The following is a 288,358-nucleotide window of genomic DNA, read 5'->3' as shown; positions in this document are numbered from 1 at the left end:
TGATAATAACGAACTTATTTTGTATTCATTTTTCATATGCATATGTTTCATATTTCCGTAAGAGTACTATTTTAAGTCATCATTGGATATCAGAAGTAAGTATAAAAATAAAAAACTGTCACCTAGGCCTTTTCTCCTACCTAATAACAGCTTATCAGAAGGTGGAACAACACAAGTACAGCGTGTCAGGGAAGCTCTCTTGTGCAGTACAACGCAGAGTAGTGTAGTAAAATCCCTTCCCTCAGTGAGAGTACGTTACAAACCCTGAGTTCACTGCACTTCTTGGAGAGGCTTTGCCCACCGGGTTCCCCACTCACTGCATCCCATGTACTGGATATCCCAGACACAGCCAGACAGCAGAGCCTGCAGTGCATGCCCTGGGGTTGGGCACGGCTCCAGAAGACTTCAAGGCTATCTTTTAAGTATAGGATCATTTGGGGTAAATATTTACATTGTGAAGGCATCCGGTCTAAAATGGGGGAGAGGGTCTTAGATTAAAAACCATTGCAAAAGGGCCGGTGGGGCTGGGGCTAGGGCTGCCTGTGGTGCCGCGGTGCAGGGAGGTCTCTGCAAGGGGCAGAGCGCTGCCAAGGATGGGGTGCAGCCCCCATCACCCCAGTGCATCCCACGGTGGGTTTCCCAATGTGACAGCGCTGAGGTTTCTGTCTTGGAGACGGCACAGTCTCCTGGCCAGACACCAAGGGGACGGTGCCATGCTTCGGCACTGCCGTCCTGACAGTTCTGGAGCGCATCTGTGCCAACTTGCCGGTTTATCTAAGGACATGAGTAGAATTATAATTACACACGCAGTGCAGGCAGGAGCTTCCCCATGTTGGTGGCTGGCAGAAGGCCACCCAGCCTGAGCCATTCCTGCCCGGTCCTGCCTGCATGCAGCCAGGAGAGGCAGGAGCACGGGCGACCTGTGGGGATAGCAGGAGGGAGAGCAAAACAGGCCAAAAAACCTGCTAAAATCTGCTGGCAAAAGCAGCATGATTTATAATGGGAAGGGAAGGCACAGCTGGAGGGAAGGGAGTAGGAGAGTTTTTCTTCAGACATCAACAACTCAAGATCAGTGGCGTGGTGTGTGTGCAATTCTAGGGAGCAGCAGATGGAGAGGATCTGGTACATCTAAATTTGTAGCTATTTAGGTAGTCTGTGCATTTACTGAGCTGTGTTTAAAACGTGTTTCTTTGATTTCACAAATCTGTGAAGAAGTAACCGGTTGAGGTACGCACATCCTGGCCAGCCAGCAGGTTGAAGAAAAGAAAGGAAGAGAAAAGTAGGCAGTTTGCAGATGATGGCAGGTAGTTTTGCGGTGTTCTCACAGATTCTGTCTCCTCTGTGTGGGAGGGGACGCAGAATGCCCTTTGGGAAGGGAGGGCAGAGAGGGACACTGTGTTCATCTGGCGTGGCTGCTGCCTGCCAGCACCAGTCACTGCACAAGATGGGAAAGCCTCTGCCTGGGATGAAACTCCACCAGCAAGCAGCTTTGTGCGCTTCTGCACTTCTCTTAAAGTTTTTATTCTTAATGATTCTCCTTCTCTGCAGCTTCTGGATTGCAGAGCCATAGGTCAACGCACCTGGTAAAGACACCAAAGAGCAGCAGCCGGCAGCTGTGCCGACTGGCTTGTGAAGCGTCTCTGAACTAACTGAGAAAAAAGTAGGGGGAAAAGGAAGGAAAAAAATAGGTGGAGAGGAAGAAAGAAAAAGATTTAGTACAAGAGACAAGAAAAAAACTAAAGTGAAGCATGTAAATTGGGGAAAAAAAGACCGACTACCCTTTTGGCCTTTTACTTTTTGCCACACTGTACTGGGGACAGTGCAGAGCAAGGGGGCAGCGGAAGAAGGTAGATATCTCAGGTTCTTTCACATAAACAAACACTCTAATATACTTTGAAATTCTGTCATAAAACAAGGAATCTAGATGAAAGTAATATTTTCTAAACTGCTCTCATCAGGCCTCTTATTTTTATTTACAATTCTCCTTTGAATTCTGAGAGTTTAGGGCATCACAAGGGGTCTGTCCTCACCAGCACAAACAAGCCAAACCCAAACCCAAATCTTCGCTCCCAGAGCCACAGCTGGAAAGGCTGGGGGGCTCTGGGGCTGCATCCCAGGAGCATCAGGGGCTCCCGGTCCCTGCCCTGGCACGGCCGCAGAGGTTGGAGACAGCCGGGAGGCAAAGCGCACCTCGATGGACAGGGGACCGGAGCAGCACAGCCGGCGGGCACGGGGACGAACGCGCTGCGCTCATGGAGCCACTGCTGGTCACGCCGAGGCAGCGGTGCTTAATATTTGATGCCAAATCTACTTCTCTTGTGTAAATGTTGATATTGCTTAATGCAGACTTTGGCAGAGAGAATTTTGTAACGCCACTGCTCAGGCAGCTGCCTTCCATTTATCTCTACACTCTAGAAGTAGCTCCTGTCTTATGGGTTGGCTGTCTTTATCCCTGAAAATGGTTGGGAAGAACTGCGATCCTCAGAAACAATGTCTTTGTTAAATAGGCATAAGAGAAGAATGTAATATAAAAATATAATATTGATTGATATTGAATTCTGACAAAACAAGATTTTTCATCCTGAAATATTATGTAATGTTAAATATTGTAATTATTTAAAGGGTGAGGACTCACTTGCATTGAGGAAAGTGCGCCTGTGCCGGGGATATGTTTGTTCAGACGACCATTAGATTTAACACGCAACTGTGGGTCAGTGACTGTAATTTAACTCTGTGAGTGTTTTGATGGAAACAGTAACAAAACAGGGTTCGCAAGGGAAAGAACCTCATACGCAGTATAGTTCCTTTTACTGGAACTGGAAATGGTAAAACTCTCACATCAAGAAAAGATCGACATTTAGGTTTGAGATGATTAACAGTAGCAGTGCATATATTTAAAATATTGTTTGCTATTAAAATATTGTTTAATAATATCTAAATGTTATTGTTGTATAAAACATTTAGCTAATAATATTAAAACATTATTAGTTGTAACTAAGAAGTGTCGTAGACTACCACAGTTGCAATAAAATTAGGGGAAGGATTTGTAGTCTTGAAAGGTAATCTCTTGTTAGATGAGATGATTCCAGAAGATAGGATGTGAGGTGCTTAATAAGCAAGACTATCTTTTCTGACAAATTCAGTCTCACAAGCAGCATGATAATAATGATAATAACAATAAAACATCATAGCAGTAACTTGCATTTGGTAAGCGATGATGGGAACAGTTGCTGTTGATCTGTTCTGTCTGTTGGGCATATCAAGATGTCAGCGACCCCACCGAGGGCCCCAGTACCGGTGAGGGTGGCCCAGCCTTTGCCACGTCCAAGGAAGGAGGAATTAGTCCTCTCCATAAGTCCTCCTTGCTGGAAATATCTGCCCAAAACCCTGCAGCACCCCTGAGCTGCTCTAAGGAAAGCTCATCTCTTATCCTCCACTCTTCCACAGCGACGTTTTGAACCCTATCACCACCAAATCCTGTCGCGATGCACCAGTTCAACGCGGGAGCCCGATGGCCATGCCACGGGGGCACCACGGGAGGGGAGAGGAGAAACCCCACTACGGCCCCCCGGCTGGTGCTGGTGTGCCCGTGCAGCTGCTCCTGTGCAGATCCCAAACGCGCGGCCGTTTTGCGCCCTGGGAAGATCGTGCGCTGTCCCCCACCGCCGGCGTCTCTGCGGAGCAGCGGTGTGCAGCCCAGAGGCGCTTGCTGCAGGCAAGCTGCAGTTCCGGGCGAGTGTTGTGCCCATCAGTCCATTAATATTTTCACATCAGTTTAAGCACTTAATGTGCGTGGTGTCATTATGCGAGTAGAGCACCCATTAGCAGATGGGAAAGGAAGAGGCATGCGGTCCTGGCGGCCGCGGCGCTCCGGGATGAAAGCCATGGCAGCGAAGAACATCGAGGTCAGGTCACCCACAAGACAAGGGCGTGCAGAGGAGTGCAGTGCACCTGCAGTCTTCGTTTCAGCTGCTTTTGCCAGGAACTCTTCTCCAGCAGCCAATGGGGAGAAAGACAAACACAGCAATTAACGTTTTTTTTTAATAGTGTATTGATTTCCAGCATGGTGTCAGACACAACTTAATAGGTACAATTGAAAAAAACCAGAGCTATCTGACACACAGTTTTTACAGTGGTGTCAAAAGACACAAATGGAGCAGGTAATATATTCAGAGAAGTGCGATTCCAGAAGAACCGAATGCTAATAATTACAAAATTAATTCCTTCAATTAAAAATGAATACACTGCTGGAACATTTAATACAATGAACACCAGATAAAATTATTGTTCAATCCAATTAAATCTCAACAAGTTTTTCTGAGGATGTGATGGCATTTATTGAATTATCTCTGAACTTCTTATGTAAATCAGTTAAACCTGAATGCAGTATGCTAATTTTGAGTATGAAATCCAGCAGTTGGAATAATCTTAGGAGGAGAAAAAAAGGGTTGAACTTCCCTTAAGGTGACTGCCTGGAAGATCCTCTGCAGCACTTGGGAAGGCAGCTGAGCCCATTCCCTCTCCTGTCCTGCCACCACTAATGCAAGACAACCCCTCTTGCGAAGAAGAAAACTGGTTCGGGACAAAAGCTTTCAGAAATCATATGTTTCTTACTTTTCAGCTCTGATGCTTCTCTAAATTACAAGTTAGGTCTCTTTATGAAGTGTTTAGCTGCCAGTTCACGGCATGGGCTTCATTAAAGACCACAGTTAGTATATCACTTTTCAGAGAAGTCTTTATCCTGCTTTTAACAAATGCCTCTAAGGACAGGGAGCAGATCAGTTTCAGAACCAAAGTCAGTGATACCTCCACCAAGTAAGTACATAGTCTGATGGGCAAGAAACTGATATATCATCTGTGTTAGAAACCAGACATCCCACAACCGCCGGACTTCTCCGGGGTTTTCTGGCAGTATTGGTTACTCTCTGAGTTTTTGGTGCAGCTGCATCTGAAAGTTTGAGGCATAATTGCTAAATATAAGACATTTAATAGATTACTTTGTATTTTTTATTTTTCTTTCATGCGAGTTAATGTGAGTGAAAGTATTTCTTGTCTGTAACAGAGCAGTTGATGCAATATATTAAAGTGTTCCTGCAAGTAGAGATATGACTGTATCTATAAATAGTAAAAAAACTTATTAATATAGAAGGGATATTGTTTTTTTTCTTATTCTCTCAGGTGATAGTAAAGTGGCAAGAAAAGCTCACAACAAACCTGAAGGACCATGGTCGAAGCTGGGACTGCGGAAAAAAAAAATGCTTTCTAGAGAAGCTGGAGACAGTGCTACTGATAGACAGCAAGGTTGTCTTCCAGCACAGTGTGACAGCTGTTTATTATGGACTACGTGAAATCCCTCTTTTTATTCAAGGAAGTTACAGAATAGCGACTAAAGTTTAGAGGAGAGGTCTGAGCACAGCCTCCCAGGTTACTCCAGGTGCCATAAAGCCAGCAAAAATAGAAGAACACGGTTCCCTCTGAAGCTGTAGAGATGCTGACCGCAGCACCCAGCCTGCTGCACGTCTACAGGCCCACCAAAGTAAATCCGAGTGGCAGGCTGGAGCAAGCTAGGGCAAAGGGCTGGAGGTCCTCAGCCCCCCAGACCCCGGGCTGGTGTGCAAGCCGGGGTGGGAAGCCTGTGGTGGGAAGTCTGAGCGAGGAGCTGCAAAAGGGATGTCTTTGGGAGGAGATTTTCCTCCAAGCGTTAGTTCATCATCATCAAACGTGAGCATGTCTGAGAACCACCCTGCTCTCACAGGAGTGAAGGAAGCTGGCAATGGACACCCTCATCTGCCTCGCGCCGTGCTTCCTCTGCCACCTGTGAGGGAAACCAGGGACGGGGAGATGGTGCAGAAATGCGGGCATCTTGGAGTGCCCCAAACCAGCTAGCGCACACACTAACACGTCAGGAAAATCTGTACCTAAATGAAGTCACTTATCTGAGGTGGCTTTGGTTACTTCAGACTAATTCTCTTTGCTTGACCAATGAAATCCAGCAAAGTCTGGACAGGATGCTTCCAGTGTAACCACAGAAGTAAATTAACCCACCTGAGTTAACATTTAGGATTATAAATCCCTTTCCCTTTGAGCACTGGAAATACAAAAACAAATAATCTATTCAAAAAATCAGATATATTACATTAGTAGAATGTAATTGCATCATACATTATAATCTACAAAGCTTGCTGACTATAACCTTCAAATTAATGACAGTTAAACATTTGAAACTCAAATCTTTGCAAGCATCTTCAATTCCCCAGCTGCTCGGGGGATATCATCTAGAAGGATCTCATTGTAAATTATGTATTCAGAACATGAAGATGCACTGAAAAAGATAGAAATGTCCCCATAAGGCAGTTCTAGAAAGAAGTCATAAATTTAAATAGGAATCGAGAAAGTCTGTTTGAGCTATAAATTGCAATTGTTTTCTAAATAAAAGTATTTTCATACAAATATAGAAGGTTTTGACATCCATGGCACAAGTGAAGAATTTACTGAGATAAGCATTGAGTGGTTAACCCAGAAACAGCCAATACAAAAAGTAGCTTTTACAGATACAGGTGAAACACTGATGGGTTGACACTTAATAGAGTCAAACTCCAAAGAAATGCAAGAAAAGTGTTCTGACTGATAATATAAAGCTGGTGGGGAAAGCCACTAGCATAACTGAAACACACAACACCTCAGCAACACTCGGAAAAGTAGTGATAGGTACCACTTGCAGAAGTACATGCGACGAGACAGTTATTGCTAGTAGTCATGTATGGCAGCGAGTACCAGGCCAGAGACATATGGGAAAGCAGCAAACACAGCAACTTTCTGTTACAAGACCCAAGCAGTTGTAAACAACAGATGGTGACATCTTCAGAAGGGGTTATCACGACGGCTGTAGTTAAAAAGGGCAGGACTGCACAGAGGTATACCTAGACTTCTCAATGTACACAAGGTAATGCTGCAAAAGCCCTGCAGCTTACCTGCCTGGATGATAACACCTGAAACCTCCTGTAGCACTCACCGTTTTAGATATGAAATTCAGGTACTAGCAGATCATACTGGCAAAGAAAACTAAATATTTGCAAAGACATTTGGAAGCTGGAGCTGGAAGACAGCTCTTGGGGACGATGCCCTTTGAGGGGCTGCACACCTGCACGGTGCTCTGAGGAGATAATCCATGTATTGCAGAGGGCCGATAGGACTTATTGTGTTACTTCAACAGCCGTGGCAGGGAGGACTCTGACCTAAACCTGACAATGCTATGCAAAACGTTCAGCCACCACATATATGGTACAAATCAGTACAGTGTATGTTAATGCAATGTCCAGTGTGTCCTAGACACAGGAGAAGCATCAATAAGGAATTAAATAAAATAAAGATAGTAACAAAGATATAACTCCCAGCCCATTCTCAGGAACAGAAAATCACACAGGGATGGTGCTCAGTTATGAGTTTTGGCCAGATCACCCGCACTGCCATGGGTCTAGGAGAGATAAAGCAAGGTGTGGAGGTGGGGTTGGGGGAGGACACAACAGAGAGTGAATGGGAAGGGACCCTCCAGCCCATGAAGGACACCATCATCCTTAAAACAAACTGGGAGAAAGATGCTGAAGCAAGGAAATATCATCACCAGCATGGTTCAAAAGCAACTTTTGCAGAAGTGTTATTGCAGGCAAGAACTGCAGTGGTGAATTGTGGTGGCACAGTCTGCAGATGCCACAGAGGATGTCCATTCTGCTTTCGGCTTGCTCAGTTGTGTTTGCCTCTAGATACCAGATATTTTCATTTGTATGTACACAGCTGCAAAGTGAAGCTGAAGCGAAGCCTCTAGGGACCGTGTCCCAAGACAGCTGTGAACCAGCAGACCTGTGGTGTATGTCCTTAAAGCTGCTCAGAGCTCCTGGAAATGGAGGATTTTCTCCTATGCAGCTCTGTAGAAGGACCAGATGCAAAACAGAATGAAAACATGTAGAGATAATATACCAGTTAATACACTTAGCAGATTTTTACAAATAAGGTGGCAGAAATAGAGACAAAGAACAATGATTCAGTTGATCTTAAAAGGCCCCCACAAACAGAGCCTTTCAGGAAAACAAGTTTTCTTGGTTAAACAAAATGTGCATGGGAACTGTGAAATGGGGCTGTGAAAAAAAGATGGACAAGAGACTTGTGGTTTCTGTCCCAGTGTGAGTATGAAGAGGGAACAGACCTGAAAGCGGAAAACTGACAGTCCATGAGAAGGCCCCCAACAACTGTTGGTGAGTTGAGTACAGAGGGCACTACAATCTGCTGGTAACTGATGATTAAAGACATCTTTTCCCGAAGAAGTACTAAGCACAGACTGAGTAGTGAATCACGCTGATCCTTGTTCACATGTTTGATTTGTTACAATAACAAAAAATACAACAGAGCTTGCTGGATGAGAGGAAAAAGCTGAAATTTTATTGTATAATATGTCAGAAGCAGAAGATTGTTAGTGGTCAGATGCCCAGGTGCCACCACTTGCTATGCTGCAAATTGCTCACCCATACACCACGCAAATTAACTCTGAGGCTGCAGGTACCAGATGGCTGCTCCTGCTCTTCCAACATGATCTGATGGGGATTCCCAAGGATGCTGAAACAGCGGGGCTGGCAGCACTGGTGTGCATGTGAAGAGAGGCATCCAACTTCCAAGTTGATCTGGTAGCTTCTCCCATCCAGCTTTGGAAGCAAGAGTCAAAACCTGAGCTAGGTGAACAAAGCCCAAGGTCCACAGCCCTTTTGGTTCACCCCCCTCCCAGAGGCTGAAGGGCTGAGCCCATTGCTGAACGCTGCTACACCTCCCAACCCCATTTTCTGTTTTCTTTTTTTGTTTTAAAAGACATCAAAATACTCTGTCTGTTTAAAAGACTGACCTCCCCCTCCCCAAAACAAAACCTCCACAGAGTGAGATTTTCTCACCCCAGAAGAAACAGAACATGAAATTGCAAATGAAGTTGCTATTGCCCAAGAAATAAGTGTTTCCTGCTGAAATCTTCCCCTCACCTTGGTCTTGCTGGGAAGAGACAGGCACCTAATCACATAGTTGTGGAATAATGTAGGAAAGAGGGGACTTCTGGGGTCTCTAGCCCAATGTCCTGCTGAGAGCAGGGTGGACATCAAAGTTCATTCCAGTGATCATGATGCTAATGCTTCCAGCTTTCTCTTCTACTATTAAAAGGAAGAAAACTCTGAGCACTGATTTTCCACATGCATTTTTCATTGATGCTTAGAAGATTTTTTTTTTCTTTAATTAGGCAAGGTTATTTCCTAAACTTTCCTTGTGAGACGGTTATTTGAACATTTCTTCAATTTCATGCCTGCAGGTTTGACCCTCTCTTGGTTGCAAACTTGAATGTCAATGAATGAGTCAGCCCGTGAAATGACGGCAAAGCGTGCAGGAAGTGTTTACTGACCCCCTCTCTTTACAGTCCTCTTTTCTCTTGCTGGTTGCATTTTGTTGGGGTTTTACCCTCTAGTCATGTACATTTTGTGTGAGAAAAGAAGGAATTATCTTTGCAGGGATGAATAGGTTTCCATTTATAGTAGAAATATGGCAGAGTAGGTTGGAGGAAGGTGCTATTTATTCTGTATTTCTACATTATCAAAATAGCAAGCATCAGTTGACTGAAGATTTAATGATCACTCGCAAAGGAAGAAGCATACACTCTTTAAATCTGACCTTGGCTTAATAAACATCTACTTTCACAACTCACTCACTGAAATTTGTGAATCTGTAAGAGAAGCCATGTGTCATGTACTAGATAGAAAGCACTTTATTTCAACCACGGTACGGGGTAAGATCAAACACATTCATTTCTGGAGGAAAAAAAGGTTTTAAAAGAGATAATGAACCATTCATTTCTTTAATTTTATTTTACTTATAATTATTTAACTTGCTGCATTTTTTCAATTACTTCATCATTTAAAAATTGCTAAAGAGCAATTATGCGTATCAAGGCTTGCACCTATATCTATAAAGAAACATACTTTGCAAGGCTCTTATTCATCTAACCAATATTTTTACAAAAATTCTATTAATGTCTGGTATTTAACAAAGTGTTTACTTTAAATCTAAATGAACTGTGCACTTAAGCATACTAAAAATACTGAGTTTAAAATGTTAAATGTAGATGAGGCTGAGTAAGATTTGTTTTCTAATGTGTTTTCTAATGAATTGTCCATGATTTTCATCTTTCTCTTTGTGAGGTTTTCATGGAAACTTAATTCTCTTTGTTATAGGAAGAGAAAGCAAACCAGCTTATACTGTAAAATTTCTTTTCAAAGAGTTTTTTCATGCATCTCATTTTGTAGACACATTCTCAAGCAGTCAAATCCTTCTCCACCCAGGTGCTTCATGGGGCAGGGGGGAGGGAGACAAAACCATCCTGGGGTGGGTTTGCCCCTTGCCTTGGGTCGCTCCCCCAGCCCAGGGCCTCCACACACTTCTTCATTTGCCTGTTTGTACCAAAGCTGCATTTACTCCATCCTGCCATTGAGTGCATATTTAGCAAACACCCATTTTTCTGAATATATGCATGTGTATGAGAGAGAAGTGTTGGGTGTCTCCACTGCCTCTGATGTTTCCTGGGAGCAGGGTGTGGGTGACGTGGCTGCTGGCAATGGCTGGGGCGGCGTGGGCAGGGTTGAAGTGTTGATAAACTGCTGCTACAACCACCGGGAGAGGAAGGATCTTCTTTGGAAAGTGTTTCTGGTTTCAGACACCCTCACCAGTATCCTTACTGCTGCTGTGATAGACTGGGGCCAGAAAAGGGGCAGGTTTGCAGGGAAAGGTAATATACTTCGTTAAACCAATTGAAATAGCCAGAAAAAATGGCTAAGCTTTCCAGCTCAATGTCTTTTTGTCAGGTCACCTGAATTGATGTTAAATATGTAGTGAAGCCTGCCAGAGGCACGTAAGTCTAAGAGGTGAAGGCATTAAATCAAGTCCTATAGTGGAAGGACGCCGAAGGAAGACTGTTCATTTTCTTGGAGACCGAGACGCGCTCTGATAGAAGACATCCCTCTCGGTGCCTGCCTGCTCTCGGGGCACTGGGCAGGGCACGGTGGCACTGGTGCAGCAGCTGGCACAGCCTGCCTGGCTTTTCCCATCGCCACTCGTCCCTCCTCCTGCCCAGTGGCAGGGTCCCATGCCCCCCCTTGCTCCCAGTGTGCCCTATGGAGACAATTCAGCTCAAAAAAACAGCAGAAAGCCATTCACTTTTTGTTGTCTCATTAGTTTCCAGGTGCCAGAGACCGTCCACCCAGTGAGGAGTGCCGACCCCAGAGCTTGCTGGCACCGGCACCACCAGCACACGTGCACCTCGCTGGGAGTGAGCAGCAAGCCCAGGGGCAGCCCGTGTCCTTCCCAGGCTTCAAGAGACTGGTCTAAAGTCAACTTGTGCCTTTCTATATGAGAAAATGCCCATCACATTTTGAGAAGAGAAAAGCTCAAAGGAGTCTTGTATTGGGTTTACTCAAGCACCCACAGTCAGAATTTTTTTTTTTTTTTTTTTCCTGAGAACCTGTTGGATCTTCAATAACAGTCTGGAAATCCCTATGGCTCTGCCATAGTTCCTTTGGATTCACACTTAGGAGAGGGCTGGAAGCAAAAACACACAAGTGAAAATTATTGCCTTTGAAATTCCTGTGAAGTTCATCATAAGTTTTGGCTTTGGCAAGGTGATGGTGCTCAATTTATTTAATCCATCTAGCCAGCTATTAATTAATCTGTCCTGGAAAAGTCTAATGATATCCTCATATTAACAGCAAAGCACTTGATTCTCACAGCTGCATAAAATGAAAATATAAAGGAGAATTAGAAGATACTTTATCCATGGGAAATAAGAAGACCTCTCAGCTGAAGCAATAGCAAATTCCATACAAATGTTCAGAGGAAGATGTGAGATAATAAAATATTTAAACCAGATAATAGTTATTATAAAAGTAAGTTTAAAGATTCATTAAAAGTTGTTGAGCAAAACATAAAGCACATCCATGTACACCAGGAGTAAGAAGTTTCTGAGGAACTTGAAGCAGTAGAGGTCCAATACAAACCTGGCGGCAGGACTCACAAGGTCTCAGAGGAACTGCTAGGCTTTAGGACTCGAAAGGGCAAGAGCAAATCTTGCCCGATTCCTCTGAAGGAGAGGCCACAGCAGACAGTTATGCTCTCTTCTACTCTGCAAAGACACGTAAGAGGAGCGCTTCCACCACTACCTATCTCTGACTCTCACCCCGAAATATCTGTTTCAATAACCAGTTGTCAGTCACAACATGTCTTTTAGAAACATCAAAGATGAAAGCATTTCTAGGAAAGAAGATCAGAAGTAAGAGGGAGTTGACGTGGGAGATTCAGCAGTTTTGAAGCTTTCCAGATCCAGAAACAGATAACAAATATTAAAACTGAAAAAAAGGATGGAACTTAAAAGAGCAATTTTCATTACTGCTACTGATTACAGGGGATTGAATTTCAGGTCCCAGTCTGTGTTTCTGGTAGTCTGTATCTCTGGTAGTCTGCACCGGGTAGTGCCAAAGGCTTCAGGTTCCCTTCTTCTCAATATCATCACTACCTGGCTTCCTGCAGAGCATCATGCCAGGTCCAAGGGCTTTACCTTCAAAGCACTGATGTTCAGGGCACAGGACACTAAAGCCCCAGGTCACCTCCTCCAGCACAAAGCAAGTCCCAGTACGAGTAAATAGAGTAAGAGTTTGCAAGCGAGGATTTCCTGGGGCGCTCGGGGGTGACCTCCTCCAGCAGCACCAGATACCTGCGACGCACCATCACACCCAGCGCTGGCCCCTTTCTGTCCGTACTGTCCATGTGCCGAAGGCAGGACAGATGGATAGGGACAGGGAGAGGGCTCAGTGACTCTGTTCCTGTTGTACCGACACCCTAAACAGACCAGGCATTTTCCTGAACACACGGGGGTATGGCCCTGCCTTGGGATTCATCAAAATCAGCACAACAGCATCAATACGGGTCACAGGCAGTCAAAGGAGATGTGGGGTACCCAGAAAGGCATAGGTTGAGCTTGTCATCTTTGTTATCTTTGAAGAACAAGCAAATAAGTCAAACCTTTCCTTCCCAAGCCCAGTCTTGCTGCCAAGCCATCAGACAAGAGGCTTGCAAGGGGACCCAGCACAGCCAGGGAGCTCTCAGAAAAGTGTCTTCTAGGAGGAAGGAAGAGGGCATTCATTAGGGAATGGTGGTCCCCCCTTTGAAGAAAAGTATCTTTCTCCAGTTAGAAGCATGTAACATTTTTTTCTCCAAAACTGCCGCCATCAGAAGTATCCACGGTTAGGTAAGTACAAACATAGGTAAGTAAAACTCAAAAAGAAAATATTTTGTCCTCCCAACATCATATATCTTCCATCACAGCTACCATAAGCATGAGAGGTAGTTAGTGGCTTGTAGTTTTGAGGGGAAAAATAAGGAATTCTGAAGCAGTTTTGTGCCTATCTTGCCACTGCAGACTTCAAAAATAATAAATATGAAATATAAAAATGTATATTTTAAGCTGATCGGAAGATAAGCTCGCATTTAATCAAACTACCAGGCCTGTCTGAAGTTGGTGTCAGGCATTCTCATATGCAAACAGAAATTAATGGATGCACATTTCAAAAGCTCAGTGTAGTAAATCTGTACTGCTGCATACCCCATGGCATTTATTGGGAGGTTTCCCCTGCAGAAGATGTGATAACTGCAAACACTATACATTATCCTTAGAAGTCCATGCTGGCCCAATATATCAAAATGCGTGTGCACGTTCCCCTCCCAACAGTTCAGCACCCTCCCGGCAGGTTTCCTGGCTGGGGCTCAGTGCCACAGGACCTGTCCCGCAGGTCCCCAGCACCGCAGCGCGTGTGGGGGCACAAAGGTGTGGGGGGTCACATTCGCCACCCAGCGTGCGCAGGGCTGGGGCGAGAGCCGGGCTGGGGGAGCGCGGCTTCTCCTCCGGCCCCTTCGCACCCAGGGGACGTGGCTGCAGGAAAACACCTCACAGTGTGTCCTGCCAGATCCCCGCTTCTAGTCCTCTTTCTCCTCCTGCCTCTGTACCACAGACACATGCTCTCTCCTCCTGGTGGGATCTTCCTCAGAGCCACCAGGATTAAAAGCCTCATCAGTGAAATCATCATTGCGTGACACAGCCATTAGCAGCACACTAACAATAAACATGTCTCCGGTAGTGTCTGCCTGGGAGACGGCAATGGCCTTTTTGGTCACCAGGGGCTTCAAACTCTGCAGTGTTTGTTTTGAATGAGAGTGAAATTATTGCTACAAAAAAAAAAAAAAAGGGGGGGGGGTGAACTGCATCAAGAAAAAAATTAAGATTTCTGAAAAACCCTGTATGCAGAGAAAACTTTTGCTTGAGCTTTCAAATCAATGTTCTTTGATGTTTCCTTCAAAATCAAGCCATCTGGCTTTTTCAAAACAATTATTATCATGCATAATGTTATAGTTTTTTCAAGTTTAACAAGTACAGTGAAACAAAGAGAAAAACACATAGCTGTTTTGTGAAATTACATGTATAAAGTGTGTATAATAAACACACATAATAAAAACAGATACTGGCACACATCCAAAAAAGGTACAAATGAACTTTTAGATTGCAACAATTTTATTAAACACTTGGCATAAAATTCTGAAGAAAATGTTATGAAATAATCACTAAAAAATGTGGAGAACAATAAGGCTTTTAAGAAGTACCCACATCAGACTGCAATGCACACGCTCCTCTGTTGAGGTTTCTTATCAGCAACTGCCTCGACTCCATGCACCCTCCCCTGCCTGCATCCCGCTTCACCGCTTGGCCCCTTATGCTGTCTTTCACATTGTGTCCTCAGTCCTCCAGGAAAATGGCTGCATTTGGCCGAGCATCGCCTGGTCCTCCGGCACGGAGCCTTTGACCACAAACGATGGTGAAAGCTTCCCACCGCGGACCCATGGCCCTCGTCTCCCAATGTCTGCCCTAGAGCCGTGCTCCGGGGATGCGGGGCACGCGGTGCAAAGCCAAGGCGAAATCCTGGTGCGATGCTGGTCCCTTGGCAGGTGGTCGGGGAGGAGCACATCAGCGGGTAACCCAACGAGAGCTGCGCCTCAAGCACGGGATGCTCTTCGGGGAAAACATTTCCATCCATTGCTCGTGTACAAATGGGCTTCAGAAAAAGAACCATGGCATACAGGGTTTTCTTCATGATCCTTGCTACGATTTGCTCATAATAGTCTGGAGTAATTGCAGTAGTGTGGTCTCCCCAACCCAAAACACTTTGTGCCCCAAAAGAGGAGAATAATCGCATCCTTTCTGAACAGAGCTTTTAGCTTGGCCAGACATCCAGGATTTTGATCTTCATACATGTACTTTGTGGTTTTACATAGACTCAGTGCAGGTTATTTATTTATTTGTTTGTTTGTTTATTCATTTATTTATCACTGCTGTCATCCTCCCCTGTCTCAGCCACACCGTCTCCCCGCTGCTGTTAGCTTGGAAGCAGGCAACACCTCCCTGAAGCCCTACGTGCTTGGGAAGGCAGGCGGGTCTTGCTGGTATTTTTGGGTGCACTCAGAGGCAGGGAAGTGGGCTGACAACCGTCGGCACCAAGCAGGTGGGTCATCTGCCCCAGAATCCACCAGGACTCTCAGAATGGTCTTGTTCCTTTTAACTAAGAAAATCATTAAGGCTGTTTGCCTTAAGCTCTGGTTAATGGACTGCATGGATTATTTATTTATTTTTAAATGAACACACTTTATTTCCCCAAAGTGCTGCTGTTGACTTTCTTTTAGTGCTGCCATCTGGCTCCCTTGCCTAAAAGGGAGAGATAGGTGGTGTAATAATAAATAAACAAACAAACAAACAAATAAATAAAAATTCCTGATCTCTTGCAATTGGAGTGTCACCCAAACATTTGTATATGGTTGTGTTAAATTCAATAATTGTCTTGCTAATGCTTTTGAAAGAAACAAGTGCAATTGTGCTAACAGCCTGTAGCACTGATTGAGAATTACAAAATCAATCTCCTTGTCTGAGGGTCTCTCCCCACGGTTCCTTTAAGCACTGCTGGAGACTACTCTCTCTGCAGGAACGCCATTACCAGTCTGGGAATGCTGCAGCCTGGCTTTTATTTCGCTTTGCAGAGTACAGCTCGCTCAGGGCTCAGAACTACAGCCATGCTTTTCTTTCCTTTTTCCTCCTCCCCTTCCCCCGCCAAAAGACCATTTCTTAGCCTCTTAACACCGAATCATACTTCACTTTCCAGAACAAGATGAGACAGTTTCTAGCGACAGGAGGGAGGTGCACGACAGCCTCAGCAGCTTCTTGCCTGGGCTGCGCCGTGGCACCCAGCACAGCCACGAAGAGCCGTGGCAAGAGCTCAGTCCCGAGGACGGGGTCTGTCCCGCAGGCTGGCCCAGCGCTGATGATCTGCTTGCCGACTTCAGCAAACCTCCTCAGCCACTCTGTTGAAATACAAACAAGGCTTTCCAGGCAGCGGTAGCTCTCCCTTTGCTGAGTCATGGCATAAGGGGCTGTGACAACCTCGACGGCAATGCTGTAAATAGGCCCGGGTAATGTCTGTCCAACATAAACACACAAATAAGTCGCATGCACTGAGAAATTATTTCATTCTAGAACGATAACTTACTGCCTTTTCCACCCCAGGACAGGAGCAATAAAGCACGAAAAAGTAGGTTACGCACAAGGATAATTGTTCTAAATTACTACAAAAAACACAGATCCTTCAGGTAATTGCATGGCAAAAGGAAGCTTCCAATCCATCATTCTCTTTCTAGCTGCAAAAGTTTTGCACATTTTTACTTCCAGCATCAGTAAGACAGGTAATTTTGTGTAAGGTACCTGTGAAACCAATTAGGACCACACGGGGCATCAAAACGTAGAGCAAGTGATATCGGAGTTGCTGACAGGCACTTTCTCTAAAAGCAATCCCCTATAACTAGCTCAGGCACAAGGACAAGGGGACAAAAGCACCATCATTTCCCCCCCTGAAAGCTGCAGAAGCCCGACTGTCTCTGATCCAGTGCTCACCGCTCCTTCGGGGAGGAGAGAGCAATGCTGTGTGCACACCAGCATAAAGCCCTCGTTGCTGTTGTGCTGGGGCTGGAGAACTCCAGAGGCTTTAGAGAGCACTACTGACCAAAACCACGCTAATTTTCATTTCTTCCACTCTTTGTCTGCAATGAGACTAGTAGGCAAAGTGACCTTGGATGCAAACGAAGACACTGCCAGATACTGTCACTTGGATGGAGGCACTGGGCAAGAGGACAACTAAGTGCCCAGGCCCGGGAAGGGTGACAGCAGGGACCCGCGTGGGACATGGATGCTGCAGCTTTCCCTGCGCCCATCGAGCTGCAGCTGATGCTGCCAGCGCCGAGGCGGCCACCCTCCTGCCTGCGCTGCCTGGCCTTTCCCTCCGGCACCGTGCACCACGGCTGGCACAGCTCGCCCATGCTCCACCGCCATCCTTCGCCAGCCATCTCCCACATCCCTTGCCAGCAATGCACAGGGGGAAGCGGGGCACTGCCAGGCACTCGGCAGTCCTTGCTCTGCTCCCACGCCTTGTCCTTCTTGCCCACCCAGCGCCGGGTTTTCCTACGTGGATTGCAGTGAGCACTGGAGCTGGCTCCTTCCCTGCCTGGGCTGCTGTCTGGTGGAGCGCAATGTTCTCAGAGACACTAGCCTAAGCTGTTGTCTGGACCGACAACACTGCCTTCTGGAGATGGCATGCTTCCCGGGTACCCCACTAGAGAAGTCTTACAAGTTAATTTGTTGCCCACCGAGAGCATTGGCTTCCTTAATCTGGTGGTAATCTTTCTTGAGGAAAAGACATTTCACGGATGAGGACATTTCAGCACAAGATCTAAATAAGGAAAGCACTTAATTGATGATATAAGCTGTGTATCTAGAAAAGCATTGTGTCTCAGGAGATACCAAGCACTTCTGGTATCTGAACTAGTGACCTAATAAAGCTAGTGGCCTAAAGACTTACTGTGGGGTTGGAAGAAAATTGTGTCAAATCTCCGTAGGTACAGCAGAGCCTCTGGCCAGCACTCGGAGCAGCAGCGCAGCCTCAGAGGCTGCTACTGAGGAGTCCAAAGCTTCATAAGCTGTTCTCATAAATCCAGCCCCTCAATACTGGCAGTGCAAATAAAATAATGACAGCAAAAGTAAAATAAAAATTGCCCAGTTACTTTGCTTTTCTTTAGGGTAGGTAAACAAAGCTTTAAAGGTTGCCAGAGGCATCATAAAGTCCTCTTCAACATGACTGACATCTAGTCTGGGAATACCACTTCCTAAATCATTAGGCTGAGATTGCTCTACCAACCTTCACTCAGCAACGTTGGAGCTTCTTCTGTGCTCTGTGGCAACAGTGAGCCGTATTTTCAACAGAGAAGCCAAGAACATGCATCTCAAAGATTTACAGCAAAAGAGATCAGGGCAGATGCTTCAACATACTCATTTGATATGTGAGTGCGTTGCTTCTTCCTCTAATCGTTGTACAAATAAGGGGAAACCATAGTTCTTCTGTTTTGTTACATTTGAAAGGGGGATTGGTTGTTAATCTTTTGCATTTCAAATTTAATATTCCTGGTATTTCCTAATGATGAGATAAAGTCAAGCACAGTGAGCTAGATCGGCCTTAACTGCCCTAGTAGCCCTAATGCAGAGTTCCTGGCCTGCAAAAAAAACTGCACCAGCTGTCTAAGCCTATAAACTGTCCCTGAAAGAGCTTGAGTATTCCTATTAGGACTTTCTGTTTTTTTCTTTTTATAATGGTGGCTGTGAATCCTCCCCGATGAGTGTGCTGTTTTTACACAGAACCTTAGATATACCTGCTGACACCAAGGGACTCAGCTCCCTGCATCTTCTGACTTAACCTTTTTTTATGACTCTGACAACGTCGAGTTTATACTCCTGAAATGACCTTGTGTCTCTGTTCCCCGCCGGGACAGGGGGCCGTCGGGCGGCAGAGCAGAGGCAGTGTGTCCCACGGGGGAGGAGGATGCCCTGCCTGGGGACGGGGCTGAGCCAAGGGCGCTGCTGCCGGAGGCTCTTCCCACCGGTGGCTAATGAAAAGCAGATCTGTTGGCAGGCAAAGAGGAACATCGTTGCTTCAGGTTGTCTCTTAACTACTTTCACTTTTTCTTCTACTTCTGGTCTCAGGCAATATTTGGGGGTTATTACAGCAAATCAAAGAGTGAAATCACCCTGCTCGTCTTCCCTGCCTTTGGGTATAGTCAGACCAGAGGCAACCGAGCTCCTTCTCCAGTGCAGTTACCTGCACTACTCATCAGGAATCCGTTTCCCACCATTTTCAGCGATGATCAACCAACCACACCACGGCCATTTTGGAGGGAGGCTGCTGCACCCAGCCTGCGGTGCCGTGCACGGGGCACTGGGGGTCTTCCCTCTGCTCCGCCGGCTGAGCCCCCTGCAGACCCCTGGGCACAGGGAGCTCCTCCAGCCCTGTACGGTCTATTGAGCCTGCTGAAGCTGTTGGACCAACATCAACCCTGCTTAGGCAGAGAAGCAAAAATTGTGTGTACAAACTTACAGGACAACTTATGAAGGTGTAACGTAATTAGCCGGGTTAGAGTTCATAATGCAAACAATGCCCACATTGCTGAAAAATAAGTCAAGAACAAATCACAATTGTACGTCACAGCTGCAGTTTCGAGCATGTAGCTGCAGCATGTTTCTTGCACTATGTTGGCAAAAGCTCACTCGTGAAGGTGAGGTAAAGAAGCCACCCCAGGGATTAATATGACATCTGCCTTAAAGGCTGCTTCCACCTGGTGATCTCCGACCCTGATGCTAGCTAAATGGTTGTGCTTACTTTGGTTGATACTTAACTTGTAGAAAGTCTGAGATATTTGTCTGACGCTCCATTAGCAGAATAGCTGTCATTAGTTACAGATGTCATGTTTCAGCCCCAGGTTGGGTGTTCGGACTTTTTGTATAGTAGCAGCAGCTTTTTTTCCTCACCTTTTATTGACTATTAGGATTCATAATAAATAGAAGAGTTGCAATACTTCACCAATAACCCATTATTCTTATATACAAAAATCTACAAATAAATTGTAAATGTGGAATTTTGCTATTATTATTTCCATCTGAAAATATTTGTCATACTCTTTTAATAGATTATTCCACATTTTCTCCTGTTCTTAATAGTTATGTCATGTAATAAGCCATGCAGGTTTGTTTGCTTCCTTATATGTTTTACCATTACTTTTTAAATCAGTGTTTCTTATAAATGCTTTTTCATGCTTTATAACCTTATCTGTATAGCCTTATCTTTAAAGAAAGTATAAGTCAGAGGTAAAACATACAGTGATCATCACCTTTACAAGGAGATTAAAACCCTGCAGCTATTTTTTAACCTTTTAGTTTTATACAGTGCTCTTTTTCACTGTAAACACTTGCTTAAGCATCTTAGTAATGGACCATACAATTGACCATCTCTGGAGAAACAGGAGAAGAATTACACTGAGCTACTCCGAGTCCTTGCAAGAGAAGATGGGATTTTAAGACTCTGGGATTGCAGGCATTTTTCCTGCATGTTATAAAGGGAGAGATTCAGTGCTCTGCCACAGCAGCTGACATTCAAAGTTATGCTGGGGACACAACACAGTTACACACTTAAATGCATTTTATCAGCTGGTTTCCATAGTCAAATATCCCACACATCAAACCTCAGAGACACCCAGCTAAACTTATAAAAAACGCTTCCCCATCATAGGACCATGGAATCATTTAGGTGGGAAAAGACCTTTAAGATCATTGAGTCCAACCGTAAAGGCAAAAGGAGAGAGAAAGCCTAAGAATAGTAGTAGGAATCATTAAATAAAGAGCCGTGTGACATATTTCCCACAACGGGCTGTGACTCAGGTGTCACCCACAGCACAGGGAAGTGCAAGGAGCCGCAGAGCTGTGCAGGCGCCTGGCCACCTTGGGAGGTGAGCGGTGAGCAGGAGCACGGACGGACGCTGCTGCTCTTCCCCTTGGACAGACGGGACTGCGAAGACGGCCGTCTCCCCGAGCTGCGAGCACCCGCGGGGATGCTCAGGTGGGACATGTTGGACCCCCAGGGCAGGGGTGGGAGGGAGCCCGGGGGTGGCTCAGGCGCAGGTGACCCGTCTGGGGAGGAGACCCCGGAGACCCCTCAGGCATCGCTCGGCTGGCCCCTGCCGCAGACCTGGGCAGCCGCCGTCGGGTGCTGACATGGGGAAGGCGGTGCAGAGCGGGGACTGTCCCTTGTCACCCCGTAAACCCTCCCCGGGCGAAGCTCCTGCCCACTGCGGGGGGAGCCATGCCCGGGACATGGCTCTGTGGACACAGCAGCAGCTGCCCTGGGAGGACATCAGGTTTTTTTACTTCACTGCTCCGATGGCAAGCATAGGCAAACGCCTGAACTCCATGTCACCTCCTCTTGCATTTTTGCAAATGGCCTGAATGTTGTCATCTGTGTGTGCTTTAACCTCAGTAACGGTGTCCCAGGCTCCCGAAACAGGCTGCCTGTCCTGGAACACAGAGCAGGTGACACGCCAGTGGCACCATCCCTCATGGAGCTGGGGTGTGTTCCCTCACAAGTGCTGCCGAACATCTCCATTCCTGTAGCAAGCATCCTCAGAGGAGACAAGCTGCTCACCGAGGATCTAGGGGGTTTCTGGGAATCCTGATGTGATATTTTTTTGCCCCCAAAATTTTCTGAGTTGTTTCTCAAATTAAATAGGAAATGATAATATATTTTGTGTTAATTTGAGAAGATGAAATGGGAAATGAGTGCCACAGGTTTTCTTCTCGCAGAAAGCCTCCCTGCAGCTTGCTCTGCAGAGACGCAAGCATGGCATCTGATCCGGAGGCAGCAGCCCAGAGCGATGAAGGCGACCTCCTGCTGCTAAACGCCCTGAGACTCGGCTTTGCTGAGGCACATTTTAAACTCCACAGCCACATCCAACATTAATCATTTACTACCAAAAAAGTCCCTCACTGTCCTGTGAATTTACCTCCCTAGGGCAGTCTATATATACCAGGGTGCTACTGTAATGGAAAGCCCTGGCTGCGCGGTGAGCCCAGCATGCTGGCTGCACAGGCTATTGATTTTTCCATTCATTATGAGTCCATTTGGTAACTGCGAACCCCGAGTCTGCAGGGTGAGTGTGAGAGGACTGTGCAACCTTCACGCATGGTCATGTCTGTCTGAACAGCCACCGAGCCAGAAGCATGGTTTTTAGATTTCATCCATGGGTTTATCACATGTGGCTGCCCTATGGGATCTGCCAGCCACAAGTGCAAAGACCAGAAAGCGGAGCAGGGCTGTGCCACCCAGCAGCACTAGGAAGGGGCACCCAGGAGGCACCTAGGCAGCTGCCCTCACATTTGCAGGATGTTATCTTAAAGGCATTTCACCAAGGCATCAAGAACATCAGCTTACGGGGTGATGAACTGAATCAGTGTACAGACTTACCTGAAATTATGATTCCACTGCCAGTAAAGAAGGGACCTGGCTGCAGAATGCAGTGGGATTAGACTGATACTTCACCGGCGCTCTTCCTCGTACGGGACTGTTCTGCCGAGCTCCTGTCTCCAGGGCAGTAAACCTCTGCAGACCACCACCGAGGGCGGGGGGCCGGGACCCAGGTCCTGCCGCAGCTGGCCCCCACCACAGCGCAGCCCTGTGCACTCGCTCTGGGTCCCACCGGCACGGGCAGCTGTCCAGGCACAAACTGAACCTGCTGCAGACTGCAGGACATGCTGGACTCACGGCCAGCCTTTTCCATTTCAGGTGCTTGTATTGCCGCTTGCCGTGGTGGAACTCCTCCCAGGTGAAAAATCACAGTCCTTAGCACAGTTCAGGGCTTCAGGTTGGGTCTCTAGCACGTTTCCTCACTTTTGTAGAAACAACGTTATTTTTGGTGCCGAGATTTTCATCAAAAAGGAAAGCTTTTCCTAATGTTCGTTGGGATTTATTTGACGTTTTGGGAAATGGTGTTCCCAAGTGTTCCTCAAATATTCTGGGGCGTTCCCACACATCAGAAGTGAGTTCACTCCTTACACTTCTGCACGATGGGCTTTGCCAGGTAAGCTGACAGCTTTTTGCAGTGGTCAGTGTTATGTCTGGATGATGCTTTTTGTTTTGCTCAACTGGCTCACTGAACAGAAGAGCTCTGCCAGCCAGTGTGTTATCTGTGCCACTCATGGGGTGATGTTTCTTATGCTTGCTACTGCTTCCATAGTTCAGTCTTTAACCCATGCTGAACCATGTCAGGAGAAGAAAGACAGCAGTTCAGGATTAAGGTGTGAATGTTATTCAGTATTGAGTGAGAGCACATACTGCCAAATTAAAATATCTTGGACAGGACTCTTCGGGGACAGACAAATTTGGGGTGCATGGTACATGTATATGTGCATTTATTCATTAATTACTTGTTCAGTCATATCTGTGGTCTTGGAGTGTTGAGCTGTGAAAATAAACATGAAATGGACATACATGGGTTTGGAAGAAATAGCCTATTTGACTTTAGCCTAAAGCCTAAAAGGAGTATCACATACTTAGTAATAATATGCTTATAAACTTCTGTTTTCCTTAATTAGAATTAATTCTGCAAGAAATCATATTGTGAGCACCTTGTGTTATGGAGTTGGTGACATGTTTGAGGATACCCTCCGAGGTGACTGCTGTCCTCCTCAGACTACATCAGCACAAGGTTCACCCAGTCATATTTCACAAGTCACGACTGAAGCCCATAGTGAATGAATGCAGAAATGTTCATTTGGCTGCAGTTATCAAACTTCCAGGAAGATTTATTTTACTTTGCCAATTTCAAAGGCAGAGGTACACACACAGTCAACCACCACACCTAGTCAGGAAGATGTCAGCGGCTCTTACCCAAATTTCTCTTCCTTGTGGAGCATTAGCAGAGGGAAGACACAAATGACAGACACCCCAGCTTTCCCATCTCTGACAGTGGGCTTTGGTGGGCTTTGGCGGAGAAGGGACACCATCTCCCTCTCCAGGAAATCAGAGCAATAATTGCCATCTACAATGCTTGGAAATGAAGTAGCCCAGGAAACTGTGTCTCATTAAATGCTTTTCATGCTTCAGATCTCTTTTTCTGCTCCCTAGTGTGTCCTTGTCCATAGCTAAAGGATAATCAATTCAATTCAACATACGTTCATTTCTGGTTGGAGTGTCTTCTTCCATACCAGCTTTCTCCCAAGTGACTTTATAAAATGGAAGACTACAAGCACAGAGTTATGATGAATTGCATCATATGACAGCACAATAAATATTTGTTTAGGAGAGAAGAGGCATGAAATCGGGTGAGAAATCACAAATGTGAACAGATACAGGGAGTACCTGTGCCCAGAAGAAACTGCAGAGGACAAAGTTGTGGCAAACCTCACATCAGGGGGAAAGGGAATTGCTGGCCATGCACAGGCTGATGCTGTGAGGTGAATGAGTCTTCTGGAAGATACCTAGTGCTTTAAAAACAACACTAACTACTTCTACACTAAATGCAGTGCTAAAGGTCCACTGCAGTCTTTCTCTGAAGTTTGTAGCTCTGTAGCCCTGTAATACAATATTGACATGGCTTGTCACAGGCCATGAGCTCTGTGCTGAGTTACAAGGCCTCAGCACCAAGGCTTGTCCCAGAAGACTTCCAAGAAGTTAATCCTACAGAAGGTTTGATTGTAACGGGGTGGCGGCGGGGGGGGGGCAGAGTTTTAAATCAAATAAGTTTAGGGAAAGGTATTACGCATCAGTTATTACAAAGTGTGCAAAAGGAGTATGTGTTGGTAGACGTAGAATATGGGAGAATTGGAGTCCCATATGGTACTGAGGTGCTTTACAGAAGTCAACATGAGAGGGGACCTGCAACAGAACAGGCCTCTGAGGCGTTTCTCTCTTATTCACAGATGGATAAACATGGGAAGCTCCAGCTTCACAGACAAATGTGATAATCTTCGAACCTTACAGCAAACTTATTGAGTCAAGATTCACATACAAGAAGGCAATAAAAAAAACGACATTGAAAGCTTGTGCAGGTCGTAAGATTGTGCTATAGAAGAGGTAGTCATGGAAATAACAGAGTGAAAAAGAGCCTCCTGTAGATGTTGATAGATTTTTCTTGGAGGCTGTTGCTGATATCAGGAGAAGCCAACTCCAGGAAGAAACTGAGACACCAGAGTGAGCTACACAGTGGGACGGGGACTTCAGACCAGCAGAGACCACAGCACGCCAAGGAGGAGGAGGCATTTGCCCACAGCCAGGCAGACCCTGCCATAAAAACTGGTGGAGGAAGGTGAACCAGGGAAGGTAAAACACAACTTCTCTGCAGTTTTCTGAGATGGAAAAGGTAGGAAATAAGATTTAAATGAAGGATGTTTTGTGTTCACCCAGAAATATGCTTGCAGGAGCAAAAGTAGAAAGCAATTCTGAGCAGCATGCCCCAGACAGGTAAAGATCTCCTTTGCTTTATTCGAGGAGAGCTTCTGCGCACCAGGAGAAACACAGGAGATGTACAATTCACAGGCACAAAACCCATAAAGTCCTTTCACAGAAGCAGTTTACACTCCTTGCAAAAAAGCCATTGGATGTTGGAAATATATTTATCTGTTCATTGTATTGGATAGCTCCATATGCATAACTTGCGATTTCATCAGTAGTACTTTGATATGCATGATCCTCCACCGCTGCATACCTATTTGGTATTCATTTTAGAAATTGTCCTAATAACTTTGCAAGTAAATTATCAATATACTGAACATTTTAGTAAAAAATTAATAAAACTGAATATGTGAATTTATTCTTAATTTGTCATTAAATCATATTAGCCTGAACTAGATATGTGTAGAGGAATAATCAGTAAAAGGAAGAGAGTGGAGCTTTTTTCCAGTGTTGACTCTTATTATTCTTCTTTAGAAGAACTTTTTAGAGTTCAGAGTAAATACAAACAACCTGCTAATGATAAATAAAAATAGCACCTGAAATGTGGTATATTCTGTTTTTCAGTATGAAGGTCTTAAATATCAAATTATTCTCCTGTCTCTTGGGTGCTTTTTCTTTGTTAGCTGCCTTTGAAATGCAGAAGAAAAAGACATTTTAAGCAGCAAATCATCATGCTTATCACCACAGCAAGACACGAGTGCGCTTGGAGACAGCTGAGGATTGCTATCACATCTGTCTCTTTCAAACAGGAGAATTTACTTCCTGCAAAATCACAACGTGGACTTTGGTCATTGCAGACAGGTTGCTAGTGGGGATGCTGGTAGCAGGGTCCAGCAGCCAGCTCACGCTGGCTGGGCATTTTGGGGCTGATGGATATGGGGAGGCACGGGCAGGGGCATGGGCAGGGGCACGGCATGGGGCACTCCTGGGGCTGCTCCCGGTGAGTGTCCCTGCAAACAGCTCTTTGGCATCCCAATAGTCTCCAAACGCTTTTCCCAGCCAGGGGACGGCCACCCTCTGTGGTGGGAGGGAGCTGCCAGCCAGGGTCTCACAACAGGCGGGTTGGGCACAGCTGAATAATAAATAAAAGTTTTGAACAGTGTAAGGAAAGAGCTGGCTGATTTCAAGAGAATGAAGTACTGCAGGGGTATTCAAGCAAATGTATTGCTCTCTGAAATGGACCAGCATTTAGGTGGGTAATAGAAATCTATTAGTGCTTTTCAGGTTTTTCCATTAATCTGGGACAGCTAGTCACTAGCTGCAGGTTTGCAGGGGGTCCTTAGTTTTCTTTTAGGGAGATTGAGAAGGGAGGAAGAACTCACTCTCTAATTTCAAGAAAATAGAAAGATCTAGAAACAGCCCGGTTTTTGCAATAGCACTCAGTGTGGTGTATGTCTCAGATGCAATTAAAGCAAAAATTGGCACAGATCTCCTGGGCTTTCTATTGCACACCTTCCAAACAGTCATGTCCTGAGTATTCTCCTGTTTTAAATATTCTCTTTCTCATAGCTAGATGGAAATCATTGCTAGTTTCAATGACATCTTTCGTTCTGGGTAAAACTTACCCTTTTCTATCCCACTCTGAAATTAGCAGTGAAAGGAAAATCCTGATGAGGGGTGATGAATGTTAAGGTACCAACACTACAGGACTTTGTCCTTACAAAGGAGTGTATATTTCACCTGGATCCTTCCAAAGCAGGTAAGAACTGTAAATGATGCTGACTTTTTTTTCAGTTGAAAGGGGCAACCAAGGTATTTGTATTCTTTTACCTTATGAATAGTTCAGTACAAAGGCTATTTAAAGATACATTTTGTTATTTAAATCTCCATTAAAAAGTGTTTCTTTAAATCATGCTGGAGAACTTCATTTGGGTTACTCTTTCATCTTTTCTGTTCTCCACAATTTTTTCTAAATCCTCTGGGTTTCAATTAGCAGCCATGGGAAACTCCGGGAGCCTCCTGCCTCCCTGTGTTGCATTAAAAAGTGACAAAGTGTTGTGCAGCCCTCAGTCTCTCTTTTGAATAATTCATAGAGCTTTTTAGAGTAGGCCAAGATTTCAAATTAATATTATGGCTTGATTTTCCTAAACTTCTCATGCTTGAGGTGGAAATCCTACACATAGGCATCTACATCTATTTAGTCAGATGATAGGCCTGTATTGACATGTTTGGGAGCAATGTTTACCTGTAACACTGAAATAAATACTAATTTTTACCTTTATTTAGGTAAGAGTGCTTAGAGACATTCTTGTCAAAACGTTTCAGTTCTTAAAGATACTTTCTGCTAATTCTTAGCAAGATTTAGAGAAAGCGAACACACCTGAAGTGCTTTTGCTACTTGGTAAGTGTGTAATTAAAACCACAGCCTCCTCTGTTCATTCACTGAAGTTGCCCAGAGCATGACTTCTGAGCGTGAGCATGTCTTTGAGCACGAAAACATCTTCAGTGCATGTCCAGAAGCAGAGCTGGATGCATATACACAGCTGGACTGCTAAACTTCACATCACAAAACATTAAAGGTCACTTATAAATTTGTATTTTTTGTTTCTTAATCACCAATGTTTGTTGCATTGTCACTACACAGCAGCTGTATAAAGCTGTGGGTGCCACTCGCAGGAAACGTTGGTACCAGAGTGGTTTTCTGTTTGGTGAACACATTAAAAAAGATAGCCACATGCACACTTCATTAAATCATAGATACTATAGGTGGAAAAGACCTTTTTAATCTCCCTGGAACAAGCCCAATTAAGTTCAGTTTTCTATTAGATCAAGGAGATATAGCTACTAACAGAAGTATGAAAAGCAATTAACTCCTTAAAAGTTCAAATACATTCGATCGACAAAGGTAACATTAAACAAATGTTAAAGATGCACGATTAAGTACTGTCATGGGAGGAGTGACGCACTTCACTCGTAAGAGAGAAGTAGCAATATGTTTATTGATATAAAACAGTGATTTAACAAAGTTGAATGGTAAATGAGACAGTGGTTTAACAACATTCGATGGCAAAGTTCACTTGATATTTACTGCGGAGAGAACAGGGTCAGACAAAACTGTCAGGGAGGCCCTCCTGTTGAGTCACGAGGTTCAGAAAGGACTCCCTTGCGTTCTAAACTCCTTCTCAGAGGGGAATTTAGGTGTAGCTGGATCAACTCCTAGTCCCAGACTTGGTAAACGGTTTATATCTAAAGGATTATATGTGTGCAATCAATCCTTTGTATCCCTTAGCTAAGACTTCAAAGTTTAGCATGCTGTTAATCACTTACCGCGAATCTGTTGTGGCAAGGAATCTTAACCTCGAGGAGTGGTAACCTTGAGAGGCATCCCTACTCAAGGGGAGACCCCGGCGTGCAGCCCGCTGCCGTGCAGGAGAGCTCAACGGGCCCTGGGCTGTCCACTATTTATGGAGTAAGATAATTGACTTATAGTCATATTTACACACTGACTACAGGTGTTAGTTTCTTCCAAATCTGGCTTGAGTCAAACATTGCCCAGCACTGTGGCTAGACAGGCGCATTGTTCAAATCAGCTCTTGGCTATTGTGTTGGTATCTGTCTCCTCCGAATCCACTCTGAAACGGATGCAGCCATCATGACCAGATGCATCCATTATAACCGCTACTGGTGGTTATCACTTGAGCAGGGTTATGGGAAATACAGGTCAGTTTGGGACAGGGGAGCACACCACCACAAGTACTCTGAAGTCAAAACCATCAAATATCCAGGCAGCACAAACAACCTTGCACCTGCTCCCTGTCCCTGTGAGTCCCATATAGACTTTAAATATTTCATAGTCCCTCAGTTAATAACATAGATCAGGTCTGAGATTGCTTACGGTGCTCCTTAATTGTCAGGCTGTGTCTCTCTAGGAAATTTATGTCAGATTTGGTAAAAATCTGTGTCTTACACAGAGATGTGGCCAGGCAGGACTGCTGGTCTTTCTGACACAGATCCGTGGAAAACATCGTCACCCATCTGGGCAGGACAGACGGCCGAGAGCGAGGACAGCGCTGTACCCTAACCATGGAGGTGAAGCTGCCTGGAGCAGGTAGGGGCACTGCATTTGAAAAAGAAAGGCACAAAGGGGAGGCATTTAGCACAAGTGTGACACAACAACTGCAATCAACCAGTGTACAGAAAAAACCACATTTAATTGCTTATGTCTCAATGCCATGAGCTTGGGTACCACACAAGGAAAGTAAACCCACAGACTTCTGAGCAGAAATCCCCAGTGTCTTCTGAGTAGACACTTCCCCAAACTTGGATGTTACAAATACACTGGATATAGTAAATACAGACCTTCTGAACAAGGAAACAGGAGAATGTGGAAAGTATCTGGAGACATGTGGAGACATGCCCTAATGAATAATCACAGACAAAATACTAGAAGGCATATTAACTGATTTCTGGCACAGACCACCAAAACATCGTTAGGCATTAGAAGCTATAACAAGACAGAAGACACAGAGCAAAGAGGAGCTCTGGTAAGAACGGTATACACTGGAAGTCTCATTCTGCCAGTATTAAATTATCATAAGGTTTTATGATCACTTTATGTGACGATTTTCTAAAATCAAGCTATGCTGCATCTAACATGGAAAAAGTTTTATATATATATTTATATATATATAATGTAACATTCAGAGGTTTTTTTAAGAGCTGGCTCAAAATCTCACTGCAAGTACCCAGCACAAAGTGAGAAGAAAGGAAGGATATCAGTATTATAAAACAGAATAAGCAAGATGGCCCAGATAATTATAGACTTGTCAGTCCAACATCAATGCTGGAAAAAAATAACAGAACAGCTGTTATGGAAGTTAATCAGGAGAGACCTAAAAGAATAAAATATAGTCAGTGCTGGTTTGCAAAACTAATTTCCTCCTTTTTGGACAAGATTCCTGTTTTAAAAGTCTCACAGCGTGCTCAAGGAAACTTCAGCAGCATCCACCGGCCAGGCTAGCATCCCCATGCCCTGTGGCCATCCCTGCAGCCACTTGCAGTGGCATTTTGAGACTTTTAATCAGCTGCTTTTTCATCCATTGGGTATGTGACATGTTGACTTTTTTTAATTAATAGTATGGTGTGTCACAGCCTGTCCTGCTGCGTGGTGACACCATGGCTATATGTTCTCAGCAGGTGACCAGGATCTGCTGCCCGTGGACCATTGACCAGCAGCTGTCGGTGCTGCCTGACCAAGAGCCCACTCCCCAGCCTGGTTTTGGGCTGATATTGTGCAGGCTGGGGGAGAGGTGAGTGACAAAAAGGCCGAGCAACTGATGCAGGGAAATCTGGATTGTATGGTCAGATAATCGTTTTAATGTGTCCGCATCAGCCTCGTGTCTGAGAAGCAGATACCTGTCTGCAAGATCAGGGGATCTATATTTGAAATTAGCATCGCTAAAATGGGCTGCAGACTCTTGCTGGTTAATTAGCTAAATGGAACTCCCAGGGCAGCACTGGTGACAAGGACAAATGATGCTTGTGCAGGAGCACCCCGAGTCCGAGCAGAGAGGTCCAACCAGCAGCCCAGGTCCTGCAGCTGATGCTGCTCCTGCTGAGCTGCCATCTCCCATCCTGGAGGGGTGCAGGATCCTGGGGAGGCTCCGCGGGAATGGGAATGCTGAAAGTGACAAAAACCAGCGTCAGAGGCACAAAGCCCCTGTCCTGGCAGAATTGCTGATGGGAGAGGAAAGGGGAGACACCGTCTGGGGACACCGGCCAAGGCAGCAGAAATGTGGTGAAAGGGGGTTTTCTGCTTAGCAGGGGTCCAGGGAGGTCACCACAGCTGCTGGTTGAAGCTGATGCACTGATGGTGAGGGGCCAGTCATACTTCTCCTTTACAGCAAGAGTAATTAAGAATCCAACAAACTTACCATGGACCTGGGAATTTTTAAATCAGGAGAAGATTGATTTTTTTTTTGTTATCGTTGTAGTTCTTCAGCAGTACTCTTGTTCAGTCAGGAGTTTGCTGAAGGACCTCGTGAGGCCTCTGTTAGGAAGAAAGTAACGCTGGTCCCTTCTGGCTTCATAATCTATAAATCCATTAATCTGTGGATAAAGCCCAGGTGGTGAATCTGAACAGTTAACAGGCTAAGTAGAGACTGATTTATTGTGCTTTAATGGAGAATGACGAAAAGCATGCTTACTATGAGAATTAAACCTGACTTTGGGAGGAGCAATAGAGATTTTCAAGATGAAACAACTGCTCTTCTCAAAACAGACTGTTTGCAGGCGGCCATGTGCAGATGATCAGGGACAGACCCACAAAGAAAACCACTGGCACCTTTCTGAATAATATCCAGTTCCTGTTCATGGGAAATGAGGAAAAAGAGAGAATGTGGATTAATGAGAACGGTTTCTAATGAACCGTTAGAGGTGGTCACAAGGTAACCTTTACATGAGAGAAAGAAGCAGAGGGAAAAGTACAAGCTGAACAGCAGCTTGCTTGAAGTAAACTCACTCTTCACCTAAACCCAAAGGCTCCTGGGAATACCTATTTGCTGAGAACAGCAACAAAAATCCTGCAGTTGGTGAAGTCTTCAACAGCACATTCTGCTCGGAGGACGCGGCTGGCGAGGGGCAGGGGACCGTCAGCACCTCCCTGCCCACTGCGGAGGCACCACCGGAGCCATCCCCCGGAGAGACGCACTGTTGGCTTCTGAACTTCATCTGTAAATGACAAGCCACAAAATGCAGTTTTAAAACAGAGGAGGGAGGGATAAGTAAGCAACAGGATTAGAGTTTCAAGTTGCCATGAGACCCTAGAAAAAAAAAGTTAGGCTTTTTTATTATTATTATTATTATTATTATTATTATTATTATTATTATTCAGAAAAAAATAAACATAGGCTGCAATATCTTCTCTACATTTTGTATCGGCAGCAGATGTGTTGACCATTAACTGAGGGCCCAGACAGCTTTTCGGGCTCTTCCTGCATTGTGAATGGCTTGCCTGGACAAACTGTGATCGTAACAAGCCAAGGGATGCGATGCAGCCCTGTTGGCTTGTAATCATGCCTACTACATGAGACGACAGCAGCAGACAATAGCCCAAGGAGATGTCCTTCACCTTTTCACGCATATATGTATTTTCCTAGCAGAATTCATGTTGCAAAGCTTCTGGCAAAGACCCCGTTTCTTTGTATTCCCCAGCAAAACTAAAAGCAAGTCAGACGAGGTCACTGGAAGTAAAGCACTCATCTGAGGGTGTCCAGCACATCTGGTTCCCGCTGCAGTCGGCTGAGCATGGCACGAACCCGGGCAGCCACAGCCCGGCTCCGAGCACCCTCCTGCTCTCTGCGGCATGCAGAGCCATCTGCTCAGCATGCCGGCAGCTGCAGCCCCGCGCCGGTGCCTGCACCTGTAAGTGCCGCTCCGCAGCACGGCAGCACCGGCCAGGGACTTGCAGCGCGGCCACGGGTGCACATCAGGCACTTTTCCCATCCAGTTTTCTTTGGGTTGGAAAGGCACCATATGGATTCTGAGGAGTCAGGGTATGTTTTTCAAAGTGTGCTCTTACAGTTTCACACATCATCAGAGTTCGGTATTTTGACATTCTTCTGCTGGGAAAAACAAAATCATTTTCTTTCAAAATAATTATTAGGGTTAGAAGTTTGATATATAAAGTCTTTTGGTGGTTTTGGGAGGGATTTTTGTTTGGAAGTGAAAATTCATGGCAACAAAGCGTTTTCCAAGAAAAAGTACTGGTTTTTCATGACACCTTTTTTTTTCCATCCCCAAATAAGTCTCAACTGCTCCAAAGCTCCACAGAGCAAGGGTCATGGTGAGGGCTCCGCCCGGCTCAAAACACAGATTGGATGGGAGCCTTCCATATCACAGCCAAGTACTCTGCCATGGGATACAGGCTGTCCTGGAGTGTTGGCTGCTGAGTGTCCTCCTTTTTCTGCATAAAAGTGAAAGATCTAGATTTTGCTCTACAAGAAGGGAAAGCAAACACCTCCCATCCCTTGCCCTGAAAAAAATTAATGCGGTGCTGGAGTTTGTGTTCCAGTGGTGCCAAGAAGAAACATGCTCTCTGTTAGGAGAAGTGCGAGTGCAGCACGGGAAGCTTCTAGAGCAGAAAATCTCCTTTCCTTCCTCCCCCACCATCTCCACAGCAGAAAATCTGTCCCTAAAGCTTACAGAGTGAAACCTCACTCCTCATCCTGACTGCAGTCCCTGATGTGTGCACTGGATGGCACCCTCTTTAATTGCACTGGTTTACATTTTTTCTATAGGATACTGTTCTGCTCCCAATTCCCCCTGTTAGGGTAATCCTTTGGAATTACATTGTGAGATCAGAGGCTTTCTGCTTGGATCTCTTTACTTAATTAATGAAAAAAACCTTTCTGCACCAAATGACCTTACAGCTTCACGTCCTGTAGCACAGAAGGACAAACAGTCAGTTCTGCCGTAATCTTGTTACCAGCGATTCTCCCAGTGACATTCTTGAAAGGATTTTATACCAGTATTAAACACACCAGACCTCTGGGCAAGAAAGTCATCAGGAAACTGGGAGTCACAGGGTTAATGCTCTGCCCACTCCCCTTCCTGGCACACGTCACCCCCCCAGACCTACCTCGGTCCGGCCAAGAGGCAAAACCGGGGACACGGAGGCCTGCTTTGGGTCTGAGCTGCTCTCCTGGTCCACGGTCTCCAGCACGAATGACAGTGTCCTGGGGCAGCAGCGCGGCTCGGGGCAGCTGCCCGGCTGCCTCCCCTCTCCTCTCCTCTCCTCAAAACATAAGCATCTCGGCAAAGTAGGATTTATTTCTGGCATGGTAATCAAGACACCTGTTAATCATGTCTAAGTACTGCAATTAAGAGCTGACCTGATAAATAAAAGGTATGGTGGTTCCCCAGTTTTCATGTTGGTTTTATTTTGCTTTTGGTGTCGATGTCTATTTCGCTTTTTGTTTATTTTAATCTATCCTGGTAAATTATACCCCAATTCGCATTTGCAATACAAAGACAGGGAAAAAAAAAAGGAAATGTGGGAGGGCTGGCAGCACTTCCCAAAACCTAAGATCTCAGCTATGGAAGCCATCATACATTCACAGGGCTGAAACCTGGCTTAGCCGAACAAAAGGGTCAGGAGAGGGTAAGGGGCCTGGATGAGAGCATGCCGGCACTTTAGTTGGTGATGCTGCTTCAGGTTGGTTTTCAGGGAGGACCTTCTCAAACGCCCTTTGCACGGCGGCGCTGGGCACAGGTTGGGGCGGTGCTGGGCGATGCTCAGTGGCTGCTGGCAGAGCTGCCAAGTGGGCAGAGCTGAGGGGAGGTCTCTGCCCCACGGGTACCCCCACAGGGGACTGCCCACGCCTGGGCGGCCGGCATGGACCCCACCAGCCGGCGCGGAGGGCTACCCTGGCACACGCTGCTGCAGAGGGCACGAGCATGGGGGTCTCCTCCCCGTGGAGGAGGCAGGGGGATCTGCAGACCGTCCCATCGGCCTCACCTCCCCCGGGGAGCCAGCACTTCTGAAACATCCCTCAACTGCTGCTTTAAAATTTCCAGCCCACCTCTCACCTCAGCCCCCAACTGAGCTGCACTGCTTGTGGCAGCAGCAGGCACCTTACGCTGGCTTAGCTAGGCTCTCCAATCTTAATATATTTTGGGCATTCTCAAAAAGACGTTTAAAACCTGGCTTTCACATGCAGATTGTAGGTAGTGTATGCTGCTACACAACTTTTCATTGCTTTCACAAAAGGCAGGTACCCAAGGACACGTTCTTGCAAGTAGTATTTTACCACTCGTCCCTCTGCAGCTGCAGCGACTTTGTCTAGGATGAAGTACAGCATCCCTTAGAAGACGGACAGGACAGCTCACTACAGCATGCTTCTGGCAGAAAGTTAATTAATCCTGTTTTACAGAGCTGTGCCAGCTGAATCCTCAGTACAATGGTTGCAGAATTGTCATCACCAGAGTTTCTTTTTATTATAGCCCCAGAGTAATGAAAACATAATTACTTCACTTGCAGCAAATCTGGATCCCCTAGTAGTCTACCTGAAAAGCCTTTCATTTCCAGTTGTTCTCCTCAGGCTGAGGGAGCAGCTCATCAGACAGGCTTCTCCAACAATATCATAGGATATTATGGATGGGCTGAGGATCAGTCAAGCTCGTTGCCTTTGCAATAGGTCTGTTATTATCAGTTACTAAATTTCAAACAATCATTCCTTTACACTTATGCTTGAGTAAGACCTCTGAACTTGCAGCAAGGCTTCACACCAATACTACAGCCAGCAGGTAGGATTACTGTCTGTCTTTTCACCCTTGCTGTCACAGAAGTTGCACCTTCATTCACTACCCAGAAGTCATGGGAGGGAATCATCTGTGCCTCCTGTGAAAAACAAATAACATTAACCACAGCAACGTAACTGCTTCTGGTTCAGAGTGGCACATGTTTTTGCACTGATGGAAGGACTCATACTGGTAACGCCGTAGAAGCACACGACGTATGTACTCAAGTGAGCACTAAGCAGAACACATTATATCCCACACTGTGCAGAGCGAGCAGGTTTTGAGTGCTAAGACACCATGTTTTATTTTCATTTCTTTGTAAACAATGTTTTAGGGTATTCATAAAGAAGGCAAAAACCTACTTTCATCCAGCATTTACTTTCCAGTATTAGACTAGATTAAGTTTAGGTTGTACTACAGAAGCTCCTTTTAACACACATCTGCCTAACACACTGTTCATCTTAGCACTGTACAGCTGGGGACTTCTCAACTTCTTTGTAGCTGGATATGCCAGTCTCTCTGCTGCGTATCTTGGTATTATATTGTCTTACCTTTGTGTTTGTGAGTTATCTTACCACAGAAGACAAGCTTTGACATTTTTCAAACAGCACTGGTAGATAATTGAAAGCCTTGCGGCAGCGCGGCTGTGTGCGCGGCACGTGTGGGTCCTTTGGGGATGTGCAGGGAGGAGGTGATGCTTCCCAGCTGCATCCCACCTGGGCTCCCACCCTCTGTAACGGGGTGCGAAGATGATGTACTGTGATCTGGCTGTGTGCTGAGCTATGCTTCATGGGATGTGCCTCATTTGTCTCATCTCCTGCCTCCAGTGCTGTACCTGAGCTCGCGGAAAGCCACCCACACCATTCATCTCCTGTGAGACTGCCACTGCCCGCAGGGACCGGGACAGGCGGGCAGCTCACCCCACCACGCACTTGCTCCTGCAGCCTCTCCCACAAATAAATGCACCTGTAAAAACCTGTTTGCAAACCCAGGGTTTCAGGCAGGTATCAGTGATGCCCCTGAAAGCATGCTTTAAAGGTCTATGATTCAGCAAAGGCAGAACGCTTTAAAGGCCATGGATAATTCATTTATTGCCATTTTCAGATAAAGCTGAATTTTGCAAAGAAATTCAGATGATATATGTGATAAACCAGGTGATATATGTGATTTAAAGTATTGAAGAGCCTCAGGGTAAAAGGAAAAAAAAAAAAAAAAGGAAAAAATCAGAATGAGAAAAAAAACAAACAGAAAAAGCTAAAGTAAACAAAGAGAAAAGGAACATTATATTTTCAACCTCGTAAAGCACAAAGCATTAGTAAATAGATGCTTAAGGCTATAAAACAATAAAAAGATATAAAAGGCACAGAGACATTGTTTCTTTTACAGCAAAATAATTAATATTATTATTCTGTTGGCCTCAGTTGAACTTTCAGAGACTCAGGCAACCAAATTACTCAAGTTATAACACCATTACAGAACAAACAGGACTGCATCACTTGATACTGTTGTTGCTTCCTTTGTAAGCAATACATCAACTTTCTTGAATTTTATCCCCATGTAATGAGACAGACTGTTATGACAGCAAGACATATGCATCTTGCATCTGAAAACTTTGAAAACCACCTGTTTGGGTTCCTTCATCATTAAATGGATTACAAAGAAAATAAAATACAATGTTTTCTCCAGACAAAATACCTCAGAAGGTGTCAACAGTTTGGAAAGTTTGAATAAGCAAGATGTTGCAATTCTAATGCTGCACAAGATAAAATGAGCACGTCCAGTTACAACCGCGATGAGCATAGAAGCTGTCAATGTGGGGAAAGGTCGGGCCCTGCTGCGGAGGAGCAATTAGTTGAAGATCTCAGGACAGATTCTTGGCCGTGTTTGCAGAAAAGCAGTGGGAAAGGCCACCTCGATCTCCTGTTTTCTCTCTGGCCCAAGGAGCGGTGGGTCCAGCACGGCCAGGAGCTCCGAGGGAGGGCTGGTGGGTGGCCAGGGACATCACTGCCCGGGGGTCCCCTCCTGCACCTGCGGTTTGCTGAAGGACGTGCTGGAGAGCTACCGGAGAGGCTGGGTTACCACTGCTCTCCAACGTCTACGGCCACAGGTGGGGACGACGCAGGACCTTCCCTTTTCACTAAGGGATAGATGTGTTCACGGATCAGCAGAAGGTGCTAGTTATTAATATTGCCTTTACGTTTCCACGAGCCTCCCCGGTCCACAGGAGCCCTGGTATGCGGCCACTTGCTTTCCCAGAGGTCAGTGAGCCCCAAGGATCTCCAACGGAGCAGGATCGTCACCGCCCTCGCAGTGATGAAGACACACAGGATGGGAAAGTACTGGATTAGGTGACCTCAGGTCTGGTTTTTCACTTGGTCAGGTAAGGCCTAGGTTTTATGAAAACTGAACATAAATAAAATAACAAGAAATGAAAAGCATTCTGTCTGTGATCTGCAATCAGTGCAGTCATTCATCAGGAGGATGGCAGTGGGAGCCTTTAGGAGGATCTCTCAGGACAGCCCTGTGCAAGGCTTCTCTCTGTAGCTCGCTTTCAGTCAACACAAATCATGTAATTATAGGTGAGCAGGGACAGAGCCAGCAGCTGGGACTAGGATATGGGTTCAAGGAACATATTCAAAGGGTCAGTCATTAGATACTATGTGAGCTGTCTTGGAGAGGTGAGGATGAGCCTGCACCCAGAGATCCAGATCCATACACCTGAACATTGCTCTGCTGAGCACATGAGAAACAGCCGCTGGTTCACCACGGGCTGTAGCCAGCTCGGGACTCTGCTCCCAGGAACAAGCCTATGGGGAGCATGACTGGATTTTAGGGGGGTCTATTGTATAATCAGCTCTGTTGGAGACCATTTCTACTGTGATGTACAATGTACATATCCCTAGTGCTCTTATATATGTATGTATGTACAAGTATATTTATACACTATATATTTGATGGAAAGAGCTGAAATTCTGCAGCCTGCAATGTGGTGGGTGGTGGCAGCTGAGAATTTCAGAACACTCGAGAAGTTTCTATTCAGCAATTGTTTTATTTCCTATTTGGGATAAAAGGCCATGGGCCCAGACACAAGAATAATATATTATGCATGCTGAGACTTTAGCTTTTATTCAAAATACATAATTTTATAGTGAGTGACATTTTCTAGAGAAATTTATTAAACAGCAAAAGCAGTGCCACTTGCAGTCATGTAGAAACACATTGAAGCGATGTATTTCTGAGAAGCAGGTTATTTGATTTTCAGAGATGCAGAATTTCCTCATGGGTCCTGAGCAGCCTAGGATTTGGTTTAACTGTTTATTTCACTTGCCACAGTGACTTTCCCCTGAAATCAAGCTCTGAAGATTAGGTATCAACTTGTCTCAGAGCTTTGCCTTTGACTGCTGTGCTGATAACTGCAATATACTACTGTATAGCTGACCACTGGCACTGCAGAGCTTATATTATTTGTTCCATATTTGTGGATTAAAATATTCCTAAGTGGACATGAAGTAGTAGAAACAGAGACTTGTCTGGTGTACACCGTGGGATTTCAAAGAACATTAGACATATTTCAGCTGATGACATTTTTTCCATTCCCCAGTGACCAAATATTTTATACATTGGTGTTTCCTCCAGGGGCTGTTTCTGCACCACCAGTTACTCTTGCTCCTGTGCTTGATCTCTCCAGTGAGGTCCCCAGCCTGGACACTACTCCTGCATGACCTGGCCAGCAGTGAGGGTGCTGGAAGGGATGTTTCCCCTGGCCTGCAGACTCTGCTTCTCTTCACAGCTGCCCACACACTGGCTTTCTCACACCAATGGGATTTTGCTGAATTCTGGCCATCTTGCAACTTGTATGAGCTGCCACAACCTTTTCTGAAGAGCTGCCACTGAGCCGGTCATTCACCAGCCTTACTTTTCAGGTGATTCTTCTCTTTTCTTTTCTTTTCTTTTTTCTTTTCCTTTCTTTTCTTTCCACCAAAATAAGGAACTTTCCATTGATCCCCACTGAACTGGACACTGACTTCTTCATACCTTTATTCCAGTTCATCTGGTTGAAGACAGGCCAGAAAATTTCCTCCAGAGCCTCCTGCACCAAATCCAGAGAACCTGGCTGAGCAAGGTCATGCTGTTTCACCAAATGACATCCAGCCTTATGTTTAAAACCTCAGATGATAAGAATTCATTCATATCTCTGGGTGAAGACCAGATTAAGAGTGCTTGTAGTTTATCTAGCTCTCTTCTGCCTTTGTGCTTTTTGTCCATTACATTAAACACATGGCAGCTGGTTGCGGGTTGCTGCCTGCACTGAAGCTTGCGCTCAGGTTACCATGCAACCCTCTCGAATATGCTGCAGCAGGGGGTGATTTAGCTGTTTTCTGAAATGCAGATTTTTCAGACCTCTCTGCATTTTGCAGCTCTTTTGGAATCACTTATTTTTAATTCTTAATTAGTCCATGTGAGATACAAGTAGTTACTCCTTAGTAATAAGAAATTACTTCTTATTATTGATTTCCTCAATAATTCAGTAGAGCAAATTAAGGGCAGCCCTGCTGTCCTACACCAACAGGTGAGCATCCTGACATTGACTTCATGGCAGCATCTTTGCGTAAGGTACATGTTGAACATCCACTGCCTGAAAAGAGGAGTTTCTTAAGCCCCCTGGCCTGCAACAGTATGGCAGTGCTTAAAAAGTTACACAAAATTCTCTGAAAAATGAACTTTCTTCAACAGCCCTGAGGAAACTTGTACCTACTGTGTTTCTCCAAGATCCCAAGGCTGAGCAGGCAGAACACCGGATAATGCCACGCTTCTTCCTGAAAAAGAGAAGAAAGATGAATGAGTGACTGTGCTTAATCTCCAAGGATTCAAGCTTTCTGATCGTCAAAACAAAGATGGGGTAAAAAAGGAAACAGTTTAAGGGCAAATGCTAAGTAAGTTACAAACCCACCACAGAGAGGCTCTTCAAAAGTAATTCTGCTACACAGCTGGCATTTTATATCAAGATAGGTAGGTTATTTTTCCCTGGCACAAGGTGTAGCTGTTCAAAGAAGAACCATTTTTTCTTGCAAGGGTTACATGTTGATAGGATTTTCTTTCAATTCAGTGCATGAAGATTAAGATTTTAGTTGGCAGAAAGTGAGAAATTAGTCCAATTTGCACAGTAATTAGTGGTTACAGGTGCCACAGGTGTTGCTTCCTGTACTCACTATGCCCCATTTCCTCTGAGCATTTTCTGCTGTGCAGCATTAATCTAACCTTGTTCATATCTTGGGCAGCTTCAATATATCTCTGCTAGAGCTGCTCCCTTCAGTTTCCTGAATTCTACCATGGTGGAGGCTTTCAAACTCTTTTTTCATGGTGTACCATGTCAGTGATTGGTTTCTTACCCATTCAGTTTATTTTAGCTGTCCTTAAAAATCACTTTTATCACTCCACTTTTGACAGAAGGCATTTCTGACAGTTCACTGGACCAGTTAAGTGAGCCAGCAGAATAATTATTTCAGTGTTGAATATTTGATATTGCCCCAGGACCCTGATGTCTGGACTCCTGTCCTGCTGATTTTCACTGCAAGGATGTGAAGATAGCACAGAGTAGCTGATGGAGACACTTGATTGCAACATGCCCTAAGCTCCACCACTAAGAGACAAGCGGTGCTGGCAGCCTGTGCAGTGCACGTCAACTCCCTTCTGAAGTCAGGGACTCCAGAGCATCCTTCCAGAGATCCTGCTGAAATCTCTCCAGAGCTGTACTCTTTACTGTCTCCAGCTGCCCTTCATTAGGAGTCATGGTGGTATAACATGTCCTGCTGTGAAATTTTCTTGCAGATTTTTGTTGCTGTATTTTCAAAGTACAATTCTCATTGACACACTTTCCGCCAAAGCTAGGTTGATACAGTACCACTGTTCTCTTTATGCTGGTATTTGAGGCAAACCTCTGATCAGAATCATCAAAACTATTAACAGTGTTCTGTAACACTTTAATTTATGCACAACCAAAGTACAATTGTTCCCAAACACCCTTTTGTGGAACAGCAACCCTGTAAACTGTGGTTTGTTTAGCTCTAAAGGGAAGGCTGAAAAATCCACCCTTCATAGGGTGATAAAACTTACCATCTTTGATTATTATCTCTAAATGTATCACAGGTTGCTGCATGGAAGATGATAACTGAAGAAAAGTGCAAGGAAAAGCCTGTCTCCATGCTATTTTTAATTATGAAACAGTTCTGGTGTTACCAGGCTATTATGAGATGATGAGCAGTTTTCACAAATGTGTCTGGGTAGCCAGATCTGCGACGGGAAGTCTGAAGACTTGCTCAGCTGACAGTACTGAAGTTTGTTCGTTTGGTTAGATTTTACTCTCACCATGTCCCTTGGGTGAGCTCGGCCATACAAAACATAAAGTCACAGTAAGACTCTTCCAGAAGCTGGAAGAAATAACAGCCTAGAGACGTTGCATCGCCCACATTTGCCATCTTTTGTTTCTAAAGCATGACAATGGCTACAGAGTGTTGAGTTTCTGAGAAATCATCTCCTCGTGCCAACAACAATAAACAGTTCTCTGCTTTGGCCACAAAGCTGGAATATGTTGAGAGGAATAACACTGGTGTCTGTTGTCTCACCCTCTGACACTTGTTCAACAATCCCCTCCAAAATGTTGTTGTCATCTTCTAATCAGACTATACACCCACTCCCCAAAATGTTTCACAAAGCAGGTTTTGCCAGCTGATAAGTTCCAGTAAGATGAGCCAGAGTTGTAGCAAGTGGGGTCACAAGCCAGAAGGGCCGTGCAGCGTTCTGCTCCCCAGTGTCAGGAAGACTTTGGAGACTACGTGGTGCAAAGTTCAAACTGCTTCTCCACTCAGTACTTTTCCTGCACTGCAGAGTGACTCTGGTGTCCTGGACTGTCTGGATCCAGGCAAAGGGAAGTACTTAAGATGCATTTTTAAAGATACTCCAGTGAAAAACAAGGCTGTCCTCAGGCCTGCAGTGAAAGAGTTTCCAAACTCAACTGTGTCCCCAAACCAGATGCTTTCAGAGATCACTCCTGCCTGACTTGTCTGTGACTGGAAACCTCTGCCCTTTGCCATTGCTTTTTCGTTGCTGGAGCACTTCAGTTGTCAAAAGAGGATATAGGAAGCACAATACTGCTGAAAAGCCTACACATTAGTTGACAACATCAAGATACATCTGCACGATGCTGGATCTATTCTCCTGCCCGCGGCTGTCAATACTTGCTGGTACAATTGATTCCATCAGGGTGATGATGACAGATATAGATCGTTCCCAAGTGCAGCAGATGCATGTGATCTAGCAGTTTTCATACCAGACTTCCTTTCCTAAATCTGAACATAGAGTGTTTTTAAAAAAGAGCAATGCAGTTAAGAGCTGAACAGCCTGTTACAAGCATAATTCCTGCACTCTAGTAATAGTACTTAGCCTTCAGAGCTGCAAACAGGCTAAAGGCAGGTAGCAAGATGTCTACATCAGGATAGTAGGTAGGAGTTTTGGAGTTGCCCCTTTATTAAAGAAAGACATTATAATTATTTACATATTCAGAGGGACATTTTCCCAACCTGGTTTTCTAGGTGTCATGTAACAGAAATTCTGTACAAAGACCACTTCAATTAAAAACAGGAGCCAGCGTCGCTTATCAAGGTCCCACCTTCTGCTTTCAGACAAGGTACCTACAGGTCCTCAGCTCGCTGCAGGGGAAGGAAATGGTGGACCCCATCTGTGCAAATGAAAGGATTCTCAGGGAAATGTCAGCCCGCCCACCCATCCATTTTAGTCCCCTTCTTTTGCCAGACCTGTGATTACCTTGGCTCTACCACGTCTCCTCCTGCCCTGCCACCTTCCCACACAGGAACGGGTGCCTGGAGGAGGCACGCATCAGCAAACCTCCCCGCTTCTGCAGACAGCTGAGTCTCAAGGCTGGCTGCCCTGCAAACATGCAAGTCCGGCAGGCTGGAGACAGGTTCTGTGCATCCTTTGCAATAGACTATAGAGCGGAATGACGGCCCAGGTGGAGGCGATACTGTTCCATGTTCCTTTGGCAGAGGTGGCAGTACATGCCTCACAGCACCAGGGTTCACAGACATGAAGCACTCTAGGGGGTAGCTCGACGTTTGGGCTGTCTTCAACTTGTAAGGATGGGAGCCGAGATAATGTCTGATCTATACTCTTGCAGAACCGGTGCACATGACATTGGGTTACCAAGGATTGCCATATGATTTATTGAATCTGCTTTTGCTTCCATTTATTTGTTTGGTTTTTTTTTCCAGTCATTACTGGGATCACCTGAAGACTGAAAGGGAATCTGAAAATTCATTTAAATGACCTTCAAGGAAATGTGAACTACTTCAGCAAATCTGCCTCAAGTTTCCACCATAATCTGGTGAGCAGGCAGATGAAGCGTAGAATTGTCATGCACTGATATCTACGCGTTAAATTATTCATCTTAATTGGTATCTAAAGCTTTACAATATTTGTTAATTTTGTAAGAATATATTCTTTTTTTTTTCTCCTTTCATGGAAGCAAACAGCATTGAAATATTAGAAAATGAAATAAGAAAAAGGATATGTTATGCTTCTTGTTGTAAGAATATTCACTGGAGACACACAAAGTTTTAATGTTAATGTCTCTGCATCACTACTCCCTGCATGCTAAAATAGGTTTGGAAATGCTTGAAAGGTTAAAGCTTTTGCAAATTATGAAACCAGACCATTTTGGAGCTATAAATCCTGCTCATCTGGGATAGTTGTTCTTGTGTAAAACCTCATGTTTTCTTGAGAGACTGAGCTGAATATTTATGCTTAGCACATCAAACACAAGGAAGGCACAGAGGTTCACTTGTCTGCAGTGGGTATTTAAGAGTTTACTGTTGATAATTAAATCTAAAAATTATAATTAGTCACTTATCCAAATTGAAGTGCCCAGTTTTTACTCATTTAACTTTCCAGCATAGGACTGGTGTTAGCTCACCGGTTGCCCTGGAGCGATGTCTTTGTAAATCCAACTTTTGTCATTTATGATTTAATTATGCCCTGGTGGCTCCCATGGCCCCTTTTCTTTGCCAGCACAGAAACTGCCTCAGACAGGTGCACTTTCTGGTACAGGAGCTAATAAACCAAACCAGGAGACTTTGGAAAGCACCTGCTAAACGCCAACGCGTCACCCAAACCCCCCAAACCTTGAGGAAAGGGCAAGGCTGATCCGCCAGCAGGGGATGGCTTATGGTAACACAGACACCGTGTTTGGAGCTGGGGTTTGGTTTGTTCACCGTTGATGTACCAGCGGCCTTGCTACAACTCATGCCATTGTTATAAAGGGAAATAAATGTACCTTGTCCAGAGGAAAGTGAGGCTGAGGAAGGGGAGCACAGAGGACCACGGCTGAGGTTGCGAACCAGCAAACAAGCAAAGGAGAGGAACGAGCATCCTGACCAGCAACTGAGGAGGCATTCAAGGATGGCCTCAGTGCCAGAATACAGCTCGATGTCTTTGAGGAGTGCTCGGATGGCTTTGGGTGGCTGCTGAAGCACAGCCAATTGTGATCAGCAAGTGGGGATGGCGTTGTTTGCCAGGAAAACATCTGTCGAGGCAACCTTTCTGGGGTTTCAGGCATGCAGAGGCAGAATCACTGGTGCATTCTTGGGGCTGGTGTTTTGTGCTGCTGCAGCAATACCCCACAGCTGCAAATCCAGCTGACCGGGCAGCCAGACACGTTCTGGGGCCATGCTGAGCTGCTGCAGCAATGCCGCTGGCCGGCCGGTCCTAACACACAAACCCAAGGTCAGGTGCAAAGTTAGAACAGGTAACGAAGGAGAAACCCACACGTATTGGGAGGATCTGGCTCTCAGTTCAGGCTGAAAAACCTAAAAGAGGAAGAAAGGAGTCATATGAAGCTCCAAACGCCTCCTGGCACAGATCGTCTGCTAAGGGCTTGGAGGAGACCCGGCGAGGTGCCCGACCCCTCCAAGGCGCAGCTCAGCCCCGCCGAGGCAGGCTGTGCCCACCGTGCTGCCGCTGCCCTCCCTCCCTCCCCACGGGGCACTGGTACAAACCCGGTCCCCAGTGCCATCTGCACCTCTTCGGCTCCAGCTCCCACCCATCCACCTCCCAATGCCTCCAGCTGTGCACCACAGCGTCTCAGGTGATGTCTGTACACGTACAACCCTTTACAACGGCAGCGCAGACCAGCCACTGGTCACTCCAGCCCCATGCTTCCCGAAGCGATGGCGGTATCACAAATAAGCTGTTGTCCAGACCTCCCCACTGCTATCTGAAATGCAATCCCACTTATTGTGTGCCTCACGATTCCCGTTTTCCTTTTCCAGGTTATGTCAACACCTTAACTCTCACAAAAGCAATTCTGTAGAAACCTTCTGCTTTCACCAAATACAGTTTTGTGTGGTTTTCATTTCTTCTTAAATAAACACCTTCCTCATATAGTGAAATAAAATCCAGAGAGAGAAAAAAGAAGAAAAAAAAACAAACAAAAAAAACCCCTAGCGTCTCCACAAACACCTCCAACAACCAGCAACTATTTGTGGCTCTTGTGACTCTGATAAGTCAGAGCAGAATGTATAGATTTATCGATTTGGTTGTTGCAGGGGGATTTGTAAACATTTTCTTGGCTCAGAGCAGGCTTTCAGTGTCTCTCTTGGTCTTACTGTTGCTTTCCAAACCAGAAACAAAATAACTCCAGCCTTTGTTTGGGAAGTTTAACCTGTCATGTACCACCCTGGCCCTTCTGCCACTCATGGACTTTCTGATTCACATGGTTTTGGAGGATGCAACAGCCCATTTCTCTCTGTTTTGTCTTTCATGTCCTGCCTCTCCTTTGCCTTAACAGAACATGAGCAGAATGCATACACATAAGAGCATCTGAACACTAAAAAAATCACACCTACATCTCACCCTAAAAACAAACGCCTTCTTTCAAAATTGCATTCACCCACCTGCAGAATAAATTCTGCTATTGTCTTCTCCTGAGCCTTCATTTCTCTTTCACCTACAAAGCACAGTTCAGCAGCTGTTGACAGCACATCTTACTGTCATCCTGGCAGATAACACTGAAGAGCTATGGAGCACCCAGAGACTGACGCCAGAAAACACAAAAGAATATTTAATTCACGAAGGAATATTTAATACCACTACCAGCGATGCAGTCGGTGTTGTACTGCAGAACACCAGAAATGCAGACTTTTATTGTTACTGCTGGGAACAGAAACTGTCTGTGGTGTCTTGCCAGGGATCATTCCTTCCCAGCTGGGTCTCCTAAATATACCATGACACAGACCCACTGCACCAACTTCAAAAATCCAGATGCAAAAGTCTTGCATTGAGCCCACCTTTCTGTTTTTGAGCTAGGCCACAAGGGATGGGGATGCAGAGTTCTCCAGCCATGCATCTAGGAGCCTCTTTACATGAGACATGCTCCAGCACTTTACCACAGACAAAACTGATTGAAGGTCTTGCTGCCACAGGCAACTCTTCTTCATTAAAGTTTTGAACCACTTCTCACTCCTGCTCTGTAAACCTGGACTGACTACTTTCATGTCAAGAGAAATCTAGTCTTGTCACACCAAGATGGAGAATGAAGTCTCACACAACAGCTCTGAACAAGTCCAATTCCTCCTCCCTGTATGAGTGGAGAAACATTTTCTCTGGAGGAAGGTGAAGGTTTGGCTGTGTGTGGGAAACCCAAACACCTGAACTGCTACAGGTTCCCTGCTCAGCAGGAGCTGTCAGACTGCCTCCACTTCCCCCCTAAGATGAGCACCCTAACATCACTAAAAATAGAAACTAATGGTTAGGTTTTATACAAATAACAGCTGGAATAAGATGTGGTTTAGATATAGGATTTTATATCTTCTAGAGGAGAGGAAATTGATTAAAAGGAACTTATTTCCCACAGCTAGGGTACCCTTGCAAAGCTGATCCTCTTCTCCCATGTAATTTAATTTTATAGCGTCTATAGCAGGTGTCTTCTGCTATCACCTAGTCAAAGCATAATTTCTGTTTCCTTCCCATCACCACACAATAGGCATGAAGGGTTGCATTTTTTGCTTTCGTGTGCATTTGGATGAGTTAAATAATTCATTGCTTAAATTATTACAATTTTAGACCAAACTTTCTGAATCCAGATGCTGTTTTACTTAAACAATTTATGCATTATGAAAAGGGAGAAGTAGACTCAGCCCTCATACCAGCAGTATCCGCAGAGCTTGGTCCCCAAGAAGCCCATACACTATTCCTATCACACCATGTTTTACTGAGGAAATGCCCCCAGCTCTCACCATGTTACACAAAGGCAGTGCATTGCAGAACAGCAGAGACTTACCGCTTCCTTGTGTGTCCAGTGCAGCGTCTGCAAATTTCACAGCCTGCCCATCTAGCATTTCTGTATTTCTTTCATAACTTAATTAGCAGCAGGGGTTGACCACAGCGGAGGTCAGGCAGCAGCATGGGGCTGATGTGAAGTGTGAAGCTTCACAGAGGTGCGGTAGAGACTACATCAGCCTCGCAGCCCCCCCCCCAGCTCTGCGCGCGGGGATACCCCCCTTTGCCTTCAGCCAGGCTTCGTCTCCCCACTCACGACTCCAAGATATCAGTAAACAGCAGGAGCCTCCCTGCTCTTTCCAATCAGTGCAATTAATTTGTAAACTGAGGGAACGTGCAGGTCTGTCCCTGGTGAGCCACCATCCCTGGTGAGCCACTCTCTCACCTAGTGACTCCTGTTAGCTTCCATCAAAGGTGATTATGGCGCTAACCTCACAGCTCAGCTACTGCTGACAGTAACTGGAGTGGGGAGAGAGCCTCGCCTTGTACAGCCGGTCAAAGAACTGGTCTTGCATTCTGCCTGCCCTATGGAGACCTCTGGCTCCACAAACAGCTGTTAAAAAGCAACAAAAGAAAAGGAAAAAAAACCTAGAGAAAATAAAAAATAAAATAAACGCTGTATGGGAGCACGGGAGAAACAAGTACAGCTGTGACCTAAGGTCAGGAACACTTAATTGTACCTATTAACACAAAGACATAACCTGTCTCTTCCCTGCTCCTGTCTAGCTGTGTCTGAACACCAAAAGTTTTTTTTCATGTAATGAGCTCTGTCCACCATCTGTGTGTCTCATTCCTCAGCAACATCTTCTGAATGGTCTCCAGAAACTGTGATCAGCCTGAAGGTCAGCTCAGTCTTTTTTGTCTGAGCTTAGATAAGCATTGTCAGTGCTGTCTCTGTATCCACCCTTTTCCCTCTCTGTCCTCCTACGGAGGATGCCGAGTAGATAAAGGCACATCTGGCTCCTTTTGACCTTGCCAGGAGTGCAGGAGTGTGTATGGTCCTTCATTCCGAATTTTGAGCCTTTCTTCTTCTCTAACCCCGGAAACTTACAGTTTCACCAAGCTTAACTCATGGAACAGACCCAAGCGCTCGCTCAGCAACCAGCTCTTCTCAGGGCTGAGGACAGAGGTAAGTAGAAGAGGGCCATCCCCCACCTGGCAAAATTCCCCGCTCACCCCTCAAAGAATCCTGCACAAGCCAGCAGATTAGTGGTTCCTCTGCCCACAGCATCAGGAAAAGCAGACTCTCAGCTCTGAACTTACTCATCCTTTCCACCCCTGCTCCCAGGGGTGATGGTCTTCTGCTGCGGGAATGACAGAGCTGTCCATGTGCCTGCACACCCCTGCACAGTTGCACGGCCATCCCCAGGTTGGTCTGGTGGGGCACAAGGTGGCAACTACCAAAGCACCATGGGCCAGATGATGACCAGTGCAGAGCAGCCCAGCTGAGCGGCGCTGCATCATCACCGGTGGCGGGCTTACGGTGAGCGTGTGCTGATGTAATGCCGGGGAGGGGTAGAAACCGCGGCTGCAGGGGGGCTGTTTTGATGGGGAGGCAGCCAGCAGCAGAGCTGGTATGAATCACTGCCAATTACCGGGATATCTAAAATTACATGAAACAACTACGCATAGTCTGAAGAATTACAAGCTAAGTACCAGGCAGTTTCCTCCCTGGTGCCAACAAGCTACAGACATGAGCTGATTTGGTTTTATCCATTCCAAGCAAAAAATATGATGATTTCTCTGCCTGGGTTGTCACAGTAAAAGCCTCACCAGGCTGCGGCCACTGGCCTGGGGGCAGGAGCCAGAGGCATCTGTCACACAGCTCTTCCTCTGTCATCAGTCCATTTCTTTAGGCCACCCTTGTAATTCTCCCTGGTACAAGAAAAACATCTTGTATGTACGTCCAAGCGCCTTTCAGACCATGTGTTTCTGAGGCTTGACGCAGATAGACTTTGTTCCCCAACCTGGTGAACTCGTGAAGAAACCTCATGTTGTGGTTTAACCCCAGCCAGCAACTAAAGCACCACGCAGCTGCTCACTCACTTCCCCCCCACCCAGTGGGATGGGGGAGAAAATCAGGAAAAAAAAAAGTAAAACTCATGGGTTGAGATAAGAACAGTTTACTAGAACAGAAAGGAAGGAAAAAAAAAAAAATTAAAATTAACTCTATCCCAGCTGAAAACAGGACACCTCACCAGCAAGGAGCACAGTCACTCCTTACAAGAAGTGTCGATTTTTCATACTAGCATTCACAGCTGCCTCCCTGGTGGCAGCACTGAACCCAATTGCTAGGGAATTTCTACTTAGTATTCATAGTAATTTGCCCCAGCCTCAAAAATAATTCCACATGAAAAAAAAACCTCTTTTCCTGATATATATTCAGGTTAACTGGAAAGTGTCAATCACATACCGTGAACCATGGACTAGGGTGAAAAAGTAAGTGCCCCCCACCCTGTGCTGCTAAACAGAGAGGTCACCCCTGGTCCTGGCCCTGATCCTGCTCCCCCCATGCCCCGGGCTCCTTTCCTCACCCCTCTTCTCACCAGGGTGGGCACCGCGGGGGAGCGCAGGGCCATTGCTGGTGTCCCGTGTCCCTGACAAGCCCCGAGAGCTCCTGGGAGCCGAGGCCACAGCAGGGTGGGAGGTTTGGCTGTGGCCCCCCTGGGCTGCGAGGAGCGGTCCCAGGTCTGCTCTCCCCACAGTGAGCAACCACCAGTGCCACGGCACCGATCCCAGGCTCCTGCAAAGGCTTCCCAGGCACTCATCTGGTTAAAAGCGAGCGGCACTATCGAGCTCCCTCGTCTCCCAGAGCAGACGCGCATTCAGCCATCACCCATTCATCCCTGGACGAGCATCTCTCTCTCCTCTCCACGCAGAGGGAGCCTTGCCGAGCAGGCAGCGATGTGCCTCTCCAGCAGCTTTTCAGGAGATGCTGCGGCGCTGAGACCAAGCTCTCTGCTCTCCCACCCCTTTGCTGAGACCACGGAGGCCAGCACCTGACCCCGACAGGGACCCCACAAAGCGCAGTCCCCACTGAAGAGCAGGGCACCCTGATGCGGGTGGGCGACGTCGCCCTGTTGCAGACCCCTGCCTCGAGGGCCAGCGCCGCAGGGACACGATGCCCGACACGTCACCCTCGCCTCCAGCAGCTCTTACCCGCGACAGACGGGGCACGGCCCACACGATCCAGCCCCCGCTAGTCCTCGGAGCCCCCGGCCAGCCTCCCCTGCCCGGGCGGCATGCGAGGGGAACGTCCTCACCTCTGCGCTCCTGGTGCACGGGAGCCCAGCCGGGGCCAAGCGGCAAAGGGGCAGGTTCAGGTTCGACGTACTCCCCACCCTGCCAAAACACAAACGTCCAGCTTATTATTCAGCTGAGTGCTGGTTTTAGTAAGTCACACAGGCAGCACGGCACCCTACACGCGACTCGGGTTAACCCCCGCGGCGCCTGGGCAAGTGGCGATTAATGGAGCAGAGGTGTGTGCGGCAGGTGGGATGATGAAGAAATAACCATCGGAAAGATGCTTTGTACGTGCTTTTTATAACATGCTAAAATAACTCCCATAGTACTAGTTTCTAGTAAGGCGTACACTGACAGAAATGCTCTGAAATTTATTGAAAATAAGCCCACATATTTTGGAATAGGCAAATGAATAGGAATTATTCAGACCATGGCTCTCACTGCTTTACAGTTAAACAGGCACATTCTTGTTAGAGCCAGCTAGGTTTCACCACTACCTGTGCATAGGGATAGTTATATGACTAAAACTTAACAAATCAACATTTTTGATGGAGGAAATGAGGAGTCTTCGTGAATTTAAAAACAAATTATTAGATTTTTCTGGCATCCATAAATGTTTTGACCCCTTTACTGGAAACATTTGAGGAACGAATTTACAAAAAGTATTTGTAGAAACCTCACAGAAGTATGCAAAACAGCAAATGGAGCCAGAATATTCTAGGGGCTGGAAGCACCCTCAGGGCATCCCTGCCCATATCCTCGTGTATTTGCAGGGAAAAGATCTCTTCTAATCCTTGCACTATAGATTCAAAAACGTAAAACTCACTGAAAAGATTATCTGAGGAAAAAAGAACCTGTTTAATAAAATTACACCTCTCTGTCAAGGAGCAGAAACACAATAATTTAACATGCAAAATCAATTATACCATGGAAATAGCAAAGCTCATGACTGCAACGTTGTTAAAAAGTGTTTTCACATACTATGTGAAGTAGCTGTAAAAGCAGATTGTGAGTTTTTAGCAACATGGTTGTTAGCAGAAGAAATCTCAGCCAGTAGTAGGCAGCAGCCAAGAAGTAGGAGCATTATCACTATCATCCCTAATTTAGGAAAACATTCTTGAAGAAATTGCTCCAGCCAAATGTGTGTAACATTTGGCTCCAATTTAAATCTCACCTAAACCAATATGTTATCGGCAAGGCAGGATGGAATTTGAGATCTTTGGTCTTAAAACTACCAAGCTTAAGTTTCTCTCAGTTTGGCAGCCACCTTTGTAGCTTTTTAATGGGATGGTGTGAAGTGAAGGATTCGTGTGCCTTTTGGGGCTCAGCTTTCTTTTCAGACCTCTCAAGGGCAGGGTGAGGGCTTCTGGCCCCAGTGCATCCTTCCGGCCTTACAGAGTGTTTCGCTTTCAAAATCTTCTGTGCACTTGAGTCCTCCAGCCTAATTCTGTGCATGTTCCACCATAGGAAATGGCTGCCTTAGCTCAGGCTCTCAAATGGCTCATTATGGCTTTCAGCTCAAGTTCTGGCTTTGAGAACATCCAGCAGCTTTCATATCTTCAGGACAAATTTAGATTTTTTTCATGCTTTGTTATGGAGATTGCCACACTGCAGAGCAATTAAAAATTAAACATCAGCAATATGGCAAAGATGAAGCTATAGTTTCTGTCTTGGGGACAGACAGTATTTCCCCACCATTCCAAGATGTTTTGCAATATCTGGCTCCTTCCTGGGAAGGCAGGCCTTTGCTTCAGTGTCACGGACAGCAGGTCTGCAGGCTCCTCTCTGTCTGGATAATCCCATCTGCACACTCAGGCTGCAGGGTTCTCCGCTCATCTGAGAGCCGTGAATTGGAAGCAACAGGGGCCTGCTGGAAAATATGTGGTTCTTCCCATTCACTACAACAGCCACGATGCAAGCTCCCCCCAGAAAGAGTCTGCGTTCCTGCGGGTCTGCTCCAGTCTGGCACAGAGGAAGACAAGCACAGCGTGGCATTTCTCCAGCTGGCGCTCACCGGTGGGCAAGGAGAGGGGGTCAAGTACCCGGCTGCTGCAGTTTCTGCAGAAACCTCCTTGCTGTTGTGACTGCTTAAGGCTTCCCTTGTGCAACGTGCCCACCAGCCCTGTGCGGAGGAGCACGGGACAAGCACCAGCTAGAGCACACGTGCTGCTGGCAGAAGCAGAGCATGGGCAGCACAGCTCTGCAGTGCTCCGCTGCTCTCGCACGGGTCCTGACAACATCCAGGACCTTCGCTCCGAGTGGCTCCATTCAAAGGTGCTGAACTAGAGCAACACCCACACGTGAGCTCAGAGCCAAGGGCATGAATTGCACATTTCCTACCTAGAGTATCTCAGCCCTCTTAACTGGCTACCTCCCACCCTCTCTTCACATCCCACAGCTGCTAGTGTTCCTTCATTTTACTTTCAGATGGTGGCATTTCAGCAAGGATAAAGAGACACAAGTATTAATGTGTTCATGTGGTCAAGGCAAATATTACAAATGGCAGTAAAAGCATTATATGGCACAAAACTATTATTGACAATTCATATGGACAATTGTGTATTAGAACCACACACATATGGAAATCAGAAAACTTAAAAACTTCACCTCCACCAAAAACATGGTTTTGTTACGTCAGTCTTTCATACTTAGTTCTGCTTACCATTTTTGAGAAAAGTTGATTTAAAAAATACACCATATCCATGTACCTCAGAAGAACTTAAAAATAAGGGCAGGAAACGGGTTCTAAAGTGTTAATACATAGGAAGCTCTTTGTGACATAAAATTATTAATTTGTGCAATGACTGCATAATTAATACTTGGTGTCATCTCATTCACTTTTAAATGTATTCCCACACTGCATAGAAGTTGTTGGCTAATGAACTAAACAGTTTGATGTTGATGAATCACAATTTTGCCTATCAATATTAAAATATTGCCAGAGGTATGTTTTTCAGTTTGGGTCATGAAAGTTTAAATTGTAATACTGTCAAAAACGTAGATATCATGTTTTCCCAAGCCTCAGTGCAAAATCAGAAGAGTCCAAGTTTTGTTTTCAGAGATGGGGTTTTTGGACTATTTTTATTTGCTTTCTTCCATTCAAGCAATGACATGAACATAAGGTATCTTGCAAAACTTCAGACTTATCAATAATAGCATCTGAAATGGAGAAATCCAGTTACTCAGGAAACCTCAAGTCAAAACTAGTTTGTTCCTTGGACTATGATTAATGTGGTAAGTGATACCAGATGGTAAATGCTTTGAGAAGCCTCTGCTCTCAAAAGAAGTGTTAATTACTTTCAAAGCTGCAGCAAAAGGATAACAGAGAAAGAACAGGTCCCAGCCCAGCGTTAAAGGGACACAGGAGCCAAGGGCACCTCGCACAGGGTCTCTGCCAGGACCCTCGGCGAGGGACCCCACGGGGCCGGCTGCTCCCACCCGGCGCTCACCTCCTGGGGAGGAGCAGGGTCTCTGTGCCGGGTCTCCTGGGGCAGCTGATGGCATCCACGCCATCCCACTTGCCTCCCACGTGCTACCCATGTACCACAAAAGCCATCTCCTGCCTCCAGAGGAGGAGGGTAACTGCCAGTCTAAGACAGCCAATAAACCCTTTACGTTCTCTATGATAAAAGACAGGAAACGCTGGCCTAGTAAGAGATAAGCCACATACTTGTCCATATTTTGGCATCACGATGCCTTTTAGGCACTCTGGTGGCTGGCAGTCTTGCAGTGTTCGTAGCTCTGACGTTGGCGGCAGGCAGCACTTCTCCATTAAACACATGCTTGATTGCTGGGCCAGGCTGGTTCTGTGATGTTCTCCACACAGCTCCGTGGGCTTTGTGCTACAAGCAGTTTTCATCAAAGGGACTGTAAGAGGAGGAGACCATACGGCTGCTAAAAATGATTTGATAAGCAAAATATTTTGTCATGAGCTGAGCATTTCAGCAGAAGATAGAGTATGTTATACACCCTTTAATGGCTTGGGAGGCCACCGAGGTATCTTCTCAGTCTCCATGGCAGAAGCCACCTGAACCCTACCAGGACAGCCACTTGCACATGTAGTCATGCCTTGCATGTTTTCGCAGACCTAAACCAGAACCTAGCAGTAACACAGACCCAACAGCGCAACTGTATTTTTCTGCACGTCTGGGAAAACCGCAGCCCCCCATCCCGTTTCTGGAGGTACAGCTAAGTCGCCTGGGCTGACCTTCGCTGCAAAACCATTGCTGGGCTGTCCAAGGGAGAGTGTGTTAGCTTATGCTGTGAAGGTAAAGCAAAAACAGACAAAAGTGAAATTCCTGAGTCGTGAGTAGTATCGAAGGAGAGACACCAACCAGTGTGAGAAGCCACACCATTCCAGCGTCGGGGAGCAGAGCCCGGGCACGTCTGCTCTGCAGGACAAGCCCAGCAGTGCAGGTAGCAATGCCCAGCTGCAGGTGCCTACCCGGCCCCCAGCCCGACAGCGACACGAACTGCAGCCGTCAGCACATCGCCGCTCTCTGCTCTCCACTGCTAACAGCCCTGGCCACCTCAGCACCAGCCGTCTCTTTTCTTTATTGGACAATAAATACATTTGTTGCACACCTGCAAGGCATATAAGCCTGCTTCCAAGTCTCTGTGAATGGTTAAAACGCCCAAGCAGAATCGACACGAGGCAGAGGGTTACAGGCGAGAGCCCTTGGGAGGGAAGGCTCGGACAGCAGGAGCCACGGAGGAGCAGCTCTGAGCTGCAGAGCTCAGGGTAACAAAGTTGGGATTGCAGCCTGCTGGACTCTGGCGAGAGCCACGCACAGGGAAGGGGAAAAGGCTGAAAATGCCTGGCTGCCTGGGGAAGACTGACTCCTTGGAGATCTCAGCCGGGTCCAGGCTAAACCAGGAGCTGGAGGAGTGCAATTAGATGATGATACCAGTGGCAAGAAAAAGGTGTCCATTTTGCTCAGATTCACCACTGCTTCAGCAGCCGCTGATGACACAGCTCTTGCTGAGGTGGTCGAAATTCAGCGAGATCAGCTGTCCCAAAGCCAGATAAGGCTTGTGGACCGATGCCCCATTTCATGGATTAAAGAGAAAAAAAGCCAGAAAAATTAAAAAAGACAAGATTAAGGACATTCAAAGAACATCATCACTACCTTTCTGAAGAAAGCTGACTTAGTATGTGAGATGGAGACTTCTCAGAGGTACAAAATGAACAGTACAAAACCGATCACATAATAAAGCAGATTTGAATCCCCAAAGCAATGAGAAATTGCTATTTCATTATGAATTTCCTCCAGGGGAAAAAAAAATTGCTTCTGCATTATCAGGTACCACAAATAAAACACCAGCAATAAATGTAAACTCTCTGTAAGGCTCAGCGGTCCCCAGCGCCTGAGAGCTTTGGTTGTGATCACTGTCATGGCACACAGCAGCAATGGCTGCTTTGTAAAGGGCAAACCAAGGAGATCTTCAGGTCCAAACAGGAACGTGACAGGATCTGATATTGATGACAAATGCAGATCTATCAGGTTGACAGCGGACAATCCACGGGGAATCAGGAGAGCTCCTTGCAACTATTAAATTGAAGGCAGTAAGTGAAGACTTACTTGGATTATTTTACAAGTAGAAAGAATAAGTCTTAAAAGCGAGTCTGATGAGAGGTCTGCTGCTTCTGTAATTTCACTGCTTAAAAGGTCACATTACAGAAAAGTCAGTTCTTCTAAAAACACCTACAGAGGTAAGCCTCTGGAGCGACTGCAAAAGTAAAGTAGCTGTTAATGTACACTTAGCCTCTACACCACTGAGAAGGTAATAACTGAGAGCAACTGCACCAACAGCAGTCTTGAAAAATGTGAATTCGTCCCCACCAAATATTAGAACTTGAACAGTCCCCATCAATACCTTTGGGGACTGCAGTATTGGCCCAAAAACTCTAACAGGAAAAGCTGCATTTGGAAAAAGGGTCAGCTCTTAAGTTTCACAGACCTTGTTTTCTTTCTTCTGCAATACAGTGAGAGACAGAGAAAGATCCTTGCTTGCACAGCACAATGTCCAGCAGACTTGAAGCCCTTCAGCACTGGCAAGAATGGTGTTGTCTGACCCACTGCGATTCCCAGCCACCAGCCCAGCCTTGCACAAGGCTCAGCTGGCTTAACTTCTACTGAGAAATGAGAAAGCAGTCGCCTCATCAGAGCACAGTGAGGATTTCAATGTACTGATCTCTACAGCTCCTGTATATAAAAAAACACCAAAGACTCCAAGAAAGATCAAAGCCTGAAGGACATTTCAGTACTGCATGCTAGCGTTTGCATTACAGCCTGCTCCCACCGCTTGGTGAGATATTTTGGAGCAGGTACTACAGCAGTCCTGGGCGCTACTGACAGGAGCTACCCGGAGAGCTTCCCTAAGGGACTGTCAGACTAAAAAATGAGGAGAAAACATACAACAGTGTCAGGGGCAGTGACGGTTTGCACAAACCTCCAACAAGGCTGCTGTTCTGCAGTGATATCTACTGAAGTCACGCTCTGACTTCTTCCAAGGGAAGATCCATTTCACTGTTGGGATCGGTGTAATGCAAGGGGAAAGATGCATCTCCTGGACAAACTGCTACTCGGTAGGAGGAAATAGTGGTGGCCTCACTATTCTAGAGATATCTTGTGGTACAGGGCACCCTTCCAATAAAGGCAGTATATGCTGCATCCTCTAGCAGGGCAGGAGCTTTACGAAAGCCCTGGCTTTAAGATTTCTGGCCTCAGCAGAGCTAAGACCCTAGACAGTGGGAGAGATTGTCTGGGGAATGGACTCTCAGCAGCCGCTCTGTGATAAAATTAATTTATTTCAGTACACACTGCCAGCTACATGGTCCATGGCTGGTGCTGAGGGTCTACACTGCAAGAGCTGGTGGCTTGCTGTGACCTGCATCACGTTCCTGACACCATGTCCCTGCCGGCCACTGGGGATGGGATGGACCATTTCCAAAATCCAGCTGCAGTGCACCTTCCACCCTCTGACGCCCATAACCACCAGCGATGGGGGACAGAGACCTAGCCCGCTGCACCATGCGGCACAGGGAGGGGAGGGCACTGAGCAAACCGCCCAGGCTTTCATCCTCCACACCTCTGAAGTCACCTGCCACCGCGGCTGCAGAGCCCCCGAAAGCAGCATGGTCCGGGGAGGCGTCCCCGGCTGCAGCGCTGCCGGCACGGCGTGCCGCCGCGAGTCCAGCCGTCCCCGCTCTCGCCGGGATGTTGGCCTTTGCTGACGGACAAAGAGCTTGCAATTTGTTACCAACAAACCGCTGCTTCACTAACATCGCTGGGGCTTGTGTTGACTGGTTGCTGTTAGGAATATTTAGTACCTGATTCCCTCTGCAAACCCAGCCCTGCAGCAGAGACTTCTCAATGATAGAAATTAGTATAGCTCTAAGTGCTTAACCAGGCTAACACCAGCAAACCACTTTTAGGGGGATTAAGGATCTTTGAACTTACTCTATGAAGAATTCCAAGCCTTGAAATTTTACTCCTAAGGATATACAAATTCATATAAAACTTCTTATAAATCTCACAGACTGATTTAGGAGCAAGTATTCAATTTTTAGTTACTTCAGGGATTACCTTTCATTGACACCTTTACCATCATACATAGCAGCGGTACATTCTTCAGCTATATTGAGGAAAACATTGTACCAAGTACTGACCGTGCTCAGGAAAACACCACTTCTACCCCAAACTCCTCACCATCTGAGTACATCAGATAGAAAACAATGTGACACATCAGTTTGTATGACTTGAAAGATTATCTATTAACTAATCCCTTCAAGTATATGACCTTGTTCAATAGCACTTTATTAAATAATTTTAATAAACAGAAACTTAAAAACAAACTGTGACCGTGCATAACCAAACGTAGGAGTAGTTTTGTAACGCACAAAACTATCAGACATGTCAGAAGGCAGCCATGAAGACAGGGAAATAGCTACACTGATATTAAAGGTGAGGCTGAAGAAGTTTACAAAGAGGAAAATAGGAACTTCTTCAGAGCAAAAGCATTGAAATCATTCGAGTGTGATGTCTCCTGGGGAAGAAGGACCAACTGCCTAGTATCACCACTCTTCACGTGAGATCCCCCCAACTTCTGAAGCAGTGGGGATTCAGCTCTGGGATCTCTCACTTGCTATCAGATATGCTGCATCTACAATTAATCCACTAGCCTAATTTATCATACGGGAAAGTTTGCCAATCATGAATGAGTAATGAATGAACAGTTTGTCCTACTGTGCATTTCAGCCACCTTTCAAAGAGATTGTCAATAATAATGTTATTGATCAGTAAACCCAAGGAAAGAGGGAAACAATAAAAAGTCAATATACAGATTCCTCTACTGGCATTTGAGTCAACAACAGCTCTGAACCCCACTAAAATAAAGCCACCTCCTGTCTATACGCTGCGCTGAGAGCAGTCACTGCTCACCAGGATCCCAGGGGAAATATCCCCTGATGGGGCTGAGGAGCAAAGTCCCCCTCAGCCTCAGAGATGCATCTTCTATGAACCAACCAACCCGCCTACCCACCAGCTCTCAGCTGTTTAGAAAGACATCTAGTTTTGATGTAAACACTTCAAGTGATAGAGAGCCTACTGTACCCCAGGGTGAGCTGCAGTTCTGGTTAATCAGTCGTCAAGACCCGTGTCTTATGTCTAGTCTGAGTTTGTCAGGTTTTAGCTTTCACTGACTGACTCTTGCTAGGCTTTATTTCTGCTAGATTAAAAGAGCTGTTAAAAGATGTTTATATTTCTAGCTGCCAGCTCTGCAAACTTCTCCAAGGCTCTGACAGTTGAGCCAAGTTTCTTCCTGGGGATAGGGGAAGCATGAGCTCCAAATAATAGACTTCATATGCTAAACTTAATCTTCAGTGACACTTGTGCAAACAAAATGCCTTCAAAAGCATTGCTAAAATATAACTGACCAGCCATGCAAGCAGAAACAACTGAAGATGCAGAAGGAGACAACTCAGCTCACTGCTCCCACTGCACTGGGTCTGCAGCAGCAGAGTTAAAAAAAGTACAGACAGATTTTATGTCACTTGGACATCAGGGAACTCCTCACAGAAAAATAATATCTCTCTGAAAAGTGTCCTTTTAGCACGTTAGTGCATCCATTTCCCCCATCAAGAGGCAATCCACAGCCAAGGAGGGCATGGGACCAGCCCTGTGCTACTGCACCCAAATGCAACAGCCCCACGGAGATGGTGCGGTAGCTGTCACCCCCAGCAGAAGGTGAGGGGACAGGGCACAGGACAGCACAGGCGGTCCTGCCAAGGCAATTCCCCAGACCCCTCGCACCCAGTTTGGCCCTGACCACTGGAAGACAAACCATGCTGGTCTCCCCAGCGTGCCTCCACCGGGGCACTGGGAGGCAAGAGCGGGGCAAGGTTCCTGCCCCGGGGCCGCTCACTGTTCACCCGCAGCATCACCCCAGCAGACCCAGCTTCTCCCTGACACTGTGATTTCCAGGTACTTATGCAGAAAAGTACAGTGTAGCCAATTATTTTGTGTTTGTGCCTCTGAGAAATGCTCTGTTCAATTGACAAATTGACCAGAAAAACAAGCAAGGCACTTCCACCTTCCCCATCCCTTTGAGCACCAGCTCGCTCTGTGCACCGAGCTCTCCTGCAGCAGGGGGAGGAGATCCTTTGAACAGGGAGTGAAGTGTTACCTGTACCTAGAAGAAATCTTAATTGGATATAAGAAAAGATTTTGTATATTCAGTGTAAAGGAGACTAAGCCACTTAGAAAAGGATCAAACAAATCCTCTGAAGTGGGCCACTATCATTTGATCAGCACTTGGTGTCTTCAAATTGAGAAGAGACTTTTTTTTTTTCCCTTTAAGTTTGAGAAGGAGATGCTCTAGTTAAACTGCAGGTTTGGAGCCTATTGTGCCCACTTAAGTAAGTGGAAGAGTATTATCCCCACTGCAGGAATTACTAGCCTTGTATGCAAAACCTGTCCACACAAATGAACAATTCACAAGGTTTAGAATACAGAGCTGGGGGATGCATTGCAGCCTGTGAAAGAGGGAAAGGCTGGTTTCATCAGGCTCAGGACCTGGGAGACAGGGCAGTATTCCCTCCTTTTCCTGACACCTTTTGCCACTTGGACCAGAGAGCAGCAGTTCTGCTTTCAGGACGACCCACAGGTCTGCAGCTGGCAACAGCACAGGCACTTCAGCCCTCAAAGCCCCCCGTGGCATGCTGCACCCAGCACCAGAGGACCTCCTCCCCAGCCTGGGAAGCAAAGGCACAGCTCTTGAGCCGAGTACTAAGAGCACTGCATGTCTGGCACCACTGCAAAGGTGGGATGAATTTTATTCCAGCATCCCTAGTTCTGCCTGTGATTTGCTGTGGCAGGAGCCATCCCCTGCCGTGAGTCTTTTGGCACTCAGCACCACGGCCCCCATGCAGAGCTGGGTGATCTCAGCACCCAGGGCTTGTAAAGGCAGCAGAAGGCACGCAGCATTCCCTAAAGGAGCTGGAGCTATGTCAGAGACCTCTGCTTCCTGGCTCAGCAGCTCAGCTTTGCTTCAGTGGAAAAGGTTTTCTTTGAGGAGGCTTAATCTCCAGCCACCATTGCTGGTTACCACGCTCAAAAAGCCTGGCAGCGATGGAAATCATCAGCACAGGAGCCAGAAAACTCCTCTGCAAGTTCTGCCATTATGAAGGTAGCTGCCCTGTGCCCTTGCCCTTGTCAAGGGATGGGCTACATCTCCCTGCCCGAGAAGCAGCACAGGAGTGCCCCGGAGCGCACTGGCTGCCCTGGAGCAGCCCGGGGTGGCCAAGGGAGGTGCTGAGCTGGTCCCCAGGCGCAGGGTGCCATGCTGACACCAGGAGCACCAGCACGGGACGCAGCGTGGAACCCACATGGGACCACCCAGCCCGGGAGAATCCCGCCTGTCCTTCCTGGAGCAAGCAGTCTTCCGAGGTCAAGAATTCAGCCAAAAAGCACTAGAAATAGTGAAATACTAGAATAAAGCTGAGGATGTTCAAGCCTGTGGGACAGAAACTTGGCACTGCCAAAGAAGCCTGAGCCCCTAACAATGACCCTTCTTGTGTCAAGAAGTGCAAATGAACTGAGCTTAGAGAATAAAAGGAGAAGAAGCACTTCTCTGCATATGCAAAGTAAACACACTAACTGACCTAGAGGTAATTTTCAGTAGACACTATCTTTTATGGACACTGACAGTAGATACCACAGAAAAGGTCATTAAGACCTGCCTTCCAGCCCACGTACGCTTCCCATCTGCACACACAGAAGAAGACCTACCTGACAGAGCTCAAATTATTTATTTTCATATATGCTGATCACACAACCTGGCAATTCACCAAAGTTCTTTTTGTTTTGGTTTGGTTTGTTTTCACAAATACCCTGATCCCTCCCAGGAGCCAAGCCCTCTCCAGCCTCAGAAATCATCTTTCTAGATAGCCTAAAAGCAAGCAGATGCTTATAAACTCTTATACAAGCATAAGGCATTATTTTGGAATAAGCAAGCCTCACTACAGTCTCCTGGCTTACCTTACACAGGAACACAAGCAAGACCTGAAAATCTGATAGAGAGGGAAAAAAGGCACCTGGACCCAGTTTTATAAAAGGCCTTTGTGGTTGTTAATTGCTGAGTCACTAGATGTGTGCTTAGCTGGTTTAGCTCACCCGTGAGCAGCCTGGCCTCCATGTCCCTCTCCTTAGTAGCTGAGAGTGCATTTATAGGGTACTGGAAGCCCTGTGTGTCTGTCTGAAAGCAGTTTTGGGCGAGGCTGATACTTCTGGAGGATGTACTCCCCAACAAGCCCTTCCTCTTGTAAGGCATCAGCCCCACGCTGCTGAGCCCACAACAGGATGGTGCCCCAGAAGCGATGTACTGGTGGTGCTAAGGAGCTTAGAGGTCTGTTGCACAATCCTGGTTTTGGAAGAACACATTCTCAGTGTTGTAGCAGTGTCTGCACTGCACCGTGGCCAGTGTCAAGAGCAACGGTGCCCTGTGCGTCAGATTTGGGGGTCCAGCAGTGGGCTCTAGGGTGACTGCAATGGGTCTGTAACTAGCTTAGAAAGTCACTGTGGTGCAAACCTTTAGCCAAGCCTGGATACAGCACAAGTTCAGAGGCAGCGCCCTGCACGTGGCCACGTAAGCAGCGGTGTGAGCACAGACGTGGCAATTCCTGCTCCTCTTCTGGCCCCGGCGCTGCCTGCCACCCCATCTCCAGTCACAATTCCCAGCCTTCTGCAGCAGGGGCTGGGTGTGCACATTGCACTATTTGCCTTCCAGAAGCCTCAGTAACAGACAGAATATTTCTTGGTTATGGCCTGCCACAGAGCACGGCTTTGCACTGCTATCAGGTAATGAAACTTCATTTGCATTCGCGCCTGAGGTTCACCAATTCACGTGGCATGGCTTTATTTTTGTGGTGGCTTGATTTTGTAGAGACATGTGCAATGCTCTGTAGTTCATTGCTGAATTTAGATTCATACTTGCATTGCAATCTATTTTTAGGACTTGGAACCTTTAAAATTATTATAGTTAAATGGTAAAGTCAGTATTCATATACAAATATATGTATATAATTGTTTAATGGAACCAAGGTGCAAATAATTAAGAAGATAAAATAATGCAAGGGTTTTAATCAAAATGTCCTAAGTCACTTAGCCTGGCAAATCATTCATCATGAACACAATATTTAACTAACATCACAATGAAATAAAGCTGTCCAGCAGGCTCATGAAAAGACCAAGTTAGCCTGTTTTACCTACTGCACAGGTGAATAAACAGCAGCATAGTGCTCTTATATTAAGTGTCTGATTTTATTTCCAGCATATAGGAAAGTCAGAATGGCGGCTATCTTCCTCCTCCTGCTCTGTTCCATTTGGGTGCTAGCAACATCACGTATCTTACGTGAGATAATCAGCCTTCTGGTGCATCTAAAATTTCTAACCAAGACCTGCATATTCATTTTACAGGTGTTAGGCCCAATGGTATGTATTCCTTTGGATTTAATGATGACTAAAGGTAGTTTAATTTATGTCATTCTCAAGCTCATTTTATAATTCAATCCATGACAACAAAGTACTGTACCCCCAGATGTCCAACGGAAGCTGAGCAGGTAAAGAGAAAGTTAGCAGTGGAAACCCTGACCAAGGTTTTAGAGCAAAACATAGGAAGTATTTGCACTGGGATTAAGGACTTTGTATTCCAGTAATATTCGTCAAGACTTTTGGCACGAGCCAGGCTCTGTTGTGCTAGATGCATCACATGTGGAAATACCAGGGAAAAGCACTGTCTGCCTGCAAAACGTTCGGATTAAAAAATTTGGGAAAACAACAGTGGTGGTAAAGGCCCATTACTGTTTCTGGTGACAGGTGGGAATGGGAAATCCAGGGAAATTAAGTTTGCCCAAGGAATCTAGTGCTCTTCCCCCACCTCAGATCCCAAAACAAGGTTTCCTCTGGATCCTGCACTCTAGTCCGAAAATCTCACAGCATTTGTTGCAGGGCTCAGCAGCTGGGCTGAGCCCTGAGGTTTCCCTGTGACTTATCTGCACCATTACTGCCTTAGAAATTTATTTATTTTCTTGTTATGAAGATTCATGAGAGTAAAACTCATAACAAGGTCAGTGGAGAAAAATATTTCTCCTTTCCTCTCTGTTCCCCAGCCACAGTTCTGCATCCAAGCTTTCGGAGCATTGCTCTTCCCTTCACTCACCAGTAAAGAAGTGGTTTAAGATGAGAGGTAGCTGAACGCCCGTGCTCAGCTCTGCAGGAGGAGCGATGTGTTCCAAGGGATCGGCAGTAAGCGTCGGTCAGCACAGCACGACTGGGAGTGAGACGTTTTGTCCTCGAAACGAGCCTCCCTGTAGAAATGACCTGCCATTTTCTGTCAGCCCTGCTTTTCCTGTATTTGATGTTTTTAAGGCTTCGCAGTCCCCTCGGGTCCGCCCTGTTTCAGGTGCCGATGACATCGCCTCGGCGCAGCCCCTTTCCCCCCTTCGGCGGGTGAGGACCACGGGCGGTTGCCGCACCGTGTCCCCGTCCCCGTCCCCACAGCGGCACCGAGCAGCCGTGCAGCAGGTATGTCCCACCGCCATCCCTCCGGAGGAGCTGCTTGTAGGGCCGGAGCAGGGAGACAGGTCCAGGGGAGAGACGAAGTCAGAAGGGCAGAGCTGGCAGCATCGCTGCGGGGCTGCTCTCGGGGCGGGTGGGATGCAGCCGCCCTCCCCACCGCCCACGGGATCCTCACACAGACGACCCCGGAGCAGGGCCAGGTGCCCTTTTTCCACGGCAAAGGCAGGCACTGTCTGGGATGGGTTTGCAGGGGCCTTCATAACGGGAGGAACAAGGGTCAGCAGAGATTTTCTTCCCTGTCTGTGCAATACCCTGTGCCAAGATCCCAATAAAGCAGTTAATTTTTAAGAAACACTCTGGTTTGTGCATCTGTGCAACACAGCCGATATGCTGTGCCGCTACGGTAATAGTTTCATCTGGAGGCTTTTCCAAGAAAGAGAGAGAGGAAAATGCTTTTCTGTACACACACTTTAAATGCAAGCTGCAACTTCAGACCAGCACTCTGGGGTCTCCTCTGCTGAAACGTTTATATAAAAAGCCATCCAACACCGGACTTTCTCCAAAAATGCATTCACTGGGGGGAGTGCCTTATTGAAGTACCAGTTGGAGACCAAATTCCTGTATACAGATAAACTGAGCTCAGAGGCTACTGCTTTATAATGGCACTGCATTAGGCGTAGGTGATTTTCTCTTCTTTCCTTTTTTTTTTTTTTTTTTAAATGGACAGTATGGCATGCTATCTCTTCCTACTAATCTGAAAAACAAAGAAATTGAGCCTTTCCTTCACTTAAGAGAATGTTAAAGTCATAATTTTCCCAACACTACTCTGGTATGAACCTACCAAATGGCCTCAGCATCAATTCATAGCACTGGCCTTGCCAAAAGCAGGCAGATATCTTTTCAATCACTGTGGTTTGTTATTTTTTCATCTGTGCTTTAGCTACTACACTTCTGAAAATTAGCAAAGTTTCTTTTAAATTCTAACTGAAAATAAATTATTTTTGCTTGGTCTATTTTCCCTACGCCCAAAGGCACCCACAGGGCAGTGTCTGTTTCATGTGCTTTAACTTCACAGAATCCTCAAATCACAGAACAGTTTGGGTTGGAAGGGCCCTTAAAGACCATCTAGTTCCAACCCCCCTGCCACAGGCAGGGACATCTCCCACTAGACCAGGTTGCTCAAAGCCCCATCCAACTTCACTGTGAATGTTTCTAACACCCCTTCAAAGCCCCTCCAGCGTACGCCGGAGTTCATTTCCCCATAGAGGCCAGAGTCCCGGCAGCCGCAGAAGCAGTAAAAAGGCACAGAGTGGTTGCGAGCCATCGGCCTTTTCCTTGGGGATGCTCTCCATGGGGGATGCAGCTCCCCATCCGCACGGCCGCGGTCGTGCCGCCCCGTGCCCTGCGCCCCGATGGCATTATTCCCGATGGCAGGCGCAAGGCCACTGCTGCTAGCAGGGACCCCCCAGCCCTCCACCCCTCACTGATTTACCAGCCCCAGCCTCCCCCCATTTCGGACGAGCTGTGCTCATGGGAACCAACCAAAGGAGGGATGTCAGCCCTGCTAGGAACACAGGCAGGGTGCAGCCCCCACACCTCTCCTTGGGAGGGACGCCCAGTTTTTGCCCCCGGCATTAGAAGAATCACAGTGATACCAACTGTTGAGCTGCTGCTGCGTCCCACAGCTGGTTCAGATTGCGTGCTGCGCATGGGTTGATACATGTATAAAGGAGGACAACTGCCAGGATCATATTTTTTGAAATCTCACGTCAGCTTGTATAGCATCATTTCCAGATAATGGTAACAAGTCCCAGCCATTGCCTATCAGTTCTCAATGCGATTAATGAGTCCCTCCTGTGGCATTAGCAAGTTAATTTGAATACATCAACCGTCGGCTGAGGCACAGCCCCTGCTCAGCACACACACAGGAGGGCTCAGGGTGCCCTGCAGCTCTCACCGCCCAGCCTGCTCCTGCCCTGGCTCCAAGGCAGGTCTGGTCACTACAGGAACACCTCAAACCGCTTGCACTAGAGACTCTCCTGAGCTGAGACAAGGCTTACCTATTCAATGACACCCCCCAAAAAAACCGCAACGGGTGAGAGAGGACATGGCTCCATCGCTGCAGGCCCCAGGGGAGGAGACACCCCGCTCCTGCCCTCACACGCTCGGGGATGGGACCCGCTCCTGCCCGCGGTGCTGCCTGGGGCTCGGGCTGGGGTGGCCGTTCCTGGTGGTCCTCAACCCCTTTTCGGGGAATTGCTTGCAGCAGCAGCAGCCGGGAGCGGTGCCGGGAAGAGGGCAGTCACCTAAAGGGAGACGGTGCCTGGTGGGACGGGACAGATCCTGCAGCACCCAGGCTGTGCCCGGGAGAGCAGCAACAGCTGCCCCGGCGCGTGGGGACAGCCACCCTCATGCCAGGGCCAGGAACCAGCCTGGCAGCAGCGAGCCCTGCCGCTGCCAGCATCCTATTTCTATAGGAACGCTCGTAGCGAAGCCACACCAGGGCATCAGCAATCCCAACCTCAGCGTGTGCGTCGCCCTGCCGCTCGCAGCACAATACCTACGGCAAGGCGCGCAAGACCCTTATAATCATGCACGTCACTAACAAAACCACTGCAGCACAGGCGCTTTCTCCTCATACTAATAGCAATGAGACATTGGCACAAAGTGTACAAAAGCAACGCCAGGCATCTGAATTAAGTGCAGTCAAGTTATTTATTCTTCTTTAAACCAAACTGCAAAATTTCAGATTAATTTGGACGCAACTTCAGCTTCAATTTCTGCAAAATGGATGTCCTGCACGTCAGGGCAAAGACAACTTCTGAAGATGAACAGGGGTGCTCTGGGAGTACAGAGGGCAGGGGCTCGCCTCTGCACCTAAGTGCAGCTCTGGAAGCACAGAATTAATTTTGTGTGAGGTGTAAGACTATGGTTCTGCAGTCAGGGAGCAGCTATTTGCAAGAAACCAGTGTTTTGCCCAAGCTGGGATGCAGATTTGGGTGGGTGAGTACTCTGCTGTTTCAGAGAGTTAAAGTGGATCGAGGCACCTGAAGCTGAAGTAAATTCCTTTTCAGTTCAAAAGTGAGATCCTCCAAGGCACCAGCTGCTACTTCCCACGGCACCAGAAAAATCCCCACACTAACGCTTAAGCATGGTCTTGGCATAGCCAGAGAGCTGCTTTTTCTGCCCCTTCTATTTTACTTTGTCCTGAGCGCCAAAGAGTTACTCCATGCAAACCATCCCCCCCCGCCAGCCCCCAGAGCAGGGCTGAGGGAGTACGGGTTCCCACGGGCCATACTGTAAATTTATTAATTCTCACTTTTCTTAGGACAGAACTCTGTCGTTTCCCAGATCCCACTGCGTTTGATTCGCTGTGCCATCTCTTATGCTCTTGACAGATATAAAATGGCACAGATCCGTATGTCAGTTTGGTGCAGTCTGATCACAGGTCTTACATCAATATATGTGGAAAGTTTTGAAGGATTTGCAAAACATCAGTTCTGTGGCTGTGTCTGTTCCTTACGTGTACTCTGCTTTGCATCTGTTTTCCTATCACAAAACCTTCAACAAAAACAGGGTAAAAGAAAACCTCAAATGACAAGATGGCTTTCCTAAGCTCTTAGTCTTTACATAAGTTAACATAAATCAGATAGTGAGAATGATTATTCATACCCTTAAAATATGCTGTATTTTAAAATCCTTTCTTCACTGAAATGCCGACAAGGAGGAGGAAAAGAAAAAAGCCATTTCAAAGAAGAGTTACGCCCCAGTAGGAAGTATGGCTGTCACACTGACCTCTGCAAATCTTATTTTCTGTTTATGTATTCCATGTGTGTATATAATCATGTAAATGCGATTGCTTTCACATGTTTGCAAAATAATCCTAGTGTATGGATTGTAAATTATGAACCAAAGCTGCTGTGGACTGAAGATAATTTCCCTTCGGAAGGATGCCGGTGCTGCCCTCGGCCAAGCAGCGTGGCTGGGCTCTGCAGCTCTCTCCTTGTGCCTGGTCCCTGCAGGGCTCGGTCTCTCCCTACCACCGTTCAACCTCACCAGCTCAAAACATTAATCCAGCAATTAGGAAATATGGAGTTACTTTTCTACCGAGAGAAGTTCAGAAGACGAGCCCCACTCCAGGCAGATGACACAGTAATGATAATCATTGCCTTACATTAGCAGAAACAAAGGAGGAATGCCAAGATATTAAACACAGGACTCTGCAATGAGAAATTCTGGCAGATTATTGCCATTGAATGGTCACTTTCCCTGTCTAAAAATCTCAGTCAGTTCAAATAACAGCAGAGCATTTTCTCTATAATGAATTCAAGGACAATTAGCTGGAATCATCCAGTGAAACCTAAGATACCTCAGAGGAAGTGTTATGGCTTGCCATAAAAATATATACACTTAATTTGTTATATTCAAAATCTTGTTACGGGCAAAAGCAAGCACACATCTGAGGTGCCACAAATTTATTGCTGGTCTCATTAACATTTTACCAGCCTAATCAAAATATGAGTAGTTATTATTAGTCCAGTTACGACAGCACTAGCAATTACGCTCCAAATTATCTAATCGTTATTTAAAAATTCATTAAAAATACAGCTAAAACCTTTACAGGTAAATTCCCTGGTGTTTCTGCAAGGGGGAGCTCCCCAGCGCTGGCACTCTGCTCCCACCGGGACATGCAGAGACCCCAGGCTGCTGGCACCCTCCCGTGCCTGCGCTCGTCCGCACCATGGTTTCATTACTTGCGGCATCACAGATGGTTCACACCAACCAACAGAGCTCCTTGTTAGCGAGTAATTAACTAAAAGAGGTTAAACTATAGCCAAAACAAACTCGGGCAACAGGCACCCAACCACTGGGCAGCCGCTGCCCCAGTGCAAACACGCTGACACCCCCCCAAAACCAGGCAAAGCCAGCGCAAGGCTCGAGACCGCCTGGTCGGTAGAGCCCACAGCGCTTTTTTAGCAATAGCAAAAGTAAAACTAATGAGATATTGGTTAGTTCATAAGGTGAGGAAAAACATCAAGAAAAGGTGAGCCATAATAAAATACTCGGAAAAGATGCTCCGGGCAGCAGGGTGTACCCAGCGGGGCGATGGCGGGAGGTACCCGCCGGCCCAGAGCCGCGCACGCCGCCTCCATCCCAGTTCTGCTTGAAGTGGAGAAGCAACCCGTGCACGGGCGTTCCTCCCGCGGGACGCTGCCGAGAGCAGCCGGCACCAAGGGCGGATGCTTTCCACCTCCCCGCTGGGTCTGCTTCTCAGAAGTGACCTCACGGCAGCGCCGGGCACAGCCGGTGGAGGCTCTGGGCTGCTCACCCCCCGCCGCAGCCCCTGGAAGGGACTCGACCCCCCAACGCCCACAGCGGCGGGTGGGAGGCTTGGACCGAATGGAAGAAGGAGGAGAGGCTGGCGTGGCAGCGTGACAGGCATCAGCCAGCATCCTGCCCTCTAGGATTTACTCACCATTAATGGTGTATAACATTTAAAACAATCAGGCAGGTGTTGTTAGATGAGTAAACAGGAGTTCAGAAAGCTTCTCACATGGGCACTTAGCACTACAATGCTGTATCTTACATCTAAGCTAGTTGTTGGACTAATTCAGAATTTTCTTTGATTTAGAAGTCTTTTAAATGCAACGTACCCATAGTTTTGACCCAACTATTCTGGCAGCAGCATTTCAAAGAACATACTCCGTGCAAACTGGCTTGTCGCATCCGAAGCAAAGCCTTCAGAGCTGCCCGGAGGAACCTGCTCAGACCTCGGCCCCAGCTACGAGCTCGGCTCTGGGCTACTCACAAACTCAGACGGAGGGTATAAATTTAAATTTTGTCTTTTAAGAAATTCATACTGTCTAGTACCATTGATATCAAAGCAACTGGATGTAAATTTGATATTCAGTATGTATTTTCTTATGGAAAATAACTCTAAAGGGATGACTAAATTACTTTTCATTCCAGCTTGGATTTATGACTTTCTCAAACATCAAATGGATGCGTTTGCCTGCCTCTGGTTTTTTTCACCCTTCCAAGGTCAGGAAACATTTTTAGTCCAAGTTTACTCGTAAACAGCCAGGGACGCAGCATTTTTAGTATTTTACAACAAAATATCTGTAATAAACAGCACGACTGCCAAAAGTTTCTGAACAGAACTAGACGTAAAATACTAAAGTAATCCATCACAATCTGTTTCCAGCCCAGAAGAACCTTTGATTCAACCCGACGTGAGGTCTCGGACCAGTCAATAACCCTGACGGCTGCCACAGCCCAGCCAAGAGCAGCCAGGCACTGTCTTTCACATGGTATCGTAATCCAGGGGACACACCAGCTGCTCTCTCTGTGCTCACCTGGCCAGACTTCAGGACCACATGACAACTCACAGCACAGGATTTATTTCTTGGACTTGAATGCAGCAGGAAAAAGTGAGCCTGTGCAGAATAACAGGTCCAGCAGTGCAGCGAGCTTGCTTGTTCCCTTTGTTAGAAGTGAGCTGGTACTTTCCCCAAAAATGATAAAGAGCAACTAGTGGAAAGTCAGCTCGTCTCCAGACAGGCTGGATTCAGGGGACATGGCAGTACTGGAAACAAGTCAGGAGCACATGCAAGTCACCACATAATTGCTTGCTGAGGCTTATGTGGGTAAACCGTTTAATATAACCAGGCAAGCGCAATTGCATCTTCTTTCTAGTCCCAGTTGTTTGGTTTCGACTACTCTCTGCCCTCACACAAGTCTGCCTGCAGGTCCCTGCTCCCGCCCCATCCCTCCCCAAGGGAGGATGCTCACCGCAGCCCTGCTCTCTGGCAGCACTAGCTCCTGCCCGGGCTCGCTGCTGATAAACATCCATTCACTGGCACTCTGGTTCCCATGTTAGGGGTCTGCAGAGACTGCATGTGACACTAAAAGTACAGGTGACAAATTCAACGCCCAGAGTGTTTTGTCTCTCCCATCCATCACCATTTTTGCCAGGTTTGAGTCTCCTGTCACCAGAAGAGGTGCTGGGGGAACATCTCACTTTAGCTTAGTGAAGCCACTGAAGGCAAAAGCCCACACATGAAAAAGCATTTCAGTGGTGATTTATTTTCTTAACACATTTTGATGGGAAAAATGTATTTGCAATGACTTTGGTATCAGTGAGAACAACAATGGGAAACATAAGAGAATTGAAGAGGTTCCAGCCAGCAAAGGGACTGGGAAAAAGCAAGTTCCTTTTAAAAACAAAACCAAAAACAAATCAGCTGGTTATCCCACTTCTGAAATAATTGAGACCACTTTCAGGGGAAGGCTGCAAGTACCCTTGCTAAAATACACAAACTGCTTCTCATGTAAATCTCCCTTTTTCACTGCCTCATTGATTCTGAATAGGGTGTAAAGATGAATAATGCTAAGATAAATTTAAAGCAGAGGAAGTTATACCAAATAGGACAAACTAAACAACCTTTTTGGGAAGGAAAAAAAAAGATAAAATGAGATGAAAAAGAGAGCTGTTAGGGACAATTTCTTTTTTCACATCAAATAGTTACATTCACCATAGAGATAATCTGGAAAAGCAGAAAGAAACACCAGTTCCTCCTGCTTACTCTATTATTTCTTAAATATTTTTATTGCTTCAGACACAGGCTTGCAGCTGGGCAAGAAGGGAAAGAGGCTTGATACGAATAGCTACAGCATGAAATGCAGCCTATTTAGTGGCAGCTATTAGTAAGAAGGAACCAAGTGAGAAACTTGGTCCTTGGTCCACAGACTGCCAGGCCAGGCAGCGCTCAGCTTCAGACAAGCAGCAGCAGCAGGTTAATGCTCAGAGGTGGTGGTGGTGGGTGCCCTCCCCATCACCTCCTCTCTCGGCGAAGGGAAGCACCCTCACCCATTACACCCAGTGAGACACCTCTGCACTTCTTGGGCTGGACTTCAGCAGGGTAAAAGGAGTGGAATGGAGACACCCCCCTTCACAGCCCTCCCACCCTTTCAATGGACACTGCCAGGCCATCAGGTCCCTCTCGGTGTTTTGCTGTGCTCCAAAGCATCTAGCTGCTTGGCAGCAGGAAAATGAAGTGGTACCCCACACCCCCAGTGCAAGAAAGATAATGAAGATTTAATGTAAAAACATACTATGAAAGTGTTGCAGATTGCCCTCCCCTCTATTCCTCCCCTCCCCACCCCCCCCCCTTTAAAGCATCAGTATGTGCTTGGAAACCAGAATGCATTTGCCTGGCTCAGAAGTGGTCTGGATTTTATTATTTCACCATGCAAGGATGGAATTTACAAGAAAAAAAAATCCTTTTTACTCCATTGCTAGTTCCTCCACATAAAAGAAATTAGCAACATATAACCCTATACAGATCAGCTCTGTTCAATTCTCTTTTTTTAAATTACATGGATTTTTTTTTTTTTTTTTTTTTTTTTTTTTAAGGAATCACAGGGATTTGGGTTTTCAAAAAGACCCCTCCATCCCAGCCACCTGAGCTGCACTCACCAGGTAGACAGAAGGCAGCAACAGCTCAGATCCTGGGGCTGGGGGTGCCCAGCCAGGGCAAGGTCGTTGCTGGAGACAGACTGCACTTCCCACAGGCTGGAGAGACAACGAGCCATTTCTTAACAAACTGGCTGAGGGGAGGGAGGAAGGGAGCTTGTTAAAATAGAAATCCTGGGCAACTTCATTGTGAAATCTGTTGAGCGAAAGAAAACCATCATGATTGAGCACCCACTCAGTATTCACCACTGTCTTCATGCACTCAGCTTCACAGTGGCCAGTGCTGCTATGAATGGTAATAAGTATTTTATCGTAAGTGACAGTCACTGACCATTGTTTCATGCCACAAATACACTTTAAATAAAGCAGAAGGAAAATGCCTGAAGAATTGCAAATGCCCTCTGATAAGATCCCCACAAAAGCCTATTAAGGACACTTAATTTTGCTCCGCAGTTATTATTGACATCAGAACCAAGTGGGAGGAACAACTGAAGTGGCAGTGAGTACCTCCCTGGTGGAGCAGACACATCCCCACCTCAAGAGCAGTGGAAGGACAGACAGCATGGCGAGTGGAGGTGGCTTCCTCGGGCAGTACCTACGCACACAGGCAAGTGAAACGTGGGGTTACCGCGCTTGCACAGCCCAGGGCAGTTCTGCCGTGCCAGAGGAAAACGCCTCTCTCCGGAGGGATAAACCCTGGAGCCTTCAACCTGGAGAAGTCACACAAGCTGGAAGCCAGCCACGTGCTGACCATGATTATTCTCACAGACACTTCAACAGCAGAGCATCACAGTCACTCACCTCACTGTCAGTACGGTTTAATTATGTTTAAAAAGGGGCCCGAAGACTCATGCCCGGTCTTTGTAATGTTTCCTGCGATGGTTTCCTTATGCTTGTAGTCACTGTCAGCATCTTCCAAACCAGCCCAAGGTGACGAATTGTAGCTAGAATAGTGAAACGCAACAAAGAAAAGCCTTTTTAACCAAAGTGTAGTGTGTGCCCAGTACGTGCTCAGTAACAGCATTGCTGGGTAGTGGGGTCTCTTGCTTTACGGCTCCATAGGTGCCTACTTGTGCACATTTGTCTTCTGAAGAGAAAACCCCCATTCTCTTAGCAGATGAACTCCCACTTACCATACATTCCTTCAAAAGGGATTGCTAGTGTGATTTAAGACTCTTTTCCCCTAGATCCACCTCAAGGAAACTTTGTAGGTGGCACAGTGGGACAAGAGGCTTCATCCACTGACTTGCTCCTCATTTTGCATGCTGGGCAAAAAAGCTACTTAAAAGCAGCAAAGGCAAATGCAACGGGTTATGAACAGAGAAGGAGCAGGAGTCCTTCAGTTCATTTGGTTTCCTTCCAAAATAAGGAGACTTCTCTTTAGAGGGAAGTACTTTTTCTTATCACAGAATGACAGAATCTCAGCAAATGGCCTCAGAGCCCCTGATGAGCCCCCTGCCCAAGCAGGGCCTGTTGCTGTTCCTGGCAGAGGCATCTGCCCTGGAAGAAGCCTCCTGAAGACCTGACAGTCTCTCCTCTGGGCCACCTGCTCTGCAAACCCACGATGTGTTTCCCTGTCCATCACAGACACTGAGCAGATTATTCCTTTCCTCTTTCAATCACCACCCCCCTTTTTCCTTAAAACACATTTGAAGACTATTAGCATAGTTGATAGCCCTCAGTCCTGAAGTGTCACTTCTTGTTTATAGTTAATCCAAATACTAAATCACCTCTTTCCTGAGAGACTGTCTTTCATAGACTGCTAATCATGCCCCCCAGCCCACCCACCTCCTCTTACAATGGGAGCCACAGCAGGACCTGCAGCCCAAGGAGAAGTCCCCATGGTTCTCTGTGGAGGACAGGCAAGCCAGCTTGTCTTGCAAGACTGATGCCTCTGTGGTCTGTGCCCTCTTGCTGCCGTGCGCAGAGATCTCGCAGCAGCCCTGCCTCCAGCAGTGCTGCACACCCTCGTCCCGCCAGCCCGCGCAATGCAGCCCCTGCAGAACCCCTTAACTCTGCTCCTTGTGCTGGTTTCTTTAGGTCTGCAGCCTTGTTGTCTGGATCACAGACACACTGTCTGGGATCAGCCAAAGCCCTCTCATTCTCAACTCGAAACACAGGCTCTGCTCACCAGCCACAGCAAACAACTCCCAGAAATCAGTCCTTCCTTCTCTTCTCTACCAGAGCAAAGCTGGCGCCCGGTCCAGCTCTCGGCCAAGGGCTTTGTCCCCGCTCTTGTTCATGACAGCTCTGGGTTGGGGCGGGGGTCGTTCTTTTGGGGACAAGATGCAGAAGCATCCACCTCCAGCCAGCCCTGCCCACCCAACACCGGGTGTGAAACCAGGATACTGACTCCTGCGCTCAGCTGAGCATCCAGCAGGCACTGCAAACCCGGGTCCTGCCAGAAGCTGGGAAGGCAAACCCCAGACGAAGCCTTCACCCGGCGAGCACGGGGCTGTGTTTTGCCAGCCGCGCCTGTCAGCACTCCAGGAACGCGGCGGCAACAAAACCCACACGTTCCTCCAGCACAAAAATACCTCTGCGTGGGCTGCGCCGCGCGAACGCTCCTTCCACACCAGCATCCACGCCGTCACGACAGGCAGGCAAGACGTAAAAATAGCACTTCCCATCTCCCACTGCCTCTCCCCAGGCTGAGAGCTCGGTCTGACGGAGGGTTATGTGTGCTGGGGGGGCTGAGTGGCTGATCCAGCACTGCGAGAGGGGGAAAAGCCGGCACTGCTGCCCCCCACCCTGACCATCACGCTCAGCACGTCTGCTCCCAGCAAGGTAGGGCTGCGGGCTGGCAGCGAGGGACCAGCCCTCCCCAGGCAATTGAGCTCTGCTTAACTTCGGTCAACACAGGTCACCTTGGTGGTGTGGAGACAAAGACAAGTACTTAATGCCGTGGTAGGAAACCAGTTAATCTCTGAATAGCACCGGGTATTGGCTAAAAAAGCAAAACAGAATAGAAAAGGGGGAACTGTATTCTGAAAGGCTTCAAAACTGGCATTTCATTTCTGTTCAGAGGCTGAACACTGAGCCTGTCTAGAACAAGTCTGTGTTACAGCAGCAAGACAGAGTCAGAAGGAACAAGGAAAAGATGAAGGAGAACCCTTTATCTAAACATGCGCACGCAACCTTCTGTGCACCTTCTGCAAGGCTCTGCTGTGCCATCCTATCCTGCTTTGACCCTCAGCACTCAAATACACTCGGACACTTTCCTCATCACGAGGAACTGTTGGGATACACACGGACCGTGCGGGGGTAAAGCAGCACGCAGGCAGGAGCTGCAGAGCCGCTGCCAGCAGTGCCGCTGGCCCAGGCATCGCAGGTCACCAGGGCAGGAGGGGTCAGTGCCAGTGACCGCTGGGACAGGCTGTACAAGGCAATCTTTCTGCTAGTTCCCACACAGCCCTCGGGCTGAAAATGCCTCTCCTCTGGAGCTGAGGGGATGGGGCAAGTGGCCAGAGCCTTTCCTGCCATCTCCCCCAGGTCTGTTCCTCCAGCCTCCCCAGGCTCCCCAGCACAGTGTTTATCGTGACACTTAGAGAGTGATATTGGTGACACCGGGCGGGAAATGATGCTAACAAAGCCCTTTGCAGCACTGGCTGGCAAGACGCTGCACAAGCCCTTTCCTGGCAGAGGTGCTGAAGCAAGAACCTGCCCCATCTCTGAACTCACACCTCCTCTGAAGAGCGAGAACTGCAGTGTTTGCTCTTCACCATGCAAATGTTCAGCAGAGAGAGCATTTCATAAACTCCATCTGCCACCACGCAACAGCAGAAGCTGCTGTTGTTTATTTAGAAGGGTGAAGGTAGAAAATACTTAGCAGCTGGATGGGTTTTCACGAAGCAAACACAGAAAGAGCAGAGCAGAACAAAGCGTGAGACCTACCCAGCACAAGTAAGATGCACAGTGTGCCCGGGCCAACGGCACTCCGAGGGGACCTGCCAGCACCTGCCCCGCTCAGCAGAAGGTCAGGGGTTTGCTACTGCGTGGGCAGAGGAAAGGAAATCTCAGAGTCACTGCGTCTACATAAAACCCCAAGACAACTGTTGCACCCCTGGAGAGGAGATGTCCACACGTGTGCTTGCTGTTGCTATTTCCTTCAGCCTGATCCCGGGTAGCCTGGCCAAACAACACACCTTGCTGTGTGCTGAGCAGGCAGGTGGGATCCATCCCCGAGTCCCTGCACATGTGTGCATCCATTGCCCAAGCCTCAGACCTGTTACAACCACAGCAAGCACAGCAGATCCTGCCCAGCCCCAGCGCTCCCTGCACCCGGGCAGGTGCAGAGCCCCACAGCCCAGCACCAGGAGATGCTCCCACAGTCACGCTCGGCAGCTGGGGGCAGAAAGCCCCAGCATGAGTGTGCCCGTCCGTCTGACAGGAGGCACAAGGGCTACTGAAAAAAAAAATAATAAAGTAGTTAGGATCAAACACTGGCTTTCCTCCAGCTTCCAGCAATGAAGAGCATGTTGGGAGCTCTGCATTGAGCAGTTGGCCGTGCACTGACTGACCAAGCCACGGGGTGCGAGCCCTTAGGCTCTGCCCATGCTTGCCCAGCACCCAGGACTCTGGTCACAGGGGAACTATGGAAATACGATTTCACAGAGCTAGAGAAGTGAGTCACATCGCCACATGCTCCCGCCTTCTGGCTCACACACCCCTCCTCATATACCTGTGCTAGGGACAGGGTTAAGTACATGCAGTTTGTACTAATGCTTTTGCAGTTATCAGTTTATAAGCAGAAAAAGCATGTTTGTATGGGACACCCCGCTAAAGATTGTGCTAATTTTTTCTAATATACAGATTTGTATTTTAGACCTAAGCATGGAATAAATAGACATTTATCTTAGTTTGAAAAGGTCACATGATTTTGTTAATCTAGGAAGAACAATTAACCTATAGCTGTATTTATGTGGCAGTCTTTTATGTAAACAGGTAGTGAAAGCAGTTTAACATCAGGAGCTCTCACACAACACGAGCAGAGCCACCTGTGCTTTTCCTGACGCCCTGGCAGCACTGCACAGCACCATTCCCTCCAGATCTGCTGGGACACTTCGCACTGATCCTTCACAGTGCCACAGCAGCAGAAAATTGCATCCTTCTGTGAGGTTATTGCTAAATGTTTCCATTTACCAAATTCTCCCTTCAGTATCACAAAAAATCACAGAGCGTTTCCTTATGTTCTGAGGCATTTTGGGATGAAGTTAGCAGGTACGACCCCACAGCTGAACCACACCAAAACCAGTGTGCCCTTACTGCAGAAGAAAAGCCACCTCTCTCCACCTGTATCACATTTTAGATCTCATTTTAGCATCTACATTTCAGATCCCTGAGCAGTAATGGCTAGAAAGAAACTGATGATCTGCCATTAACTACAGCAATGGGAACACCACCTTTGCCACCAGCTGCAGCCAGTGATGAACCGGGAGGTCCCCTCTGAGACACTCACTGCCTGTCCCACCATCCTCCTCTGCACTATTCGAGCCAGACTTTGCCTCAGGGACAGCACACACAGAGCCAGCATTAATTATCATTGCACTCCAGCCACAGGCACATCCTCTGCCACAGCCCAGAAGCAATGTGCCGAGGTTGTGCACACCCAGCAGATCCAGGCACTCTGTTCAACGCCAGCAAACAGGAGCCAATTTCTCCACACAGCCTCCCCTAACACCCTCTCACGCACCGTAAACCAAAGTCCCAGTTTTTATAGCAGACAGCATGAACAGAGGGGCTAGTGCTGTACCTTTGCTGGTGCAGCACCATCTGCATCCCCTCAAACTGCTGCATTTAACCTGTCATTTATTAGCCAAATTCCTGTTTCCTACATCTAAAGCACTCAGTAATATGTTGTTCTATAGTGCCATTAGACAGCAGTTTTGCCTAATTGCTGACATGCTGGGGAGAATTCAGAGAGCAGGGCAGGTGCTCACACCTCCACAGAGCTGGAGCACGCCGGGCCAGCGTGCCTGTGTCCCTCAGGTGAAGTCAGTGCACAATTAATAATGCTGCCTCTATCTCCAAATGAGAAACAGAAACACAGCTTCAGCTCTTCTATATTGCAGGGATTTTTAAAGTTCAGTTTATTGCAACCTGTCAAAAACATTTTTTGCAATTTGTACCCTGCTGTATCACTTTGAAGTATAACCTGCATCTTCATATACAAGCTAGAGTAGTTATTTGTTTATTTAATGCTAGGGAGTAATAGGGACAGAAGAGATACTTGTGCACTACATTTATCTACTACATCAGCAAAAATATACAAATATATTTCAACCCTGTTTAAAAAGCAGCATTGTTATTCAACGTAGCTACAGACAAAAGTTTATCCAGCACAAGCGACAGGAACTACAACGCAGCATATTCTAAAATAGCGGTCTTCACAGTTGTGCTTTATAGCACAATTATTTACCACAGATGACTCTAATTGTCATGTCAGGTATATTCACTTTTTATGACCTCAAAAGCTGCACAGCACACTGCTGGCAAGGCACTGTGGAGTGTCCGAGCACCAAGCTGAGAGCACCCAGGGACTGTCACCACACCAAGAGGTGCAGGTTTCCTCCAGCTGCCTGCCACCTTCTACTTTTTTGAATGTATTTTATGAACTGCTATGTAAGAACGCTTCTGAGAAGCAAGCCATGGACTGCACTTGGTTTTGCAGTTACAGTTAAATGCAGCCAACATTCAGGGTGCGAGAAGTGTGATCAGACACAGGAGCTGATCCCCCCCAGGCCAGTGCCCAGAGATGTGCTTGCCAGGCTGGGCCCCTTCTAACCCCATCCCAGTGAGCCCAGTGCCCGCAGACCCCCTGGCACTGCCACCCTCCATAAAAGCAATAGGACATCAGAGAAAGTGAAAAACCAACAAGGACACAGGATAACCATCCCTCACCCCCCTCTTTTACAACCAAGGAGACAAGGCTCAGCAGGCTAAGTTTGCTTGGCCAGGGAATGCAGTAGATACAAGGAGTCCTGCATTTCTAGAACTGAATACCTCCCAGAAACAAAAGCTCAGCAGCCTTAGACCACTTCATCCAACAAGGGAACTGAGCCCACCTAGTCTGAGGGTAAGTCCAGACAGACGGAGCTGTTACTCTTGCACGGCAGTTTTTCTGTGAAGCACCTGAAACTGCCACTTAACAGAGCCAGGAGCTGTGATGCCCATGCAAAAAACCACACTGCCGTGGATCTTCAGCTTCCTGCAATCTATTACCACCAAAAAGTCCCAAAGTTCCATGAACTTCCTTATGGAAAACTTAAGCTATTAACAGCAGAGCGGCTTTCGAATGCTGCCTTTGGCAGAGGTCTCAGCCCTGCAGGGCTGCGCAAGCCACCTCCTGCAAGGGCTCAGCTTTGCTGTGTGGCACGAGGAGTCACCGACATGCTGGGGACCCCCTAAGCCAGGGACCCCCTAAGCCAGGGCTCCACTAGCACTGAAAGACAGGGAACCAAGGTGCTGCTGGCAGGAGAGAGCAGGACTGCCTCCATCAAGCAATGCACATTTACAGAGCCCCTTCCCGGGCACACGTGCAAGCAGGACTCAAGACATCTGTGCGAGCCATAGCTGGGGCCTGGGGGGTTGCAGAGCAGCTGGAAAGAAGCTGTTCACACAAACCTATCCAAAATACCAACACTGACCTGTGCGTGCTTTCCTGCCTGCCCATACAGCACAGGTCAGAGCCGCCCTCAGGCTTTGGGGCTGCTTTCCTTCCTCAGGCACAGGCAGCACTTGTGCAGAACCCTCCCCTGAGGGAGAGGCTGTCCAGGACACGCTCTGGGATGGCATCTCTTCCTTTTTATAACTTGCCCTTTCATCTCAGCAAAGCAGACAAATTCCTCTCACATGTGCTGAGCTGCTCCTGGGAGGCCTCTGTAGATTAACCGCAGTGCTGTTCCTGGCCCCAAATCAAATACAACCCCACCTCCCCAGCCCTATTTCCCTCCCCAGCTCCAGCTGGGCCACTTTTATACCAGGTGGCTGCTGGTCCGGTCTGCAGGCTGGCAGTGGGACAGCTGGTTTCTGTCATCCTCATCTCTCCAGCTGCAATGGGCACCGCTCGTTGGCAGGCGCTGGGCTTCATCACCCTAGCATGAGGCACAGTCAGTGTGAAACCCTTGGAGAAACAGCAAGCGCACGTTTGGTATTTTGGAGATACCTTCAGCGTAGCACGCGCGTTCCCTCGCAGTGGGTTAGCTCGCAGCCCACGCCTGCTCTGGGAGGGATTGCCATCCTCCCTGCCGAGATCCGCCGGGGCTGCGGAGACTCGCTGCCAGGGCAGGGGAGCGGGTGGGGTGGAGAGGGGCACCTGCATCTCCTGCAGACTGAATTAAGCAAGAAAATGAGCTATGTGTCAAGGCAGGGGGAGACTGAACTGGTGGCACATGTCCTCGGAAAGCTGGCTGTCGGCTGGCTGTAACGTGAAGGGCTCGCCTTCCCTCCTCTCCGTACGAGGAGGGCTGCAAAAGGCAAACAGCAACGGGGGGGGAAGAGCCCCGCTGCTGCGGGCGCTGCTGGTGATGCTGCATTCGTTTTACTGCTGATCCGGACCCAAACTCACACCATACCTGGGCAGGACCTCGGAAGGAGAGGGAAGGACTTCAAGAAATTCCCCAAGGCTCTGGCAGCCTAGGAGAGGCTCCCGGCTCCACGCCAGCGCTGTGCCCCATTGTGGCCATCGTGCTGATGCTGGCAAAGACTTCTGCTGTCCTTTGTCTTAAAAAGACCCTCACCAAAGGTCCTGTAAAAGAGGCCTGAGATGCATCAGCACTGATTTACAGCACAGGAAGATACATTGGTTTTACCTGAAAATCACCTTCACCTTGACTCACCTCTTCTCTGTGAGCAAGCTGTGGGTGCAGGCTGGTCACCACAAAGAGCTACCAAGCGGTGCCATTGCCAAGCACAACAAGCTGATGTGAGAAGACCATTAGTGCTATACTTGCCCGTTCAAGAAAACCACACAACTGCAAGCCGAAACGTTGAAATAACTTGTGTGGACAGAGCAGTGGCAGCAGTGGGAACTGCCGTTCCCCAAAGGCAGTGCCGTCCCCTCCACCGCAGGTACTTGTGCAACCTCCCATTCCCATCGGTCCAAGTCAGTGCAGGGCGATGCGCTGCCTTGGCCAGGGAATGACTGTTCCCTGGGAAGTAAACTTGGAAGTAAAGAGAACCAAACCAGCATAACCATTACCTTTGGCCAAGACCACCCCCTTGGTCCTGCACTGAATCACAGCAATGCAGAATTGCCCACATGGGATGGGACCCCGGCAGGGGGGGTGTCTCTGCCCCAGCCCCTTCTCAGTGTGGGGCCAGCCCTGGGCTCAGACCAGCTTGTTCAGTGCTTTGCGCCACGGGCTCTCAAAAACCTCCACGGACAGAGATCCCACAGGCTTTCCTCCCCACTCCACTGTCCAGGGGAGAAAGGTTTCTCCCCACGTCCAGACCCGAGCCAGTCGCTCAGCACCTGGCGAGGCAGTACAGGACCACACAAGTCCTACCACTCCCCTGCCTTTTCCAGAGGCTGGGCACAAAATGCTAATACACAAAAACCTGTTTATCTCACTAACATTCAGGAAAGGTTCGGTCCCAACAGTGAACTACCCACTGCTACCACATTTGTCCTCTGAGACAGTGACAGGACATCAGCCCAGACAGATTAGATTCCACGTATTTTAAAATTCAGCAGGGTTTTAGGACTTTAAAGGTCAGACAATTTTTTAGGGATGAATACTCCTAAATAATGAAGATGAGTATCAGACCACTTAGAAAAGAATGGATGTTTAAGAGCTGTATAATTACTGCCATTCAGAAGCATGAGCACAGATGCGGCAGTGGATATTGCAACCTGAAATAATTCCAAAGGACTACATTATTTCCAATATAACTGGAAAAAGGGGTTGCCATGTCATTAATCAACAGTGAAATGTCTGCATCAAGGCAGATGACAGCAGCATGTTGACGTCCTCCTTATCTCACACATTTTTTTACTGTCTGGTAGCCAGGGAAGGTCTCTTTTAGGAGCCTGTTTGACAACCATCATCCTACGGCTTGTGTCAACGCTGAACCAGTCCACCTTGGATCTTGTGTATACAAGAAAATTTATGCAATAAAATTACTGGAAAACATGGTAACTTAAAAGGTGACCCACAATTCAAAGATTAAAGCTTTTTCCCACTAGCCCCAAAACTCCCAGTGTATCCCAGCTGGGTGGGAACTGGAGGGAGCACTCACCTGCCTCTGTGCAGGTCCCTTTGCAGCCCCCAGAGACACTGATAGCTGCAAGCTCTCACCTTGGACCCTGAGCCTGCAGTAATGCAGGTGGAGCTGCAGCCACATGGTGGGATTCCTCCGAGGAGGACAACTTCTTGGGTGCTTGCAGCTTCCTTGTGCTCTTGGGAAGGTCAGTGCCACCTCTCCTAAAACATGCTGTCGCAGGCTGAGAAGGATGAGCCCAACTGGGAAGCTTTTTGATCCCCTGAGCCCTCACCTTAGTGCCCCTGAAGGGAGCTTGCCCTTTGCTGGAGTCTCTGGTGCAGTCTCTCCTGGGCAGCATGCATTTATCAGGAGCACAGAGGCACGGGGACAGGTTCTGCTCCAGCAGACTAACGGGGAGTGACAACCTCTGGAGTGTTCCTTCTGGAGGCTCTAACTCACCCCCTAACTTCTGGTTGCATTCATGGTACATGAGAACTGGCAGGAGCTGTCTGGAAAAGCAGAGAGGGGCTGTCGGCAGGGTGGAAAGAGGAGGACCGCCGCCGGGACAGGGCTCTGGTCAGCACCAGATGTGTGACATGGGAATGCGTGGCTGGGCCTTCTGCTCCTGCCAGCTCCGGACCAATAACCGATGCTTCATCACTAACGCTTGCCTCCAGTGCCGAACCAGCGCACGGGGAGGTGTTTTAATTCACAGGCAGCGGCTGCAATTACCGTGCTGACGTGTGCCTTGAGCGTGATGCCTGCTGCAGCTCGTCCCCAGGTGTGGCACGGGGCACGGTGCTGCCCTTCCCAGCGAGGGCGCCGTGCAGAGCCGTGGCTGTGGGACGGGGCTGGTGCAGCCCCCGCGGCACCAGGACCCCGCGCCCCGCAGAGGCAGGGCACCCCACGCTTCCCAGGGACCCCCACTCAGCAGCCGGCAGACTCCGCTGGGACCCCAGCCTGAGCTGCCAGAGGTGCAAGGAAAAGGGCAGGACAAATTTATGAGCACTTGTCCCTGTGTATTCTCGGCTTTATCCCAGTTCTGGCGATTTCTTTTCTGTTTTTTTTTCACCATAGAATTGCTGAAATTCTTCTTCAAAAAAAATGAAAACTCTGTTTTGGCCTCTTGGTTTCAATCTTCATCAGTACAGGTAAAGGAGTTACTCATGTCTGGTAACAGTAAGCTATAGCTATGATTTTGCTGAAACAGTTTTTGTTCAAAGTGCCACTTGCAATGAGATTGCAGTGTTGGGAACACATCAGTTAGGTCACTGGGAATCATTTACATATCCCCATAATGTTCACCCACTTGGTCAGACAACACGTTATCAATATTTTGAAACATGTACTCATCTCTAAGGTTAGGAGGCAGTTTCCCTTTCCTTCCTTTTACCTCAGTCTGGTTTTGGGGACGCAGACTGTTGCTTGCTCCCCACAGGCAGGACCGACAGTGACAGGAGCCGATTCCAAGGGAGGTGGCAGCAGCCGGCTGGTATTTCGGTAGAAGGACTGAAGGTAGTTCCTTGCTTTGATTTCCCAGCATACCCAGTCCATTCTTACTGTATCTCTGCTGACAGATAACAGTTGGACACATTTTCACTGGCAAAGAAGGCTGATGCTGCACGTGCTATGGAGGAAAAGTATCTTCATTGCTATCAATCCTGTCCCCCAAACCTGTTGCTGCACAAGTGGTTCTAGGACACGGGCATGGTCGTGATCGGTATTTCTCTTGCCCTGGGACAAGGGCAGTCTAATGTGTTTGCTTTCCACAGCTGACTGAGCTTGGTATCCTAGGGCAGAGTCCTAAAGATTTCCCAAGACATGAATATGTAATGTAATAGATGTCATAGAAAAAAAATGCCCAAGATGATGAGTGAGTCCCAGTGCACAGTCAGCCCGAAGACACATCAGGTGCCAGACCCAGCCTGGCACGGAGCAGAAGCCCCTTCCAAGGGGCAGTCTGGGTGTTACGGATATGGAGCCACAGGCAACCGCAGCCCACGCAAACCCTCCCACAGAGCCATAACTGTGATCGCAGTGACACCATGCAAATTTTGCCCTGGTGTGCAATACCCCAACTAACATAGTGAAGAAGGAGGAGTTTGGGGGGCGGGGAGCAGGAGATGGAACCGGAATAATTACAAGGGGGATGGGGGGGAGTGAGGGGAAACCAGCTAAACAAGAGCAGGTGTGACACACTCTACAGGTATGCTAGTAAGAAAAACACCCAGGGGCGGGAAAAAAGTTATCTGTGTTATGAGGCATTATCAGCACAAAAGAAATGGCATGAGCAGGCAGCAAATAAAAATGTCTGATGGACATCTTGGAAAGATCCCTCAGGAGGATTTGCAGAGAGGAGAGATCTAACTATGGGCAAGATTATGTGATGCTGTTCCCTGCAATTGGAAAGGAGAGGACTGAATGTCCCCAGCCACTATTCCCAGTCCTCCTGATTCCCACTGTCAGACTGTTTCTGTATTCAATTCCCATCCTTTTGATTTCCGCTAGGCTTTGTGGATGAAGACAAAATTCTGCTCTGTCACTGTGTCCATCTTACACAGCTGGGAAAAGTGTCATCACCCCGTACAAAGATGCTGTATCCTGCGATTGACTGCTTGCAGCAATCTGGCACATGTAGATCCCATCCAAGGTGTTGAAAGGTGCCGGGGGGCTGACAGCACGCTCAGCAGCTACCTGGTGTCCTTCTGTGGTCCACAGACAACGTGTGCTCTCTTGGGGTCTTCCTGGGGGACCCCTGTGGGTAGGGAGCACCAGCAGCTCTGGCAGCGGTGGCTGTCCTGGGGGCTTCCGGGACCACAGGTACCACCTCGTCTTCTCTCCTGTTGGCTTTCATTGATGAGTTTTCAGAGTTGACACTGGAGAGCAGCCCTGGACCAGTGCGTGAGCAGGAACGTGCCGCTTAGCTTTCACCACCAAGCTTTTGCAGGAGGCTCCAAGTCTGTGGTGGGCTCTGGCAGGACGGAAGGAAAGGGGAGAGGCATGGAGAAATGGAGCCTGGACCGCCTGTTGTGTCCCATTTAAGCCAAAGTTTCCCCAGCCCACCACGAGACGTTTCACCTCGCATCCAGGACAAGCCTGTCTGCAGCCCTCAACCGGAGGAGCACTGAGAGGGGAATGTGCTTGCATGTGTCCAGGGAGCCCATTAAACATGGTCTTAGGCCAGGCTAGGAGAAATGACTACTAACTGCAAAGGGAAACAACCACAAAGGAAATACTGTTTCAGAAATGGCCAGTGACGGTGCGTCAAGAAATCAAGTGGTATAAAACCTTACCATGGGCAGGGACAACAGGCAGAGCTGCCACACAAGCTGACAGCAAAGACTTCCTAGTGGCAAGCTGGGTCATGCTGAAGCGCCTTGGTTCCTGGGGCTGGGGGATCTCAGGGGGTGAGCTAGTCCCACACTGAAGCAGGAGATTCATATGGGCACTGTCACGCATCACGACGCACAGCAGCTGCAGATGGTCTGGTAGGGAGTAACCAGCGAGCAGAACTTGTAAAATGAACTCTTTGAATTGGTATGGGCAGGAGCATATTTACCAGCATCACAGTGGTTAGGACTCAGCAGGTTCTTTGGCTATTTGCTTTCCACACATATGCTAAACAGACAACAGCCACTGGCACTGGTCGTGTCAACAAAATGGACAATTTTTCAGATTTCCATGAAAGTGCCTCTGGAAATCCCACAGCAGGGCTGGCAATCAGGAGGCTTGCAGCGCACACAGCTCCTGTACAGTCCACATCCCCTGCCCAGATGGAAACATCCCGGAGGGGCTGACTCTTTGCTGCCCCAGGACCTGGCCATCCTAGGGTAGATGGACAACCTGGAAGTGCAGCCTGGAAGTGCTTCCATAGTCTCATAAAGTTTCCAGGACATTAAAAGCAAAGAAAAAAACCCCAAACCAACCAACCAACCAACCAAAAAAAACCCAAATAAAAAAGACGAAGGAAGTTGTTAGCAGTATCTGTTAAACTTAGTGTTGTTTAATCCTAAGGATGCACCCACAGACGGTCCCTAGGTCCATACCTCCTCAGGTGTTAGACTTGCCTGCCTGGTATGCAGATTTGTGAAAATGGCACTCTGCCATCAGTGTGAAAAGAGAACGTCATCATTCGCAGGACACAGAGACTTACGGAGAACCGGCCCTCAGGGCCGGGGCAACGCCGTTCTGCTGGGACAGTCTGAGCCCATGTTTACAATGGTTAAAAGACACGGTGAAAGCAGGGCGCCTTGCTGTTCTCTCAGGGTGGTGAGGTTAGGGTATGCTGGAAGGCTGTTCTGCAGTCAGGATACGGCCTCTCTCTCTAAAGCACAGCACGAGGGCAGTCCTGCAATCCTCACTGCTGGGACAGCAGGAGAAGGGAACCCCAGGCACAGCAGCCAAAGGCCCAGCTTTGCAGTGCAGCAATAGTCATCAGTAACTCATTAGCAATTCATGGCAGCCGAGCAAGACTGAAGCCATCACTGCAGTCCTTCCGTTGCAGTAAGAACGCGATAAGGCAATTGCTTCCTGCCAGGAGCAGAGAGGAGGAATTAAAATGCCCACACTAATTTGGGGTTACAGTTTGGGGCCAATATTGAATGACGTTTGCATTAGACATGGAAAATGGAGATTCAAATCCCCACTGCAAATCTAGTCAAATCTGGGTTTCCTGCTTCCCAGGAACTGATCCTCTACAAGCTGCTCTAGGGTTTAATTTGTCTCTGAACAGAAATTTTTCTCAATTAAATTTTCCCCCACTGAAAAAAAAAGGAAGACAAAACCAAGAAACAACAACACCAGAACAAGACCATGATAAATCTCTGTATTTCTGTGAAAACAAGGTTTAATTAGAAAATTCCCGACCAGCTCTCCCTAGTACATTGCAGGACTGCAAGAGCTGAGTGCACGCTGCAGTAACGAATGCTGGCAGGCTGTAATGTCTGGGCTTTTCTCACTGAAGATGCCCTGGAATAGCACTAAGACATAACCCATCACACCACCATCGTTTGGTCTTCACACAGACTCTGTGAGCAGCGCGCCGGGCTGCCTGGGAGCCTGAGCTCCCCAGGAGGCTGCTGGGGTGGGGGGGTATTGCATCTCCATCTGCCTTTCCCGGACCACCGACTCCCCACTAGCTTCTCAGTGCCTATAGACATGTTTTCCTGACCTTTCTCAACCTGTTAGGAAAAGCACTTTCCAGTATTAATCCATTCATTTACTTTGGTGAGCACCAGTGGTAACACCGAGACGTCGACCACTGAGTGGTATCAGGCCCATGGAGTCACTCGTAGAGAAAGCCTTCAAAGCATTACAGCTCTCTGCCTGGAGAGAAACCCACCCCACGTCCCAGGCTGGGCAGAGGATGATGATGCACGGAAGTGTCAGTTGGTGCAGTGCCCACCAGGAGTAAGAAAATGCTTTTCATGGGCCAGAATTTCCTTCAGCTTTATCAACTGAGATGATCTGCATGATTCTTCAGTAAGTATCCAAGTTCTGGGTCTCTGTAACGGTTGTTGCTTGTTGATACGATGATACTCCTCTAAACTCTTAATGTATGGATGAAATGCTACTAAAGCCATCCTAGGCAAAGCAGCCCCTATTGCTGGTCCACCAACAGGATTATTCATGACAGTGTACAGCTGGCACGCTCTGGTCCACAGACCTTCCAGAGTTTTTTTCCAAAATTTGATTTACAACTTCAGCAAATTTTGCCACAGTGAAAGCTGGATTTCTAACTAACATTGAGCTGACAGGTGGAACTTACCTTGACAATTAATTAAAAGGATATAGAAAGGAATTGGCAAGGGAAAAGCAGCTCTGCTATGTGCATGAAAGCTTGAAATTGGAGCCATTGAATGAGGGTAATAACATGATATTAATGTGAAGTGAAATCCTGAGAGCTGATACGGACTGTGCAGCAAGAGTTTGGAGCTTGTTGGTTTAATAAGGGTTTCAGCAGCTGCACAGGCTAATGTGGGATGTCAAAAGGAAGCAGCAGCCTCTCAGTTCTTCTTGTTAACTCCCACTTCTGAGTCACGGATTCACTCTGCCCGGCTGTTTCGCAGACCTGAGTGTCATCTGCTTGCTCTGAGAAAGGTCAGCTGTCCTGTAACTTCACCAGGGAAGTCACTTCGGTCTGCAATAAGAGACGTGCTGAGTTTGTGGACTCAATTTCCACTAAACATTTTATTGAAAAGTAGTTTATTTTTGGGCTCATCCTCTTCCAGAATTTGAACCCCAATTACACTATACAGTGAGGAAAGGGAAGAGCAATACGTGCTATTATTATAATCCACATAAAATCCAGGCTGTGTGCAGCACCAGAAAGATCCCTGGTCACACTTTGTGATGATAAGAGTGATGAGTCCAACTCCTGATCAAAACTGATGTTTTTTCCCGTTGAAGTCTCCACTTGGCATAGTATTCTTGTGCATTGGTTGAAACACGGACTGTTTATCCCCGGGCTCTGTGGGGCTGGTCTGTGGGACTGGACCAGCACCAAGTTTTCTGCACATGCACAAGCCCTTGGGTGCTGGGACCCCACCGGGTCCCCATCGCTGACGCCTTGGGGTGAACCCTGGCTGCAACTCTCAGCTCTGCAGCCCTCAGGTCTGCAGCCATCAGAGGAGAAAGAGTAAGAGGAAACCTGAAGGGTGAGGCTCCTGGCTTAGCTCAGCCTCTCCTCCCGTCGGCTGCCTTGTCCTGGGGAGATGCCGCTGTCTCTGCTGGTATGGGCAAACCACGGGCGAGTTGCTCAGCCAGCTGCCCAGCCTGAGGTCCATCAGCTGCACGGGGCAGCAGAAGCCACCGGTGGGAGCAGTCCCCCCCGGCGGGGAGCAGCCGGGCTGGGGGAGCCACATCTCCGTCTCCTGCCCTTCGCCAGTCCTGCTGACAAATATTGATACTAGCTGTAATCCATCCTTCAGAAGTTATATTAAAGCTGGTTGATTCACTGTGGGTTTCGTAGAAGTTACCATTATATCTGTAAGCCATATGGGATTCTTGACAAGGAAGAAAAGAAAAAAACAAAAAACCCCCTTGGTCTTGTTTGAGAAGCAAGGCGTGACGGGGAGACCTGCTGTCACGCTGCGCTGGCGGCACGGCCAAAGGGGCTGGTGCAGCCGTGGGAGGGGAGCAGCCCCAGGCTGGTGCCCAGCTGTCCCCCCATCCCAGGCTTTCTTTCCCGTGCTAGGGCCGACATGGCACAAGGGCTAGTGGCACACCAGTGCTCGGTGCTTCACCCATTTCATGGCACTCCTGGCACACGGTGCTGCAGGAGCCCGCGGTGCCATAACCTGCCACATCCCAGGTTCCCCGCCTGGTGCAGAGAGGGGCAGCCTGGCCGCGAGGGAGGGGGTTTCTGCAGCCCTGGTGCCCCACGGCTTTCCCCACAGCAGGCAGGGGCAGACGGGGCGCTCCCTCTGCTCAAAGCCCATGTCCACCCAGCACCGAAGGGCAAAGCCGGACGGCTCTCCTGCGGCATCGGTGCCTGACCCAGCCGGTCGCCCCGGCCAAGCGGCACCGTCGGCCGCGGGCTGTGGCCGGGGCCAGGCACGGCTCACTGCTGCTCGCTCAGCAGAGCCCCCGCGCCACAGAGACACAGGTAACCCCCGCCATCGCTTGCCGCGGCGCCGAGCTCGACCCCACTCAGCGCTGCTGGGCGTGCATACCCCAGGCGGCACGGGGCCTTTCCGTGCCGAGAAGCAGCACCGCGCACAGAAGGGCATGCCTGCTGCCGGGCAAAACCCTCTGGATCAACCAACATGCCCACGCCGTTGTAGTAAAACATTTATTTGTTCAGGTGATATAAGCTACCATGTTTACAGTTTGTGAACTCACCACTGGCGACATTTAACATGACTTGGGACTGCAGCTGTTGCCACCAGATTTTTCATCATAATTTTTAGTTTTATAAAAACCTTGGACACCAGAAAAAAAGGTATTTAGACTTAATGTGGCAGATGGGAGATGGGCAATCTGTGAACGGGGGAAGAAAGTCTATCTGACGCAGCCAACCTCAACAGCCTCTTGGCTTCGGCTGCAGCTTCAAGTAAAGGTTTCGGTGGGGTGAGCACGGTGCGACACGTTAATCTTCGGTGAGTTGGAATCGTATTGTTTTCTGCCGAGTAAGAACGTCGGTGGCAACATTTTCGGGGAGCGGAGGCAGGCAGGCGTCCTGCGGATCGGCCCCGGCTTCTGTGCAAAGAGACAAAACAGAGACGGTGAGGGGACAAGGAGCAGGATCCGGCCCTTCCTCGCAGCCGAAGCCGACCTGCCGCGGGGCAGGCGGCACCGGGAGGTGCTTGGTGGGGCCAGCCCGAGCACCGCACTGCACCGACAGCCCTGGCAGCTGCCCGCGGAGCCGCCCCGGGCAGCAGAGCCTGCCTTCGGCCCCGGCACCCCGCCGGCTCGGGTGCCGCCAGCACCGCAGGGCCGGGGCGCAGCAGGCAAGAGCGTGGTGGCTAATGGGAGAGAGGGTTTACGGCGCCCGGCATCCCCAGCCTGCGGCTCAGCCAGCCCCCCACCAGCCAGCTTCCGCACCAGCTCTAAGCGCTGGTACAGCAGTGCTGCTGCTAAAGGGAAAACCAAATGAAAAAAAAAAAAACCTCCCCAAACCCCAGAACGGAACCAGTAAAGCTCATTGTTCCAGAATCAGAGAATTTTCCAGTTTCTAGATCTGCTTCTGCCCTCATTCAGGCCAAGCTTTTTTCCATGGCAGGGATTTCAAACTCTTTGCATAGCTTCAGAGGTTTGCACAGAACTGAAAACACCAGAACGGAGCAGTGGATGGGCATGAGTCCAGCACTTGCCTTCGTGAGGTTTACATACAAGAGAAAAAGCCACCGCAGAGAGAATGCACAGATGTTTAACTGTCCTGCCCTGAGCTCCCACATCGTTTCCATCAATCCATGACATAGCGGCATGGGCTCATGGGGCAGCTGTTTTTCCACAGGAGGAGCACTGCCTTGCCAGCCGTCCCACCGTGCCCAGCCTCTCTCCCTGCCACCCCGGCACGGCTTGACTTACCTTACAGAACGCAAAGCCGCAGCTGCGGTATGTGAATACAAACTAGACACCACGTTTTAAATTTATCCTTGGTTTGCTGTGGGTTACAGCTCCCAGCTGCCTACAGATTCGCCGCATGAAGCCAAAGCTCAGGCCTGGCAGGGGGTCCCTGCCGTGCCCATACCGCGGGCAGGCTGGTGCTGCCCTCCACCACCCCCTCCAAGGGCCTCCGGGGAAACCAAGGGGGCCAGGGCCACAACCCTTACTGGGTTTCCTCATTTCCCTCTTCCAATGGAAATTTCCCCTGCAGAGGCGATTGCACAGCTTGCACACAAGACGCGGTGGGCACCTCTAGGGAATCAGTCTGGCACGCACACGTAAAACTGGCAGTCCGGGAGGAAAACCAGCTTGGCACCAGGCTGGGCACACCAACTTGGTCTCAACTTCCAGATTTATGACAGGAATGCTTTCTAAAGTGCAGTGCTTGAAACGACCTGAGGTGACGCAGCTTATTCCAGTACGAGAAAAACAAGAGCTTATTCTGTTCATTTTCACACAAAGTTTCTGACATGGGGTCTCTCTGCAGCCAGCGATGTGCCACGTTTGCTTTTTTCCCTTTTTAGTTTCCTTCCTTCCAAGCTAAGCTTCCTTCTTTCTACAGCAGCAGCCTTCACGCCCGGCTTTTGTGAATAAATCAATTATATTAAAAGTCTACAGTCAGCAAGACCAGTATGATTTGCCTTTTGTTGGTCTTGCATAACTGATGCCAGGGTGTAAGTGCTTTAACCCGCACCACTTCAGCCCGGCTAACCTGCGCACTTTTGTTTTGTGGATGTCTGTACTGTTGTGAAAGCAAGACCACAGCCACGTTCAAACAGTAAAAGTCAGTACAGGGCACGTGTATTATTCACAGAGTTGATTTGATCTGACATTCAGTGCCTAATGAGATGTACCTGCCCACAGCCTGCACGGAAGGAAAGACAACACTGCTGGCTGTGCGGGGCGGGCTGGCGGCAGCCAGACCCCTCGGCGGGTGCCTGATGCCCAGAGGGACGATTGGTGACAACGGCAGTGGGGGGGTGTAGCACTACAGAACGACCTGCAGAAGGAACCGGCACTTTGCCGCCTGGAAGCCCCGGCTGGGCAGAGGTGCTGTGGTGGGTTACTTACCCAGCACGGGCCGGATCCAGCAGCACAGGCTCTGGCACTAGGTCAAGACAGCCCGACACGCAGCAAGGCATGCAGAAACACATTTGCAAAGGGAAAATACAGGATACGTGTTTTCTGTAAGCAGGACCCTTTTGACTTTGCCATGGTTTGCTTCTTTTACACCAGAACTTTGACCAACGTTTAAATTACCTACTACGTCACCAGGGAAAAGGCACTGTGTCATTTTGTGGCTGTTATTGCTGCTTTAGGAGAGCAATAGCACACCCCTGGTTGCAAGCAGCACCCTGGAACAGGACAGTAACTGTTCTTGAGCTATTGCAATGCTGACAGATGTCCCCACTCTGTGAGCGGCACCTCCGAGACTTCAGTTCCTTTCGATTAATAGGAAGAGAAGCGATAGTAAGTGATAGCGGCTGTGACCATTACTTCTGCTGGTTCAATCAATTACTGGGGGAAGAAACGCACTCCTTCTCTGTGCAGGGTGCCTGCTGTGGCTCTGGGTACAGTTTCGCAGCAGCACTGGGGGGGCTATGCTGCGCCTGCTCGAGCGCTGGCTGCGGCAGGACTGTCGGCCGCCATGGCTCAGTGCCGCCCCACTGTCCCGGGATGCTCGATGCCAGGCATCCGCCTGGCTCCGTGACCGTGCCCGGGTGCCTAAGGAATTACTGGGAGATGCTTTGTGCAGTCCCGAAGCAGCGACCAGCGGGGCTTTCGTGGTCCCCGGGAGGCAGGAGCATCCCTGTGCTGCTGGCAGCCAGCCTCAAGCCTCCAGCAGCTTTGCAGCCGGCGGGGACGAGACGAGCTTGCGGCAGCACCTCGGCAGGACCCCCTCAGGCAGGCGGCGTGCCCCGGCAGCAGCCCCCCTGCGGCGGTGCAGGCAGCGGGGGCTGCCGGGCCCTTCCCAGCCAGAGCGGCGTGTGCCCGGGAGCCGTGTCCCCTCTCCCGGGCAGGGGACGCATGGCCGTCACTTTCCAGTTCACTCTTCGTTATTGCAGGGCTGCGCGGGTGCGTGGGGAGGGCTGTCAAACACACGGGGACACGCTGGCAGAAATAAAGCCACATTGGCACCCAGAGCGGAGCAGTACCATATATTCACTGTAAAGAACATGCCCAGAACACAAGCAGAAAGGCAGCACAGAAAACAACTAACACAACAAACTTTCCACCCGACAAAGCCCTGCTTCTCCATCCGAACACGGTTTGTACCAGCCCTCTTTAACACAACACGTATGCTCTGAGAAAAGGATTACGAAAAGGTGTCAGAGGAAGCATGTGCCAGCAATTTAAATAAGAGTAAATAAATTTCTGAAGTAGCTTCTCCTCCTCCGGTGCTCGTGAAAAAAAGACACCGTCTCATGGCTAAAACCTCGGTTAATCTATTTTCGAGAAGCATCACAAGGAGCAGACCCGCAGGCTGGGTGATGCCCCGAGGTTTGTCCTGGTCCAAGTCTCTGCAAACTCCCGTCTGCAGCCTGGGGTGAAGCCAGCCGCAGACCATCGCACCCCCCGTCCCCCCGACACCCCCAGGACTGCCCCACGTGTCGGCACCCATCGCCTGCAACGGGGAACACTCTGCTTGGGTTTATTGAACTCGTATGCTCATTTCTGAAGCATTAGAAGGTGTTGCAGTACTGCACTCTGAAGAAAGACGCACCAATGTTATTCTGAACAAGGAACATCTCAGCACTTTTTCTGCCTCAAACTGTTGGCAACCTCTGGTTTTGCAGAACAGAAAGGACAGAGAATTTCCTCCTTCACAAGGCTTTCCACACTTTGACTGAATCAAGCCTGAATAAAACAGAATGTCCTGCTGCACAGTTACTCCAGTGGAAATGGCAGATTTCATGCCCAGTGCATTCCCAAGGGACACTCCTCTCTGCCGAAGAGAGAAAGCTGCACGAGACGAACCCTCAGCTATCCAGGTCTAACCGTTCCTACACTATTAGCAGAGAATTAAATCAAACGCAGGGACATATGGTCCTTCTAAGCTGCTTATACAGATGCACTGTGGACGGAACACTCAGCTTCAGTGTTTAGAAAATGATTCCTTTGAGTAAAAAATTAAAAATATAAAAATAAACCTCCCTAAACCACAAGAAGCTATTAATATTTTAGCACTTTCACAAAACATTAGACACATTTACGTCCAATTTTAGACAACATATAAAGCATTTTCATTTGATGTTTTTAAAATGCACGATTAAAACAAATACCTCAGCAGAAAACCTTTAAAGCTATCTCCGTACCCAACCACAAAGTGAAGGTACCGTCTGCAGAGAGCAGCTCCTCGCTGGGGCACAGAAGCACTCCTTTTTCCCATGTTTGACAATGCCTTCATTGCCAGACTACCAGAACTTGGACAAATACATCACTGCCTCTGACAGTGCACTACTTTAATAGCTAGTTTCTGTGCATACAGCCCCTTGAGAAGAATGCAGACTTCCAGAGAAATCTAAGGAGGGATTTTTTTGTTTGGGTTTTTTTTTTTTTTAGCTTTTCCAGCAGGAAGCGGGTACTCTAATTTTGAGGCTTCGTTTCCTTTTTGGTCTCTGCATTTCACAAGGGAAGTAAAAGGGCTTTCTAAAAAAGAAACAGCCTCTTCTTTTTATGTCCTTTACACCACTCCCACCCCGACTCTGGTTTTCCGCGACAGGCAGTGAAACCACCGAGAACAACCCACAACGGCTGAGAGCAACAGGAGTCACCTGGCGTGCGCATCAGTCCCAACCGAGCTGCGGGGCCTGGGAGGCAGAGACCGGGGGGCTGCCGGGAGACATTCCCTGCCGGGAGATGTTCCCTGCCAGGAGATGCTCCCTGCCGCCACTGCTCTGGGGCCAGCCTGCTCCCCTGGTTAGAGCCAGGGGGTCTGCTGGCATCTGCCGGGGTTACATTGCTCTCAAGAAGAAGAACACAGGGTGTAAAATTTAACTATTTATCACTTTAATGGCCACAAAGCCCATATCAACCTATTATTTGGCATCTGAGTGCACTAACGTTGCAGAGTTAAGCTGTCTCTAATTTAAACACAATAACCATATGAGTTAACTAATATTAATTGTAGACTTTTCTTCAGAACGAGCAGAGCAGCAGAAGCACGTCTGCCATCCTCACAACATGAGGTTTTCAACTGCTATCCCCTATTGCCATACATTTACAACCTTACGTGGTGGCCTGAAATTATTCTATCACACACACACCACAAACAGGAGGTTAAAGTTGAGACCATCTTCCAGTCCCTTCATCATGCACAGGGATTAAAAAGAACCGAAACAAACTGTAAGAGTTTACAGGAAATATGCCCCAAAAAGTCTAGGAAAGAAGGAGATGACCATCATCATCCCGATCAATCATCACTATGAGTCGCTGAATGGCTACGTACCCGCCTGCTGCAGCCCTGCCCTGCAGTACTGGGTTCAACCTGCCAGCCCATGCTCGCTCCCCCGCTCGCTGCCCTGCTCTCTATCCTGCTCCCTGTCCTGCTCGCTCCCCTGCTCGCTCCCCTGCTCTCTGCCCTGCTCTCTGCCCTGCTCTCTGTCCTGCTCGCTGCCCTGATCTCTGTCCTGCTCTCTGTCCTGCTCTCTGTCCTGCTCGCTGCCCTGATCTCTGCCCTGTTCGCTGTCCTGCTCGCTCCCCTGCTCGCTCCCCTGCTCGCTCCCCTGCTCGCTGCCCTACTCGCTGCCCTGCTCTCTGCCCTGTTCGCTGTCCTGCTCGCTGCCCTACTCGCTGCCCTGCTCTCTGCCCTGTTCGCTGTCCTGCTCGCTGCCCTGCTCTCTGCCCTGTTCGCTGTCCTGCTCGCTGTCCTGCTCTCTGCCCTGCTCGCTGTCCTGCTCGCTCCCCTGCTCGCTGTCCTGCTCGCTCCCCCTCTCGGCTCTCTCCCCTGCACCTGAAGGCGCCAGCACTCTGCCTGGAGCTCAACCAAGTCACATTTCCCTGCCCCAAAGGAGGTCTGCAGGACTGCAGCGATGCTTGCCGCTGCAGCTGGGCTGCGGGGCTGCTCCCGCATTGCCCGTAGGCTGCCCTCGCGCTGTCGGGAAGGGGACAGCCTCCGCTGCACCCGCTGCCTGCCGGGGTGGGGGCCAGCTCTGATAACGGAGCAGCAAACCAAGCCTCGCGTGGGTTGGGGGCAACGGGCAGACACCTGCCCTGGTGGCTGGTGCTGAACGGCAACCTGTTTTGCCAGTGTTGGCACTAGGCAAAGCCATTGCCGTGGCAGCCCCCGGCTCTTGGACGGGGCTGGGCCGGGACCGAGGAGGGTGCCCTGAGAGCGGGTGGCCACTGCCGCCACCGGACCCAGCGCCACGGGATGAGGATGCTCAGGGACCGCGGGTCAGGCACCCTCTCGGGGAGACCCCGCGGCAGAGCCCTGCCGCTCCAGCAGTGCCCAGCCCCAGCGAGCCAGACCCCGGCAAGAGGAGAGGGACCCTTGGCCCCGGCACCCTCCTCCTCCTCCTGGCCCCCGTGGTGGGACCCGCCGAGCGGCGCCCACGGGCCCCGGGCACGGCTCCTGGGCGGGCAGTTACCGCGAGGCTGGCTGGTGTACGGAGTGAATATTTTATTTTACACAACATAACAACACAGCGTTGTTGTTTCTGTACAGCATCTGCCTAAAAACAAAGGCAACACCATTGTCACGGAAAAGAAATATACAGTCTGACCGTTTTAAAAAATATCATTTTACTGATTGATCCAGAAGTGGTTATTTGTTAGCTTGGAGGAAATTTCATTTCCTTTATAAAAGGCTTTTTCTGTGAAAACTCTCTCTTTTGTTTTCTGCTACTGCAGAACCAGGAAGCCAGTCCTAGAGTAGGGAAGGCACTGGTGCTGTTTCATGCTTTTTTTCACCCCTTAATCTTTTTTTTCCTTTTTTTTTTTTTTAATCTCTGAATGTTGCCTTCTGTTTTGATATTAAATAAAATCAAATGAAAACTAAATAAAACCCTGTGTGCACTGGGTGGCTTATACAGAACCCCGCATGAACAAGCCATTAATCAGCGAGACAGCAGCGGACTTCCAAATCCAATTCCCCGGGAGAGGGAGTTTCACACAACGTTTGGTGTTTTGTTTTTCATTAAAATAAAAAAAAAAAAAAAAAGAAAAAAAAAGCAGGTCACACAGTGCTTTCCAATATCCACTCAGAACTGGAGAAAGTTGCTTTTCCACTATCCACATCAGAGCTGTCTGACTGGACTAGCATCCCGTTCATGGACATGCTCCTTTTGGACCGCAATCCACCTGCGCCCCGGGCGCTGCCGAGGCAGCGGGACTCCATCAGCTCGCCGCCCAGGGAGAGCCTGCGCTTGGCTCGGGATGCGTCAGCTGGCAAAGTGAGGAACTTACTTGGCTTTGATTGTGCTCTTTTGTACGTGGGGGCCCCTTTGACAGAGTCGGGGGGACGGCTAGCTAACTGCAGGGCAGTGGAGTTATTTCTGTTAGTGTTTTGGGACTCGATACTGCTGACAGCTTCACTCTGCGGCTCGCTGCTTGGCTTTGGCCCCGGCTTTCGCTTCTGCTTCTGGGAGACAGAAGTGCTGGAAGTCCAGGCGGGAGGCAAAGCGGAGGTAGTGGTGGCCGAGTCCTGGCTGGAGCCGGTCTCCGGCGACTGCGTCACGCCGTCGCTGGCAGCCTTGCAGCACTGGATGACCTCTTCATGCCCGACAGCCTGCTTGGACATCGACTGCGACAGCACCCCGCTGCAGCCCTGGATCTGAGCCCCGTTCGTCTGCGAGTACACGTTGCTGACCTTGGTGGCCTTCTGCTGCCCGTTGTTGTTACACACCTTGTAGCGGATCATGAGGATGATGATGAACACAAGCACGGAGGCCACGATGATCCCACCAATGATGATAATCATGGTCCCACCCAGGAACTGGGACTGCATGAAGTGGCAGCGCACGTAATCCTGCTCGGTGGTGAACTGTGTGCAGCCCACCACCCTGGTGGCAGTGAGCGAGGTGATCCCATCATCATAGATGGCCAGGACGCACAGGTCATACACAGTCCCAGCGGCCAGGTTGTTGACCAGGAAGGTTTTGCTCGTGGGAGGTATCATTCTGGGGGAGAAGGAAACCAGCGTGAGTGAACCCGCCAGACCCGCAGGCACCTCCCCGCCACGCGCGGCAGCCCCGGCCGCGGTGAGCACCACCGGGGCTCGGCTCCTCCGCTCCTGCCGCCACCCCCGCAGGGCTGCTCGCCGTCCCCGCGGCAGCTGCTGCCCTGCGTTTGGTGCGGCAGCAGTCGCCGCCAAGCCCCTGGTGTGGCTTGGCATGGCAGAGGCCCCCAGGAGAGTGACCACGTCAAAAACATAAAAAGAAATTAGCAAGCACAGACAGTTTTGAACGGTGTGACTCTTAACACCCGGCAGCACAGAGCCTCTCTGCACTCTGCCAGCACACCAGCATGGACACCTCCAGAAAGTGCTACGAGGAATGCATTTACAGACACCTTTCTGCCCGTGTTTTCATAAAGCTGAGAGCGTTAAGATCCATTTAACTCATCTAACTTTACAACCTTTCTGCCAATCAGATTAGTTCAGAGGATTAGAGGTCTGTTTGGATTATCTAAAAATAACACCGTTCAAGGTAATTTCCCTATTTGCGAGTAGAAAATTGCATGAGTCTTTCCCGAGGTTCCCACCATCTGCTGCCACAGGCAGGGCTCTGAAATTCCTGCCGCTGCGGCGGAGGGGGCTGCCCAGAACGGGGGGCAGCACCAAGCAGCCTGGCAGCGCCCCGCACAGGCGGGATGGGGCTGCCTTACCTGTAAACAAGGGAGTCATCGTAAGTACCGTTGTACTGGATTTGGAACATACGTATCCCAGGTATATTCCTCTGAAAATTGAATTTCAGCAGAGCAGTAGAGGATGTTGCTTCCGCAACGACCACCTTCTTATCTTGGCTGACTTTCGTATCCCCATTGCTACTGCTCGCGTTGGAGCCCGACTTGGTGGAAGTGGAGATATCCGAGGAGCCGGGGTCAGGCTCGTGGATGTGGTTCGTGCTGTTCAGCAAGTGGGGGAGTTTGATGATGTGCAGGTCTACCGTCTGCGTGGCCTCCCCAGCCGGATTGGAAGCAATGCAGGTGAAGGAGCCCGTATCCTTCACCGTCGTAATAAGGATGTCGAGCGTCCCGTTGTCGTACACCACGGACCTCGTTGCGTTTGAAATCAGTTTGCCCTCAGGTGAAATCCAATGAATTGCTGGTTCAGGGTCCCCCCGGGCCTTACACCGCAGTGCTGCCCGCTGGCCCTCCAGCACCCGCAGCTCGTGGGTGTGTCGGGTGATGAGAGGAGGCTCACACAGGAACTCCTCCTCGGGGATCGACCAGAAGTACCGGCCGGACAAGAGCGTGGGAGAAGCACAAGTCTCCAGGTCGTCTTCCCTCGAAAGACGCCTCAGCCACAAAAGCTCACAGTTGCAATGCAAAGGGTTCCCACCAAAGCTCAACGCAAAAGTCGAGGGGCTGATAATTCCTGAGGTTGCTAGTACCTGAGCTCGCTGGAAGAGAGGATCAGGCGGTAGCTTCTGCAGTTTGTTAGACGTGACGTCCAACCTGGTCATCTTGTGGAGGTGGGAGAACGTCCCCTTAGGAATATGATCAATCATGTTGTGGTCTAGACTGAGAGTGTGCAAACTAACCATCTTCTCCACTGCATCCCAGGGGATGGTTTCCAGATTGTTGTAAGACAAATCCAATTCCTCAAGAGCTAAAACATCATCGAAAGCTGTGGAAGAAATTAAAGTCAGCTGGTTGTTGTTAAGTATCAAGTGGTGAAGATTGGAGAGTCCACTGAACATGTCATTAGTGATTTTAGTCAATCGGTTGCTGTTCAAATGCAAAGCCCGCAAATTGCGCAAGTCGGCAAATGCGTGAGGTGTAATAAAACTGATTGTATTCCTGGACAGCGTCAGGTCCACCAGGCTGGTCATATTGGCAAAGTCTTTCCTTTTAATGTTTGTAACAAAGTTGTCTGCCAGCCTTAACTCCACGGTCCTCCTGTCAATGTTGGGAGGAACAAATAAGAGCCCTTTCTTGGCACAAAGGGTGGCAAGGTTCGGAGACAAAATCTGACAGACACAGCGCTTTGGGCAGATCTGAGCTCTCACCGCTATGCCAATGAACAGCAGAAACAAAAGCAGTTTTTCCATTGTAGATCAGGTTCAAGAGCCTGTAAGGGAGAGCAAACGTCTGTTAGTCTCTGCAAGATGAGCAAACGACAATAAAAAAGTAAAGACAAACTGTCTGTGGTTAAATCATGAAACTGAAGCTCATGTAAGTTTGTCATCCTCATCCTGTTACCTGATGTCTTTATCATTCTCTGTATCCTGACATAAGAGCTTCTCTACAACCTTCCAGAAGAACAACTGAGAGATAGGTACGTTTGCATATACACACAGACACTCATATACAAATGACAACGCAATTTGGAAGCAGCTGGTGGCACCACACATGGCGTCAGCAGTGCCTTTTGGGCCCCTCCTGCTAAAGCTAATCCCCGCCGTGCAATGCCCCTCTGCTCCAGGCGCTCAGCTTTCCGACAGATGCTCCTGACCTCAAGGTCTGGAGTTACTTTGCCATAATACCATTATGTATTGAAAATGAGGGATGTTTCATGTGTGTTTTACTTGCTAAGCTAAAACTCTCAGTGGCCTCTAAATCATGGCAATTCAATGGGTTTATAGCCATCTCCACTGAACATTTAAGCTCTTAATGCTATTTTCAGAATAAACTCAGAAGGAGCTAATTTTATGTCATTCAAAACCCAAAAATGCAAATAAAACAAACAAAAAAAAACCCAAGAAAAACCCCCACAACAACCAGGGATCTAAATAAAAATGGAACATGGGCTAATTTTGGATCATTGCTGTTTTCCCGGCTGCCACAGCCAGCAACGCTGCACTCTTCTCCCAGAAAGCCTGACACTTCAATTAGCCTTATCTCTTACATTGCCAGATCCAGGATCCTCACAGAGTATGGAAACAAGGAAGATAACAACAGTGCCCACACCAGCTAAATGAGATCATCTATCAGTGACTACACCAAAAGCTCCGCGAGAGCTGCGGTGCCGGTTTCTGCGCAGCTCTGCGTCAGCATCCCTGCCACGGCGCAGGCAGGCGGGTGGGAAGGCAGAGGCTCCTCCACGGAGCGGGCGGGCAGGAGGGAGCACAGTCCTGCGGAGGAGCACCTACGTGTCCAAGAGGAAACTTGTGCCGTCGTAAGCAACAGGGCTCAGAGGGACTCCACATCGGAAATGAAGCACTCGGCTCCCTTCGGGACTGATAAAATTATACTTGTACAGATCGGATTACTCAGACGCATTATCATCCCAGAAATGTACTAATGAAGCTCATAAAATAAAGTTTCACGGCTAGCCGTAAGCAGGAGTCTTGAATCGTCATGGATATTTAAAGACATTTAACGTCAGAACAATTACCACTCCTACTGTCCAGTCTCTCCATAATCCATCCACAGTGCCATGCAAACTAAGAGGAGCCAACAAGTTGCAAAAAGGATGAGTGAAAATACCAGCCTTCTAATCCCTGCTCTTCAGCACTATCAATTTATTTTTTTTCCTGATACTTCTGGGGACTGTAGGTTCTCATGACTACTGGCTCCAACCCTTGAGTCCCCCTACGGAAAAAAAACTGACTATGCTACCGCAGGCGTGGCTCATCACTACTGAAGTGCTGGGAACCATTACCATAACCATTACCATTACTGCCACCATTAATTGTAGCAGAAAGCAGACTTCCCAGGCAGCGTTCAAATACGTTTTGTAGATTCAGTTTCGTCCAGCCCGCGCCCACACTGCAGGTCGGGGTGGTCCTGCAGGTGAAACGGACTTGGAGGAGAACGGGGATGCCGAGCAGTGGAGGAGGAAGCGCGGCAGAGCAAACCACCTACTCCAACCCCCAAAACCTGCTGGTGACGCCTGGCCGGCCACGTCCCGACGAGGCAGCTGTAGTCACGTCCATGGGCTGTCACCCACCCTCTCCAGGCAGGACTTTTCTCTTTTAATCTAGATCAAATGGACTCAGTGGCTCAGGGCATCCGCAGCACGACCGCCAGGGTCCCCAGACAGTCTTGGCTGGGGACACCATACTCATTTAGATTTGCTAACTTAATACTGCTAATTTAGATTTGTAGCTGTGATTACAGTAATGTGCTTGGATTTAGCCAAGTTCATTTGAAGAGCTATACAAGATTAAAACCAAATCAGCAAGGTGCATTTACAAGTTTGGAAATACTGTCGCAAGATGGAACGGCGACATACGGAGACACAGACATAAACCATAGCTGGAATGACAGGGTTATGACGAGGCTACCCACCAGCGGACGTGGGTTTGTTGGATTTTAGGAGAGCTTTTGATACTGCCAGAGCCAGTATCCTCTGCACAAAATGCCCAGCACACGGCGAGAGCGGGACACAACGCGAGAGGTGAACACCGGGCTGAAGGGACAGGCTCAAAGGGTTGTAGTAAATGGGACAAGACCCAGCTGATGGCCAGTCACTAGCGGTGTCCCCTAGGACTCAGGTTTGGGGCCAGTCCTCTCCAGCGTTTCTGTCGGGGACCCGGACAGGGAGGCGAGTGCACACCATGTACGGCTGCCCATGACACTAAATTAGGAGGAGGCACTAAGTCCCTCGAGGGCAGAGGGTGCTTATGGAGAGGTCTTGGTGGATCGGAGCGCTGGGCAACCACCAGCCCTACCGACCGTACCAAGGACAAATGCGGATTTGGCACCCGCGACCCGATCTGCCTGCCCGTCCTCTCCCAGCACACCACAGTCCCCCACGGCTGCATCTTCGCAGCCCCAGGCAAGGTCAGCCCTGGGCAGGGCAGGCAGCTGCCCGCAGGCAAAGGCAGCGGGAGGGAGAAGGAGGCCATCCCCGCGGGGAGCCGCCCGGTGTCGAAGCTGCAGCCGAGACCGGACCCTCCCTGGCAGGTAAGGCCGGGCAGGGGGGGAGGGTGCCCTCACCCAAAGCGGCAGACCCCCGGCCGGCTCCTCCTCACCGGCCCCGCAGAGGCGCACCACCGCGCTGCCGAGAACCCCTCCGCAGAACGAGCGTCTCGGCCCCGGGCTGTCGCCGGCACAGCACCGGCCGAGAGCAGGACCGGCCCGGCAGCCCCGTCACCCCGGAGCAGCCGGGCAGGCGCAGGCACCGGCCGAGGACGCCGGATCACAGCCCGCAAACACGGCCCCGGAGGAGGGGAGCGGGACCACGGAGGAGCACCACGGGTCGCTTCTGTTTTTCAGGGCTCCTACGACTGCACCTCCAGGAGGACAGCGGCCCAGGGGAGGGAGCAGCTCTGCCAGTCTGCTCCGGGACAGCCGGGCTCCGGAGCCCTCGCCGCCAAGAGAAGGCAGCCCCCGTCCCGTGCCCGGAGCGGGGTGTTTGGACCCCAAAGGCAGAGCACACCGTGGCGGCGCACGCCTGCGAGCAGCTGCCGGCCAGCAGCCTGCCCTGCGGAGGGAGGACTGATGAGCCCACCCCGTGCCACGGTGACGGGGCTGGGCCAGCACCAGCACGACTGTTCTAACATCCCGCCAAGCCCACCAGCTCTCTCAAACTGCGGCTCGGGAAACTGTTGGGGGCGGGTGCTGGGGGAGAAACGAGAAGGGCAGAGAAAAACAGGCACGCCGTTTCTCTCGGACCGTCTCCGAGCCCTGCACGGGAGCCTGTCTCCGCGCTGAGCTGTCTTAATCAAAGGCAGTGGTGCCCATGGGCTCCCACCACTGCCCAGCGTCCACCTCTTCCTGGTAAACAGTTCCTTATCCAACTTTATCGGGGTTTTTTAGCGTCACCTAAGTTGTAACAGAAACGCGAGCAAAGCTTAATAAAAGTTGTGTGTTTGCGCAAATGCTTACAAGTGCTCTAAGAACTGTATGTCATGCAAAGATGTGCTGACATTTGCAGCTGAAGAACAGTACCGGACACGTCAACTGACAGGAACAGCAAAACCACACTTGGATTTAAATGACGAGGCCGGTGCCCCAGCCTGCATGCCTCCGCCGCGCAGAGACAGGGACAGCCCGTCCCCCCAGGCTGGACGTCACCCCCTTGCCACAGGGACAGCAAAAACGTTTCACCGCCTCGCTGAAAGAACGCAGAATATTTCCTCATGGGGCTGCTCAGCGTAGTACGCCGTCTCATGGCCGTGGCCCACAGCTGAGATATTCCAGAAGACAGCAGGAACTGCCGGATCTGGTGGCTTAGAAGAACAGCTGCCGTAAGAAGACATGTCTTTTGAAAGTCAGCCAGGTCGTGCATCCTCTCCTTTCCCAGCACACCTTGTCCCACACGCAGATAACTTGCAGCGACAGCAGCACTGACACGGCTTACAGCTTGTTGCAGAAAACACCTTTCTGACTAAGCAAAGCATTACCTGATTCTCATTACTTGCTTAAAAAATAAAAAAGAAGAAAAAGAAAGCACATCATTACCATAAAACAAATAGAGAAATGCTAGTTACCTAGGAAGGCGCGCGCTGCTTTCACTTACTACTTGGCATCTGCGAAAAGATAGGGATAGTCAAGCTCCTCACGTGACATTTGTGATTCATGCAAAAAAGGCTCTCATATACTAATTTTTAAATCAATTTTGTTGCTACATTTGATAATTTGAGTTATTCAATCTGTCTATAAAAACTAACTACAAATTACAGTGGGCTGCATGGCTCGCTGCCGTACAGAAAATTGTGTCTCTGAAGAGCAAACAGCCCTGACAAGCCCCGGTGCACGCTGCCCTTGGGACTGGGGCAGACGAGCCTGCTGCTCTCCTATTGACCCGAAATGAGGCCGTCCTTCCCCTTACTCAATTTTCCCAGCTACAGAGCGGGTCCAACAGCGGTTCGGCAGAGCCTGGGCTCGTGGGGGCAGGGACCCGTCTTCCCTGTCACCCCCCTTCCCACCTCTGCTCTGGCAGCTCTCAGGTGGGTCGTGCCAACGCGATGGGCAACAATTCATCATTTCATCCATCGCCGGGTGTTTCTCACGTGGCTTCTGGGCTTTGCACTGGATCCATCTCAGCCGTGCTCCCAGTGCTGACTTCAGGCTCCTGCTGTCCCAAGTCCTGGCGGCTGTAAAACAGCCATCCCAGCACCGAGGAGGTACCCTGAGCTCGTCTGGGACAAAGCCTGTGCACAGGCAGGGTACAGGGACAGCTGGGCCAGACGCTCTGCCCCTCCGGCACCGCACACTGCTCTGCGAGATCCACTGAAGGAGGACTGCTCCCACCACTTCCAAGAGGAGTCACGCCGCTGCCGTCGGGAGCCACGTCTTCTCTGAGGGTGGCAGCTCCCGGCAGCCCCCGGCGCTCCCCTGGGCACGTGAGGACCCGGCCATCCGGGATTTCCCAAGGAGGCAGACCCGAATGAGAAACCTCTGTGGGGGTTTGCCAGGCGAGGTCCGGCGCTGGGGCATGGCCGGAGTGACCCCAGCCCGTATGGGGCACTGCTGCACCAAAGCTTCTGCACGCCTCAAAGGCGCCCGATCAGCAGCGGGCTATGAAAATAAATGGCCACCCACCGGTTCTAGCAACAAATTGAGGTCATGTAAAGAGCTAATGAATTTGAAATTTCTGCCTGGAATTGATCCAAGGGACACGGGAATTAAATGTCATGTACGCCAGGCTGAGATTGCTTCTTTTTCCCAATGTGCTGCTTGCTGCGGTTTTTTTGCCCCCATCTTCTTTGGGAGTAATAGGTTTTATGATACTTACTGCAGCATCTGCCAATGTGTCCAGTGCTACAAAGCGTCATTTACATATTGTGAATTGCATAACACACGGAAGCAGCGGGATCCAGGAGACAGTAATTAATTAGCAAACGATTTCCACTGCATCCGATTCTGTTCAGATGGTAGGTGCTATACAAAGTCAGTGTGCCGGGGAAACCCAACGCGGCACACTGGTAGCTGTTCAGAGCCAGTTGCTAATACGGTGCCTGGCTCAGACATCATCTGTCATCACTAAGGTCATGACAGAAGCTATTGACTGCCTTTCCTACCCCTCCAGGACTCAGCAGAAGTTGCGATTTTCAAGGTCTTTGCAAATGCAATTTCGTGGTGGGGAAAAAAAAAGTCTAGAAGCTGATGATATTCACCTGCTGGGGATGAAGGATGGGGAAATAGCTGACACCAGTCACCAAAGGCATCCTGCAGCCATGCTAAAATAGGTGCATATAAATGAAGATGCCGTGATATATGGCATACCAGCTGCTAAAACTACTGAAGTAGAGAACAAGGAGCTTCAATTTCACAAAGGTCAATGGTTTGTAAACACGCCTGAGTATTTTGCTGAATTGGAAGCAAAGCACCTAAGAAAACAGAAACACTCAGATTAAAGAACCTCACCCAGAGGTTTCCCTGGGGTTTCTGCTGGCCGCCCAGCCAATGCACAGGCCAGGACCATGGGCCAGGACCATGGGCCAGGACCACGGTCTCTCACCCCAGTGGCGTGCACAAAGTGCTCCACCAGCCATAAAGCCCCTCTCATGCCAGCGAGGAGCAACATCTCCCGATATGGGCAGCAAGGAGCCCTCAGCTGCAAGGCACCTCCTTCTGAGGTCCAGCCTGCCTATTTGCTTTTCGGGGAGGACATGCTGTTTTGGTTCTTTGACACTTGTAATACTTGCTGTAGGCCTGAACAGGTTAATCACCATGGGGAGGCATGCTACGGCAGAAATACTGTAGCCCAGTCATTGCCAAAGGGCTTCAAATGCTGTAACAAATACAGCTGCAACCCCTCTAACCTCTGGGAATTTTAAAAGCTACAGGACATCAAATTGTGCTTGCTCCGGGGTCTCCTTTGGTGCACTTGATGCGGCCGCAGAGGTGGTCAGCTGCGCTCCAGAGGTTATGTCCCCCTGCAAATAGCAAAGTACAGCTCAGCACTGGAGGCAGGCTGGCTAATGAGCTGTTTTGCGTAGCTGCTCTCATTTTCCTCCAGCCTTAAGCCGCAAATGATACGCATGCAAAGCAATGCATTCTGGGACGCAATTCTTCTCCCCGTAATGAGGTCTAAACTGGCAAGATTAAAGTGAACAATAACAATTATTTTAATTAAAGAGATTTCTAGAGAAAGCAGAACTGGTATCAGTAAGCCGTAGACCATGCCGCACGCCCGGCTGACATCTGAGAGCAAAGCTTCCGCTGTTCTCACAGCAGGGCACGGTGCTGAAAATAAAGGGTGAGGCAGCCCCTGCCCAAGAGCTTGCGGGGGTCTGCACCCCTTCCCCGGAGCCTGCAGAAAGTGGGGCAGCAGCCGGGGGAGGCACCCTGCAGCAGGACCCAGCAGCAGACCCGGCTGCAGGCGGCTCTTCACCAGGAGCTGGCTGAGGAAGCAAGAGTGCTGGGGAGAAAACGCGGCCGCTCGCAGGGACGGGGGTCAGCACGGCACTGGTGCGGTGGGCTGGAAGCAGTGCTGGGCATCCTTCATCTGCTGCCTCTGAGGGGCTGGGAAGGGGCTCCTGAGGAAGGACCACATCAGCACATCCCGCCCATCGGGGCTCTCTGTAAGTGACCACTAGCAGTCAGTGCCGGAGCTGGAAACACGGGTTACACCAACCTCTGATCTGAGCCACAAAGTCCCTCTCCGGTTCTGTCTGAGGCAGAAAACCAACCGGTTTTCTCCAGAAAGAAGTAAGACGACCACAATGCTGCGGTGTGAACAGCAAAACTGCAAACTAGAGCTTCCAGGAGGCAGAGGATGCTTAAATCAGCAAGTGACGGCAGCAAGGAGGGCAAGGCAGGACAGAAGATGGGGTGCGAGGGGGAGCGAAGGCGAGTGTCCCCACACCGTCCGGCCCAGCTGAGGGCCAGGGCAGGGGACGCTTCTGCCTTTCAGTGCCGGGCCCTTTTGCCCTGCCTGGGGCTGCGGAGCAGAGGAGGACGGGCGGATCTCCCACCGGCCCGCCACGGCCCACGGAGCATCGCAGCGCCGCACGGGAACCCCGCACAGGAGGGACGTGCCAAGCCGCAGCCGTGCTTGCACCGGAGCCGGCTGCAGGGCTCCCACACCTGAGCCCGCTTCGGTCTGCGTTCTCCTGCCTGAGCACCTCTCAGCGAGGCCACGAGAGCACCGCTACCGCGTGGCACCGGGCAGCCGTGAGTCCGGCATACCGGAGAGCAGTGCTGGCAGCCAGAGCCCGAATCGGGTACCCCAACTCCAGCTACCCTCGGCTTCAGCCTGGGACCGCATCAGCCAAATGGCTGCGATAATGGAACAGTCATTACTTTACGGCAGGACAAAATGCCCACCCTGTCAGTATATTAACTTCTTAATTCCTATATTAATCAATTAACCATTTTGTGAATTGGCACAGCTAAATTTCTGTGGGAGGGTGCAAATATTAACCTGCTAGAAAAAATACTGGCTGTGGCATAATAACCACGACAGTACGTGCTGGCAGGTCTGCTCCCCCAGCCCTTGCGTGGCGAGCCCCCAATGATACAGGGCAGCCCCAGCGTGGGGGGGGGCAGCACTGCCCACCCACCTGCCCTGCCCCTGGGCTCCCTCCACTGGGAGCTCCCCGGGCGAAAGGTTGGCACTAGGAAGCATTAGGCACAACAACAGTAAATAACAACTACGTTACCCAAGGTACTGAGCATAGAGAGTAGCATGAAACTACTACATGCAGCATCCACAGAAGCAAACCCATGAAACAGCAACTCTCTCCAAGTGATTAATGCTTTGATTGACAAACACAGCACCTTTTTTGTATTCTCACGTGCACAGTAAGCCTTTCCCTGAAGGAAGAAGTGATTATGCAAACTATCAGGCAGTCCTTCACTCAAGCGCGTACCAACGTCCTAAAGACACTTTGTAAGAGAAACCTGAATCTTGAGAACATTTGCCTGTGCCCGATGACAGACAGGCAGTGCCCGCTGCACCCGCAGCTGTGGCAGGCGAAAGGCGCTGAGCAGCCAGTGACACAGCACGAGGGCACCGAGATGGTTTGTCAGCATAGGGAGAACCACAGCCAGACCGAGCTGTGACCAGGAAAACAGTGTGCCCGGGGGAAGGGCCGGAGCTGGAAGGTAAGGGACACAGAGCAAGCACAGGCAAATGCAAGCAAACTGGAATGAGGCGCTTGGGGAGGGATGCGACCACCTTCAGGCAGGAGCCAGCTGCCAGTTACTGGGCACGACGGATGCGTCCCCTAAAGCCCGGGGTGCCACCTATGACCAGGGACCAACCCACAGCTCATGTGGGACTAATGGAAACAACAGTTATCAGTGCGACTGTCACACCGCCACTGCTACTACTGACAGATGCCAGCCCTATGCAGCCGGCACAGCCCGCGGCACAGCACTGCTCCCTCGTGCAGCCCTCGGCCACAGCTGATGAAGGGCTCAGCCCCCTTCCACCTTGTCTCCAACATGGTCTGATTTCATAATGAATTTTCCCCTGCTGTGCTGCAATGGGCAATAGCATCCCACTAGTGTTCTGGCAGGTAGGTGAGATGGCACAGCCGGGGGGTAGCCTGATGCCGGGTCTGGTGTATGGGACAATATAGCGTACCATTTTAAGGTTTAGGCTGAGGGTCTAAACCTTTCACTGAGGTTTGACGTCTCCGCTGAAGGACCACCAGAAGGAAGTGAGCCATGAGCACCCGTGCAGACGAGAGGGCTGACACGGGCACGAGGGGAAGCGCTGGCTATTCCGGGTGTGCATCTTCTCACCCACCTGGACAAACACCCAACAGCCTGAAGAAGGCTCGGGGGTTTGCTGCAGTAGGAGAGAGGCCGTGTCTTCGACTGTATTAAAAGGACACTAAACTCATTATTATTGTTGATTTTACACATTCCTCAGTTGTCCGTCTGCCCTGGAGACAGCCAAGCAGTAAGGAGCTGTCACATGCCAGAAGAGAACTGAGGTGTTGCAGCAGTTTGGCTTTTTATTCCCCACAGTTCAACTATTCTGTGAGCAACTCCATGGCCTTCAATTTTTTGCAATCTTCACCACAATTTGCAAGTTGTTACTTGCACTCATTTTGTCTGCTGATTTTATTATAACCCACAAGATTAGAGTGTTTTGATATAACACTTTGTTTCAAAATCTCCTCAGTGTAAAACAGACCGATGATGCATCAAGGGCACCAACTTCACTGCCTTGGGGCAGGTGCCCTGGCCTGCAATCCACTGTGCCTGCAGCTCCCAGGGAAACCGGCTGCTCTGCGTCTTTCCGTGATCGTCCCAGCGCACGGGCAACCCTTTAGAGCAGCAAGGAAGTTAAGCACACCTCTGTTTCAGCTTTAATCCAGGACGTAAGTTCCTGACCCTGGTCTCGGCATGGGGGGGCAGCAGGACTCCCAAGCACGGGTCCCGTGGGAGCACAGCCTATCCATCCTGCTGGTCCAGGGCACCCTGGCCAGCACCCTCAGCAGCAGGAGGGAGAGCTCCCGCACCCGCTCCTGCTGCCGGCCGCCTGTGACCCTGTTCTCTCGCCCAGCTGCTCCCCCACGAGCAGAGACAGAGATCCTGACCTGAAGCACCGCAGCTGGGATGGGCAGTCCATGCCCGAGCGCATCGACTGCCCCAGCTCCTCCCGCTGCCTCCGACCTGGCCTTGGAGCAGCACCAGGGGCTGGGCTGGGGAACGACAGGGACGCTGGTGGGTTGCAGTATTAGAGTTCAATTGCTGCAAGGTCACCTGGTGGGCACCAGTATCACTAATGGGGAACATGGCATTTGCTCACCAAATCCGATCACCGGGACGTCTCATCCTGCACCTTGCTGCTCTAAGCAGCTGTTCCTCACCCACTTCCAGAAGGCAGCCCGGAGCAAACAACGCAACTCTCCCTAGGACAGACCCACACCTTGTGCGTGCTTTTAACTTCCCTGCTACCTGGGATGTGGTTATCTCAGCCTACAGTGCCACTAATGATTCTAAAATTACTGATCCCTCCTCAGTTCCCATGCCTGTTTGGTCACTGACCTCAAAGGACCTTCACATATATTGTATCACAGTTCTGCATCCTGAGTAAAAAACCTCCCTTGCGTCATCACAGCTGTCCAGCTTATTCAGGAGAGAACGGCAAATGATGTAAAGGAAACTCAATCAGGTGAAGGCAGACCCCTCTGCAGAAGACAGAACTGCTGAGGTTGGCAGGACCTCTGGAGACCACCTCGTCCATCCCACTCCTGCTCAGGCAGGCTGGGCTAAAGCAAGCTGCCAGGGCCATGTCCCTCGGACACCAGGTATCTCGCACTGCCGTGAGCCTTGCTAAAGCGGGCACAAGGTGAGAGACCCAGGCTCAGAGCGAGGGCCCAGGGGCAGCACTGCCAGTTCACACAGGGATGCTGCCTCTCCTGGCATAACATACGTTTCTTCCTCAAAAGCTCTGTTTCTGGATTTCTGCTGTTTCTCACCTGTCTTCTACACAACAAAACGCTTCAGCTCTTGCCCTTGCAGAGTACAGCTTAAAAACATGCCTGTAAAGCTCAGAAATTGAGGAGAAAAATAAGGTAATTATCCTTTATTTACTTCTAAAGCACTTTATTTTAGAATTGTTTCATATTGTCTGGAGCCAAGTCCTCAAAAAGGTAAAAACAATACTGGGTTCCCTGCACCAGTGCTAATGGAGCATGGCTCCCGAGTCACGGCTGAAGAGTTTCCAGCAGAAGCCAGGCAACATGGACACTTTCCAGGCACTCAGTTCCCTCGCTTCTGCTGACACAGCTCTTTGTGTCCTGCATTTCCACAGGAGTGACAGAGCCGTCGCAGGAGGTGTGGGCAGGTTTAGGATCCCAACCCTGAAGCCGGCTCCACGCTCGGGTGGGCTGCCCGATGCTCACCACCCCCGAACAGCGAGCCCCCTCACCTCCAGCACCGGCTCGCTGCTGGTTCGCAGGAGGATCACCTGGAACGTGCCACGCCAGCAGCGTACGCCCTGGTGACACCGGAGTGGGCGCAGCTAATGCAGCAGGGACGCAGGAATCTCCAGGAATTTGGGGTTTTTTTCCCTTTTTGTTCTGCTCCCTGCTACTCCCCCCGCTGACTGTCTCTCTCACGCACACACGTGTCCCAGCAAGCCGCTCGGAACACACAGGGACCGGTACTCTCGCCACCGGCTGCCTGCCACATGCACCGACAACAGCGTGGCGGGACCATCACGGTGCGTCCCCCGTCCCGGGCGGACAAGGGGGCAGCACACTTCCTGCACGCTTCCTGCACACTTCCAGCACGCTTCCTGCACGCTTCCAGCACGCCTCCTGCACGCCTGCTGCTGGCGTGGCCCTGAGCCCACGGCCACGCGCAAGAGCTACGCACAACGCTGCTCAGCTACTGCCATTGCCGGTTAAAATGAACGCATTTGAAATGCAATGAATTAAACGCTGAACAAGTCACAGAGGAAGGAGAGCTTTGACACGCGGGGCTGCGGTGAAGGCAGCTCATTAGGCATTTGTATCACAGACGAGGAGCTGAGAGTGATACATGGGATGACTCAACACAGCAGCGCAGGAACACGACTGCAGCTCTGTAATTTATTAATAGCTGTGCCATGAGAAAAACGAGCCAGCGATCCCCCACGGCCCCCTGATATGCAGGGCTTGGGGAGGCACCGCTCGCTGGCTCCACCACCGCTTGGGGAGATGGATACTTAAGTAAGCAGGCACTGGAGCGGCTTCTGAGAAAAACCCTGGTTAAAGCATTGTGATAAAAATACACACCGAGGAGAATGGTTAAGAAATGCACTGTGGTGGCGGGCAGGCTGTGGGAGCCCCAGGGGGGCCGCCTGGCCCCCAGCCCCGCGGGTGCTCCAACACAAGCTCCCCCCAGCACCAGCAGCGCCTGCTGCTCCGTCCCGTGGTGGGGCTTCACAGCGACACACGGTTTGCTACCCGGCCCCAGTTTTGTAAGGGCCGATCGTGATGCCCCGCTACCGAAACACACCCAGCTGGGAAAGCGCCTGGCCACCCGCACCCCGGCCCCTCCTGCATCACTGTTCCTCTGAACATTCAGCTTCTGGTCTTAGGTATTTAACCTGTAGAGGAAATCACCTCCTGGTTTCTTACTTATAGAAAGTAACGGAGATATTCACACTCCCATCTTGTCCGGTGTAAAACCCAACAAGCTGTTTGTAGCTGTATAATTACCCTGGGCTCAAGTAGGCACAGCCGAGAGCCTATTTTGGCTTTTTTCTTTTATTTCCTCCTTGTCCTTGAAACAGAAAGTCTCGGAAATACATCCCCTTGGTCCAGCAGCAGTGTTCCCTCCCATTGAAACAGCAACTTCCCAAGGCAACTCTAAACCAGTGTACATTAGTAATTACCAGCAAGCAGCAGACTCGCCACCTGAACTGTCCATCACCACTACACACGATTTGCCTTTTGCACTTGTTGAAAGAAGTGTGCACTAATAAAACACAAGCAGCCAGGGCTGCCTGCTCTGTGTGCTGGTTGGCACGGCTCTACAGACGCAGCTGGGCTCAGACAGACAGAGTGCTCATCTTCCCAGGCCCCCACTCTATAACGCGTGCATTATGAATTCCTTCCTTTTCTTCCCCTCGAGCCCCCAGTAATTATTCACGCGGCTGTATGCAATGCAGGAAAGGCAGCGCAACCGCCTTTGCGACCTCCCGTTGTCTCACTCCGTCAGCTCTCGGAGCTCACAGCTCACAGCCCCGCAGTGCCGACGGGACGGGACGGGGGGCCGGCGGGAAGCCCCTCCCCGCATCCCGGCCCTGGGCTGGCGGTGCCTCCTGAGCCAGCCCCCGACCCCAGCACCCACGGCCCCCCCACACCGCATCCCCCCGCGCAGCACAGGGGCTGCCGCCGGGCCGGGGGCACGCTGAGCAGGAGGGCCAGCGCAGCCCCCCCAGCCAGCAGCCCCCTCTGGGGCCAGAGCTCCGCAGAGAGAGAGGGGTCTTGCCAAAAAACGCCGCGAGTGCGTCAACAAACGTTGCCTTTTAAAGTCAGAAACACCAAGCTACTGCGTTTTCCAGCTCCTGAGGTACCGCCACACAAAATACTATACAAGTATGCTAAATGCTGACTGTACTATCGGCATCGATTCTGCGGCTTAAAAATGCAAGCAAGCCTAAGTGAATAAAGTGAATAATTGTTTAAACAAAACAGCTTTTAACTTATCAAAACATTTTTATTGAATTGGAATATCGTGGCATTTTCAAAACTAAGTGTTTTTGCAACATCAAAACACAACACAAACGTGAAGGGATTTGCTTTGACACTTCTCTGTCACCAAGTGTGCCAAAGCAGCGCGTTCCCAGTCGGCGCAGGGAGGCGAGGCTGCCGCCCTCGCCCCTGCAAAATCCGCCCTGTGCTCTCCCGGCCAGCGCCGTTTGCTGGGAGCCGGCGTGCTCCCCACCGCCACTCGCAGGAGAAAGGTCTGTGCATGGAGGGGCCAGTGGCAAGCCCAGACGTGGGGGGAAGAGGCTCCTCGGGGGCTCCACCACCCCAGACCCCTTCCCAGTGTGGCGCCTGCCCGGCAGAGGCACCCGATGCAGCCGGGGTGGCCAGGTGCCAGCCACGGGCACAGTCATGTACTCGCACGAGCATCCTGCGTACCCGTTCTCGGGGAGCCTACCTGAATCACTGGCTAACTGCTGCGAAAGGATGCAGAGAACCAAGAGACTCACCTGAACCAGAGCATTTCTGAATGGCAGGAAGCCAAAGAGAAGGGAGACCGCCACAGCCTAGGATTTCTGGCCAAGCAGCTGCCACTCTCCCAATAAAACATGCGACTCGCACAGATACATCTCCTCTGCAGGCTGCCTTGGGAGCCCCTGAGCAACAGCGGGGCTGGCATTGCCACGGCTGGGTTAGGGCACGGGCTCCCCTGACATCGTCTCACAGCACAAATCCTAGGACGATCCCAGAACATGCACTTCCAGCTTTCCCTTCTTCTTTTCACTTTTGTTTTAAAGGAAATGTACATTTGAAAACTCAGCACAAAGTAGTTTCAGAAGTGTCTGCCCGAAGGCCAGGAAGCACGGGTTGGAGCAAGGGTGCAAGGGTCGGACGCACCAATCTCGGGAATGCCAAGCTGGAGCCGGTGCTGCTCATCTCCTCCCCTGCCGACACACCACCACGTGCATGCTCAGTACTTGCCGAAGGATCCTGTCCTGTCGAGGAACCATGATGGATGGTGCCCACCTGATAATTGGCCATTAAATATTTTGTTTTCTCTAGATTGTTCACTTGTGGTATCAGGATTTATTTACTGCTTGCTGCTCGAGCCCTGCTCTGAAGAGAGCTATTATCTTCTCCTTTGGCTTTTCTGAATGATGTCCAGCAACATTTGCCTATTTTCTCGGCTCCGCTGAGAGGGAAGGCGATCCTTTCACACATAGGATCTGGAATCACAGAGATGCAGCACTCCCGCTGCTTCTGCTCCTGGGCCTCCTGCAGATGCCTGCCCCGGTCCTCTGCATCCCAGCTGCTGGGAAGAGAGGCACGGGCAGCTTCTGGTGGCAGAGGAGAAGGTAGGGCTGGTCCCCCAAAGGGCACCCTTCACCCAAGACCCAGCCCCGGCCAGGCGGGACAGTGAGGTTCACACTGCGTGTGGCACCAGTCATGCTCCTCCTCCTGGCAAAGTCCTGCCGCAGACTTTTCATGGGTATCAAGCAAGGAAGATGGCAAAGCCCTCCCCAGCATAAGTCACCAGTTTGTTTCCTACTTAAAAATAAATGAAAGTCATCTCAGAAACTGCTGAGATGTATCAGATTATGAGATGATTTTCGAAGGTCCCTTCCAATCCAAACCACTCTGTGATTCTACCTATCCAGTAAGACAGACCTCAGGAGTAGGCAATCGATACCCAACACTTCAGCCCAAACGCAGCCTGAACACTTGATGTACAACCTTGTTATAAACTAGTGAAAATAAGTGTAAGATGTGGGAAAGCCGGACAGCCCTACTAATAAGCACAGCCACAAGGTTCTTCCTTAACATGAGGAATTTATGACATCAGAATGTTAGAACTATTCTTGAGAGAGCGGACGTGCCAAAGCTGCCCATCTGCTTTGCTAGAGTTTTAATCTCAGATTACAAAATTCCATTGAAAATTTAACCCAAATCCCTCAAAATAAATTACTCTGCTTTTCTTTTTTCACAAGCAGCCTTTCACAAAGCCCCAGGGGAGCCCCATGGGGAGCCCCCGGGGTGCCGCCTGCCCCAGCGTGCCACCGCCTCTCCCACCTTTGGCCGCTGCCATGGCTGCAGGCGGCTGCGGGCGGCACGGCGGCTCTCCTGAGAGCTGCGGCTGGCCAGGCGGTTTCCACCTCAACAGCTTTCACAGCAAACAGCGTTTCCCAAATTCAATTTTCCCGCAAGGAAAATCTCATTATTTCTATCAAAAAAACTGATTTGCCATTCAGAGAACCAAAACGAGACGCCTTGCTCCAGCTTCTTTCGACACTAATCAGGATATTTCACACTGCCGAGCGACCCCAGGGTTTTCACCTGTCTGAGAAAAAGCCAGGCAGGGTCCCGGTCCCCCCCCGTCCACCCTCAGGGAGCCACAGACAGCCCAGGGCTGGGCACGCTCCTCCCGGGGCCAGGGCAGCGACCGAGGGGATGGCACTCGCCCACCCCACGCAGACTCCCACTCTGCAGGACGAGGGGCTGCCAGGGCCCCAGACACAGACTCCAGCACTGCTGCTGCCCGGCTTCCCCTCAGACCCTCATGCATGGGGGCAATGTGCCAGCAGCACCAGCAACACCAGCAACGCCAGTAGCACCAGTAACACCAGCAGCACCAGCAGCACCAGCAGTACCAGCAACACCAGCCACACCAGCAACGCCAGCAGTGCCAGCAGCGCCAACAATGTCAGCAGGACCAGCAGTGCCAGCAATGCCAGCAACGCCAGCAGCGCTAGCAGCGCCAGCAGCACCGGCAATGCCGGCAACGCCAGCAGCACCGGCAACACCAGCAGCACCCGCAGCACCAGCAACGCCAGCAGCACCAGTAACGCCAGCAGCACCAGCAGCACCAGCAGCACTAGCAACGCCAGCAGCACCAGCAGCACCAGCAGCGCCTGGGTCAGGTGCTCGCCCGCTCCTGTCCTGGCACGGGCCTGCTCTCGCCTCCGGCAGTTCTGCCCGCCATTTCTAACAGCTGTGACCAAGCACTCTGATAGCAACACCTCACATGCTGGCGAGTCACATTGTGAGGAAATCTGTGACTTTATTATTCTTGTCAAACGCCCACCGGCACCCAGCGAGTGTCAGCTGCCGGAGCTGCCCGCGCTGGCACCAGCAGCCCCTTCACGGGAGCGTGGCTCCGCGGAGAAGGGGTGAGCGGTGGGGCCAGAAAGCGTGGCAGCTGCTCCAGTGGTCCACCAAGGCCAAACAATCCCCTGGCCACATCCTGGTTGTGACGTTACGCCCGCTCCCACTCCCAGGGCTCCTGTCCGGGAAGCCTCCCCGTCCGACCAGGCTGCTGCCAGCGCCGAGCAGGCAGCGGTGGCCGGTGCTGTCTGCGGCTGGCGGTGCCACGCTGGGCTGACACACGGGCAGAGCAGCCACCTCCATCGCACCACAGCATCTACATCTCCTTGTCACCTCGGCGTGGGAACAAACGCAGCAGCACCAACCACTCCACAGGACAGAGGCTCACAGGCAGAGACTTGAAAAGTTCAAAACAATGTGTCTTGTAGTTTAACTCAGTTAATTTTGAAATTGTACATTACATTAAATTGAAGAGAGGCTAAGAAAACGCCTTGGTGTCTCCCAAGTTGAGCCAACTCAGAGTGCCCTTGTGTGACAACACTCTGTGCCCCAGCATGCTGGTGGATGGTGCCTCAGGCTCAGATTTATCTTCCTCCCCAACCCGTGTTTTGGAGGCTGAAGCCCAGTGTCAGCATCTGACTTGGAGGCTTCTTGCTCCCGTTCCCGCTGCACGTCGTCATGCCGCAGCCAGCGAGTGAGGTGGGAAAACCCTAGACGGCACACGAACACACACAGGGATCTGATCATTTATCTTCCAAGGAGTCAGGAGAGCTATTTTATTCAGGTACCTACATGGACCTGGGGTAGCACAAGGGATCATGAAACTATATATCCCAAAAACAGGGACACCGGAATGTTCTTTCTTCCCTCCACACACAGATGAGCAGGAGGCTCAGCACGAAAATCATCTAGAAGGATCATTCCATCCATGATCAGCTCTGACAAAAGGCTGGCACCACTGCACAGTGAAACCAGAAACAAACCGTGCCAAACCCTGGCACACATTGCTGTGAGCAGGTACATGGAGGAGACAGCGCAAGCGGCAAAGCCAAAACGATGTCTACCAGTGCCGGAGACTCTTGGCAATAGTGTCCCACAAAGGAAGCGGGACATGACAGAGAAATGCCCGTACACCTGGGTGCAGCCACTTGCACCAACTGCCCCACCAGCCCGGACACTGCTGTTCGAAACAAAGCCGCAGCAAGACAGAGAGCGAACGCACAGCAAAGGTGCAGCAGCAGGCTCTGCTTCCCTGCGTAAGCACTCCAGCTGTGGGGATCCTCTCCTGAAAACAGCAAAGCAAACATCTCCACCAAGCCTTGGATTCACCTCGGAGTCGCTGGTTCACTCCTGGCAACTGCAAAAAACATATGGGATGGAGAAAGCTTTACCTTACTCAGGGTTGTGTCACATGAGGGCTTCTGGAGCAGGGAAAGCTCAGATTTATCCACAGCCAAAGACATCCAAGTGCAAAGGCCCAGGGGGACCCAGGGGCCCCTTGTGTTTTAAATGGGGCATTGACAGGAACCGCTCTGGCTGCCCCAGCACACAGTTAAACTCGATGCTGCAAAACTCATGGTCTGCTTTCCCAATAAAGCTCCACGAAGACTCTGTGCCCTTCCCTCAAATTCAGGGGATCGCTCTTTAATAAAAAGGCTGTATTTTCAAAAATGTCTGCACACTCCTAAGGTTAAATGCAGCACTTCATCTGCAACAAGTACGAGCATCATCTTTGCCTCAGGATTTGGTCCTTCATCCTTTCTCTGAGGATCATCCCACCGCCCATGCTTGGGAAGGGACCCACTTCTGCCACTCGCTGCAACCCCGACACACCGCAGAGCCCCGTGCTCGGGAGTATGTGCCGGGGCCATCTGAAAGCTGGCACCCCAAGCTGTTGAGGTGCCTAAGGAAGTGGATTCCTCTCTGCCACGGGCTAGCGGTGCATCGCCAACCCCATTTCCAGCAGCCTCCTGCAGCTACCTGCTTTGGGGGTGCCGGCTCTGCAGATCTCGCTCTGGAGTGCTGGGGCACCACGCACCCCTCCAGGCAGGCAGCCAGGACCCCCGCGCCTCTGCACGAGAGGAGCTTCCTCCCTGCCGCTACTCGGATGCTTTTTTTAATTAATTGACAAGGAAGATCTGCAACCACGGACTGCTCTTGCGGTGAAGGCACGAAGAAACACAGGCAGCCAGGTTTGCTATGAAATCTGGCAAGCAGGAATAGGAGATTTGGGGAGAGGAAGGAGCACTTGCTGCCACCGTCCAGTGCTGCCCTGCAGCAGGAGGCACAGACCCAGCGTGGACCTGCAGTCGGAGCGGCTCTGTGCCAGCGCAGCCCCCCCAGGCACCTCTGGACAGCCTCTGCCTTAAGCACGCTCTGCTTCCACGGGCCTCTATGCTGGAGGGCACAACACTGCTCAGCGAGGTCACCTTCACTCACCACACAGCTCGGGGAGCTTTACCCACTGAATCAAACCCTGAATCAAACCCAGGATTTCCCCCTGGGCTGGTGTGCAGCTGAACATCCAGGGGCAGCGTGCTCTAATGGGCTGTGGCTGATAAAACAGCTCGCCCCACAACAGGGCACCCTCCTGCGGGCAGCGAGCAGCGGGCAGCGCGCAGTGGGCAGCGGCTGGCTCGGGGGCAAGTTCAGGGAGGTGCAGAAGGCACAGTGCTCAGTTTTACACAGGCAGGTGACCCCAAGGGCTCCTCCATCTGCTCCTCTACAGCTACTTTTTTAAAAAATTTGGCCAGCATTATCAATCAGTTTTGATTAATCAAAATGCATTCTGCAAGGGCTAAAGCACTCACTAAGTGAAACAAACCCCACTAACTTCAATTCTATTCACCCTACAACAGGAGAGCTGAAAAATACTGTTTGTGAAGCACTCAAGTATTACATTGCTAGGTGTCTCAGAAGGACCCATGAGAAAGCGAGTACTTACACCTCGAGAAGAGGGTCTGCACAGCACACAGCGGGGCCTGCAGCCTCACAGCAAACAGTGAACAGAAATCAAAATATTCCATCCATCCCAACCACATGAGGTGTCCTATCTGTACGCTGGCACATACCGAAGGAGGGGTCACGCTGCAGCACCCCGGAGGGAGGCAGGAGGATGCTAACGGAGCCCGAGCCCGGCACCGGCCGAACACCCGACCGCAAGCGGGGAGCGCCCTGTGGTGAAGGCAGGAGTATGCACGAAGGCACCGAGTCACAGATTCAAACCCCAGGTCTGGCACAAACTCTGCGTCTGCCTTTAGGATCAGCTTTGCAAGTGTGATTGGTTATTGCAGGAGAGACGAAGACACCAAGGAGATTTCCAAAACAGCTAATTGACTCTGTTTGAACCCATCTGCGTGGTTAAACCCTCCACCAGCGGAGCCTCGCTGCTCCTCAGCTCCCCGGGGAAGTGGAGCAGTAATTCTGCCATATTGCGGAGGGGAGCGATGAGGGCACACACAAGAAAGGGAGGCACCGAGTTACTCCAGTAACGGCGAGCAAATGGACCCCAGGACAGACAGGTGGATGCACAGCCTGCCTGACAGAGCCTGCCACACAACCTCCCTGAAGTCCCTGAAACGATCCATTCCTGACCACCATCATACATCAGTACAGAATCCCCAATGGCGGCAATTTCTACCTTAACGCTGATAAAAACGTAATAAAATTATTCCTGAAGTTTCCTTTCCCAAACAAACACATTTAATGCACCGACACCCACGTTCCCCGACAGGCACCAGCCCGGAGACCGAAAGGGGACAGGCACAAAGGGGGACCCGGGTACAGGGCGCTGTGGCCAAACCCAACGCGCCCACCAAACACACGTGCAGTTTAATCGGGAGAAATCAAAAGCAGAGGAAACAGCACTATCAAAGAGGGAGATCATCAGTATGACATTCCAAAATAAAATTGGGGGGGTTAATAGTAAGCAGATTTCCAAGCCGAAACAGTTTGTAGGTTTTATCAAGGGCTGTAAAAATAACTCACTTCTTCCACTGTGCCACTTCTGCATACTCTACAAAATCGAATGAAAAGTAAACTAACAATGATTTACTCCAGATGGACATTTATTATCCTAGTAATAATATCTTGCAATCGTCGCGGGATTAACTGAGGCCAATTCTTTTCTTAGTCACAGTTCTCTTACATAAACATATAGTAAATTAAACGATCTAAAACCAGACGGGCATTTATTAGGCTTGCCTCTATACTTGCCTGAACATCACTTATGGATGTCAGTTATAAAACATAAGCTGGATTTTAAGTTCTAAAGTTTAATTTAACATCAAGTAATACCGGGTACAAAGCATAGAACTCTCCTGTGAAAGAACACCTATTTAGTATCTAGGTCTGGCCTGTTAACTGGTATATCAAAACGGATGTGGTCAAATTAGCTACTGAAATGAGGTAAGATGCGCCACGTCTACAGCAGCCTCGACACTTCAAAGACAGAACCAGGGAATCTCAAGGAGATAAAACATTTTCGTCACAATAACGAATGATGTACTCCGGCAGAATACATGTAATAAAAGAAGGACAACAAGAGCTGAAATGGAAATCTGTTTTTCAGAAGCCAAGAATAGTAAATGATTTATATGCACTTATTTTAATTTATTTTCAGGCTGAGTGCAATTTATCTAAAGTCATCAAAAATTAATAGGCCATACAGAAAGGAGTTTTAATAAATTCAAACTTAGGGGCATACAGCAAGTACATCTCTCCTCAATTGCTATTAGCACTTAACTATCTAATTAATCCACCACGATATCTTGCCTGGAAGCCCAAGCAATCCCCCTTCGCGGGAAGAGGACCGACCGCCGCGGCCCCAGCCCAGCTCCTGGCACAGCCCCCGGTGCGGGGAGGTCGCAGGGCGAGGGTGGCGGATCCCGGCGGGGGTCTCTCCCGGCAGGGCTGCGCTCCGCCCGCCCCTGCCCGCCGCCTCCGGCTGCCCCAAGAGCGGAGCCCCCGGCACTGCTCCAGCCTCCATCCCTCCCACAGCTCCACTCCGCGCTGTCCTGGAGGCGAAATCAATCCAAATGCAGCTCAAAGCCGAGGCTGCCCTGGGGTGCGGGTCCGTGCAGAAAGTGCTTCGGGGCGCTGAGGGGACAGAGGCTGAGACCGAGACCACCCTGGCTGCCCGGGGGGGGGGTCTGCAGCCCCGCAGCTGTGCCAGCCCCTGGGAAACGCCCCGCGCTAAAACCCCAGAGCTTCGAGGTGACGACACCGGGTTTCCCCAGCCTGCCTTAAGCCACGGTTCAGAAAGAGCACTGCGAAGCGGGGCCGGTGCTGGTGGGCTGCCCCGGGCAGGCAGCACCCGGGTGCCAGGGCACTCGGCCGGACAGCCCGGCCGCAGCCGTCCCCAGCCTCCCCCGAGTTGCCCAGCGCATCCCAGACACCCGAGCGGTTTGTCAGGGTCCCAGCCCAGGGCCCCCTCCCGGGGCAGCGACGGGCCAGGTGGTACCAGGAGTCAGGAGGAACCGCGTCACCAGAGAAATGGAGGAAGGGGACGGCGGGGACGGGAGCCACGGCACTGGGGGCGACGGTCCCGCTCCAGCCGGGCACCTCTGCGTGAGGGCCGGGCTCCGGCAGGACGGAGAGCCCCAGCAGGGCTCTGCCTCCCCGGGAACTGCCGGCCCCGATGCTGCCGCTTCTTCAGCCCTCGGCTGCCCCAAGCCGTGATGCTGCCCTCCGAGCGCCGCGTGGCCCAGGGAAGGAAACTGCCCAAAGGGACGGTTTGAGGTGACACTGGCCCAGCGGGCGAGTCCCTGGCAGAGGCTCTGACCGACACTGGAGCGAGTTCCCGTCAGTTCCAGGAGACAGGAAATTCCTGGGATGCAGGAGCACCCCACGACTCAACTTGGCAAACACCCGGCATCTGACAACCCTGTGACAACTGCGAATGGCACCATCGCCGCACGGGGTTTGTGTTCAGCAGCAACGGGGCAGTGCCGGGCCAGCCCCCAGCCCCCAGGACAGGTTCCCATGCGCTGGCGATGCAGCCGGGGCGCGAGAGGCAGTGCACGTCCCGTCCCAGCACCCCTGCTTGATGGGGACCCTGGGGACAGGCGGTGAGGCTGGGAGCAGTAGCTGCCTCCCCTCGGCCGAAAGTCGGGGAAGAAATGGAGGTGATTTAGTCCCCAGCGAAAAGCCAGCACCGAGCAGAAAGCCCTGCCTTGACCCATGTTGATTCAGAGTGCGTGCACCAAAGAGGCTCAGGACCGCCACGCAGGCGGCCAATGCCCAGATCTCTGTACGGGCTCAGGCAGCCAGCAAGGGGACGGAGCTCTCAGCAATCCCTCCAGGTGCACACAAAAACTCAAAGCGGAGCTAGACCGTGGAGCAAGCCTCAAACAGCTCTACTGGAAACACGAAAACAAGAGCTTACTGACCACACGTACACAGCTGCAGCGGGAAACCAATGGATCTTGGTCTGTATTTAGATGCAAAGGAAATCAATGGGCAGACTAAAGGGAGTATTTTCCTTTACCTACCAAGGATGACAGTTTCAGTGAAATACTGGGACCCATATTTTTTCAAACTTCAGATGCATCTGTCAGGGTTGGGCAATTTCGCCTGAAAGAGAAACTTTCAATGTGCCATAAGGGAGAAACTATTTTTGCAATCTTCCCTTTGGCTCAAAATCTGCTGCTGGAATTTTTACAGGAGGTAGTGCTCTGCACGCTTGAAGAAACTGACGGCTCTAAAATACATATTTATGGTTTCCTGATATAGGGAAAAACAACAGAAGAAAGTAATGATAAGCTGCACGAAATGTTAGCAGAGCTCTGGAAGCAGGACAGACAGCAAATTGGGTATCAGTGGCAGAGCCTGGGGGAAGACAGAAATGAAAGGGTTACTCGGGCAGAGGTGCTGAACCCCAGCCACTGCCCGGTGCTGTCTGCCAGAGGCAGGCCAGGCGAGCGCAGGGGTGCTCGGCTGCAGGGATGCTCAGCCGCAGGGATGCTCAGCCACAGGGGTGCTTGGCTGGGTCTGGCAGGGGAGACCTTGGGCATGGCAGTGCGCACCAGCTCTGGGTGCACAGGCTGCGATGACCAACTGGTGGCACCCAGCGAGTCGCTCCCTCGAGTGACACACAACGAAACTCACTGCGCCTCCACTGATCTCAAAAATCAGGGAGCTCACCCTCCCAGAAAGAGTGAAAACTAAATCTGCAGAGGACACAGCAGAACATAACACACTGCAGAAAGTCATTAAGCCTATCTCTGTAATGCCATCAGGAAATTATATGCCAAGCCTGTACTATCAGTTCATATCGGTTCTTTCCATAATTGCCAGCTTACTATTTAGGGGCAACAGAATAATGATGCCAAAGGGCTTAAAAACCTGGTATGCTTTGGAGACTATATGAGGTCCCTGGGTATAGGGAAATGTGTAAGGAAAGCTGTGTTGGGCAGGATGAAGACAGGAGAACCTGCAGAAGCCTGTGAATCATAAAGCCTTGCTCTCAAATGAAGGTCCATGAGCAGAGATCAGGACACACGAGAACCATCGAACCGGCCTCGGATGTACTTATGCTTAGGGACAGGAACTCGCTGTTATGCTGGGTTAGTACCTGTGACTGCACCGTCACACGGTCACATCAGACAGGCGCCCGGTCAGCACTTACCAGGCTCGGGACACCAGAAGTTGTTTGGTGTGGCAGCAGTCTGCAGGGCTGCAACGGGACCAGCGTTCAGGGATTATGGACTCAGCATCCATCATACAGCCTCCAATGTCATCAGTTGAACAACTGCTAATCAGTCACACGCGCAGCTCTCCAAAGAGCTACGGCAGCAAGGAGCTTGCTGTGAAGATTACCAGGTCTGGAGCAGCTCCCCCCGCCACTGACCCAGAGCAGAGCTCAGGGGTCCCCTGCCGCCGGGTGGGATTTTGTGTAACTTGCAGCTGGAAGTCTCCTTCTGACATTTGTCAAGGTACACTAAAATCTAACTGCACCTAACAAAGACAAGAAACGACGAGAGATGCATGCCGGTCAAAGCCTCAGAGCCCAGAGAGCATGGCTCAGGACACTAAGGGTCCCAGAGGGGCGATCACCTCCCCTGGGACACACAGACTGCTGAGAGACAGGCTTTGGAAAGAGATGGGAGAGGAGACAACTGAACTCCTATTTCTGCTGTGGAAAAGGAAGCTACGAGACTGAAGTCTCAAGGATAACCCCGGAGAGGAATCAGGAGCTGGGCTGGACAGCAAGAGACCCTGAGCCCTCATGAAACTGGGAATGCTCCTGACACAGCACTGCAAAACACGGAGCACCTCGAGAGCATCTCTAGCTGCCAGGGGCATCCATGTGAGGAGCAGGCACTCACCCTGGAAGAGCTGAGCTCCAGCAAAATACGCCGGTTTGAGCTGTCGAGGCCGGAGAGGGGGTCCCAGGCTGAGGGACTGGCTGGCGCCTGCGACTCCACATTCGGAGCACTGGGCATTTCACAGACCATCCGCTCCCGCTCCTGCTCGTGGGCACCCTGTGCCCCAGCCAGCGACGGCCACCAGCGGCACAGCGACCCACAGAGAAATGGCTCGCTGAGGAGGGGGTGCCTCACGCCGATGCTCTGCCGAGGTGGGGGCTGCAGGTCTGCGGCATCTCGCTCTGCCGGCACAGTCGGAATGGCGAGCAGGGCCAACGGGGAACTGCTGTCCGACAGTGGGCACACATCCCGGATGGTTCCATGGGGTCCAGCTGCCCTGAGGGTGCCTTGGGGAAAGCGAGCACTGGAGAAGCCCAGAAATCCTGCACCCACCACCGAGTCACCAGCAGAGGAGGGCAGGGACGGGCAGGCAGGGGAGCCGGGGAAGGCAGAGCATCCAGGCAGGAACGGCTGCCGGGAACAGGGTGTGGGAAAGGGGCTGAGCACGGCCGGCACTGTCCCGGCAGCACATCCCAACGGCCGGCTTTCCAGGAGCAGGAAGGACAGGAGATCCCACTGCTTCGCACCACCAGGTCTGCGGGAAGAGCCTGCGCTGGAAATTGTGAGGGCATGCGAGTGGGAGGAGAGCAAAGCCAGTGGGAGGCTGGCAGGGAGAGGAGAGGGATCCGGCCCAGGAGGAGATGACAGCGCAATTCCCCCCGGACCCAATCATATTTAATTTTTCTATCAATTTTCATTAGCCTTTTCCCATTCCTCTGGTTCGTCCACAGTGTTCCAGGATTTGTTAAAAATAAACCATTACTGACTCGGGGAGCTCCTCGGCCAATTATTTTAATACTCCTGGGTACCAGTTATCCAGTTCTGCCACTTTTAAAATGCCTTACTTAAACTGTCACTTTTTAACCTTTTTCTTAGTTCCTGTAGAAGTAGAAAATGTCTGTCTCCGTGAGTTTGCGTTTCTCTGCTTCTTTGCAAATGGCAAATAGAAATAATCACTGAAAACTTCTTTCTCTTCTGCATCACCCTTAACGGCATTTCTGTCTTTGCCCACAGTTAGATCCAGTCCTATGACAGGCTTTTATTTGTATCTAAAATGTAATTCTCCTTCTGCACCTGGTACCTGACCCAAGGATATTTAACATTTTAATTAGAAAACTTCCACTGACCTCAGAAGACAGATATTCAGGCACAAAAAAAGACCCTCTGCATGCAGAAATTTTTTCTGGGGAGCAGGGACGAGAATTAAAACCGTGGTCCAGCAGAAATGTGGCTCACGGAAGGGTGGCAAGAAGGGCAGCTCCAGCAGCAACTGCTGCCCTTCACCCCAAGGGACAGCCTGCGCCTGCCAGCACCCCGGCTCCCCCGGCACCCCAAAAAACACCCCGGCTCCCCTGGCACCCCGAAAATACCCCGGCTCCCAACAGCTGCTCTGGGCCCGCAGTTTTAAACAAGTCATTGCCTAAGCAAGTGCATCATTGTTTCATGTATTAATTGGCCAATTCTCCATCCTCTGTTGCTTCCCATTAATACACCACATTGTTTGGGCTTCTTGGGGTAGTGTCGACACAAGTGTTTACTGGTCATTAAGCACCGAGCTTTGGCTAATAAATACAGCCTGCAACGTAACGCGAGGCTATTTCTTTTAATAAACCGCAACTCAGAACTTGCATAAGACACCGGATTACTGATGAACAGCACCGCTGAAACGCGGAGCAGCTGTATGGTGATTATTTTTATGACCTTACCTCATCTCTGAGTTACAGTTTTGAACAGTTTCTCAATCTAATTATCACAGATCATTTTAATTAATCGGGGAAGGGCTGACAGAACAGTGCCGTATCTTTTTGTCTTTTTCCAAAAGACAGATCAAACATCTTGTAGGATGGAAAAAGTAAAAATACGCAAACAAAGCAGGTTTCCCTTCAGCTGGACAAGATCAAAAATATTTTACACAGATTTTTGGAAAAAAGAAAAAGAAATCCTTAGCTGCTTTCAAAACTTCTCGCCCAGAGGAATTATTCTGAAAGGTCTTTCCCCTCCTTTTCTGCATCTTAGTGTATAAAGAAGATACCATCAAATCTGCAGTGTGAGATCCAGTCAGTTTGCAGGTTTTATAGCTATCTCTTCTGTGCCAGATAATTTAATGGGTCTCTTGGTCCTAATGTTCTTAACTCAGCAATGTGTCTGAGCGTTTTAGATAAGAGTCATACTTAAAGCTTTGGCAAAGAAGTTTAGATTTTAATTGCTGCTTCAAAAATTGATCAACCGTGCTGCTGCTGCAAGATTTCTGTTGAACTCATGAAACGGACGCTGATAGATGGACACCTACACCCCCCCCCCCCAAATCCACCCATACAGCAAGTTGAGACTAATCCTGGCTTACGACATCAGCAATGCCTCGCGAGGGCTGCGCACCTGCAAGCACCGTTTTTATGCCATAATTCAGTTGCACCCAGCTGTGGGCCAGCTGTGCAGGAGGCGCCGTGGCAGCTGCCAAGGACCACGGCAGGCTCTGACCGTCGGGCCGTGCGCCCCGCCGCCGTGTGGAGGGTTCCTCCAGCTTGCATCCCATCGCCGCTTTCGATGGTGACTTGGAGAAGAGAGAGACCTCGGGAGATCGCGCATCTTCCTGCCCAAACTGTATTTCCATTGCTGGCGGGAGCAGCGTGGTGCACTCCAGACCGACGGTAAAAGGCAGCTCTTGCGTTACACCAGGTGTGAACAAAACTAGCCGCGAGCTGGGCTGCGATCTACAGTTGGCCAGCTCAGAAGAACAAAATCCTTCGCTAATTTGCAAAAGGGAATTCAACACGTGGAGCACGTCCTTGGGTACTCCCCAAGACGTGCCAGCCCCCGGGGAGCAGAGCCTGCGGGGCCCGGCGCCTTCGCCCCTCGCCGGGCAGGCTTCCCGCACCCGCCAGCGCGGCACCCCCACGGCAAAGCGGCAGGCGGGACCCCCCGCTCCCGAGCGCTTCACGCCGTCTCCCGGCGGGCAGCAGGCGGAGGCCAGCCCCGGCATGCACACCACGCGCACGCCGCCGGCACTCCAGCGCCTCATCGCGCGCCGGAGCTGGCGGCCGGGGTCCCCGGCGTGCTGCGGGGGCCGCAGCGGGAGCCCGCGGGTCTGGCCACGTGTGGTGCCACGCTCGGAGCGGGCAGGTGCGGGCCTGCAGCTCTGCCGGCCGCCGCAACGTGCACCCGCACCGGGACGGCCGGTCGCCCACGCGGGGACGCCCCGTGGAGAAGGTGCAGCGAGGGGCAGTGCACTGAGCCCCCCGCAGCTCTGCAGCCCTGCGGTAGCTGCAGCGCAGACATCATTCCACTCCCGGTGGCCACAGCACGGTCGCTCTCTATGACATCTCTTCCCTGCCTGAGCCTTCCCCACTCTCCGCGATTTTCCAAGGAAAATGAAAATGAAGTCCGTGCAGATCCCAAGCAGCTCTGCAACCTGCACCCCTGGCTATGTCAGCGTATCAGCGAACCACAGAAACCCCTGCGGTTCAGGATGCCTGGGCTCCATCAGTGAGCAGGCCAGTGATTTTGATCTGGAGTTCAGGCATGTTTTAAACTTACTTGTTTGCCATTGAATACGTTTAGGTATAATTCTCTCTTATCTTAATTAATATCAGGAAAATTACGCAGTTCCCTTTTCACAAAAGGAGAAAGAGCAGCATTATGCAGGGAAGTGCTTGTAGAAACAAGAAACTTCAAACTTCTACCTCAGGTAAATTAGCATGACTTTACTGAAGCTAATTGAGTTATCCTTAAATTATGCACAGAAATCAAAGGAGGTACTATGCTCTCCCCAGAATGTCCTCTTTAAAAATGCATTACTTTTCCTCATTTCTAGGCTTCTAGGCACAGGAATGCGTTTTTCCATGATGTGGTTCATGTCACGTCCTACTCACCGACCCCAGCAGGTTTGTCAGAAAGGAGCTTAACAAGACGGAGGAAGGGGAGGACAGAGGGGAGAGCCCATCGCCCAAACCCGAGCGGGCTGGATGCGGCCCCGGGTGTCACCCCCGCAGGGAGCGGCACCCGGCCGGGATTCCCATTTACCCCGGGTCTCCCACACCTGGCTCCTGCTGCTCAGATGCCCCTTAGGTTTACGTGGAGAGAAAGGGAGAGACAAACCCAAACGGGGCTGCTCCTCCCCGCACAACACCCGCAGCACCGCGCTCCTCACCTAAAGAGCAACTGCCAAGGGACCGCAGCGGTGGCGGGGGGCAAGGGGTACCCTTGCCCAGAGGGACCCTTTGCAGGGGGTTGGGATGGGGTATGAGCCTTTCTGATGCTTTGCTGTTGCAGGGGATCGAGAGGGGTGAGGGGACAGCCCACGCTTGGAGATTTGGCAGACTTGTCATAGTTCTTCATCTGTTAGTGTTTGCTACAGCAAAAAAAGAGAATAGTGTGCCCCCACCTGCAAACCAGCACAGCTGAGACAGAGATGACAACAGGGGATTTTGCTAGGAGTTTTTTTAACTTTTGTTTCACTCTGAACTGAACAAGAATCAATCTTTTTTCTTCAAAATTATTACTGGGGAGTCCAAACACCTCAGACTGCCAGGGGGCCAGTATCACCGGCAGTCTCCACAGCACCAGCGGCAGCAATGGAACAGCACAGCCGCTCTCAGCACCCGTGGGCTGGGGATGGCTGGCACATCCCCACGCAGCCCGGGTCCCCACACAAGCCATAGTCCTGGGGCAGGTCATTCCGAAACTTGTCCTAAATGTACGGAAAAGTCATCAAACTTGAAACATTTTGAGTGGAGCTTTTTGCATGCCAAAAAATGGCATTTTTTAGCAGAAAAGTTTAATCAGAAAACTTCCAAGGTATTTCCTGACACGGGGGCTGCCGATATTTACAATTGCAGGAAGCGCCCAGAGGCTCAAGCCCAGCTAAAACATGGATCCTGTGCCCCCCAGGGATGGGGACGGCAGGCAGGTCCCGGTGCGGTGGATCCCAGCTGTGCCCACCGAAGGACCGACGGGGCAGGTTGCTCAGCAGAAGCCGGAGCCGGCTCCCACCGGCCGTGTGAAGGGCGAAGCAGGTTTTGGGGCACCAGCAGAGAATTGCTCCAGCAGCGGAGGGCCCTGCCTGCCACCACCCGTGCAGCAACACGTGAGCAGCTGCCTGTGCCCCCTGCAGCCGCCGCAGCCCCAACGCCACCCAAAGCCAGGAAGGGATTAGTTGGGGAAGAGACCCTGGAAAGCCAAGGACTTCAAACCACCTGGAATAAAACACGCAGGAGAGGAGAGGTTTCTGCAGACCCTCTGCAACGCGGGTGAAAGCGACCGGCTCCTCCGTGGCAGGGATGCGAACCTCTGCTTTTGGAAACACTGCAAATGCAGCACTTTCCGCCGCTACCGTAAACGTACCACAATCATTTGCCAACATTTCAAATTCTGTTGCTGATTGTTGTTTTTTCTTTAAGTTTTATTATACTAAAGAAAGCAACAAAAAAGCAAAAGCAACTTACCCTTCCCATTGCACTGAAGGCTCTGAGATGTGCAAATACTTTCTCATGCACCTAATTTCTGCTGCAAAGAACAGATGCTAATTGAATTTCTTATTATAAGAAAGCCTTTTACTGAAAATAAAATTTTATTTTAAGGAATCCAAAACTTTTTTTTTTTCCCCCAAATGTTCAGCTTTGATACCAGTGTTCTCCCTTTTCTCTCTTTTTTGCTTTCTGGTCCTCTTGTTTAATTTTTGTAATTAAAAATGGGGTGGGGGAGATGGAGAAAAACAAAGTACTTCAGTTTTCCAGCATGGGGACAGATGAGAGCAGAGCAATGCTGTCTGCTCACAGGACTGAACATTATTTTCAAGTTAGTTTGCCACTCAGCAGTTCAAGTACCACTGATTTTGTGAGCACAGTAATGATGTACTTGAGCCACTTTAAAAAGGCCAGGAAAGTCTTGTGAAACAGGATACCCTTTGTATAAACAATGCATGCCTTGCTAACAACTGTGCCCCTGAAGAAGAACTAAAAGACTGGTGAGAAGGGAACATCCTACCCCAGGAGGCACCAGAAAGTTGAGTAATTGCTAACAGGCATGAAGTCAGAAAAGACCTTCGGTAAATGGAGGAAAGGTAAAGGCTTCAGGGGGAGACCGCGACTGCCGACTCAATTCAAGACCAAAAAGACTTACCCCCAACTCTGCTTGAGCATGTGCTGTAGAATAAAAGAACACTGTACTTTTAATTCGAAGCAGAGAAAACCTTAGCCGAATAGAAATGGTGGCAGATAAGCGACTACCAATAATGACTTTGGGGAAGGACTTTGGAAACAAAGTGGGTGAATCTAAAACCGTATAAATTGCTTGCCCGTTTATGTATAAGGTGTGCTAGCTTTGTGGATTACCACCTAGCCCCCATCTTTGCACAAATGTGAATTGGAATAAAATACCTCTGCTCTGTGTGTATATTGGCATCTTGCACACTGGGTAAACAACCCCATTTTTGGGACAACAGTAATGTTACATCTTTCCCAGAAACAGGACTTTTAAGTCTTTTGAAAGATACATGCCTTCTATATATGGCACTTACGCTTTATGTCAAGACTGCACATCTTACTCATCAGACTTTTTTGTGGTAACAATGCCACAAATGCCGTTACATTTGTTTCACACGTACTAGCCAGGGGTTGCATCGTCCTGGCTGGGATGAGCCTTTTTAGCTGGTGCTTCATCCCTGGCTGCCACAGGCACCTCTGAAACACTTTGCTAGACACTGAACTGCTTCAGAGCTCATTTCCTACTTAAAAATCCCTCTTCTATCAGTTTTATCTACCTGGCTGCAAGCTCTTCAGAGCAGCACACATGTGCAGCACGCAGTGGACTGAGCGTCCATCTCCTTCTCCCAGTACAGATAAAGGCAATGGCAGATCCCAAATCACTGGCACAGCCCTGCCGAAGCTCCGTCTCACAAGCCTGAAAAACCATCACCTGGGGAGGTCTGTCTGTCTTCAGGGGCTGCTGCATCCGTCCCAGGCTGCTGCGCTCCACTCTGCCGCCCTCTCCATCGCGCTCGGCGCGGAAGAGGGCTTCTCTTGCGCAGACACCCCTCTGCATTGCTTCCTCTCCTCAGACAACACGAGTGTGCTCCTGCGCGCTTCACCATCCAAGGACCTGCCAAGCGCTGGCTTGAGGGCGAAGGGAAAGCCGTCCCTCCTCCTCCCCTTCTCCAGCAACAGCACCACGCTTTCCCTGCCCCGGCACCCTGCGAGCTCAGCCTCGAGCCCCACTACTGCACTGAAGATGTTAACGAGATGGAAGTTGATATCGGAACTGGCTGGAGACAGCGACTGACGCTGGCCCCGCGCTACAGATGAGACTGACTGCCACATCGGGATCCGTCAGAAACCGCCGTTTCAGAGGGGAGAGACCAGAGGCCGGCGGCCGAGGCCCAGATGCGTCGCTGCCGCTCGGCCGCCCGGCGTCGGGCACTCACCCACCGTCACGCAGCCTCTGCCAGCCCCACAGCACCGGGGTCTGGCCGGGCATCGGCCGTGCCCAGCCAGACGTGGACGAACCGCGCAGGTCTGAAACGACCCGGGATGCTCCCGACAGAGCCACACCCGGCTCTGCTGCGGGACAGGGCAGAGGGGTATCTGCCTCCTCTTCCCCTGCCTTCGTCTTGCCTACTGCTTTCGGAGCGAGCACTGCAACTGCACTCGAAAACCAATCTGCCCACCGGAGCGCTCCTCCCGGCTGGGCTGAGCTGGGGGCTGAGCCCCGGGGTGGAGGGGGAACCCCGGGGTGGAGAGGCTGAACCCCCGGGCTGGGCGCCCGCCCGGGAACCTCCCCCGGCATCCGCTCATCGTCCGGGGAGGAGAGAGCCATGCCAGCCACATGCCCTGTGCCCAGGGCAGCACAGCGGAGCTGGAACAACACGCATGCCTGCTGTAAGAGACTCTGCCAGAAAATAACTCTCGCCGTGCCCCCCCCCCATTCCCGCGCAGACACCCGCTGCAAGCGAACGAGGCAGCGACCTAGGAAAGCTCGCTGGCACGCCAGCTGCAGCCCCCCGCTCCGACGGCTACATGCACGTTACTCGCTGATCACCTGCAACCTGCACCCGCTTTGCGCAGCCTGTACGCCCATCACCTGCAAGCGGGGGCGAAGCCCACCGCCACGCTCCCCTGGGCACCAGGAGCACTGTGTGCCGCATTTGCCTGGGTGCCAGGACCACTCTGTGCTGCGTTCGCCGGGGTGCCAGGACCATGCCGTGCTTGCCCGGGCACCCAGTGGGTGCCCGGCACCTGCAGGGTGGCTGCCCCCGCCAGCAGCAGCTCTCTGCCCAGTTCGGACACCTCTGTGCCGTGACATCTCTCGGTGAGGTCCCCTTGTCGTGCCCACAGCTCGCCAGCAGCAGACCCCTGAAGTGCTTCTCCTCCTTCTGGAGCCCAGCTGCCTGCCCCTTCTCCTCTCAGTGTCCAAGCCCTCCCCGAGGTGGGATGCTGAATCAGTGCCTCCCCTCCTCCCGCGCTCCACTGCTACAGGGAACAACCAGCACCTTTCCCCCAACCTCCGGCAGCACCTGCTAATTATAAGCTTTCCAAATAAACTTCCTTGAAGTGTTTGAGGAAAAAATATAAAAATAAAAACAGTAACACTGGTAAGAGTATCTATTATAATTTTTAAAAGAAGGCCACAGTGCTGTTGCTCTGGCGGATGGAGACAGTAATCTCCATCCTCTTGTTCCCTCCTTTTCACAACCAGGCACAAGCAGCATGAAGAGATAAAGACAAAAAAAAGAAGGGGTAATTGTGTATGGGAGAAGGCAGCAATAAATAAATGGTGTTCATAGACAAGAAGAGCCGTAGACCAGCCAGAGCCCACGGGCAGGACCCAAGCCTGCAGGCAGAGCCCCGGTCTCTCGCTGCTGACGACCTGCCACTCCTGCGGAGGTGACTCCTTGTCCTGCGCAGGGACAGGTGCTGAGCTCCCCTGCAGCTAAGATCTGCCTAAGGACAGAATTGCCCAGGCTGAGCAACACTGACTTGGAAACACAACAGGGCAAGAGCAGACCCTTGGGTTTGCTTTTACCTAGTCCCTGAAAAACATCATGAAACATCATGGAGACACGTAAATACCCAGCAGCAGCAGACCAGCACCTCTCCACCATCACCGAGGGCAGCCACAGCGCTCCCAGGACCCTGTCAGAAGCAGCAGCAACAGCTCAGCCAGCTTCCGAGGTGACTCCTGTACACCACAGCGGCAGGTATGTCCCTGCCCCGGCACCAGGACCTGCTTGGCTTTGACAGAGACAGGCCAAGGACTGACACCGGACAGCATCAGCAGCCCAGCGTCACCCTGCCACTCTCAGAAGACCTGTGACCAGGGGAAGCACCTGGAGGCATCGGCGACAGGTCCACGGCTACCCAAACACCACTGGTACCGCTCAGGAGCTGCTGGGAGAAAAACAGCCACAAACAGGCTGTGTTAGAAACAGCAGGCAGGAGAGCTGCCAGGAACATTGCCCAGGAAAATATGAACCCTTTTGTTCTCGGGAGCGATGCCCTTAAGGCATGAAATTACTCTCTTTGAACTGAAGGAGAGGAAGGAAGGGGATGCCTGCAATCCTCTGCTCCAGCGATCTGGCTTGGGTGCCCGAGCCACCCGTGGGGATCCCACCTTCAGCCCTGCCCAGGGAGGCTGCCCCGGCTCCAGCTGAGGCTCCCCCAACCAGACTGCCATTAGGGGCCCACCCCAGCCCCCTGACGAAGCAGTCATGCGTTGACTGGCTGCACCCCAGCCCCAGCAGAACGGAGGAAACAGGCTGCAGAGGACGTGAATCGGTACTTACGCGTGGTCTTATCTGCCAGGCTCTGGCATTTAGAGATGACATAGGGGAAATCGGTTTCTCACCCAGCAGTGCAGCAGAGCCACAGCAGAAGACAGCTCACACCACTAGAAAGGAATATTGCAATGCTTCACTCTGCTTTACCCATTTAAATTAGGGGAATGTGCTACTTTGCTATTTGCAATCAGTTAAACTCTCATTTACATATGCACACAGAAAAACAAACAAACAAATCCCCAAAGCACTAAGCAATATCTCCTAGTGATACCACAGCAGCCTTTCTTTCACACGATCTCTGAATAAGATCTGACTGTCCTTACTGCATCTTCTCGGTGTAAAGAGCTGTCTTTATGTGCAATTTTCTTCTGACATATTGACACTCAGCACATGCACCCACCACGACACAGCTGGAAATATATTGGAAAAGACTTTTCACAAAGCAAAGTGATTCCATTTTGAAGCCTGGTGCCCCTCAGTACCCAAGTCTAATGAAACAGCAGAGCAGCCCACACTCACAGTGGAAGGATCCAGCCACCAGCTTGGTCCTCTGTGATAACACACGGGAATATATTGATATAATGTGAAAAATGGGCACTGCGTGGGACACGAGCATCATCATCTCTGCAGAAGTGATGAGGCGTCACGGCCAGACAAACGGGAGGTTTCCTGCAGAAGGATGGACCCCGCTGCCCAGCCACCCGCGCCGGCAAGACAGGGACACGGGAGCACATGGTCCCGACAGGCACTGCTGCACACCGGGGCACTCCCACCACACTCATCCTCCTCACAGCATCGGCCTCACCAAGGTTAGAAGGAAGCCCAGCAACGCTGCATGGGAGGAGGGTCGCGCAACGCCCCCTCCTCCCTTCTCGCCCTGGGAGCCCGCACCATCTATCAGCACGTGTTTAGGCTACCCCCGAAACCTGCTGACCAGCCCTGCCTGCTGCTCCAGCCCTGCCCTGACACGGCTCCAGGAGCACTGGGATCCTGCCCTCCTCCCCACCCACAGCCTGCCTGACACAACTAACCCACCAAGCTCCCGGGTCAAGGCAAACGTCCGTCATCGCTCGATGGGACAGCACTGGCGAGGCGCAGGTGGTCTCAGCCCGCTGCACCGAGCAAAACATCACAGAGCGGGGTTTTGGGAGTCCTGGGCTCTGCCCCTGGTTTGCTGCTCCAGGTGGATGTAGCTGCTGCTTGAGAAGTCGCATCAGCCTCCCGGGCAGCCCAGCCCCGGCCGGCCGGCTCGGCGTTGCTGACACAAATGAAGCCGGTCCAAGACTGCCCAAAAGGAAGAGCTTGTGTGAGCCTTCCTCCACGGCCCAGAGGAGTGGGAAAGCCCCGCTGGGGTCAGGAGTCGTCGTGGAAGTCCCGCCAGTGTGGCTCCTGTGCCCCAGGCAGACCAAGCCTTGGCCATTTGCTGCCACCCCGGCTGGGATCCCGCTCGCCCGCTGGGATCCCGCTCGCCCTCTGGGATCCGCTCGCCCACTGGGATCCCGCTCGCCCGCTGGGATCCCGCTCGCCCTCTGGGATCCGCTCACCCACTGGGATCCCGCTCACCCTCTGGGATCCGCTCACCCACTGGGATCCCGCTCACCCACTGGGATCCCGCTCACCCTCTCCTCACCCAAAGCCTTGGCCACGTTGACCCTTTGGGAGGGGTACACGGGGTGCTGCCGGCCGAATCCCGAGCGCTCGGCCATGTCCCCCTGCTGCAGCAGACACAGGGCTGCTGTCTGGGTGCCTGGTGGGACTGCCCTGCCCCAGGAATGGGCCCCAGTTTTGGGGTCCCCAGGGGTGACGGGTACAGCATGGGAGGAGCACAGCTCTTGCCCCGGAGGGCGATGCTCCCCGACAGCCCCTGGGCACAGAAGCTCGCTGATGGCAGGCGGGGAGCCACAGCTAGGGTCAGCTCACCAACCCAAAACGTGCGGCCACGCAGAAGCCCCCCCCAGCCCCAAGTGTTGGGCTCAGCACAATGGGCACGGGGAGCAAGGGGCTGGGGGCTGGGGCACAGGGACCGAGCACACCCAGACGGCTGCGCACAAGGAGCTACCACCGACCAGCACAGCTGGGACCGAGGCTCTGGAAACCCAGAGACGAAGCTAACATTTGCAAGGATGGTAACATCAACTTTAAATCAAGTCAGGGATGTAGGTTTCCATTCCTGTCCTCATTTGCTGCGGAACTGACTTCCCTCCATTGTCTTTTTCCTCTTCATTAACTGGTAACAGGTATCCTCCCCTCCTCAGCCCCTCCAACTACCATTAACTCATTCATACGCTATTATCTAGGCTGCGCGAGTGTTGGCTGGTAATTGGGAGCGCTGCGGAGACTGTCGTTCCTGGATGCCCAGAGGTGGTGTATTTGCAATTAATTTCATGATGAAACAGCATTCATGCATCAACACGAACTGACATTTAGAAGTACTTAGATACCATCCTACTGCAACATGATTGTACCATATTAGCGTACAAACTTCTTTATGGGAATGAATGCCATGTCAAAGTTACAGCCTTAACCAACTGCACATTTTAGAAGAAGAGCAGGGCACAGGTAAATATAAAATAAGACATTGCATCACGGAAGGATGGGAAAAGGAAGAATGTCAGGAGAGCCGATCACTGCCAGCACACGGAAACTCACACCAAGCATCACGGGAGAGCTGCTAGGCTGTGACTGACCACATTGCTCCCAAGCTTTTGCTCTTGCCATCCAAGGAAACGGGCTGAAATCTTGTAAGGCGGAAGGCATCAGTCCCAGGAAAACAAGGCTGCTGTGAAGGGTGCCGGCCGGCTGAGCGTTTTGGGCTGCTGGTGCCCACCGCACCAGTGCCTGCCCGCCCCGAGAGGGGGGAGAGCCACATGTCCCTCCTGCTCCCCTGAACCAGAATCTTCCTGGGAAAAGGCATTTAAAGGACGTCTCCTCTGCTGATACCAAAGTTGGGAAACCTGTATTTTAACCCCTTGTCTTTGAAGCCCGGTTGCCATGGTTACCACAGACCGGCCTCACAGCAACTGGGAAATCAGCATTAATTCCCCCTGCGCCCAAAAAAGTACACGCTTTTCTCCCGTGATGGGTTTTCTACAAGGAGAGTCAGGATTTCACAATCTAATACCTCACAAACGGTCAGGATGGAAATAACGGCTTTATTCCCCCGGGAAGGCAGGAATCGGTCTGCTGAGGGCTTGGGCTTTCCCCTGCCCTGCAGTGGGCAAGGGCAGCTGCGGGGGGCGAGGGCAGCGGGGGGCGAGGGCAGCTCCTCCTCTGCAGCATCCCCAGCCGCTCTGCTCCGCTCCCTCCGCTCCTCACCTGCAGCCCAGGGCCGCCCTCCCGCCCTCCTCTGCCTTTTACTTTTTTTGGCAGGGGGAACAGTTTACTGCCAGGGCCTTATTTATTTTACCTTCTGTGCCTAGTTTACTGTAAAGACAGCTGCCAGACTACTGGCAGTTTGGGGTTCTCCTTCTGACGAACAGTAACTGGCAGACAAGCAAACTCCCTGCAAAGAGCAACCGAGAAAGTAAGTGCTACAAAATAAGAGCAATTTATTCCAGGGTTTACAAGTCAGTCTTTGGTCCTCAGAGATAATTCTCTTCTGCTCTCAGGTGCTTATATTACTCCAGCATTGCCAGGCTACATGAGCTGCTTTAGTATCCATATTTGCACACACTGTGGAGATACCCCCTTTTTTTCACATTGTATTTGCATTCAACATGTAGGGAGGGAAGCACTGCCTGATCTGTGCTGCAATCTAAGCGTAATTTTGTCATGGGATTGCATGGAAAACCAGAGCATGCTTCTAACCAGTATTCATTATTTTGGACAGTGAAACCTACTGGTCTTTCTGGAAGGTTCTCGTAGCCTTGAAACGCCTTTTACACCCACCTGGTCCCAGCTACACATTGGAGTTGTGCTGACCAAGCTTCACGGTACGTCTCTCGCCTGTGAGCAAATCACTTCTCGCTGAGATTTAAACTTCCATCTCCAAATTGCGGAGATTGTGTTCCGCTGAATGTTCTACCCTTGAGTTACTCCTGTACAATCTTACTGATGTAAAGGATTTTTTACTTTTCTATTTCTTCACCCCTCTTTGCTGGCAGAGGTGTGCCCAGCCTGCGCATGGCTCTGATGCCAAGGCACCACAAGTCACAGACAAATACCTCTGAGCTCCCCTTGGCAGAGCAGGGCCATGCAGTTGCAGTGGAAAACATCCGCAGTCCTCCGCCTTCCCTGGACTTCTGGGATGTAATCACACAGGATTTCCCTGTGTACAGGACTCACAGCATTTAGGCCCCCCCCCAAAGGGAACAGATGTTTTAGCCCCCGTTCACTTCTCCACCTGCATCATGGCACTCGAGCGGTGGTTCCCACGCCCACGCCGTGGTGCCACGGGCTGCTGGAAACGCGGTGCAGCACCAGCGGCAGAGCCTGAGCTGGGGACGGGGAGGGGAGCGTGGTCACCCACGGTCACCCACGTCAGGGGTACAGAGGGCACACGCCATGCCCTCAGACAGACTATGTTTTGGACACCATTTGGTGAAACAGTGCTTTCTGAGCCATGCTGAACATTTAACACCCAGCCTAGCTTGAAACCATTTCATAAAGGAACACGGCAGTAAAAGCCTTAACAAAATCCCGTTTTAACTAGTGCTCAGCAGTAACCCGGGGCAGTTATTCCAGCAAAGCCATGCAGATGCAGGGGCTGGACATCCGTGCTCTGGAAGCCCAGGTGAGCCGGGTCCTGCTCTCCCCCCCCACCACTCCATGCACTCACGGCCCGTGCCTGGAGCAGCCCCGTCTGCGGCTCCTCAGCCCAGCGAAGGCACCGAGGCCATTGCCACTGGGCAGCGTCTGGGTTTCACCTCCCCAGCAGGCAGCACCAGGGGCTGCAGCAGGCTGACATGGTGGGATAAGACGTGGTCACAGCAGGTATCACTGCTGTCTCCGTGCCCAGCGGACAGGGCCTCCCCGGGGAAGGCAGTGAGCGAGCACGGGTGCAGGGTAAGGAGAAACGGCTGTACAGGATCAGACCAAGGCTTCACCCAGGCTCACCTCCTCCTAGGAGCTGGAGCGGTCGGGGGCAGACAGTAAGAAGACGGTACAGCAGAATGGGCATCTTGCAGAGTCCCCCCTCCCCTGGCTTCCCCCCGGCTCTCTGCAGGGCAGGGAGAGCTACCAGAGGGACGGCTGCTCCCTTCAGCTGTGGCCGTTGCGGTTCAGAGGGCACACGAGCGAGCTGCCGCGCTGGAAGTGGAGCTCAAGACTCTGACCTGGCTGGCATCCACATCTTGACATCAGCAGGTCAGCCTGTCACTAATTGAATTATACCTGCATTACTTAATAAACAAAGAATACTCTCCACATTATAACGATGTAATCCTTTAATTGGTTTATGAGTGCAGAGTCCCACGGGGAGTGTCACAAATCCATCAGGATGCCCTGAGCACCGTATTTCTGAGCTGGAGAGATAAGGAGTGTCATACGCCGGTGTTCGGCTCTGGGCTGAGCCAGCAAGGGAGCCGAGCCAGCACTCCGCTCTGCTCCGCACCGCACCCCCCAGCACCAGCACCAGCACCAGCACCGCTCCCGCGGGCTGTGGAGCCGCCACCGCCGGCCAGAGCCGGCGAGTCAGACCCCGTCCCCCCAGCACAGCGGCCCTGCCCGTGGAGGCACCTTCCATCGCAGGCTGTCTGCCCACCGCCGTGTGCTGGGGGTGACCCCACCGCTGCGGTGCGCACCGCAGAGCCGTCCCAGAGCAGGCACACGAGGCCCCTTCCAGGCGAAAGTCAAGAGGCCGGTGAGTGCTGCAGCCTCCTGGGTGCACTCCAGCCCCTCGTCCGCACTCAGCCCATCAGACCTTACCAACCCAAGTCCCACCTCACTCCCCGAACACACACAGTGGGGACGTCGGGTCCTCATCGCCCATCACCTCACCCTAGAAATCCTCTTCTGTTGCACCACACAACTTGCTAACGTAGATGTAAACCAAGACTATGCCCATGAAACTTAGCACGCTTTGAAAAGGCAGCCGAGCCTTGGCAGAGAGAAACCACACTCAGGAGAACTCAGATATCCTGCTCCATGACGCCCCATGCTTGCAAATGTCTCCTTTCCAGAGGATCAAGCCTCTAGTGCAAAAACACCACTTTTGCGTCTGAATACGCGGCACTACTTCCAAAGTTTGCACTGCTGACCAAACGAGAGGTTGAGGAGGGGACAGGGCACAGGGCAATGCGGCTGCAGCTGGAACCCTGCGCTCCCGCATGCCAGCTGCCCTCCCCGCTGCCCTGCCCTGCGCCGTGCTGCACCGGGTGCCATCCGCTCGCGGGAGGACGCGGGCACGGCTCCACAGAGGCGTTTGCTGTAGATTTGGTGTGTCCGGCATTACGGGAGAAACACACCGTGCCCTCGGAGTATGAGTGATTCTTCTGATTCATGCGGTAATTGTAATGCTGTTGCCCTTCACTCTCCTCTTTTATCCTTCACCTCTTTTCACATTCTCAATACAAATCAAGGAAGCATTACTGACCATCAGGGCACCATTTCGGTATCTGATTTCATGTATGGCCTGAATTTCAGCTGGCGATAAGCAAGTCTAGCCTCTCCACAGCATTGAGTCTCACATCCTGCTGGCCACAATTTCACTCCTCATTATTGTTATTTATTTACTGTTATTATTTTAACTTTCCAGATGCAATTTAAATAGTCACACAGTCTGTACATAGGCTTCTTTAATGCTTCTTAGAAGAAATTAAGCTTATTCAGTTCAGCTCTTTGTACCCTTCAGTGAAACCGCAGAAGACAATAACACAGCCCGTATGTGAGCAGCAAGGGGCTGCGATGCTCAAACGGAGCTACTACGGATCACGTGGCTGAGCAATGCAAGCAATCAAAGGGCATTTACCTAAGCAGTTTATCTTTTACTCATTTGTATATACTGCACAATTCTACACTAGTAAAGCTCATTTAAAAACTATCTTCCTAATCTGTTCCCTTAGAAATTAATACAATCTTCACTTGGAACTAGCAGGCAGCTGTAGCAGGCGGCTGTAACTATCCATCCTGACCTACTGTGTCTTTTTCCACGATATTTATCATGTTTTCCTTCTATGAACAGGGAAGGACGTGGGGATTACTTCAATCCACAGAAGGTGTTTGTTTGCAGAATGTTTCTTAAATAAAACAAGTTAGAACCAGCGTCTGACCCAGGGCAGTAATGGGCAATAATGAATACAACAGAAATGCGAGCCTTGGGGGAAGTAACCTCCCATTTCAACCACCACATCAAAATGTCTATAGGTCAGGCTGCTGGAACACAAGCAGCAAGCCGGAGTGTGCTCTGCTTGCTTACTTACAGCCAAGCAAACAGAGCCTCTGCGCCGGGATGGCAGGGAGAGACAAACTCCACCATCACACAGGCTGCTGTCCCTGCACCCACACGGCAGCCAGGGCATCAGCCAGGGCATCATCAGCCAGGGCATCATCAGCCAGGGCATCAGCCAGGGCATCAGCCAGGGCATCATCAGCCAGGGCATCAGCCAGGGCATCAGCCAGGGCATCATCAGCCAGGGCATCATCAGCCAGGGCATCAGCCAGGGCATCATCAGCCAGGGCATCATCAGCCAGGGCATCAGCCAGGGCATCATCAGCCAGGGCATCATCAGCCAGGGCATCAGCCAGGGCATCATCAGCCAGGGCATCATCAGCCAGGGCATCAGCCAGGGCATCATCAGCCAGGGCATCATCAGCCAGGGCATCAGCCAGGGCATCCCCGTCCCCGGGAGCTGCCCCGCTGCCAGCGCTTTGCTGTGGGTCAGAAGGGACACCCCAAGACCCTGCGCCCTGAGGCGGGGGATGAACCCTGGAGGCGACCTCAGCTCCAGGCAGCCCAACATCCCGCGGCCAGGTCCGGCGGCGCGCCGGGAAGGGGGGAAGCGGGAGGCGGGCAGCGGCCAGCTCTGCTCTCGGCGCTTCTGGCCGTTCCCCCCGAGACTCGCGCCCCAGGGCTCGCCCGGGCAGCCGCACCCCCGGGCCCCTCTTTGCACCCCCAGGACCGTGGCGGCGGGGCGAGCGCAGCCCCGGCGCTGGGCAGAGCCCGGAGGGTGCCCACCGCAAGCAGCACCCGTGACGAGCAGCCGGCGGGGCAGGCCACCCGCGAGTCGCCGCTCAGGGTACGGCCAGCGCATCCCACCACCCTTCTCGGTCGTGTAACAGCCTGTCAGGCTGGGGACCGTGGCACGACTCCTCAAGACTCTGCGCGAATGACCAGCGCTCGCTGACGACCACCATATGTCACGCAAAGAAATAGAAACCTCCTCCTAAGCTGGTAGCCTCTGCAGAGATGTACTTTACTGTAAACCTCCCATCCCACACAGAGAACTGCTAGGCACGGTGATTTTTTTATGGCTTTCTATTAAATTTTTAAAAGCCAGTGTTTTACAGCATGCACAACTCCTCTACTATTTGCAGGAGCTTCTCCATGCTGTGGGGTTTCAGAGGACGCCCTGTGCCCCCCCGCCCCGGGCAGCACCGCGCCTCAGCAGGGACGCGGCTGCGCAGGCAAACCACGTCTCGCACACGTGGCCCTGCCCCATGACGGACGTTACGCGTGATCCTACACGCCTGTGGTAACAAGGGTAACGGCACAGCCGAGAGGGCCTGGAGCCAGGAACACCCTGAGGCGCGTGGACAGTCCTACTGACTGCAGGAGGATTACTCACATATAGAGTTAAGCCTACGTAAGTATGTTAAGTGCCAGTCTGGAAGAAGGACTACACTGCCCGTGCAACTGGGCCCTCACCACGGATGCAGCGAGACAAGAAGCCACGCTCAGCTCCTGTACCAGCGGAGCTTTGAAATGGCTGCAGTGGAAGTGCTCCACTCTAATGGCACTGGAGGTACAAGAACTACACCCTGGGTGCTGAAGTTTTCTGAAGAAACTATTAAAAAAACCCAAAGACTGCTTTATATCACCAGGATAAGACAAAAGCATTGCTCTGCAACTCTTAATTGCAAAAACAGTTGTGAGGGCTGAACAGCCATTGCCCTGGGGGAGCACAGTATTCACCCGTCACCGCACACATTCATGGCTATGCACGTACTTCTGTTTACCAAACCATGAGCTGAAATAGCTTCTTTCTGTCCGGAACAGAAGCAAACCTTCTCATCTTGGACAACCAAAAAGACGCCGTAGGGTGCTAACCATGTCCCCATGGGTATTTCCAAGATGCACGGGACCCCGACGGGAGGGCTCCTCGCTGCCTGCCGACAAGGGGATGCAGAGAGGGGAGGCATAAGTGGGGCATCTGCGGTGCCCACCTGCAGTGAGAGGGGGGCTCCGTGCAAGGAAACGAGGAGTACTGGAAAGGAGACTGCACCCTCAAAACTGGTCACTAACTGCAATCCTTGCCACATGCTTGGGGACAAGGACACATCTGTTTGGAGCGGCCCAATCCATCACTGCTAAGGCCAGGTCACCAAGCGATGAGCAGCCCAAGGAGGAGTCCCTGTGTGGGCGCTCTGCTTGCAAATGCTGGGCAAAGCCTCTGCAGCAACACATCACCTGGATGGCCGGTCCTCTCCATGTACACCCCATGGTCCCGGTCCCCAGCACCGCACATCACAGCTCTTCTCAGCCTGTCCGCAGGCTCTCTTCCCGTTATTTCCCCCAGCCGCAGGGCATGCACACACAGCTCAAATGCAGAGAAGTCACGGAGGTGCAGCGTGGAGCTGGGATGTGCAAGAAAACGTCTCTAGGGCCCAAAGCCATAACCTATGGGGCCTGAGTGCTGCCAGACCCACAAGCAACACTACAAGGAAAGGTCATCATCTGGATCTACCGGCAGCACATCCCCAGCCCCACCACAGGCCATCCCAGAGGACCCCCACACAGTGCCTGTCAGGACACCCTGCCATTGTGCATTGGCAAACACCACAGGAGCCTGAACTGGGGCTTGTACTGTTCTTGTATTGTTTCTTTACACCATAGCGGTGGAAGATGCTCTATTTTCTGTGTCAGCTTGCCTTCAGTCGTGGCATTCAGGGCCCTCGGCATTCAGGGTTCCTTCAGTCTGCAAACCGGTCTTCCAGCATGCCTGCAAAACAGCAGGCTGTCTCCAAAGCAGCCACAGCCACAGCCAAGGCTTGGCTGGCAGGAGAAGAGCGGCATTCGCTGCTCTGGAGCTGCAGTTTGGAGCATGGTCCCGACCCACGAGAGTAGCATCGCTGCAGCCAGGCTCCAGCGGAGATGAGATGCAACGCTGACGTGTCAGGAGGAGCCCCAAGCACAGCAAATCTGCCCACAGCACAGCAAAAACAGCTTCGTACAGCGCGGCAGAGCTGAATCACGGTCCCAAATAGAAGGCTCTTGTGAAACACCACGTACCCGGCAGAACCACTGAGTCACAGCTGACAAGGCGACAAATCCTGCTCGCCTTACTCAGACCTGCTCCCACGGAGCCATATCGGGGAGTCTTTACATAAAGTATTTTAAAAGTGCGTTGGTGAAAACAAAAACAATGCAGCTACCAGAGCACCGGCAGTGCTGCCGGCTGTACATGCCTTCCTTTGCTGGGGCAGAGACTTCACATAACAGGTAAACTCTAACTCTGGCTAAAACCCAGAGAAGTTTAACCCACACCTCACCCACGTGCAGCAGAACATCTCTGCATTACTTCTTAGGGTTGTTAAAGCAATCCCATCCCAAATCCAGGACCAGCAGCACTGTCACCAGGGTACTGAAAACAGATTTTGGGGCTTCCTCTCAGTGTGACTTTCCCTACTGTGCTTTTTCTTCCTTGTATGTGTTTTTCTTTTACATCTGCTGTATTACAGCCAGTGGTCAGTCCTTCTTTTATAGGAGGCACACAGCTGTCACAGCTCACTGCTGTGGGCTCCTGTATCAAGCTCAGGCCTCCTGCTTCTCTGTCCCCCTTGGCCAAGTACAGAGATGAGGTAGTACAAAGACTCAGAAATAAATACCCAGGGAATATCAGATATCTGGCAATGTAACAATGCTGAGGCAATGAAACTAAAGAGTTTTATCTGTCTCCAATCCAAAAGAAGTCCAACGTGATCTTGACAGAGAAGCCTAAACAAAAAATTCAAGAGGAAAAAAAGATACTCCACTTTAATAGTAAAGCTAGCTAATCATGTGCTTTCATGGAAATGTTTTGCTAAGAGAGAGTTGCTGGTGAGAAACTTCATCTAGAAGAGCAACCTCAAAAGCAAGGTGTTGGACACGGGTTTTGCAGCATCAGGAACCAGCTTCACACACTCAGAGTTACCGCTGGCCACATGCTACGCAATTAGAGAGGCATTCACTGAGGTTCCCATTATCGCTTGAATTAGCCATTTGACAAATCACCTTTTGCATTATTCAGCCTGCTCGGGGCAAATATTATTTGTAGAGCTATTTATTCCAGGGGAACATGAGAGCTGCCACACGGCTCATGCCGCAGGCATGGCACGCCCAGCCTGCACCCCAGCCAGCTGCCCCGAGGCAGGGGACGGCAGGGAGCCCTTTGGACACCACAGACTCCCTTACACCCTTCTAAGCAATGGGACAATTCGGCATTTAAAGCAGCTGCCACATAAATCCGTGCCCGCTGGTCCTTGGCAGGGCACGGCTCCTGGCACCACACCATCTCACCACGCTACATACCTCTGGCTAGTGAAGCCCGGAGCCCGGACCGAGGGGCCAGAAGTAGCCCGGGGGGCACAGCGCCTGTCCTCGGGCCACCCCGGGCATGCAGTGACCAGGCTCAAGGGGCTCTGGGCCAGGACCTTCTCTGAGAGCCCTGCCTTCACCCTCTCCTCTAGCTCATCTCCTCCCCTGTGAATACCAATCCCTCTCCCTTCCTCTGTAGCCTCTCTTAGTTCTCCAAGAACCGTCAGTGAGAGCTGCCACAGAAGATAAAATGATTGTCATTACTATTTCATGATGGGCTGAAGGCCAGTCAGACAGCCATTACTGTCATCACCACAACCCAACAAGCGATCCTGTTTGTTATTTGGGAACCTGTCAGAGGTCTCCATCCCTCCTCGGCAACCCCACAAGACCTTCACTAGCTCGAGAGAAATGCATACATGGAGACAGACTCACCCCTCTGCAGCAGGGATATGTGGGAATACCTATGATGGCCTGGAATTAGGGCACCGCCTTTTACCGCTGGGTCTGCAACGCCATTTCCAAAACACGACATGGACAGCCGTTACCACCCCTCTCCACCCCAGCACGCAGAGGGGTGCAGCACACAGCAGGCTGGCACCATGGGCTCTGGGCTCCAGCCACGGCAGCTGCCACGCACCGAGACCCGCAGCTCTCTGGGAACGGACCGTTGAGTTCATCTGTGAAGGAAAATCCCACTCCCTTCTCTCTGAACTCCTCCTCGTTTCCATCACAGGGTGGGTCCCACCTCAGGGCTCCTCCAGGATGCCCGGCAGGAGCACCGGCACCAAAGGCACCCACCGGCTCCTCGACCTGCTGCACCCCCTGAGCAAGTGAGAAGTTACTTCGTCTTCAAGACTGTCATTGTTTTCAAAACGATGTCTCAAACTTCGGAGTACCAGAAGTTACATCTGACTAGAAGCAAACGTTTCTATTTCATTACAAAGTACATGATTATTTGATGTATATTTCTAGAAAGAATGGTTCACTCTTAAGCAACAAAACTTTATACTGGTTTGGATTTGGCCTTCCAGGCTTGAGTGTATCTCTAATATTGCTTCTGTTAAAGCACATTTCTTTCTGCTATCCATCTACATGGACAACATGCCTTTATTTCCAAAGCATTTTAGGTAACTATCTCTAGAATAGTTTTTATTTGAAACACACACCCGCACGCACACACCCCTCTCTTAGCACAAAACTCATCAAATAGTGTCAGCAGGCACATTTTAATAGCATGGTATTGAAAAGTAATTTTACTACTAGCCAGAAAAGTCTGAAGACTGCAGAGGATATATTTAGATGTGTATAAATAGACAACACTCAGTGATGTCTGGTCAAAGGAGTACAAATCTTCCCTAATGCATGGAATATGCCTGGCCCAAAATGCTTCAATAGCACTTAGACAAGCCTTTTCTATTTGGCTCAAGTTCTGCAAGCCCGTTAATAGCAAAGCTATTAGAACGATTTTCTGGACCGGTTGCTTGCTCAGAGAATATTCAAAAGATTGCTCTATAAAACTGAACCTGTTACCACATCTGAAAGCACAGGCAATATTGATCAGCGATGGAAAGCCATTAGCTCTCCAGCATCTGAAATATCTCCACGTGCCCCAGCGGACAGACAAGCCCTCCAGGCACCTCGGGGTGCTCCATCTTCCCAAGGCGCTTTCAGCTTGCAGACGCCCTTGCTTGCCAAGCCTGTCCCTCCTGGCACACCTGCCCTTGCATCTCCTCAGCTCTGGGGGAGAAACCACACGCTCAGCCACCGCAGCGGCAGGAGCCCACAGGAGGTCTGTTTGGGGAAGATCTGGTTCCTTCTTGCCATCCTGCTCTGCCACGTTCCTTCTTGGCTTCTCCCTGTTTTGTCCCACACTCCCAGCCAGCCCGGTTCCTGGGTTGGGCAGCCACCCCTTACCCTTCCTCTCCTGCCTCACGATCGCAGCCTGTCAGCGTCCATACCTTTGGTGGCAAACGGGAGCCTCTCCAGACAGCGAGAGCTGTATGAAAAATTCAAACCAAGCCCCTAGGAAACCATCCTGCAGACTGCTGCATCAGAGAGTCCAGCCCTTCTCCTGGTCACAAACGAGACAGGAGCACTCAGCCCGCCAGCCCTCGCTCAACAGGACAATGTGGTGGAGTCCACTCCTGCAGCTGCACGTGCTTTGGTAAACAGGTGAACCAGCTCAGCTCTGAACTTGTACTAGGCACCTAAATATCCAGGGTTTACTTCCACTGACTGCACTGCCATGATAAAACCAGTAATTGCTCTCTCTGAAAGCAGAAAGGCGAGCCAATATGCCAGAAGAAGCTTCTCAGTGAGGCTTGTGACTCGAGGCCTCACTGGCAAGCTCTGGTATGTATTTTGATACAGTTTTACGCATTTAAATGCATTTATTATGCATTTAAACAAATGCATAATCCCTTGAGTACAATATATATTTAGAAACGTAGATCGGGAAGGTGTTTGGGCACCGAGAACACTCGGGCTCTGGTATGGCTCGCTGTGCAGAATCAAATCCGACTCCCAGATCAGCAGCGAAATTGCTGGGCCTTGCTCTGGAGCCCACCAGCACACCTCCACCTGCCAGGACAGACCGCAGCAGCACCACGGAGCCCAGGGGCTGACACTGAGGCGAAGCCCATACACAGCCCACAGCGTTTGGGGAATGTCTCTAAGCTAGCGGGGAGCCCACTGAGGCAGCCCAAGGCGCACACAGCCCCGAGAGCCCAGGTCCAGGGCAGCCCGAGCATGCCGGGATGCAGCCCCGCCATACCGCGGCAGAACCAATCCCAGGACGTGCAGTCTGTTTGGGCACCTCCGCACCGCGCTCTGGGACACAGCCTCGGCCAGGAGTGGTGCTGCCAGAGCCAGCCAGGGCCCCTCCACGCAGGCAGCCACCCGCAGACACACAGCGGTAACCAAAAAGGCTCTAAAGACCTGGGATGGATCCATCTCATCTCAGTGGTTTGTCGTCTGGCTGTGCTGACTTGAACAGGCCTGGACACGCCAGCACTCACCCGAGGATGCTCAGAAGGAATGAAATGACACCACGTTGCTTTGGGAACATGTGAAATGTAAGCATGGGTGGGAAAGATCCCTACCAAGACAGCAGGATGACCAAGGCGCTGTGCCTCCTGGCCTGTCCAGCTCCCTGACAGTCAGCTGGAGGCTGTAAAGGGCTGGGCTTAGCTGGAAGCACCAGCTTTCCCAACCCCAGCCTGGGGGATTGGTGGGGTCATGTTCATAACCACAGCCGAGACTAACACATCCTTCTGCTCTAGATGCTCAACGCAATGAAAAAACACTCCCTGCCCCCGAGAAGCAACGGACCAGGCGAGAGGGAGAAGGCAAAGGTGCGGGAGAGGAAACGCTGCTGTCCAGTGCTGGAGATGGAAATGAGAGAGGGCAGCGCTCACGGTAACTCTCACGGCAGACCTCAGCGGGCTGCAGACCCTGTGCCTCCCAGCCCATGCTGGCAAACAGCAGCCCTGGAAGGGGCTTTCCTAAGTGCTCCTAGCCCAACCGTGCCCGTGCCACCCTAGGCGTGACGGCCCCCTGGGCCTGTGCATGCTCCCCCCCCACGGGCCACTCCTCGGCTCGGCTGCTCCCAGGAACCAGGACGTTTGTGTGCTCCTGACATCAACATGGCTGCGAGGTTTCCGCTGGCTCCTCTACAACCGCTCTGCCATCTCCCCTAACGGGAACCTTCCAGCAGGAAAAAAAAAAAAGGTTTATCTTGTCCTACATTTGCTTTCCTGCCGACGAGAGGTGTTCGCTACAGGGAGGACGGAGGGGAGGGGAGGGGAGAGCGGCGCACACGTATCCCGGGATGCTGGGGCAAGCGGCAGCCCTCCAGGACGGAGGAGCAAGGAGAGAGGCGTGTGCCTGGGCGAGGGCTGCAGGACGGGGCGGCCCTCGGGAGGGCAGGGGCTGGCGAGGGGGGGAAAGGCGGGGAGCCCCGGGGAGCCCCGGCTTTCCCGCTCCCTCCGGCCGAGCCCCGCACCCCCACGCCCGGAGGCGCCGAGCCGGCCGCGGCCCCGGCCCTGCCGGCAGCGCCCCGGGCTGAGCTCCGCGCACGGCGGCGGCCCCGCGGCGCCTCCGCCCGGGCCCGGGCAGCGCCCGCCCCGCCTCGCCTCGCCCCGCCGCAGCCGCAGGGCCGCGGCCGCGCTCCCGCGGCACCTGCGCCGGCGGACTCTGCGCCCCGCGCTTCGGACGACCCCCCCGAGGGCCCGGCCCGGCCCGGCCCGCGGTGCCGGCGCTCCCCCGGCTCAGCAGCGCGCCGCGAAGCGGCGTGGGCGGGGGCGGCGCCGCCTCGGCACACGCGGCCCTGCACCCCCAGCCGCGGGCGGGCGGGCGGCCGCCGGCGCCGTCCCGCGGCAGCCGGGCGCGGCGCCCTCCCGCCCCTCCCGTCCGCGGGGCATGCTCAGCCCCCCGCGCAGCCTCCGCGCCCCGCGCGGCCGCCTCCTCCCGTAGGGGCGTCCGCGCCCTCCCGCCACCACCCCCCCGGTCCCTTTCCCCCCGCCGGCCCTCTCCGGCCCCGTCCCGGCGCCGCCCGCCCGCGCGCTTCTCTCGCCCTGCCCGGGCCGGCTCGGGACGCCGCCGCCGCCGCCGCCGCCCCCCCGCGCCCCGTCCCCCGTGAATAAGTACCGCGGGCTGCAATGCAGATGGAGCCGGGCACGGCAGCCCTCCGCGATTACCTGGCGCCTCCCGGGGAAGGACGGCGTCCGGAGCGCTTCCCCTGCAGGTGCGGCCGCGGCCGGGCTCCGGCGGGCTCCGGGGTCTGGCGGCAGGCAGGCTGGCCGCCTCTCCGCCCTGTGCCGGCGCTCACCAGCCGCATCCTAGAGCGGCTTCGCGGCGGCGGCGGCGGCTGCCCGCGGCCGGGGCGGGCAGGGCAGCCCGCGCGGACGGCCCCATGCGGCGCGGCGGCGCGGCTCCGGCGGCGGGCAGCGGCAGGCAGCGCACATGCACACACGCACGGGCGGCGGCGGCGGCGGCGGCGGGCGGGAGGCGGGGGGAGAGCGCGGGGCACGCAGCGGCGCAGCCCGCCGAGCCCGCTCGCATCGCCCCGCCGCGGGCAGCCCGCTCCGCGCCCGCCGGCCGGTGACCTTGCCGTGTACCTGCGCCAGGTTAATCCTCGCAACGCGCTCCCGCTCCGCGCCCCGCTGCGTAAATCCTGCGCGCCGGGGCGCTGCCGCTGGACGGACGGAGGGACGGGCGGGCGGGCGGACAGACGGACGGGGACGGGGCGAGGAGCGCGGGCCGCGGTCAGCCCCGCCGCCGGGCCGGCGCCTCCCGCGGGGCGGGGGGGCGGATTTGGGGGGGGGGGGGGGCGCGCAGCTACAGCGGAGCGGCCGCGCAGCGCGCAGGGGCGGCCGGCGGCAGGGCCATGCGGCTCCGCTCCGGTGCGCGCTCAGGCGGAGCAGCCGCGGCGCCGGGCGCTGCGGCGGGGCAGGGCGGGGTGCTCGGCGCCCGCGGCTCGCCCCTCCGCGGCGGCTGCTGCTGCGCCCATCCTCCGCGCCGCCGGCTGCCGCCCGGCCCCGGCCCCGGGCAGCCGCGCCGCTCGCTGCAGCATGGAGGCAGCAGCCGCCGCCTCCCCCGCGCCGCGCCGTGCCGTGCCGCGCCGGGGCGGGCTGGAGGAGCCGGGCGCCTCCCCGCCCCGCCGCACGCACGGCTGAGCCGCAGCCGCCCGGCCGCCGCGCAGACGTGCCGCCGGGCCGCCCCCCGCCGCGCCGGGCTGCGCTCCGCTCCACTCCGCCGGGCGGGCACCGGCAGGGAGGCGGAGGCGCCTCCGCCTGCCCCGCCGCGCCGGGGCCGCGCTGCGGTGGCGGGGACCGAGCGCGGCCGCGGACCCCCGGGCGCCCCCGCCCAGGCCGGCCCCTCCGCCGGGAGCCCCGCGGGGCAGGGGCACCGGGGCAAGCGGCGTGTGGCGGTCCCGGGCGGGGGGGGGGGGCCGCCTCCGCTGCCGCCCTGCGTGGCGCGCCCGGGTTTTGACCTGGGTATTTATCCGGGAAGGGCGCCGGCGGAGCGAGCCCGGGAGCGGACCCGCGAGGGGACGGGAGAACGGCGGCGGCAGCGACGGCTGGGCTCTGACCTGCATGGTGGATCGGCTTCTGCGCACCCTCCGGGAGGCAGGCAGCTTGCCCGCGCCCTGCCCGCGCCCTGCCCGGCGGAGCCGGCCTCGAAGCGCCTGGGCTGAGGACGCGCGGGCTGTAACACCTGACTTGTAGGAGGGGATGATCCCGGCAGGAAAAGGAAAGGCAGGGTTATCTTCGGGGTCAGTAACTTCGGGAGTCTTTGGGGGTTTAGTGATCGTTGTCTGTCTCCGGGGACCTCTGACGGGGAGGAGGGTGCGTTTCACGCTATGAAATACTGACACCTTTCTCTAACGCTCTTTCGTGAGAAAATGTCGGTGGTGGTGCAGGACCCGAAGCGGAGCAGCAAGAGGAGTGCTGCCTGTGGCGCCGTGAAGAGGAGCTAGTGACCCTCGTCAGCTGCCAGCCGCCCTGCAGCTGGAGGGAGGCGCAGGCACTTGCCCTATGCCCGCTGGGCAGCGGGCCCCGTCTCCTCGGACACCCTCCTGTTGGGACGGCAGGCAGCTGCCTGCTCTTCTGGGGCTGTCCGGCTCTGCTTGACTTCTCCAGCCCAAGCGCTCAGGATGCTGTCTGCGGCCGGACCAGCACGGGCACGCAGGGCGGTCACTGCTGCACAGCGCAGAGGAGAACTCATCAACTGCTCTGCGTGCTCAGAGGCGACGGAAGCAATGCTGCTGGGATACACTGGCATTTTGCGAGGGATGCACGTCCCAGAAACGGAAAGAAGATGCAGTGACAGTCCTCACGCCTCTCTGCTGACGCTGTGCAAAAGATGCTTGTGCCTTGGGATGATGCAATGTCTGGCGTCGGTACGGGTGAGGAAAGGGAACGCAGCAGTGTCTGTCCACACGACCTGAGAAAATTGCTCTCCTTGCAAACTCTGAAGTGGAAAGGGAGTTTGTTTTTGTGGTCTCCACAGCAGCGTGTGACCCTGGTCTAGGGAGAAACGCACCTCCCAGAGCAGCAGCCATCCTCTGCCCTTCCAACAGGTTCTGAAGCTGCCCAGGGCCTGGCAGCCGGGCTGGGTCTCGTAAGTTAGTGTTTATCGCCAAGCCCCAGCTGCTGTTTCATGGAGCTGGTTCGAGTTGTTACAGAGGCAGAGAGGCTAAAGTGCTGGCGGGAGGGAATGAGTCTAAATCTTCTACTCCCTTGAGGGAAAACTCCTGTCAGTAAGCTCGTTTTGCTAGGGTTGGCTCTGCGGTGGCTCTCCGTAACACTCAGTTCTAGCACGGTTGTCCTCTGGAGCTGGAGACAGTCTTGTCCTCGGCCCTGATTCAGCTTTCACACTGTGCTGTCCTCTGGAGAGAGCAGAGAGACAAGAAGATGCTCCGTGGTAAAACGTCTGTTATCTTGGCTGATGTCTACCAGATTAGACAGTCTTCTTGGGCTTCGTGTTCAAGCATTTCCTGCTGTGTCAGTTCTCTGCTGCCCCAGGAGCTGGATAGCTGGCGAGACGGTGATACCAGCTGTGCGGCTGGCATCGGGAAAGGAAGCGAGTGTCTGGGTACGGCTTCCCTGGCGAAAGGGAGATGAAAAAGCCTGGTGGGAACTCGGTGGAAGCTTGCACTCAGAGCCTTGTGTATACTGGAGGGTACGTTGGTTCACTAACGTCCAGCACAGACACACCATGAGGACTGATTCAGGACCACTCTGAACTGGTACTGTTACAGCACAGTCCAGAATCTTGGCATCCTTGCAGACAGGTACAATAACATTGTGCACTCTCTGGCCCCAGCGGTCTGAGCAAGGGCTGCTGCAGCTTCTTTGCCAGCCTGAAATCTGTGTTGGACCTGGGATTGGAATGGCACCACTGCCTTGTTAACATACCCAGTGGAAGAACTTGCTCCTCCCTGGAGTGTCTGGGAGCATGGGGAGCTGCGGAGGTGCTGGGGAGATTCGCTCCCTGATGGGCGAGGTGGACAGCCGGTCTGTCAGGTTACTGGATGTGTCTCCAGCGATGGTTCTGGCTTCATGTACTCGCAACATGTCTCTTCCAGCCACCTCCCACTCCCTCGGCCTTGTCAGGCTGCCTTGTGGGTGCTGTCCCATGGCAGCAACAGTGCAGATGCTGGGCTCTTTGTTTGAAAGCAGGGCCGCCCCGAAGGCGTTGGGATGCTCTTGGCTGTGGTCTGCTTGTGGAAAGCAAGCCGCTGCAGCCACAGGAGATCATATGTGTCCCTTCCTGGGAGCACAGCGTCAGTGACGAGCAGGGACTCTGGGTCTGGAGGACCAGTGGTTATATGGTGACTTGCCTTCCGCTCGGCTGCTCAGTGGGTGATGCTGCCCCGCAGTCCGGCTCTGCCCGGCTGCCCCTGTCCTGGAGGCTCTTTGTGCTGGGGTAACTGGGCACTTAACCCACTGCCAAGTATAGCTCCACGGCTAGTTAGAGTGAAACCCCAGAAGCTTTCACACGGGAGCAGTCAACATCGCGTTCGATTCCATGTCTGAGCATGGAAATCAAAGCAAATCCTGGACCCAGACCTAAGTGACAATGTGTGACACTTGTGCTGTTGCACATCTTAACCCTGACACCATTCCCTTCCCTCTGGTTCGCCCCTCCACTGGGGTCTCTCCCTGGGGTGCTTCTGGCTGCCCCGGGTGACACCGTGGGGGATGTCCGTGCCTGAACACTCCCTTCAGTGCCCAGGGGTGGGCCGTTCTGGGAAAGACCTCAATGCCCTAGGAAGGGGCAGGTCTGTGTCCTGGGGGAGCCACTGCATGCCTGGCAGCATACCCCTGAGTGCCTGGCAGCATACCCCCACAGATGGTGTTGGCCTGCATGGCCCCCAGGGCTGGGGATGCTCGGGATTACTCAGCTGAGCTCCTGCGTAGCGCTGGTCAGAGCTCACCCGGCCTTGGGGACCCCTTACTCCCACTGGGGCGCAGCCACCTCACCCATTAACCCTTCCTAACAAGCGATTACTGTGACTTTTGCCTTACTCTAGCCTCCAAGGATAGCGTTGATGCCTTTTTCCTGGTAGAGCCAGTAACTCCTTAACCTAAAATCTTTTCCCCCTCATAGGTACCATTTTAAAATGATTTCATCATTTGTTTGGCTGAAATAAGGAGAACTTCTTGAGGAAAGTGCTTTGTACAAATAATACATCGAGCTGCTTTTATGCACTCTTTCTAACCCTTAATCACCTCACGAAGGAGGGATGTCAGGCCTGGGCATAGTGCCATCTCACTGCAGCTGGCTGGTTATGGGGTGCTGTGCTCACCAAGCTGGCTCCCCACACCTTCCAAAGCCACGCATCTGCCCTCCGTGGTGGTCACAGGGGGCTGCTTGTCCCTCATCACTTCAGACCTTCTCCCCGGCCCCACCTCATAAACCGGAGCCGTCCTTCGAGCTGCGGCTGAGGCAGGTAGCGTCCTCGGGAGTCGCTGCCAAACTGCTGGGCAAGCAAAACCGAACACTGCTGTTTCGGCAGGAACAGAGAAGCCTCCTTTCTGAGGTGGCGATGGCTGTGCCGAGGTCTGAAGGAGTGACTATTTAGCCATACATCACTCCGCACTAAGCAAAGTGCTTTACATTGGCACAAGCGGTCTTTTCTTGTTAGGCACCTCGGAATGTTAATACAGCGTGCTGCGTGTACACCCTAAAGGAGATGGGCAGCAGTGCAGCGTAGCAGTGAGAGCAGTAGGCAGGCAGCTGCAAGTTGTAGCGTCCATGCTAAAACTCTTAAGGCAAGAGGCAGTAAATGTTACTCTTCAAGATAGACTGTTGTACCTCATCAAAAAGTATTTGGGAACTGCAGTGTTTACTCACTCATCCTTACAAGAAGAAAATTCAAAGCCTTAATCACTGAAATGTCAAGTGCCGTGCTGCGTGGAGTGGATCCCCCTCCTGCAGAGCACCTGGGACATGGGAAGCGCTGCAGGCAGGAGCGCAGTGCCAGCCTCTCCCTCCAGAAGCAGTGAAGCGTGTTGAGTTACCCGGGTACTCGTTTCCCGGGGATTTTTTTCCATTTTAAGTTCTTTAGTCTGTAAGATGGGGGAGCTGTTGCATTGTACAAAAAATGGCAGAGACCGATCCTACTAGTTCATAGGAATTACGTCTCCTTGTAACCAGGCTGCAGGAGGCAGGAGGTGAGAAGCCTCCCGGCTGCCAGGCGAGGCTGCGGCAAGTGCCGGCACTTTCCAGAGCCATGGAGCACCCAGTTACTGCCCTCACCAGCCGGCCAGGCATGGGGTGAGCGGTGCATAAACCTGGCCCAGGCACACAGGTTTTGGAGAGGCCCCTTCCTCATCGTTACTTCTAATTTTATTTAAGGTGAACTGGCATTGTGTTTCTGTCCAGGGTATGTTGGCGAGTGGTAAAGCACCAGCACAGGTTGATTCACTGCTCTTCGGGTGCCTCCCGGCAGGGCCGCTCTGCTCATCCCTGCCAGCTGGCGCTGCCGGACCTCGCACCATAAACCACCACGGGGAGGACAGGGGAGCTGGCACCGGGTTTGTCCTCAGACGGACTCGGTTCATCCATTGAAACCAAACCAAGTAAAGAGATACTTAATTCTTTTTACATTTTTTAATCTGTGAAAAACAAACAGTTCATCTTAGATTTTAATCCGTGATTACAGTAATTGCACTGTCTGTTTGCTTGATCTTTTAACAGATTTGCTTTCTGAGGAATAAAATAAAGCGATATCCTTTGGATTTTTTTGAAACCTCCTGCATGATTATATGAAGATTTCTACAAATTGGTACCTGGCTTCTAAAAAAGTGGTTTATATCTTTCATACTTTTTAACCAGTAGATATAAGCTGGAGGACTAACACAAATTAATGCTGGGTGTCCAGTAGAGATCTGGCACGTGCAACGACTTTGCATTGCACGAGGACGTTTTTGTCTGGAAAAGACCTTGAGGCACAACTGAGAAAAGTTTGCCGTGTCTCCTAGGAGCCTTCCCCCCTCAGTCCCAACCTCGCAGGCAGGGCTCTGCCCACCCTCTGAGCCAGCGCACGAGCTCTGGGCCTGGGGCAGCGTCCAGCCAAAGCGCTGCGTCTGTCTCTGGAGGGCTTCGTGCTCCACGCGATTGCTTTGCTCACCCCCACGGCTGTCTGGCCAATGTCCAGCCCCACGGCCAAGAGGCTGCTTCGTGGCTGGGACCCGAATTTGTCTGAAGCACAGCTTGTTTAGTTCGGTGCACGCAGATATAGGAGTGGAAGGAATACGGCAGATGGAGACCCTGCACAAGAAATGGGAAGAAAGAAGTTTATTGCAGGGTTGTAAATCAAAAATAGAGAATAATCCCAGTCATAATTTAAAAGAACAGCCTACCCCCAAAATACCTGTTACCTGCAAAAGGCTGTTTCCTTCTGCCAGGTTTCATTGTCACCTCCAGGCCATGGGACAAGTGTTCCCAGGGCAGGCAGGGACCGAAGCGGTAGGGAACTGCCAGGGGGCTGCTGTGGCTGGAAAGCAGTGCTGATGTGCACGGTGGAGCTGGGGCAGAGGTTAGATGAAAAGGAGCGGGCTGCCGACACCACGGGCAGCCCCATTTTTCCAGCTGCAAACAGACATACAGGTACCTGTGTTTTTGAGGGGACCGACCCTGCCTTCAGTCCTCGAAGCCCTTTTCTTGACGTAGGAGTGCTTTTTACTTTTCCTATCTCCGCTAACCGTGGGAGGCGGGAGCCAAAGCGGACCACTGGCCCCAGGAAAGGACTCAGCGCTGCAGTGCAATGCTGCTGTCTGATGAGCTGGTTTGGGGGAAAAGCGGCTCTAAATTTCTTCCTCAGAGGGAGATTAACCCCACTGGGTCCAAAGGCAGCGATCGCCCATTGCTGAATGAGGACTTGCATAGCTGAAGGGGGGCTTCCGATCAGCGTGCGGCAAGGTGCTTGCCGGGCCCCCTCTCGATGTTAGACCTCACACTGCTGTCTGCCAGCAGCAGGATAGCCTCGCCTGGCATAAGGGAGCCTGCCAATTCTCTCAAGCCAAGACAGGCACAGAAGGATAGGGAGGACGATGGAGAAATGGCAGAATACTGCTTGAGATGCCTTTGATCCACGCTGGCAATCGTTCAAGCCCACATACCGTCGGTTGAGCAGGGCTTCTGCTGCATTCAGGGACATGGTTGAGTGGCGGACTTGGCATTGTTAGGTTTACGGCTGGACTCAATGATCTCAAAGGTATTTTCCAACCTAAAAGATTCTATGTTTCTATAATTTAAGCAGACAGAAGCGTTGGGTGCTGTGCGGATGGGATGGGCTTCACCTGGCAGATAGCACAGGCACCTTGTCCTGCTTCACCAGGGCTCAGCATCCCCCACCTTGCCTATTTAATGGAACGGAGCAGCCAAGCTAAAGATGCACTCCATTGCCTGTCCCCTCGTCCCATCTTCTGGTAGTATTTAGGTATGCCCTTGATATTTTAATAACGTGCTCCCTTAACACTTGCACTCTCTTTGTATTGGGCTTTTGGGTTTTGGTCTTTTAAAATTCTTTCTTGTTCACCTTTCTTTCATATGCAATTTATTCCTTCTTTGTTGAGGTGACTTCTCAGCAGAAAATAGCAAAATCGGCATCACCAGCCTGCTCGAATTCCCTTAGCATGCTTGCTGCTCTGTAAGAGCCACGTGGAGAGCTCCTTTCCATAATAGACTGGAAAATTGTCTGCTCTTCTACCAGTTGCTGATTTAAGTGCTTTCTTGAGCCAAATCTTGCATGGAAAAGAGTATCAAATCATTCAAGCCATTTGCACTGTCTTCCTTCTTCTGCATGTCCCATCTCCTCTCTTACATCCAAGCAACAAGCTGAGGGCTCATGTCCAACTGACTGGGATGGGAGAATGAAGAACTACCAGAGACCTCATTTATACACACAAAGAAAAAAAAAATCTTTTGTTTACAGTCCTTAATTTACAGTCTTTACAGTCACAGTTTAAAGCCTACAGAAGCTCACAACTGCCATAACCACATTGAAGCAAAAAAACTACACCAAAAACGAGTCAATTGTCACTGCAAAATTTTACTCCTGAATGCAAGCTGATGTTTTGCTCCCCAGACAAGGAACGCAATATTCCATTGGAACAGGAAGAGAAAGCAGATGTAATGATTATTTGGCATAAGCATCCCAAACAAGCCAAACTGGAAAAATAGTAAGGTCACTAATATTTTTAGGAAGTTGCTAATTGGAAAAAAATTACAGAGACACACAGGCAAAAGAAGTCTAGTAATAACTCTTCAAAAGAGAGTGAGCCGGAGTCTGGCATGAATCCCCACAGCTTCTGAGCTTGTTCAATTAAAATCAACACTGAATGGGTTTTCTTTCACTTCCATTACTCAAGCTGCATTCTTCAAAGGGATAGCAAATGAGTGATATGCATATGAAAGAACCATGGAGTATGAAATTACAAAATGATACAGGGTTTGGATATTTGCACTTTGAGATATTAAATCTTCTGAAGGAAAATATTTGAGCAAATTCTGAATAAAGAACCCTACAGAGGAGGAAGGAAGAGCTGTGAGATAAATCTAATAACAAAGAGACTAAGCAATTTCCAAGCGCTATTGAATTACTCGGTTTAACCATGACACAGTATTTCCAGTCTAGGATTTACTCCTCTGCCCGGTCAGGGCAGCGAGCACATCGTAACGGCCCTTCAGACCCATCTTTCTATAGATGGCTACCGTGGGGCAGTCTGTGGGGAGCACTTGTGTCCTTCCCGCGCAGTTTCTCCTGCCACCGCAGTGCCACCGAGGCAGGGGAGTCCCCAGCTGGCATGTTGGTGCTCTGAGACATGGTTTGGGGATGGCAGGGTCTCGGGCTCTGCGCACTGGGGCTGCACTGAGCGTTTGGGATCGTTCACTGCCCCCCACATCCCCCTCCCTGCCACCTCCTTCCCTGCTCCCTGCCTTCGGGCGGCGAGAGTGCGGCTCGGTCGGGCAGCGTGCGGCCGTGTCGCTCCTGCCCACGCGGGCAGCGATGCCGAGGGGCCGTGCACGGAGCGGGACATGCTGCTCTCCACGTGGGTCTCCCTGCGGCTGCCTGGGGGCACTGGTTTGGTAGGGGCTTGTCCGCAGGTGGGTTGCGATAGCTGATAACTGATGCTCACCAGCTGGGTCTCATCTATGTTTGTAACATAAACTGGGTTCAGGGTCCTGAGTCAGACTCGGATTTAACCCTTTCCAGTGGTTTAGAGGTGCTGAAAAATCACTTCCTTGCTGCCTGGTGCCCACCCTTCTTTCCTTTTTGCAGACACCGCACTGCTGCAGCACCTCTCCGGGCAGATGAGGTCCATACCTCCTCGCTGTCCTGCACGTCTCCGCAGCGTGAGACAGACGGCAGCCAGCAGCAGTCCTTACCCTGCTGCAGCCGCTGCTGCCCTATGGAGTACATCTCTGCTTTGGCCTTCCCAGCTTTTGCCCTGCAGGGCCAAAGACATGCTTTATTACAGCTGGCAGCTGGTAAGGAGAACTAACAGAGGTGTGTCACGGTTCATTGGGATCTCTCAAATTTACAGGACAAAGTACTCTGTAAATTAAGCTTTATTTTATGAGCTCATTAAGAAATACGACAAACAAACGCAACAAACAAGGGTTCAACCCCCTTTGCCCAGAGTAGTCTTTCATGTGAATTCAGTTATTCACCACTCAAGTCATGAGGTTTCATAACTTATAACCCATAACTCTTAACTCATGCACCTATGAGCAAAATAGTTCTCTAGGCGAGCGTGAGAGTGCTCAGCCTTCCTCCTCCGTCACCATGCAGGCGTCCCCTGTGTCACACCGGGAAGCACGAAAGCCTCGGCAGTCCAGCTGCTGTTGGGTCTGCTTCAAAAGTTTTTTGGGTAAGCTGATGTTTTATACCTTCCAGCTTGGAGGTTTGGTATATACTATTTCCAAGAGTTAGCAGATTCTGACTGAACTGCCCAACACTCAATATGCAAAGATGCTGGCTGCTGGGGACAGCCAGCTGCAGGCGACAGTGGCTGCATTGTGGCCACCTCTCCTGCCTACCTGGTGCCCTTGCTTTGACCCAGTGGTGCTGCTCCCAGCTCACATCAGGCCTTGGCATGAGCTGCGTTAGCCAAAATCTGAGCAAGAGTCACGTGAACAGTCACAAGGTGCCAGGTATTCCCATCGTTTCTTTTTTTTGAGGGGGTGCGAGGGAAGGGCTAGGGCTACCTGCTGCGTAGCTGTGCCTGTTCTTGGTCTCAGTCTGCCAACCTGCTTTATTTTTAATATTATGTACAGATTAAAAGGCATTAAAAGTCGCCTGATTGGCACTGAATCATGTATTTTCAGGAATATGCTGCATGGAAAACACTTAGTTGCCTTAGAAAACTAGCTCTGAGGGTCTCTCTCTAATCACACAAGACTTCCATGCTGTGTTTAAAAATCTCAGAATGCCATGACTTGATGGTAATTAGTGATAATTGTTTCACACACAGGCACTGTATTTGACTAATAACTCCCTTTACAAGAGTGAGGGAGATCTGGGACGTCCAGGTCAAGAACCATCACTGTTAATTACCCTTTTACTCCTCCTGTTGCTAACACAAGCTTCTCCCCAGCTTCTGCTGGTGTTGACCTTTCGAAGACAGGATACTCAGTCCTGTGAGGTCTCGAGCACCACAGCACCACGCTCAGACAGCAGAAGCCAGTTCAAGTGCTGCATCCCAGGTCCCCGTCAAAGGCGGCAAACACGGATTTTCATTTCTTAAGGAAAAGAGGCAGGCATATCATCCCCGGTCTGACCTGCCGCAGGGCGCAGGCAAAGAGCCACACGCTTGTGCTTTTTGCTGCTGTTTGAGGTTCTTCTGGAGACCAATCCAGGCTGGGTTAAAGAAAAACAACTTCAATAGGCAAAACTTGAACGGCCCCTTGGGTAAGTTGCTCCAATGACTTACTATCCTTATTGTTAAAAATGTGCATCTTCCTTCTACTTTTAAGTTTCCTACTGTAGCTTCCAGACATGGATATTTTTTTTCTTTTTTTATTGTCTAGCCCCTAAAGAGAAATGTTTCTCAGGCACCGGGTAATGTTTGCTAGTGTGCTCTGAATGGCCATGGGATAACAGGAAGGGGTGAGGAGGTTCTAAGAGCTGTACTGCCATCTCCAGCCAAAAACCCCTCTCTTCCCACTCACGAGCCATCCTGCCCTGCAAGGTCACACATCTGCCGGCTCTTGAAATTCACATGAGGAAAGCTGGAGAATGAAGGCGGTGCTGATGCTGCCACACAGGCTTGAGCAACTGTGGCTGCAAAAAAGGGGTTTATCATCTGAAAAGGCAGAGAAACTCTGCAAATCAGAGGACATAAGTCATCGGATGGTTCTCCCCTTGTGTCCGTACTGCCAGACTGTGCTGGGGTCACACCATCATCCCCTCTGGGAAATGGGTTTCCTTTGTATGGCAAGACCCCACTCTGGGGCACTTCAGCCGCTCCCGAAGGCACAGTGTCCGATGCTCGAGGGTCACCCCAGCCCTCCCAAGGGGTGACAAGGGCTCGGTCACTGTGGCCTCTTGGAAGAGGCTTCTTGGGAACCACTGCCCGAGCACATGGAGAAGCCAAGGGTTTCCAGGCTTTGCCTCGCTGCGACGAACGGACCCCGCAGGGCACAGCGAGCGCCCAGCCCCGTAGCCAGCTGCCTCCCCACGGCCGCCTGGCCCATGGCCCCCCCGCCCTGGCTGCTGCCCAGGATGACTGGGGGCTCCTGGGGTGCCTGATGGTGCTGGCACAGAGCCCAGAAGCCAGGCACCCCATGGGCACCCCCGCCCGCCGGCACACGGTGAGGTCTGGAGCTGCCACCGCGCTCCCCACTCCTGAGCATCACCCTCCTCCGCTCACACGCCTGTCTTCCTGCCTGCCCAGCAAAGCACCCGTTTCACCCAGCTCTGCTCTCCGGTGGAAGGTGTGTGAATATCAAACAGTTAATTAGATGCTCTGACTTCTAAAAAAAAAAAAAACCTCCACCACTGTTATTTTACAGACTCAGAAGGCAAGACTGCAAAGATGCAGTGCCCTTAGGAAGTCAGTGAGCAATATGAATATGCAACGTGAATATGCATTTAGTGTGTATAGGAACATGAAATTATACAGGAAATGGGAACTGTATCTCAAAAAATGTCCTTTACGTGGCAATGACCAAGCCCTTCAGATAGCTGTGTGGAACAGCAGTTGTCTCTACACACCGAGTAAAAGGCAGCTCTGGAAACACTCCCCTCTGCCTTAGAGATAATACCCTTCAGAAATGCCTTTCTCATTACTGAGCGACTACCCTGCCGAAGCAGAGTGTCCCTGCCTCAGCCTCTCCACTCGCAGAGATCTGTATGTGTTTCTGCAACTCGGTGTGAATTCTGCATTGCCAGTGGCAGACATCTTAATGAAGAGCATCTTCCCATCAGCAGTGGCTCCAGCCTGCTCTCAGCAGTCCTCCTGATTAGCTCGCACAGGAGCTGTCACTTGGCGCTGACCTGAAAATCTGCTTACCTGATTTCTGGGTAGGAGGGAGCTCAGGGTTGCTGACGGCTGAATCGGGAACACTCAGCACAAAAACCTCTGCTCAGCTTAACGCTTTGCTAGCCTTACGCAGCCCTGGGAGGATTGGCCATCAAGGTGCTGGGAGCAGGCGGAGATTTGCCCACATTTCAGACAGCTACGAGGGGTAGCAGTGGAGCGGTGGGCGCATTCTGGGGGGCATTCTGGTTTCTTCTGCTTTGAGAAGATGCATCCTTGGATTTCCCCTAGATTTCTCTTCTAAATAAAGCCCCAAAGGTGCTCACTGTGCTCAGGTTTCCAGGTACTGCAGAGAGATGGCACAGGCGCATCCGAGGCAGGCTCTCTTTTGCCTGTTGTAGCACTTTTCTGTATATACACACGAAGAGACTCCTCTGGTGCTCACCTGTTTGATCACTCAGCAACGAAATCTGCAGGTGCTTTTTTCCATGTCAGTGTTACAAGCTCCTGTTCGTGCTGCAGCGGGATGCAGAGGTGCCACCAAGCACCAACAGCCCCGTGGCTCGGTGCTGGGCGGGCATGGTGGAGAAGCGAGCATCACCGAGTTTAACTCCCAGTCCATCAGACAAGGCTGCCAGGGAGCAGAAAAGTACCGAGCCTGGGAGCTGCATTTACAGTAAGGCTCACGTCTGCTCATGCTGTTATTCCCTAGTGGAAACGGAGTCCCTTTTTCCATGTTATGACCTTTGACTCTGTTGAGAATGACTCCCTGCCACTGTCCTCTCCAAGCATTGCTTGCACGCTTCAGTTCTCTGCGACAGCTTCTCTTGCAGACCGAGCGTGGTGGCCCCGCGGTCCCCCTGAGGAGCTCCCCGCTAGCCCTTCCCCAGGCCAGCTGCCCCCCCCCGCACAGCCAGCTCCTCGCCGCCCCAGCAGTTATCAGGTGTGTCTCCCTCCTGCCAGGTTTAAATCAACATTTTCCCTCCTGAAACCCATGCACGTTAGGCCTGTACGTTACGAGGTCTGTGATAATCCTGCCCGGGGAGCCAGTCATTAAGAAAATGTTACTGGCTGGGGAACTCTGCTGCAATTTGCCTGTCTGAAACCTGGCTTGTTTGAATCCTAAATTACCCACATCCACTTGTCTTCAGCCACTATTTCTTCTCAATTTCTCCTGCAACTTTGCATACTGCTGAGGACTAACCTGAAGATTCCTGTTTTCCCATCTCACTTCAGCCCCTTTCTTAAAATACAGGAACAAGCGCAACTTTTTTCCCCACCCGATGATACCATTCCCAATTTGACTGTTATTAAAATCCTTGCTTCTTGTCTGTCACAACAGTAGCCTGGGATGAAGACCTGGTTTCTGTGCGTAGGAAACTTAGTGGTCTGAGCTGCTCCTCATCCTCATCCTCATCCATTTCCACAGCATCTGTCTCCATAAACTTGTTTCCTTTCCCCATCACCTGTCTGCATCGCTGTTGAACACCATGGCCTTACCAAAACCATAACCAGAAAGTGAATTAGCCACTTGGTTTGTGTGCCTTGCACAGATTTCCTTTAGTCTTCGCCCCATCCACAACACAAAGTAGCCACCTTACTCTCCTCTATGTTGCTGATCGACCTTTTGTGTGGTATTCTACAGGCTTTGCAAAGACCTCTTTTTACTTTTCTTCTGGAAATCTTTGCTTTCTCCAAGATTTTCACTGTCTCCAAGATGTAATTCCCTTTGGTGGATAATCTTTTTTTCCCCCACACTTTGCAAGTTTTCTCACTCCTTATGTTCTCTTTAAAACTGTTCATCCATTTGGGGCAACTTCACTCAAATTCTCCCTTTTGTGGAGGCACCTAAATAAAGCAGTGCACAGCTATGTTTCAGAAAGGCATTTTTTGATGTTCAAGTGGGATTTTTATCTTTATTCATTCTAATGGAAGGTTCTCATATACAATAAAGAAACAGGTATTATTGTGTCCATTTAGCTTTCTCTCTCATCACTCCTCTCTCCAATTTCAAACTACATCGCAGAAGCAGCTGCTGCCAGAAAAGCTTTTTAACTTCTGGAAAACTACAGATACTCATGGATAAGATGTTCTCAATCAGTAGAACCAAAAATCTGCTCCAGGTATGTCCACCAAATAGCTCTTCATTTCTGAGACAAGCTTGTTGAACCACTGGCTCAGTCCAGGACGGGATTGTATTGCTGGTCACATCCAAGAGACCTGCATTTCAAGGAGAGCTCCGACTCTGAAACAACAACAATGAATTAGTTTTCTTTCTCAAAAAACAGAAGAAGAAAAAAAGAAATAATCTTTTACCTTGCTTATCTGACTGGAAAGGCATTTCTAGAGATTTTGTTAACTCTCTCTGATTTTAGATTAGTTTTTTAAAGTGAAATTATCATGGCAATTCAGTAAACCTAAGTACATTTCCAGTAGAAAGCCAGAAGAGAGTTTTGTCAATCCTGTTTTTATCTCCAAACATGAGAAACACCAAAATGTGCAAAAGAGCTCACACATGAAATACCAAGTCTCCTTTCTGCAGTATTTCCATATTTAACATAGGTTTAATGAAAAATGTGTAAAATTACCCTGCTGGCCAAATACGGCTTTGCTGCTTCCTTCGTGCGTGTCGAGGCGGGCGTTTCTGGAGACCATATGCTCATGGCAAGGCAGCGACAGCTCCCAGCCCGGACCCCGGCCGGGCCGAGGGCTCAGCACGCCCCAAGCCCCTCCTGCTAACCCCCGCTGGCGGGGACGGGCTGCCGCCGGCTCGGACAGAGGAGCTGTCTGGGCCAGGGGCTGCACTTGGGGCCAGAGGGACCCCGGCACCCGCCGCAGGGCGCCCGGGGGCAGCGGGGCTGCAGGCTGCGCCCGCAGGCTGTGTCCCCGCTGCTGCGAGCCAGGCGCGGGAGTCTCGGGGCAGTGACAGATCAGCACGCTGTACATAGCCATAATCAGCTTGTGCCATGGCACGGTGCGCCTCCAGCCCAGCCCAGCACTGGGGCATGCATGGGCCGGCAGCCTTGACATGTCTGGCTGTCCTGGTTTCACCCCAGCGGGCAGCTCAGCCCACCCAGCCGCTCACTCACTCCCCCACAGTGAGATGGGGAGAGAATGTGGAGGGTAAAAGTGCAAAAACGGGTGGGTTGAGATACAGTTTAACAGGTAAAGCAGAAGCCACATGTGTAAACAAAGCAAAATCAGGAATTCATCCACTGCTTCCCAAGGGCAGGCATGTGTTTCACCCATCCCCAGGACAGCAGGGCTCCGTCATGTGTGACGGTGACTTGAGAAGACAAATGCCATCACTGAACATCCCCCATTCCTCTTTCTTCCTCAGCTTTTATTGCTGAGCAAAACATTCTGTGGTCTGGGACATCCCTTGGGTCAGCTGGGGTCAGCTGTCCCAGCTGTGCCCCCTCCAAGCTCCCTTTGCACCCCCAGCCTGCTCGCTGGTGGGGCAGGGTGAGGAGCAGAAAAGCCCTTGACACTGTGCAAGCACCGCTCAGCAGTAACTAAAACATCCCTGTGTGATCAACACTGTTTTCAGCATAGATCCCAAACATAGCACCTTGCAAGGTACTGTGAAGAAATTTATCTCAGCCAAAACCAGTACAATGGCTAATTCACATACAGCTACTCCATAATCTTCAACACTGCTTCCATGTGATTAGTAAAAAACATAGGCTATTCTTGGATTAATTTTGAAGGTAAACTCTGACCAAGGCCAGAAAACAGTACTAAGAAATGCCTCCTGGCATCTCCGTTAGCCCTTTGCTAGAGAAGAAACGCAGCACAGCCAGAAGTGGAAGAAGGATGAGGAAGAGGTGGGTAAGCAAGATTTCCCCGTTCAGTGGCAACCGGCTGGAGGATCCACTTGGCCTTGGCATGTAACTTCCTCTGCAAACACTCTGTGAGGATGCTGAATCACTCACTTTACCAGCCCTGGCCTCATTTCAAGCCTGCTTTCTGTCAAAAGCCAGTAATTAGATGCATTCTTTAAATTGTTAAAGTGTTTGTATAGTAAGCAATTACCAAATTCTACATTACAATTCTACAATTAGCAGTTCTACATTGTTAATAATGGATTTAAGACTTGTGTAACAACTCTCAAGGGCTTCCATCCCTCAATTTTGCATTATAAAAACGAGTCTATACACTGGCCAGCCAGTTCCTAACTTTGTCTAGGTCTGAAAAGGGTTGGCATTTCAATAGTAAAGTCAAACTCAATGACCAGCCTCTTCTCATTAGTAGGGAAGTAGCAGTTCAGGCCTATAACTGTGCTGGTGAAGACTCATAGGCAAGGTGTGATGAGGCAGTAGTACTCGGAGTGATATCCAGCAAGACAGGGAAGCCCTTACGCCAGGGGAGGGATAGCTGTTTCGGAAGACTCTCATGGCAAACAAACAATACTATTTGTGGGTTTTTTTCCCTTCCTCCTTTCCAGTTAGCCCCAAATGAAAAGGATGTGCTGCTTTCCACATCCTTCTAGCATCCGCTCCCAGACAGAGTCCACTACTACTTACTGAGTGCAGCGCCCAGCCTGGCATTGCGCATCCCATTAAGAGGGTTGTGTGACATGCTGAGGACACCCACAGTCATCCTGTGGTTTTTTCCAGGCAAGTTCCGCAAAATCTTCAAGTATGGAAACATGTCTGAGAGAATCCTGTGGAAACAAATACGGCAACATTCCTGAACCAAATGGTACTCAAAACACTGTTACAGCCTGGCCTTATATTTTTATTAAGCAACAGTTTGGAACAACTAGATTTCCCATTAGCTCTGCTGAGTAGATTTTGTGGGCATTTTGTGGTTTATTTAAATAACCCACCAGTATTGTTACAGTTCTTTGATGGTGAGAAGGTTGACACTGAATAAAACTTAAATTAAGTTTTTTTTTTCAATTCCACTTTCCCAAAACCCAGTACTAAGACATAAAAGAAATCCAGCCATGAAGTTGCACTTCTCCTCTCTTCTCACCTTTTTGCTCTCTCCCTTCACTGTATCACACACCAGATGTTAATTTCTTCCCTAAAAAATGCTTGTTGCCACTGCTCGGTATTAAGTTTGGGAATACAGGAGATACCATTAAATTTATTAGCATCAAAATGAGGGTAGCAAACAGGTCGAACTCAAAAGCTGGATGGACTGTGAGTTGCAAAAGCAAAGCAAACGGTTGTTTGCTCCACCGTGGGGTCCCTCCCATGGGAGACAGTCCTTCATGAACTTCTCCAATGTGAGTCCTTCCCAAGGGCTGCAGTTCTTCACAAACTGCTCCAGCGTGGATCCCTTCCACCAGCTGCAGTCCTTCAGGCACAGACTGCTCCAGCGTGGGTCCCCCGCGGGGTCACAAGTCCTGCCAGCAAACCCACTCCAGCATGGGCTCCTCTCTCCACAGGTCCGCAGGTCCTGCCAGGAGCCTGCTCCAGCGCAGGGTTCCCACGGGGTCACAGCCTCCTTCGGGCATCCCCCTGCTCCGGCGTGGGGTCCTCCCCGGGCTGCAGGTGGATATCTGCTCCACCGTGGACCTCCCTGGGCTGCAGGGGGACAGCCTGCCTCACCATGGTCTTCCCCAAGGGCTGCAGGGGAATCTCTGCTCCGGCACCTGGAGCATCTCCTCACCCTCCTTCTGCACTGACCTGGGGGTCTGCAGGGTTGTTTCTCTCACATCTTCTCACTCCTCTCTCTGGCTGCAGTTGCTCTTGTGCAGTTACCCATTCCCCCCCTTCTTAAATCTGTTCTCCCAGAGGCACTAACACCTCGCACGAGGGCTCAACCTTGGCCAGCGGCCGGTCCGTCTTGGAGCCAGCTGGCATTGGCTCTGTCGGACATGGGGGAAGCTTCTAGCAGCTTCTCACAGAAGCCACTCCTGTAGCCCCCCCCGCTACCAAAACCTTGCTGTGCAAACCGAATACAATTTACACTTTATTTGTGTGTTTGTTTTGCAGAATTATGTATTTATCTTGCAGAAAAATAGGATGTACTTCTGAGCAGCCATGGTGGCTTATGACTTATGTTCAAGGCAAACACAAGACAAATGAGGTACCTCCAGACAGCTGAATACCAGCCAAGCAGGGTTCACTGCCATGTGGTCCAGTGATAAACAATCACGGCTATTCAGCACAGACTGAATAAATGCATAAAAATCAAGAAAAATAAATAAATCATGAAGGGGACACCTGAACAGGCAAAACTGCTCAACATTGCAGCTCATAAACTGGACTGTGAGGTTTAGAAAAATGTGGAGGACAAGCCTGCAATAAGTAATAGTTTCTCTGATGTGTGTAATATATCAGATCTAGGTTGATGTATCATATGATGCAAGGTATGCTTTGTATTCCATTAATTATGTCAGCAATTGAAAGCTTAAAATAAAATTTGTATCACGATGAATGCTAGTTTCTGGAAGGTGAGGCTCGCCTGCAAGGGCTGCATGTGGTTCATATCCTTCAGTGTCCAGTTTTCGTGCCTGGGCAGTCCCCAGCAGGACATGTCACTGGTACTGCTAAGGTCACAGGCGCCCGTTCATTCTCGGTGTTCCCTGAATTTAATTCCTTGCCAAGTACTCCTGCAGAGCCACGGCAGCCCTGCCCCAGGCCCCAGGAGGAGGGCTGCCTGTGCCGGGCTGGGGCGATGCCCCACGGGGATGTGCCAGGGCGACGTGCTGCGGGCGCTGCTCCCATTGCTGCCCATGGCCAGCTTTCTGTCCCCGTGATGCCTCGTGGCCCCGACGGTGCGACCTGGACCCGGGACCGCCCAGGCTGGCACCCGTGCGGTGAGTCCCGCAGGCTTTCCCTTCCTGCCTGCAGACTTCAGCAGGTTCAAGCTGCTGCTTTCACATTTTTCATACCCAGCCGTGGAAGTGCTGCTCTGCAGGTCAGAATTGATGAATTGAAGTTAACATGTTGGAGCAGCAACCTGCACCTCCCTGCAGATTTCCAGGCGCGGCTGCACCCAGCCCTCCCCATTCCCGTGACTTCTGCAGTGTCTGACACCTCTGAGCGAGAGCAGAGCCTTCTCCTAGGAGGTGGCTGGAGGGCAGCTACGTGGTGAGGGGTATGGCACTGCTCTGGTAGCTGCAAGAGCTGCGTGTGTTTCCTCTGCTGTGTGGCAGTTCTGCAGAGCTACGTGGGCAATATAACAAACTGTGTTCATATTCAGCATATCCTGTGTTAGAGCAAAACAAAACGTTGCTGCAGCAAATGTTAAGAAAACCCCTGAAACATTTTATATTTATGGTATTCCAACTTTTTATCCTTGTTTGCAATTAAAAAGAGCTTGAAGCGTATAGTTAGCCAGAGTAATCCTTAATATGTGTAAGGCTTACATGCATTATCAACAGCTCTGTGCAGTACCAAACGTAAAAGGGGCTTCTTCCTGAATGCATTGTTATGTAAATCTAAAGGAAGGGAATACAAACATTTCTGTCTTATAGGGGATTTTTTATCAAATTAACATTTACATAAGCAGCTTCGTGACACTATTTTTAAAACCATTGATTGGGATTCCAGACCTGCCATGTTTTTCCTCAGAGGACAGAAATGACGTCGCTTGTCTCACGTGGTACAGCAGTAGGGCTGCTATAGCCACGATGCTCTAAGGATATAAGCAAGGGAGATTTATAGCAGTGACAGGATCTTTTATCTTACTGCCTGATATAGCTGGAAGAAAACAGGCAATATTTCAGAAACAAAAGCTGTTCAGATCTGAAATTTCACCTACCATATCAGTGGTTCTATTAGAAAATATAACCTTTATCTGCAGATTTTACCTCACTTATATATTTAGATTATCAGAGCTATAAGTTTATTATTCCTGCAATGTGGAAAGATAATCACATTTTCCACCGTAAGAGATACAGCAGAAGACACAAACAGCCACTGGGTCCAAGCAAAAGTCCATATAACCATTTATCCAGCATGAGCTGTATCAGAAAGCAAGGCATTTCCAAATCTCAGATCCTAAAAATCTGTGCAAATCAGTGTACTACATCATGAAAAGAACTAAAGCCTAATGCTGCAAATAACAGAACATAGGTCTGGGAAACGCTTGCTGACTTTGCAGATGAAATCCTGAAGCCAGAAAATCTGGCAGTCTGGTTTATAAATGCAGAAAAAGCGCCAAAATGAATGCAAAATATGGAGAATGCAGGAACGAGAAAAACCTAAAAGCGAAGATGACAGACTTGCACTCTGGCTGACAGCACTTAACCTGAAAAGAGATTAAAGCACACAATCCCAGAATATTCTTCCTGTTTCCAGTGATTTGTGGCTCAAATGGTTTTGTTTTTAAAATAATCCAGGGTTGTTTTTTCTGTTATAAATTTACTCAGTCACTTTTGAATTCAAGTGAACCTTTAGCATCGACAACAGCAATGCCTAGTTCTTGAGCTCATGCAAGAAACACGACACACTCCCCGGAGGATGCAGCATCCAAAACCTTCTGGAAGCCACACACAGCTCAGCACCTCCGGCTTTCACCAGCTCAAGGCCTTTTCTTCTTTCTTTTCAGATTTTCAGCAAGTCTCTAAAAAGGTCCCCTAAGGCAGCCCACAAGTCAGTTGTTTGCTCCAAGCGAGACCCTGGCAGGAGGATGGGGACAGGCATTACCTGCATCCCTGCTCCCCTGCCAGGACAAAGGGCTGCGTGAGGGTCTGTCCCCACTCCACCTGGCCCCCGCAGCTGCCCCTGCTGCTGGTCGTGCTGGGGGCAGAAAGGACGTGCACCTCGGGCACGGGGAGATCCCAGACTGTGTTACTGGTGTGCCTGAAGTCCTGAGGGTCTCACCCGTATTAGTGCAGATGAAGCTGCTGTGCACCCAGAGTGCAGCCAAAGGTGTTACGCACACACGTAATTTCCAACCCTGTTCCCAGCCTCCTGCTCCCCAGCCCCTACGGGTGCTGCAGTCGGGCTCTGGGGCTGGCCCTGGGGTTGTCACGGTGTGTGTCGGCGTTGGGGGTCCTTCACCAGGAGAAACATGATGTCCATGCAGATGGTTTCTTCTTCCTTACCCCAGAACCCTCCTGGGGACTTTTCTGTGTGTTTGCTAATGTGCTTCACACATTTTCTCCTTCTTCAATGCTCCACAGCTCCAGTTTACATCCAATTGCACTATGTGCAGTGCCTTGACATATGGTAGATGCCATGTCTTCTTCTCTTTGTTACCCTGAAGACAGCTGTGACCACCTCCAGCTCTGCCTTTCTTTAATGGCCCATGGGTGGGTTGTGCATGGCTGTGGGGTCTCCTGTGCCCCTGTCTCATCACCCTACACCCACTCTCCTCTGTGCCATGTCCTGTGTCTCTGCTTCCCAAGCCCCTGCTCTCACCCCAGCCTGTGCTGCCCTGCACAACATCAGTGCATCAGTCCCAGATGTCCCATCCTGCCTGGAGTAACCACTGGTGGCTGCTGCCGCCTGCGTGAAGCTGTGGCTGCACCGCTCAAGGGAAAACAGAAGTAAAACACCTCAGACATAGACACCTGGTCAACAAGAGAAATTGCTGCCATAGCTCGACTGGGTAAAGGGGAGCTGCAGGCAGGTGATGGGCAGCTCAGGCAAAGCAGGTGTGCCGAGCCTCAGCGCTGAGGCCTGGCAAACTCGGTGCAGAGCTTGTGGCCAGTGACCAGCCATGGCGATGCTCTGCTGCTGGGCTACACAGCTCTGAGGTATCATGTCAGTAATGACATTGCTGCTGGATTTCACTCATCACTTTATTCTACAGTTACTCAATTTTTTGAGATCTTTCTTCAGGTCTTTGTAGTCAGCTTCAGATTTAAACAACTAGGCAATAAATGAACTGGTTAAGTTCGATACTGCTGGAATGCAAGGCAGAGGGGTGAAGGGAACTGTTCACTGTGCATAACTAGGAATTACCTATTTCTGCTTAGTGATAAAGGAAAATGTAGTCACTGTGAATACTTGGCATCAGTTCAGCTCTTGGGGACAGCAAAAGGCAAAGAGTCTATTTGAACTAGGACAGAAGCCAAACCAGAGAGCATTATTTGCTGCTCTCCATGTAACCCATGGTGTGCTTCGTGCGGCTGTGGTTTCCCCTCACGGAGAGGATGTCTGAGAGTTAGGAAGTGTGCAGAGCAGGACACCAGGAGCGGCCACAGGCTTTCATGTAAGATGTAAGCACATATACTGAAACTCTGCAGCATGAGGAAGAGCTGTCTGCATGAAAGATGTGATGATATCCAACAACGGGATGAAGAAGATGCGTGAGGAATTATTATCTACTGTTTCTCACTATACATGAACTAGGCAGCACACCAAAAATGATCATGCAGCAACTTTAAAGAGCAGACAGAAAAGCGTCACCCCTTGGAACAGTCTCTTGCCGGAGCTGTGCTGTTAGAGGAATGTGTGCAGGAAGGACACAGATATCTTCCTGCTTTCTTTTCCTATGGAATAATATTGCATGATTTGATTTTGAGCACCTTTCTGTCTCCTCTCTGTCAAGTTTGGCACTCGGCTGGGTTGACAGGTAAGTGATTTACAGAAGGTCGGGCAGAGCAGCTGCAGCTTCCAGCACCGGTCACCTCGGTCCACCCAGTTACGGGGTCAGAGTCACCCCAGCTATCCTTAGGCTTGGAGCAGGGAACAGCAGCAACCTGGGATGAACCGTGGATCGTTGCGTTTCCACGCATGTTGAATGAGAACACGTGTGTCAGGAGAGACTTTGCTTTCGCTCGCTGTTGGATGCTAAAGACGACCCTCAGCACAGCCGTGTTGGGGAGGGAAGGGACGCCGTGGCCGGGGAGTGGGACCGTGGGGCTCTGTGAGGGCAGACCCACAGCACGGAGCCTTTGCCAGGCCCAGGCTCCTCAGAGAGAGCACAAAGCCTGTCCTGGGGCCCACCGAGCAGTGAAGGGTGGAAGCCATCATCCTCCCTGTCGGCTGGTGGCGGGGGAGGCAGGTTGGGGCTCTGGGGGTGATTGACCCTTAAAGGCCACCATGGCCGCCAGCGTCGTCGCTCCCACGAGGATCTCTTCTGCCCGGAGCGCTCGCCCGGCCACGGCTCTCCGGCCAGGACACAGGAGAAGCCCGTCCCCTCCCTCGGCCGCCGTGCACGGGGCACGAGCGGGGTGCGGGCCCGGGCTTCTCTCAGCCACGACCCGCCGGGCCTCAGCGCGGGGACCTGGCTGAGGGACTCGTCTGCTCGCGGGTGAGCCCTGCGCCGGGCACCGTGCCGTCAGCGCGAGACCGCACCGACGAATCCAGGATGTTTATGTGACACGGTCAGAGCATCCTTAAACACCCAGCACTGGAGTGAAATGTCGTCGTAACCCCCACTACCCCGGTCTGGAAATCTAGTCTGCATCTGGGGCCACGGGCTTCCCAAAGCGACTTTCCTCAGGCAGATGCAGGTCCAGGAAAAACTGCACACTCCTTCTCGAGACAATCTTCAGTAGCGCGGCATCAGTCCCACAAAACGAGGACTGCGCCCGCAGACTGCTGCTCTGGCCAAAAACAGTGTTCCTGTGACCCTCCCTGCCCACAGAAACCCCGGGGGGCAGGGTGCTGGGCGCGCAGCCGTGGTGCTGTGCCGTCAGAGCGGGCTTTCGGGCGCACTGCCGAAGGGGGGTGTTTTATTGCGAGGCAGATGTCCCATCTTCGCACCGCTTGCACGCTCAGGCGGGGTGTGCTGGAGGCTGGCACGCAGCCGCGCTCAGAGCTTCTGACATTTATAAAGCCTTCTGATTAGCTGATGCCTTTAATATTTATACATATAAATCACATATTTTTAGAGATATAATCTTCTCACTGAATTTCTTTGCATGCAGGAGGAATCTATAGAATTATTTCAGCTGGAGTTAACAGTTATATCTTAAACATGTATTTTTTTAAAGTGATAAACTTAATTTACCACAGCTTGCTATCAGCAGGGGACTCCATGCTCTCATGAGCAAATGGAAAACTGAGAAGGTAAAAATGAGGGCAGCATTTGATGTTATAAAACTAAGCAAGACATTTAAAGTGATTTTTGGAAAAGCCTGATATTTTGCAAAATATGTGAGATTCTCATTGGTGAACTGACTTAAGCTGTTCTAGGTAACCTGTAAATGCAAGGCTGTAATTTACCACCAGCTCCGTATTTTCAGCAAAGCTCAGAGAAACCTTGTGCATGCCCTGTGGCTAAAGTTTTCAGCCAAAGTTTTATTATCTCCATGAAATGTCATAGATGTCAGGAAAGACATTTTATATGTGATAGTGTTTGCAGTTCTCCACATCAATGTTACACTTGTGGAATTATTTAAAAATGAAGGTGAGGCAGGCTTATTACGGAAATTCATTAAACTAGATCTGCTGGAAAAGAATGAGAAAGGCAATTCTTTTCTCCTATTCCAAGCCAAAATGAGCCACTAGTTTGAAATCCTGAACTTCTTCTGCGAGATAATTTTCTTCACCTTTCCCCTCATTCATCCAGATTTTTATCCTAATTCTTCAAAAAATAAAAAAAACTGTGAGCATGTTGGGTTGCTCCGTTGTCCAGGGAATTCGGGGCTTTTTCCTCACATGGAAACACTAGAAAACTTTGTGTCACATTTCAAGTGCGTGGGCCAGTGAGCTGTACCCGTGATTTAGGCCATCCCTTGCCAGTGATGGTCTGCTGTTGGTGCAAGGACTGAAGACAGCTCACCTACAGGCCTGGCCTCTACACCTCCATCCTGCAAAAGGACTTCTATTAGTTGCTGTGCTGGATACTTTGGTTTACTTTCCATATTTCTTAATGTTTTAGATCCCTTGGCAGAATTCTACAAGGCCCAAGGAGTGAATTTTAGCCCATTCCTGGGCATTGCAAAACTGTAAGACCCCCGGGCTCTGCTGTTCCTGTTGGTGCCCAGCACAGATGCCATCCTGCCCCCAGGAAAGCCTTTTTCAGACTGGTTCAGGTCTGAGGCTATTTCTTGGAAACTATTCCTGTAAACCCCTGAAAATCATGAGACATATGAAATTATTTCTCTCAATAACCGCTCCCAGAGAAGAGCTGCAGGTCCTAAAGTGGAGCGAGGACTGCCTGGCCACGTGCTCTCCTTCAAGTGTTGGTGCCAGCAGTTTGCAGGGGATCAATCAATCATGTTTGGGTGTCGGATGTGGCTAAGGGTCCCTGAGCCAAACCCCTCTCCAGCCCAGGTGAAGCCCCGAGCAGGGGGACCAGGGCAGCTCAGGCCAGTGCCCCGACGCAGCACCTCTGCGGGAAGCGCTGGAGACACAGCCTGGAGGGGCTCCGAGTCAAAGACGCCCTTCTTTCTCCTCTTTCAGGCAGAGCTGAGAAACAGAAGTGACATGGATCCCTTTCCTCCCATCAGGACTGTTTCTTCTGCTACATTATTTACGACTTGTCAGAAATAATAATAATAACAGGATTGTTCAGTGAATTACATGTCATGAGTAATGCACATTTACTGTTTCCTCAGTACTTCCATCTTGCTTCACTGGAAAGAGCAATTTGTTGATTGCATTTAAAATGGAAAGACTGTTAAGAAGAGGCACATTTAAGTCTTTTTGGTCAAGCACTTCCCATTGTTAGTGCATGATAGTAACCCACAGTCTCATAAAGCCCATTTATTTACCAGTAACCCTTGGGTGGGGCATCCGAAAGGACAGTGACCTTCAGAAAGTTTTCCATGGAGAAGGCACGAGGGGACATTTAGATTGGATATTAAAAAAAAATTCTGTACTGAAAGGGTTGTCAGGCATTGGAACAGGCTGCCCAGGGAAGTGGTGGAGTGGATGGTGGAGTCACCATCCCTGGAGGTGTTCAAGAAACATGTAGACGTGGCACTTCAGGACATGGTTTAGTGGGCATGGTGGTGTTGGGTTGGCAGTTGGACTTGATGATCTTAGAGGTCTTTTCCAAACTTCATGATTCTATGTTTCTAAGGCAGGTTCCCCAGAGAGAGAGGAAGATACAAACCGCCAGCCCCCATGGCAGATACGGGATGTCTGATGATTTGCCTTGTAAGTTTGCCCAAGATGCCCTGATGTCAGTGCATCTTCACCCTGGAGCCGATGGTGTTTTCCAGAGCCAGCCATACGCTGTGCAGCCTCTGAGCCCAGAGAGACAGGAGGCACAGGGACATGAACTCAGTGTGGGAGCAGCCCCTGCCACATCACAGCTGAAGAGCTCTTCAGCACCAGCCCCTATGCTAGGTTTGGAAACCCCCAATTTAAGTTCTGATCTCTGGCAGTTATCACAAGAAATAAAGAAAGTGGCAGTGCTCTCTGAGGGTCACAGATGGGAGTGTAAGCTCCACTCCTGCAAAGAGATGGCTGATGGATACTGATTGCACACATTAAAGAGATGTGCCCATGGCCATTTACTCCACACTAATTTCAAACGCACATTTAAATCCACGAAAAGCAAACATACCTTTGTAGAGGACAGCAAGCAGCAGCAGGAGCCGGTCCTTCCCGTGGTTCCCTGTGCCTGACGGGCCATGCTCGCTGCAGACGGGAGCTGCTCGGGCTGCCTCATCCCGCTCGGTTAATGCAGTGATCTGCCTTCCCATCACCCTGCTGCAGCTGTCCGAATGCCTTCTGCTTTGCTCACTTAAAGATCTGCAAAAGGACATTCAAATCCCATTGTAAAACTGGTCAAAGGATATTTTACAAGGCACCGCCAGCTCTGTTAAACGGGAGGGAGGTGAGCAGGGCTGAGCCGGGCAATGCGGGCACAAGTCCGAACGGGGGAGTCTGCAAAAACCGTGGCTTGAAGCAGCCTCCGAGGAGCAGCACAGGCCGGGGCTTTCCCTACTGCAGGAGCTCCAAGATCCTTCCCAGTCACAACCCCATATGTATGCTGATAATTTAGTGCAACGTTGGATATTCACGTAAATATTGGATTAGACTGAATTCTGTCAGTCTTGTGGCTTCACTTAAAAGTATTGCAGCTCTGCGTAGAATTGAGACCTCTAGTTTGAAAACACTCCCCTAGAGGCAGCTTATTTGAGAATAGGTAGAAATCTGGGAATTTAGCAGCTGCTGCTCCCCTCTGAAAAAAAAAAAAAAGATTATTAGTTTTTGCGGAAGGTTTTAATGGAAATTACTTTCATGGTTTTTTTCTATGAGAAATTTCCGTGGGAGAAGGCACAATTTCTCATTAGCTCTAGTTATTAATCTGTTTTGCAGGGGATATAACACTCGGAGACTGCCAGACTGGGTCTGACCTCAGCTGTGTTTGTCTCCGGTGGTTTCCTGTACCTGCTGCGTTGCAGGAAGATCCAAGGGAGAGGGATGGCAGCCGGCCTGCCCATCCACTCCTCCCAGGTGGTGGATGGCCGTGCAGCCCTGCCTGGGCAGAAACCAGCACCTCCTTGGCCCTCCGTCTGGGCCAGGCGTTTAGAACGCAAGGGGGTCCTTTCTGAACCTCATGACTCAAGGGGAGGGTCTCCCTGACAGTTTTGTCTGACCCTGTCCTCTATGCAGTAAATATCAAGTGAACCTTGCCATCGAGTCTTGTTAAAACACTGTCACATCTGCTATCAAACTTTGTTAAATTGCTGTTTTATATCAATAAACATGTTGCTACTTCTCTCTTACGAGTGAAGTGTGTCACTCCACCTGTGACACCTGTGCAGTCCAGCCACCGCCGTGGGTTCCCCAGTCCCGGGGGGGGGGGGGTGCACATTGCTCCAGCAGCTGAACATTTAACCAGTTCATGGGAACTGACACCTGCCGTTATTACTTTTTTGTCTTTTTTTGTCTCCCACACTTTTCTCACTGTGCTGCTGCAAACATTGGACCCTGGCCGGGAACTTGGCATTTTCCTCTGCAGTTGCCTTCTGACCAGCAGGATGTTACAGCTGCAGATGCCACCTTTTGGCCCCGGTCTCCCCAGCCCATGACTCCCACAAGGCCCCAGCAAGTCTTTTAAGTTTCTTATGGGTCTCCCAGCCTCCAGCGCAGTGTTGCTTCCCCGGAGTGTTTGTAACTGCTGAAGTATCCCTTTCAGTATTTTTCTATTTCAGAAATTTCATAAAGACGACTGGAGACTTTTCTAACTAAGAAAAGAAAGAAAAGGAGATGTAGCTTACAGATGGAAATGGGAATATGTGATAGGAAGAGTTTGGGATTTAACAAACAGCGACAGAAGTTAAATTTAAATTCAGACTATATGAATAAAGTCTCGGGCCTGGAATGAGTTATTTTGCAACAAAATTCAGTTTTCCTGAAAAAGAGAGGCAAAACCGGATGTATTTTATTTGTGCAACATCACCGATACCTAAATGTTACAAAAATCTAAAACGAAGCATCATCTAATAATAACAGCTTTTAAATCCTGCAACAGTGCAAGAAACTTCCTGTATCACAAGAAATGGGTCATTTGACTTTGTTTCATCATTTTTAGCGGCACCGTGCTTTGCTCAGCATGGGAACACCTGTAACAAGAGGCCCGTGGGTTACAAACGCGCGGGAGGCAGGGAACTGCTGTGCCTGCGGCACCCGGGGCAGCACCAGCGGGAGCCCGGGGGTCCCTGGGCACGTCCCCCCGCCATGGCTCGGGCCCTCCCCGCTCCGCAGCATCCCCCTGCAACCGCTGCCCCTGCCCGGGGAACCGGGAGCGGGGCGGGGGCTGGCGACCCGAAGGCAGCTGAGCAAGGGGAGGAAAGACCGACGGCCTGGCCACCCCTGGGTGGGTGGGATGCCGTCCCCCGCCCGGGGCTCTGCCGGGCTGTCCCTGCGCCGGCCGGGGCTTCGCTGGGAGATGCCGGGACCTTCCCCAGCGCGCCCAGGGGTGTCGTGGTTTAACCCCAGCCAGCAACTAAGCACCACGCAGCTGCTCACTCACTCCCCCCCCACCCAGTGGGATGGGGGAGAAAATCGGGAAAAAGAAGCAAAACCCACGGGTTGAGATAAGAACAGTTTAATAGAACAGAAAAGAAGAAACGAATAATGATAATGATAACACTAATAAAATGACAACAGCAATAATGAAAGGATTGGAATGTACAAATGATGCGCAGTGCAATTGCTCACCACCCGCCGACCGGCACCCAGCTAGTCCCCGAGCGGCGATTCCCCGCCCCCACTTCCCAGTTCCTATACTGGATGGGACGTCCCATGTGGAATACCCTGTTGGCCAGTTTGGGTCAGGTGCCCTGGCTGTGTCCTGTGCCAACTTCTTGTGCCCCTCCAGCTTTCTCACTGGCTGGGCATGAGAAGCTGAAAAATCCTTTACATTAGTCTAAACACTACTAGCAGCAACTGAAAACATCAGTGTTATCAACATTCTTCTCATACTGAACTCAAAACATAGCACCGCACCAGCTGCTAGGAAGACAGTTAACTCTATCCCAGCTGAAACTAGGACAAGGGGGTACCGCCGTTAGGGCCGTGACTGGCAATGGTCAACCGCTATTGCCGTCACTTTTGTAGGGAGTCCGGCGAATTTCTGTCTCCAATGTTCTGGGCTTCTGTACTCAGCCAATAAACTAGGCAAGGCAAGCTTGCGCGTGTAGCTCACTTTACCCAATTAGCAGCTTTTTAAACCCGCCACTGCCTCAGCGGCCCGTCTGCCTACCCGTGCTGTTGGTGACGGGCTCCCTCCTCGTCCAAAGGAGCGGTGATGTACCACTGTCTTATCTTGTCGGTACTTCAAAGGTTATTAGCGTGTGTGAAGTCACAAGGTCACCTACACAGAGTGCAACTGGTTTTCATAAATACTGTTCATTATGCAAGTTCATTATTTACAGATGCCGTTAAGCTAAAGTGGATGTGAGGAACAGAGTAATAAGAACCGTTCTTCTGACGCCAGGAAAAAATATTTGACAGAAGATGAATTAGGGCTTGGCCAAACGAGTAGAATGCACTTTGGAGAGGGGGACTGCAGAGCCTTTCTGGTGAAAAGGCGACAGCGAGCCCTTGCCAGGAGCCAAAGCTGGAAGTGGGGTGAAGGTGGGAGAGGGGGCTTGACGGGGCTGCCCGCAGCTCCGCTGCTGCCGTAGGGGCCGGGCACAGCGCTGGCCCCCGCCGAGCCCCCTCCTCGGGGGGGGTTCGTACACCCTCCTGCTCCCCACCTGCCCACGGCGGCGGCTTGCCCAGGTCTGCAGGGAAGGGGTGCTGCGGGAGCAGCGGGGCCAGGGCCGGCGGCTGCTGGCGCCGGGCACTGCCCGGAGCGGCTGTCCCCGTCCCTGGCGCAGACGTGGCATCTGTACCTCGCTGAGGGGCGGCAGGAGTACCTGCCAGACCTTCCTACACTCGTCTGGAGATGCACATTTCAGTACCCACATCTCTACGGAGGAAATGTATAAACCATTAAATTAATTTAATTTGAGGAAGCCTGTAGCTTCACGGTCTAGAAACTTAACCATGGTTTCCACTCCTTAAAGCAAACATGTTTACTGTTCTGGCTGTGCTTCTTATTTGGTTTTTTTTTGGCTTCTTATCTGCCTTCTGTGGGGGAACCAGAGTAAAACTTATTAATTCCCTCAGCACAAAATCATAAGCTGGAGTCTTGAATACAGGCTGGCAAACACTCAAACTGTTTTTTCCTTTGACTGTGGTTGCCATTAGACACAACTGCGGGTCCCAGCCGTAGGGCAACCCCAGGGAAGCCTTAATCTGACACGTAGTTCACGTTAAGTCAGGACACTGCATGGACGTGGTTTGGGGTAATTTTTGCCAGCAGCAGTTAATGCAGGTGTTGCCTCAAGCCTTCAAAAGACTGATTAACAAATAAGAAGGCGGTGATAGTTTAAAGAAAAAAACCTAAAACATGAGAAGTGTGGTTTGTTTGCTATTCAAAGACTGGTTAGATTATGTGTACTCAAGGTAAAGTTTATCTAGTTTAAGATCCTGCTTACAATAGAGGATGCTTAAAGAGTCACAGACTTGTTTATTAAGGACATCATCCTCCTTCGGCATAGAGAACGAGGGGTTGGCAAGAGAAACAAAGACCCTGGTGTCCTCAGATGACCACAAAGGGACAAAAGGAGGAGGGTATCCTTCCCCAAACGACCCCCAAAGACCACCAGAGACCCCCGCGTAGGCGTAGAAGACTCTGGGATAATTGCTCAAGAGAACAACACGTCGTGCTTGCTCATCATAATGAATATGCAATAGTTAGGCGGAACATATGTATTAGATAGCCGTGGTGTTTTAACTGTAGTGTACAAGTATGAACTGAAAAGCTCGGTAGGTGTGCTCGATTTGTGGAAATCTTCCATCTTGCACCCTGCACAGAATAAAGCAATGTCTCCTCTCTAAACATACTTTGTGTGTTTCGGGAGTTACTTTCTGATCAGGTAACACAGGCTTGCACACTTTTTCATATGTTGCACCATTTCAGTGGTTGCTTGTCCTGTTAGCTCTTTGATGGGCCATGGGAATGAAATTGTTAATTTCTTGGTCTGTCACTGGTGTAAGAGCCAACGTTTCAGCTGATCATGGACTGAATGACAGCACCATTACTCGACACGATGTTTTAACGCCCTGGTTTTGTCTCTGCCACCTTTCTTGAAACGGAGAACGACCCTGAATCTCACAGTCCTTCTGTTTCCTCCTCCCTTCAGATGCTGGTTGTCATGCGAATGTTGTCACAGGTGCTGGCAGGCATATTTAGGTGGCCCAGGCTATCTGTTTGCCTAATTCTGGGCCCAAGACACAAGCAATTAGCTACTGACCCTGCTGGGTTGGTGTCAGCCAATACATCCGTTGGGCAACGTACAAAACATGTATTAGCAAAGTGCCCTGGCTGCCAGTGCCACTGAGGGTGTGCTGCTGGGCAGTCAGTCTCCCTGCACCAACACAATGAACAAGTAAAGTTGCTGTTCATGAAACAGAGTGAAGATGGTGGAACTGTTGATAATTGCTTGTTATTAAATCCATAATTAACTCCAGAATGTTTTTGTCTTGCTGGGAGCTAATGGTATGACTAGAAGCAATCCCTTTACCTGTGGAGCAGTGCCCACATGATAATTCACTATAGGAGAGTGCAGGCTTTTAATCTCCAAGGGAAAACAAAAAACCCTCCTGTTTGGATAAATGTCAGTGTTATTTTTGAAAACTTAGCAAACAAAGAAAAAAAATATCTCTTCCCCAGAAAATTCTCAGCACCCACTACAGAAACATTTTGCATCTTATCTCCTTTCACTCTTCCCATGTGCCTTGGAAGCGTTGATGTCAACATGGGTAACAACCGTGTATGCTCAAAACCTTATTATAATCTCTTCTTTAGGATTCACCGGGGAAAAATGTGGGTTTTCTGTATGGGTGTGCAGGTGCTTATGTGCACTGAGCTGAAGAGCTAGGTAATGTTTCGCTTGTTCACAACTTTCTTCTTCATCCACAAAGCTGAACAGCACTACTACAAGGGAGCACCTCAGGCAGAGAAGTTCCTTAATTACCTTCAAAGGGGTAGCTTTGTTTCCAGCTAAACAAGTAATCCCTTCTGTCCGCGTCTGTCTCTCAGCCAGCGGTTGCTCTCACGGAGAGGAGCACTGGAAGCAGGGCTGGGACGGGCGGCGAGCGAGCCTTTGGCCAGGAGCCCTGCGGGGCCGGGGCCATGGCCGGGGCCGGGACTGGGGCTGCGTGCCCCGGGGCTGGGGCTGGGGTCGGGGCTGGGGTCGGGGCCGGGGCCGGGGCTGGGTGCCCCGGGGCTGCTGGGCTGGAGGCGCAGCTTGCTCAGAGCCCGTGTCAGCACCGACGAGCCTCAGGAGTGCACTCAGCAAGAACGACCAACTTCCCAGTGTAACTCCCGATTAAAGCAGCGTACCGACGAAGTGATACGGCTTGTCACGGTTTATGACTCTCTGCTCTGGCACAATAGGAATGGGTAATTTCCAAGGAAGCTGTGAGTCTCAGAGGGAGGACGGAAGAAATTTATCCATGCTTTTGTTTTAAAAAAAAAAAAAAAAAAATATGCTCTTTGTTAAAAACGACAGTACAGAAACCAGGAGGTAGAGTTCACGGGGGAGTGCATCTGACCTTGGGACACAAGGATGGCCAGACAGGCCCCAGAGCCCTTTCTGTAATGAGTGGATACAAAAGACCAGAGGGTATTTGCAAAGTCGCAGAGAACCCTTGCGGAGGATAAATGCAAGCTGGGATCACAGGAAGCCACGGGTTCGTGATGTCCAGAGGAACCATCACTTCTGCATTTTGTAAGCCACCACAATGACTGGAGTGCAGCCCTGGCATGGCCCCTGGCACTAAAGCCTTCTCCAGCCCAGCTGGACGGATCACAGTGCTGCAGGAAGGACCTCCTCCATAGGGCGTGCAGGGCATGCAGCATCCCCCCAGTGCAGAAGCAACAGCGTGGGCTTTCTCTCATCTATTTTCTAGAAAAGGTTCTACCTGGTCTTAGTGGATTCATTGCAGGAGCTCGAGCAGGTACCAGATGCCTTGGTTGTGTGAGCCAAAGTTAATCTCCAGCACTTTCAAAACTCATGCCTTGTTGCCAATCCAATTAATTTTGCTTTAGCTTCCAGTCAGGCTCTTTTGTTTTTTCAGCTAGATCAAAAAGTTTCCAGACAATATCTCCCTGCCAACATGTACTTAAGTCAGCATTTTATTATATTTCAGGCAGGATAAGCAGGTGGAGCTCTCTACTTCTTGCCAGATACGGATTTTTTTTTCCCCACCCCTCAAATTGTTTTGGTGATTCATTTGTAACATTTTTTTCTTTAAAACACAGACAGCAGAACACTGTGCAGTAGTCCAGTATTAGCCTTACAAGAGGAAAATTGTGTCCTGCTTCCTCCCACTGCTCCCCTAGCACATCCAAAGCCCACTGCCGCTGTGTTTGCCTCAGCACCGCACCAGCACCCGCTGCTTGCAGACAGCCATCCCTGCTCCCCGCCAGGGCAGTGCCGGCATGCCTCGTGCCAGCAGGAGCAGCAGGCTCTGAGCCTGGCTTGGTAACTCTTGCCTAGATGGGATCAGGTCACCATGAGATCCAGATCACTCTCTGTGGTTGCAGTGAGGGAAGCACTACTCACCTGTCTCTAATTGGTCATAGCTTTCTGCACAGGTGCTGATTTTATATCAACTTCCAAGTAACTTATGAAAATACTGAGTAGCCAGAACTTTTTTTTTTTCCACCCCCTGTGTGGTTTCATGCATACTTGGTTGTTAGCACAGAGCGGAGCACCACCGGGTCCTGGGAAGTTCCCTGCTCCCACGACCCCCAGTAGCGGAGGAGGCTTCTCCTGTGCTCCTGGAGGCATTCCCGCCTGCTCCCCAGCTGGCTCCTCTGCTGCAGATCTCCTCCGGGTCTCGGTGGCAATGCTCTCCATTGGCAGGGGATGGCAGCTGCTGGGGGCCATGCCCAGCACATGTCAAGTGTCCACAGCCCCACACCCTGGGGGCTCGGGGCTGGCCTGGCTGCCCTGGTGGCTCGTAGGGCTCTTGCTGCACTCCAGCGGTCTGGGTGGGCTGCGAGGCCATCCCAGATTGCTCCCCTTCTGGAAAATCACTTGGAAAGAGAGCAGCTACCCATAAATCTCACTAAGGGCTGAAGCTGTGCTGTGTGATGGCCTTAAAACCTCTGTGGCCTGAAAGGACCGTCGCTGAGGTTTAATGTTACAAGGAAATCTACTTTCCACTTTCACTCAGTTTTCACCTGTAATTATAACTTCAGGCTTGACAGATAAATCACTCTTTACCACTGGAGCAGAAAACATCTCCCGTTCATTTTAGTATATTGTAAGTGCAGGCAAGTTATGTGTGATTTAAAAAGTGCAATTTTGTCTGTGAGCTTTAAAACTATAGTGGCACTATTGGGTTTTATTTAGCAGCACTGCAGTCAGAACAGAATGGAGGTAAGAGTTATCTTTTCCTTCTTCATCACTAAGCATGTAGACCAGGAGTATACCTCCCTTTTAACTGTGCTTGATTTTATTTTAGGGATCCAAAAATACCAAACCAAAATTGCAATTGGATATAATGGTGATTTGAACACAAGAGTGGGGTTATTCTTTGTACAGTTACTGGCAGTGCTTCTCAATGGTGACAATACCTGGCAAGGCTGGACTGAGAGGAATTTCTCATAACCATCCTTGCAGATGTAGGAGGTGGCAGCACATGAACACTTAACTCCTTCTTCTAACTTTGAAATTGTCTGGAAAGGTTTGGGTTTAATGAAACTGTTGGAAGTGGAAGTGACACCAGAAATCATGAAATTTTGCTTTTGCCTACTTCCTTGCATTACTGACCTGGCCTGAGAAATCCCTAGGTGAGGGACTGTGAACTCACAGCACCCACATGGTGATTGGAAACTGCACAGCTTGCCTTTCTCACAGGGACTGCTGAAAGGCACAGCACCACAGCCTCACCCTGCCCTCAGCTTCTGTGCTGATACAGGGTGCTGTTGATTAACAGAACCTAATTAACAGCAGGCTCTGTTAATTACACATCTAAAGTAACACACTGTATTTTTGCTTTAACATTTGTAATGTTCTGCACTTTTCAATGAAAGATCTGTGTGATGTGGGGCACATGCAGTTTCATATGTTCAGTTGAAGGAATGGAGTATCAACCATCATCAAAATTGTTTTCAGACATGTAGTATAAAAGATCTCCAAGGTGCATAAATATTGCAATCCAGCATATCACCCTTAGCCTGGATCATAAACCCGATTTAAATAAAGCAGATTTTTTGCTGAGAACTGATTCCAGCCTAGCAAAAGGTGCAACCACAGGCCAGAGTCTGCTCAAAAGCTGCAAGCACTGGCCCTGGGCTTTAATGTCTGCCACAGTTCTGGGTCACGTGTCTACCGCATTGCCAGGAGTAGTAGCAACATCAGTAAGGGTAATATTTTTGGCATGGAATAACTATTGCTGTTTGGCAGACAGTACGAGGGTGTGAAATGACTTATGACTCAGAAAATGTACTCGCTCATCTTACAAACCTATCTAATAGCCACCTGTGTAGGGCACATTTCCTTTTCCTTGGAGGTCTGTACATGAAATCCTATTATAATGAAATAGTAAAAGAACAGAGTATGCTATCTGCAAAATTCTCTAAAAATAGTTCAGTAATAATGCTACCGCTTTCTGCAGACAAAAAAAAAGGGGGGGGGCTTTTCAAATCTATAATTCACTAATACAATCAAACACAATCGTAAGCAAAATTATTCACACTGACTTGATTAGTAAAAAGAGTATGCTAATGAGATATCCTGCAGCATCTTTCTCTGTGTTTGAGTATGATGCTGTAGCTCTCTATACACTTCTGTGCATGGGTTCATCAGTCATGGGAAAACAACCGCATCCTTCCTATTCTCTCAAAATTTGCTGGTTTCTGAAAGATGGGTGTATTTTCAGGTTGCTCCTCTCCAGGGTTGTGGCCAGTCTGCACCCGCAGCTGCTGCTGCCATGTGCCAGCTGTGCAGGGCTGCCCTCCCTGCTGAAGAGGCTCCCTCGCCTCACCTGGGCTCACCAGGTCCCCAGTCCCAGTTTAGGGGACCGCTGATGGACAAAAATGTGAAGGCCACGGCAGCGTTGTTGCGCAGTGGCTGTGATTGGGCTGCGTGCTCTGAGCCTTCCCAGTGGCAGGGGACTGCAGCCAACAGGTAAACGTCCGAGAAAGGTTTTCCCTCCCAGACCAAAGGGCAGGAGGAAGTGTGAGGTTGTGCTCAGGGGGCCGGGTGAGCGATGGCCGGGTGAGCGATGGCAGGGTGACCCAGGTCTGGGCAGGCAGTCGCAGCTGGATGCTCTGGATGGCTCAGCAGAGCACTTCCACCCATGCTCCTGGCTGGACATCTCTGCCCGAGCTCCCTGTGTGCATGAGCCCCACGGCCTTGCAGGGATGCTCATGGAGACAGAGCGAGCTGCAGGCTGCAAGCCCGCGGGAGCAGGGCTCGGCGTTGCCCGAGACAGAAATGATGTCTGGGGGCAAACTGGCATCCTCAGCATCCTTCCACCCCCCGCCATGGCAGGGATGAGCAGGGCCTGGGCTGCACAGGGATGTCCACCCCAGAGGCCGGAGGTGAGCCATGGTCAGTGCCCACAGCCGCAGCAACATGTGGGGTGGGAGCCCGCATATTTCCAACACACCCGCTCCTCGTAGGACCCCACGATTTCCAGGCAGGATCCGACCAGTCTCCACAGGGGTGGGCACATGGTCCCCTCAGAGGCACAAGGAGTCTCCCCGTCCTCCCAGCAGCAGGAAAGGTGATTGCCTTTATCAGCTTCTGGCTCGTTCAGTGCAACCGCAGGTACCCTGCTGTCTGCATAAATGCCTAATCTGCATTTTGAGTTGTAATAAGTTACCAGCCTCATTGATAGCTCTGGGCAGCGAAATAAAAGCACCTCTACAATTAAAATGGCAGGTCCTCGAAGAGGAAGACAGTTTTTCAAGTTTTCACCACATTACACTGCGGTAACAAGCCCTGCAGCCTCAGTTTGTCCTTAGCGGCTCTGTAAGAGAGCAGCAGAGGCCGTGCTGAACTGCCACAATCCTCTCACCCCACCAGTAAAACGCATGCTGGCTGTGAACTATCTAGCAGTTGTTTGAAAGAAGAAATGATGGCTACAAATCAGAGAACTAATGTGAAATCCCTACCATTTTCACAGCCACTAACACAGCAATCCAAAGGGAAGCTTGAGCAAGGTTTGAAAACAGCAGGGAAACCCATTTTTGTCGCAGGCCACAATGGCAAAGTAATGCCTAATTACCATTACAAAAACCTTTCTATACAAAGATAAGCGGATAGTCCTCAGCACTACTGAAACTAAAAGCCTGCTAAGTCTTTGTAATTGGTTTAATTTGCTTTATTTTACTCTAGCTAGTAGATAAAAGGAATTGGACCTGCAGTCCAGCTTGTTTAGAAAGCACTCACGGTCCCCATGCACAGAGACGTACGCGGTGCTAGTTTTCCCAAGCCAATAGGTGGAAATTTAAAATGAGCCTCTGGCCGTTCATCCCGCAGTGAGTGCAGGGGATAACTCGGCGTGTGTCGGGGGAGGCACCGCCGCTTGCTGCCGTGCTCAGAGCTGCCCGGCGGTTCGGCCAGGGGGGTCACCGGTGCACAGCCAGCCGGGGCAGCACACCCCCCCCCCAGCACCCACTTCTCTCTTGTCAGCGGACAACACTTTAACGAGATAAAACGTGTAGGAGAGAGTGCTCTTGAGCTCATCCCGGTGCACAGCAGCACAACAGCCAAATCACCGTGAGCTTTCTAAAAAGCCGCCCGCGTTACCTCTGCCCCCACGTTGGAAGACAGTGCTCGGCACTGCTGTGGAACAGAACCGTGCTCAGTGCGGCAGCTTGCCGAAAAAGAACTTTTGAAAAGCAAAGACTGCATGGAAGAGCTCTGGCAGGGACTCACTAGGACCCATTGCTGCTGCCATTCAGGTTTGCAATTAATATCTGATCTGAATATTTCTGGTTTCACTTTTCTACTGCTGCAGGGTTTGTTTCTCCTGTGACAATGACAAGACTCTGCCCTGTGTCAGTAACTGATGTTCACACTGCAGATGACAGTGTGCCACCAATCTGCTGCTGAACCTCTCTGCGGTGAGCGGGAGGGGACCCAACGGCCTCGGTTGGTCGGTGCCGATTCCTCGCTGGAGCTGGGGGATCCCCACGCTCTGGGCAGCCGCTTCCCCTGGGCCACCCGAATGGGCTGTGGTGGTCCCACGCTGGCTGAACACTGCACTGGCACTGCCTCCTGGCCAGGCTGGGGACAAAACCTCCTCTCCACACGCAGATACACATGGCAGCACACAGTGGTGGTGGTGAGCACAAATAACACCCTGCCTGGGCTAGTCCCAGACCCATCCCAGGAGAGGGACCAGCCCATCAGAGGCCCTTCTCCACAAGCCCAGAGGAGCACAGAGGCACAGAAGCAGGTAGGGACCCAAATTACGGGTTTGGAGGAAAGGAGACCCTGCCTGGACCCCTCCCAGGGCTGTCCCAGGGGAAACTCAGGCCCATAGGCCTCTAGTGAAGCCCGTCAAGATGATTCTAGAGGAGCAGGTCTCTGGACCACCTTTCAGACTGAGGGCAGTCACTGCCTGGGGTGTGGGAGACATCATGGGATGCAGGGGAAGAGTGGTTTGGGATTGCGCAGGACTTCTTATGGGAAAGGCATGGATCAAGGCAGTCTCAGGAGGAAGAAGCATGGGAAAATAGAGAGATAAGGAGACAAGTGGAGCCAGTGACCCATAAACGTGTTGCTGGTCAGTGCACTTGTCGGGCCTTTCCCTGCGCCTGACCAGCACCACTTGTCCTGTCGTCCCATCAAACTCCATTTCTAACCCTTTTCCTCTGTGAGGAGGTCTCTATGCTGATGCACGTGTGTGCGTGGGAGCTCCAAGTGTCACAGACTGGGGTGGGTCCAGGGGCCAAAGGCCCATGTGTCCATGGTGCAGGACCTGGAGCAAGTGCGGGTGTGTGAGCGTGGGTGTGGGCACTGGCGAAGATGGAGCAAGACCAGCTGTCGAGTAGGTGATGTGGTTTGGGGACCAGGGGACGTGTGTCTGAGGAGGAGGCACCTGGACGAGTTGGCGACTGCAGAGACCAGGGGACTCCTGGCTAGCTGCAGAGGGGACCGTAACGTCCGGCGGTTTGCCAAGAGACCCATCTGTGTGTGTGTGTGTGCAGGAGGCAGCTGGGGTCGGTGGGATCGAAGGGCAGCTTGGGAGCAGGCTGCATGTTTGAGCCCAGCCCCAAAGGGAACCACACTGGAGGTATGACCTGGGGACACGGAGCTGCAGCAGCCTCTCATGACATTTATTCTTCTTCCACACCACTATAGACGAAGTTCTGAATGTATAATTGACTGGTTTGATTTTAACTCCAAGTAGTCCTAACTCCAAATTAGAGAGACCTCAATAACAGCAATGAGAAGGAAGACTGGGAAGTCCAAAATGCATCTTTGGACATGGACTCTCATTGCAGCCGTAGCTGCAGTGACTGCCAGTGAATGGTTATTTCATGGTGTTCCCTTGTTCTCAATAGATTTCTTGCTTGTGGTTTTCCATACTACAGATATTTTCCATACCTCTCCTACAAAATTAACACTGAAAATCCTGGGTTCATATTTCTGCACTTCACTTTGAAACTACTGTTACGTGTTTCAGTCTACAGATGTATCTCAGCTGGCAGTTTCCTGCCTGCCCAAAGACATGCTTGTGCTTGTAACCTGTCCTCTCATCTACTTCCTCCCCCTTTTTTCTCAGAAACTGGTGTGAATGTCAAATATCCTTGGACTAGCATGTGTGTGCATAGGGCCTCCTTAAAACCAGACTAATTTGTTGAGGATTTGCAGATAACAAGATTTAAGAATAGTTTTATATATAACATAATGTCTAATGATGGCATATATACAGTTGTAATTGGTAAAATAACAATGCCACATTCAGGACTCCATGTTAGTTGGCCCCAAAAGCTACTAAGCCCCCAGACTTTTAAAGGATTTTCAGTGCCTGGAGGTGTAAATAATTATTGAATGGGAATTTCAAGTCACCACAAAACAACAAGAGAAACACAACACTTGAAGCGCAAATCCCACACAGGACTCAGGCTCCACCTGGGTGCGCTGGAAACACTGCTGCTGGTAGAGCTGTTATCAGTACCATACGGCATGTATACACCTACAGACAGATGTTACCACAACAGCAGCATAAGCCATGAACAAATGAAGGGACAACTCCAGCAATGTGTTCAGTCCGGATTTATCTCCTTAAGCATCCCCAGAGAATGCCTCAGGGATTAAAAACCTGTCATCAAGGAGATCAGAAAATCGTTTGCAATCTGCATTGTAAATTGCAGTGATCAAAGCGACTGATTAAAGTAGATATCTGATACAGTGTCACTCTTCTCACTGCTTTGTCAGCTTGTCCACTTGAATTTATACAAGGAGGCACACAGCTGTCTTTTAAGTCAGTTGCTAGAACGTGAAATAACCCAGATGGCCAGGTTTGAAACATCCCTCTTACTACAGCTTTTCCTCAAGTGTTGCTCTTCCAGAGATATGAGAGAGTCTTATTTTCTAATAGATAAAATAGCAAATATCACTGTTTGATACTTTGATTTAGCCTGAGTTGACTATCAGGCCCTTAGAGCTGTGGTTGGGCAGTACATGTGCAGCACTGTGTGGGCATTTTATATGCACCAAGGAGAATTTGGGGTTGTAGAAGTCCAGGAAAGAAAGCACTTTTATTTTCACTGCATTTCTAAATTAATGTTGGCTACAGTAGTGGATCTGTCACTCTCCCTTTTAAAAGCAAGAACAAAACAAGCTATTGCAGAGGCAAAAATGATGAGAGGGAACAGAACTGTCTTGCTGAGCAGAGACTTCAGTTTTCTCTAGTACTTAATATTTTATACACTAACTGGAGTGACACATCATGAGGGACTGGGCCTTTGTAGGAGGCTAATCTTTGTGAGCCAAAAGTCAGTTGTTTGGTGTGGCATTTGACAGAAGTTACCTTGATAAAATAAAAATGAGGCCATTCTTCCACTCTTGCATCGCTACCACACAGAGATACCTGAAATGGGCAGAGCCGTCCCTGCCGCAGGCAGGAGCAGCGGTGCTGGGCGAGCAGAGTCCCCACGGCAGGGGACCTGGCCGTCTGGAGGAGGACAGGCTCTGGAGCCGACGGGCTGCACGGGGTCCACGCACCCTGCAGCGACTGGACCCCCAGGAGTTCCCCCCAGGGTTCTTCAGATTTTTCAGCCCATTTAAAGGCTCAAATTCTGTCAGTAAAAGTTGTTTGGCCACAAGTCTTCTCCCTCACACCGTAGCGCAGCAGCCATTGGGAAATGCAGCAGCGGAGGCAGTGGGAGAAGAGCCTGATCCCGGGGGAGCAGCCCTGCGTCATCCACAGCAGCCCTGGCTCAGCTGCCCGCCCACCGTTCAGTTTCTGCGATTGTACCCAGGCTGGGGACTGCACCTTGCCGGTGCTGGTCAGACGTTGATTTGCGATCTATAATTAATCCAAAGGCAGGAGTTTTGGTTGCTGAGGATGCCTTCAGCCGCCGCTTTGAAAGACCTGTTCCTGGCAGCTCCATCCCCAGGGGTTTGCTTTGAGCTTCTCACCAGGGCTCCAGCCAGGGAGAGATGCCCGTCCTCTGCTCCTGGCAGTGCCGGGGATGGGCACCAGCCGGTGCTTGGCTTACTCTGAAACCCGGCCCTAGATGACCAATTCCAAGACGTGTTTGGAAGTGACTCCTGGACACCATGACCCATGGGCTCCACGGATGGGTGTGCGTACTGCTGCAGGCAGCTGCGGGGCAGGGGATGCCCTCAAGCACCCCTGCAGAGCAAACGGACTCCACTGCACATGACCAAATCCCCCAAAAGCAAGAAGACCTGGCGCTAGCAGCAGTGCGAGCAGCCACCCTTCCAGCCAGCCATGCTCTCTTCTCCAGTATTTCACAGAGATTTCCAGGGAGATCCGTTTGCCTGGAGTTGCATGTGGAGCTATAGGGCTGCGTGCTCTATGGAGGTGGGAGGTGGGAGGGGATGGAGGGGGAGTGGGGGAAGCAACAGAGGAGTGAGGGCACCAGTCTCAGTCAGAGACACCTGCTATGAAGAGGTGGATAGACAGTCTAGCCTAGCACATTCTGGAGAGAGAAGCATTTTCTGCCTCCCAAACATAGCACAAACACTTCTAAAGAGTTCCCTATGGCTTTAGTGCTGCATTATTCAGGGTGACAATAAGACAAAAATAACAGCATGCACTGTATAATTTGCAGACAACTTGACCCAGGACGTGCCTCACCTCTGGCAGGTTCAGAGATGTACAATGCAATTATTCCTCAGTTTTGTTTTCCTTTTTTCCCCCACCTCAGTTTCCTTGTCACAGGTTACAAGGTCTGCTCCACTGCAGAGCATACTTGCCTCCATTAATTGTGCAACATGTTAATAAGCATGTCTGCTTTGCTATCAACTCCCTGTCCCTGGTGTCATTTCTCCCCCAGATGCTGGGGACATCAGGGCAATTAAGAGATGACACCTTAATTTGCATGTCAGAATCTTAATTTCTTCTTTTCTAGAAACGAGGGGAAACATATATTCTGATGTGGACATATTTTGCTCTTTTGTACACAGATATAAATAGGAAGAACTGTACGGGGAAGTGGAAATGCTCTGCACTGCTGAAGATGAAAGGGCAGATGTGATTCAATGAGCTGCTCCCTCAGAAGGGGATGTAGGACCGTGCAATGTCGGCGTGCCCGGTGTGCGCTGGGCAGGAAAGAAGTGCCCCAGTGCCTCGTCCTGCCCCAGCCCTTACCTGTGTCCCCGGTGCCCCCGCCTGCCCCAGTCCATACCTGCACCACCTGACAGCGTCCGCACACAGCCCATGCCCAGCTCCCTGTAGGAAATGCCCTGCTCCCCCAGCTCCCCTTGCTGGGTGCCTACTGTCACACTCCCCCTGACCACTGGTCATCCTCTGAGCAAAGGGCTCTTCGAAAATCCTAGCATTATAAATACCACGGGATTATGCTTTCAGCGTGGGTTAACCACATGGAACCACAGCAAGTGCAAATTGTAACCTAAAATCCAAATCTTCCAAAAGCAATAGTACTGGTATGACTAAAAATGGCATTTTTGGACCCAGTGTGCAATATTTAAAAAGAGCAATTGCAACACAGTCCACCAGCTTCACGTTTAGTTTGCTGTGATAATGGTTTCCCCAGATCTCCTGTCTTAGCTTTTACAGTTGTTCTACTGCCTCTTTTGCAAAGTCCCTGTATTATCTCATCCACTCATGAGTCATAAGCAATTACTAAGAGTCAACAATTCCACTGTTACTTCAGATTGTTGAGCAATTATAATACTACAGCATAATTGTTTCCATTGTGCCTTTTTATTTTTTGGCAACTGACAGTAACAAATATGCTATGTTGGCAAATTGTACCTGTGTTCCATTGTGCATACATGTACATATATGCACACTCATAGACAAGCGCACACACACAGCAGCACTGGACATCACCAGAAATCAGAGGTGACTGAATGGGAATTGGTGTGACATCAGCAGGGGATTATGAACTAAGACTATGCAGGCTACAAAAGCAAAGACAGCAAGTTTAAAAGTAACAAAGCATTTTGACCACATGTAGTATTGCCAGGAAGAGTAAAATACCTCTCACGAAGTACCTGGAGGTGGCCCAGCCTTGAGTGGCACTGTGCTCCTAAGCAGGCAGGGACTATTTCCCAAGTTCTGCTCAGGATTAAAAAGGAGAGAGTTAGTATCCTTAAGTAGAACCGAGAACCAATAATCTACCAGATGGACAGCACATCTAGACAGTAATCTACCAGATGGGTAGCTTTGATTTAACAGTATGTTAAAATCTGAGAAACATTTAAAATGTAACCAGTCAAAATAATTGTTCTTTATCTCATCAAAGGAGAGGAAAGCCAGGTAAAGTTTGTGAACATGGTGCATCAAAATTAAGTGGAAATATATTAACCCACCTCTAGGACAAGCATACATTCCAGCATTTCAAACTGCCTTGTACAAACAAGTGTAGTTTGTACAAACGGGACAGTAAGGATCTCTAAAGCAGTGGGAGAGGGCAGCAACACTGCTGAAGCAGTGATGCATTAACCTATCAGCATCAGTGCATGCCGTGAGGTAGTCACAGAAAAGGCAAATTCAGTACTGAGATATATTCAGTGGTGAATAGAATAGAATAGAATAGAATAGAAGAATAGAATAGAATAGAATAGAATAGAATAGAATAGAATAGAATAGAATAGAATAGAATAGAATAGTTCAGCTGGAAGGGACCTACAATGATCATCTAGTCCAACTCCCTGACCACTTCAAGGCTGACCAAAAGTTAAAGCATGTTATTAAGGGCATTGTCCAAATGCCTTTTCACCATTGACAGGCTTGGGGCATCGACCACCTCTCCAGGAAACCTGTTCCAGTGTTTGACCACCCTCTCAGTAAAGAAATGCTTCCTCATGTCCAGTCTGAACCTTCCCTGGTGCAGCTTTGAACCATTCCCATGTGTCCTGTCCCTGGATCCCAGGGAGAAGAGATCAGCACCTCCCTCTCCAGGTCCCCTCCTCAGGAAGCTGTAGGGAGCAATGAGGTCACTCCTCAGCCTCCTTTTCTGCAAACCAGACAAACCACATTCAAGTACCTGAATCTACTTAAATGGTGGGGCCCAATTTACAGGTTTGCATTCCTGTGCTGTGTTCGTCCCCCCAGTACAGGAATGCAATTAGCACAGCTATAGCTCATTATTTCAGGATGTGCTATGTCAGCATTCATTTGCTTTGCGGAGCCCATTGCAGAGAGGAAAGCATGGCCTTAAAATGCACTGGTTGCAAGTTTGTTTTCAAGCATAACTCAAAACATAGGTTTTAGCTTATAAATCCCATCTCATTTGAAATCCTTGCTACTTAAAGACTTTTTCCTTGCCCACTCATGGGAAGGGAATTCATCTCTAGCCTTGCTCTGCCTGCTGATCTATCAGATCCATGTTTGGACACATGCAAGGGCCAGTCTTGTCACACTCAGCTTGCATCAAAATGTTGAGATTCTTTAACTGAATAGACAAAGTCTGGCATCTTTCTACACTCATTGCACCAGTTTTGCCAGCTAATTACCATGTGTGTGCTCAAAGATTGTTTTCCATAGTTTCTTTTATTAGTTAAAAAAAAAAAAAGCTCCTTTGTACCTGAATAATATCATCAGCAATCTGATCATACTGACATTCTCAGGTGGTTTAAGGTGGGCCTATAAAAAGCAAAATCTTGGTCCTTCTTTGCAGCTCTCTTACAGGAACGTAGGGACTGTTAAAGAGAGGCAGTTGCCTTTTAGTGTCAGATGGCCACCTGGCCAGACACATCCTTACCTTTATCAGCAACAACCTTCCTCTTCACTAAATACCTGCAGAATTCATTTAAAAACTCGGTGACCTTTATTCACACTCCTGGAGAGTAAAGCACATCCCCACAGACAGCAGTGCCATGAACTGCCTCACATTGACTCACAAGTATTTTGTCTCTTGTAGCTTTTTCAGTGTCTGGGCTGATTTGGCACTTTCTCCAATGAAACTTCCAAAATGGAAGTTTAATTAACACCAGCTGTGGTTATTTTCTTCCCTAGGAGGCAGACATCAATTCTGAAAGCAGCTAGACTGACACCACCAGCTTCATGTTCAGAGCCCACCCACACAGTGTGTCTGTGGCACAGCCAGCTGGTGGAGGGCTGGATCTGCTGGTCGTGACTGGGTGAAGCTGGACTTCAGCAGATTACTGATGGGTGAAAGCCCCATTAACACATCCTTCAGGCTCCACCCTTCACACTTTGATGTCATCATATGTATGAAACAGTGAAGTTCTTGGTCAGGTATTTTGAATTTAGATTGCAGAAAGCCTTTGTTCAAGACATGTAGGCTTCCTGCCTTCTCCAAAAGATACATTCATTGTCCACATCATATTATGGATTTCATGGCATCCATGAACCAGAAAATGCTGTATCTCAGGGTAGATTTCTACAGCCCCCATGCTCCATACCAGCTGAAGCTCTGACAGGAGAGAGATCCCCTACATCAATAAACCACGCATGAAGAACTGCAGTATAGAAATAGGTAACACAAAGTCAGGTGAAGTGCCATGAGTTTCTGCTACAGCTTGGAAACACTGGAGTAGGCAAATGTTCCTGGAGGCATGAGTAGGTCACAGGGCGACCATGAGCCAAGAATATGGTACAGACAAATGCATTCTTGTGTGTCAGGCAAGATATTTCATAGGACAGGCAAGCGCTGTGCAAAGCCCTGTGAGAACTCACCTGTACCACTATGGACATTTCTCATTACTCAAGTTCAAGAAAGATAAATTCTGTCTAGGATGAAAGCAAACAAAGACTAAGCAGTCGATTAGGGACATGGAGGGCCTATGGAAGAAGATGACTAGAAGGAGGAAGACAAAGGCTGAGAGGGCTACCATCACTTTAAATAAAGACATAAATGATTAAGGCCAAAGGAGGAAAAGAGCTATTTAAGTGCAAGAAAAAATATGATAAAGAACACAAAACAATTCAGAACTACTTTCCAAGAAGACCTCACCATAAACAGTGTAGTAGCAAATGTCACTTGGTGAATTTGTAAGGAATGTTGAGGAAATCATGCACGCTCTCTACGTTTCTGCAAAGTTCATGCAGAGGGAACCAAAACCAATCTAACCAATTGTTAGAGTCACAAATGAGCTGTGAAAGTTTTACCCCATGGCTGGAGCGCATTTTGTATCCCATATAAACATGGCCAACTGGTGTGTTTAACAGAGGAGCTGCACAGCTTGTTTTCAGTCAGAAAAGGTGATAGGAGCAATGGGCTATTTTTACAGTTTGGAAGAGTCATATTTGCCTTGCTGTGCTTTGGGCACAGATCCAGATGTTCTAGGTTGGAATATGACCAGCATTTCCACCACACTGGTGTAACCTCCACTCACTTGTTTTTCAAAGCCTGTGTTATTTCCATGATGGTCTTTTGGCACCATCCATCCCAACCTATGGCTCTGGTTACACTTGTCTTTCCTCCAGGCTGCAGCTACTGAAATTATCCCCATCTAGCCCCTGGGAAAGGGTCTAAATGGGGCATCCACCTGTGTGCCACTGCCAGCCTGCCTGGCTTTGCCATCAGGACAGAGCTGGCCCAGGGGCAGCCTGAAGACATCCAAGGGGAAGTCCTCCATGGGTCAGGGGAATTAATTGGACTTGAGGCTGGACAGGACTGCTGGAGGTTCTCCTCTGCAATGCCAGGTCCCAACGGCACCACATTCAAAGCTCATCAGATGGACTGAAATCCTGCTTCTAGCCTTCGGGGAACAGATGCAAGCTTCTCAGGAGATGAGAAGAACCACAAATGCCTGGAGGTGCTCAAGGCTATTAGGGCTTTTCAGCTGGATAACAGTGGCAAGACCAAGGGAAAGCATTCCTGGCACTTGAGGAGCACCACAGAGCTCGCTGTCCTCATCCCCTGCAGAGCCAGTGGCAGCAGCTGTAAGAAACGGGATGCACAAATGTTGTAAGTGGCACCAGTCCTAGCGCCCTTTCTCAGTGCTTTGGAGCACCCACTGGTGTCCTGCCAGGCACAGGAAGGATTCTCTCACCTGAGGTTGATCAGGCCGGGGGCATTTGGCCACTCTCGGAAGCCCCTGAGATGGCTCCAGGTTGAAGGAGGAAAGGGGACTGGCAGTGCAAGCATCTCCCGGTAGGCATGACCAGCCTGTGGGACCGGGAGGCAGGTCTTGCTCACGTGCTCAGGGAATAGCTGATCGCCAGCTCTGAGGTCAGGAAGGAATTTTCCCCCGTGGCAGATTGGCACTGGTCCCTGGGGGTTTTTTGCCTTCCTCTGCAGCATTGAGCATGGCCACATGTCAGGGCTCCTCTGGTCCATTTTGGCTAGATTATTGCATATGCTGTTCTTGCACCGCGAGGGTGCCACTCATACCCTGCATCCAGGGGGAGGAAGGAATTTTTCTTCCCCCAGGGTGAAATGTCACTGGTCCCCAGGGGGGGTTTTACCTTCCTTTGTAGCACTGGGTATGGCCGCTTGTCAGGGCTTCTCTGGGCCATTTTGGCTAGGTTCTTGCCTGCTGCTCTTGCACCTCCAAGGTGCCACTTGTGCCCTGGCTCTCTTGGGCTCTCTTTCCCATTGCAAGTTTGTATTGGGAGCAAGCTCTGCTCTTTCCTTGGCTCCATTTCCTGAGGTGTTCTTGCTTGTGCAAAACAGCCTGTGCTTGGAAGGGCTCCAGGCTTGCTGCACCATCAGGAGCTGCCACTTTTCAGCTGTCCCTACATGCAATACAAGCACAGGGCAGGCACGACAGTGCTTTTCATGCATTGCTGGCCAAGAAGCACAGCGGAGCAACTTTTTGAAGGCAAAAAGTATAATTGTCATTGATCTGTGTAGTACTTCTGAAAATAACACATGGTACCACACACCTCCTCTTTTTCTTTTGTGTGTGATTGGTCCTAAGTCTCACTCTTCACATTCTCACTCTTCGGCAAACAGAGACTGCTTGGCCTGTATTCCTGCCTCTACTTTCTGTAGCTGTGTGATTTTCCTTTGCCAGACCCCAAATGATGTGTTTTCAACCTAAACTGAAGAACGCATCAGCCTGCTCCTAGCTACACATGTGCATTATGTTAATGCTTGTGAGCATCAGCTCTGAAACAGATTCAGAAAAATAAAATAAAATCCTGTTTCCATTTGTAACCTTTCTGCCATGTGTCCTTGAAAGTGTTTTTGGAGCTGAAAAAACCCTGGCATTTCAGGCAAATGACAGTCTCATTCGACTCATCGTGAGTGCAGAAGATTAGAATAGAATAGAATACGCATGTTATGCATGGAGTTCTGCATGACAAGCTATGAGCTGGGCCTGAGGGCTCCCTCCAGGAGAGCAGCTCTCTGCAGTGCAGGTCCCAGGCCCATCCAGGAGACAAGGGCAGGGACAGGCACACCTGCAACATGGCTCAGGCAGGGACTGAAGGCTCCAGGCTGAGCTGGGACATGTCCCCTGGGCCCTTGGCAGGAGACAGGGTGGGACGGGTGTCCCAGGGGTGGCCAGTCCCAGCCATTGAGGCCTGTGAGCACCCCCAGTACCCTGACAGAAGTAGATTTGCACAGCTCATATGCTCTCCTTTAGACACTTATGGTCGGCCAGTTTGGGCCAGATGGACCTTCACTCTGATGCAGTACTGTTGTTCTCAGGCTCTTCTGTTTTATTATGTTTTCCCAAGGGAAATGGCTCAGGCATTTCCAAAAATGAGCACAAGAAAAAAAAAAATCCAGGGGGAAATGAACAGGTATTGTTCACATCAAAAAGATTTGCAACCAATTAGTTCAGGAGCATTTCATGCTTCATTGAGGGCTTGATCTTCGAGCCTCACTAGTGTCAGAGATGTGTTTTTTGCCATCCTGTAGAAACCCGACTAAACTGGATGAACACAGAAGACTTTCAAAAACTGCACTTCACATATGCTTTTTGCAAATTTGTTCAGATGATCAAATTATCTCGAGATGATCCACAGCTCTCACCCCCATCAGAAGGTACATGCCTCCTTCCCACAACATGACAGAACCGATGTCTAGGCTGGGACATGATTACCCATTAAATCCTTCTTCTAGTGCAGGGCTGGGAAGAAATGTCATCAAAGATTTCCTCAGCATGTACTGTTAGGGAAAGAAGGAGGTAGGAAGAAGGATAGGATAGGATAGGATAGGATAGGATAGGATAGGATAGGATAGTTCAGTTGGAAGGGACCTACATCTAGTCCTACTGCCTGAGCACTTCAGGGGTGACCAAAAGTTAAAGCATGTTATTAAGGCTATGGTCCAAATGCCTCTTCAAGACTGATATTGCCATTTGAAATGGAGATGTTTTAAAACTACTGTGAGTCTCACTAGGAAAACTTAGGTGAGCTCAGCTGGAAGCAGTTCACGGCGGGAAAGGCTGTGATGACCACAGGAACTCAGTAACTGTTTTGCAAGAGAAGATCAGAAGAACTTGACTTGTCTAACCTGGCAAAACGAGGGCAACAAGGAGATGTGACTGCTGTATGTCAGCACAGTAGAAGGACTAGAGAGTACAAGTAACAATTCATGATAACCGTAATATGAGCACAAAGACAAATGGAAACCCCTCCAGTGCCAGCCACCCTGCGTACAGGTCCCCACGGCTATGTTTGAAACAGACCTATTGAAACCTCTTCAGACCTTGTTGAAACCTCTCTGCTTGGCACAGTGGTAATAACAACATGCAAATACACAAATACGTTGCCTTAAGGAGGCATGCAGACACTTACATGATGAGCATGGAGGTGGGCTTATCAGCAAATAAGTCAAGACCAAAAAAAAAAGAGCTATCCGATGGAGGAGAAAGAGAGGAAACTGAGGCCAAAAAAAATTTACCATCTCCCATTTCTGCCTTTGGGTCTCTGTGAACTGGTAGGCTTTCCCTGGGGCCTCTGCCCTGGCACAGGACAGCACCCTGGAGCAAAGTGTCCACCTCCACCCTCATCTGCCAACAGCAGCGAGGAAGGAAGACCCACAGCCATGGAGAGAAGAGCCTGCCAGCATCCCTCCAGGGCTACGGATCAGGTCACAGCCCAGCTTGCTAAAGAAAAGTTAGCATTTAAAAAATAATCAACATTTACTGACAGAATGAGCAGGCTCAAAGCTTGCATAAGCAGTAAGATGAAAAGCAGCAGGAAAAAGTAAATGAATAGAAGCCCCACGGGCAGCAGAGTTGATTCTATAACCAAGCACAAGGTAAGAACAGATTGACAGTTCTCTAAGACTAATTATTAGCAAAAAAAGAGAGCAGCCATGTGGTAAGGAGCTTTCCTGAAATCTCTTCCAAATGAAAAAGCAAGATATTGGAGAACGGTGGAAAAGTCTGATGCTAATGAATGTGTTATGTTAAAAAAAAAAAAAAAGATGAAAAAATAGACTATGAGTCTCATTTATGGCTGAAGAACAGTGGAAAGATGTTACAAACATTTCAGAAGACTTCTATTGTGTGAATTTGATCAAAACGTAGCCTGGTTTAGTGGAAAAAACTGTTCTTCTGCTTTATGGCGCTTTACCAGGGTGGATGCGGGACAGTCTGGAGATGCATAAATGAGAGAGGCAGCTGACTGTGCAGCAGATGGCATGGCTTCACACACAGCAGGGTGTGATCACACGAGTATGCCCGAAGACCCCCGAGCAGCAGCCCCGTGTGTGGGCAGGGCGAGGGGAGCAGCACGCAGAGCCCGCGCAGGCTGGGGCGTCCTCGCTGGTGGGCATCTCCTCCTGCCGCTGCCGGGCACGGGGCATGGGGCGCGGGCACAGGCGGGCACGGCTGACCAGCCCAGCAGCGCCTGCACCGTCACACGGCGGAACAGTCGGGCACAGGTGTGGATTAAATGTTATCAGGTACCTGAGGTCCGAGAGCGCCTTTGCCGAGGGGCAGCCTGCAGGCACGAGCAAGCCGGTCCTGTGTTCTCCTGGCAATGAAAAAAATGCATAGAAGATGCATAAGGCACAGGATGTCTCTGTAAGGGTGCCTCTTACATCAGGACACCTTCGAATGGGAGAGCAATTGGGAAGAGCAGTGTAACACTGTGACCCCATTGGACTGCCAGATTGTGATCTTGCTGTCTGCTGCAAAAGAAACTAACTTCTTCCTTTGTAGGTGAATAACAGATCACCCTGATATTATGGGTAGACAAATACTTTTGCAAGAACTCGGGGGGGGGGGGGGGGGGAAGCCACAGCAAAACATCAAAAATAATGAATTAAATTATTTGATGAGATGTAGTAGGGTGTGACAATTAGTAATAGCCGCTAGAAATAATAGACCTGCTTCATCTAGCCAAGCAAAAGAAAGATGTGCTTGAGCCTCATGATAAAAAGTTCAGAATGACAGACCCCTTTTTCAAAAGCTGCCCAAAGAAGGGTTGATGCTCTGTTACACCAGTTTTTAGTTTCACTAAGTTGATATAGAAGGAAACCAAAAAGCCTCTGCTCTTCTAATTCCTTAATATGCTGTTTGTGAGGTTTGGGTTTGCTATTTACATCTCCAAACAAATTATAGAGTGATTTCCCAAGATAGCTAATATCTAGTTCATTAAAATTTTATGCTCTGTCACAGGGTCCCATGAAGCATGAAGCAAGAACGGTGCATCTGTCCATAGCAACACCTTACCCTTACAAATCACTCCATGTGCTGGGACAAAGATTCCCCCTACCAGTTGTGTCCATCCCTACCGTTTCCAGTGTCACGTAGTTGACACTGCCACATTGTACAGAGCCACAGAAATCAGCACCTGGAAAGGCTGAGAACCCTTGTGAAAGCCCCATGCCTCGCATTTGGGGTGAACAGAAATGTAGATCCATCCATGTGTGTTTACAGTGTGATGTGCAGCCCCTGCAGCCAGGGACTGGCCCTGGACAAACAGCAGTAGAATGAGCTGGGAAATGATTTAGTTACTGAGATCCCATTGTAGGGAGCAAAGCCAGCTTCCCACCTGAAAATCAGAAAAATTGGGAAAACATTCAGTAGCTGGAGCCTAAGGCATACTCCTGCACTATTTGCAAGGAGCACTCCGTGAAGTGGCTCTTGTTTTTCAGGGGATGCGGGAGAGGGGAGCGTGCCCTGATTTCCCAGCAGCCAGCACGGATACCACCCTCGCAGTGCTGCCCCATCAGATCATCCTCCTGTAGTCCTGGGGGACAGCTGCGGAGTAAATGGGTCTGCTACAGAGCTGACAGTAACAGCAGCAGTCATGTTCACCATGTTATTAGCACAAGCACAATTGCGAGGCCAATTGCTGCATGGCAGGAAGGGAGCTGGACACTATTTTTCAGGAAGCATTTTTCTGGCTTATTCAGTTGCAGAAAAACTCCTGTTTGACTTTGTGGATAAATACCAGATTAATTGAAAAATCAGTTTAGACTCGATGATCTTAAAGGTCTTTTCCAACCTGAATGATTCTATAATTCTAATTTTCCTGGTGTAAATTAAGATAGATATCAAATATATGTAAATTATGTCACACATCCTTAAGCTATATTTTTAATTAAATATATTATTTTAAACTAAAAATATATGTTTCTTTATATATTTGAATGTAAGTGCCTTTGTAGATCTTTTTCTGGATTTATGACAAATTAAGCGACAAACTATATTAAAATGAAAATCTTCAATAGACATTTTTTGTTCAAATGGATTCTAAACAACCTATAGCGAAATAAAAGTGGGGGGGACATAGGTTGGGGTTTGGGGTTTTTTTAACATATGAGAAGACCCTGGGTAAACCTCCTATGGTTTGCAGTGGTATCTTTCAAACTTTCCCCTACCTGGAACCTGTTTCATGCCATGAAATAGATGTGCAGTGCTTCCGAAGGCCGAGTGACGTGGAGCGCTGATGACGTAGGGCAGGATGCAGGACGTGCTGCTGTGCTCGAGAAGGGCAGGCAGCATCCTTAACCTCTGCCGAAACACAGGCACCTCTGGCTGCAGCTGGAGCTTGTGCCAGCGAGGACCGGGAGCCCGGCCGCGGGGCAGGTGGACCCCGCCATCGTGTCCTGTGCAGAGGCAGCCGCCTTGCTGGAGTGCTCCCGGGGAAGAGACACTGGGTCCCAAGGACTTCTGCCTGGAGGGTTTGCGGTGCTCCCCCTCGGCAGCTCCAGCCAGCAGCCAAGACAGCGCCACACACACACAGGCATGCACAAGCACACGTGCGCTCACACACACGTGCGCAGAGACGCAGCTCAAGCCAGGCACCCCCAGCCCTGCGCTGACCTCACCCACCCTCGCATCTCCTCCTGCCCTTCCCCTCCTTAATTCCTGCGGGACCCCTCGCCCACCTTCAGCCCTGCCGTGAGCATCCCATCACAGGGCCACAGGGTCCACAGCAGGTTTACACAGGACCACAGCCCCCACCAGCACCCCATAACGAGCCTGTGTTCTCCCATGAGCCCCGGGACCACCTTGTTCCCTTTCCTGTGGGGAACCAAGGTGGGGCCCACCCTCCCCAGGGTCGCCCTGGGTGTCCCCCCACAGCCCATCTGTTGGTGACCCTCAGCTCTGGCCACTGCTATCTCCTGCTCAAGGGTTTGTGTATCTGGCTGTGGTTTATTATCTCTTTTGCCTCCTCTGTTTTTAGCTGGATACCTGTTAACCAGATGTTCTCACAAATCAGATGTCCCTTGTTCAGGTATCTACAGACCCTTACAGCCCACACAGCCTTGCAAGGAACTTCCAGCCCCTGGCCCCAGCCCCCAGGAGCGGTGGGCCCCGGCACGCAGCCCCGGCTGCCGAGGGGCAGCTCCCATGGCCAGAAGCAGCCGCGCTCTCCGCAGGACCTGGGATGCTCCTTGCCAGGGAGTCCCTCTCTGCACGGGAGCATGGAGAGCTGCCCTGGCGCAGGCAGCATCTCTGCCCAGCAGCAGCACCGCTCTCACTGCTTTCAGTGTATTGCCATGCTGAAGTAGTAACAGCCTTAGCACAATGCGTTTCCTGGGGAATAAATACCTCATTTGGAGGAGTTAATGTTCCCCAGCTCATGCTAAGGGCTATTAATGTCAGCCGCTCATTAATACCAGGCATTACCATGGACCGATGTTATTCTTGGTTTAATGCAGAGAAGGTGGATATAATCCTGGACATACGGATTCTTTCCCATGTGATGCTGATTTAGGACTATGTACACAGAATCTCAGGAAGCTGATCTGTACACTCAGTGCTTCAGGAGACGTGTGAGCGGGGCGGCAGGGCTGGCAGCTGCCTCTGCAGCCATGATAAGAGTACCCCTCACCTCTGGGAGTTGGTGTGGGATGCCCCAGGCCCTACCTGAGACAGTCTCTGCCCTAACACCCTCCTGACAGCAGAGCCCGGGCGGGAAGGATGTGGAGAGGGTTTTCTCCTTTGCAGCTGGGAAAGGTGAATTAAGACTAACGGAAGGAAAAGTTGTGATCAGAAATAACAAGGATGAAAAACTGTAGACCAGCCTTTTAGAAGCAATGGGTAAAATCTGGATTTTCTTGGGCTTTATCAAACATGGGTTGTTTTTCTGGTAGAGTGGGAAGCAGCCGTAAGTGCTAAGATGGAAAACACCAGCCTCCAGAACTGGACATGGCATTTCCTACCTGTGAAGTGTGATGAGAGGAGAGAGCCAGGCTGTGCTGTGCAGCAGGGCTGTGCCTTCCTGAGGAGCGCTGCCTGTCCCCAACCCCATCGCTCGGTACCCGAGATGCAGAGGTCGTGCTTTGCAGACTCGTCTGGCAGTGAAGGAGCGTGGTGCTTCCTCGGGCTGCTCTCCCCTCCTCCCTGCAGCCTTGTAGACACTGATTACCCTCTCCTGGCAGCAAGCCATACCCTGCAGACTGTAAGACTCAGTGGTACACACTGCACACATCATTAAGCACAGCAGCTGTGACCAACCTTTTCCTTTCTGGGTGAAAGCCAGCAGGAACAGGCGCGATGAATGCAGACCATAGAACAGCTTCATTAGGCAGTGATGGGGCAATACTATTTTTACTGTGAGGTGTGGACAGGAACCAATTGTGCTTGTGCAGACTGCTCCTGAAATCTGTCACAGTGCCCTATTGCCTTACAGAGGTAGGAGAAATACTTTGCAGCACAAGAAACCATACCAGGTACAGACTGGGAACAGCACTTCAAGGGTAAAGCACGTGCTATCCCTTTCTCCTTCAAAGCTGTGAAAGAAGGTAATTTCTGGAATCGCTGCTGTCTTCTATTTTAGTGCACCGCTATCTAGGTCACTCACAAGCAGTTACATCCCCACTGCTACTGTTCGTCCAGCTCAGTGACAAGATTGAATAGAGCATCAGTGTCGCAAGAGAAACAGAGACTTCAGGATGAATTTTACATACAGGAGCACAGTTTGCCTCTCTCTGATGATGTCTCCTCATGTGCGTTGTGGTGCTTTCCCATGTGTCTGCTGCTGTGACACGAGGATGGTGCCCTTTCCTCGGCTCCATGGGAAAGGGCAAATGTATTTGCCCATCTGGCTCCAAAATGGAGGGATCACTCAAGAACTTGCAACTGTTTTTCTGCATACAGGGGGGCACAGCATAAACTCAAAACTGGGCACCTGCTTTACCATTAACTATCTATGTTCTGTAAAATGAGTGTTAGATCGGTCTAGTTGTTTACCTGGGTCAGGCTTTGAGGTGCGAAGGGAGGCTTCCATGACCAAGACAGCCACTTATTTTTGTTTTTCAGGAAAAACATGCTTGTGCATGTAAGACTTGGGAGCCCATCTCCAGAGCTGGAAGCGAGCCCTTCGGCAGAGCACCGCGGGGTGTGCTCCTGTAATCAGCTTTCTGCAGCCCTCGCCATCTGCCGGGTGACCAGCTCCTGCGCTTAGCGCTTTTCCTGGCAGAGCTCCATCCCTAAGCTAATCACAAATGTCTCATCCCCAAGGGAGATGTTTTTGTTTGTCTGTCCCCAAACCACAGTTTGAGCTCAGGCTGAACACAAAGCGAGCTGCTAATATGTCTGAAGCAAGTTCCCAGGCTACACCTGGTTTTATGTGATTTTTTCCTTTTCAGCATTCCCTTTCAGTAATCATCCTCCTCTGTCTGCCCAAAGTGTTGATATCAATTGCAGATCAGACGCATCATTTTTCCTCTCTGTCGGTGGGGATTTTGCCTGGATATATAGGTCAGGATTGGTCCTTTTCATCCCATTGTCTGTCATATCTTTCAGTCTTCACAGAACCTAATATTTCTCCTGACTTTTTCGAAATGCTCCATTTGCACTTCTTTTTTCCTCAACCCGGCTCTACTCTCCTGGCATTGTGACTTCTCTCCATTCGCTGTCTGATGTTAGAGACAATGCACTGGACAATGTTTTATACATGATCCAGAATTTCCTTAAGCCTTTGAGCCTTTTGCTCAGATATCCTTCTGGATTTGTCAGACAGATACTTCCATTACACAACTCAAATGTTCAATAATAATAGTCTGGATCTTTTAAAAAATCAAAACTTACTCCCACTGGAAATCAATCATCAGACAGACAAGAGACAAGTAGGATAGCTGAGAATTGCCTGCCAACTTTCTTTCACTATAAAAGCTCATGAAAGCAGGCAAAATATAAATGACTTGTCAAAGACAGCTTAAAGAGAGAAACTGAGGATATAATTATGGCCGCACAGACACAAAGTATTTGCACAGATACGCTGCAGTTAGGGCATGTATAGAGAAAGATGTGTCAGAAGTGCAGGGCTGTAAGTCACGCTCTGAGCAGATGTTCCAGGAGGCCACAGCAAGCACAAATTACGGGATGACAAACTTGGCAGCATTGCGCTAAGGACATTGTGCAGGTTGGAGAGCAGTATTGCTTGCCTGACCCCTACCCTCACCGGTCATATGCAGTTCTGGTCCCATTCTGGTCCCCACAATTTAAGAAAGAGGCGGACAGTCTGGAGAGGGTCCAATTGAGAGCCATAAAGATGATCCAAGTTCTGGAGAACCTGCCCTATGAGGAAAGACTGATGGAGTTAGGTCCCTTCTTCCTGGAGACGAGAAGGCTCAGAGGGGACCTCATCACAGCATTCCAGTACTTAAAGGGTGGCTCCAGAGAGGACGGAGGCTCTCTCTTCACAAGGAGCCACATGGAGAACACAAGGGGCGACAGGTACAAGTTGCACTTGGAGAGGTTTCATCTCGATGTAAGAAAGAAATTTTTTACAGTGAGAACAATCATTCACTGGAACAACCTCCCCAGGGATGTGGTGGAGTCCCCATCACTGGAGGTTTTCAACATGCGGCTGGACAGGGTGCTAGATTATCTCATCTAGGCTCCCTTTCCCACAAAAGACTGGATAAGATGATCTTTCAAGGTACCTTCCAACCTGGGCTGCTCTATGATTCTACAATTCTATGATCTGTAAAAAATAAGGATGCAAAAATATTATAGGATTTTTTAGTTGTTACTGTACAAGAACTCTCTATTTGAAGATCAAACATGGTGGTTACCAAAACAAATGAAGGTGCCTCATACCATGCTTTTCTTTGTAATTTGATTAATTTTTAAAAAATAACAATGTAAATAAACATTGGCAAATACACTCATTTATGACAAAAAATGAAGAACATCTGAGACATGACAAATATGATTCTATGAAAGTGAGATTCTATGATTCTATGAAATATGAGCATAAACTCCATTATTTTTGGTGTGCATTCACCGTGGCAGTACCACAGCATTGCAGAGGCTGGAGTCTGGCTGCATTTGCTGTCATGAGCCCTTCAGGACACAACAGTAGAAGCAATTCTGAACCGCTGACGGAAGCGATCCGTATGCCTGTGCAGTCCTGCCCTGCCTGTGCCCCTCACACATGCTGGCAGAGCCATGCTGAGATGATGAGCTAACACTCCTGGCTTCTGAGCCTGGGGAGTGCTGGAGGGAGGGAGACCATGGGGGCTGCTGCAGACCTCCGGGACTGTAGTGGACCAGAGCAGGAGCCCCCCTGGATGGCAGCCCCCACCTCACAGCCATCTCTCCCTGAGCACTTGCAATCCCCTCTCTCACCCCCATCGCCTTGTCCAACGTTTTCTGCACTCCACAGTAATTTTCTGTGCTGAGAATCAAAGCTCTCCTTTGTCCCTTCTCTATCTTAATGTCACGTCCACCGTACTAACGCTCAGTGTGTGTCTATCATTAAACATATTTTTATTTATGCATGAATAATTGAAACCTTGCATTATTAACATTTTAATTAATCCTTACACAAGGTTTGGGTTTTTTAAATTCCTGCTTTTATCTCCCTATCTTGAGGCATCTTTATAAGGCGTTTAACTACTAACTTTCTCTCCTGTCACTTGTATGACTCTTTAACTCTGTAGCATGTGCGGAGATCATCTTTAGAACAAGTCACTGCTGAAAACTGTGGAATTGACTCTTCATAAAAACACTTCACCATTTGTGATTTCTGCCATTGCTAAGTTCTCTCCTGGAACGTTTAATGCCCTTTGTCCTGTACTGCTGCAGTTTATCCTATCTCTTCTGATAGCCTCCTCTTCCATGAGGAACCCAGATCACTTTCTCTGATTCGTAACTGGCAACACTGTGAAATAACCACATGCTTTCCATTGGGAAAGGCAGACTGGGAGCTAGCGGATGCCCATGACTATAGGGGGATGAATTATTTAGTATTTTGTTTAATGTTTCTGCCACAAATGCAGAAACAGGCTAATGAACCTACTGTGAAGCTGTATGTCTCTTTCCTATTCATAAGCACAAAGTTTGTCTTCCAGCACTGACCTCCCAAACAGTGGTAACCCATGGAAAATAAAGCTGAAGGACTTTGTCAGTACAGACAGACTTGGAACTAAAAAAAACAAAAACAAAACAAAACAAAACAAAAACCAAAAAAAAGAAAAAAAATAGCAATGCCAGTAGGTATAAAGGAGCTTCAGATGTGCCTCCCTCTTCCTGAGCTGGAGCAGCTGTGCAGTACTCCCACTTTCATCACCATAACCATGAAACCTCTGACTTCATGCTTAAAAAGTCAATTATACCAGCTTTGGAGAAATGGTTCATGTGTTTCTAATGGGAGTCCTGCCATCCTTCACAGTGATGAGACTTTGGCTCGGGTGGGAACAAGGCAACTCCTGCAGGTGATGCAGGTGAAAGTCATGAATACTAGTAAGATGGGAAGGTATAAACACCTGTTTCAAAGTAAGCTCAACCTCTCTGCTCATTGATCTCATGTTGTCATTCTTATGCAGCCCAGGGGAAGTCTGTCAGGCTGTTACTAGCACCGGTGTGCTCCGCAGCACCATTGTCCAGTGGACCACTGAGCCTTTGCTGCCATCTCATACCTGCAAATGTAAGAGGACAAGCTCACCTGCTCTTCCTCCTCCTCAGATCTCTTCTGCAGCTGTTTCTTTGTGGGCTGTAGTGCAACTAGCAGGAATAGGACTTATCTTCTCCTTATGTATCAAAATCTTGTCTGTTTGAGACCATAAGACTCAGTGATGTTTGGAATGATCAGGGAAAACACAAAAGAAAACAAGTGCGGTTGGGGGAGCTTCCCTCCTTGCTCAACTCATCTCCTGCTGTAATTGCTCAGGCTGGTATCAAGTCCTCAAACAGTGACCAACAGACATGGGTCCATGAATTATTTTTTTTAATCAGGAGTCCAAAAACTTCATTTCAATTTTTTTGCTCCATGTGCTCATTGCTGCCTGGAAGAGAATGAGTGTGTTTCCTGCAGCTGGCAGGGACCCCCAGCACATGGCTTCTCCATCCAGCTCAAGTGGGATAACTCCAGGCACTCTCAGTTATCCTATTTTTATCTGCTGTGAAGGACCTGCCCTGAACTGTGCATGGCTCTTATTTATTTCAAACACTTTAAAGACTGTAGAAAGTATCAAACAGGTATTAGGTGGATATGACCTGTACCAAAGTGACTTTTTTAGTGTACAAATTGTTTTATTGCTAAGGGATAAGCTAAGGTATGCTTGTTCCTGGACTCATAGCTTAAGTCAGAAGACTACTGCTTAATTGGGGAAAAATAACAGGACAGGAATTAAATAATTGGGATGAGGAAGGTATTCCATTAACTGATCACATATGCCAAGTAATTCAGCTTCAAAATTTGTCATTGTCACTTTTCCAACATAAATTTAGAAAGAATGGTACTCCATTAAATCTGTAAGGCTCTTCCAGAGTGAGCAGTGACTGACCACTCACAATAAGTTAATTAAACCTGTTTCACACTAGAAAGAACAAGTGTTGGTGGAGATTAATTAATTTCCTGTTACTATGTACTCAGGACTGAGTGATGTACTAGAGACACTTTATCTACATCTGCTTCATCTAAGTCAAGTGCAACCTTTAGTATCCAATTAATTTCACTTTTTCATTAGTAACTACTATCAGAGAAAAGTTAAATACCATAGCTGTCCAAGCTATGGTTCCAGTTTTTCCTCAGTTTACCATGCAGTCTCCAGGTAATAGTTTATTTTATACCAAGCTATACACCTAAAAAAAAAAAGAAAAAAAAAGACTGGTGGCAAATCCTGATGATTTATTCACATTTGTCTGTCCCTTCACCTTTGCCAATTATGTTTAATAATGCTCACCATCTCAGCACTGCTTCTCATTTGCATCTCCTGGATGATTTCTGAAGTCAGAAGGTGGGGAAGGATGGAGTGCAATTCTGGATGTCTTTCACTATGCAAATGGGAGTAGAAGTGTCCAGGAAATCCCTTTTCTCTCTTGCCTTTAAGCCAGCTTGGGAAACATGGAGTGGTTCAGCCAACTGATGTAAAAGGTTTTAGTGTTAGACAGGAACATCTCTAATAAATACCATTGACCCTGCTTGAGTCTTCATTATCTTCCCTTCTGTCAGAAAGACTTACCCAGTGATGTAGGACAAGCTCTCTGCTGTGCCTAGCTCTCACCCTGCAGTGAAAATGCTGAGCAGCATCTGATATCTGTATTGCTAATAGATCACAGTCATGTTTCTTACCCTCAAACTGAGATATAAAATAACTAACCTTGATGGTGCATGAACACTGGATAGTTTCTGTTCTGTGTTGAAAACTTCCCCACTCCACCTTCACAAAATCCTGTAACTCAGCAGCAGGTGCAAAGATTTAATCAACAATACTCTATAAAAAAGTGAATTATTTTTTTTAAACCATTCCTACACCTCCTGGGAATATCTGCTCTAAATTTTTTATGAAATAATACATTAATTACAGAAATACAAGTTCAGGTGCAGTAAAGTTGCATGTAAATTCAGATGAAAAATAGCAGTGAGTTTGCTTCTAAAAACAGGGAAAAAGTGAAAAAGATGAAACATTTCCTTAGGGAGTTTAAAAAGTTCCAACATTTGCTTAAAGACAAGGTTTTGAAACTGAGTTTTATAGACAGAAAAAGTGCCCATTCTGAATGAGTGAAAACTCTGGGGCTGAAGGAAAGTCTGGGGCTGCACACTGGAAAAGAAGAAAGACATTATCACAGAGCTCTAGCCCTGATGTGGTAATTACTGTCTGGGCTCTGTCTGGAGGCTGTTTGCTCGAGTTTCTGGCCGAGGGGATGGAGCGCTGCTCCCAGTGTGCTTGTGTGCAGTGATATGGGGTTAGTACTGACTCGCTTCTGAGGAGGCAGGCTCCAGCACTTTCATGATATTAAGTGCACATTTATCTCCTATTAGCCCTGAGAGTGGCTGTGCTGAAAGGCTGAGACCCAACAGAGCCATTCTCAGTGGTTTGTGAGCAGCTCTGAGTCTAAAGAGGTCTCCTCTAAGTCGGCTCTGCAAACAGCCGCGGGTTTGACCGTTGATTCCGAAATGTTAGTTCCACCAGGATGGGATCTCCTTTCTGCACAGCTAAGCTCTTGCATCATCTGCCCTTCTCCCATTTACTTACTTGGGATCGTATTGCTCTTTCACATCACTGCCATTTTCAGGTAATGAAGTGTTTTGCTATCTGTAAACTGGATGGTACCGAAGTCAGATCTTGTATGAATTAGAAGAGGGGACAGCTTAGCTGACTCCAAACTGCTCATGCTTTTAGCAAAATTTCAGCTGCACTTGGCGTGTGTGTGACACCTGAAGTGCCCCTCTATTCTCTTTGCAGCTGGACCACAAATGTGCTGCCCACAGTTTACATCATTTTTGCCTGCTTTAGTCTGTGTTCCTTTTCTGTGCCTGTACTTTGCACTCTTGGTCTAAACTCCTGGTGGAAGATGGTCTTGGGGGCTGTTCTGCTCATGTCGCAGGAAGAAGAGAGTGAAATTCCTCTATTTGAGCTCAGGCAAGAGGAGAAAAGCTTGAGCAGCACAAATCCTGGATCCCACGCAGCCCTGTGCCCTTCTGGGAAAGGGTTTAGACAGAGCAGGCTGCTGTGACTTGAGTGCCTGTTCACTGGACTCTGTCCCAGAGTCCTTTCCCCTCTGTTTTCCTATCCCAGGAATTTTGCAGTGCTCTGCTGGGACAAATTTGCCATTTGAAAAGTCATTAGGGACTGTTCAGCCACTGGTGCTGTTTTCAGTTCTGGATTCAACCATTTGAATGGGGAAAATTCTGGTAATGCCCCGAGTACATTGCCCCTTGTAAAAGTTTTCTGTAAGCTCTGATATCTAAAGGCCAATTTGGAGAGGAGACAGGACTGTTTGTATCACTCTTAAAAACTCTAATTTTGTTTTGTTTTTTAGTGTGCAGAATATTATAATTGTATTAAATTCCTCCTTTAATGAACAAACAGCTGTGTAATTACAGCAGTGTGTTAACACCTCTGTAATGGTTGTTTAAGCATTTTAATTATACACTCTGTTTCCAAGTGTTGGACTCTTCTCTAGGAGTACAGTCCTGGGTGCCAAACAATTTGTAAGCCCTTAGTCTGGAAATTCATTTTTGCTCTAGTTTACCTAGGAACATTGTGAAAGTTTGGGGGTGTGCCCAAAGCTGTGATATGTCTTTCTGTCCTTTGATTACCTCATCTGTACCTCCTGAATAAAGATCCTTCACAAAGCCCAGCAATCTCTGCAGGTCCCAAAGGCAATTACCAGCCTTTGAGTTCTCCAAAGGAGGTCTTGGGTTGCAAGTTCCCTGTTCTGCCTTGGTAAGTCACATTATTTGGTTTTCTTACCACTGAAGGTAAGAGCACCCCAGGTGTTAGGCTCACCAGTACTTATGTCTGGTATGAGGTGGTCTGCGTGATTTTTCATCAACAAGGGGTACGTGTTTGACTTGCCCAGCTACACCAGCTGCTCCCCATGGGTTGGACTTGAACTTTGTTCTGGAGGCTGGTGGGATGGAGAAACCCAGAGCAATTCTCTGATCTCTGCTGGGGCTCTCTTCTTGTACTTTAAAACACATCCCCTGCAAGTCAGCTTCCTTGTTTCTCATCAAGTAACAGAGTAGAAGTGCTCCTTCTCTTGCTTTGCTCCTGCTGCCCTTTCAGTGATGATCATTATACATAATTTGCCTGTGAGCATCTGCTACATCCTCACTACTGTTACAGGAGCATTCTCTGGACATGCATCACCCCATGTCAAGAGTATAACACAGTCTTAACTTTCAGTTGTGATTTTTTTTTTAAAACACTACACATTATCTTCAGACAGCGTATTAGTCTAATGCATGGGTGTGACAAGAGAAAGATTTATCCAGGCCTTCTTCCTACAATAACACATGCCTTTCACCAGTATTAACTTTTCTGGCATGAAGCACACGAGCTGAAGGGGCCTCCTGCATCATGGGGGCCAGTAGCCTGAATGTGCTGTTGCTTCAGAGGTGCACATACAGAGGAACAAAAACATGGGAGCTAAAGCATGATAATAACAAAAAAAAAATCACATTTCAATATGAAATGACATAAGAACTATGCCATATGGCTTAGCAAGGAAATTATTCACAACAGCTGGTTTAAGAGTGAAAGCTTTAGTGACTCTGTCCACAAACAGTGACAATACAGAGCTTCAGAAATAATTTGCCTTATCTGGCAAAAAATTTTGATTATCAGCTCACTATCCCACTGAATGTGTCAGATGTACATTTGGGAAATTCCTCGTTCTCTGAGCCTGATGTGACTCACCAGACATTAATGGACTGCAGCTTTTAAAGAAGTTGTTTGCTGCCAGTTCCAGCTATAGTTGTGGCCACAGAAAGGTCCTATTGGGCTTGCTCTGGTACTTCATCCAAAAAGCAGGAAGCTCTGAGATTCTTAGGTCCTGCCTAATACACCTGGAAGAGTTTAACAGTGACATCTTTTTGACCAAGGGCTCTGGTAGATGTGAGGAGCAGACAGGGATGTTGAAAGTGGAGGAACAAAGGAACTGGTCCCTCACCACCTCATAGGGTGTTGGCGTGTTCACTTGTACTGTTCAACATCTCTGAGACTCAGTGAATGCTTAAATAAGCAAATGATAGGAGGCCCCTGCTGATTCTTCTTCTTCTTCTAAAGCAGAATTATTTTTTCTCTGACTCAAGAAACTAACACATGAGCCTGGTTTTTCCCTTATAACTTCTGGCTTCATTGCACTTGTTTTAGAATAATACGTTTCCAAGTGAAATCAGAAACATGAGCATCAGCAATGTCCAAACTGAATAATAGGTGTAAATTATTTTTAAAATACAAATAACAAAACTTGACCTAATCATGATCAGTACAAGGGAAGATGGCTGGCAGACTGAGTGAGCTCAGATTCACCCAAGGACAGTTTATTAGAGATTTTACTAGGAGGAGTTTCGGTGTGTGGCTAATGTGAGTTACCACCAAATATATTTAGGCCCGGTTCAGTGTAGGTGTGAGAGCTGTAAGAGACTGAAGTGTGTGTGTAAACCAGAAGGGAGACCTCAGGGCAAATGGAAGCAGCTCACTGCTGCAGCCAGCTGCAGGATGAACGTTCCCTTTAGTAGCTGGATCTCGACATGTCCAGGTGTCTGTACCAATAGAGCAGAGGGACCGGGTGGATGACAGTCAGGAGGACACATAAATGCTCGATGCCATAAACAGTGCTGAGCTCGCTTATTACTAGTTAACAAATATGCTGGAGGGATAGCCCAGTGGAGAGTGAATAGCTTGTCCATGCCTACATACTGTTGGACTGACTGCCCAAAACACGGGTGTTTTTACGAGAGGACTCTTCCTCGTGTTCTCTTTTTGGGGAATCAAACTAACTGGGAATAGGTGGGTGCTAAGTCCACAAGTGTTTGGTAACTGTCTAGTATAAAACAGATGAAAGGCAGTCTGTATAGCATGTTAAATAAATTTCCAAATGAAAGCAGGGTGAACTATGGCTGGAAAGGCAAATGGGATGAGGGATGGGATTATTTTTAAAAGGAGGGGGATTAAAACATGTTATTTTAATGCAAAAACCAGACAAATGTGAGCAGCGAAGGGGCATGGCAGAGGAGCAGCAAAAGCAAAGCAGAGGATCAGAGAGGGTAGTGACCGGGCAAGTGGAGGGGAGGAGAAGAGGAGAAATTTCTCTGTCTGTGTCACAGAGGAACAGGAGAGAGCTGCAGGAGAAGGGCAGCAGAGCAGATGGTGGGGAAAGGCTGCTTTCATCTTTCCAGTCCCTTCCTAGGGTAGGGCAAAACACAGGCTCAGTGGAGGGTTGAGGCTGGTGAGGAGCGTTGCCCAGTTTCAGCTGGAAGGGAAGCTGGGGCTGGAGCATGGGGCAGAGGAGCCCAGCTTGGCACAAGGGCTGCAGCTCACCATTGGGCATCACCCCCCTGGGGGTGTCGGGAGGAGAAGACGGGGGAGATGGAGACCCCAGAGCTGGCGGTCAGCTGCCCTGCATGGGCAGGGATGAGCTCCTGCTGCAGGTGGTGGCTTTGTGCACATCAGCGTGATGGGATGCAGCTCCTCATGCCAGGACAGCTTGCACAGAGGCAGTGGGGAGGTTTGCCAAGGAAACATGTCCCTTCTCTTCTCGAGAGAGATGTGTCACGGATTTTCTGTGTTTCCCTCAGTGCAAGATACAATAAGGCAACTTGCCAAGGGGAATTTCTCTTCTTGGGCAGATGTTACCACCAACTAAAGTACACTCAATTTTGTGAATGGACATTTCCCTCCCTCAAACATATTCAGAAGGTGATCACGAAAGAGAAGCTGAGGTCTGTCTCTCAGACCCTGAAGCCTCCTGGGGCTTTACCTCACCTCGTTGGGAGGATCATCTCACCACTCCCACTGCTCTTCCATTGTCCACACTTTGTTTTCTGTTCATTAGTAACAAAATACTATTTTGAAAGAATTCTGTAACCTTTTATAACAATTCACTTGAATCTCCTGGCCAAAGACAAGTGTGCTGGGGTCTCGCAGCCAGAAAGTGAAGCCAGTTCAGACCCAATTTGCGAGTTCCCTGCCCACGCTTTAGACCAAAAAAAAGGCCAAAAGCTGTGCTGGGGAGCAGAGACCCACTAAGCCCTCCTTACCCATGGAGACCTCCGGCTCTGGGTGGTGCCGCTGCTCTGCAGGAACTACCCAAACCTGCCCTTGGCCAGCCTTTGCTGTATCTTCCAGCTGCAGGCTCGGCTTTCCCTTCTCTTCACAGTGTACTGCTGCTGCCTCTGCAGTATCTTCTCCACAGGTCATGTCCTCAGCCATGTCTTCCCAGGCACCCACTTAATTTCCCATTAGAACTCTCTGGCTTGACATTAATTGGAAGTTTGGGGTCAAATATTATTCAGCTGGCTTTAAAACTGCATTCTTTGTTTTCTTGTGAATAACCTGTCATCTTTCATACACTTTTATTACTTTTTGAGAAAGATATATTGATCCCTTATACTGTGCTGCTGAATGCTGCCTTTTCTAAGGGCGATCCCTGTCATCCCCCTTCAGTGGCGATGATTAATACATGCATCATGTTCACCGGGCTATTGATTCCAGCAAACGAGAAAATACATATTGTCATTACGTTTAGATATGTTTCCGGGAGGCGGGGAGAAGGCAGCAACCCAAATTAACTGACTTTTGCTTTGATGAAGAATCCAGCTTTGTGCTTTTCCCTAAGGGGAGGGCCCATAGCAGGTTGCACACTTTTACTGGCAATGGGAGCTTGCATGCATCCCACTTTAAACTCCTGGGGCATCAGCTTGGCCAGCCCCAGCCCCGCAGTGTTGCTGCAGGCAGAGCTGGTCAGGGTTTTACTGGGACAGATGTGTTAGAGCTGGGGGCCCTGGGAGCTCCCCTCTGGCACCAGTGCAGGACAGGACCCGGCACCGTGCCTGGGGACAGGGAGCCGAGCAGGAGCAGGGGGACAGCTGGCCTCAGCCCCTAAGCAGGAATAAAGGGGAATTGGAGCCATGTCAGAACTTCCATCAGTGTTGTCTAATTGATTCCCGCTGCCCTAAGGGTGAGAACAAAATGAACGTATAGAGGAGACTGCGATATCTTGCAACCCTACTCTGACTCCCAGTTGCTACAGGTGAAGGTGCAGGGGGAGGGATGTCTCCGCAGGCACAGCAGAGCTCCCAGGGTGGCATGATGGATGCGCTCATGGTAAAGGGTTTGGATCAACGTGTTCATCTGCCTGAATTCTTTTGATCTCATCTGTTGCCTGTAGCCTTGCCAAGCAGGACAACAATATGATCAGCCTGCAAAGACAGCTTCATCCCACTGTCAAAAGCTTCTGATTAGTGAGATCAGAGATGAAGCCTGAGATTTATATCTCAGTAAGTCTTCCCACAATGAGGTAAGAACACCAGTATGGCCCCAAACACATGCTCTAACACTGTGAGGAGGCAAGAACTGCAATTCGGCTGAGATCTCAGAGTCACATAATTTGCCAGATTGGACATATTGTAACTCCAGACTCATTTGCAGAATTAATTGTGCCACATTTGCAAATCACTGTAAAACCACTTTCATCTGCAGAAAAATTATTGTGATATTTCCTCTTGTTCTCAGCTCTGGTGAAAGCAAATTTTCACATCCTCCCTCTAAACAGTCTGCCAGAAAAACATCTTCCACAGTGATCTGTGCAGTGCTCCCTTACTGATCTTAACTCAAACTTGTACCATGAATGCCACAAGCATCTTGTTATTTTCACTTTCAGTAGATAAGGAACTCGGGCCAGGGAGAATGTCTCCCCACGCACATGTGAAATACCGGGAAACCCATGGGCTTTGTGCACTGTGAATGGTGAATATGGAGCTTACCCGACTGCAGACAATGCAGGCCACGGGCAGCACCAGGAAACATCTGTCTGAGGCAGTACTTTGCTCTGTGAAGCTGTGCACAAAGTGCTGTATGAAAGCCAATAACTTAGACGAAAAATGGTGTTTCTATTCTTCATTTGCTTGAAGTTTAGGAAAGGATGACCCAGGACTTTAATCAGGGTTATGTCTATTTGGGAGCTGATAAAGAGCTAAGGAAAAAAGCAGACATGTCTTGCAACAATCTTCTCAGAATGATGTGGGGATAATGCATAAAAAGCTTACAGGAATAATGTATCCAAAGATGCTTTTCTATCATTACTTAATCTACATTCATATAACACTGGGAGGCTTTTTAAACAACTTAGGCTAATGGAAACCTCTATATTACACCCATTTATCTCCATATTGTTCCTTGTTCTCAAATTTCTGGTTATAAGGTCAGTTTCCTTAAATATTCCTAGCATTCTTTTCTTGCTAGATAATTTCTCTGTCTTCAATAACTTCTATGCTTACAGAATCTGACTTGTTTGGAGTAGATTAGTGCTATTCTATTCTTTTTCTTTGTGCCTCTATGAAAGCAATATGTACCTGTCCTTCAACTTATTTTTAGATCAGGCTCCAAAGGACTTTCAGGAGCAGTTCCCAGAAATGAATATTCAAGATTATGGATTCAGAATATCCCATCTCAAAAATACCCAGCAATACTAAATGAAGATTCCTTGCTTCTATGAGCACCCCCATGTATACATGCATTAAGTGGGATAGTCATAGAAAGCTGGCACATGCAAAGCTAATCCTATTAATCAGAAGAATGTTCCCTCAAAGTAATCATTGTGCAGTTCCTCCCTAGACCTGATGTCACCTCCTCTGTCTTCATGCTGTCTTCTGTCTGTCTCGGGCACTGTCTCGTCCCCGATCATGGGCAAGAGCTGAAGTCAAGGGTACATATTGGAAGCTGAACATATAGTAGCGATTCCTCAAAGTGCTTTCTGAGCCTCCAGCAACTTGTAGTACTGACCTCTTCAGCCAGAGATGAAATCTTCATCTTTAAAGTAGTTTTAAGAATAAATCACCTGAACTGCACAGATATTGGGGGGAGGTGGGGTGGGGAGTGGGGAGGCAGGGAAATTTACTGTGATTAGGAGAAGGTAGTTCATTAATAAACTAATGTCACAGGTTTTGGGGAAAATAGACATAATGTGTTAGGCCAAAAGGAGCTTCTGGTGTCAAACAACAACCCATAATTAGCCTGATATCCTGAAAGAACGTGGGCTGTCCTGGCTCTCTGCAGCCATTCTGCAATTTGTATTGTGCGAGTCTGCAGCTTTGTCGTGGTAGAGTTGCTGCTTCTACTTGTGCAAGGGTTAAAGCGAATGTTGTCCTTGCTTTGCATGCTTCAGCTCCAATTCACCTGTGTCCTGGGTAATCAGAAAATGGGGAGAAGAGAAGTTAGAGTTTCTGAAAATTATTTATGTCTGGTTTGTATTATTGGTCATTTCTTGCCATATTGGTCTTTTCTCTTGATCAAAAATTTTCAGTTTTTCTCTACTAGAAAGCAGACATATTGAAGACTGCTTAGTGTCTGTCTTAAGATATATTAGATCAAACTTGCATAGTACTCTCTGGGTAAACTATAAGCGTGTAAATGTAATTTTGGTTTTCAGACTTAAGCAAATGCTTATGAGTTCTGGGGCTGTTTCCAAGTTCAAGAGAAATATTTTTATTTATTTCAATGCACTTGATGAATTATGGCCATGATGAGTGTCCTAGTTTCAGCTGGGATAGAGTTAACTGTCTTCCTAGTAGCTGGTACGGTGCTATGTTTTGAGTTCAGTATGAGAAGAATGTTGATAACACTGATGTTTTCAGCTGCTGCTAGTAGTGTTTAGACTAATGTAAAGGATTTTTCAGCTTCTCATGGCCAGCCAGTGAGAAAGCTGGAGGGGCACAAGAAGTTGGCACAGGACACAGCCAAGGCACCTGACCCAAACTGACTAACAGGGTATTCCATACCATATGATGTCCCATCCAGTATAGGAACTGGGAAGTGGGGGCGGGGAATCGCCGCTCGGGGACTAGCTGGGTGCCGGTCGGCGGGTGGTGAGCAATTGCACTGCGCATCATCTGTACATTCCAATCCTTTCATTATTGCTGTTGTCATTTTATCAGTGTTATCATTATCATTATTTGTTTCTTCTTTTCTGTTCTATTAAACTGTTCTTATCTCAACCCGTGGGTTTTGCTTCTTTTTCCCGATTTTCTCCCCCATCCCACTGGGTAGGGGGGGAAGTGAGTGAGCGGCTGCGTGGTGCTTAGTTGCTGGCTGGGGTTAAACCACGACAATGACAAAAGTGTTGTTGTGAGTTTTTAATTAAGTTTCAAACTAAACTGACTGTTTACCATGCTTAGTGTGATATTGATGCATGTGGCTCCTCACATCTTTCTAAAAATCAAGCCATGCACAACCAACGGAGACCTAAAGATGACTGTGAAGCATTAAGAATTTGTTGCTTATGCTTATTTGGTCTATGCTTATGCTGATGGTCTTATTTCATCACCTGCCTTCAGAAAGAGTAATTTAGGATTTGTGCAGAGTATAGGAGCCATTCGCCCTCCAGCCCCCCTCCTCTGGCTCAGAAGAAACTGTCGCTATCAGAATTTCTGCAAAGGAATTAGAATGATGAAAAATGAGCCCACTGAGTCAGTATGTTCGAGCTCTGACTGATATAATTCATGTAAAAATCAAAACCAACCTTCTCCAGCCAAGATCCTTTGACAGAGATGAGCACTATGCACAGACTGAGGAACAGATCTTCACACTGAGTGATTATATTGCTCTGGCTGTGATAAAAGAAGGTATCACTGGGAAAGATAAACTCTGCCAGTCCTGGAGGCCTGCACTGACTCTGAAATGGGTGTCCTGACTCACTGGCAAAGGCTCACAAGTGCAGGAATGGGAATCCTATGCAGGCGAGCAAATTTCTCCAATTTATCATTTCTTGTTTTGAGAAGGAATGGAAACAACTGAAAATCTGTCTCTAAAAAGTTCTCAGGTAAACTACGTATATCGGGGATTGTTTTCAGCCCTTGGAGACTGTGAAATGTGAAAGGCTGAGTCATCAAACTCTGCAAGGACGGGCTGGCGGTGCTGACAGTGGGCATCACCCAGCCTGTAGCTCCACGTCAACGCCAGCAACAGGCACAAGCAAAGAACCGTCAATGTCTGACACCTGTGGGGTCCTGGGCACAGCCCAGCACGGCACACAAAGGAGCTGGGGCAGCTCCCGAGCACCTCCTCCTCTCCCAGCCCTCAGCCGGACCTCCAAGTCAGGAATGTCACCCAGTCGGGCCAGGGGCCGAGCGCCAGCCTGACACGGGGGGAAAGTGGGAAAAGCCTGGGACCCGCTGCCAGCGGTGCGCTTTACCAGCCCCGCTGCACAGCGTGGCACACTGTCACGGTGCTATTCTGCCTGCCACTCACCCACACCTGGTTCCCAAACCGACAGGCTTTAGAAGCCTGCTTTCAGAAAAAAAAGGGTACTGAGAAGTGTAGAGAAGGTGTCAAGATTAGCTCAATTTAGGCCATGGGCATATCTATATGTTCTTGCTTAACTCTTTAAGAAAACAAAATGAAATCATATTCTTGAATACTCTGCCAGAAATAGTTGGTGAACACTGGGATTCAATGTACCAGGGAAGAAACTTCTATCATCTTTGAAGCATGTTAAAATAGCATTGGTAGACAGTGTTTAATATCAGTTTTACACAAGGTGAATGGAAAAAGGAGAACTTGAAATTTCACATAGCGCTGAAAAGAAAATACATTTCTGATATCTTGAAGCAAATACTGGGTCACTTCCTGCGGCACAGTAATTCAGAAATAAAATGGGTCTCTAAAAGGAACAATGGCCGCCTTTTCTCTGGAGAAAACGTTCAGTAAAATCTTTTCCTGTTTTGAAATGTGCAAGGGTCAAACTGGTACCTGCCCTTATTGTGCACTTTCTGTAGGAGGCTGAGATTGCTTGCATGAGCTCACAGGTCTAGGATGCTTTGAAGACTGCTTTGTACAGTATATTCTGCTGGGAAAAGCAAACCTTTGGTATTCCTCCATACATGGTTTTGTACAAAAGGCTTCTCAGGGAGCTGAGCTGAACCTGCACTATGAATGGCTTGAACAATTATTATTATTTAAAAAACTTTATTACCAGAACTAAACCTGAACTGTTAATTCAGAGTTTCAAACAGAAGGAACTTCACTCACAGCTGAGCACAAGTTTAAACTCAACCAAAAGAATTACTGTTCATCTCCCCAGTTTCGCTTGTCCAGTTTTTTTTTAAAACCAATAAAATATTTCTCAAGCTTGGGAGTATTTTAGCATCAGTCTTACTGACAGGAGCACTTCCTTCAATTATATTTTAGTCATCAAAGAAACTGTGAGCCTAGTGTAACTAGATAAAAGCCCTTCAAAATAAGAACCTTCCTTGATGGTCTCATTCCTGACCAGAACTGCTTCTTCAAGGAAGCCTGCAGTCCTTGCAGTTCATAACAATGTAATGGCACTTAATGACATTTTTCATTGCACTTCTGTTTCCCGACGGAGGCGTGTGACTGGGGGGTTCAGTTACACCACATTGCAAACCGACAGGAAAGCAGGTGGGAATGCCTCACCATTGGTTTGCTAAGAAAAGTGCTCCTGACAAAGAATCGCAGACTGTTTCACTAAACAGTCTTCATAGAAAACAAGGCTCATTTAAGAAGTGTGAAATAAGAACTGCATCCTTGGATGAGATAAACATTATTTTCAGGTCAGTGAAAATTAGGCATATTAATAGACAGTTCCTGATTACTGCCTGCGGAATTGATTTGCTTTGCTTTGTCTCGCCTGAGGCAAACAGAAGTAGATCACGAGAGCGAACGGAGAGCATCCTCCTTCCACGGGCCGCCGGACCGTGTGGTCCCCGCCATGCAGATTGGGTCAGGACCCATCCCGATCAATGCGCCTGGTGTTTTGGTGTCCTGGGTGATTCCAGGGACTGTGGATTCAGCAAGGAGAGGCAGCAAAGAGGTCCTTGGCTTTTTCTGTTCAGGTCTCCCTGATTACTAACCAAGGTCTGCTAATTAAGAGATGCAAGGTTTGATAGAGAAATCCGTGCAAGGTACTGACACCTTCCTGGTCTGAGACTGGGACAGTTTTCAGTGTTGGGGGATGGTAAGAAACAGGCGGTGGAAGAGCTCTTACCCTCAGGGAGCCCCGCTCCCCTGACCCAGACACCGGGCTGCTGGTGGGTGGAGGGGAAAATAAGAGCACAGCAGAGAAATGCCCAGGGGAGCTGGCTGGGAGGGGGGTCACTGCTGCCCGCCAGCAGCAGGATGGGTCCAGGTGCCGTACCAGCTCCCCTGCCGTGAACTGGCTCTGTCCCCTTCTCTGTCCCACGCTCAGCAGGAGTCCTTCGGGTACCGGAGCTGAGCACAGCCTAATTTCATTACAATGGTAAATCTTAGTGAATCTTAGATTCAGGAGTGTGACACTGAGGGCAATAATTCCTGATAAATCTAGTGTTTGCAGCTCCAGAAATAGAGTTCCCAGACACAGACCATTGATTCTCTTTCAGCCCTGCTTCTACACATGCAAGCTATATCCAAGTCTCAGTTGTGCACACAAGCCTAAGTTCAAGTTGCTTTAACTGTTCAGTTGTGAGTGCACAGTTCAAACACTTGTAGACTTTATTTCTCAGATTATTAATGACATTGTATTCAGTTTAGTTATTCACTTGCAATTGTAAAAGCAGACCTGGTTGGAAGCTTAGTGCTGAAACAGTTTTTGTCAGAAAAAGCTGATGTATTGAGACAGAAATGTGGAACTATTGAAAACTGAGCACAGGGAGATTGTGAGTTTGCTTGCAATATCCCTGAGAACTGTCCAGTTTGTCCTTCAGGAACACTGTGGGAAAGCTCGGCGTCTCTATCAGCAGTTTTCCTTGTTCTTAGAGAGCCCTTCCTAATGCCTGATGTGAGCCTTCGTTGCATGACAGATACTGTTGCTTGTTGCCGTTTTCACCATGGGCCTGAGGAGCAGACCGTCTTTTCTCTGCAACAGATTTTTAAATATCTGAAGGCTGTTGTGTTAGCCCTTCTCAGCCACTGTCTTTTCTGGAGTGGATAACCTCGGAGTTTATCGGCTTTGGTAAATGACATGCTGAGAAGCTGTCCCAGGTTTTGCTCTGAGGGGCAGGGATGCTCAGCTGTCATAAGGGAGAGCTGCTGCACGATGCTGCACGTTGTAGAGATTTTGGTCCTTCCTCTGTCCTCTCTGCGTGTGCCTATAGGTATTGACAGGTATCGCAGTAAACTCTGGCCCTTCAAAATACCATTTTCTATGCTTATCCAACAGCCAGTACACCACCAAAATTTGCATGAAATAAAAGTCACTAAGTCTTAACTTCAAGTGAGTCAGAGGCCCTCTTCCCATGAGTACTGACTAATACTGAGTAGGCAATTTTTTCTTTTTTTTTTAATAAAAGTTTTCAAAAGATGTTGCTTGACACAGAGCAGAACAAAACCAGGTGTGATTAGCTGTAGAGCAAATGAGGCCACTCAATTCACAAGAGTTTTGATCTCCACTTTTCAGAAGCACAGCACTTCAGCATAGGATATTCATCTCTCGTAAGAAGGGTTCAAACTCTGCATAGAAGAATCCTGCTGGGATTTGGCAACTTATTTCCATGAGCTGATTGTCAACAGTGGTGGAATTAATGATAGTGTTATGAACAACGTACATCTGCACATTACCTCTTGATATCTTAGGCATGCATATATCACACTTGCAATGAAATTAATTACAGAATGACATGGGATCCTCATTATAAATGTAACAACACATTAGGCAGTCCTGTCAACTATTTAATGTATGTCATAGTCACAGCAAACCCATTTCTTTCAAGAATTTGCAACTTGTTTCAAATTGCTAAACATATCCTTCCATTTAAACAGTTTGTACAGTTAAAATGATTGACTTGTAAAATAATTTCTGCTCCACTGATGGTGATACTTTCTTTGTTTTCACATCCTTTTGAACTGTTTATTGTAAAGCCTTCTCCCCATTGCAGTGCTTATTGCTTCATGTTTTCTTACACTGTTCCCTCATTACTTAAATTATTTTCCCTTTGTATCCCTTGCCATCGCAAGTATGCAGAACAAACTGGATATTTAACAGAGTCTGTGGCTAAAGATGTTTCCTACAAGAGCTCTAAGATGGAAAGAAAAGGCGGCACGCGCCTACCCTTGCCTAATGGTTACTCATGTTATCGGTAAGTTAAACAGTTACCTAGTTAAAAATAGATAGTCAACCTTAATAAAGAATTTAGGCAGAGAATTATGCATAGTTGTTTAATATTACTTAATAGGATTTATAGGCTATCATCAGTTATACTGCATTAATTGAATTCTGCACCACAGCAGAAATCTGCCATCCACTTTAAAGAGACCGTAACTGTTTGATTGCCCCCCTTTCAGGTGGCCAAAGTGCTGCAGGCAGCGGGGGACCCAGCCCGCTGCTCCTGCAGCGAGAGGCATCCCCAGCAGGCACAGCCATCGGGCTCGCCCGGCTCCGGTCCTTCCTCCTCGGGCAGCAGCACAGCCGTCCTACAACACCCTGTCCTCGGACACCATCCCACCCTTCATCCGAGATGGTGCGTCTGGTGGCACGGGCCATCCTTCAGGTCAGATCCAACTTTCACGCTCAATGCGGTTGGTCGCACAGACGCACAGATCTGTGCGTCTTCCCGGCGAGTTTAGAAAAAAGTATGGATTTGGACAGAAGCGCCCAAACTCGTGGCCAGGGAGCAGCACTGGGCACACAGCAGAGCCCCATGGCGGCCGAGTGCCACAGCCCCTTCCCCGTCTCGCCGCGTCCGAGACATGTCTCTCGAGGACGGCACACGGTGGTCCGTGTTGCTCAACCGCGCGTGCACGCACGGCGCTCACGGCGAGCGGAGGGACCGTCCCGCGGGTGGGACGCACCCCGCCCCCAGCCAGACCCCCGGTACAGCCCAGCGCCGGGGCACCCCGCGGCCAGGAAGGGTCCCCGTGCACCCGGGGCCGGGACGCGTCCCCCCCCCAAAGCCGTTGAGGAGGCAGCCGGGATGCGCTGCGCCTGCCGGGCAGGCAGCGGGAGCCGGGTGGCCAGGGGTGGCCGTGCGGAGGTAGGGAGAGTACGGGGGGGAGCTCGGTGCTGCCGTGAACAGCTGCGATGGTAAAAATCATTCGCAGGGTGAAAACAAAGCAAATGGAACGGTAGCTCCGATTGAGAAAAGGCACAAACAGCTTCCGCATCGATTTGAGGTCTGGTGTGGTTTGGACTGAGCGCTTATTGTAGTCGGGAACGAGACTAAAATAACGAAAGCATCAAAACCATGGCGTGCTAGGAAATATTTCTTCCCGTTTTAACGCTTTGTGGTCTAGGCCTGAGCCGCGTTGCGAGCAAAGCCAAGCGAACGAGCAGTCCAAAGGCAGGTGCTGGCGCGGGTGGTGCCGCCGGCAGAGCCGTGTGCCACGGGTGAGCAGCCCTGCCCGGCCTCGCCGCGCCGGAGGCCTGGCTCTGAGGCACCGGGTCGGCAGCAGAAGCTGCCAGCGGCGGCTCGCGTCCTACGCATCACAGTCTTGTACAACAGCTGTAATTCTGGGGAGGACTATTTTATTTGGCACAGAATATTTTTTTAAATGGCTCACTTCCCGGTGCCTTTTCAGCCTTAAATTATGCTGAACAACAACAAGAAAAATTAACTTGTATGTAGAATTTTCATGATCAATGTCATAGCTGTATCAGCCTGTAAGGGCACCCCTAAGACAGATCATTATTTCCTTTGCGACAGCCCCTCTCCTGTTTTCAGTATATGTATTTTATGCTTCCATAACTCAACACAACCTTCTGTTTGGGAGATAAACTGCACGCTCTATTAATCCGTAATGTGTGCAGTGCTGTCAGCTGAGTGAAAATCCTTACATTCAAAAGCTGATACCAAAGAATAAAAATTAATATTGAGTGGCTTTCCCACACAGAGTTTTAGTTATTGACTGAGTTACCAGGTAGAAGAACAAGTGTTTCCATGAATCCTGTCCGTGTGGGACATGGGGCAGGGAAGGGGCAGAAGGACCTTGGCGGGGGGACGTCCAGTCTCTGGGCGATGACAAAGTCTGCCCCAGAGGGATGCTGCTGAGGGGTGGGTGAGGGCTGGGGCAGGGCAGGGGTGGGTGAGGGCTGGCCCAGGACAACCTTCCTTCGGCCGCCGGGCATTTTTGTGCAACTGTGGCTGGCGTGGGCCAGGATTTTGCCAGCTGCTGGTTTTGCTCTGGGTTTCTCGTTGTCACCAGCAACGTCCAAAAGTCAAGGGAAAAGGCAATATATCCTTCTGAGTCACTGTGAACACTGAATAGCGCTGCTGTTTGCACTGTGACTTATACCTCTCCTTTTAATCCATTTTTACATTTGGAATGAAGAGGTGACAGAGGAGTCACAAAGAGCACATATTAATTTGGTTTGTTGTTTTGTCTGAGGATCTCCACATAACAGCTGGGCTACAATAAGTAATGGGCTTATCAATACGGGTGGGACTGCTGCATCCCTTCTTACGAGTGCCCTGAAATAAAGCTTTCCTGCTAACCCTGAACAAGCCCCAGCGTGAGCTCCTCTGATCTGAAATGTACTTGAGGATAATCAAGGTTGTTTAATTTCTGAGCAGCAGCTTTGCTGCAGTAATTGATTTGTTCTCGAAACCGCGGTTTCAGGGAAATGCTCCTTGCTGTTTCCTCAGCTGATGTGTCACGTTGTGCCAAATTGCGGTTGTCACACTGCATTGTATCACAATATGATTTTCAATGGAAATGTATCACCAGCTCCAAATGATTGATGAAGGAGAGGCTAAAAGAAAGGCACGGAGAATGGGAGCTGTGGAATACTGTTTTCTGTGAAAAGCTACAGAAAATTTCATGGCAAAATATGTTGACGTTCCAGTGAGTTCTTTTTATTTTACCTGGAGACCCGGTATGCTAATTGAAACTTCAGGAAGTAATCTTTTCTGAAGAGTAACGTAATGTACACAGGATGTAATGTTTTTCAGTACAGCCCATCCTCTAAATAACATTTTCAAATATGTGTGAAGCAGCCAGAGAGATCTTTATGGTGCATGCTAGCCATAAGCTTGGACTATCAGAAAGCTATTAGAGCAATTTTGAACTAGTTGTCCTTTATAACTTTATATAATCTGTGTATTACAGAAATGGATGAAGGCTTAACCGGAGTGCTGATAGCCTTGTGATGGTACATATTTTCAACACATGTACAAGTACATATTTTCAAAAAAACTCCTATTTTGAAGCACTTCGAAACAGAGGCATGATGGACCCTGGGTGGGGAGAAGCAATGCTGCACAAGCAGGGGTGACAGGCAGAAGAGGCATCTTGCTGCTCTCGCAGGGTGGGCAGGGGCGCAGGACACCAGCTGAAACAAAGCAAGGTGTGATCAGGTACTGGGAAACGCTTTTGACCATGCGGGTGGTAAGATGCTGGAGCAGACCCCTGGAGATGCTGCAGGATCTTCATCCTTGGGGATATTTGAGCTGGACTGGAGAGGCCCTGAGCAACCTGGCCGAATTTTGATGTCAGTCTGACCTCCAGGCTGGCCGTATTTGAGTGGAGGATTGGAAGGGCTGTCTTCCAGAGATATATACACACATTGTGTATGTATTATGTGTGCATTATATAGGCATATATAATTACTATATGTTTATATATTTAATATATAAGTAGATACATTTACCATATTTCCAAAACCACAGTATTTTCATCAATATAAATAATCAAATATTCCAGCCTGTGGCATCATGCGGACAGCTTCAATACTCAAGGCCATCTTTTGAGATTGTCCCAAGCCTTCTCTGTACTGTAAAGATCTCAGAAGTTTTTTGCTACTGAAAAATTTAATTAGCACAGCCAGAATATTTTACCAGTATCTCTCACGAAAATGTAAAAGAAAATATACTGGAGCCTGATATTCTTCCTTACAGTCCTCCCCACTAAACCCCCTTTCTCTGCTAATGCCTGTCTTTTGGAGTAACACAAATTCATTTCCTATGTGGCTGCATATCAGGTTCACTAAGGATTTTCAGACAGATGCAATTTTGAGTGTGTCCTTTGCCTAGAAAATCAGCTCTCAACTTTGTTGGGTATGACTTACCTTCAGTAAATGCATGCTGTGTGTTAAATCCATGTCCTTAATTATCCTTTACTTCTAAATTAACACCTTGCATGTTGTTCAAGTCACATTCACAGACTGGTAGTTGCCTGCATCGATCAGAAAACACCAGCCTTGATGTGAGATACTTGTTAAGGAAACTCGCTCCCAGACCTCCAGCTAGAACATGGGGACACTTTTACTTGTGCTTAGCCCATAACTGTAATATTTTAATACTTCCACTAGTGATCTCATGGCTTGCTTCATTTCAGTTCATTTTATTCCCCATTTCTAGACAGTGCCTATAACTCAGTGTGTTTCTGATTTTCCTGAAGGGAGTCATCATTCACTCACAGTGATTTCTGATTAATGTTTTGTTGTACAGTTTCCTTTTTATGATGACTATGTGGAGTGTGCATATCACCATTATTTCCTTTAAGCCATTTACAAGAGTGTTTGCTTGTAAATAGATCAAAGTTGTTAATCCCAAGCTTTCTGAGTTTTGGTGGCATTTATGTTGCTTTGATTTTCCATGTAAGGATTACAGTAATTACTCCACATTTATCCAGCACAGAAGTAGCACGGAATTTGGAAGCTCATTAACATCTCTAACACTGAGCATTTGTGCCCATCTCATGCATTACGTAAAATGGAAGAAACGGGCAAAGATAAATCACGGATTTTTACAGCTGAGGTACCAGCTGTGTTTGTGATGGAAGACAAAGCAATCTCGATCGCTCTTATCACGACTGTGCATAGCAGGGTCAGGCACTCGAGTGGGAGCTGACACAGAGCACAGTCTGTTACTGAAGGACAGCTGGATCTCGGTGTGTAAAAGAAGTGTAAACCAGAAAGAGACCAGTGAGACCGAGCTGTAGGAAAGCCTTGAGTCTCAGCCTACCGAGCCTCTAATCCCTTCCCCATGAATTGAACTCATTTGTAGAGGCTCATGCTCCACATCAAACGATCAGCAGACAGAGATGCCTTACTCTGGGAGTACCTTTTCAAGGTATTTTCTGCTTATTGAAAGACAACTTCTGTTCATCCTCTGATGCTGTCTGCCAGAGGGCAGAATTTTGGACAGTGCTTTTCTTTGGAGATTTTGTGTGTTTTCTCAAATTGCTGCTTTCAGTTAGCAGAAAGCAAGATTGTCTGATGAAAGCTCTGAGACTGCTTTCAGTTGGAAGAAGTGAGATGAGAAGACGGCAGATTCTCTTTTTGCAAGACAGTCTTGGGAGCCACTAATCTCTCCACAGCTGAAGCCAACCCAGCGCAAAATCTGATCTTCCTTCTCGGGTTCCCCCTCCTGAGGACATCTCTGCTGTCGGCAGAAGCCTTGGAGGGGAAGATATTATTCTTGTGTTTCATTCTGGTTTTTTTAGTACGTGGAACATAGCCATCCTTTTAAAAGGAAGATTTATTGTCGTATCTCTAATTATTATGCCAGGCAGACATTCTTTTACTGCTAAATTTTCAGAAATATGCATAAAGATTCTGCAGCTAAATGCAATTCAAATATCAATATTTTAAATATGTAGGGGTATTCCCAGTAATCAGTAGAAAAAACTAATCAAATAAAACAGTATTACATTATTTTCACTTACTGGGCTGCCTGGGGAAGTGTCACAGCACCTAAGTATGGTGAAATATTTTTAAAGACTGGAGTGAATTGGCTTAATTGCTGTAAACAGGACTTTTAGGCCAGGCTGGGCCTGGATCCTGTTCATAGCACAGGAGCAGTCCTGTTCTGTCCTGGGCAAACATTTAATGTGTGGATATTGCTCAGCACTGCAAGACCATGCCTTTGCCAGGGGAACATGTTTTCTTCTCACACATGAAGGAGCTTCAGTAGTTTAACAGCGACAACACCATGTGTTGCTGGGTTGTCATTCAAGGAAACTCTTTCTTAACACTAATAACTAAATCACCTCTCCAAGAGAGGCTGAAATACAGCCTTACCCCTTGCCATGCGATATGATGGATAGAGGGGCATTTTTTAAAAAAAAATTTAAAAAGACAGAAGGAAAGAACATCCTACGTGTGAGCTGCAGCTTTGTTTTGCTCAACAGCATTGCAGATCTGCGTAACTGTTGCTCCCATGGGGGCGGATAGAGAGCCCAGGAAGAGCTATACGATCTTACCCTATCCCAGTTTCCCTTTAACCTGCAAACAAAGTGGAAATATTAATTACTAATACCCGGTCTTACAAGGTAAAGAACCCATAAAAGCCAGGCAGAATGAAAATTTCGGTTAGAAACACCTGCTGCCTCTCTCTGACCAGGCTCCTGCAGGCGATGCTCCATGTGATCTCGACATCTTTTGCAGCACTGTCGGAGGCCTGGGAAGCAGCAACAGCACTGCCGTACCACAGTGTATCACCCCCTTTGGCATGCCTTAAATGAGGTGTAGGATAATTTGAGCATAATGTATGCAAAATTTCTATCAGCTTTCAGTGGAAATGAGCAACAAAACAACGTGCTACTGGCATAAATGTAAAGCAAAATTTTATTCACTGGAGAGGGATAGAAAGATCTCTCCAAGTCTTTAAATCCACATTATTCTTCTAGGTGATATTTGTATATTGAAAGATGATTTGCACATGGCAATCCAAGCACAGAGAGAGATGCCATTAACCCTAGGAAAGACCAGTAGCCAGGAAAAGGTCTTCCCTTGGATTTATGCATGGCAAATAAGACAGCTGCTACAGGACTTGTCAAAGGCAGTACAGAATCTTCCAGGTCGGTGATTTGAACATGGCCTGTCCATTCAGCTACAGCTGCATAAGCTCCTCCTCTTAGTAGTCAGTCTTGCTGCAGGTCATCAGGAACAGTTTCAGCAATTAAGCTTCTACTGAAATACCAAACACCACGGGGTCTTGAAAAGAAAATGAGCGCATAGCCCCTTTCCAGCTAGAGAGATTGAGTTTGGAGTCCACTATGAGCTAAAAGCTTAATTCTCTCGATCGGCTAAATCTTTAAATCCTAGAGTGTTAAATGCCCCGAGAAAGGAAAGCAAAGCTACTATTAATAATTCTAATGGCTAAAGAGCATATTATTTTCAAGTGGCTTGTTAATCAGCATGGGGTCTGCCTACAGCTATTGCAATCAGTCATCTTTCACCAGTAGTAGCTAGTGTCTTAATAAGAAACAACAAGGCATTCAAGGGAGCTAAAATTGTTCAGACTAAAACGAAGTTAACAGAAATGATTAACCAACTTGGCTAAAAGCCATTGAACAAGACAGGAATGCTACTGAAAGGGCAGATCATAAAGCCTCAACGCAAACAGATAAAGCCAGAGAACAAGCTTGTGAGAATGGCTGCTGCAAAGCTGCTTACCTCTGATGAAATTCTTACCAGGAGTTCAAAATGTGAGGAAGGATTTTCCTTCACAATGCACCTGATAATTCCTTAACAAGAATGGGTGCATTTTTTACTTTCCTTGCCAGACCAAAATTTGTGTCCATTATTCACAAGCTAGCAGGAGAAGATTATCCGCTGCTTGTGTCAATGACCAATCCTTGTTCCTTTTTCACCAAATCACTTTACACCATTTTAAGGAGAGAGCAAAAGGAGGTGCATCCCAGTGACTGCTGGCACATGGTCCATGAACTGGTTGTCCCTTGGCCCTGGGCATCCAGGGGAGCATGGGCCATGTTCTTCCCCCAGGTGAGCTCTGGGTCCTTCTTTCCTCGTTTTGCCTCCCTGGTAACTCTTTTTTCTGTGACACAGCGTAGCACTGCTGCCCAGGAATTAGTCATAAGGATAGGTCTGGCATAGGATTACAAAGCTCAGAGAGAAGAAACGGATAAAACAAATCCCAGAAAAGTAATGACATACCAGGTATAACATCACAACCCAGAGGAACCTTGCTAAGAACAAAGCACAGTGTCTGAGGAAGGAATGATTTACGGTTAGTGCTAATTTATAAATAGAAATAACATTGTTATTCTTTTGAACATCTTGGGAGATATTTAAAATACATTTTTTTTCCCATCTTCTTCGGGATTTTCTTTAGTTTCTGCTTTCCGCCTGACCCCATACCTCTACAAGGCATAATCAGCTGCGAAATACCTGCAGGTGATGACTGAGAAAACTACCGAAAGCAAAGGTTTACCAAAGCTTCCTAGGAAATGTCAAGTATTAAATAATCTAAAATTAGTAAAACAGAATAGCATTTAGAAATTTCAGTTTTATTTATTGCCTTCCTTCTGCTCTTCAAAGCCAAAAATCTTTTCTGTGCTTGGCCTCAAATATCCAGCACCCACCAAGAATCCACGCAGCCAGATGTGGTGAGCACTAGAGTGTCCACAGGCAGGGGAAGTGAAACTGTTTGAAGAAATTGCCCAGAAGCTGTTTAATTAAAGAATTTGCAAAAACCGTTATTGCAATCACCTTAGACAGACTTTGGTTTGTGTTCAAGTTATTCAACCTTGCATGAAGGCTGAATGAATGAAACTAATTTGTTTGAAGCTTCCCGGTTTATTAGAAATGTTCTATAGAGACAACAGCAATACGCAGGGTTGCCCAATTCCCCAGCGCTCAAGCACATACGTGTGCCACGTTTATATGCCGCGTGCGTGTGCCCACATGGCCCCTCTCTGCCCCGTCCCTGCCCGTGCGGAGTCCTGCCCCAGGCGGGCGCAGTTCCCCCTCCGCACCCCCCGTGTCTCCTCTGGTGGGCTCTGCACCTCCCTGGAGGAGCCAGACCCACTGGTGCCCGTGGCCCCGGCACCTACAGCCACAGGGCTGACTGTCACCCAATGGACAGAGTTCCCCAAAGTCAGCAAGGCCTTGTTACAAAGCACAGGCAGGTTTTCTAGGATGTAATTTTTTTCTCACTTTTGAAGTGTTTCTTTCATTTTGCATCCTTTTATAGCCAGTCGGGAACAAATACATTACCATTTAATTTTACTTATCATTTTTTTATTAAGTTGGTTTTGTTACATTCCCAGACTTCTTTCTATAGGATAACAAAAAAAAAAAAAAAAAAAAAAAAAAGCTTTGATTAAAAAGCAGCTCCTCATCATTTATTATTGTTACCATCATCATTATATTATGATCATAATTTTGATTATCAGTGGCTTGACTAGGGTGAAAAGCATCCTGGATGCCATAGCATGACAAAGGCAGATGGTGCAGCTGTTAAAAGACATACATTGACACATCTGCAGGGAAAAGCACTAACTTGTGAAGAATTTTCCTTTCGTCAGTGCTGTAGAAAGAAAAGACGAAGCATTGTATGAACAAGACAAAGAATGGAAACAGAGAACCAAGAACAAAGAAGAATGAGTGACTGGCAAATTGAAAGTCAGTCCTGCAAATGCAATGGGGACATTTTTCTCCCCCAACATACAGAAGAAAATTAAATTATTTTATGATTTCAGCAGATAGGGAGTGGTTCGGTGTGCCTGCATGGCTCCACGGACGAGCGGTGCTCTAGCACCAAAGTGCTGGCTCTGCTCAGCTGAGGGGCTCTCAGCACTCAGGGGAGCAGCTGAACATGGATTCCAGAGCAAATCTGCAGAAAACTGTATTTGAATAAATGGTCACAAATCTGGGAAGAGAACTATTCATGTTATGGTACAGATAAGCCATCTGCCATATGGATATAACAGAAATATATACCCCTGAAATGTCTGAAACTGGCAAAAACCCTCTCAAGTACTATGAAATAATGCTAGCTCTTTTTTTCTCTCATCTGTTTCCACTTCCTTCGCTTGGTTTCTAAAACCCTGACAGAAAAAGAGACAGAGCCTGGGGCTTGCACCTATACTGCTTTGGCTTTTAACTCAACCTCTGGCAGAAGCACCATGGGTTGAGAGGCTGTCACGCAGCCGGCTGGAGTGTGTGAGCAGCTCCTGGCATCCCGGAGCTTCCCTCAGCATCTCAGCAACCTCTGAGCACCACTCCATCGCTGCTCCTCCTCGGGCTGCTGTCCCCAGGTACCACCGCAAACACAACCAGACACCACCACCTGCCAGCTCTCAGCAGGGACTCAGCAGGCAGCTTCATGGGGTTTTCATAGTAAGTCTTTATTAATCCTGTTCTGTTAAACGACATGCAATACTGGTCAAAAGGAAAGAGTGGAAAAGTTTTGAGCAGAAAACAGATATGAGTTCTTCTTGTGCAATGGTGTTTAAACTAGAGATGCTCTCTGCTCTGCTTGACAAAGTCTTTTAGTGCAGTTCATGTTTACTTCAAGCTGAAAATCCAGCACTTCTTTGTGAAGTGAGGTAAATCTCCTAAAGCACTGCTGTCTAAAAATAGGAGAGTTTCTCACTGACTGTCACAGTTAATTTGTGTAAGTGATTAACAGGAAGCATGCCATGGCCAGACAAATGCACAAGTTCTCACTTGAGCAGCATGCTGGTTTCCTCCATCCTTACCTGACATGTCCCATTCAGGTAAGACAGCCGTCAAACCACGTTGCGAAAGCTGACGTTGGGAAGGGAGCCGTTACACCGGACCCACCAGGACCAGGGTGCTGCCGTGCACCCTGACACCACCAGCTACCAAACCCTCAGCAGCAGCAGATGCATCCACAGCCCCTGTCCGGCGGGCCGGAGGCGGTGCGGGGGGTCTGTCACTGCACGTCCCCTCTGCTGCTGCCCGGCTCAGACAGGGTGACAGGGTACCATGCGTGTTCGGGCGGCCAGAAGTCGCTGACCTACCAAGCCAGCCTCCCAGGGGGGTGCGATGGAAAAAAAAAATCGAGCAAGCGCAGTCACGCAGCAAACTACTTCTCAGCACCTCCCTGAGCAGATGTGCCAGGTGAAATTCAGTGTTGATAAACGTTAAAATGATGGACATGCAGGAAACAATCTGAATTGTACAGAGACCCTGATGAGCTGTGAAAGCTGATCACTGCCACTCAGGAATGACAACTTGGAGTTATAATAGAAGTAAGAAAATGTCAACTCAGTGCTCCTAAGTTGCTGAAAAGAAAGTTCCCTGCCAGAAATTGTTACAAGTAACACTATGCTATTATGCATCTGATGATGAACCCTAAGGTGCTGGTGTCGTTGCAATGCTGCTCTCCAGCTTCACCCAAAGGTCCCAGCAGCCAGGGCAGTCCTCAGTGGCTGCAGTGAAGGCAAGCATTGCCTCGTCCTTGAGTGAGGCGAGAGGGACAATCAGGGACCGTAGCCTGGGCAGCTTCCCCTCAGATCCCGGGGAGGTGATGGAGCAGATCCCGCTGGCGGCCAGGCCCAGGTGTGTTGGAGGCTTGGGGACAGCCAGCACGGGTTTACCAAAGGCAGATTATGCCAAAGCAACCTGATAGCTTTCTGTGGTGAGACGGCTGGCTCTGTGGATGAGGGGAAACCAGTGAGCAATGAATATTGTTCATCCTGACTTTAGCAATGCCTCCAGCATTGTCTGCCACAGCACCCTGGAAGCCAAAGCAGGGACATACGAACTGGAAGGGTGGAATGCAGGACAGGTAAAACCAGGCTGTACAGCAACCTGATCTGACTTTGACGTTATCCCTGCTTTGAGCAGGCAATTGGACCAGAGGCCTCCGGATGTCCTTTTCAGCCTAAATTAATCTGTGATTCAAAGAGGGGAACAGAGAATAGAACTAAATAATAAGTAAATTGAAAAGGAGTCCTCAAACTGTGAAAGAGAGAAATGAATGCAAGGAAGTGCTAGGGTTCTGGAAGAAATAACCAGCATGGAGAAAGCAACTAATCTACTTGCTCTTTCTTTTGTGCAAGAACCGGGAAGATCAAATAAAAACATCAGGCAACAGTTCTGAGGCAACAGAAGTAACATGTAAATAAATGGTGCTTTTTGCTGAGATGGACTGTTACAGAGACCAAAAGTATAGATAACTGAGAAATCAATAAGACAAATTCTTGGAAGAAAATTCCACTGAGAGCCTTTAACCTTAAATGCAGAGAGCATTTACCCTCAGCGTAGAGTGGTGGAAAGCAGGAGATTACACTGTGGAAAACAGCCACTCAACACCCGCCCTGCCCAGAGAGGGCGACGGGCTGTGGGGTTAGATGGACTGTCTGTGTGACGCCGTGCAGACTCGCTCACCATCTGTGTTGCACTCCAACATCTCCTGTGCATCACCAGCTCATAACCCTGTAGATACACTGGCTCCTTTTGTCCACCCAGGCTCAGCCTCCCACTACAAGGACCATGGTTGTTTTATCCCAGAGAAGTGTTGCTAACTCCCTCACTTGCACCTTGAAGGGATACTGCAATATCCAAGGATGCCATTTTTGACCTGCACTTGAAACTAGCTGCAGCTGTGAATTTGTTTGTGATTCACCCGACATGTTGACTTTTCAAAAATGTCCCGTGTTTCACCGTCCCTGGCATTTCATGGTGCACATTTTGGGGAGCAATAGCCCACCCCAGTCGCTGCCCATGGGTGTTGAGCCCTGGGCAGCAGCAGGCAGCCCCCTGTTCTTGAAATGGAGATGAGAAAACAGACACAAAGACAAAATTGGGGGGGATAGTTCTTAAATAATGTGAAAATTCACCTTTTTTTCCTGCATCCTCTCTCTACATGGATGTTTTATAATTAATTTGCACTCAGTAAAAACTGAGGATTTTTTAGATGACTGGCATCTGTGAAAATGAGATTTCTTCACTAAACTTCCTTTAATGAAACCACAATAAGTGAGGGACCATTTTAATGCACTGATGTGCACAGTTGGCTTTCAAGCAAAGTGGCCAGCACTTGCACATTTGCAGTGTGATTGAAGAGCTCAGGTGCACAGGTACAGTGCTGATTATTTGCCTATTAATTAATACTCCAGGCAACACATTTCTTTTAATTATACCACATACGACAGCTGTTTCCAGGAGCCAAAGGATTTCATGATATCGAGCACTCTTAGCACTCACCCTTATTTAGTCGCATTTTGAGCCCAAGAACTAGAGGAAATCTTTGTGAGTGGCTGTGAGGAGTCACACTGGGCAGTGATGGTGAGCATGGGTTTGCACTGTGCATGTGGTGTGCTATGACTTAAAAAGAGGCAATTCAGAAGCACCTGACTTGCCAGTGAAATATTGTCAACTGATGGGAAGACCCTTCTATCAGGTGCTGAGGTACAGAAACCCTCCCTGCTCCCAAGGCAGAGGCTGATCAGTCCAAGATGCACTGAACGAAGTGGTTTCTGGCAGGGGAGGTGCTGCACTGCACTTCCAAAAGGCTGATTTAAAATAGCTGAAAACTGACACTGGGCCTTATTTTGCTTCTGCAGTTTTAAACGCATACAAGCCTCTGACACATCAGAGTTTTACAAGTCCACACGTGCACACAAGGAAATTCTGTCACTAATCCCAAGGTAAAGGGCAGGTCCGTTCTAAAAAATTAATAGCTATTAGTGGCCTTGACTTCTCTCTCCATTTATCACAGCATTTCTGTGATCTCACATCAGGATACACTTTTTTAGTTGGCTGGTTGTGTGGGTTTTGCCTGGTGGTAAGATTCTGGGATGGCATCCAAATGGTCTCACACTGAGGCCTCTGCTCCGAGGTTTCCAAGGGAACTGAAGCCCAGATCACACTCCCCATAGAAGTCGGCAAGTTTGGGGAGGAAAGACCTAGTGCTAGTGAGAGAAGCTGGACACCTCTGGCTTATGGCATAGTTACAGGTACAACAGGGTCTCCAGTACTGTTTCCAAAGCCTGGAAGAGGAAGAAGGGAGATTATACATCACCTCCCCTCCCACCAGCCCCTCCTGGGTCTGCATGAGCCTGGTACAAGCCATGTCTTTGGAGGCTCCAGCTCTCCCCACCATGCCAGGTTCCCCATAGCATCCACCCTGCACGGGTGCTTTGGGGCCTCTCTGCCCTCTCTGACATGGCTGGATGTCCAGGGCAGCTCTGTAGGGAAAGGAGATGGCCCTGGGAGGCTGAGGCACCCGGAGTACTGCCAGCAGAGGCTGACGAGGGAAGGAGGACTTTGCTCTTCGCACACGTCCTTTGCTGGAGAGGTCTTTTTGCCATAAACTCCCACTGCACCCCTTTTTCAAAAAGCTGTGGTCAAACTGCTCGAACACAGGACTATATGGAAAGGCAAGGAGGTCCGAACCCACCTGGACCTGTTCTTCCCTCTCCAGACATCAGCTACTTGGGTAATCAATCACAGACATAGCTGGGACCTTTGGGGCTGTTTTTGCAGGTACCCTACATCCTAAGAGACTGCAGCACTATGCTGCAGAACTATGCCCAAGCTACTGCTTTAGGAAGAAAATTTGGGCAAAGTGCAGACATATTGGCCTTCCCTGGAGGAAAAAGCAGCCCTTGGTGCTGCAGCTCCTTGTCAGCAAAGCCCCTGCAAGCAGGGGCTGGGAGGGCAGCTGCGGAGCAGCATTCTGGCAGACAGTGGCTGCAGGGGTCTCCTTGAGGCACTGCACTTCTGCAAACAGAATTTAAATCGTGCACTGCAGGAGACACCCGTGGAGAAGCAACCATTACGGCAGTCCCTGTTGCACACTGAGTGCTGGGAGAAAATGGGACTGCACTTGCGGCTGTAAATCTATTGTGCAGTACAAACAGCAGCTGAGAGCCCCTCAGTGGTATGACTGACTCAGAACTGCCCTCTGCCTTCATACAAAGGCTGCCATGGATTTTCAGCCTGAATTATTATTTTAAATGAAACAGAATAACAGAACATTATTATTTGTTTCCAGTAGGCAAAATCTCTGGCCAAGAGCACTGTGTATCTCTCTTCTGTGACCTTCCAGAAAAATTCAGCATTTCCCCCCCCCCGGAGAAATAGGCTGACTGGAGGCAGGTCTGACAGTGGCAACTGAAAGCATGCTGCTTCACCACGCTGCTCCTTACAAAAGCACTGCTGCAGTAATTCCCTGCCACTGACCCTACTCCAGCCCCAAATCTTGCACGCCATGGACACGATGGCTGGTGCTCTCCAAGTGGCTGGAGGTCCTGATGCGCTCTACCTCGGAACGCCCCAGGGAGCCTTTTCCTGCCGAGGGCAGGCAGCTTCCCCACAGAGACCACAGGACCCCCCCAGCTCCAGGGCAGGGTGGCTGGAGTCAGTCCAGAAGGACCTCGCAGCAGCTGGGTGGCAGGCAGTGTCCTCACCATGCTGAGCCACCAGTGCTGAAGTCGTGGTCCAGGGAGAGGTCAGATGCAAACCACTGCTCCCCCTGGCAGCACAGGGCTATGGGAACCAGCCTCGTTTGAAAGAGACGCACCACAGCAAGTGGAAGGTGAAACCGACTCTTCTCTCTCTGTCTGAAAGCACAAAATGAGGCACAGGGCTGATGTGAGCAGAGAGCTTTGTGCTGGCTGCTCCATGCCGGGCTGCAAGAAATCTCCTGGCATGATGGAAAAAGCATCGCCAAAGTGACAAGGCCCACGAGCTGGTTCTGCATAGAAATAAATGTATAATGTTCTGAGGCAGTAATGTGATAGTAGCATCTGTTGTACTCAGCACCTGCAGCTGCAGTGAAGGACACCGCAGCAAGGCATCTCTCCAGAAGATGCTGACACAGGCTGGAGGAGCTCCATCTCTTGTCTTGCTCTGGACTGGACAGGCTGCTTAGACGCTGACTAGAGCTGGCACCACAGCAGCTCACGCCAAAGTTTGCCTTCGTACATCAAGCAGTATGCCAAGAACAATCATTACTTCATGATTAGGAGTCTCATTTGGTTTTGGAAATGCCTCTCCACACCTGCAAAATAAAAGTATCCCTAGAATTGCAGAGATGAATATGATGCAATAAGACATTTGGCACAACCTGCTGCAAAGCTTATGCCAGTCTTCAGAAAACGAGCTCACTGTGCCATCTCTTCCTGGGCTATTCTGAACAGCTCTGCATGGCATAACCATTCTTAAAACTACCTTTCCCTCCAGTTAGTCAAACTATTCGGCTGATGTTCTTAGCAGTAGCCAGGAAAGGGAGTAAACAGGTTTCTGAGCTGTCTTGTTAGTCCAGTGTGCCTCCGTTTGAAGGCATTAAAGAATTGCTTAGGATGAAAATACCTCTCTGATGTGAGCAAGAGACTCGCTCCTGCCCACCCCCCCCCAACACACTCCTATATGCTCTGCAAGACCCTGGCAGGATCCCAAAGCAGAGGCAGGCAATATAGCACAGATGAAAGCTCATCTCTGCTGCATGTATGACATTCGCTTCCTTGGGTTCACTAGGTTTATTTCAGTTGCTCCTGTTTATCAGCAGAGTAGTAGTCCAATCTTTGTTTCTATTTATTTTAAACCAGGCTTCCTCCCCTCAGTGCTGTAAGACATCACAGCACTGTGAACGTTGCTTCAAGTCTCACAGAAAATGATTTAGCAACACTACAGATCCATACCTCCTGAACGTAACAGCAGGGAAGAGGCTTGCAATATGAAATGTTCGGGGCAGTACTAGGGGTGCAGTGGTAAGCTGCGCTCTGGTGCAGCATGGCCAGCATGGTCACAGGGTCAGTCAAGCCTCCTGCGGCCCCAGAGCGATGGGCCGGGGTTGTGCCTGGCCCTGCTGAAGGCCGGCACTGACCTGCACACAGCCAGCTGTCGGGTCAGTGCTGGGGATGGCTTCTGCCAGGGAAGGGGAGGTGGGGAGGAGGACGCACCATCGCTGAGGAGTAAATGCCACAAAGCCACCGCAGGGGGTGGGCTCCCAGCTTTGCTTCTCTGACAGGGCAGCTGAGGGCGGGATACAGCCCCAGGTACAATAAGGAGGTATGGCTGTCTGTCCGTGGAAGGGCAGCTCATTCACTGCAGGTACGGAGGTGGCCGGTCTGTCTCTACATAAGACCAGACGGAGCTGGGAAGGAGAAACTGGATATACAGGGGAGACTGGGATGCCTGATCTGCATGTGTCCAGTTATGGCGTGACTCACTTGCCCTTCGTTTAGGTTCCTCAGTTACAGTCTACTCAGTTTCTTCCCTTATTGACTAGCCCCACTTCCATCAGTTTTGGCACTCACACTCCTCTCTTTGGCTGCACTCATGCTTCTGGGTCTTTGGAGCTGAATTACAACCATTTTTTTCTGGTTGTTCCCCCCCCATCATCCTGGAAAGTCCCATGACTAGCAGTTACTGTCTGTCACTATCGTGGTGGCAATCGAGCCCTTCCTTACATCTCTATTTCTCCCAACAGCATTTAAGGAAGGCTAGGTAACATTCACAACGCATTTGCATAAACTTAAAGCCCAAAGAGTCCAGATGAATGTGCATTGGTGGGGCGTGGGGAGGACATTTCTTAGGACATAAGGGACAGACTTAACCGTTCTCTTCATTCTCTCGAGAGTGGTTGAACATCTGGCAATGCCCCAGGGTGTTGCACCAACTCTGTGTCCATGTTTGGGGAACACGGGTGAAGAGGTTCATTTCAAAACATAACAAAGTTAGTAACTTGGTGCTGCTGCAGGCGAATGCAGATGCCCCAAATGAAAATGCTGGTTGGTGGCATCAGACATCCGCCTGCCAGAAAGTGCGCGGTTGCCCGGGGCCAGGGCTGGCAGAGGAGCCGCTCGCCCTCCCCAGCAGTGGACTGCGGGGAGTCACCGACTTGTACAATGGCGAGCAGCTTGGGCTGCCGTGGTGTCCAGCAGCTGGAGGTCCCACTGCCGGCGGTGGAGGAGCCTACCTGCGCATGAACCTCACCTTCGAGCTGAGCCAGTTCCGAGGGAGCCATGAGCCCCTGGGTGCTGCTGCCTCTGGGTGCTGCTACCTGTGTGCAGCAGCGCCTGGGTGCAAGGTCTGGCTGCCGAGGGGCTGGGAGACCATCTCAGAGGACAGGTCAGGGCACGTCCGTACAAACAGAGCACTGAGGAAGCACAGTGGTCTGAGCGGGACCCTGAAGGAGGGTCACCTCCACCCCTGGCAGCTCTGGCACCATGGTGCTGGCAGTGGCGTGGATACCCAGGTGCATCCCGTGACTGTGGGGATTTTACAGGGGAGAGGGAACGGCACCTGTGCTCTCTGGAGGAGTGGAGGTCCTGCTAGCTGAGCTATGCCGGGGTCGGGGGAGCCCTGCCAGGCCACGTGCAATGAGCTGGGACCAGCCCCCTGAGGCCAATGTTTTCAGAGTGAGAAGGATGGAGGTCCGAGCCCCAGTCAACAAACAGCATGATTATCTCCTGGCAGTACTCCGCTAACAACAGCTAATTAAAAAGGATATGGATTATCCATAAATGAAGCAGAATGCCCTGTATGCATAAAACGGTGTGAATAACACCTCCTGTCCGGCAGCCAGGAGAGCTTACACAGGCCTCTCTGGGGCCAAAGAGCAGCTCCTGGCCCTTTCCTGTGCGTCATACCCCAGCTAGAGATCACTGCCTCCGCAGCGGAGACACCAGCCCTGTGATCCGCATGGGGTTGTGCCATCCTGCACAGCGAGACAGCGGAGCAGAGGGAGAAACAGCCTCCGGCAGCTGGGGAGCAGGTCTGCTAGAGCTTAGCAGCCATGTCCCCAAATCAGGGGGACACAACCTTCCACGGGCGCCACTGCAAGGGCAGCTGTGCGCACTGACAGTGTGTGTTTGCCTATACAACAACGAGCAGTGCCCCCAAGGGGCGATGAGAATTTGGGGATGAAGTTTTAACATACAAGCAAACAAACAGACCCCAAAAGTAAGAATCCATCAGTAGCCATAGTAATGCAGTTTGCTGCACAGATGCATTTTGCAATTTTAAAACAGCATTTGTTTTGTCATGTTTCTCATCTCCATTAGTACATAATGGGACACTGTACATCAGTTTAAATGAATTCATAATGAGCACTGTAGCAAATCTATTGAACAGGAGATAAATAGGTGATTACTGTGACTCTGCCCTGATGGATAGGGTTGCTCAGGGAGTTATGTGCCGTTTCCATAACCTTTTATGGACATACCATAAATCACAGCAGACAGAGTGACCCATTAGCAGCTGTAACCAAAAGAGAAGAGGACTAACTTTAAGGAATAAAACTCAAAAGGCTGACAATGCCAGATGCCTGCTGGCACAGATCAGAGAAGATTGATGTGGTGTGAAGTCGTGAAGACTTGAGCCATCAGGACCCTCCTAAGGAAGCAATGTGAAGATGCCACAAGATAAGGGAGAGAAGTAAAGGGCTCAGAATTGGTGCTACAGGGCACGTTTGGGGAGGATAATAGACACATTCCAGGAAAGGTGCATCCTTCAGGCCTTTTCTCTGGGGCTTGAAGATAGCAGATTAAGATGAAATTAATACTAAGGAAAGAAAGGGAAAGAGCATGGATACACTGTCTACTTTTACACAAAGGTAGAAGAAATCAAATGAGTGAGAATTTAGCAATGGGAACTGGAACATCAGTAGGTAAAAGGATGGGAAGTGGCCAGAAATGAATGATTAATTCCCAAGAACAGCAACGGAGTTGATGATAGGGTCAGTGAACAGGGCAGCAGCCTGACAAGCAGGGGAGGGAGTGCAGGCAGGAAGGAACATGGAAATGATTGTGTACTTCTGCCAAGAGCTTGGCGGCATTGGGCTGTGGGGACCTGAAATTCTGGAGTGGCATATGAGGGCTGGTACTTTGGGTAGAAGGAACACAATGGAAAAGTTATGATGGCTAGGACACAGTCTGACCTACTAGCATAAGAATAGGTGGTATGAGTAGGAGGTGCTGGGGACAAACTACTTCAAATAAATGTCAGCCATCTGTACCATTTAAAAAAAAAAATCATTTGTGGTATCTTAAGAAAAGACAGCAGCATGTTGCAAACCAGGAATCTATAGGAACTACTGTGTAATTAATAGGTGCAATATGTATTGTGTAGGACAATAGTTCCAAGAAAAGCACTCCACAATATGTACGTCACATTTCAAAGCATCAGAGGAGTCTGGTAAAGCTGTCATTCAACTATGTACTAAGCAGGACAAAGATAAAATAAAGAAAAACATTCCAAAGTACCCTCTAAACACAAAAAACCTTCAATTTCAGACAGCTTAACAGTGTTTCATTGCCATTTCAAAGTCACTAAAACATAATCAAAACCACAATTCAACTGTGTTAAGAAGTGAGAAGAAAGAAGGGGAGTTCCTAGAAAGAGCTTGGCTGACTCATTTGCACTTTGATACCAGCTGGAGAGCTGATATCAAATGCTGGTAGCAATGAAAACCATGGGACAATACCCAGGGAAGCAGAAACATCAGCTCAGCCGCAGCGGCAGGGACGTGCCTTGGGGAACTGTCCTGTGGAGGAAGGGGACTCAGACCAGGCATAAGCTCACATCATGGAATCATAGAATAGTCTGGGTTGGAAGGGACCTTTAAAGGTCATCTAGTCCAACCTCCTGCCATGAGCAGGGACTGATCTTCAACTAGATCAGGTTGCTCAGAATTCCGTCCAACCTGGCCTCGAATGTTTCCAGGGCTGGGGCATCTGCCACCTCTCTGGGCAACCTGTGCCAGTGTTTCACCAGCCACATTGTAAAAAATCTCTTCCTTATATCTAGTCTAAATCTAGACTATCCCATCCTACTGTGTAAGATTTTTTTTCTCATTCAAAATTTTGTAATAAAACCACTGAATTTTTTGCTATGCTGTAGTGCTCTTCTACTGTCCCTCTGAGGTGCTGAGGTGTTGCTCATGTAGCTCTGACAGGGAGGGGTGCTATTTCTCTGGATATAAGGAATCCCGACAAGGTGCCATGGACATACTCCTGCCTCTGGTAAAAAGCAGCACTGGAAATCTGTCAGAGAGGTTTCAGGTAGGTAATGGTGAGACTTTGTTGTAGAGCAGGGATGGTGTATGTATGAAGAGAGACCCTCCTAACACTGGACACTGTATCATTGTGCAAAACTTCAGAGATGGGAAACAAATGGCACAAATGATAATGTGGACTGGTTGCAGAATATGTGGCATAATCACTGGTCCAAAGAGTAAAGAACTGTGTTATTTGGGAAAATAGCATGGGCAGTGCGGAAAACTTGAAATCAGGAAAAGTAACTGGACTGAGTGATCATGACTTGAATCTGTGTGCCTAAGCCATGACTCATAAAGATACGCTAAAAAATCATGAGTGTCATTGTACGGGCCTTATCAACACCTGGAATTTTGTATATAATGCTCAAATTTCATGTCTGGGAAAGACAGACTCCCACAGGAATGAAAGTGGAGAAGAGTTGATGGTAGTCAGTGAATGACTGGACTTAATCAGCCAGAACATATGTAATAAAAGAGCTTATGCATGGATTCCTGCAGCACTTTTGACCACAGTTCCTGTCCTGTGGTAGGTCCTGCACAAGTACAGCTCTAAATAAACATACGGTGCCTGACTGGAAGAGCAGGGTGATGGGGCAGTGCAGTCTGAGTGCAAGCCACATGCCTAAGCACTTGGAGATTCAAGGGAACAGCAATGCAATGCACCAGCCTGCTGACCTTCATAACTCTGTGAGGCAGAAAAAGGCATTCAAGCAGATACAGAGACAGATAATGAAGTTGCCTCTCAGAGCCTTACTGAATACATGTCCCAAACTAAGGAACAGTACAAGAGAATCATAAGAGAGATTGCTTGAAAAGTTGGCAATGTGGCGCTGAAGACTGCTATCATGAGCCATTTGAGATGGGAGCTCGCATCTCACTAGCGAGGGAGTGACAGACAGAGAGGAGACTAGGTGCCAGGAGCCCTCTACGTGATGACAAGCAGCTTATGCTTCATATGACAGAGAAATGGGTTCCAGTGCAGCAATTTAAAGACAGAGATGACACGGAGTAACACAGAGATCTTCGCAACAGCTTTCTGACCAGACTCTACTGCGCCAGGATTGCACATGTCAAGGCAAGAGAAAGGGATGTTGCAAACACATGTGAGAGGTAAGGAAAGCTTCAGCTAGGACCTGGGCTGCATGAATGACCACTGTCTGCTAGAGATGTGATAGAAGAATCCTCCATGTTTGGGTGTGGGAAGGTGAGAGGACAGAGCCATTCAGCAAGAGGCAGGTCTGGAGCAGAGGGTGCATCTGTGAGTCATCAACCAGCATGGATGAATTTGCCGCAGATGAGGTTTCACAGGGCTGAGGGCAGAGGGAAAAAAGCTGGACTGAAAGTTGATGAGGAGAGGAAAAGCATCCTCCAACAGACCTGTTTAGGAGACAGACCTGTTAGAGGAAAGTAAGGAGGAGACAGAGCTATAGAAGTTGAAATACCAAAAAATTTGACATAAAAGTGACTAACTGACAGTCTTCAAGGTGGTTGAAGAGTAAAGGGGGAAAACAAACAGGAAAGGGTTGAAAGGTTCCAGTGGGTTGTAGGGTCCTATCAGCAAAGTTTGTCTTGACTCTTGTCATCAAATACAGACGCTCCCCTATAGACAGCTGGTGCCTTACACATGCTGAGTGTTCAAAACTGTCACCCCGCCACTGTTTCATGCTCTGGTCTCGTGGAATAGTTTAAGAATCTCCCTCTCTATTCTTTAGAGAATAATTCTGTATCCTTTACAGATGGCTAGGAATGCCATGTGTAATGTGTGCTTTAAGTATTTGTTTATTCTTATTTGAGTGGTGCTTTTGATGTAGGTCTATCCATTACTTAAAAGCCAATAAGTTGGAAAAGGATGAAAGAAAGTGAAATGGTCTGTATCATATAATTCTGTACAGTATTTGTGTATGCTGAATATTTCATTTATTCTGTAATCTGCAGATGGTTTGAAATTGAAAAGCTGGGCTATTCCAGTGGCAGCCCTTTTGTTCTGGAATGAGCTTGGCTTATTCAAGCAAAGCAAGCAAACACTTAATTAATGACAACATCTATCTTTAAGGAAAAAAGGTTGTCATTAAACTGAGCTATTGTACAATTCTAAAATGTTTTAACATTGTGCTTTAGTTGGCAGGAGCTTGAGTGGGTTTCTTTCTTCTGGTGAGATCAAATCAAGTCTGGGGGATCTTCACTGCCCTCTTGGTGGGGTGGGGGGGGCCCAGGAGCAGTGGCGGTAGGGAGCAGGGAATAGCTGCAAGTGCAGACCCTCCTCACAGCTGAGTACACAGGGCACCATCCAGGGCCCACGAGGGCCCTTGGTGGAAGAAGGACTGGACCCAGGGTACCTGTCTAGGGAAAACTCAGGGTGCAGCTTGCCTAGAGACACCTGCAAGGGCAGGCGGGTGTGATGCTGGCCTCAAAAGAGTAGTCCTCCGGGCTGGAAACAAGAGAGCCTGGTCAGTTAATGAGGGAAGAGAAGAAATAAGTGAAAGGAAAATATACCAAGGAGAGGGATGATGGACTGGGCCAGTGTGTAAGAGCATGGGGCTACAGACAGCCCCAGCCCAAGTCCGTGACAGCAGCTGGACCAATGCAGCGCTGCCATTTCCAGGGGTAAATCCAGAGCAGCCCCTCCTGTTCAGAGCTGCAATTAGAGGAGCAGGGCCGTCTCGCCGTCTTGTCTTGGCCCCCGGAGTTGCAGCTCAGCAGATGCTCAGGGCAGAGGGAGCAGAGCCTGGCTCCTGCTGCACACACAGCACAGCCCACTGCAAACCCTTCCTGAGGGGCTTGGCTTCTCCAGCCTTCCTCTGTAGCCAACAGAACAACTACAAACCATCCTGGGCAGAGTTTCCAACTTTTTTCATACCACAGCACAACTGGGTCACTGTTTCTGCTAAAAATTTCTAAAAAGGTCATTTCTCAGCAGTGGATTTCCTAAACCTGAGCTCCATCTAGCATGGCTGCAGCAGGGGAGCATCCGTGTGGCAGCAGGTAACTTGCTGCCCGCCCTCAGCAGGGTGTGTGCCAAGGCAGGGTGTCCTCCTGCAGCAGATCCCTGCAGGCAGCCCGGACCCCGGCGGGGCCCTGCCTGTGGCACCCCGAGGGGCTCTGGGGCTTCCAACGGCTGGGCTCCATCCAACACAGCGCTCCCTCTGATCCGAGTGCTCAGCCTTCAGATTCTGCTTTGGTGAGAAAGTCTTTACTCACTGGAGTATTCCTGGAAATCTGCTGCTGTTTCCAAAATACACAGCTTGCCTGAGATTTCCCAGAAAGGCAGGAGGAGAGTGTAGGTTTAGAGAACAAGCTGTACTTTCCTCCTTCCATACGCAAAAAGGTTTGTGACCCTGAGAAAAACAATTCAACAGTGGACATTAAAGAAGATACTTAAAGCCCTTTTAAGCCTAGTGGAAAAAGTTACATTATAGAGGATGAACAAATGGTTTTTTTCCACGGATGATTTTTTTTCTTTTTTTTGGTTTCTTGGTAAACAAGAAACTTTTTGCTTTCTTATTTTAAGACAACATGCAGAACTTAGTCTTTTTTGTTACAGTGATCAGAAATGGAGTTAAAATTCAGCATGAAAGGGCAGAAGATTAATTTTTCACTGAGAGAAATTTGCATATGCCAACGCACCGCTGGAGGCTTACTAACCCTACCAAGAGCAGCACAGCCAGTGCAGCACTGACTCCTTGTCCATCGGTGCGGGCACTGCTGCGGCTCTCAAACACTCTTCTGGATGCTGGGGCATGAGCTGTCAGAGAGGACCACAACAAAGAGCACCATTACCCTCATCTACTGCAGAGGTCTTTGGGGAGGGAGGGGTCGGTACCTCCACTTGTGTTGCAGGACGTGGCCTCCTCTCTAGCTAGGCCCTTGCACCCTGTGGCAGACGCAGGGCTGCCAGGGCAGGAGGCTCTCTCGGGGGCTGCTCTCCCCAGCAGCTCATCACTCCTGCAGCAGCGCAAGGGGCCAGGCAGAGCCACAGGGAGCCTGTCCATCTGGGCTGGGACCGACAGCCACATCCCTTTAGCCTGCACACGTCTGAACTGCTGCAGTCTGAATCCAGCTCTCTCGCCATTGCAGAGAAAGTCTCTCCTCGGGCAAGGGGTAGAGTCAGGGATCCCATCTCCACCAGGACTGCTCCTCTGGATGCTGTGCAGCAGCGGATGGCACTGCTACTTCTACAGGTGCTTCCCCTGGTTTCACCAACCGACCTAGTGATCAGCTCAGCATCGTTTATCTCTGCCCAGCTGAGGAATCCTAGCTTCCAGGAGGCATGTCTGTCATTAGGCCTAAAATACAGGATTTTGCAGTTAGGTGATGAAAGAGAACAGCGCTGCCACCTCAATCGCCAAGTTCACGACATCTTCATACTAGAGATGATGTTTCAGGTTGTGAAATGGGCATTTCCTTTCTAAGCAAGAACTGTCATTCGGTCTGTCCTGAAAACCGATGTTACTCCCAAGGCGCTCCATCTGAGGGGCTATGGACAGATATGACAAAGTGAGAGGTCAACACCCACAAAGATTTGCAGTCCAAATAGACCATAATTATGAGAAGACAGAAAGAAAAGGTGTACAAAATCAAAAGAGGGATGAAGGGAACAAATGGTTTGGAAAAATGACTATTCGTCTGTCAAAAACTGTCCATTTTGCCTTTCTCACAGCACTGTGCTGAGTTTTCAGGCTTTTTGGAAGCAGTAAGATTTAAGGAGCATACAGGATTAGTGCAATGCAGGAATCTGAACAGAAGAGACTGAGTCAGGGCAGCTGGAGTCCGCACAAGAAGAACCTGAACTGACAAAGACAGACCTGGTATGTCCATTCTGATATGTTTATGATAGAGGGAAAAGAGGCTGCAGAAGTCACATTTTCCACCTCACAGGTTTTATAGGATTTTAGGCAATGTCCATTGGATTTTACTGAGTGGAAAGGACTTGTACATCTTTGATTATTGCAGTCTCTGAGAGACGGCTGCTCAAATCTCTTCAGACTCCTGTGTTCAGAAGTCTGTTCATAATTTTTCATGCAAGCTGATGAACTTCAGCTAAGGTCAAAGTACATATAAGAGGGAAAAAAGTGTCAGCTAGTGGAAGATGGAGTCAGTAGTTTTAGCAGCAATCAGAGAAAAGTGCAGTGGGCAGCGCAGGAAGTGGCATAACCCTCCCAATACTATAGCTCAGCTTTTGCTGGACCAGGTAAAACTGAGAGATAAGAAAAAAAGCCAGAAAACAGCTGTTTCTCACCGGGTTTAACTCCACTGATTTCTGCAGAGTTAGCATTACTTTAAGTGAAAATGCACCTTTAAGTAAAGGTGAAATACAGTCCATAAGAAAGCGTAACTCAAAAGGGAAAAGCTAACCATACGCTGCCTTACCAGCAGCGACCTGCTGCAAAGCACCTGCCCTTCGATCTCTGTGCCATGGGGTTGCAGACTTCTCCCTGCTCATTCACTGGTTGGTGCTGAGCTAAACTCAGCAAAAGCAGTACCAACAGACCTTGCTAATGAAAAGCTAAGCTGCCTATTAAATCTTACCTGTTGTGCTACAGATATGGAAAAATAAACTTATAAAATCACTACAGACCAATTTCCCACTGGTGTTTTGTTTTTTTTTTTTCTTTATGGAAAGAAAACTGTCTCTAGAGGAGGGAGAAAGAATGTTTAAATGTTGATTTTAACATGGAGAAAAATGGGATGGTAATTCATTTTCAGAAACACTCTTGGTGAAAGACTCCGTCACAGTCAGACAATACTTACAACGAAAAGCTGGGCAGAATGCCACAGCACTCACCAGATGCATGCTTTTCTCAGTCTCAAGGGTACAAGCACATGGAGTAGACAGAAGAACAAGTTAAAAACTTCTCTGTAACGCCATGGCCAGACTATGTCCAAAAGGCATGTACTTCTCATTTCCCCACAAATCCAGAAGCGCTGGGGAACATCTCACAAAGATAACCGTGCTGGTTCCCCGAAGCCCCACGCAGTGACACAGCCAGGAGCGGGCTGCGTGCCGGCCAGTGCCTTTTGCTGGAAGCGTGTGGACCAGAGCGAGCTGTTTGGTGGGCTGCGTCTGGCCTGTGGATTATGTGTTTGCTGTTCCCAATTTGTATAGTATTTTATTTCATTTTACACTATGTTATTTTGGTCCCATTTCTGTAGGATATACTTCATTTTAAAATGTCATGTTTTCATCCCTCAGTTTTGGAGTAAGGACAAACCAGAACTGGTGTATCTGCTCTAAATGTAAAAGCAAGGCTTTTAACGTCATGAAGTATTTTACTTCTTAGCATATGGTACACACCCCCAGCCGCATACATACAGCCTTTTCCATCCCAGAGAGAATGCAACCGTTTTACAGACGCCGGCCCCACTTTAGCTCCTTTCCCCAGACTAATCGGGAGGTACTCCAAAGGCGCTAAGAGAGCAGTCAAACAGCCTCAATTTTTTGATGCGTACGTTACGCTGCCTCGCTTTTTGCCTGCGATTTTGTGGAAAGGTGACGGTTTATTTGTGCCGTGCCGGCCACGTAAACGGCGGACAGGCGGCACGGGACGGCTGAAGCCGCCACCCGCGCCGTGTGGGACCTAGCCACGCTGCAGTGCTGACCAGCGGCCCACCCGCTCCGTTCTCCAAGCAGGCCGCCACCCGCAACCCGGGGCCCCCCTGCGTTCCGCCGGCCGGCCTCCGCGGCAGGCCGCTCTCCCGCCGCAGGAGCCCTCGCAGGGCTGGCGGCTCCCGCCGGCTGCCGCTGCCGACCGACGCGCTTCTTGCAGCTTCCCGGGACCCCGCGCGCTGCCGGGAGCCGAGCGCGGCGCTCGGCCGAGGCCGAGGCGGGGCCGAGGCGGGGCCGGGGCCGGGGCCGGGGCCGGGGCCGGGGCCGGGGCCCGCCGCAGCCCCCACCGCCGGGCCGGAGCCCCGCCGGGGCTAAGCGGGCCGGGGCGGAGCGGGGCGGGGCCGCTCGGCTGCTCGGCCCCGCCCCTCCCGCGGCCCCGGGGTCTCCAGCGCCACCTGCCGGCGCAGCGCGGCGCCGCCGCTGCTGGCTGCCGGCGGCGGGGCGGGCCGAGGCGGGAGGCGGGAGGCGGGAGGCGGGAGGCGGGAGGCGGGAGGCGGGAGGCGGGAGGCGGGAGGCGGGGCCCTCAGCCCGCCGTGGGGACGGGGCGGCGCGGCGCCGGTGGCTCCCGGCCGCGGAGGCCCTGCCTGACTGCGAGAGGCGGGCCGTTAGAGCCGCCGCTGCCGCTGTCCCGAGGCGCACCCCGGTTCCCTAGGGCAGCCGTGCGCTTTCCAGGCTCCCCAGAGGTCCCTCGGGCACGTCCGCCCCTGCTCCCGCTCCCCGAGCTGCGCCGGGGACCCGGCCGCCGCCCGTCACCGCCGGTGGAAGCAACTGCCCCGAGGCAGAGAGCGGGAGTCCTGTGGGGAGACGCTCACCGCCGCTACGGGTGCACGCAAAGCCACCAGCAGCGACGTCTTCCCTGAGGCGGTCCCCCGGTGAGGCCACGCTGCGTGAAATGTGGTCGTGGCGTGGGACGCCCGTGAGCTGCTGCCGGTCCGCGGCTGCGCCGGGAGGAACGGGGCCGGAGCCCGCGGCGCTGGGAGCGGCGGGCCCCTCCGCTCCCGCTGCCCGGTTCCCGCCGAGGAACAGCCGGGCGTCTCCTGAGGAGAGGGCGCGGGAGACGGGGCCGCGTCACGGCTGTAGGGGACCGGAGGAAGCTGAGGCAGCGCCAGGTCGCCAAGTCTGCAGACGGCAGCGGGCTGGGGCACCAGTTCGTAGGCCGCTGCCAGGCTGGGGCGAGCCCGGCGGCGGCTGCGGTGGGCTCGGCCCGTGAAGGGACAGCGTCGGGCGAGGCAGGAGCCGGCAGCCGCCGTCCTGCGCTGCGAGGGGTTATCGGGGAGACGGGGCCACCGCCGCAGAGCGGAGCCCAGCGGCGGGGCAGGAGACCGGGGCACACACCGAAGCCGGAGCAGCTTGGGCTGGGTGTGGGGAGAAACCTTTTATCCCCAGGCAGCGAAGCGGGACCTGGAGGGCCTGTGGGATCTCTGTCCGTGGAGGGTTTTGAGAGAGCCGACGGGGTGAAGCCCTCAGCAACCTGGTCTGAGCGCAGGGCTGACCTCGCGCTGAGCAGGGGCTGGGGCAGAGACCCCCGAGGTCCTTTCCCAGCCCTTGATCGCATGATCCTACAATCCAAGATACTTTTCCGTTGTTTAACGTTGATATGCCCCATATGTAAAATGATTCAAGAAGCTTTTGCTCATGAAGAGTCCACTGCACCCCTGGAAAATCTCTGCTTCTGCAAGGCAGACACTAAGGGCCTCTGAGCCACTGGTCTGTACACAGGGAACAGTAGCAGTGTAAACAGGCTAAAAGCAAAGGCGTGATGCTACTTAATCTTGCTGTAAGAGAGCAGAATGTGTGGCTTCATGTAACTCAGAAATCATAACTTTTTTACAAACCTCAGAAGGATTGCTCCTCAGTGCTTAATTAGTGAACCCTTGAGGCTGGAGAGGTCTTGGCACCATTGTGTAGCCCGGCAGTTGCACGGCCTGGCTGGCACCCCCTGCCCAGAGGCAGAGGTCGGATCGGTGCCATTTCAGCCCTCTACCACAGCGAGGAGCTGTGTCTCCTGGGCCACCGGGCTGGTCCCCTGCAGTGCTCCCCAGCCCCTGAATGCTCACTGATTCCCATTGACCTCTTCATGCTGCACGACGCTCCACCAGCCGTGACCCACAGCTCAGAAGCCATCTCTGGCCCAGAAGAGGTGGGTCCCGGCTCCCTCCTGCCTTGTTAGGGCCATGAAAAATCCTCCCTCCCCTGAGAAGTTTTCATTTGCTGTGGGGAGCTGAGGACTGGGGAGGAGTATGGAGTATTTTTGGAAGAAATCAATATTCTTCTGCCAACTCTTGCTGCATACCACCAGCAAAGAGATGCTGACAGAGACTGAAGCTACACAGACTCTCAGCTTCTCACTTTATAGATCATTAACTTTAAAGACGCTGTCCAGACTGCCTGCTCCAGTTGAGGAGTCTTTCTGATTATCTTTCCAGGTAAATTAATGCCTGACATATTTCTTTATTAGATTTTGAAGGGACTAATAAATGAATTTACTAGGCGATTTCTTCATTTAATACTGCAGTTAAAGCCAGCAGACAACAGCCAAAAACTGGTTTATTGAAACTCGCTCATTGCCATATAGCCAGTTTCCTGGTGCCGGTACCTGTAAATCCTCACTGAACAAGGCCGAGTGATGCTTCTCAGCTGGAGGAGCAAAATTTATAAATACACCCCCCAGAAAACAAACAGCTTTTTCACACTGCTGCTTTTGTGCACAAGTGGCTGCAGCTTCCAAAGCAGCTCGGCAAGGGCTCAGAGCTCTCCATCCCTCTCTCTCCACCTCCAGCGGCCCTGCTCTCTGGGGCACAGGCCAGGCACAGCTGACCTTCCCTGGGCACTGCCAGAGACCTGCAGCCTGGGGGAGCTGGCCGGCCCCTCAGGCTGGGCTGCTGCACAGAGAGAGCTAGTGGTGTGTGTGGCGTCACCCTTCCTAAACTTAGGCTCTGGATGAAGGGACCAGCAAGATGGTAGTGTTGCAAGTCAAACCATAATTTCCCATTAGATGTTAAAAACTATTTAATACTTCTCAAAATACTTCTCCTTAGTTCAAAAGTAGACAAAGTAGATATTTTGTATGTCAGGAAAGACATTTCCTTTTTCCCAGTGGAGATGTTATTTGTACCTTCTAAACAGCAAAGCTATTAACAATAAACAATTCAATGCAAATAGGAGGTATTTATAAGCAGAGAGGTGCTCATGGGAATGAAATTATGAACACAGAGAGTCTCTTATTTCTACTCTTAAAATAGCCTCGATTTTATGCACAGTAAAAATTCTTACTAAAACTATTTCTGACATTGTTACCATCCCTGGCACAGATTGAGCAGGAAGGAGCTTCCAGGCCCTACTGTGCAACATGGCCTCCCACTCAGGAGCCGTGTCTGGCGGCTGGCAGTGCACCCAGCACTCCGCGGGAGCGGGTGGGCACCCTGCTCCATGCAGCCAGCGCCAAACTGACTCCTGCAACCACCCCGCAGCCAGCGCGGCTGGCTGTACCGGGCTGCCGGGGGCTCGGTCCTCTGGTTTCTTGAGGGCTGCATCTAAACCAGGTGCCTCTGACATGCTTGCAGTGCTTATCACAGGTCAACATGGCTTCAGAAGCTGGTGAACATGTTTATTCTCTTCAAGTTTCATGGATATTTCATGTGTCTCAAATTGTAATAACAGTAAATTATTCCATGATTTACCTTTCAGTGGCATTACATATGGGACAGCACCTCTGCTGCTCTATGTTATGTCTGTTACTATACTCCATGAGTGCCAGAATCTACAAGATCTATTACTGTCCTCACGCATCTGTGAGAAGGATACCAAAAGACCAACACACAGAACCATTTTTAACCTATAAGCTATGATTTTAAAATGCTCATTTCATACCAAGGAAATGAGTTTTAAGATGCCATTGAAACTTGCTGACAAAATTGAATCCTTACAGATAAACCATTAAAATGCACCAGAAAGAAATGCTTCCAGGCAAGGATTTCATTTGATTTCTTTGAATTGGGTTCTGGATGACTTTTGGGAGGGAAGAACAGGAAAAGAAGGGAGAATGAATATTCTGATGAAATACCTTGATTACCCGTTAGTGTTTGGAAGAAAAAACAAACACCAATTTGAAAGAATCACCTTTCAGTACAGTTGCTAGTAATAGTGATATTTCCCAGGTGACCAGGACTACATTTCCCCCACCTTGGCCCTGGGCAGCATTGGGCTAGGCAGGTCTTGCTGCCAGGCATCAGGGTGCCCACAGGCTGCGCTAGCAGAGCTCCCTGGCCATGCATGTGGGGAGGTGGGGAGCTGGACTCTGGCCACAGGACATCTGCATTGCTGGCCAGGCTCCTCACTAAGGGTGGTCTTCCAGCCCTCTGAGATGATCTTCAGTCAGGCACCCATATCTGCACTGCAGAACTTGTGCTCAGCCGTGATGGAGTCCAGCAGAACAGAGTGAATTTTTCTACAGCACAGGTGTAGCCTACAAACAAGCAAAATGCAATAACGACACGATCCTCATTCTTTAGAACTTTAGCTGTTCTATTTACAAATGAAAGCATGGGTGACAATGTCAAACTCCCAAATGGGAATAAACTCTGAACACAAATAGAAATCCAGGGACACGAATATAGCTCGACACCAAAGGGCATCTTGTGCAAGCAGAAAAGCTGCATTCCTCGGACATGGCCATGCAATTGCCATTATGGAGTCAGCTACCACTTTGTATTCATGGACAGGGAGACACTGGACACCGCACTTCATCAAGTTAAGAGTGGATGAGCTGTTCTCTCCCACTGTACGCTGCAGACCTTTCTAGTAATAAAATGTCACTCACTCTGATCTTCACGGCTTGTTTTGCCACACCAGCCTTCTTTGGGAGACTGAAGATGTCTAAGAAACGGTTCCTGGGGACATTTATTGAAGGTCAGACAGTGCTCTTCATGCTCATCTTCAGCTCTTGTTGGCATGTCAGGCTGGAAAGGGCACAGTGTGGACAGCACAACATGTCTCCTGGCTGGAGGGATCCTTCTGGGCACAAAGGGCCACCTTGAGGCCCAGCATCCCAGCAAAAGGCTTGCAAGGGACTGGCACACTGCATCCCTGTGTAGATGTCCATCTAGGTGAGGAGGGGGATTGATTTGGTCAGTGATAGTACTGTCAAGTCATCATTAAAGAATTTACTGTCCTTTCATCCCTTATACTGCATGCTGATTCAGTGATGAAAGTGCTGTGGGATTAGGAGAGTGGCCCTCTGTCCCCATCTCTGCCACTGACCTGCCATGTGATTTTTGCACAAGTCATACCATTTTTCTGGGCTTGAATTTCAATAAAAAAGGGTTAAAGTAGCAGACCTCCATTGCCATGCACTCTGTGAGCCCTGGAAGAAGAACGCTGGTTACATGAAAGACACAAATGCTCTGGAAGTATGTGAGCAAAACAATAGTAAATATTTTAATAAGGTATTAACAGTTGACTTAAAAGGCATTGTACTAATCTACAAAGAGCCAGACAGATATGTCTACTTACACATAGGATTCTAGTCTCCTAATAGTCCTGTAATTTTTAGCTAAAGCCTATTTCCAGAGGATTATCAATTGTCTCTCATGGGCATTATTTGTAGAAAGTTCTCAGGAGTACCATGCATATTTCAGCAGAGCCTGAATTATAGAGAGAACACACCCTGTTGTCATCTGTAGAGGAGCAACTGGTTTATGAGCGTGCATCACTTGAAAAATTGTATGTACATGTTTTAAATTCTGGGTCATTACATCAGTATCTTCCATGAGCCTTAATATTTGTAAACAACTTATTTAGTAATGACTCTGCATTTAATACAAATGTTCTTCTGGATGTCTGTTCCAGGACTAATAGAACAGAAATTCTCATAACAAATTATAAATTTTGGACATATCATATATCCTTAATCTTGATATATTATAATATTTTGTAACAAATTCTATAAATTATTTATTACACAAAGTGAACTTTAAAAACAAAATGTGGATCAAAGCACAGAATATATGAAATCAAGCATTTGTAGTTTGTGAAAATCTACCAGTTCTCTCCTCATTTCCTTAGGATATTACACAGAACCATAAAAACACTGGTTGGGGCACTGGCCTAACCTGCTGCTTCCATCTGGGCTGCCATCAGCTCTCGGTCAGGTGAGACATGGCTTTGTCCAGCCTAAAACCTTCAGGGACAGGGACTCCACCACCTCCCTGGTGCCTGTCCCCACACTGCCCGGCTCTCCTGGCGGAGGAGACTTCCTGGTGCCAACAGAGGACCCAGGCTGTGCTTGGACCATCCCTTCACCTTATAGCCAGGCTCAACAAGCCTCCAGCTCTGCCCTTGGCCACACACCCAGCGTGCCTCACCATCGTGGCAGCTTCTCCTGGATCCACTCCAGTATCTCCACATCCCTCTTGAACTGGGGACCTGAAATTGGATGCAGTTCCCCAGGTGTCCTTGCCTGCTCTGAGCAGAGGAGACAGCAACGTCCCTTGCTTAGCTGGCCACGCTCCTCCTCATGCCACTCAGCAGCTGGTTTTCCTATTTGTGGGGGAATGCCCCCTTGGGTCTTACCTAACCTGGCACCCACCAATATGTCCAGACCTTGTGCACTTCCCAGCCTGTGCTGATGCATGGGCTGATCCTTCCCCAGGGGCAGGACTTGGCCCTTCTCCTTCTTGAACTTAAATACTTCTGTTGGCCCAGAAATTTCCTCATGGTCCCTTTGTACTGAATCTCTGCTGAGTTTTATGCCACCCACTCCCCTAATTTAGGATCGCCTACAGATTTCCCAAGGGTGCACTTTGTCTCCTCATTCAGGATGCAAAAAAGATGTGAAACCCCACTAGCCCCAGCATCAGCTCCAGTCACTACTGGGCAGCCACCCCTTGAGCCCAGCCAGTTCCCATTGCACCCAACAGTCGGTCCATCCATCCCAGCCTAGCCTGTATCTCCTCAGCTCCTGCCTGGGAGTATGGTGGGAGATGGTGTTGAGGTCCCCGCTCAGCCCCGGCACGTGGGCCCCCTGCTCTCCCCTGCCCCACAGACCCAGTCATCCTGCCAGAGAAAGCCATCAGGCTGCTCAAGCACCACTGGCCTTGGGAAACATGTTGACTGGTCCCAATTGATTTCTTGTCTTTTACATTTGGAAACAGATGCCGGGGGACACGCTCCATGGTCATTCCAGAACTGAGGTGAGGCTGACCAGCCCTTTGCTTTGAGTCGTCCTCCTTCCCCTTCTTAAAGACTAGGGCCATATCACTATTTTCCAGTCACAGTCCTTTCCTAATCACCACGATTTTTCACAGGTGATACACAACAGCTCACAGTCACATCGACCAACCCTTTTGGCATCCTCTGTGAGTCCCCACCAGCCCCCAGACTGGTACAAACCCAGTTGCCCCAAGCAGCTCCCAACCTGCTGTGCTGTCACTGTGGGCTGTCCCTTTCCCCACGGCTTGTACACTGACTTTGCCTGCAAAGACTGGGAAAACGTCTCAAGTCCGAACAATTTGAAAGAGGGTTTTCACACTTGATTTATTGAAGGTTTGGAAAGTTCATGTTATGCTGACATTAGGCCTGAAGCTGTGCTCTGCTGAAGCACAGCTCCATCATATGCGGAATGGCATACAGCTACGGACAGGGATGGGACGCAGCCAGTACCTTGTTCAGAAGCTGAGCTGACCTTGCATTAAGACAGACTCACCTCCCCAGTGACATTTGGCATGGGTAGATTTTCTTGCCGAGTAAATCACAAGCGGGAAGCGTGAGCAAGGATGCTCTTTGGAAACTCGCCCAGGTTGCCATTAACTGCATGCCCGGATGTGTGACGCACCGGGCTCTGCTCTGCAGCCCCCACAGCCCCCGCTGGAGCCCCGAACCCTCCGAGCCAGGGACAGGAGCACTGCCGGTGTCGGGAAAGTTGGCTCTCCCCAGCATCCTCACCGCCCTCACTGCCCGCTGAGCCGTCCGGGCCGGCAGCTGAACCTAAAGCTGTCAGCGGAGGCCAGCCAAAATGCACAGAAGTGAATGTATTTTCCCTTTCTTTGCAAAAATTCAGAAAACGAGCTGCATATCACGAGTGCCATCTACTGACGCTTTCCCCATCTTGCAGGTATCCAGTTCTACTCAGACTGGGTGCAGCCGAAGTGCTTCCAGCCACCCTGCCCCTCACACCGCCCGACCACAAAGAAAGAACAGCGTCTGCCTTGCAAGTGCCCTCGTCGCTGCTGTCTCTAAAAGCCAGGTACACATGAGGGAGCACAAACCTGCCTCTGAACAGTACGTTGTGCTGTTGGAAGCAGGGAGCACAGCCAGGAAGGACAAACCAGCCTCCGCTTTCCCAAGACCCTTGCAATAGACAAGGCCAGGTCATCTCACAACTTCACTGCTGAAGTCTGTGCTAACAAATGGGTTTTCACTGCCCTCGTGGTAGATCCTTTTGTTCCCAAAGATCACTTTTTCCTACAGAGCAGCTGGTTGCCAGCAGCACACTTGCCCAGCAGTGACTGCATGGCCGGCCAGTCTCCAGGGGCAGTGCCTGTTTTCAGCTGGACCCTGGACCTGTGCTGTGAGTTCCCGAGACCTGGACAGCCCTGAGCAGCGGTGGCATTCCTCCTGTGAAAGCAGACTCCTTTGTAGCTAACACCTGCCCTTCGTGACTCAGCCTGCCCTGTCCCTGATGCCATACTTCTTACACCATGGGGATACTGAAAGGAGTCACCTACTCAAACCGTGTGACCTGAGCTGGTTGCCCTCACACTAGGGAACTTGGTCATATGTGCAGAAAGATCATCTTAATGTCACCGTGCAGCATAAGCAATAACCAGGGGAGCACCGGTGAAGGTCATGGGGGAGCAGAACAACTTGCTGGAAGCTGGCTGTGCAGAAAACCACAACTCCCTGGGACCTTGCGACAAGCCGAGTGGCAGAACTTTACTTCAGGTCCTTGCTGGATTGAAAATGAGATCCAAAACATTTACCCTTGTTTTCTGCTGCAATCCATGCTCCTAACAGCTTCTGAACCCATTCAATAATTTCAGCCAGAGCTTGAAAAGGAATCAAGGTCTCAGAGGCAAGGGGGCTCCCAGACTGGCAGGGAAGGGTTGCTGGGCAGAGAGCAAGTCGGGAAAGGGCAGAGTGGCACTGGGAGTTTTCCTCTCAAGCTCCAGCAAAGGCAACCGCAACACCACGTTCAGGGGACCCACTCTCCCAGCTCCATGAGGATGCCTTTGCCACCTCCACAGGCCAGATGATACACCACACTGGCACTGGGAGCGCAGAAAGCGGTACGAGAAATGTTTAATGGGGCTTTATCCTGTAGGCTTGAGCATCCTCCTGCTCCTCCCTGATCAGAGACATCTCCTTTCAGCAATGTGCTGTAATGAAGGCTGCTGCCCCACAGCCTAGTCATGAAGGTGACTGATATGGGGATAAATCATGTTTAGCACTACTGTGTCCTTTGTTCCCCTAAAAGCATATGAAGTGAACCATGACTTGCATGGCTACACATCCCCCGTGGCACTGCCCTCCAACGTGCAGCCTGCAGCTGCCTGCACACTTACTGCCAGCTGCTGCCAAAACAACCTTCACTTACTGCAAGAGTAAGAGTCTAGGAGTTATAACTGTAAAATTCAAACCTTTTGTCTACAGAAATAAAACTAAAAGAGGATATTTAAATTCTGCGTAAGAAGGAGAAGGAAGAGAAAGCGATAAAATAAGTAGCAACCAAGTACTACTTTGTAAATGTTTGATACCTAAAGCTCAGTTCCTTTAAAAAAGATAGTAAGGTATGAAAGTACCAATGTGTCTTTTATTTTCCACATACTCAGTGTTTAACTGAGTAATTATACTGCCAGTTGCTAAAATGATGGTATTCAAATGAAAAACATGTTTACATGTCCATGATCAGTAAGTCTTTGCACTTCTGTGGAGACAATGTTGGAATAAGTATTAAAAAGGCAAAAATTGTTGTGAACCCCTTTGATAGACATAGCCACACCAGTTAGACAATCCTAGCTGCAATGCCATTAAGAAGCATTTTGTGTTTCAATTTACAGAAGTATAACTGAAAGACAAGATGCTAACTCTCAGAGCACTGGAAAAAATTCATCCAATTCCAATTTTAAGAGAGCTTTTTCCCTCTGCAGAAGAAATCCATTTAGAAGTTTGGATTCTCTTGATTTTCTTGATTTTCACATCTCTTTTTTTATGTCAGGAAACTGAAATCCATTTTGGTGGCATGTATTCCGCATAGACTTCCAAAAGCTGAGTATTGTGCAAGATTAATGTGCTGGAATGAAAACATTTACACACAAAAAGCCCCTGCGGTACTGCCAGAGGAATACATCAGTTAGAGATTTCTTGCTGTATTTGGGTTCTCAAATGTGAAACATTCAATGCAAAAATACCAGGAGGAAGTACAATTTCCATATAAACATAAGAGGGATACCATAACACATTTACATATTGACTATTTCCATTTGTGTGGGGGACATCCCAATAAAACATATAAAAGATACATCCAAACCCGGGTTTGACTTTGCAGTGCCAGCTGATAATGGGCAACACTATTGCAGTTATCTCTTGCTGAAAATACAGGTGCAGCACTAGTTAGCATTACACTGTGCATATTTGGGAGATAGATTCTTTGATTTTCACCTTTTCCCTGAATGGATCACTACAAAAGCATGACTGTGTTAAATTAAGCTTTTTTCTCAGAGCGAATGCCACACTTCTGACATTGCCCAGTCTGTCCCATTCTCTACTTCCCCAATGCAATTTAAAGCAAGCCCTGGCTTGTGTCCTCCAGTTTCAAACAGGAACATGCACTCCAGAGTTGTGTGTCTGTGAGTTGTGTGTCTGTAAGTTGTGGTCCATGGGCCTCCACCCCCGCAACATATAAATCAGGAAAAGCCTGCTGAAATGAATGTGACTGTGATTCACTCCTAAAAGGAGCTTCATCCTTACCCACTTACTTCAGAGCATCTCCATTTGAGACTCTTCAAATTTTCTAAGCAAGCTCTTTCTGAGCAAGAGATGGCACGTAGAGGATGCGCTGTATCTAAAAAATCCAGCTCCAGTGAGCACAACAGGTTAATGAACTCAAATTACAGGTACCTCTACATTTTCAGGTATCACAGTGACAAAACAAAACCCAACTATTTTATTGTTTTAGTACCCTAAAACTGCCTGAAATGTACTCCATTTCCATACATGTTATTTCTAGCAAAATATGTAAGTTAAAATTCCTAATTGGATTATCCAATATGTGACACAGAGCGAGTGAAAATTTGTTATTAAGGAGATTTGACAAGGTTTCCATTCAACAGAGAAGTTTAAATTGATTCCTTATGTTCCCCACCCCCCCCAAATTCAAATGGATTTCATAATCCTATTATCACCAATAAAATTGCCAAGTAATTTTAAAGTACGTTACTTGAACTACAAAAAAAAATGATCCTGCGATTTATCCTTTTTCCAAAAATATTAATCTAGACTCCAGACACTATATGCATGCAAATAAGATCTTTAAACTCAACGTTGAACAGCACATGAGGAGGTAGAAGCTGAACGGAATGGCAAGAAGCATCTGGAAGGAACAGGACTGTGAGATTTGGGCTCCAAAAGAATCGTTTGAGGTCAGACATCTCCAAACACCAAGAACTGTCGGACGCTCTGGAGCAGTGCACCGAGCGTCGTCCTCGGGAGTGGCGGGTGCAAGTTCTGGTGTCCCAGAGCACTCGGCACAGTGGGATCGGGCAGGACCATGGGCTGCCGCTCCTGCCCACCCTGCGCCGAGCGGTGACCAGGCGGCACGTGGCCCGTCCCGCATGGCGCCGAGCAGCAAAGCGGCAGAAGATGCAGGCAGAGGCTGTGCCGCAGGGCTCAGCTGCCCGCTGTTGCCACATCGGCGCCAGGGCACGTGGCTCTGGGGAGGATGAGCACCCGGGCAAGGAGGGGCGAAGAAGTGCAGAGCCAGCGTTCGGCCCTCTGCCGTGGAGAGTGCCGTCAGTCACAGCATGGGAGCTCGCACGCACATCTCGCTGGTACATCGAGAACAAGTTTATCTTCAGTTACCAATCTTTTCTCCAAATCCATTATTTTCATGTATCTCGGAAAATTTCGTATGTGGGAAATGAAAAAATTTGCCTAACGAATGTAATGGACTGAACTAATCCCTGCTGTAGCTTTCATGAAGTCTACATTTCCATCAGGCAATAATAAGCCTCATTTTGCCTAATATTAGCCTATTGTATAACTTTACAAAATAATTATGCCTTCCAAGCCATCTGAACAGCAGTGCATTGACAGCCAGCCAAACAACTGCGCGTGAAAGCAGACACACACGTAAACATATCCTTAATATACTTACAAATAGGAAGAAAGAGGTCAGCTAAAGCCTGCTTTTGCACAAAATAAAAAAAATATAGTCTGGATTTGGTTCAGAAAAAGCTTTGAGGAAGTCTTACCTTCATTTTTTTCATTAACCTTAATTTTCTCGTCCCTTTGAGTACCTATGTGAATTACCATAAAAGCCAAGGTGACAGTTTGCTCCTTTAGTCTTCCTGGCACTGAAGGAAGGGAAAAGAGCATACCAAGCCTTGCTCAGGAAAAAACATTCCTATAGTATTTCAGTGAAACCTTGCAGTCCCAAGTGTGCCATACATTCAGGTTTCTGGGCATTGCTCACATTCAACCTGCCAGCTGAACGGGTGCTGGAGGAGCAAGCGCATCAGGACAGGGCAGGGAGCACATCCCAAACGCCTGGCACCAGCAACTACAAGAGCCTCATGGCACCAGGTTCAGAGAGCAGAAATCTGGAGGATGCTTCAAGAGGTCATCTGGCCTACATCCACTCTCCTGTCCTGAGACAGGACCAACAGCACCAAGACCCTCAGACAAGGCACCAACTGTCTGCCAGATCATCCCAGTCCTTGGTTCAATCTGAAGTGCTCTAAATCTCCTAAATGAACTGTACACAAAAATGCATCAACACTTCATTTTACATTATTTTCAGTAGAAGATAGTATGTTTTCTATGTTTGACCTAGTTGTAAATTCATCAGAAAACTTATGACATTATTGTTTTCTCAGAGAGCAAATTATATCTAATAAATTTGTATTGTAAACAAAGCAAGTAAGCTGACTGCTTGGGAACTGAATTTTAGAAAGAGTTATCTTCTAACAATGTTCATGTTGGATTTTTGTCTTTGTGCTGGCTATGCAAACTCTTCAAAGAGAAGTTACTATTTTAAGGGTTTCCCTTCTCACCTTTTTTGTCCCCATATTATCCATGAATGAAGTACAAACACTTGTTGATTAGTGAGTTTATTTAATGAAACTTCAGAGCACACTGCACGCAAAATACTGTCAGCAGCTAGCTAGCATTTCAAATGGTTACTATTGATTCTGTGAAAGCCATTTTCAGTTACCTCTGAAAACAACTACAGAAGCAATGCTCTTAAGCACATATTTGTGGGAGTGTATGATTTATACATGGGATGTGAATCCACAAAGTTAGGATTCCAGAAAGCTAATAAAAAAACCTGATAAAGATTACCAAAGGACAGGACCACTTCAGTAGAAACCCATTTACAGCATGCAACTCAAAGTGCATTTTTTGTGAGCAAAGACACTGGAAAGAAAACAAATTCAGCTTCCTTACAAAGATTCTCTCACACAAACTGCAACAATTATTCTACCTGAGAAAATTCAGCAGCAGCTCTAAGTGCAGAGTGAGCTGGTGCAGCACAGAGCAGTCCCCTAAGAGTTACTGGTGCTGCTTTTACTACAGCGCTCTCAGTTCACAAGAAATTTGGTCTTGCTGAAAGTTGACTGAGCAGAAGAGCCTGCTAGGAATCTCTCAGTGTCCTGGTTTCAGCTGGGATAGAGTTAATTGTCTTCCTAGTAGCTGGTACAGTGCTATGTTTTGAATTCGGTATGAGAAGAATGTTGATAACACACCGATGTTTTCAGTTGTTGCCAAGTGGTGTTTATACCAAGTCAGGGATTTTTCAGCTTCTCATGCCCAGCCAGCAAGAAGGCTGGAGGGGCACAAGGAGTTGGGATGGGACACAGCTGGGACAGCTGACCCAAACCTGCCAAAGTGGTATTCCATACCGTGTGACGTCACATCTAGTATAGAAACTGGGGAGGGTGGGGGCGGGGGATCACGGCTCGGGGACTAACTGGGTGTCGATCGGTGGGTGTTGAGCAATTGCACTGCGCATCATTTGTATATTCCAATCCTTTTATTATTACTGCTGTCATTTTATTAGTGTTATCATTATCATTATTAGTTTCTTCTTTTCTGTTCTATTAAACCGTTCTTACCTCAACTAGTTTTACTTCTTTTCCCAATTTTCTCCCCCATCCCACTGGGTGGGGGGGAAGTGAGTGAGCAGCTGCATGGTGCTTAGTTGCTGGCTGGAGTTAAACCACGACACTCAGTAAAAGATCCCCATACAAAAAGCATTAATTGATTGTAGAATATCTAGATTTTTGCATTTTAAAAGATTAATTACTTTCTTAATTTCCTATCTTCTTAAACTTTCCAGTGTACCGCATTCTTGTGCTCTACTGTTTACGATGATCCTTGAAGGAATGAAAAAGACATTTGTTTCTTGAAAACAATTACAAATCAGGTCTTCCATTGCTTCAGTCTGCTTTCTGCTCAGGACTGATCAGTAACATTCAGCATTATCCTCCAACCCATCAGACTACCAGTTTAAAGACTTCCCTGAAGTTGGCAAAACTTAAACACAGTGTTTCAGTTTCCTAAGTTGGTGCAGCTATACTGTAATTAGGGATCTCAAGGGCTCTTCTGCGCTAGTCCCTGAGAGCGCTGCAAAAGCTGAACTTGCTCTGGGGAGAGAAGGAAGGACTGAGCCAAATCCTTTCAGCTCCCACAGTATCATACCAAAACAACCCACAGCAAACCCCCCCTTATTTGGGTTCTGCCACCACACATTCAGGATGGACAGTGGATGGACAGTACCAGGATAAAGCACGTTTAACTTCTTGGCCAGAAATCACTGTAGTTAACTTCTACTTGGAAGGTGCAGGACTCAAAAGCTGCTGGCAACAACCAAACCATGTTTTAAATGCATCTTCTAGTGGTGTCTGTCCTCCTGAAACATAGCAATGTCCTTTAATAAGCCAATAAATATTCATTATTTGAATAGCCATCAAGGGAAAGACAAGACGGCATCCTCAGAGGCATGGGGAGAGCTGTATTTAGAGAAAGGCTCAAGGACAGTTAATCCATTTCCAGAAGGATCAGTATCTTTTTGTGTGTGTGTCACTACAGTAGGGAGATCCACCACAGCCACTTATTGTAGATATGGCCAAGGAAAGGAGCTTCTCTCTGGACCAGAGGCTGATTCAGCAGAGAAAGCATCTCATGTTTACTGCTGTGCTTGGGCAGAGCCTGTCTGGCCGCAGGGACCACCTTCCAACACCCCACACCCCACACCTGCCCAACGGGAAGAAGGGAAGCACCAAGAGGAAGATGTAAGGTGACTTGTCAGAATGACAGCAGTGACAGAGCACAGCCAACATGAGGCACACTAGAGACATGTGCTTTATAATTTTACCTAGAACATAACTCAAAGGCATGCAGAGGTTTGGGTTACAGAAACATAAAAAGTGATTAAAGAAGTTTGCCTTCTCTTTCTGCCACCCACTCTGATTTGCAATGCTGATTGCCAAATGGGAGGAGGCAGAAATTATGGTGCCTCTATTATCTTCCAAAGGATGAGTCCTCGTTCTTTGCTTGTGCTAAGGGTGACCCCTTGTCCGAGCCAGTGTTAACGGTACCAAGTTGTTTGGGGAGCAAGTTACAGGCAGCCAGGCTTGTTCACAGGATGGCGTCAAGGCTGCTCACCAAGCAGCTGTAAGCTTCAGACAGGAGGGTCCTTTTCCCACCCCCCACCCCCCCACCCCCTTAGTATAGCTGGTATAACACAGGTAGAACATCTCAAGTCCTTGCTCCCTTTCTCAGGTTTGCTTCTGGAGCAGGGAGCAATAAGGCAGTACAGAGGGGAGGTGATCTTTTAGAAGGGCCAGTTTTTCAAATAAAAGCATTTTTGGCTCCTTACTGGCTCTCAGGCTTTAAGTATTTAAAGCTCAGTGCTGTGTTTAAGCATCTCTTTGAAATGTCAGCTTTTCAGTGAGGACAGCAGTTTATCCCCTGGCTGTTGCTACATCAAGCAGACTGCCAGTAAAGACAACTCAGCTAGAAACAAGGTTTCTGACAACTGAAATGCACCTAAGGTTAATGATGCATATGTTTATATACACTTATATTAAACTGGAGAAGACAAATAGAAGAAAGTACAGCTGAAGTAGTTTAGAAGCCTGCGCATTAATAGGCAGGGTGAGGACTTGGAGCAGACCTGAACTGAGAAGTGAAACGAGCTCTCACCAGGATCATGGTTTGATGTGGGTCACCGCATCCCCTTGGATTCGCATCACTTTCTCTCTCTGCCTCCATGTCCCTATGACGCTGTGCTATCATACGCAGCAGTCAGCACACAACCTGTGCCGCATACATCTCCAAGAGCCTTTCACAAATCATTTGTGGGTGAGAGATCAGATGGGATACAGTGACAAGAGCTGGGTGCTGAGACAAGAATGGCACATGAATTGTTCAGATTTGAAAACTTAGGGAAGTTAGTGACTTTTGACAGTCAAACCCGACAAACACCCCTCATATGCCTCTAACATGGAGCTTTACCAGATAACATCTTTTAACTTTGGAAAAACAAAACAGCTAATGCTTCTGTTCTGAAATCTCATTCAAACAAAACTTTTTTTTTTTTTTATATAAAGACCATGACTTTCTCTTCAAGCCACCTGTGCCACTGAACAGTAAACCTCTGAAGATAGCGCTGATTTGCAAGCCCAAAGCAGCGCAGCCTGTCCTGCTAGAGGAAGGCGTGTTTCGTTTTTCTTTAGCTACCAACAGCACTATTGAGACAGCCCTTTGCTCAAGGCACTGTAGAGAGCAACAGTAACCAAGCCTCCTCATTAATAAGGGAAGTCAGATATGTAACAAGAAACACTAAATGGTCTGTGGTCACTGAAAAAAAACACAGTAAGGAAGAGAAAAAGCATCCAAGGACCTCAGCCAAATCAACAATGCTCAACAAAATATATCCACAACACGGGCAGCTCTTACTAAACCTCTTACTGAAATATAGATGGTGTAACTATTTACGTGACTTGTGGGGTTTGGGATTTTTGTGATTGTTGTTGTTGGGGATTGTTTGGATTTGGTTTGGTTTTGGTTTTAGTATTGCAAAGGCTTCTCTTCACTTCAGCTTTCCCAGAAGTAAGAACAAGTGCCTTTTCCCAGGTGGTCAGTGTGATGAGCCAGAGGGCTCCTGGCTCTGGCTTGTCGGCATTCTCAAGCAATGTGAGTTGCAGGTGGTTTGGACAGACTTACCGAAGAAGGAGCACAAACTGACATCCACTGGCACAGTTTTTCCTTCTGTTTGATTACAGGCTCTGACATACCTGAAATCCACGTTTCATCCAGCTCTTCAGTCAGAGTAAAAGCAGACCTCCACTGTAGCAGCATCCAGGACAGTGCTCCAAGGCTGCAACAGTTACCCTAATAAAATAGTTATAAAAGGAATTGCTGCAGGCTCAGCAATTCTCTCTGGTCATCAGTCACCAGCTACATGGGGGAAATGACAAGCAAAGAAGAAGGTTGAACCTGATACAGAAAACATGAAGGAGGCAGGGAGCCAGCTAAAGGCAGATGGGACAGGCTGTGCTGGAAAGAAATAAATAAATCCAAAGGATGGTTAATAATCTCAAGGTTTGGGGAGGTTTTTATTCTCAGTACCACATTGCAAGTGGGAGTATTGCAGTGTGTGATGGGTTGACCCCAGCTGAACGCCAGGTGCCCACCAAGGCTGCTCTATCACTCCCCTCATCAGCTGGACAGGGGAGAGAAAATATAACAAAAGGCTTGTGGGTAGAGATAAGGACAGGGAGAGATCATTTGCCAATTACCGCCATGGGCAAAACAGACTTGTCTTGGGGAAAATTAATTTAATTTATTGCCAATCAACTAGAGTAGGGTAATGAGAAATAAAACCAAATCTTAAAACACCTTCAGCTCACCCTTCCCTTCTTCCTGGGCACAGCTTCACTCCCAGTTTTCTCCACCTCCTCCCCTCAGTGGTGCAGGGGGACGGGGAATGGGGGTTGGGGTCAGTTCCTCACACGTTGTCTCTGCTGCTCCTTCCTCCTCAGGGGGAAGACTCCTCACACTCTTTCCCTGCTCCACCGTGGGGTCCCTCCCACAGGAGACAGTTCTCCATGAAATTCTCCAATATGGGTCCTTCCCAAGGGCTGCAGTTCTTCACGAACTGCTCCAGCGTTGGTCTCTTCCACGGGCTGCAGTCCTTCAGGCACAGACTGCTCCAGCGTGGGTCCCCCGGAGGGTCACAAGTCCTGCCACCAAACCTGCTCCAGCGTGGGCTCCTCTCTCCATGGGGCCACAGGTCCTGCCAGGAGCCTCCTCCAGCTTGGGCTTCCCACAGGGTCACAGCCTCCTTCGGGCATCCCCCTGCTCTGGCGTGGGGTCCTCGCCAGGCTGCAGGTGGATATCTGCTCCACCGTGGACCTCCATGGGCTACAGGGGGACAGCCTGCCTCACCATGGTCTTCCCCACGGGCTGCAGGGGAATCTCTGCTCCGGCACCTGGAGCATCTCCTCGCCCTCCTTCTTCACTGACCTGGGGGTCTGCAGGGCTGTTTATCTCGCATGTTCTCACTCCTCTCTCCGGCTGCAGTTTCTTTCTGCCACAACTTTTTTCCCCCTTCTTAAACCTGTTCTCCCAGAGGCGCTGCCACTGTTGCTGATGGGCTCAGCCTTGGCCAGCAGTGGGTCCATCTTGGAGCCAGCTGGCATTGGCTCTATCAGACATAGAGGAAGCTTCTAGCAGCTTCTCAGAGAAGCCACCCCTCTAGCCCCCGCTGCTACCAAAACGTTGCCATGCAAACCCAATACACAGTGACATTTCTTAGAGAGTTATTTCACTGAAATGACATCACCCTTACAACAGTTAAGAGGTGTGCAGAAAAAGTTCTCGAAATAACAAGTCATTCATGTTCTGAAGTGTCCAGTATGCCCTCTGCAAAGAGCTAATGAAATGAGACTCACCTGATCTGTTAAGGTGCAGTTACTGTTAGTGTTTCACATGATTTATGAAGCACTAAGTCAGGGAAATGCCATGACCTGCAGGGAAGAACTAATGAGACACAGGAGAGGAACCTCTCACAGCTGTCACCCACCCTCACGGTGGCCGTCCCTTCCTGCAGCTGCTCCGCAGGACTCTGTCGAGGACAGCCTGGCAGGGTCTGTCATGCAGGGATGCAGACCAACAAACAAGTGCTGCAGCATCATGACCACAGCCCTCGGGCAGGAGAGGTGAGGACAAATGGTAGAGCTCCAGACATGGACTTACAGTCCTCTTGCATTGCTCATCTGGCTTCTCCGACACTTTTCTGCTCCTGCTGATGCCAGAAACATGCTTATTTTCTCTGTAGCACTGCTCTCATGCTGTTGGTTACCCTCCTCCCCAGGACCCAGAGTGCCCATGAATGCCAGTGACCCATAATGCTTCAGGCAGGCATGGTGCCCCAGCAGGGCAGGGTGCAAGGATGAGGCCAAGATCAGGACAGCACATCTGGGATAAATTTAAATCAAAATAAGGTCAGTCTCACCTACTGTGAGTATAGAGGGAAGAACATTTCTTATTCAGATTGAGTGTGATTGATGGCCCTGATACAATACACTCCACTCAGATACTGCAGAGGACTTAAATTAACATTTCTTAGTAAAGAACAAGGCTTTTCCCATGGATCTGTGCCATTATATGTTATCTTGAAAATACCTGCATTTCTTTCAAAGTGATTAGTGAAGAAAATTCATAACATTTGATTAATCAAAGAACTGAGCTTCCGAACAGAAATAGTTCCTTTCCAAAATATTACATTAATCATTGGAATTTAAAATCTATGTTGAATTAAATGCTTAATATGCCTTTATTCAGCTGTACTTTCTTCACATTGGTCTTTGATCTGTTGATATTTCTGTGCCATGGCAAAAAAAAAAAGAAAAAAAAAAAAACAAAGAAAAAAACCCCACCTAAAAATTATCCTTCTATCACTTCAAACCCTCAATTTTAGTTTTACAGAAAAACCAGCAAGGTTAGGAAAGACCTTCCCATATTCTGTATCTGATTTTATTTTCTGCTTTTTCTTGTAGCTTCTATATATTATGGAAGATAGAAAATTAATGCATTAATGTCATAACCAGTATGTGTTAATAATTGAGTCTAAAAGGCTGAATTCATTTGTACTGAATGAGTGTAAATTATAAGCCCCTTGATCATGATTGGTTGCCTTTCCTTAGCTTTTCCTCTGTACGTTTAGTCTTCTCATTTATAGCCTTGCCTAAGAAGTCTATTAGTGTATTTATCCTTGTTCTTTAGATACAGAATAAATTAGGTTCTCCAGAAAGCCCCACATTAACATGCTTTGCAAGGACCTGCTAATCCACAGGTAACAGGGATCTGGAAATAAGCCATCCTCTTCCACACATACGCATGCAGAGCAGAGTTAGCAGAAGAGCTTTTTGGTTTACAGAGTTTAGCATTTTTAGAAGCCTTGTAAATTATTTTGATTCAGGGGATTTAGGGATCAGATGAAGATTTTCATATGCATTTTTATGCAGTTATATGAAATGATTTTGTGGTTTGGTTTTGGGGGGATGTTTTTTTGAGCTATAAGGTAGCCTTGTGGGGCACTGGAAGAGGAATCTTCCACCCCCGGGGTCCCAGCAGCCTCCGCTATCAGTGCAGCTCAGCCACCTCCCGGCCACCCACCACCCCCTGTGAAGCCATCGCCCCTTTGGCCACCCCCACATCTCACACCCCTCTCTGCCCATCCGGCAGCATCTCTTGCCCTCGTCGAGCCAAGCCAGCGTACCCACAGTGCAGAAGGCACCCACGAAGGTTTATCTACAGTTTTGGGGTTTTTACTTTGCATATTCATACAAAACCTCCCAAAACAAACCCTCAGGTGGCTAAACCCACCCCTGCAGAGACAGGGCAGGGGCAGTCAGCATGCCCTTCCTCTGAGAGCATCCCTCGCTCTCCTTGAACCCCAGCAGAGTTGCAGCAGGTGGGACTCGTTCTGCAGGGCAGCCTTAAAAGGACAGCTTGCCCCCTTCCCTGAAAAGTTCAAGTAAAAAGGCTGGAGTGGGATCTGTACAGGGTGGAAATTCATGTTACTGGTTTTAGGCAGGGTCTGTATAATGAACAGGTTGAAAACAATAGTGGAGAACCAGGGCTGTGATTCAGAGACAGATGGACTTCTGTGAAAGTACGGGAAATGTGGAAGGAAGGAGAGAGTCGGGGTTTGTACTTGTTTTCTGTGAACAAACTTGCTGTGGCTAGAGCTATGCAGAAGCTGGAGTTTGTGAGATTTTCCACTTCTGGCAGGCAATATGCATTTCGTAGGCAACAGGGAAAACATTAATAGTGATGTTCAGGCAGGAGGGTAGTAACCAGGTACAGAAAGAAGGAACTAAAAGCACTTCTGGAGTCATGCGGAGGCACTGTGCTGTGAAGAGACGCCAGTGTTCACAAAGGGGGTGACAAACCAGGCAGGATCAAGCAGAAATCTGCAGAGTGGCATGAACCCAGGAAAACCTCACGTGCACTGAGGGACAGAGAAGACCCTACTTATTCCATTGTCCCAGAGAAATTAGATATTCTAGACTGCTCCTTAGTCTTGCCAAAGTAAGAAATTGTAAGAAAAGTAAATTTTAAATTACAGGGACAGAAGCTGAAACTAAACAGACCTGGACCAGAATTTTCAGGTGTTGTTTTTTTTTTTTTTTTTTTCCATTTTTACATTTACAGGTAAGGTAAATAACTGTTGAAACAGTGTAGGTAGGAAGTTAAGTAGATTCCACATTAGCTGGATACTTAATGTCAAGGCAGATGGCCTCCAAAACATACATCCCAATAATTTGACATGTGTTTGGTATATGGCCTCTCGTGAGCTTCCCTTAGGGCTGTTGCAGGAGAAAGGATATAATACAAGTCTTTCTGGCCTTACCACTACTGATATGTGAAACTATAAACTTTAGGTAAAACTAAAAGTAAAAACTATAGGTAAAACTTTAAAATGGGCTTCTAGTCAAGCTCCAGGTCCACTAGTAGAAAACATATCCCAGGCTGTCAGGGCAGAGGGTGCTCTGTTCTTCACTGGGATAGCTGTCTCAAGCTTGCTTTGCTATAGACCCCACCTACACTACCTTCACGGGGTGCATGGGTCTGAGAGAAGACTGTTTTTTGCTTGGTATGTTTACTGAATAAGTGCATTGGCCAGTCTTTAAGTATCTATCTTGATGCTTTGGAAGTTCCCTGGCCAAAAAACACAGGCGTCTGGCTCAGGCAGCCCTTCTGCCAAGGACCTGTTTCCGCAGAACATCACTGCAGCTGACCCAATGAAGGAGAGCTATGACATACCAGTGACAATATAAATCTCATGAACTCTTCCATAAAGTTTCATCCGTCAAAGGGTCATCTAAAGTTAGCCCGTACCGATGTCCTGCATTCTGACCTGCTCTGTAGGTGTTACCACTCATGACTGAGAAATCTGGTTGCTGTTCAGTAGCATTTTAGACAACACTATCCTTCCCTAGCCTTCACAGAGGGTGAGTGTACACAAAATGTATTTAATCTGAATTTTCTATCGTGACTTATTTTTATGAGTGGGTCTTTTGTGTTTGAGATGACTGTCAGTGTGTGATGCTTTCCCTGTCTGAAGGAAAGACAGTGTCGTTCCTGGTCCTGGTAAGAACTCTCTGGGCAGGAAAACTGGCAGATCAACATGAATATTAGCCATGTTCTTGCAGTTACAGAAGAAAGCTCCATGTGAAATTACGCAAAGCAGATAAAAAGGTAACCTCTTCACACAGTAAAATTATTCTCCTTGCTCTGCTCTGTGAAGCTTTAGGGTTTTAGTGAACGGAGTTTCAGTAGTGCAAGATTGTTCAGAACAGCATAGGAATTGCTTTCATTCTCTCAGTATGATTTTGTTTTACCTTAGGAAATGCCACCTCCAAAACTACAAAGGCAAGTTAAGAAGTGACCAAATCAAATTTAAAGTAGCAGTGAAGGAAGCATTTGAGAGAAAGTCACCTTTTGCTTTCTGGCCATGGCTATCCTTTGCCATAAATCTCATGCCGTTGAACACATCACTAGCTGTGGCAGGCTGCCCTTCTCGGGTCTGCATTGTGAGCTCTAGGCTGCTCCACGGAGACGGGAGCAGGGGCTGGGGAGCCCTCCAGCAGGATGACCAGCAGCAACAAGTCCGTAGCACCTGGCAGACTGGAAGCTCATTCAAGTCGAGTGGAGAAAACCAGCAATTCCTCTCAGAAATTCAGTTTCAAGCAAAATTTGAGGACTTTGTGACACTTCTCCAGAGCCTGTGGCTCCCTGCTGGTTGGGCTTCAGGATCTCCGTAGGCTCAGGGCCATGAGCACAGCCAACATTTACACGGTGTAATCACACCTCAGGGTGAACCCTCAGGTGGGAGAGGGCAAGTCTAGTTTGTTTCAAAGTGTCTGAATAAATGTTTTTTATTTCTTGTCACTGTAAGGCTGTCGAGTTTTGTTTTATCTGAAAGCACAAATCAGAGGATGTAGCATTTCCAGTCACCAGGAAGAAATGTTCTAGGTTTGCCAGAGCAGACTAGCTGACACCCATAGATTAAAAATAAAGTTTTATTTTTTCTAGCATAGGCTGCCTGGTTTCAGGCATCATGCTCCAAGCCTACCAGAAGATAGTTAAATCAGTGTGCTTCAGAAGGTGATGGCATGTCAGTGAAATGACATCATGCAAGAAGACGATGCATGATCTGGTCAGACAGGACTGCAAAATCCAGTAGTTCTGTGTCACTTCATGTGCAGCAAAAAGTGGCTCTCCAAGGCAGTACTTCCTGAAGCGACTTGTCTGACATGCTCTGCAAAGCATGTTACATGCTCCAATGGTGAGAAAATGGAGCAACTAAAGGCATTCCTTCCTCTACCCTGAGTCTTAGGGAATTTGTTCTTCAACTCCTAAACAAGTTTATTTAGGTAATTGCAAATGCTGGGCTATGGTTAAGATAAGCTGTTATTTTGTTCTAGATCTGAAATTATATTTTCCACAGGCACACTGAATTAAAAAATCATTGTATATTCCATTTGTGTGTGTAACAAATATTTATGTAATTTTTTAGCTGGAAAATGGACACAGTTACCTTTATGGCTTTCTCCATTATTTTTCTTAAAGATAATACCAACTAATCAATAACCATGACACACTTTGGACAACCAGATGTCCTGGTTTCAGCTGGGATAGAGTTAATTGTCTTCCTAGCAGCTGGTACAGTGCTATGTTTTGAGTTCAGTATGAGAAGAATGTTGATAACACACCGATGTTTTCAGTTGTTGATAAGTAGCGTTTAGTCTAAAGTCAAGGATTTTTCAGCTTCTCATGCCCAGCCAGCGAGAAAGCTGGAGGGGCACAAGAAGTTGGGATGGGACACAGCTGGGACAGCTGACCCAAACCTGCCAAAGTGGTATTCCATACCGTGTGACGTCACATCTAGTATAGAAACTGGGGAGAGTGGGGGCGGGGGATCACGGCTCGGGGACTAACTGGGTGTCGATCGGTGGGTGTTGAGCAATTGCACTGCGCATCATTTGTACATTCCAATCCTTTTATTATTACTGTTGTCATTTTATTAGTGCTATCATTATCATTATTAGTTTCTTCTTTTCTGTTCTATTAAATTGTTCTTACCTCAACCCATGAATTTTACTTCTTTTCCCAATTTTCTCCCCCATCACACGGGGGGTGGGGGGAGTGAGTGAGCAGCTGCGTGGTGCTTAGTTGCTGGCTGGGATTAAATCACGACACCAGAGCAAATGACATTGTGTGTAACCATATAGTATCTGCGGTAATACAACTGGAAACTAAGTCAGAATTCCTTTCTAATTCTATTTTTTTATGCACACTCATTAAAATTAAATTGAATGCACTTGCTTACAACCCTTGACCTGATTCACATTTGCTTTGTATCAGATCTCTTCCAGCACAGCTCTAAGGAGAAGCCAGCACAACCGCAGCAGGGTGTAAGCGAATGGTCCAAGACATGGACGTTGTATCCTCCCTTAATGTTTGCCGTCCTGTTACAGTGCTGTGACCTTCCTGCTGGCTTGAAGAAATTCTGAAACAAGGGGATAGCTTCCTTGTGTGAGCAATAATTATTGCAATTCATTTTTCTTACATATTTTCCCCCCAACCTTTAGAAATCTGCAGGCATATTTTCAGACCATCAAGCCTGAATTCATATTTGCACAATCCATCTGCTGAAGCCAAGTTTCTCCTGTAATTAAGTGAATGGCATGCAGAGCAGTGCTGACCACATGAAGCCTTCTGAGGCTTCAGTCCTATTGATCTGGGCACTAAGCAGGGGAAAGCTGTTATAAGCACTAGTGGATTCATATCTATATACCGTCTTTTCTGTGCTCAGACTCATTTCTCTGTTTGGGAAGTTGAACTGGAATTGAAGAGCATGAGTTAAATATTTCATGTTGTGCTGGAATGTATAATTCATGATCAAATCCTTCAGAAAGGAAAAGATAAGACAGAGCTTCAAAAGCTTTAAATAAAGTATTTTCTTTAGCTTGTAGACACACTGCTGAAAAAGTGCTTTTCCCCTTTTCTGTTGGTGTCATAAAGAAAATTAGAAAATAACATGTGATAGCAGTAAAAACAAAAATGCTCAAAGTAGATTTGAGAAATTATTTGTTATTGTTTGTAGACAGATGCAATTAATGTTTTATACATGCTTCTCCAAAGGCACTCTGTTGCACTTCGTTCCTCCACATTTAACACCCTCCCTTAGGAGCAAGATGTATTGGCCTCAACATGTAAACAGCTCCATACATTGTTAATTTGTTGTGCTAACCTCGGGAAGTCACAGACAGGGATATTTAACAGTGCGGATTTTACAGAACAGGCTCTGCTCCATTGAGATGGGTGTGATTGTTTCAGCAGTCTGAACCGCGAAGGGTTTGTCACGCTGACACCTGGGATGGTGTGGATGATGTCTGTGCCTGCCTGCATCCCTCAGGAAGGGTGCTGGTCTCCGGTCACTGGCTCCCACTCGGGACCAGGCGTGGGGTGCAGAACCCCTCGGCTGCCCGCGCAGTGCCCAGCCATCCCAGCAGCTGCCAAGTTGCCTGCCCTACCCTGGAGGAAGACCACCACTCTTCCTCAGCTTACACTCCTGTCAGGACAGCACAACTGTAGAGAAGCCCTCAATCATTTATTTCTGCAAAAAGCAAGCAGTGCTGAGGTCTCTCCCCTGGCAGGGGCTGTCACCTTCGTTATTTAACACTAGCACAGCTGTGGTGCTTGCTTTGCCCTGATCTGCGCTGTCCCTGGGGAGCACAAATCCTGGTCCCAGTGCCCCAGCAGGACAGATGACACTCGTGCTGGAGGGCTGGGAAAAAGTGGCGAATCACTTCTCCAGCACATCTGAGAACCTCAATCTTTCCTGTCAATGGGCACCGCTGAGAAGAGCCTCTTTGCACCCTCCCTTCAGGTATCTATCCACATGGGTAAGATCCCACTGAGCCTTCTCATCTTCAGGCTGAACAGTCCCAGCTCTCTCAGCCTTTCCTCATAGGAGAGATGCTCCAGACCCTTCATCATCTTTGTGGGGCTTCATTTGACTCTCTCCAATATGTCTACGTCTCTCCTGTACTGGGGAGCTCAGGTCTGGATACAGTCCTCCAGCTGTGACCTCACCAGTGCTGTGTAGAGGGGAAGGATCACCTCCTTCCATCTGCTCTCTTTGAGCACTGACCTTAACAAAAACATCTGAAAAACATTTAAAAAAAATAAAACAACAAACAACAAAAATCCAAAGCAGTAATCATTTTTGGGGGGTCTTTTTCACGCTCATGGTGGCAAACAAAGATCTTGGTTGAGACATCTTCAGTTTTTTCAGTCCACAGTTCAAGCAATTTCCAGTATAACGAGAGCCTCCTGGTGTCTCTCTGAAGCAGCTCTCTGAGGAAACAACTTGCCTTTGGAAACTGAAAATATGCCTGACAGAATTTGTGCTCTGTCCTCTACCATTTCTCCAAGGCATGCAAAGTTTCAAATATGCTCTGAAAGCACTGACTGCTATTTAGCTTCCCCAAAATAGTGTTCTGCTTTGCTCTTTTTCTGTAACAGAGGTCCAAATTGTCCACTGCTAGTTTACAAAAGCAGCAAGTTAACGCTGTGCTCCCTTTGGTTTCATGTAGAAAATAATCACAGAGCTTTGACAACTGAACAATAGATAATTGCTTGTTGTCTCTGTGCTTTCTTTGAAGAAATCTGTACAAAAAAAACACTTACAAGATTTTCACATATAGTTAATCATGCCTACGAGACACTATCAAAGTCTGAGAAAGGGAGAGACTGCTGGAACCATGCTCTGCCCTCCCTGAGAGAAACAGGAACAGCCAACAGAAAACGACCAAGATAAAGGGGATCCTGTATCCTCCCCCCACCAGGCAGAAGGCAGTAACTTAAAGGAAAGGAGTGAATGGAGGCAAGTCACGCTCGGTGGCAGGCGAACTCCCTCCTTGCCCAGCTTGCCTTCCCAGGTGCCTCTGTACAACAGGCATGAGGCTCTGGATGTGGAAGGCCAGTCAATGGATGTTGTGGATGATGATCCATCTACACCAGAGGTGTTGCTAAGGTCAGAAAGGCCTACCCCCTCTATCACGACCACCTCCACAAGGAAGAAAAGACAGATTGTAGTTAGTTGCAGGTGACTCCCTTCTGAGGGGAACAGAGGGTCCAATATGCTGGACAGAGCCTCCTCTTAGGGAAGCCTGCTGCCTCCCTGGGCCCCGGGTTAAGGACATCACTAGGAAACTTCAAGCCTGGTACGGCCCTCGGACTATTACCCATTATTGAATTTCCATGTGAGTGGCAATGAAGCTGCAATGCATAGTCCAAGGGCGATCAAAAGAGACTTCAGGGTCTTGGGACAGCTGGTAAGGGAATCTGGAGCACAGGTTATTTTTTCCTCTCTCCTTCCAGTTGTGGACATCAACATTGGAAGAAACAGACGGACCCAGCCTGTTAATATATGGCTCTGTGGCTGGTGTCACCACCGCAATTTTGGGTTTTTCGATAATGGGATGGCCTACACAGCACAAGGTTTGCTGGTGTCAGATGGGATTCACCTTTCTCAAAGGAGGAAGAGGGTCTTTGCTCATGAGCTAGTGGGGTGCATTGACAGAGCTTTAAACTAGACTTGAAGGGGGATAATATCAGGCTTGCCCGTGACAAGCTGTGGGACAACACACCAAGGTTAGAGGGATGGGGTGTTAGCAAGGGCCCTCAGCCTGTTGCTCCTGGATGTGCTGGCTACATTGCAGCACACTTGAAGTCTTACAGAGATGAGCCAGGGGCTCCTGAGGTAATAGGAGCCAAGAGGGAAACACCAGTGAAATACATCAAAGGAATTAAGAGGTGTTCCCCTAAGAAGGTGACATGGCCAACTGCCCAGCTGAAGTGCCTCTACACCAATGCATGCAGCATGGGCAACAAACAGGAGGAGTTGGAAGCCACCATGCTGCTAGAAAGCTATGACCTAGTTGACATTACTGAAACTTGGTGAGCTGAATCCCATGACTGGAGTGCGGCTATTGATGGCTGCAGGCTGTTCAGAAGGGGCAGGTGAGGAAGGAGGGGTGGAGGGGTTGCCCCTATTTCAAGAAGTGGATAGAGTGTGAAGAGCTGTCTCTGAAAAATAGCCATGAGCAAGTTGAAAGCTTATGGGTAAGAATTAGAGATTGCGGCAACAAAGGGAACCTTGTAGTTGGTGTTTACTACAGGCCGCCTGATCAAGTGGAGCCTATTGATGAAGCCTTCTTACTCCAGCTACAGGCGGCATCGTGCTCGCAGGCTCTTGTCCTGCTGGGGGACTTCAACCACCCTGGCATCTGCTGGAAAAGTAGCACGGCAAGCTGCAGGCAATCCAGGAGACTCCTGGAGTGCATTGAGGGTAACTTCTTAAGCCAGGTAATAGCCCTACCAGAGGGGATGCAATACTGGACCTGTTGGTCATCAATGCAAGTCAGCTAATCAGTGACATCAGGATTGGAGGCAGCCTCAGTTTCAATGATCATGCACTGGTGGAGTTCACAGTCCTGAGGGATATGGGTCAGGAGAAGAGTAAAGTCAGGACCCTGAATTTTAGGAAAGCAAACTACCAGCTCTTCAAGGAGTTAGTCAATAGGACCCCCTGGGTAACTGCCCTCGGGAAGCAGAACAGAGCAGGCACATCTTTAAGGATGCTTTCCAAAGAGCACAAGAGCTCTAGATCCCCAAGTATAAGAAATCAGGAAAGGAAGGCAGGAGACTGGCATGGTTGAGTCTAGACCTTCTGGTCAAACTAAAGGGCAAGAAGGAAATGCACAGGCAGTGGAAGTAGAGACAGGTATCCTGGGAAGAGTACAGGGACGCTGCCCAGTTGTGTAGAAATGGGGTGTATTGGGTTTCTGTGGCAAGGTTTTGGTCACAGTGGGGCTATAGGGGTGGCTTCTCTGAGAAGCTGCTAGAAGCTTCCCCCATGTCTGACAGAGCCAATGCCAGCTGGCTCCAAGACGGACTCGCTGCTGGCCAAGGCTGAGTCCATCAGCAACAGTGGCAGTGCTTCTGAGGTAACATATTTAAGAAGGGGGAAAATAGTTGCGGCAGCACAGAAACTGCAGCTGGAGAGAGGAGTTAGCAGATGTGAGAGAAACAGCCCTGCACACCCCAAGGTCAGTGCAGAAGGAGGGTGAGGAGGTGCTCCAGGAGCCGGAGCAGAGATTCCCCTGCAGCCCGTGGGGAAGACCATGGTGAGGC

General features: G+C 49.5%; 1 protein-coding gene and 1 long non-coding RNA gene across 5 annotated transcripts; both read right to left on the bottom strand.

Annotated features, from left to right (window-relative positions):
* Positions 1–91,848: 91,848 nt before the first annotated feature.
* Positions 91,849–155,932, bottom strand: LRFN5 (leucine rich repeat and fibronectin type III domain containing 5). 4 transcript variants are annotated; one of them, XM_029999265.1, is made up of 4 exons: positions 154,007–154,119; positions 101,004–102,411; positions 99,585–100,297; positions 91,849–92,267 (listed from the first exon to the last, which is right to left on the bottom strand). In XM_029999265.1, the coding sequence occupies exons 2-4, from the start codon at positions 102,389–102,391 to the stop codon at positions 92,158–92,160; spliced, it is 2,211 nt and encodes a 736-aa protein (XP_029855125.1). In that variant the 5' UTR covers positions 102,392–102,411; positions 154,007–154,119; the 3' UTR covers positions 91,849–92,157. The 4 variants fall into 4 exon arrangements, with proteins under 4 accessions (XP_029855125.1, XP_029855110.1, XP_029855118.1 ...); XM_029999250.2 differs by lacking the exons at positions 91,849–92,267; positions 154,007–154,119 and adding an exon at positions 155,401–155,932 and having other exon boundaries at positions 98,785–100,297; XM_029999258.2 differs by lacking the exons at positions 91,849–92,267; positions 154,007–154,119 and adding an exon at positions 154,427–154,528 and having other exon boundaries at positions 98,785–100,297.
* A 36,605-nt stretch (positions 155,933–192,537) lies between these two features.
* On the bottom strand, positions 192,538–210,527 carry LOC115338592. The gene is made up of 3 exons (XR_003922440.1): positions 210,362–210,527; positions 206,649–206,715; positions 192,538–198,927 (listed from the first exon to the last, which is right to left on the bottom strand). It is a non-coding gene; the product is annotated as an uncharacterized LOC115338592 (long non-coding RNA).
* Positions 210,528–288,358: the final 77,831 nt, after the last annotated feature.

The sequence above is a fragment of the Aquila chrysaetos genome, chromosome 2 (genome assembly GCF_900496995.4).
Source record: "Aquila chrysaetos chrysaetos chromosome 2, bAquChr1.4, whole genome shotgun sequence".
NCBI classification, from domain to species: domain Eukaryota; kingdom Metazoa; phylum Chordata; class Aves; order Accipitriformes; family Accipitridae; genus Aquila; species Aquila chrysaetos.
The sequence above is the reverse complement of the archived record's forward strand: the minus strand, read 5'-3'. Positions and strand labels throughout refer to the sequence as shown.

Coding starts and splice junctions, on each gene's coding strand:
- LRFN5 (XM_029999250.2), bottom strand. CDS start 102,391: ATGGAAAAACTGCTTTTGTTTCTGCTGTTCATTGGCATAGCGGTGAGA. Junction 100,298..101,003: donor GATGACTCCCTTGTTTACAG/GTAAGGCAGCCC, acceptor CTTCTCCCCCAG/AATGATACCTCCCACGAGCA.